Source organism: Dendropsophus ebraccatus, chromosome 9 (assembly GCF_027789765.1).
Source record: "Dendropsophus ebraccatus isolate aDenEbr1 chromosome 9, aDenEbr1.pat, whole genome shotgun sequence".
Lineage (NCBI taxonomy): Eukaryota > Metazoa > Chordata > Amphibia > Anura > Hylidae > Dendropsophus > Dendropsophus ebraccatus.
The window spans coordinates 32,684,305-32,972,662 of record NC_091462.1 but is presented as its reverse complement, the minus strand read 5'-3'; the positions used below and the strand labels follow the sequence as shown (position 1 = coordinate 32,972,662).

General features: G+C 42.8%; 3 protein-coding genes across 7 annotated transcripts in view; 1 reads left to right on the top strand and 2 right to left on the bottom strand.

Moving 5' to 3' along the window:
* DCAF17 (DDB1 and CUL4 associated factor 17) overlaps window positions 1-8,244 on the bottom strand; it is a 24,274-nt gene extending 16,030 nt beyond the window's left edge. Inside the window, exons 1-7 of one of the 3 annotated variants that reach the window (XM_069982900.1) lie at window positions 8,145-8,244; window positions 5,850-6,095; window positions 4,485-4,588; window positions 4,125-4,215; window positions 3,203-3,339; window positions 1,581-1,656; window positions 67-144 (exon numbers count right to left, since the gene is read on the bottom strand). In XM_069982900.1, the coding sequence (XP_069839001.1) occupies window positions 67-144; window positions 1,581-1,656; window positions 3,203-3,339; window positions 4,125-4,215; window positions 4,485-4,588; window positions 5,850-6,008 (645 nt within the window). In that variant the 5' untranslated portion in view covers window positions 6,009-6,095; window positions 8,145-8,244. Of the gene's footprint in view, window positions 1-66; window positions 145-1,580; window positions 1,657-3,202; window positions 3,340-4,124; window positions 4,216-4,469; window positions 4,589-5,849; window positions 6,096-8,018 lie in introns of those variants that run through there. The other 2 variants (XM_069982899.1, XM_069982901.1) reach the window with 2 other exon arrangements.
* Window positions 8,245-67,285: 59,041 nt separating this feature from the next.
* On the top strand, window positions 67,286-266,140 carry TLK1 (tousled like kinase 1). Of its 3 annotated transcripts, XM_069982895.1 has the most exons (23): window positions 67,288-67,671; window positions 74,481-74,562; window positions 101,722-101,784; window positions 211,849-211,967; window positions 224,064-224,135; window positions 224,917-224,992; window positions 230,703-230,749; window positions 230,858-230,953; window positions 232,245-232,334; window positions 235,797-235,889; window positions 240,262-240,372; window positions 242,314-242,450; window positions 243,263-243,451; window positions 252,452-252,518; window positions 254,858-254,955; window positions 255,507-255,588; window positions 256,840-256,931; window positions 257,011-257,100; window positions 258,638-258,807; window positions 261,772-261,907; window positions 262,882-262,993; window positions 263,083-263,190; window positions 264,218-266,140. In XM_069982895.1, the coding sequence occupies exons 3-23, from the start codon at window positions 101,739-101,741 to the stop codon at window positions 264,392-264,394; spliced, it is 2,208 nt and encodes a 735-aa protein (XP_069838996.1). In that variant the 5' UTR covers window positions 67,288-67,671; window positions 74,481-74,562; window positions 101,722-101,738; the 3' UTR covers window positions 264,395-266,140. The 3 variants fall into 3 exon arrangements, with proteins under 3 accessions (XP_069838998.1, XP_069838996.1, XP_069838997.1); XM_069982897.1 differs by lacking the exon at window positions 235,797-235,889 and having other exon boundaries at window positions 67,286-67,671; XM_069982896.1 differs by lacking the exons at window positions 67,288-67,671; window positions 74,481-74,562; window positions 101,722-101,784 and adding an exon at window positions 210,000-210,154.
* An 18,561-nt stretch (window positions 266,141-284,701) lies between these two features.
* GORASP2 (golgi reassembly stacking protein 2) overlaps window positions 284,702-288,358 on the bottom strand; it is a 17,126-nt gene continuing 13,469 nt past the window's right edge. Inside the window, exons 8-10 of the mRNA XM_069982894.1 lie at window positions 287,780-287,863; window positions 286,133-286,243; window positions 284,702-285,248 (exon numbers count right to left, since the gene is read on the bottom strand). Of these exons, the coding sequence (XP_069838995.1) occupies window positions 284,977-285,248; window positions 286,133-286,243; window positions 287,780-287,863 (467 nt within the window). The 3' untranslated portion in view covers window positions 284,702-284,976. The remainder of the gene's footprint in view (window positions 285,249-286,132; window positions 286,244-287,779; window positions 287,864-288,358) is intronic.

The window sequence follows — 288,358 nt, the reverse complement described above, 5'->3', positions numbered from 1 at the left end:
ACAATAGCGCAGCCAACAGCTTTTCTATGGAGGTGGTAAAATATTGTATTATTGTAGTATACTTACTCGTTTATCGATTTCCAAAACACCAACTAATGAGAGTGGGAACACGTTGAATACGGCAAAGTAAAAGATCACATTTGGCTAAAATAAAAATAAATAAATGAATTTTAAGTGAACATGGAAAATAATATGTACAACTTCTATGCAGACCTCAAGTGGTCTCAAACTGTGGAGTGTGATTGTGCAGTCACATCTGTCCCCTCCTTATTACTACTGTACATTTATTAGATCAGTGTGGAGTAGCAGATAGGGTCCTTACAGTAAACTATTACATGGGGCGATTATTAGCCAAACAGGCCTATATTGTAATAGAGCCTGCCCTGGGAGTTTAGCACCCGAATACCCACCAATCAAAGCCTCTAGTAAGTCTCTGACATGAGAAGCTTGTCAAAAGGACATTTACCCTTTAAAGCAGCGCTTTTCAAACTTTTTCTACTGGAGCCTCAGCCAAAGTAATGCCTGGGCCTCACCAGACGGACCAATGGGAAGCCTGGGCCTCACCAGACGGACCAATGGGAAGCCTGGGCCTCACCAGACGGACCAATGGGAAGCCTGGGCCTCACCAGACGGACCAATGGGAAGCCTGGGCCTCACCAGACGGACCAATGGGAAGCCTGGGCCTCACCAGACGGACCAATGGGAAGCCTGGGCCTCACCAGACGGACCAATGGGAAGCCTGGGCCTCACCAGACGGACCAATGGGAAGCCTGGGCCTCACCAGACGGACCAATGGGAAGCCTCTGGGCCTCACCAGTGGTGGAAGTCCATGTAAAAACTAGCTTTCATCTGTCTCCTAAAGTCTATATACCAATAATGCAAGTACAAAATAAGTTAAAGGGAACCTGTCACCCTGGGCAGCCCTCTTGAACGCACCCCACCCCTGGACAGGGCCCATCCATATGGAGATCTGGGTGTCGGCTCATCTGTGTGCTAAATATGCAAATAGGCAGAGATGAGTCCGATGGCCACTGCCCCACTGTTTTTCTATGGCCATCAGACTCATCCCAGCTCATTTGTATATTGAGTAAACAGATCTCCGCAGTGGGATCGGGATTGAGTATATATGTGGAGCTCTGTCCACCAATTTAATATTCTATGTGACCCTAGCAAGAGAAAAGGGGAGACCAAAGCGGTGGTGTCCTTGGAGTGACAAGGGGCACGGGGAGGGGGAACACACCCAGTGAACGATGCCATTACGTTATGTCGCATAGTTAATCATTTTAATGACAGTAACATTTTAATACATCTGTGTCTTTGTGCCTGGAATATAGGGGGAGATTTATCAAACATGGTGTAAAGTGAACCTGGCTCAGTTGCCCCTAGCAACCAGATTCCACCTTTCATTCCTCACAGACTCTTTGGAAAATGAAAGGTGAAATCTGATTGGTTGCTAGGGGCAACTGAGCCAGGTTCACTTTACACCATGTTGGATAAATGGTGATAGTGCTCACTCTGGGGCATCCATGCAATATAATGTTATTACCAATCCTGCCCAGGTGTCCGTGAATGTCACATACCTGATTTTCAGAAATGCAGTTCTTCTGGACAGACTTGATCACCAAGGTCTGTTGGGGAAGACTCCATGATATATACCTGGTAAAAAAAAAATAATAATAAGAGGACATTTTAAGAATTTCCTAAAGCCATCTTCACACAACAGGAAAATGTATCCGGATAAATTTCCTGACCCATAGGGATCTTTTAAGCATGGACACCCTTCAGGATTTTTCCTAAAGGATGTCCCTTATGAAAGATATGTCAGGAATTGATAGTACCTGTCCAATTTACATCCGGAATTCCCTCACGGATGCAACAATATATATTTTTTTCCTGATAAGAATATCCTCAAGGCATTTCTGATGGTAAAAAAGTAAAAACTGACAGGGACGTGTGAATGGGGCCTTAATCCCTCTTCAGGAAAATCTATCTGAATTTCTTATTAGGAAATCTGAACAGATTTCCTGACCTATAGGATTGTATTAAAGCGACTCTGTACCCACAATCTGACCCCCCCCCCCAAACCGCTTGTACTGTCAGATAGCTGCTTTTAATCCAAGATCTATCCTGCGGTCCATTTGGCAGGTGATACAGTTATTGTCCTAAAAAAAAACAAAAAAACTTTTAAACTTACAGCCCTGTGCCCTACGGGCATGGCTTAAAATATCTGTGCCCTTACTTAGCACCACCCTTCCATTCCTCCTTCCCACCCTCTTCATCATTAGAAATGCCACTGGAACATTTTCTCCATGCTGAACATTTGCACAGGTGTCTTAACGATCCAGCCCATGTGCTGTGCTTACACAGCTGACGAATAGTAGGCAATCTGCCTGGAGCATTCCTAATGATGAGGAGGGACAGAGAGGTTGTGCCAGCCTAATGCACAGACACTCTAGGCCACTCCCGTAGGGCACAGGGCTGCCAGTTTAAAAGTTGTTTTTTAAGGACAATAACTGCATCACCTGCCAAACGGACCCCAGGGCAGATCTTGGAGTAAAAGCAGATATCTGAAGGTACAAGCGGTTTGGGGGGGTTAGATTGTGGGTACAGAGTCGCTTTAAGCACAGACACCTTTCAAGATTTTTTTCTGGAATTCCATTACAGATGGCACCATAGAAGTCTATCGGAGGGCCCAGATTTCTAAACGCTTTCCTGACATGCATTCAGAATTCTGGATGCGACAATACACAATGCTAAAAATACTGTTTTTTCTGTTCAGAAAATCCTGAAGACATTACTGATGGGTTCCTGAACGTAAATTTTGATTAAAGTCAGGGAAACTTGATGGCTTCCTGGAGCCAGTGGCGTAGCTACCATAGAGGCAGGACAGGCAGCTGCTATGGGGCCCATGAATCCTAGCTACGCCCCTGCCTAGAACCTCATGATTAGGATTTCCTGACTGTAAAAACTTACATAAAAGTGTGAAAAAGGGCCTTTAGAGTTATAATACAACTTTATTCATGTAAATTAGGTCACTGAGTAATTTTTGCCATAAAAAATTCCACAAAGCCAAACAAAACACCACACCAGAAGTGTGAATAAAGTCATAAGCCACTTTCAGATGAGACATGTCGAATCTCAAAAAACGGATGTTGTGTTTTGCTTTTTTCTTTATTACATTGGGGAAATCTTGCTCAGTTACCTGAATTTTCTATATGACCCAAGGTAGACTTTCTGTATCGTTTCCCCAGTATCAGCTGCAATACGAAGTAACCAGTTGTGGCAGGTTATAGCAATGAGTGAGGAGGTATAATCTGAAGCCTGAGGAAGAGGTTCTCCCTAAAGAGTCCAATAAAAAAAGTTATAAATACAGAATAGCATGCACAAACAGACAGACTTAAAGAGGTATACTCAGAGTGGACACTTATGGCAAAACCACAGGATATAAGTGTCCCCTAGATGCAGGCAGGTCCCCCCTATCTCCAAAGCAAGGGCTCTCGAGCCCTTGATCTGTCAAATCCAGCAGTTACACAAACAGCACAGCTCGCAGGGGTACACTGTTTGCACCACTCCCATTAAAGTCAACGTGCAGACTTGTTGTAATCTGCAGTGTTCGCAAACAGGCCGAAAGGGACAGGGAGCCCTTGATCTGAAGATCTGGTGCCAGAGATTTGTAATTTTTTTCTATAAACAAATCTCTAGTCTTCCAGTACTTTTCAACTACTGTATGTCCTGCAGGAAATAGTGTATTCTTTCCAGTCTGAAGAGCAGGAGAGGTTTTCTATGGGGATTTACTACTGCTCTGGACAGTTCCTGTCTTGGAAAAAGGTGGCAGCAGAGAGCACTGTGTCAGACTGGAAAGATTACACCACTTCCTGCAGGACATACAGCAGCTGATAAATATTGGAAGACTGGATTCTTTTTTTAAATAGAAGTAAACTACAAATCTCTGGCACTTTCTCTCACCAGTTGATTTGAAAGAAAAACATTTTTTAATGAATGACCCCTTTAATGGAGATTAGTTCCTGCAGGAGACAGTCACAGGACTGCTTCATAAAGAGGGAATATTAACACTGGGGTCACTTATTTGTAAGGAGGAGCTCCAAATCATTAAGAAAACTTACCAGGGGACATTCACAGAGCATTGCATCTTCAATCTTCTCAGACTTTATACATCTTGGCATTTCATACAGCTGTTGTGGTTTACTTACAATACTGTGATGGAAACATAAAAAGAGTCAATGAATGTATATTGTTATCGTTTCACCAATCTGCAGATTTTAGGTTCTGTTCTTGAACAGATACTAGGGAAACCTGACCAACCCCATCCATGCTGGTGTTCACTGGCGTTTGTGTATTTTTCATGTTAATAAATACAATACTGCTGACAATGCTATTCTAGCCATAAAAATAGCTGAAACAGACCCAAGTGTGAACAGTGCCCAAGATGTATCCAAATACATACTTACAATTACATTCATTACCTGCTGTAACAACAGCCAAAGTTAGCAAAATAAATTCTTCCGTTTACATAGTTGATTGACGCCCTTGAATGTTTGATCCAGACTTTCTTAAATTTGGTATTTTTCTGAAAGAGGAGAATTTACATAGTTACATTACATAGTTACTATTTAAATTTAATTTTACTTACTTTTTTATTTTTAATCGGCAATATCACCTGACAGCACAGACATTCATATATCCATGCTGTCAGTTTCTGATCACACAGCATCGCATAGCTACAGTTACTACTGCATCAAGACTTCACTTCCTGGACAACAGGGTCATGTCACTTCCTGGACAACAGGGTCATGTCACTTCCTGGACAACAGGGTCATGTCACTTCCTGGACAACAGGGTCATGTCACTTCCTGGACAACAGGGTCATGTCACTTCCTGGACAACAGGGTCATGTCACTTCCTGGACAACAGGGTCATGTCACTTCCTGGACAACAGGGTCATGTCAGGACCCGACTCCCAGAGCTGTGCGGGCTGTGGCTGCTGGAGAGGATGATGGCAGGGGGATGCTCAGTGTCCCTCCAGTGCCCTGTGTCCCTCAGTGTCCCTCTGCCATCATCCTCTCCAGTAGCCATAGCCCGCACAGCTCTGGGAGTCGGGTCGTGACATGACCATTTTTTTCCAGGAAGTGACATCACCATGTTATCCAGGAAGTGAAGCCTTGATGCAGTAGTAAGTGCAGGGGAAAAAAGCACTTCATCAGCATTTCCCACAAAAAGTGTATATTGGGGATTTGTATAACTTTTGGGGGCAATACAATACTTTAATAAAAATTTTTTCGCAGGACTTCTCATTTATAAACAGAGTAGGCAGAGAGTTTTTTAAGTGTCCAGTTGCAGTTCTGATTATTGGGCAGGGTATGGACTCTAGGAGATCAGCGGTTGCTTACAGAACGTCATTGGGCCGTGTAATAGAGCCCTTAGAACATATGCCAAGCCAAACTATCTCTCCAAAAAAAATTCCCATCTGCAGACAGCTGTTTTGGGGTTGTTGTCCCTCTTCAGGGCAGAACATGGTGTTTGACGGGGTTGTGAGAGGTCTATTGACATGGGTCCAAGGGATACTAACTCTCATTTAGGAGTGTCTGTCATAAAGACATGTGGAGACTTACAGGCCATTGCTGCTCCACTCCATATAAAAACCAACACAGACAAGAAGTTGTCCAGTTGCTCTTAACAACTGCTGTTTTTTCCCACTATTTGTGTTCACACTTCTTCTATACTATAATTGTCAGTAGAGGTCAGGACATCAGCATAACTGGTGTAATATACAATATATGTAACAGTAATCCAGCATAGACAGACACCATAATTTCCAGCAGTCATATTACCTGGCATAGGATTTTCCTTAAAATATCCATGTTAATCCTGTGATTATTGTAGGAAGGTTTTGGTAAGGATCCTAGGCACCTTCTGCTGGCCAGGATACAGACATTTTGTATAGTCTCTGCCCTAGAATATGATGCTCTGTACATTCTTTGTGGTGCCATACTGGGGTCTCACCTCCCGTCAGTGCTCAGAGAATGTAACGCAACTCCATAATGGTCTTTTCTCACAATGTGAAGGGTTTAGGAGGCCTGTAAAAGCAAATGCAAGGGTATTAAAGGGGTACTCCGGTGGATTTTTTTAAAAAAATCAGTTGGTGTCAGAAAGTTATATTGATTTGTAAAAATGTTAAAATCTCAAACCTTCCTGTGTTTATCATCTGCTGTATGGCCTGCAGGAAGTGGTGGATTCTTTCCAGTCTGATATGGCACTCTTTGCTGCCACCACTATCAGGAACTGTTCGAAGCAGTAGAGGTTCTCTATAAGGATTTGCTATTGCTTTGGACAGAGGGGGCAGCAGATAGCACTGTGTCACACTGGAAATAATACACCACTCCCTGCAGGGTATACATCAGCTGATAAGTACTGGAAGACTTAAAGGAGAAGTCCGGTAAAAAATTTTTATGAAAGTATTGTATTCCCCCCCCAAAAGTTATACAAATCACCAATATACACTTATTACGGGAAATGCTTATAAAGTGCTTTTTTCCCTGCACTTACTACAGCATCAAGGCTTCACTTCCTGGATAACATGGTGATGTCACGACCCGACTCCCAGAGCTGTGCAGGCTGTGGCTGCTGGAGAGGATGATGGCAGGGGATGCTCAGTGTCCCCCCAGTGCCCTGTGTCCCTCTGCCATCATCCTCTCCAGCAGCCACAGCCCGCACAGCTCTGGGAGTCGGGTAGTGACATCACCATTTTATCCAGGAAGTGACATCACCAGGTTATCCAGGAAGTGAAGCCTTGATGCAGTAGTAAGTGCAGGGAAAAAAGAACTTCATAAGCATTTCCTGTAATAAGTGTATATTGATAATTTGTATAACTTTTGGGGGGCAATACAATTCTTTAATAAAAATATTCGCCGGTAAGATTTTTAAATAGAAGTCACTTAAAAATCTGTGTAACTTTCTGATACCAGTTCTGAAAACATTTATTTTTCTGGAGTATCCCTTTAACACAATGAAAGGGATATTCCAGAATATATACAAATTATAAAATGCACCATTTATCCAAAAGATAACGGGGTTAAGGTCGGACCTTTGAAGACCCTAAAAATGGAGACCCAACTCACTCTGTTAAATGGGGAACTTAGTCAGCACCCACTTCATGCATTATCTACATTCCCGCCCCACAGCTGTTGCTAAACTGCAATTTCCATCATGCCTGGACAGCTAAAGCTTTGACTGTGGCCGGCCAGGCATGAGGGTTGGCAGTTTGACACCCCCGATATATGAGAACACTGGAGACACCCAAGTGCTGGATGACCACCTTGCTGAACTGTGTTCATACAACTCTCCACAACTGTACACAGTGCATTGTGCAAGAAAAAAAAAAGAGCAAATCTACACCGAATTATATGGATTTTGGTGTAGATGTTTGGTGATTTTAATCTACACCGAATTATATGGATTTTGGTGCAGATGTTTGGTGATTTTAGAAGTTTTATTTTACAATTTGCTCAAAATTAAAGAAAACAAATGCAGTGCCATGCTGTTAGCCAACTGGTGGCAATACTACAACTCCCAGCATGCCCTGCCCATGCAGGGAAACCACAGGTTGGATATATGACATATTTTCTGTATACAACACATAGAACACTTATAGCTGCACAGTATGGACCTTATAGCTGCACAGTATGGACCTTATAGCTGCACAGTATGGACCTTATAGCTGCACAGTATGGACCTTATAGCTGCACAGTATGGACCTTATAGCTGCACAGTATGGACCTCTGGGGTCACCAGACTACAAGCCCTGCACAATATATGACAACTTACTAGGTGTATGTTCACATGCATAAGGTTTTCCTGCAACTGAACATTTCTATTTATCTTCTTAGAGAAGCAACATTGCAGACATGTGTTCACCATGTGTACTGCCTATATACCTGTACAAGTTATCACATATTGCTAAAAAAAAACTAAATAAAAAGATGAAATTTAGAGCAACTTACTGATGGTTTCCCCTGCTAGTAGACTATAAAGATTTACATATAGAGGCATGCAGAATAATGAGCGCAGTGACAATCACACAGTCTCCATAGAGCCGGAGGTCAGCAGCAGCATCACCCTCTCCTTACCATCGCTCACACATTTGAATAGTTGTGGCAAAGCACTGAGATCCCAGCGACAGGCTGCACTTCCTGGTTCAGCGCTGGTGGCTGATGGGACTTGTAGTCTCTTCCTGCTGTGTCGGCCGTTAAGGGAGGGAAGTAAAAGACTACGCTGTCCAGCATGCACTGCGGTACGTCGGCTGTGTGGGGAGGTATAAGAGCTGCACCGTTCCGTTCTGTATTAGAAGCTGACAGGTTTAGGTGGCAGTCGATGGCTGCTCGTATGGATTTACTTCTATAGGATAGTAATGTATTTTGTGGGGATATCTAATAAACCTGGTAGCCTGCACTTACATACACACGTAGTTATAAATAAGAATCCTTGGGTGGCTTCTGAACTGTTGTAAAACTACAACTCCCAGCATACCCTGACAGCCAAAAGCTGCCAGGGCATGCTGGGAGTTGTAGTTTTGCAGCAGGAGGCAAGCCACAGGGTGGGAAATACTGCTATAGATGTTCAGCTGAGCTGTAGGGGTGTGCCTGACAACAAGCAGGTTGACTGTTTCCCATAGCAACCTACAATATGTTTGTGAATCTCTATTCTAATACATGCATTCCACCATATATTTTTTTTAATTTGTCCCCCAGCAGCAGGTTGATGCATACCTACTAATGATGATCAGTGTCCCACGGCACAGCTTTATTCTGGTCCTGCGGGGCCGTTTAATCCCGCGGACGTCCATGTGACCACTGTCCCAAAGCAAAGGAGGGCAGAAGTCAGGGTCCCCAATGCATCTCTATGACAGCACCCTGGAGACAGAAGAGGAGTCAGAAGAGATGTGAGGTCACCGCACATGGGATATAAACCGCGCCGCAGGAAACCGATCATTATTGGTAAGTATATGCATCAGCCTACTGCCGGGGGACAAAAAAAAAAAAAAAGGGCCAGTCCCCAATGCTTCAGGCCGGGCCGCTACCCAGGAATAGACTGGCGCAGTGGGCAGGAACCAGGCGGCGGTTAAAAAAAAACCTGCGGTATTGTCATTCCCGCACCGGCGACAGTCTGTTCATGTAAAAAAAACACAAAGCGATGTACACTTAGGCTGTGTTCACACTACATTTTTGCAATCCATTTTTTTTCATCCGTTTTTGCAAAAACAGAAAAACATGCACTTGTGCGCATCCGTTTCGATCCCTTTTTCCATTGATTTCCTTTATAAAGAAAAGGATCAAAACGGATCCCAGTTTTTTTTAACATACACAAAAACATAGTCAACTTCATTTTTGTCTGTTTAAAAAAACTAATTCGGTTTGATCCTTTTTTTTTTATATATAATTGAAATCAATGGAAAAACGGATGCACACAAACGCATACGTTTTTCCATCCGTTTTTAGCAAAAACGGATGAAGAAAAGTGGTTTGCCAAAACGTAGTGTGAACCCAGCCTTACATCAGAGCTCTGTTACATGGCTTTGTTGCAGTTGCAGATTCTGTTCAGATCGGGGCAAAAAATTTGCAGAATGGACACAGACTATTTCCAAAAGTCAGATCCTACAAAATAAATGAAATTTGGGTGGAGCTCATATGTAAGAGTGAACTTAGCCTAAATTTGCGTATACACGGGGTTTGTTTTTTTGTACTTTTTTTTTTATAATGGAAGTCAATGGAAAAAAATGATCCAAATGGATGCACACAATTGCATCTGTTTTTGCATCTGTTTTTCCCATAAAATGAATATGTTACAAGAACTGCAAAAACACAGTGTGATCCTACAGCCTAAATGTTGGTGTTGTCTGAATAAAGGGATGTGAAGGACTCCTGGTATCTATATCTGATTACTACTTGCGACCTTGAATGGGGTGTGGTACATGGCGGTTACCTACCCCCAAGTGGAATAAGTGTCATGGTTTTTATTCATACTATTTACCATTACTGATTGCATGGCCCTTGAGCGCTGGTTCCTTTTTTGTTTTCATTTTTTATGTATTTTACCACCGGCAACATCTGTTCCTGGGTCAATTTAGCGCTCTCCTGATGAATATATCGCTTTGGGGATGATGACCTGCTATATATTGGCTTTTGTTTACGTGGCTTGTGGTGGTGTGGGTGACCCCTTGTCATCCACCATCACCGGGTGAGTTACATCCTATACACTGCATCTTGAATGAGCGCTACTCCATACCTTTCATACTACTGGTATGACAGCATCATGTGATAAATCACCAACTCCGGAGCAAAATTAACGGACCTAAAGGATGCAAAATAAAGACATAACACAATATAATAAGGTATCAAATAGTCAGAATTTTACTTACAATCACATGACACTGCGAATATCTTACCCTCAACTTGTGAAGAGTCACGCTTTAGAACTTAGGAGAGGCAAAACCCCATGTGGAGGAAACCTCAAGGGAGTCATGGTTGGTGAATTTCCCATGCCTTGGGCTTAGAGAGTAATGCCATAATGTAGCTTAACATAGTTTAAGAATTTGTATATTTTACCTAACTATGGGTATACTAGAGCAGATATGGAAGAGATCTTAGTGCCATATCTGTGTCCTTCCTCATTACTAATTGTGCAACAACTAGGTGTAAACATTTTCTCTGTTTCTGTTATTTAAAGCATAACTGTCATTTCAGGGCCATTTTTCTGAAAATATTAAATATCAACAGTACAAGCGATTTTAAGAAACTCTGTAATAGGTTTTATGTACTAAAAGAGTTTCCTTCTGTAGTGAAAAAGCAATCTCCCAGCCTCCCCCTCACATCAAATGAAGCAGGATTTCTCTGTCCATTATGTGGCTATGGAGAGGGGAGGGGCTGTTAGGAGTGACTGAGCACGGAGCAGTTCTGCACAGCACAACACCCTGCAATCTTCTCTCAGTAAGTTCATAGATAAGCACTGACCTTTCTGACACCTAAATTTAGCGTTTTAGGTGCCCAGAGAGTCTACAAACAGCTGACCTTCATGTGACCTCTTCCTGCTCCCTCATCTCCCTCAGCCCCTCCCCCCTTCATAGGCTTACAATGGAGAGAGCAGAACCCGTCTTCACTGGCTTCTCTGTAATGAAGACGTGTTTGCCTGATAATGCACAGATAAGAAGTCAGGGGGGGAGGCTGGGAGATTGCTTCTTGAGTACAGAAGGAGGCTTTTTTGGCTGATGAAACCTATTACAGAGTTTCTTAAAATCGCTTATACTACTGATTTCTGCAATAAAAAAACATGACAGTTACACTTTAAGCAAGTGACTCAAACATGATGGAAAGAAAGCCTGAACTACAGCAAACTACCCATCAGGCTGGTTTCAAAAGTGCATATTACAGACATACAGACCAAGGGTTACTGCCCTTACTAGCATAGATAGAACGCATAGATTCTCGTGATTCTGGGAGTTTAGCACTGTAAACTATCGGTTGAGCCTAGACACTCAAGAATGCACTTGTAATATGCCAGCATGAAATTAACATGGAAAGAGTTAAAGGGGACCTGTCACCAAGACAATGCTATTCAATCTATTGCCATCATGTTATAGAGCAGATGGATATATATATCTTTATGGAAAAAGACTCAGTATAACTTGTAATTTGTTGATTGAAATCCTTGCTCATTCTTTGTTAAGGAGTCCAGTGGGCGGGGTCACTCAATGGACTGGATTCTTTAGCATGAACATATCAGAGATTTCAATCCCAAAATTACAAGTTATATATAATCTTTTCCCATTAAGATATATATATATACAGTGAGTCCAAGAAGTATTTGATCCCTTGCTGATTTTCTTTGTTTGCCCACTAATAAAGACACTATCCTTCAGCACTTTTAATGGTAGATGTATTCTAACATGGAGAGACAGAATATCAAGAAAAAAATCCAGAATATAATTTTAAAGAATATATTTTAATTAATTTGTATTTCAATTAGGAAAATAAGTATTTGATCCCTCTTGCCAAACACACTCAATACTTAGTGGAAAAGCCTTTGTTTGCAAGCACAGCGGTGAGATGTTTGTTGTAGTTAACCACAAGTTTAGCACACACACCAGGGGGAATTTTGGCCCACTGTTCTTTGCAGATTCTCTCTATATCATGAAGGTTGGTGGGCTGTCGCTTGGCAACTCTGACCTTCAGCTCCCTCCATAGATTTTCGATCGGATTGAGGTCTGGCGACTGGCTGGGCCACTCCATGACCTTAATGTGATTTTTCTTGAGCCAATCCTTTGTTGCCTATGCTGTATGTTTAGGGTCGTTATCATGTTGGAAGACCCAACCACGGCCCATTTTCAGAGCCCTGGCAGAGGGGAGGAGGTTGTCCCTCAGGATTGTGCGGTGCATGGCTCCATCCATCTTCCCAGTGATGCGGTGAAGTAGCCCTGTACCCTTGGCAGAGAAACACCCCCAAAACATTATGCTTCCACCTCCATGCTTGACGGTGGGCACAGTGTTCTTGGGGTCATAGGCAGCATTTTTCTTCCTCCACACATGGCTGGTGGAGTTGAGGCCAAAAAGTTCAATTTTGGTCTCATCTGACCACAAAACCTTCTCCCAATAACTTGGTTCATCTTTCAAATGATGATTGGCATACTTGAGGCGCGCCTCCACATGTGCTCTCTTCAGCATGGGTACCTTTCGGGCACTGCAGGATGTGAATCCATTGTTGCGCAAAGTGTTGCCAATTGTTTCCTTGCAAACTGTGGTCCCAGCTGCCTTCAGGTCATTTGCTAACTCCTGCCGAGTGGTTGCAGGACGATTTCTGACTGTTCTCAGCATCATTGCCACCCCACGAGGCGAAATCTTCTTTGGAGCACCTGGCCGAGGTCTGTTGATTGTCATGTTATACTCTTTAAACTTTCTGATAATTGCACCAATAGTTGTTACTTTTACATCCAACACCTTACTAATCTTTTTGTAGCCCATTCCAGCTTTGTGAAGGTCAACAATTCTGACTCTGAGGTCCTGTGACAGCTCTTTGGTTTTACCCATGTTGGAGACTTGAAATCTGTGTGATCTGTCTGATTCTGTGGACAGTTGTTTTTCACACAAGTGATTAGTGAGAACAGTTGGCTTCAGGTCAGGTAACAAGTTGATTGGGAGTGTCTAACTGGTCTGTAAAAGCCAGAACTGCTAATGAATACTAAGGGATCAAATACTTATTTCACTCCATGAAATACAAATCAATTAATATATATTCCTTAGATTTATTTTCTGGATTTTCTTTTTAATATTCTGTCTCTCCATGTAAGAATACATCTACCATTAAAAGTATAGAGTGATCATGTCTTTATTAGTGGGCAAACAAAGAAAATCAGCAAGGGATCAAATACTTCTTGGACTCACTGTATATATATATATATATATATATATATATATATATATATATATATCCACTCAGCTCCTCCTGCTCTATAACATGATGCTGATAGCTTAAGTAGAATTTTCATGGTGATGGGCTCCTTTTAATTGTCAATATGTTAAAGGGCAATTTTTTTTTCTTTTAAATCAGAAAATGCCAGAGATTTGTAATTTACTTCTATTTAAAAATCTCAAGTCTTCCTGAACTTATCAGCTGCTGTATGCCCTACATATATATCTATATATCTCTATTAGGGATGGTCCGAACCTGGTTCGGGTCGGGTTCGTACGAACCCGAACCCTCGGAAATTATTCCCGCTGTCTGCCCTCTCCGTGGAAGGACCGCCCGGAAAACTGGGATACAGCCATAACCATAGGCTGTATCCCAGTTTTCCAGGCGGTCCTCCCGCTGTATCCACCCGCTGCACGGAGCAGATTCGGACCATCCCTAATCTATATCTATGACATACAGCAGCTGATAAGTACTGGAAGACTTGAGATTTTTTAATAGAAGTAAATTACAAATCTGGCACTTTCTGACACCAGTTGAATTAAAAGAATTTTTATTTTATTTTTTTTGCTGGAGTCACCCTTCAATTATGAATTAAGATGACAATTTATTAGTCATCCACACAGTATATGTGCTGTTGACTTTACTGCATACTCCACACAACTACAAAGAACTTTGTGTCCCCATGTGCCAGTGTCGTTAATATAATATATTTGCCTATGTACTTCTATGGGAAAACATAGAGCACTTTTATTGCCAATAGAAACTGCTGTGCACTAGTAATATGGGAGGGAGAGCGGGAAGCCATAGGGAATTAGCGTGGAGCGCTGAGCTAGCAGTGACTAATGTCTACTTGGTCAAGATAAATAATGGTTAATACATTTCTACAGGAGACAAAGGATGCAAATGGAATCCAGAAGTAGCTGCTGCCCATTGTCTTGTCCACGTCTCTCAAGGACATTTCATGACTTATCTTTTACTTGAGGTACAGATTCATGACTGCTTTGTGTCTGCTGCAGATGCTGCTAAATAAAACCTGGGAGATGACTGAGTGAATATATTAACTGCACAAAATGTCATCTTTTTTTCCCAAAATCTAGGGGTTTAGGTTTAAATAGTGTATAACCCAGACAGCCTGCGCTTCCTGCACAATTTTATCACCATCACATAATATGTATATATGATATATATGTATACGCACATATTCTGCTGGAGTGGCATATTTGTGCCACAGGGCTGTCATATTTCAGACAACCGGGATGAAGGCAGCAGAGAAGGAGGCATCTCTCTGAAGAAATGGGTTGAATCTCAAATCTGGAACAGAGCCTGTTTCTTGGAGGGAAGAAGAAAGAGCTCTCACTCCACCTAGGTGTGACGCTATGGAGCATTATAAAGAGGTGAAAAAAGTTCTTTTAAAAGAGGTGTGAACCATAGCAATAAAACCACATGCCTAATATTATGTAAGTCCCCCTTGTGCTGCCAGTAGAACTCTGATCTAAGGAGGAATTCACTCAATAAGTGTATGTGCATACGTATAAATTTTATGGATTTTTTTAAGCAGATCTGTAATTGATAGGCGCAAATTAAATGTACCAAGGGCTGTCCACCCATCCCCCCTTCCCCCCGGGTGTGCAGACACACTGAAGCAGGACCCTATAGTTGATAGCCCCCTGTGTTGGTCCCCCTATAGTAGTTGGCCTTCTCTGTAGTCCCCCTTTAGTAGATGGCCACCTCCTGTGTAGTCCCACTTTGGTTTATGGCACCCTGTGTAGTCCCCCTTTAGTTCATGGTGCCCTGTGTAGTCCCCCTTTAGTAGATGGTCCTCTGTGTAGTCCCCCTTTAGTAGATGGCCACCTCCTGTGTAGTCCCACTTTGGTTTACGGCACCCTGTGTAGTCCCCCTTTGGTTCATGGCGCCCTGTGTAGTCCCTCTTTAGTAGATGGCCCTCTGTGTAGTCCCCCTTTAGTAGATGGCCACCTACTGTGAAGTCCCACTTTGGTACATGGCCCCCTGTGTATTCCTCTCTTTAGTGGCCCCCATGATGAATGAATGCATGAAAATATGGTAAATTTTACGTAATTGAAACATTGCTCTTTTTTCTTTATTTCAGTCTTTTTTTTGTACCCCACCTACTGAGTGGAATGGAACTTCTCAAATATTTTGCAAACTTTCTAAAGAAATAGCATTCAATAAATGTGCTATGAACACATTGCACTACAATGCTGGTTTCACACATGGCACTGCAAGGAGGGGATTCAAATAGGAACAAAAATATAAAGGGGTGATTTGTACTTCTCTTTTTTTTGTTGGATCCACTTCTGGTTCAAACGTTTCTAAAACACAGAAAGCCCCCTATAGGTTTTTATCCTATCAGTCCTGGAGGCCATACAGAAATAAAAAGAAACACCTAAAACCTAAACTGTTATGAGCTCAGTAATGGTGCTTTTACCTGGGTCAATTATTGGCCAGAAGCATCGCTTGAAACACTCCAGCAGCCATTAATCGTCCTGTATAAAAGTGACATGGATCAGCAGAAGACCGATTATTGGCTGATCGCATCTTTTTAGCCTGCTCAAAATTTTTTCTTTATCGGCTGCACATCTCCCCGTGGCTGGTAAGTATAGACTGCTGCTTATGATCTGGAAACTGACATATGTGTGCTACTAGTTTCCAGGGCTGCATGAGCGATACAAGGATTGTTCGTGCAGCCATCTGCTCGATTTTTCATGTGTAAATCCATAGAAAACGAGCTGCTGATGTCACTGATCGGCACTCGTTTGCGCCCCCCCATGGCCGAGAAATCTGTGGGTTTAAAAGGACTCCATGGCTCTGTTCATTTGGAGACCATTGCAGATTTAGTAAATTTTGAAGAGACAAAAAAATAGCATGAAATACAATAATCAAATCATTAGACAACATGGAAAAGGCAACCTGAAAGTGCTAGGACTTACCATATACACAAAAAATGAGGTTCTTAGAAAACAATTTGATCAACGTAGCAGTGAGTGTACCATCTCACCATGTTAAGGGGGCACGGTCCTACGCTACACTATGGCCTCTTTTTCTTGGACTAATACTAAACCTACAAAACTGGGCATGCAGGACCCAACTAATCTATTTAAAACACCCACTGGATATGGGTGGAGTGCAAACCCCCACCCACCCACACACACACATATAGCACAAAAAAAAAATGGCCAGGGTTCCAATACACACAATTGCACACTGCTGTGGCTAACATACAGACAAACAAAAAGATGCAACAGCAACCTGCAAGTGCTAGGACTTAGGGCCCTATTACACCAACAGATGACTGCCATATTTATCTGACAGATTTTCTCAGCCAAAGCCAGAAACAAACTTCAAACAGGGAACAGGTCATAAAGGAAAGAGTGAAGGCCCTATTCCACGGAACGATTATCGGCCGTATCAGGGAGCTATTGGCCGTTACGGCCGATAATCGTCCCGTGGAATAGAAGGCACCGATCAGCAACGAGTGGGAAACGAGGAGCAAACGCGCGAGCTCTCCTCACTGTCAGCCCGTGCAGATTTTGTTACATTTGATGAGAAAAAAATAGCACAAAATACAATAATCAAATCATCGGACAACATGGCTTCTGTTATAAGTCCACAAAAGTAGGAATATAGCCAGTGTAGTTGTCAAGATTAGAGATGAGGGAACCTGGAGCATGCTCGAGTCCATCCAAACCTGAACTTTCGGCATTTGATTAGCGGTGGCTGCTGAAGTTGGATAAAGCCCTAAGGCTATGCGGAAATCATGGATATAGTCATTGGCTGTATCCATGTTTTTCAGACAACCTTAGGGCTTTATCCAAGTTCAGCAGCCCCAGCTAATCAAATACCGAACGTTCGGGTTCAGATCGACTCGAACCCGAAATCGGTTCGCTCATCTCTAGTCAAGATGTAAATTAATTAATGGCGACATACAATGGACAACACCAGTAATAATTCTGAAATGGTAACATTTAAAACCTATGATATATTCGATTAATTTCAGATGTAAATCACTAAATGGTGAGAATTGGGCAGAGCGGATGGTTTGATATAAAGGACATCGGATGAACTTTTCATTGTGGGTGCGTCTTTTGTCCCATGTGCTAAGATCTGACATCTCACCAGTTGGCCATTTGGAGTTACACTGCTTTCTGTCACCTGTTGGCACCTGTTCAAGATACAAGTGTGTAACAACTGGCCAGGCTGACATGGCTGTCTATGGAGATGACAATCTGTGGTTGTTTTTATTTATTTATTTTTAGCCATTGTTTGTAAACAAATCTCTAAATATACAACAAACACGCGAACGGCACTTGTGTATGCCGAAATGGATTGCATCGTGACTTCATCAGGAGAAGCTCAGGTCACAGGCCAAGGCCTAGGGATGTGTGCTGTACAGCAATTTGCAACAACAGCCATGATTTATGCAAAACATACGCTGTATTTGAATGAATGATATCCCCAATAGTGGCCGCACAGACATGTCAGTTCACACAATGGGGAGTGTGGCTACGGCCACACGCTCTATTGTGTGCAGCGGTGAATTCACCAGAAATTCGGCCGGTACTGCAGGGATGATCTTCAGTAACAATGGCCTTTCTGTGACCCGCAGAACGGGTGTTATACACAGTGGGAACATGGCCTAATACTGCGTTCCATAGTGCACACACTATGTAGAATAAAGGCTGTAATTACGACCACCCAAATAATGAACATGCTCTTTTTTTACCACCTGCTTTTGCAAAAAAAAAAAAAAAGGTTGTCTTTTTCACTACGGCTCAGTTAACACTACGTTCTTGCAATGCGTTTTCTTCATCCGATTTTGCAAAAAACAGATGCACACCAATGCATCCATTTTTCCATTGACTTCCATTATTAAAAAAAAAAAAACCAGATCAAAACGCATCCTTTTATTTAACGTACACAAAAACGTAGCCGACCACATTTTTGTGTACGTTACAAAAACGTTTTTTGCAAAAACAAATGAAAACAATGGATTGCAAAAACTTAGTGTGAACCCAGCCTAATTCACGCATTGTTTTATTTTCACTCCAAAATTATGGACGTATCTGGCTTTTATTTTACTCTGTGTAAACATAGCCTTAAAGGCAAGTAGTAGCAGGCAGATGCTATAAAACACATCAGAAGTCGGTTACTTCTCTATTCAGGGAAGGTGGTAGCTACACGCGTAGTGCGATTATGCCCCAGTGCTAAGTTGTTTACAAGTTCTTTTATTCTGTTGGGACTATCACTTTAAGAAGACGTGAAATCCCCCTGCTGGTTGTTCGGTCCCCTGTGGTTTATGTTATGCCAGCAGACGCAGCCCTCAATGTCATTTGCAGTTATTATTATGTACCAAGGAGGATATCGTAACTCTCTCTTATCTTTCATGCTAATGCAATTTCACTAATGATTTACACTGAATGAAACAGACTGTGTAATCAGCCCTTCCATGCCTTCATTATGCATTAACCCGGTGTGCTTACCAATTCCTAGGCCTATATGCTCCTCAATATACATCTGTGATAGCATGCCAGGCTCCTTGCTTATGTCTAATAAGTAAATGATGAATATGTACTTTAGTTTTTAGCAGCTATTAAAGTTGCCTACCGGTGTAGATTACAACACAAATGAAAAAGTGCACTTTTGGAATTCATAGAAAGCTGCTTTTTAGCTTCTCAGCAGCCTAATGCAATTCTAAAATTATAGCCTTGGTAGATTATTTTACAGATATAATCCGCTTTGTGTATAATTTAGTTCTGGTGTATAAGGTGTATTCTGTGTAATGGGAAAATACCAATTTATATACGTTTTTGTAGGCTGTGTTTACTGGAAGTTACTATAGGTGTAGTTGAAATAGTATTTTAAAGGGGTACTCCTGCGATAATCTTTTTATTTCAAATCAGCTGGTTTCAGAAAGTTATATAGATTTTTAATTTACTCATATGTCAAGTCTTTCAGTACTTATCAGCTGCTGTATGTCCTGCAGGAAGAGGTGGGTTCTTTTCAGTCTGACACAGTGCTCTCTGCTGCCACCACTGTCCGGGAAAGGAACTGTCCAGAGCAGCAAAGGTTTTCTATGGGAATTTGCTACTGCTCTGGACAGTTCCTGTGTCGAACAGGGAAGTAAGCAGAGAGCGCTGTGTCCGATTGAAGAGAATATACCACTTCCTGCAGCACATACAGCAGCTGATAGGTATGGGAAGACTTGAGATTTTTAAATAGTAAAGTAAAGTAAATAGTAAAGTAAATTACAAATCTACAAAACTTTCTGAAACCAGTTGATTTGAAAGAAAAAGATTTTCACTGGACAACCCCTTTAAATTAATCAAGCTAGTCGGGTTCGGACTGTGATTGTGCCTTCCATGAAATGTATATATTGACAACCTGTCAAAATAGCATGCCAACATATACAGTGGTTTGCAATAAATTAGAATATCGACAAAAAATTTTTTTTTCAGTAATTCAATTTAAAAAGTGACCTCATATATTCTCTAGAGCCATTACATACAGAGTGAACTTTTTCAAGCATTTATTTTTGTTAATGTTAATGATAATAAAGTTAATGATTATGGATTACAGCCAAGAAAAAACCCAAAAGTCAGTATTTCTGAAAATTAGAATATTATATAAAACCAACTAAAAAAAATGTTTTTAACACAGAAATGTCGAGCAAATGAAAAGTCTGTACAGTAAATGCCCTCAATACTTGGTCGGGGCACCTTTTGCATGAATGACAGCATCAATGCGGCAATGTGGCATGGAGGCGATCAGCTGATGGCACTGCAGAGGTGTTATTGAAGCCCAGGTTGCTTTGATAGCGGCCTTTAGCTCGTCTGCATTGTTGGGTCTGGTGTCTTTCATCTTCCTCTTGACAATATCCCATAAATTCTCTATGGGGTTGAGGTCTGGCGAGTTTGCTGGCCAATCAAGCCCAGTGATGCTGAGGTTAGTAAACCAGGTATTGTTACTTTTGGCGGTGTGGACAGGTGCCAAATCCTGCTGGAAGATGAAAATTCCATCTCCAAAAATCTTTTCAGCACAAGGAAGCATGAAGTGCTCTAAAATTTCCTGGTAGACGGCAGTGTTGACTTTGGTATTGATGAAACACCGTGAACCTACACCAGCAGATGACATGGCTCCCCAAACCATCACTGATTGTGGAAACTTCACACTAGACCTCAAGCCGCTTGGATTGTGCTTCTCCACTCTTCCTCCAGACTCTGGGACCTTGATTTCCAAATGAAATGCAAAATTTACTTTCATTTGAAATCAGCACCTTGGACCACTGACCAACAGTCCAGTTCTTCTTTGCCTTGGCCCAGATAAGACACTTCTGGCATTGTTTCTTGGTCAGGAGTGACACATGGAATACAACACTTGTAGCCCATGTCCTGCAGAAGTCTGGATGTGGTGGCTTTTGAAGCACTTACTCCAGCAGCAGTCCACTGTTTGTGAATCTCTCCCTAATTTTTGAATGGCATTTTCAGTACAATCCTGTTAAGACTGCGGTTCTCCCGGTTGCTTGTGCACCTTTTTCTACCACACGTTTTCCTTCTACTCAACTTTCCATTAATATGCTTTGATACAGCACTCTGAGAACAGCCAGCTTCTTTAGCAATGAACTTTTGTGGCTTACCCTCCTTGGAGTGTGTGAATGACTGCCTTCTGGAAATCTGTCAAGTCACACTTAGGAAGCCACTGCCGGTGTTTTGGGTTCATTATTCTAATTTGATGAAATACTGACTTTTGGGTTTTTCTTGGCTGTAATCCATAGTCATTAACTTTAACGGAAATAAACGCTTGAAAAAGTTCACTCTGTATGTAATAAATCTATAGAATTTATGAGGTCACTTTTTAAATTGAATTACTAAAAAAAAAAAACTTTTTGTTGATATTCTAATTTATTGCAAACCACTGTATGTACAGGGACAGGGCCCATTCACTTCACTGGTCTGAAGCTAGTAACTATGTTTAGGTAATTTCCTACACGTATACTTGTATTGGATGAAAATAAAGCACACCTCCTTTATATGTGCGTTAAATTACCAGGACATAGAGGCAGATTTATTAAACTGGTGTAAAGTAGAACTGGCTCAGTTGCCCCTAGCAACCAATCAGATTCTCCTTTCTTTCCTTACGGTTACAAACACACTTGGCGGGTCTGCAGCGAGTCTCCATGCTGGTTCACCAATTGTCTCTCCTTAGATCACTTTTGGTAGATACTAACCACTGCATATTGGGAACACACCATGAGCCTTGCTGTTTTGGAGAAGCTCTGACCCAGTCAACTCTAGTCAAAGTCACATAGATTCATACACTTGCCCGATTTCCCTCTTCCATTATATCAACCACAAGAACTGACTGTTCATTAATCATTATCGTTAAAGGGGAACTAGCAGCAGGTGAGATAAATCTAACCTGCTGATATGTCCCTATTGCACAGGAGACACAGAGGAGGAAGGTACTATATGTGTCTTACCTTCCTCCTCGGCTAGGAGCACGGCCCATCCCCATAGGGCAGATCCATCCCAGCCAGCCGACCCCTTTGTAATGATAATGGGGCAGGCAGTGCTCCTAGCGCTCTCACCGGACTATGGAGCACACGACTAGCTGCACTGAGGAAGTTAAGGGTACTATTATACAGGCCACTACAGCCCGATCATTTTAGTAAACGAGCGCCAATCTGCTAGATCAGTGCTCATTTACTGGACCTATAAGATGGCCTTATAATTGGGCAGTTAGGGCTGCATGGACATCATTAGTGATGTCCATGCAGCCTTTGCCCAAACACCTAACACCTTACCTCTCCCCGCTCCCCATCTTCTCTCGTGTGCTCCACAGTGTATGATCGGCCTGTCAGCTGACAGGCCGCTCAGCCAATCACTGGCTGGGAACACTGTGGTATGTGATTGACTGAGCGGGAGAGAAGACCGGGAGCGGGGAGAGGTAAGGTGTAAGGTGTTTGGGCAATTGTTGGCGCCTGACGTTTAAGGTTTAAACATAAAATAACAATCAGACGATGATCGTAGTCATCGGCTGATCAATGTCTCTATCACGCAGCCTGATTCGGCCAATTCGCTCTGTATAATAGGGCCCTTAGAGACATACCTTCCTCCTCAGTGTCTCCTGTACAGTAGGGAGTTATCAGCAGGTTAGATTGGTCTAACCTGCTTATAGTACCCCTTTTATACATTATACATGTTATGCACTTGTCAGTGGTTAAAATGTAATGGCTGAGGCTGGGTTCACACTGCGTTTTTGCAATCCGTTTTTTTTTTATTCGTTTTTTGCAAAAAACAGATGAAAAAAAACGGATGGATTTGTGTGCATCCATTTTGATCCGTTTTTTTTTTTTACAATGGAAGTCAATGGAAAAACGGATCAAAACGGATGCACACAAATGCATCCGTTTTTTTTTCATCCGTTTCTTGCAAAAAACGGATGAAAAAAAAAACGGATTGCAAAAACGCAGTGTGAACCCAGCCTGATCGGTATATATACAAACACGAGGGAGGGTCTAAAATTTATTTAAATATGATGTCATTTTTTGATGATACAATCCCTCGAAGTTCACTTTAAGTTACACATTCATTATATATGGTAGTAATTTCCATATATTAAATATAAATATTCTCCACTACCTAAGGTTGTGTTAACAGAGTATATTGTTCACCACTTCTTCTCTTTTAAGAGAAGAGCAGATCATCTAAGCAATACTAATGGACACCGTTTCCTATTTTCTAAGTCAGTCCACTGGGATGATCAATTCCCACCAATCCCACCAGGCATGCTGAAGACCCAGGCAGAGAACAGAACTGGTTTTACTTGACTTCTTCACTTACAAAGCAAGTAAGTGACTATACGCGTTATGGGAATGACTACAATTCTATGCAAGTCAAGCAGAGCCAGGACTCCCGAGAATACAATATGTATAATTTATATGGGTGTGCGCTGAAAGGGCAGTTCATGACATACGGATTCTGTTTCTGGTGTTCTGTGGATCCCCGTCTTGCACTAACCTCGCCGTCATTTTGTATATTGTACTAAATGGTTACATTGTTCCTTTATATGTTCTTGTTACCTAACCATGAAGTATTTTGTAATGTGAACATCCAACTGACAGCTATATTTCCTTGGCCAAACGTTCATGTTTTCTGAATGGAGAGAGGAGGGGTAAGAATCTGCCAGCCTTCTCAAAATGACGAGATCAAAATGATTAAGGAAATTTAAAATGCCTGATCCTTCTTTCCTCCACAATTATCTATTGGGTTAAAGGGGTTATCCAGTGCTCCAAAACCATGGCCACTTTCTTTCAGAGAGAACACGACTCTTGTCTCCAGTTCAGGTGCGGTTTGCCATTAAGCACCAGTCACTTCAATGGAACTGAGCAGAAAAACCCCTCCCAAGCTGGAGACAAGAGTGGGGCTGTCTCTGGAAGGAAGTGGCCTTTTTTTTGCAGTGCTGGATAACCCCTTTAAGTCTAGAGGCCCCAAAGGGAAGTTAGTTTGCCAATCCAGTCAAAATCTCCTTTTTTCTCCAATGTGTATAGGGGAGATCTTAAAGGGGTATTCTAGGGAAAATTAACTCTTCCCTTATCCACAGGATAGGGGAAAAGTAGGAAAAGTATGGAGGTACGAAAAGAGCCGGGTACATCGCTCTTCCAGCGTACTCTGCTCTTTTGGACATTCCATAGGAATGAATAGAGCCACGGGTCGCAGTTGACCCTGGACTAAAACAGAGATCGCCGGGGGGTTCAGGGGTCGGACCCCCGCAAACAGATGGATTCTGTTGATGCAATAAACACAAGGGGGCCTGAATGTCTTTCTTGAAAAATATATTATAAGTTACGGGTAGTTAATTTCTGGAGATAGGATGTTGATCCAGGGATTAAAGGGATTGTCCAGCTTACCTCTCTGTGCTCTCCTGGTGTCCCCCGCTGACTTCAGCTCTTCCACTTCCAAGATGAACCTGTTTTAGGAGTGACCGCCTGCTCCGCCAATCACTGACCTAGATGGGACAGCACTGCAGCCTGTGATTGGCTGAACAGGCTATCACTCTGGAGATGAGGTCATCTCGGAAGTGGAGGTGCTGCAGTCAGAGGGGGACATAGGCGACACTGCAGGAGGACAACGGGGAGCACAGAGAGGTAAGCATAACATGTATATTGTTTTCTACATAACAGCAGCAAGATGTTAAAAGTTGTGTAACACCTAACAACCCCTTTAATTCTGATTAGAAAGACATTTTTCCCTAGTATTGGGCATTTGCCACTGGCCTCATATGAGTTTTTGCCTTCTTCATCAACACAGTAGGGTTATAGGTAGAGATGAGCAAACCTCGAGCATGCTCGAGTCCATCCGAACACGAACGTTCGGCATTTGATTAGCGGGGGCTGCTGAAGTTGGATAAAGCCCTAAGGTTGTCTAGAAAACACGGATACAGCCAATGACTATATCCATGATTTCCACATAGCCTTAGGGCTTTATCCAACTTCAGCAGTCACTGCTAATCAAATGCCGAACGATCAGGTTCGGATGGACTCGAATATGGTTGAGGATCGCTCATCTCTAGTTATAGGTAGAACTTGACGGACTCTTGAATTTTTTCAGCCCTTTGAGGCTGTGTTCCATCATGTTTTTCTGAGTGCTTTTTGCAGAAAAGGCATTCTCTTACCTTTCAAACATGAAGTCAGCTGATCGCTGGGAGCCTGGCTTTTCTCATACACAGCGATCAGCTGTTATCACAGGGGGAAGCCATGTCTAGGCATATATTTCCCCTGCAATGTAACTGCCTCTGATAGAAGTGTGAACAGAGCCTTATTTAACAATAAGTATAAAATGAAGGGTTTAAAGCCCAAGGCTGTTGAAATATGCCTGGATGAAGAATCCATTGGAGTCTCTGCTCTACCATTGTCCCTTAGACCTCGAGGTCCAGTTTATATCAGTTTCAAGAATAGACTGACATCAAAGGAGAAGTCCCATGAAAAATAAAAAAGAAGAAAGGCAGGGGGTGCAGTAACATAATAAACAAACTATACTTACCTATCCTCGTGCCCCATAGTGCCGCTTATGGGTCCAGCAGACAGCCACTGGCCTCCTGCAGCTATACCACCTGCAACGTAACATGCCTGGGTGAGTGACTGCCCGCTCAGTCAATTAATGACTTTGACAGGACATCGCTGCTCATCCGGGCCGTGACGTTGCAGCTGGAAGAAATGGGTATATGACGTACTCAGATTGCAGCTGAAAAGAAGAGCCAGTGACTGTCAGGAGGACCCGGGAATGGTGCTATGGAGGCACAGGAATGGGTAAGTATACTTTGTTTATTAGGCTCCTGCACCCCCCTCCCTGCCATGATTTTTTAAATTTTCATTGGACTTTCCACTTAAAGATTTATCAATAGTTCCTATTGCTACATCTACAGGATAGTGGTAGTGAGCATGGTTGCCTCCTAGAAAGTTACGTTTCTTTGCTCTTTGTCTTAGGCTTTAATAACGCATCTGTAGTGCTCTGTAATTTACGGACCACTGTATTAAAGATAGTGTTCTATGTCACAATGACAGGCACACTGGGGGAGATTTATCAAACATGGTGTAAAGTGAAACTGGCTCAGTTGCCCCTAGCAACCAATCAGATTCCACCATTCATTCCTCACAGACTCTTTGGAAAATGAAAGGTGGAATCTGATTGGTTGCCGGTGGCAACTGAGCCAGTTTCACTTTACACCATGTTTGACAAATCTTCCCCACTGTCCCTTTTTTTTCTTGTATTGGTCCTATGTTTTATCTGCAGTTGTGGACAGAACTATGGACTTGTGAATGAGGCTTTAGGGTAGCTTCAGGATTTTAGGCAGCAAATTTGCAGCGAAATCTGCTGCGAATCCTTTGTCATTCATTTTGAATAAGAAGACATACTGTAAGTCCCAACCTTATTAACCCCTGCCGCCAAGATGATACATTACCTGCTCCACGATCTGGCCACATCTGAGGCTCCGCGCAGCCAATCAGTGACTGCGGAGGGGCCGTGCACTAATTGGCTGCGCAGGACCTCCGGGAGCCACAGATGTGGCTGGATCATGGAGCAGATAATGTATCATCCCGGCAGTAGGGGGTTAATGGGGCCGGGACTTAAATACTCGCAGCAGGATGACAATCCCGCTGGGAGTATGTCTTCTCATTCAAAATGAATGACAAGGGATCCGCAGCGGATTTCGCTGCGAATTCGCAGCGTAAAATTCACTGTGGATCCTTTACGTGTGAAGTTACCCTTAAAGCGATACTGTATTCACCAACCCACCCCCCAAACCACTGGTACTGTCCATTTGATGACAGTAAGTCCTTCCCAGATCTGTCTTTTGAAATGTGCCTGGTGCGTTTGTTAGGGTAAAAAATAATTTTTTAATCTGCTCTTTTAGTCAATGAGGCATGGCCTATAGCTTCTGTGCCCTAGGCCACGTCATTGACTCGGCTGCTGCAAATTAAAATATATTTTTTTACCCTAACCAAGGCACTGGGCACATTTTAAAAGACAGATCTGGGAAGGACTTACTGTCATCAAACAAGGGGTTGGTGGGGTTGTTGGTGGTGCGGGTTTGGTGGATACAGTACCGCTTTAATGATCTATGCAAATCATGTGCTTCATGTCCAACAAATCATGTGCTTAATGAATAGGCACTTCATTAAAGTGTCACTGTCATTGCAAAAAACCTTTGACATGTCAAAAGTTTTGATCGGTCCAGGTCAAAGTGTTGAGACCCATACCGATCGGTAGAACAAGGAGGGAGAACACATGCTGCAGCGCGTCCACCCCCTGCTCTGAGTTAGAAAAAAGAGTCTGACTTATAATGAAATCCTGTGAGGCCCTACTCTTTTTTAAATGCAGAATGGGGAGAGGACGCTACACAGCTCAGACCGGGACCGATAAAAACTTTTGACATGTCAAAAGTTTTTTGTAACGACAGTGACACTTTAAATTTTACACAATAAACAAACAAAGAAGTTTATAAAGGACCTTTACGATGGTCAAAATATACATAATTATGTGGATATAGTAGGTTAAAGACACCTGACCTTTGGCCTCTTAGGTCTCTTACTTTTCTTCAAAATAGACATTTTGCCTTAGGCTGGGTTCACACTACATTTCTATCATATGTTTTTGAAAAAAAACAAATGAAAAAATGGATGGAAAAACAGATGCATTTGTGTGCATCCATTTTGATCCGTTTTTCCATTGACTTCCATCATTAAAAAAAAGGATACTTTTTTTTTTTTTTAACAGGCACAAAAACTTAGCTGACCTTAGTTTTGTGTACGTTAAAAAAAAAACGGATGCGTTTTGATCCGTTTTTTTTTTTATAATGGAAGTAAATAGAAAAATAGATCAAAACGGATGCACACAAATGCATCTAGCAAAAAAATGGTGCAGCTAATTTAAATAGATGGCTATACTTTATCATTATAGCACTTATTATAGGCCTTCACAAAACAAACCCTGTCATTGCTTGGGATTGGACCGAAAAGGGTCATGGAGGGGGAGCTCTTCTGTTTAACCACCTAGATGCCACAGTTTCTACTTATCTGGCATCTAGGGGGTTATATGGCCAGGAGTAGAGTCATCTCTAATCCCATTTTCTGCCAGCGGGTGTTCGGTCAATGTCCCTAAATATCCCTAAAAATGTCCCTAAAAAGATAGATGAAGCAAGAGTAATATTGAGAATGAGAATGTGTTGTGTCGGTATAAGTGTAATGCACTATGATATTGTTCTGCGCCCCTGTTGGAATATGGTGAATATCTTAATGCACCAGGAATCAAGGTAACGTTGGTTATATCTATATACAGGGTATTCTTTATTTATGAAAAACTTCCAACAAAAAACAATTGAAATGAAAAAGAGAGAATTTATGATTTTTGTGTCCACGGTTATCATTCACAATGAACAGTCTGACCCAGGTTGGTTGATTTATGCTGCAGATTTTATTCTGTATACATTTATTAATATTGAATTATTCTAGTATAATTGAATACGGCATAAAATCTGCACCACATACGCTATGTGTGAACATGCCTTTAATATAGCAATGATAACAGAGCGTTTCATTGGATAGGTGAATCTATTGCCACCTGACACATCCTTGCAATTTTTTGTGTTGCTTTTTATTTTTTTGTAATGCTTAAAAATCCTTTAACTAAAAAAAAATATAATGTAACGCTACTAATACTATCCATATCACAAAAAAACAAAGTTAGTGTTGCAGGTTTCTCTTTAAATTTTTCTTTCCTTTGTGGAATGTAAAACCCAGAAGCATAGAACAAGAGAGTGTTGATATGTATAATGTAGCCCATCTTATGTCACCCACAGACTGAGATTTTCAAGGAAATCAGACAGTGGATTAAGCATTCCCTGGCTGCCTGTTCACAAACATAGAGCTCCCTACGGCTGTCACCTCCCAACGGATCTGCAGAAAAAATGCTTTGTATCCTCTGGCATCAGAGAAGGTATGTTGGAATATATTTCTATAGATTCCTGTGGTATTATTAAACTGAAGTCTCCCGTGAATATCACAGGAAATTACTCAGCAAAAGAAGCTGAAGAAAAAAAAAATGATTTCATTTCTCTTAAATTCAAAGAAAAAATTTTTTTTAATGTTTTTTTTTTTCTCTTATATTTCAAATTTAAAAAAATTTTGGCGCAAGTAGCCCGATTCTAGAAATCGGTATTTTTAGAATTCTGTCTTTTTCTGTGTCTTTAATGGTCGTATGCATTGTAGATAGTCAGCTGTAACATTATATTCGCCTGCTTCGCACAGGATCCCAGCTTGTCCCTGATTTCACCGCATCACAATGTAAACTCATGAATATGTATGACCATACCCAGAATCCTTTGCACACTTTTTTTCATTCTGCACAATGCTATTACTTTGTTGAAAATATTGTTCTGCCCTCGTCTTTTTTTTTTCCCTCCCTACTCTTCTTGGTATTATTTGCTATGGTACCAAGAACTGAATGGTTTTCGCGTGCGGGGAGGGTAGTTCATTTTTTTAAGTAACCTTTTAAAATACTAAATGGTATAGTTAATAATCTAGTTGATATAATGTCTTTATTTGTAAAAATTTACATAGACGTAATTACTATTTTTCCACTCCCACTAAAAAAATAAAAAGGTTTACAGCTAGTTATAAGTCAGTCTTGCATACAAGATGCCGATGGTAATGGAGGTTGCTACGCTCTAGAAGTAAAAGAGTTAAAGGTGGAGCGCTGCTAAAACTCATCTTGCAGGGTCTGCACTGAGCATCTTCTGTAACCTTGCAAAATGCATTGTTCCTTCCTGCAGACTTGCCTTTAACCCTTTTAGGGCATTTTATACAAGAAAGACGCTTGGTGGAACAGTATAGTACCATTTACCACTTCCTGTTAGAAACGTCAATTTATTATTATTTATTTAATTGCTACCATAGCTTGTGAGATTATACTTATCACTGGATGTAGTTTCATGAGATGAAAAAAAAAATGCAAATCTTTTTTTTTTTTTTTTTTTACTTGAACCAGCTGGGTGCATGATCTCAACAATGAGCACCAAATCCAAAAATCAATGCAACAATTGACTGGCTGTACTATGCAAATTAGAAGCATTGTCAGCATGTTTCATTAGCAAGATTGATTGGATCATTTGTGCTATAATATATATATATATATATATATATATATATATATATATATATATATATGGACATGCATACAAGTTACAAAATTTCCTTTACTAATTCTGCAAAAACAGCCCCCACACAATCAATGCTTAAAATTGTTGACTTGCGGTGCAGATTTCAAGTCTGCTGCATGTCAATTTTGGTCTCAAATTACTGCGGATGTTACTGAGGCTGTCGCATTGTAATCGTGCTATGTCACAGTCACAATGCAACACCATTCACTAACATTAGGTATGACGCTTGGTTAGTCATAGCAGGATGCACCACCTCCTTGACACTTGAGCTCTGAGCATGACATAAAGCTGACAGATTTTCTTTAGGCCATGTTCACATACGGCAAAACAGTGGCCGTTGCTTGACACAGTCGTGTCAAACAACGGCCGCTGTCTGTGATGTTTGGCCGGGTGTGCCCGCATTCCAATTAGCCATAGACCAAAATGTAAAGTACGACCACAAGCTGTACTTTACATTGTGTGCACAGTCTATTTTGTGAATAGCAGCCACACAAAATAGACATGTCAGTTCTTTTGTGCGGCCGCATAGAACAACGGCCGTAGTGTATACACTACATCTTATTTAAAGCCACACTATCAATAAACAGCGGCTGTTGTTGCAATCTGCAACAATGGCTGTTGTTTATTGTAAATATATGTAGTGTAAACGTGGCCATAAAGCGTACCTGTTGCAAAAAAATGCAGTTTTGCAATATACTCTCTTTATTTTTTTGTTTTCTATGTTTAAATCAATGTAATACAATACAGTGATCCCTCAACTTGCAATGGCCTCAAGATACAGTATTTTCAACATACAATGTTCTTAAAGAGAATGTATTGCAAAACTGCTTGCGATCACAACCCTTGTTGATTTCTTAAATTTAAAAAAAAAAAAATACGACTCTTTTAGTCCAGTAAGTTGCCAAGTGAAGCCTTCATGGGTTAGTTTTTTCACTTTCTAAATTTTCCATAGTGTAGTTTTTAGCCTCGTATACATATTGTAGGCCATCTCGGCAGTGGACAGGGGTCAGCAGGGCTGGTCTGATGCACTGCTTCTTCTGACACCTTTTTCACCAACTTGTGCTTCATTACTTCTTTTGTCAGATAAGACCAGATGGACCAGCTATTACACCCCATGCCCAATAACAAGGTGGACACCTATTAGAGATGAGCGAACCTTGAGCATGCTCGAGTCCATCCGAACCCGAACTTTCGGCATTTGATTAGCGGTGGCTGCTGAAGTTGGATAAAGCCCTAAGGCTATGTGGTAAACATGGATATAGTCATTGGCTGCATCCATGTTTTCCAGACAACCTTAGAGCTTTATCCAAGTTCAGCAGCCCCCACTAATCAAATGCCCATCGTTCAGGTTCGGATGGACTCGAGCATGCTGGAGGTTCGCTCATCTCTAACACCCAAACCCTCTCATTGCTTTACCAATTTTCCTACCTTGGACACTTTTCTGGGAATTACCCACAAGACCTATCATCCTGGAGATGGGGGCCCGATATTAACTGTAAACGAGCGCCGATCTGCTAGATCAGCGCTCGTTTACTGGGCCTATTACACAGCCTGATAATCGTTTAACAAGGGTTGCATGGACATTGTTACTGATGCCCATGCAGCCCTTGCTAAACTGACATACATTATCTATCCATGGTCCCATGGTCCTCTTGTGGTCCGCTTCTCCCCGGGTTCCGCGCGCTGCAGCTTCAGAGCGTCCTGTGTTAACTGAAAGGGCTGCTCAGCCGATCACTGGCCGCGGCAGTCCCGACCTGTGATTGGCTGAGCGGCCTGTCAGCTAAGACAGGCCGCTCTAAAGCTGTAGCGCGCGGGACCCGGGGAGAAGCGGACCACAAGAGGAGCCCGGGACCATGGATAGGTAATGTATGTCAGTTTAGCAAGGGCTGCATGGGCATCAGTAACAATGTCCATGCAACCCTTGTTAAACGATTATCAGGCTGTGTAATAGGCCCAGTAAATGAGCGCTGATCTAGCAGATCGGCGCTCGTTTACAGTTAATATCGGGCCCCCATATTTTTCTAATCGTCAGCCGCCGGCCGCACACCACTATTACACGTAGCGATGCGCGGTCGGTGGCCGACAATTGTAGGTCCAAAACTATATCAACGATCAGCCAATGACAACGATCGTTCTGTGTAATAGTACCTTAATATTAATTATTCAACTAAGATAGGATAGCCTATGTCCTTGGGACTTGCTGTAAAACATATTTCTAAATGCTGTTAAAAACAATTCAGGCAAGATGGCTGCCCCAGGGCTGTATTTACCCCTAGGCACTCGTGGTCCGGTGCCTAGTGCAGCACCTTGCAGGGGGCAGCACCAGGGAGCAGGGGGAAGGAAACAATTTTTTTTTGTTTTTATTTTCTTCGTTTCCCATCTCCTGTTCTAACTTGCCAGTAAATCTAGTGTCTTTTCGAGGGGGGGAAGGTATGGTGGTATTGGTCAGGTCTGGTATGGCGATGTTATCCAGTCACAGTATGGTGGTATTGGTCAGGTCTGGTGTGGCGGTGTTATCCAGTCACAGTATGGTGGTATTGGTCAGGTCTGGTGTGGCAGTGTTATCCAGTCACAGTATGGTGGTATTGGTCAGGTCTGGTGTGGCGGTGTTATCCAGTCACAGTATGGCAGTATAGGTCAGGTCTGGTATGACAGTGTTATCCAGTCACAGTATATGGCAGTATTGGTCAGGTCTGGTGTGGCAGTGTTATCCAGTCACAGTATGGCGGTATTGGTCAGGTCTGGTGTGGCGGTGTTATCCAGTCACAGTATGGCGGTATTGGTCAGGTCTGGTGTGGCGGTGTTATCCAGTCACAGTATCACTTCCCCAGTAGTCATTTGTTACCAGGATTATTGGTCATACGCTTATGGGTTACCCCATGAGGGTCCAGTTTCGGCTGCATGTGGTGACGTACAGTAAATAAGGGAACACAGCCTAAGACTGATCAGATATCAATATGATGTTCAGAAACTAGAAAGTCCTGATGCAAATTGGTGAGTGAAAATGGGGCGTCTGCAGGTTTAGTGCCTAGGGCAGCAGCAGCTGGTAATACAGTCCTGGACTGCCCCCCACATTAATTTACTAAAATCAGAAAATAGAAATTAGAACATGGCTTTAGTTGAACATGGTTTTACTATCTGCCTCTAATGAGAAAAAAAATGTAGGTGATACATTCCATTTAACAAAAAAGTCAGTCTTTTCTATCATATCTATTTGAATCCCTAATAGTAGGCCTATTTGTGGCCATGGTTAGGCAGGATTACACAACTGAATTTAAAATTTATTCTTAGTCATCATTCTGTTATGTCTGGGCTCTCATAAATCTATAGAAAGAACACTTGAGATAGTTGATACTTTCGGAAGATACTTGTCCCTAAAAATAAACTGGGGAGTGTGTGTGTGTGTGTGGGGGGGGTGGGGGGGGGTGGAATCAGCATATAAGCCACTAGATAAGAGGAAAAAACTTGTGTTATAGAAACTTCACTTAGGGAAACAAAAATGTTTTACAATCAACTGGTGGCAGAAAGTTATATAGATTTGTAAACGACTTCTATTAAGTATTCCAGTACTTATCAGCTGCTGTATGTCCTGCAGGAAGTGGTGTATTCTTTCCAGTCTGACACAGTGCTCTCTGCTGCCACCTCTGTCCACAGCAGCAGCACATCCCCATAGAAAACCTATCCTCTCCAGTTCCTGTCACAGACATAGGAGGCAGCAGAGAGTACCTGTCAGACTGGAAAGAAAACACCACTTCCTGCAGAGCATACAACAGCTGATAAGTACTGGAAGACATAAAATGTTGAAATATAAGTAATTTTCAACTTTCTGAAACCAGTTAATTAAAAGAGTGGAGTAACATTTAGCAAAAGGTGCATGCCTCTTACATTTACATACATTTCTTGCATAATAAACTATTTTCCATGACTATTGTATCTGTTGTAGGACTACAACCTCCACCATGTGTATGCTAGGAGTTGTAGTCCTGAAATACATATACAATATATATGGTACGTGACATGTAATTCTTGATCACAGGGTTGAAACCACTGTAAAATTTCCTATCCAGCATTAATGACATTAGAAACTTGTCCATAGTCCTGGAAAGACTTGGGCCCAACCCTCCTGTTGGTGGTGTGTTAGTGGTTGTAAGTTTCCCTTAGCAGTATATAGAGTCGTGATATGAAGTACTTACTAGCTGAGAGGTGACGTAGCTTCTCCCCTCTCCATATTACAGATACAGTCCTAATTCCTTTATATACTGTATATGGGATTTGATCCATGAACCGCTATGCCACCGACAAGGTAGTTATCCACCACCGGTCTCCTCCATATCATGCTGCCCTTATTGCTGCTGCTTCCACACGGCTCTGATGTTAGTTTTGCCTTCTTTGTAGGTGGGAAAAATTGCAAAATCGGCAGTGTATCAAATCCTTAGATAATTCGCCCAAAGGAACGATTAATGATTTTGAAGTAACGATGTGTATTTTATAACGATCAGCGTTTAGACGGAACGATATATCGTTTGAAAAATCGTTATTACGATCGTTTTCAGATCGCTTAAGCCTATCTCACACATAGGGTGAATCGGTGAAAGACTGCTTACACAAAGCGATCTGCGAATTTTCAGCAACCTTCTCGACCTTCTGCGAATTTCTCGCTCATCGCTTGATCCTTCGCTGTGTTTACACGAGCCAATTATTGCTCAAATTTTAACAAATATTGAACAAATTTGAAAATTTGAACAATAATCGTTCTGTGTAAACGCACAATTATTCTATATATCATATATCTATTATCTATCTATCTATCTATCTATTATCTATCTATCTATCTATCTATCTATTATCTATCTATCTATCTATCTATCTATCTATCTATCTATCTCCTATCTATCTATCTATCTATCTCCTATCTATTATCTATCTATCTATCTATATATCTATTGCTGCGTTTACACAGACAGATTTATCTGACAGATTTTTTAAACCAAAGCTAGAAATGGATTAGAAAAAAGGAGAAATCTCAGTGTTTCCTTTATGACCTGTTCTTTGTTCATAGTCTGTTCCTGGTTTTGGCTTCAAAAATCTGTCAGATAAATCTGTCTGTGTAAACGCACAATATTTCCTATCTATTATCAATCAATCAATCAATCAATCAATCATCTATCTATTTTCTATCTATCTATGGGTCTATTTACACAGAAAGATTATCTGACAGATTATCTGCCAAAGGTTTGAAGCCAAAGCCTGGAAAGGATTTGAAAAGAGGAGAAATCTCCGGCTTTCCTTTATGACCTGATCTCTCTTTATAGTCTGTTTCTGGCTTTGGCTTCAAATCTTTGGCAGATAATTTGTCAGATAATCTTTCTGTGTAAACGGACCCTAACTCCTATCTATCTATCTATCTATCTATCTATCTATCTATCTATCTATCATCTATCTATCTATCTATCTATCTATCTATCTATCTATCATCTATCTATCTATCTATCTATCTATCTATCTATCTATCTATCTATCATCTATCTATCTATCTATCTATCTATCTATCTATCTATCATCTATCTATCTCCTATATATCTATCTATCTATCTATCTATCTATCTATCTAGAAATCAAAAATATTCCACGGCACTAGAGATGAGGGAGGGTGCCTGCTCTTCACCGCCCGATTCACGGCGGACCAATATAAAATCCAAAAATATAGCGGCACAACCAATAGTGAATGAAGTGAGGTTTATTTGCTCATAAAAGGTACAGCAACGTTTCAGTCCATACTATATGGACCTTTCTCAAGCCATTCTCAAACCTCACTTCATTCACTATTGGTTGTGCCGCTATATTTTTGGATTTTATCTATCTATCTATCTATCTATCATCTATCTATCTATCTATCTGTCTCCTATCTATCTATCTATCTATCTATCTCCTATCTATCTATCTATCTATCTATCTATCTATCTATCTATCTATCTCCTATCTATCTCCTATCTATCTATCATCTATCTATCTATCTATCTATCTATCTATCTATCTATCTATCTCCTATCTATCTATCTATCTCCTATCTATCTATCTTCTATCTATCTATCTATCTATCTATCTATCTATCTATCTATCTACCAGCTATAAAGACCACTGGGCTTTACTGCACAACGTATCCCTGCAGTATTACTAATATACAGCCATATAATTTACTGAAAAATAAGTCTGGTGTTTGCAGTCCCCATCATTGGTAATTGATATGTGAAGGACTGTAATAATAATCCAACACCTTGAAGAAGTTGATTAACTTATTATTTCCTAATACACATCTTGCCTGACTTTCATTGCTGTAATAACCCGGTCTTCAACATCGCCCCACGTAATAAATGACTGTGTTGATTTCAATTTCATAACAGACAGATGAACTGTGGCAATGATATAGGGATTGCTCAGAAGAGTGCCATGGAAACAGGTCTGACTAACACACTTGGCCTATATTTTAGACATAAAAATACATAATAATGCACTTTTAGACTTACTGCGGATCTTATGGTAAGAAGAGTCAGTACAAAAATATCTCTATTTTTTCCGCTTTGGCAGAGATCATATATAATGGGTTTTGTCGGCAGGTGTTTAGGTGTCGTTCTTCTTTTAATAAATATTGCAGCATGACATCTATTAAATACATTAATCCCTTCCCCCAATGATCCCTATTTATAGGTAATGCTATCATCATGTAAATAACCTCTGCCTTACTTTCTGAGCAGAAAATTTTTTGTAAAAACTCTAGAGGCTGGGTTCACACTATGTGTTTGCAATCCTTTTTTTTTTTCATCCACTTTTGCAAAGAAAATTTTAAAAAAAATGGAAAAACGGATGTATTTGTGTGCATCCGTTTTGATCCGTTTTTCTATTGACTTTGATTATAAAAAAAATAAAAAAACAGATCAAAACACATCTTTTTTTTTTTTTTTACATACACAAAAACGTAACTGACCTTTTTTTGTGTACGGATGTGTTTTGATCCTTTTTTTTAATTATTGAAGTCAATGGAAAAACGGATCAAAACGTATGCACACAAATGCATCTGTTTTTCCATCCGTTTTTTTGCAAACTGTAAAACCTGCCTGAGGCGGGGTTCACACTACGAAAAAAAATGCCGTATTTCATAACAACGGGCGTATTTGTGCAAACAACGGCCGTTATCTTGTAAATAACGGCTGATGGTTTGCGCAAATACGGCCGTTGTTATGAAATACGGCCGTGTTTTTTTACGTAGTGTGAACATAGCCATATAATGAAAACAATTTAAGGCTATGTTCACATTACGTAAAAGTACGGCCGTTGTTGCCATCAGCAACAACGGCCGTACTATGTACGCGTGGAGTAGCCTCATGTTCTTCTATGGGATCCCGGCCGGAGCGTATACATATAGTATACACTCTGGCCGGGATCCCTCGCGGCACCGCAAAGAACTGACATGCCAGTTTTCTGCGGCCACAATTCAGTGAATTGTGGCGGTAGGAAACCCTGCCAGTTCACACAATGAAGTGAGCGCCTCCGGCCTCTTGCTTCATTGTGTGCTATGGGGAGTTCTGATGCGGGCGCGCAGGGATGCACCCGCATCAGAACCCTGCGGCCGGAATGATCATCGAGTCATGGAACAGACGGTCTGTTCCGGTGTGTGAACATAGCCTATATCTTTTATATATTATTTGTTATATTATTTGTGTCTACATTGCGCACCCATTTATTTGGAAAAAAAAATTTTTACATCTTATTTTTCATAGGGAAGAAATAATCATTGCATCTTAAACACCTATCTCACACCATATGTCTCAGATTATGCAAATTTCACGCATTTCGAGAAATTGCCATCTGAATCTACACGCAAAACTGTATGCAAAACAATACATGCATATTCAGAATACAGAATATTTAACGATATATATCAGAATTTTGATCACAGGCGTATACAACATGCTGTGAATAATCCTACATTTCTACCTACCAACTAACTAACCCAGAACACAGTTCAGGCAGTCAATCTAGTATGTATGGTTTTTGGGTTGTTTCACAAAGACGACCCCTGTCCACATACCCTTATTATGGCATGTGAATGTCATAAAGGGGAAACATGCCTATGTTTGTGTGCAGGGAGAGTCCACACACAGGTACTTCCTCCCTTACTTCTCTAGCCAATCACATCCCCGTCGCTATGCCATAACATAATACAGGCTGGTATTGTGCTTGGCTGATGATTTACACAGTACAGCATTAGATAGAAAGGAGGGTAGTAAATCTGCGGCACTAAATATTAATTCGCCACCCAGTACAGTCGCTAAAATGCACAGAGAGTCTTTTCTTTATTCCTTTGTGCGGCTCGGACCCCCAGGTTAGCCCATAGGACACTGATTTTGAGGAGAAAGGGCGGAGGCTTTAATCTCCCTGACTTACGCTCTTATCACACTGCGTCTGTACTAAGCAAATGGTGCAACCTGGTTTTCAAATATCCAGACACTACACCTCCATGGGTGGATATGGAACGTACACTATTGGCATCCCCATATGAAATCTGTTTATGGAAACCAGATCTCATGCCCTCTTCTCTTCTCCACACCCTGATTAAAACAACCCCGTCCCTACAGAGCCCTTCACCTCACATGCCCTTGGCTATGATCCCAGCAAATCTAAAACATAAATGTATCCCACCTCCTTCCCTGTGGCATCAGCTTGAATCCTATAATGTCTCTGATATGGCGGACCTTGCCCATTCAGACCCCAACTTACTACTACCTACAATGGCCAGAGACCAGTCACGGAGTAGTTGGGCACCAGCTGACCTACTGAACTTATGGAACAGATTTAGGACACTGTTTTTGCCTGTGCGAACACCCAATTGGTTGGACAAGTTGATTTCTACGACCCACTTGCCCCCTAAACTACTTTCCTCTATATATTCGGAACTAGTTTTGGGGTCGCCCTCACACAAACCAGCCCTCTTACTCGCATGGGAAAAACAGTTGGATGTAGTTTTTACGCCACATGACCTCTATCCGTGCACGCCACTCACGTGGTTTCTCCTGCTGTTAAGACACAAGAAAGCTCTTTTAAACTCTATTCCAGGTGGTATCGCACACCAGCGTTCTTGCATAGAGCTGGTCTGTCCTCCTCTGACCTTTGCTGGAGGTGTCTCACGGACAATTATACATATCTGCATATCTGGTGGCAATTAGGGATAAGCGAACTGGCCGAAGTTCGGGTTTGTATAAACCTAAACTCTCGGCTTCTGATTTCCGTTGTCTGCCCGCTCCGTGGAGAGGGTGGATACAGCCTGAGGACCGCCTAGAAAACTGGGATACAGCCTATGGCTATGGCTGTATCCCAGTTTTCCAGGCGTTCCTCCCGCTGGATCCGTCCGCTGCACGGAGCAGGCAGACAGCGGTAATCATTGCGGAGAGTTCGGGTTCGTACAAACCCCGTCCGAACCAGGTTCAGACCATCTCTACTCCCAAAACCTCTCCTGCATGATGATTGGCTGAGAAAATGCCGCCAGACATGCAGGAAGAGAAAGATGCCATTATCTCGAGTATCGCGAGATGCTCATGCGAGTAACGAACATTATCGAGTACCGTAATACTCAAATGAGTACCAAGCTCGGACGAGCATGCTCGCTCATCACTAGTGGATAGAAATGAAAGGGGAGAAAGCCTTGAATGTTATTTGAGGAACAATATGGATAACCTGGAACAGGTAGACAGGCTCACATGCACATAACTCAGGCTCTTTCGCTCTCTTGTGCAAATAGCATATACTAATCTCTTCCTCGGCTTCCTATACTTTGTCCTGCTCTCTCTGTTACTAGAGACAGATTTCCCCAGAGGACAGGCAGTGGACATAAGATTGCAAAGAAGTGAGACACCTAGTGGTCTATATATCAAAGCTGTTTTTCTGACATGGCCAGAGGTGGCAGCAGAGAGCACTGTTTCAAACTGGAAAGAATACACCACTTCCTGCAGGACATAAGGCAGCGGATAAGTATTGGAAAACTCGATATTTTTAAATAGAAGTAAATTACAAATCTATATAACTTTCTGAAACCAGTCGATTTGAAAGACTAACCCCTTTAACAAATATTTTAGGAATCTCACATTACGTTTTGTGTTTTATGTTAAATTTTTTCAAAAAAGGACATATATAAAGAGTTTTTTTTGTCTGCATTTTACTGGCTTCTGTTTCATTGAGTTTTTGTTGTACATTATAGCTAAGTAGTCTGCTGTATTGTGTTCAGCAAAGAGGGTATATGTTACATTGTGTTTACTTTGTAGTGTAAGTCAATTAGAATGTTTAGGGTGCGTTCACACTTACAGGATCTGCTGCAGATCTGCAGCAGATTTGATGGTGCAGATTTGAATCTGCAGCAGATTTGATGGTGCAGATTTGAATCTGCAGCAGATCCGCAGCAGATTTGATGGCCCACACTTATGCTACACTTACACGGAGCGATAATTCGCCCAATTGATTGTTTAACGATTTTGAAGCAACGATTTGGTTTTTAATAACGATCAGCATTTAGACGAATAAATCATTTGAAAATTTGTTTGAAAATTCGTAAGAAAAATCGTCATTGCGATCGTTAATAAGATCGCTTAAGCCCATCTTTAGCATAGGGTGAATCGATGAAAGACTGTTTACACAAAGCGATCTGCGAATTTTCAGCGAACGACAATTTAAGAACATGTTGAAAGATCAAAATGAACGATTTCTCGCTCGTCGTTTTATCGTTTGCTGTGTTTACACAAGCCGATTATCGCTCAAATGCGTTCGTTTATGCAAAAATTCAAACGATAATCGTCCCGTGTAAACGCAGCATTACTTTGCAACTTCAAATCTGCGCCATCAAATTTACTGCAGATCTGCTGCAGATCCTGTACGTGTAAACACACCCTTAATGAACAGAATGTTTTTTTGGCATTATTAAGAGAATAAAACCATGTATGTTAAATATAAACACAAAGGGCCACATGTATCATCCGGCGAACGGATGATTTTCGGCGGAAAGTGCCGATTTGCTTATTATTTTATACGCAAATCGGCACTTTCCGCCGAGTACGCCAGGGGGGCGGAAAGGGGGCGTGTAGTGGGCGGAACGGAGGGCGCGGACTCAGAGTCCGCACGATTTACCATCCGTTCCGCCCAAATATACGCCGAAAACCTACTCCAGTCCTCAGCTGGCGTAGGTTTTCGGCAGTGCGCACCGGCGCGCACGGGATTTATGTAGAGGCAGTCCGCCTCTACATAAATCTCCGTTGCGCCGGAGCTGCGGGGGCATTTTTAAGTCCGGCGTAAAAAACGCCGGACTTAATAAATGCCCCCCAAAATGTAGTGTGAACCCTGTCTTAGGGAAAAAAAAAACAAAAAAAACCCATGTTTGACATCTCTACTGGTGGCGCAATATGCAGAATGTCAAATAATCGAGTGGCTGATAATTATTTCATGTATCTGGTCAACGTTAGGTTATGTTAACACACACTCATGTGAAAACAGCTGAAAAATCGATTTTTTAAGTATAAGACTGGAGACTTCCATAAAGTACAGGAGGGCCTCACATACTGCAGCTCCTTACAAGGAGCCATAATACAGTCATGTGTCTGACACCTTAAGTCAACATTGAGGCACATTCTCTCAATAGAGCCAGTGCTATATTTATACAAGATTACCGATAGCGTTCCTCCATGAATATATTTCAGCTGGAAATTTGTTTTACACTCAGATGATAAAGTCAGATAATTCATGAAAGAAATGAAACAGTAATATTCACAAATGTGGGGGAAAAAATGACTGAGATCACATAAGCTCAACTGGCAATAATTGTGGATTTGTTACTGTGAGCCAAAACAAACCCCCCTCTATGTTTAAATCAAAGTTATACATATGGCCACTAGGTGTCACCCTTCCTGTCAAACTACAGTCCATTTTCCTGTGCAGATATTTGTCATTTTATCTGTTAAAAAAAAAAAAAGAGACAAAACACAGGAAGTCCCAGTCCTTTGTGTGCTCACAGATACGGCTTGGTATTGATTGACAGCCGTTCCTGAGAGTGTGTACAGAGTGGGACGAGTCTTCACTGCATGTATACAGCTTCTGTGTGTCCACATTCAGTAGCAGAGAATCCTGGGTGTACTCGCATTGTATGGTCAGCTCTCCTATCACATGGCACCAAAACCTCTGTACCACACAGTGACATTATACTGACTGAATTGCTGCATAACAAATAGCATCGTCTCCTGGTAAGCTGCATAGCTGATAACAGGTGATAAGCAGGTGTCTTTCCTTGTGTGAGCGTGCAAAGTACTGGGACTTTCTGTGTTTAGTCTGGGGTTTTTTTTAAGAGAGAAAAGACCAGATATCGGCAGAGAGGGAGCATGAACTGCAGTTTGGTCATATGTATAACATTGATTTAAACTAGGGATGGTCCAAACCGAGTTCGGTTCGGGTTCGTACGAACCCGAACTCTCGGTAATGATTCCCGCTGTCTGCCCGCTCCGTGCAGCGGGCGGACCGCCTGGAAAACTGGGATACAGCCATAGCCATAGGCTGTATCCCAGTTTTCCAGGCGGTCCTCCCGCTGTATCCGCCCGCTCCACGGAGCGGGCAGACAGTGGTAATCTGATGCCGAGCGTTCGGGTTCATACCTCGGAGGGTTCGGACCATCCCTAATTTAAACATAGAAAAAAAAATGAGTGAGTATATTGCAAAACTGCATGCAGTTGCAACTTTTGTTGATTTTTTTTAAAGACTTTATTTAGCATTTGCAATTTTCCAAGACATAACATGACTTCTCACGTGAGTATTAATACTGCACAACAAAAAAAGTAGCACAATATGAAATAGCCCACCATCTGGTGGATCAGGGGGTGAGGCTTAGAAGTGCAGCCTCAGCAACGTCCATCAATAACATTGTCATATAGGATCCGGGCATGCGAGATAAGTCCTATTGTAATCACTAACACACACATCCCCATACACACACACTTTCATACAAGCACCCCAACCCCCCTTCCCACACACCTGGAACTAATAAGAAAACCTAATCAGTGGTGACATCTAGCATAAGCCAGTGTATCCAAGTTTTCTTGAATTTTTGCGTATATTTACAATTCTCATAAAGAATTTGGTATAGAGGGACATACTTATTGACCAACTGAATCCATCTATTCAAGGCGGTTTCTAGCGCAGAATAGAAGAAATCTATCTAAGATTGGCACCAACCCCTGTTGATTTCTTTAAAAAAAAAAAAAAAATTCTCATGAATGAATCACCTAGATTTTTTTTTATTCAGAATTAGAAAAAGCACAGCTACTTTCTTGCAAAAATAGCACCCAGGTTCCCAGGTTGTGGTGATATTACAACTCCATTCACTTCAATGGAACTGAGCTGCCAAGTTTTTCTAAGCCTGGATAACCCCTTTAATGATCACTTATACTGTAAAATGTTCTGATTGTTCATTTTCTTATTTTATTCATTTTTTTGTATTTTTAGTACATTATTGATACTGAAACATGTCTTTTTTAATTGTGTTTTAATTTCATTTTCTGTATATTATTATGGGGGCAAACATCTTGCCTTAGTTGTCTTTAACAGCATCGAGATATACTTTACATCAAGCCCCATGGAAACAATAGCCAGGCCCAGACCCTATTCACAAGAACAGGAAAGTGTTTTGGGCATGCCCTGTGACATATGCAGAGGATATTTTTTAGGGAGTAGAAGGTCGAGTTGTGAGCTTCCGTTTTATGAATGCTGTATTATCTTTATACCAGTGTAAAGTTTTCCTTGATTAGTCTGTAATATTTTAGGATTATATAAATATATGTTTAACATAAACAATTAATCTGAACAATAGGCATTTTCAGTATATAGATATATGCTTTACAGCAAATCCCATGGGCATAACAAAACATAAGAATTGAAATAACTCAATCCACCGTTATGGTAGAGTTTTCTAGGTGTGCTCTGTGACCTGTGCAGAGGGCACTGTACCAGAGAGGAGCCTGACCATCACTTATTGGGAGTGGCCTGATCCCATCATTTATATACTGATGTCACCTTTCATTGTAATCCTATCTGTAATGAAAAGGGGGACACTGCTGAAAGGTTTTCTCTAACATGTGACCAGTCATACGGTTGTACTTTAGTATCTAGTTTATGGCTGCACCACTAGAACTAGTTTTCTACATTGGTAAAATCCTAGGGTTGTGGTCTACGTAGTGGCTATAATGTGTCTGTATTACAGCCGTGTCAGACCGATCTGTCAGGGATTTCTAGTTACAGAAATTTCCGCCTTCCTCCAAAGGGCACCCACTCATGACATCTGCTATTTACTTTAACATGGCAGAAGCTGATACTGGGTTGGAATGGACCATAGAAAATATCCAAGTTTAGACTGAATGGAATAAATGAGTGTGCAGGATTGTGGATCTGTATTATGTATACACATATATTCTACCAATCTGCCATTTATACATAATATGTGAATACCGTCTAACTAACTGATACACTTCTATGGGGGAGATTTATTAAACATGGTGTAAAGTGAAACTGCCTCAGTTGTCCCTAGCAACCAATCAGATTCCATCTTTCATTTTCCAAAGAGTCTATGAGGAATGAAAGGTGGAATCTGATTGGTTGCTAGGGGCAACTGAGCCAGTTTCACTTTACACCATGTTTGACAAATCTCCCCCTATATGTTTCTGGGACATTTAATCTAGGTTCACTTTCTTATGCTGCGTTTACACGTAACGATTACCGTGCGAATTTGCGCAATAACGATCGAATTCGAACGATAATCGTACGTGTAAACACAGCGAACGATCAAACGACGAGCGACAAATCGTTTTGATCATTTTGAATCATTTTGATCTGTGAACATGTTCTCAAATCGTCGTTGATCGTTCGCAAAAAATTCGCAGATCGTTCCGTGTGAACAGTCGTTCGCCGATCTGACCAATGTGTGAGATAAGCTTAAGCGATCGCAAAACGAATTTTCTGTACGATATATCGTACCGTCTAAACGCTGATCGTTATGAAAAAAAATCGTTACTCCGACATCGTTAATCGTACGATCGGGCCAATTATCGTTTTGTGTAAACATAGCATTACTTGATTCTATTCATTTCCTAGTTTTGTTAATGATTTCTGCAATGCAAATCCCAGTCTGTACTTGTTTGTGAGCATATCCTGTCATTTATGAGCAAAGGGAATGAAGTCTAGGCTGCTATAGGTTGGACTAGCTACTAGGGCGTCTTCCAGTGGGGCCAAGATCAGCCCCTTTAAAGGACTCTAAAGTCTAAGGTCATATTCACACAACGTATGTGTTGTATAAATCACGGCCGTTGTTGCAATTTGCAACAACGGCCGTAATTTATACAACACATATGTTGTATGTGAATGAATGGAATCCTGGCCGGAGCGTATACACATATAAAAAGTTTTGATTGGTTGGGGTCTCGCTGTTGAGACCCCCATCGATCAGGAGAACAAAAGGAAATTTTGACTCTTTTACATCAGTCAAGCCCTGTCCTAACCTATAGAGAGGGGAGGGGGGAAGAGGGAGATTAGTCGCCGGCAGAGAGCAGAGAACAAAGGATTACACCTGGGAGCTGTGTGAAAACCGTTATTCAGAGGTCAGAGAGGTCAGTGCTGACTTCAGAGGAGATAGCCTGGTGATGTAGCTGTAAATTAACTCTTTGTTGTCCTGTTTCGGTGCCTCATCTCCCTCGACCCCTCCCCTCTCCACAGAAAACCATGAAGGGGGGAGAGCTTCAAACTGCTTTCTCATGATAAAAAAGCATTTTTCGGCTAATAAACCCAATTACAAAGTTTCTTAAAATCGCCTGTACTATTGATTTCTGCATAAAAAATTTAACCGACAGTGACACTTTAACTGGAATACTTCTTTAAAGCCAATCATATGCTACTAGAATCCACTTTATCGAGTTTATTCACAAATTACTAAGTACATCTTATATCGTGGTAAATACTTGAAATCAAAGTATTTTAGGAGTGATACCTTTATTGGCCAACAAAAAATTGTTAGAGCTGTGAGCTTTCAGGATTCACAAGATCACTTCTATAATACTTTCTAAAAATACTTTGATTTCAAGTATTTACCACGATATGGATTTTTCTGGCTAACACGGTACCATACTATACATTTTTTTTTATAAGTACATCTTATTAATGTTATGTCCAGTTAGTGCAACAATAACATTTATAATGTAGGTAAAAGAGGATGTCCGCATGTTATTTATTAAGGGAGGGATATCCTTAGAATTATATTCTCTGATGGGCTGAAAGGGCCTCTTACACAGGCCGGTAGGGGCACAATAACTCTATGTTCTCTATGATCGGCACTCATTTAATGACCCTTTATAAGGCTTAAAGGGAACCTGTTATCTAGACAATGCTATGTAATCTATTGTTATCTATTCTATTTATGTGATAAGGAGTCCAGTGGGCGGTGTCACTCAATGGGCTGGACTCTTTTGCATGGAAACATCAGAGATTTCAATCAATAAATTGCAAGTTATACAGAATCTTTTCCCATAATAATATATATCCATCTGCTCAGCTCCTTCTGACCTATAACATGATGCTGATAGCTTAAGCAGCAGTTTCAAGGTGACAGGTTCCCTTTAACCAATCTATGACTACGCCATACAAATGAACATTGGATTGTTCAGCGGTGACCCCTTGAAACTAATGAATAATTTTTTTTGGAATAAGAAAGAATATGAATGGAACATACTGTATGTTGGAAGCGATCTCAAAGGTAAAAATATATGGTGAAAAGTAGATTAGAATTCCTGCCTATTTATTTGCCTAATAAGTACATGTTAGTTAAAAGGGGTTACCCAGAATTAGAGAAATAGCGCCACTCTTGTTTTCAGTTGGTGTGATGTACTGCAGTTCAGTTTCACTTAAGTGAATGGAGCCTATCTGTAATATCGCACACAACCTGCGGACAGGGCTGGCGCTATTTTTTTAAATAAATCTATGTTTTTCTCATACTTGACAATCCCTTTAGAAAAATTAAGTGAATACATCCTTTTCCAAGCAATTCACATTAGTTAACACAGTCTTTATATATGTCGGGAATAACAATGCACATGATAATTAAAAATTCACATGCACGTATTGTTCCACACACAGGCTGAATAATAAAGGAGCGCATGTGAATAGCAGGAAGGAACAATATTCTTTTATCTCTCATTGATGCACACTAGAAACTTGATCCTGTCATATAGAGACATAGGTGGGGTAAACTGATATGTTCATGGTGGCATCAGCTTTACATCATCTCAAGGAACAGTCATCCACAGCAAGACACATTGGAAAGATATCATTAATGAATGCCAATGCTAGGGAGAAGTGGAGCAGTTACCCATACCGGCCACTAGAGGCAATCTTATTAGTATCTGCAATTCCTCCACTATGATAAATCTCTGCACACATACAGGTTAAAGAAAAAAAAAGTTCAAATCTTTGTGTGCTTATATTATAAGATTGTTCATACTGAATACAGTGAACGGAAAGTGATAAAAATATTTCTCATTTATTTGAAACAATCATTTTTAAGAAGACAAGTTAAAAGCAGCAGAGATGACAGCGTAATCACACAGAGACGGGCAGGTCGTGCCTCCAATTGTTGGTGTCACTACTAATAGATTCATAATGCTATTTGACAAGGTTAATCCCAGCTGAATGTGGCATTTAACCCACTGCCACTTGTTCCAAGATGCTACACAACCCTCTGTAAATCGGAGATTAGGAAATGCAGAAAATGATAGCACGCCGAAGGGCCCGCTCTCCTCTAATTATCAGATGTTCCTTATTGTTTGTACGATTGCACATTGTTAATGGATGAATCTGAAATGAGGCAAAGTAGTTTTTCAATTTACATTTATTTACCAGATAGGTTATTCAGTAATATAGTTATGATAATAACATAAATGAAAAAATAAAATTAAAGTAGCTGATAGAGATAAGTAAATCTCCCAAGATTTGTTTGGCATCAGATCTAACATATCTCACTGTCGGATTTGTTTCGGATTTGGATCCTGATGATTGCCGTGTTTGTACCATATAAAGTGTGTACAGGAGCAGGGTCTTCTATCAAAGGCAGGAGTCCTGCTCCTGCACTGAACACTGAGTAAATAGGTCGGGTGCCGAGTGAATGTAGTTAGGTAAGCTGTGATGCATACTGTAAAGTCAAGAACAGCAGAGGTGCAGCAACCGGCACTACAACCCTCACTCTAGTAAAGCCTGAATGAGGGTACTCTTTAAAAAGTCTATACAGTGGTGCTGGCAGATACACTTTCACGAGATGTAAACAAGGGCACTCACCGATTCCTTAGGACCCCCTGGGTCTGAAGAAGCGCACATATCCGAAACAGCTGCTAACCTTGTCCGTGTTTTAGCGTCCTCTCCTGCTCGGCAGACATGATGGACATATTTTTGTCCGATGCTAATAAAACGCTGGTCTTAAGGAATCCATGAGTGCCCTTGTTTGCTTCTTGTGAAAGTGTATACAGCATTGTCACTTACCGCCAAGCCGCTCTGTGTACTAGAATAGGAACAAAATAATCTAGATCTAACAATCCTAATTATTTTTGGGGCCAAATATACTCATTCATTTCAGATTTCAGATTTTAAAAATGCAATCCTTTACGAGAACCTGCCATGCCACTAAACTGCCAGCAAGTCTTTTTATAGTTGATGTATAGTGTCTCAAAGCTGCCTATATTCATTCAGTCTGTTCCCGTATTCTTATGTTAAAGGGGAAGTCTGGCAAAATGTTTTATTAAAGTATTGTATTGCCCTCCAAAAGTTATACAAATTACCAATGTACACTTATCATGGGAAATACACATAACGTGCTTATTTCCCTGCACTTTTTACTGTATCAAGGCTTTACTTCCTGGATAAAATGGTGATGTCACGACCCGACCCACAGAGCTATGCGGGCTGTGGCTGCTGGAGAGGATGATGGCAGGGGGACACTGAGGGACACAGGGCACTGGAGGGACACTGAGCATCCCCCTGCCATCATCCTCTCCAGCAGCCACAGCCTGCACAGCTCTGTGAGTCGGTGACATCACCATTTTATCCAGGAAGTGACATCACCATGTTATCCAGGAAGTGAAGCCTTGATGCTGTAGTAAGTGCAGGGAAAAAGGCACTTTATGTGCATTTCCCGGAATAAGTGTATATTGATAATTTGTATAACTTTTTTTTGGGGGGGGGGCAATACAATACTTTACTCAAAATTTAATTGACATTTACTTGACTGGAAATTAATTTAGGATTCATCTCTGGCAACTTAGGGAGCATGCACATTGTGCTGATGAAGCCGAGTACAGGTAACCATACTTTATTGTACATGAGTAGTAAGTAAGGTGCAATGTGCTCAGGTCTATCAGCAATGTGGATGTGCCTGAAGTCATTGAAGACACTCTGGTGAATACAGATAAGCCTATGGCTGTATCCATGTTTTCCCGGACTCCCTAGGCCTGCTCCAACTTCTTCAGCCACCGGTATTCAAATGCCAAACAATTGGATTTGAGTATGCTCAAGTTGCGCTCTGCTCTATGAGTAAAGTAATGTTAAGAAAAGTAACAATGTGGCAATGGGTGGAATCAGTTAGGCAGCTTTAAAACACTAAATTCCAATTGCAAACGTAACAAGAAGTCACCCAATGCAGTCACCCAGAGAAACAACCCCTGACTAGAGATGAGCAGTTCTGGAATACACTTGGGTTTGTCCAAGCCCAAATTCTTGGCATTTGATTACCGGTGGTTAAGAAGTTGGATGTAGCATTAGAAAGTTACATTAGAAAACATGGATACAGCTTATGGCTATGTTCACACTACGTATGAGACCGGCCGTTCTGTGACCCGGCTGGGTCACGAAACAGCTGGTCTCTGAAAAGATCATCCAGGCCTTAGGGGACAGTCATACATTCCATGATTATGGTCCATGTGTGGAAGATTTGCCACGGACATCTTCCGTAGGGAGCTCCCAGCATCATAATGATAAATGCTGCCAGGAGCTCTGAAACAGGTTAACTCTTTATGCTACTGTAGTGACACAGTGTATCACTGGCAATCAAAGGCCAAGAGTTTGGGTTTTGATGAACCCTAATGTATCGGAAGTTCGCTTATCTCTACCCCTGACCACTTGTTCTTCTTTAGTCCTGAAGAATAGGGCTTATCCACGTGCAAATTTACTGGACCCCAAAGTGAAAAACTATGGCAGAGATACAAAAGTCTTGAATTCCAAATCCATGATGGAATAATGCAATGTGTGAAAATATCTAAAATGGGTTTCTCTGGAGCACGTCTCTGTGTGGTAATGGTGGCCATGGGGGGCATGTCATCTTGATGGCCTTAGCCGCCAGCGTCTGTGTTATACAGCTGCTGTGCCATCCTGGATTTGTACTGTATATGCTCTCTCAACAGAGGTTGTTCCCGATGAGTTATTCATGCTGGGGAGAATGGCTAGGGGCTATTCTGTAGTTTTTAGCTGGGTGAGTACACTGCACATCCCTGTTCACAGCAGCTTCCTATGGGTAATGTAGTCACCGCACATAGAGAGTACGTTGGGTATTCCTTTGTAGCAGGCACAGCAAGCGCATGGACTGTAGAGAGGCAAGTAACAACATGTATAATTGTTTACAAGTACAAATAGATACTAAAGTCTGATAGCTGGTTCTATAAAGATGAAAATGCTTTGTAAAACTTTTTATAGGCATCACTTCTCTAAGTCCCTATACACACCTCGTTTTTAATGCAAGTCCAATGGTATTGGCACCAGCATAAAGGTATACTGACATATTCAGCAGCAAACTCACAGCCCATTGAGTTTAACAGAGCCTGAAATGGCCTTAATGACAGAGACAAATTTTATGAATATGACCTGTGTCACTTTAGTCATTAATAACTTCAGCATGCTTTTACCTATCCGGCTGATTCTGAGATTGTTTTCTCGTGACATATTGTACTTTACATTTCTGGTAAATTGGAGTCGATATTTATAACGAATCTTTATGAAAAACCCCAAATAACGTGAGAAATTGTGAAAAAATGCATTTTTCCAACTTTGAAACTTTTTTGCTTATACAGAAAGTGGTTATACCACATAAATTATATATTAAATAGCATTAGCAACATGTCTACTTTATGTTGGCGGCATTTATTAAACGATCTTTCATTTTTTTTTAGACAATAGAAAGCTTAAAACATAAGCAGCAAATTTCCAAATTTCCAGTAAAATTTCAAAATCAGATATTTTTAGGGACTTGCTCAGGTTGAGGCTATGTTCACACTACGTATATTTGAGGCTGTATAGCAACCAAAACCAGGAGTGGATTGAAAACACAGAAAGGATCTGTTCACATAATGTTGAAATTGAGTGGATGGCCGCCATTTAATGGCAAATATTTGCTGTTATTTTAAAACAACGGCTGTTATATTGAAATAATGGCCGTTATTTACCGTTATATGGCGGCCATCCACTCAACTTCAACATTGTGTGGACTGATCCTTTCTGGGTTTTCAATCCACTCCTGGTTTTGGTTGCTATGAGGACCACAATACTGACTGAAATATACGTAGTGTGAACCCAGCCCCCAAGTGTATTTGAGGGGCCTGTATGTTAGAAAGCCCCACAAAGCACCCCATTTCAGAAACTGTACCCCCCAAACTCTGCAAAAGCACATCCAGAAAGTGTTTTAACCCTTTAGGGGAGTCATAGAAATAAAAGCTAAGTGTGTAAGAAATTTGAAAATTTTAATTTTCTGTGCTTAGATTTTATTGTAATCCAATATTTTTCATATTTATAAACTTATTACTAGAGAAATTCACCCCAATATTGATTGCCCCGTTTCTGCAGTTTATAGAAATACCCCATATGTGGCCCTAATGCATTGTTTCACAGAACCACAAGCCTCAGGTACAAAGGAGCGCCTAGTGCATTTCAATGGCTCCGTTATATTTGGTCATTTCTGACTGTACCACTTCAGGTTGGCAGAGGCTCTGGGGTGCCAAAACCTAAAAAACACCCCTAAAGGGACACCATTTAGAAAACTAGACCCCTCAAGGAATGTAACAAGGGGGGCAGTGAGCATCTGGACCCCACAGGTGCTTCACAGATTTTCAGAACAATGTGGCGTGAAAAAAGAAAAATGTATTTTTTACACTATAACGTTGTTCTAGCCTTCAATTTTTCATTTTCACAATGGGATAAAAGGAAAAAAAAAACACAAAGCGTGTAGCGCAGTTTCTCCCGAGTACAGAAATACCCCACATGTGGACATAAAGTGCCAAGCGGGCGCAGCACGAGCGTCCAAAGGGAAGGAGCGCCAATTGGCTTTTGGAAGCTGGATTTTACTGGAATGGATTTCAAGGGTCATGTTGCATTTACAGAGCCCTCGTGCTGCCAAAACACTGGAAACCCCCCACAAGTGACCCCATTCTGGAAACTACACCCCTCAAGGAATCTAACAAGGGGTGCAGTGAGCATATGGACCCCACTGGTGACGGGCACAAATGTGGAACAATGTGACGTGAAAGGGAAAATTTTCATTTTTTCACTTTCACGGCACATATGTGGCCGTCATCAAGGGTTCCATATCCTCACTGCACCCCTTGTTAGATTCCTTGAGGGGTGTAGTTTCCAGAATGGGGTCACTTGTGGGGGGTTTCCAGTGTTTTGGCAGCACGAGGGCTCTGTAAATGCGACATGGCGTTCATCATCCATTCTGGCCACATCCAGCCTCCAAAATCCAAATGGCGCTCCTTCCCTTTGGAGGCTTGCTCTGCGCCCACATGGCGCTTTATGTCCACATGTGGGGTATTTACGGACTTGGGGGGAAATTGCTCTACACATTTTGTATGTTTTTTTCTCATTTAACCTCTTGTGAAAATGAGAAATTTAAGGCTAAACCAACATTATAGTGTAAAAAATGTAATATTTCATTTTCACGCCATATTGTTCCACATTTGTGCCCATCACCAGTGGGATCCATATGCTCACTACACCCCTTGTTACATTCCTTGAGGGGTGTAGTTTCCATAATGGGGTCACTTGTGGGGGGGGGGGTTCAACTGTCTTGGCAACACAGGGGCCTTTTAAATGCAACATGGCCCCTCGAAATCCATTCCAGCCAAATCCAGCCTCCAAAAACCAAATGGCGCTCCTTCCCTTTGGAGGCTTACCCTGCACCCGCATGGCGCTTTATGTCCACATGTGGGGTATTTCCATACTCAGGGGAAATTGCTCTACACATTTAGTGTTTTTTTTAATCTTTTAACCCCTTGTGAAAATGAAAAAATCAAGACAAGATCAATGATTTAGTGTAAAAATTAAACATTTTTTACACTAAATGTTGGTCTAGCCTTGATTTTTTCCTTTTCCACAAGGGGTTAAACAAGAAAGTGAACACAAAACGTGTAGGGTAATTTCCCCTGAGTACGAAAATACCCCACATGTGGATATAATGTGCCATATGGGCACAGGGCAAGCCACCAAAGGAACAGAGCGCCATTTAGAGGCTGGAATGGAGGATGGAGACCATGTCGCAATTAAAAAGCTCCTGTGCTGCCAGGGCAGTAGAAACCCCCCACAAGTGACCCCATTCTGGAAACTACACTGCATAAGGAATCTAACAAGGGGTGCAGTGAGCATATGGACCCCACTGGTGACGGGCACATATGTGGAACATGTGCCGTGAAAATAAAAAATACAATATTTTCATTTTCACGGCCCAAATGTGGCCGTCACCAGGGGGCCATATCCCCGCTGCCCCCCTTGTTAGATTCCTTATCGGGTGTAGTTTCCAGAATGGGGTCACTTGTGGGGGGTTTCTACTGTCCTGGCAGCCCAGAGGCTTTGTAATTGCATCATGGCATCCTCTAATGGGAATGGCGGCCATATCTATTTAGCTGGGGAAAAGGGACAATTCTAATTTATTTGGGGGTTTTAGGCCAATTATTAGTTTATAAGGTTGAAAATGACAGGTGTCCATCAAATTCAACCTGTGTTGATCCAGAGGAAGGCAAAAAACCCTCGCGAGGCAGACGACAGTAGCTTTATCACAGGGGAAAAATTCCTTCCTGACTCCATAATGGCGATCAGAATAATCCCTGGATCAACGTGACCCCTGAAATAGGAATAAGGGACAGAATTTAGAATATGTAGAACTCCAATGACGTGTGGTACGCCTTGAAGCGATCCAGTATGCAGAGGCCGGGGTGATCAGGACAGGTGTCACACTGGAAAATGGTGTCCTTCCTGATCCCCCTGTTACGCCACACTCTGCACTTCTTCTGGGGTCTCCTGTTTTCCAGTGTGGGGGACGTCACCTGGAAAATGTTTCCCTGGTGCGATACGGGGTCCTTCATATCCAGAAGCGCTGGGTCCGCTCCATGGCTGCTAAATATTAGGGCTCTGTTACTGCTTCTGATATTTTCGGATCGTGCCGCAAGCTACAGTAGCTCAGGCAGCGAGGGACCGGAAGAGGGGGTGCTGGTATAAAAGTTATCCCCGTACAGGTGGTAACCTTTATCCAGCGGTGGGAAGATCAGTTCCTGAATTATCTCCCCACTAACTCCTAGGATGGGGGGGGCATCTGAGGGCTGGATTCGGGTGTCCCTTCCTTCATACACTGTAATGGTACCTGCACACTGCGGAATGGCAAAGGATAACCCTTTGTGCATTCCGCAGCTGGCACCCACCGGCGGACTGATGCGGACGCGCGTCTCCGTCCGTGTCATAGACTTCATTCTATGCACGGGCGGATTCTGCCCTCTGTCCAAAGAATGAACGTGTTCATTCTTTGGACGGACAACGGAATCCGCCCGTGCATAGGATGGAGTCTATGACACGGGTGGAGACTCGCGCCCACATCAGTCCGCCAGCGGGTGCCAGCTGCGGATTGCACAAAGGGTTATCCTTCGCCATTCCGCAGTGTGCACGTACCCTAAGGCTGGGTTCACACACAGTATATTTCAGGCAGTATTTGGTCCTCATATCAGGTCCTCATAGCAACCAAAAACAGGAGTGGATTGAAAGCACAGAAAGGATCTGTTCACACAATGTTGTAATTGAGTGGATGGCCGTCATACAATGGCAAATATTTGCTGTTATCTTACAACAACGGCTGCTGTATTGAAATAATGGCAGTTATTTACCATTATATGGCGGCCATCCACTCAATTTCACCATTGTGTGCACAGAGCCTTTCTGTGTTTTCAATCCACTTCTGTTTTTGGTTGCTATGAGGACCTGATATGAGGACCAAATACTGCCTGAAATATACTGTGTGTGAACCCAGCCTTAATCTGTAAGTGTACCCTGAGGTACTCTCACAGAGTTTGGAGAATTTCACGCCATACCGTCATCTCTTATTGGGACGGTACTGGCGGAAAAGACGTGTCTGGGGGGCAGCATACACTACGCTACCCCCAGACACATCACTGGATGATGAGGATGAATGGAGGAAAGAAGGATCCCCCCATTCATCCTCACTGGCTGTTTCAGTGTCGGAGGCAATAATAACGTATGCGTCCGACACCGAAAACACCCTGGGGGCCATCTTTATACGGGGACTAGTATATGGGGTATGTAAATGTGTAGTGGTGTAGTGTAAAACTTTATTCCATGTAATGTGGTGTAGTGTAGTGTTTTTTTTACGTGTTTTTTTGACAGTAAGAAAAAATATCTCTACGCCAAGAAAGGAGCTGCTGATAAATGCCGCACTTATGTGCGGCACTTATCAGCAGCCAGTGGCGATAGGATATAGGGGGGAAAAACGCCCCTACGCCAAAAAGGAGGAGTTGCTGATCAGCGGAGCACTCATGTGCGATGCTGATCAGCACTCAGCTGCGTTAGGGCACAAAAAAGGAAAAAAAATTGGAGAAAAAAAAAATAAATATATTTTTAACCCAAAGCAACTGATCAGTGAATGATATTCACTGATCAGCCGCTAGGGGGCAGTAGAGCGACGCTGCTGGAGATTGCCGAGGCCTGCCGAACCCGAGGACCCGAGCGATTACGAAGATTTCCGACGCTGGACGACCGAACCCGGAAGTGACCCGAAGAAGACGCGAGGACGGCGTGGACCGCAGATCTTCGCTCCGGACGCCCAGATCAGGTGAGTATGGTACACCTGCACCACATACACCTGTTCTGCACCCCTCAGCTACCTAGCTGAGGGGTGCAGAACCCGACAAAACAGTTTTTTTACAGTTTGATCGCCATGATGGGCCGGCCGGTACTGGCCGGCCTATCACGGCGATCGTGGGGGTGGCATCGGCGCCATCTTTACACAGTACACTAATGGCGATTGGTGCTATCTCGGACAGCACCAATCGCCATTGCTTTCTGGGTCACCAGGTCACCGATGACCCGGAAAGCTGTTTTCAGCTGCTATATGCTGATCTGTATTGATCCGCATATAGCAGCGATCGTCGGCACGGGAGGGGTTAATCACCCCCCGTGCCGACGAGCAGAGATGGCCTGCTATACATTATAGCAGGCCATCTTCCCCGAACGCTGTGTGTGAACACACAACGATCGGGGAAACATCGGGCGTAAGTATACGCCCGTTTGCGTTAAAGCCCACCCTGCGGGGGCCTATACTTACGCCCGATGTCGTTAAGGGGTTAATGGGCTAAACACAGTCACTAGTGATAAGCAAACTTGTTGAACACTTGGCATTTGACTCCAGGTGGCTGGAGAAGGTGGATACAACTCTAGGACTGCCAGAAAAACATAAATAAAGCATTTTTTGGGGCCTTCAACCAACTTCTTCAGCCACCAGGATTCAAATGCCGATTGTTCAGGCTCAGCCGAACTCGAATGTTTGGCAAGTTCACTAATCACTAATAGTCACTATGGTCAGTTCAATGAAGAACATAGGTACTACTAAATCAAATGTAGTAGTTTACATAAACCAAGGTGACAGCAGTTCCTTTTTTTGTACTTTTTTGGACAAAGCACCCTTCATTTTTCAATGAAATATATTGCAGAACCATAGAAAATTATTTGGCTGGAAGAAAACAATAACAAATAGGCACTGTCACCACAAGAAACTTTTGATATCAGAGATATATAAAAAGTTTTTATTGGTTGGGGTCTGAGTGTTCCGACCGCAACTGATCAAACCGTTCAGAGTATTCTCTCTGTTTCACATGATTGAGACGGCCGCATAATGTAACTGTATGGGGCTGCTAGCTAGCACAGACACAGAGAAGGGAGAGATGTCCATGACACCACAAGTCTCTCACTGCTTGGTCGCGGTCTGGCCACTCTGACATGTCAAAAGGTTTTCTTTTTTTATGGTGACCTGTACGCATTTTAAGCTCTGCTTTCCCAGGAGGTACAAAAAATATAAGATCACTGCTTAGATACACTGATGTCCACCAGGCCTGCACAGATATCTTATATCCAGATCTGTACATTACTTTAGGTTCTTGGGTAGTTATTGGCTATTCAGGTGATAAGAGGTGAGAGGTCCATGATGAGGATCTCAGCCATGTACAGGCAGATGTTCTGCAACAGAACAAAGACCAACGCGTCAGACTCGACACCCCAGGTTTGCACACTTTAGGTCCCCTTCCATAAACCTGGTCATAAAAGTTGGACGTGAAACTTAAAAAAAAAACTTTTGTCCATAAAAGGAATCCTGGATACTTCAAAAACGATTTTGTGGGCTTTATTTGAGGAAGTTTTGGTGCGGCCAAGGCAGAGACATATTTCTTTCTTCTTTTGCCTTACGAGTACAATAACAGTGATAACCAATTTATATAGTTTTTGCTTTGTTTTGATACTTTCACCTTGATACTTTCACTACTTTTTTCTTTTTTAGAAATTCTTTAAACACTTTAAAAATTAGAAACAAAGACATAGGAGTACAACTAATATCTAAAGTACAGTCTTAACATAACAAGTGGCAAATCTTCCATATAAACATAAATGCATAGAGGAAGGGTCTCCCCATCGACCTCCTCTGTACCTCCTCCCAGAGGGATGGGCAGAACCAGAAAATGTGCCGAAAGGTTCCCTCTGAGGCACTGAATCACCAACAGGTAGGGTCAGCTTTTGGCCACAGCGCGACAGAATCTTATATGCAGCTTCTTGAAAGAGCTTACTGAGCCTTTGTGGGCCAGAATGTCTGCTGTGCTGGAGTCGGGGTCAACTGGCGGTCTTCCTCCCATTTAAGCAGAAAGTAGGGAGTTCTTGGTCATGTGGAGACATCAACTCTTCATACTTTATATCAGAGACAGCGATATATCAGAGATCGGGATACAGCCATAGGCCATGTTTTCCAGGCAGTCCTCAGGCTGCACTCACCTTCTCCAGGGAGCGGAATGCACATGCTGATCTTTGGGTTCATGCAAACCCAAAATTTCGGCAAGTTCGCTCATCTTTAGTTGTGTTTATTTCACATTATGTGCCTCTTAGGCAAGGATACATCTGCAAAATATGAAAACTGTCTGCCAAAATCAAGGCAACCATCCTGCGCCCAGCAAGTTCCAAGCACAAGAATTGGTCGTCAGATACAAGCTTGTGAGCTTGCTGGGCATCGGACAGTTCAATAGCACTGATCTTTGCAGAACAGGAAGGACACGAACTCTGGATGTACACTTTAACCCCTTCCTGCATGAGTTGAGTGGGAAAATATGGAGTTGGCAGAGCCTGCTCATATACAGCAAGTGCCAGCTCCTATCTGCTGCCAATACCTGCCATTAATGACCGGCATCAGACATCCATGACGTTTCATCACAGAATCTATATTGTAATATATTGCATTGCTGCTGGTTCAGCGGGTCTAATTGCCATTTGGTGCTATTGCGGCGTGCCGATCAGTTGTCAAAGGTCATCTCTGTTTTGTGCAGTCTGAGAAAGGGGCGATGGAGTAGTGGATACCCCACTGGCCATGCTACATTTTTAGACAGTGGAAAAATGTGTCTAAATCGCACAAGAAACAGGGTACACTAAGGAAGGTATGTATCAGCGCAGTTTTTTTTCCTGCTAGCGCACCTTTCGCATGCTGTTCAAAAGACTCTGGTCCATGCCCAAAAATTGTAAAATTATCAATAGGAGCACGGGAATTGATCAATGTTTGTGCTTTGTTTGGCTAAAAAGAAAAAGGGCTTACAAACTACACGTGGTTCTGACTGGAGTAGTGGAGCGCAATAGTTTTTGAGCAAAATAAAAAAATGCACATGACCCCTCCTTTTCACCCGGCATGGAACATCCAGTGTTCCGCACTTGGTCCCGTGCAGGTAATTTCCGTGCAGCCTTCTTCCTTTCAGGCTCGAATTGGCTGTCTTTGTCTTCGCTTAATGACCTTACGGACCCTTCACCTTTGGGATTCTGGCGGGCATTACAGCTACACCACTTCCTTCATTCCCTCCCCAACCCCTCCTGCTTCGCACGGTCACCTACCCAGTTTGAATCACTCTGTATGAGCTCCGGCCCTCTCCGCCACACTCTCTCCCTTCTATATGCCATGTTGGGTTCGCCTCCGGAACAGCCCCCGCCACCCTTTCTGAACGCTTGGGAAGAGGATCTCAACATTACATTTTCTGCAGGGCAGGTGGAACGTGTCTTCACGTGTACACACTCGGCTTCCATTGCCTCTCGTCTCCAGGAGGCCGGATACAAACTACTCTCTCGTTGGTATCGAGTGCCTACCCGACTCCATCAGATTTTTCCGGAGATCTCACCGCTTTGCTGGAGGAACTGCGGTAGGGAGGGGTCCCTTCTCCACACCTTTTGGAGCTGCCCTAAGCTGGTCCCTTTTTGGAGGGAAGTATGGCGCATTTCCTCTACTTTCACTGACCATCAGCTTCCTTTCTCCCCATCACTCTTCCTCCTGCACCTGTCGGAGATCCCTCTGAAGTCCTACCGCCGCTCTGTACTCCGTCACCTGGTCAACGCCGCCCGTGCCTGTATCCCTGTGCTGTGGCTTCAACCCGATCCCCCGAGTATTTTCATGTGGCTCCGTAAAGTGGAAGATATCAAGCGCATGGAGGACCTCACTGCGCAACTGCATGACAGCAACTCTCATTTTTTCCGGACGTGGTTTCACTCGGAGCAATGTACCGAATTCCGGTCCCTCCTGACTCAGTGAGGAATAGTCCCCTCCACTCCCCATCTTCCCCTCACTTCCCTCCTGTAGCTTCTCGCTTTCCTTTTCTTTGTTCTTTCCTCCCCCCTTTTTCTCTCTGGCTGTTGTTTGAGTGTTAGCTCACTCCCTAGTTGGTTTGCCTACCCACCCACCGGGAGCTGCGGATTGCCTTGGCATTTGTTACAGTTTTTATTTCTGACTTCTGTTGTACAATATGTCTATGTAATAAGGATATGTTTATATGTCAGTGCACTTTGTGAGTGCGGCACGTTGCTGCATGTTTTGTTATATAAATTAAAAAAAAGAATAAAATTGAGAATTTAAAAAAAAAAAAAAAAAAAATTGCACATGATAAATCTGGCTACAAAAGTGGCTAATATAAACCAGACCCCCACCGAGCACAAAATCTGAAAATTGGCGTAGTCTCAAAATTTGCTCCAAAAATGTTGTGCGCAAAAAGACACCAAAATAATGGCCCAAGTTGTGTTTTGTTTTTTTTAGTACAAATTACACCATAATTGTAACACATTTGCAATAGTAATGCTGGGTTTACACGGAACGATTATCGTTTGAATTTTCGCTATAACGATCAGGCAATGAGCAAAAAATCGTTCATTTTGATCTTTCAACATGTTCTCAAATCGTCGTCCAACGTTCGCTAAATATTCGCAAATCGCTTTGTGTAGTCTTTCAAAGATTCACCCTATGTGAAAGATGGGCTTAAACGATCTTAAAAACTATCGCAATAATGATTTTTCTTACGAATCTTCTAACGATTTTTCTCCATCTAAATGCTGATAGTTATAAAAATAAAATCGTTGCTTCAAAATCGTTAATCAATTGATTGGGCGAATTATCGTTCCGTGTAAACCCAGCATAAATCTACCTCATTGAACACATATTACATTATTGAAAAGGTAGTAGGTACTTGGAACAAACTTCCAGCAGATGTGGTAGGTAAATCTACAGGAAGGCTACAGTCACATGTTCACTAATTTTTCAGGACAGTATTTGATCGCAATCCGCAAAACATTGTCCATAATGCATCTGTTATCCGTATTTTTTTCGGAGCAGAAAAAAAGGGGAAGGTGACAGTTAAGTGGGAATGGTTCTAAATGATTACTCATCTGTATTGTTTACGGATTTGTGGACTTTACAGATTTTTGTTCCTTAAAAATGATGGAACCGCAAAAATTATGGACACTCCCATTCACTTTTTTAAGAGAATCTGTGACGCAATTACGGCCCATACTAGGATTTGTTAGTAATTTTTGCAGATTACAGATTTGTAAAACCAGGGACAGTGTGAACAGCCCAAGTGAAATCAACAGGCCCTAAATCTGTCGGTAATTGGCGATCCACAATTATGGATAAACATACGGAATATAAACCTGCCTGGGATAAACGTATATCTATCCTAAGATAATAAGAAAGGAAATAATATAAGGACAAACCAGGACCAGGTGGTCTTTTTCTGCCAACAATCTTCTATGTTTCTATTGTTATATGTCTCATAGGTGAAGTAAAAAATCTGGATGAACATCCTCTAACCGTAGCAACGCCAGAATTTCTGTTGTATGACAAAGCTTGCTGCTGCTAGAACAGACATTTCTACTTTTCCATAAAATCGGACGGTAAAAATAATGCATCAAAAGCCTCGCAACAAAACCAGCTACAGAATACTCCAGTGGATTATGGGTTAACAATTCATGAGTCTGACATGCAGCCCAAAAAAAAAAAAAAAAGACATTTAAGACCGTAAGTAAATCTCGAGCAATGGCTGCTGCCTGTCATCGCAACTTCTTTCCTGTAGCAAAAGGGGAAAACACAAAAAAAAGCAAAAAAAAAAGATTAAACTCATAGATCAAATTGCAATAAGACTCAAGTATTGAGCTGTTTATTGTTTATAGGCAGGAAATGTATTTCTGTGCGATGGTGAATCTGCTTCATTCTGTCGGTGAATCTCCAGGTGAAATGTTTACAAGGGAGGGGAATGAATCATATGGAGGACATTTGGGTTAAGCTCTGGGGCGCTGTATTCCTGCGAAATGAGGCACATGTTGCTAACACTGCTCAGCATAAAGCAGATCTGACCAGACCCTCGATGATATTTCTCTATTATTTATTGATATTTATGTAGCTCCAGTTCTATCACCGGTAACGCCGCCGAGTGAGGAAGCAGTGGCAATAAAAAGGTTATCTTGTAGCTATAAAAAGACAGGGAAACGCTGAAGAGCTCGGCCATGTTAGGAAAGAGGAAGATCCAAAAAGATTCAAAATCTCGGCACAAATCTCCACCTGGCTTTGTGATTCCGGGAGAATTTTTTTGGGCAGAAAACAAGTGTTAATGATTGTAGCGTTATTACAGTGAGGATCTCGGGGAAGGCTCGAAGAGGCCGTGAATGATGGTTCTTAGCCAGGGGAATTGTATCTCCGGAGATATTCGAGACAAGGGTTACGTCAACACCTGTTTAGTGTAACAGAAATACACTTTCTTTTCCTTCTGCAAATAGAAAGCGCCTTGTCTAATGTGAGAAGTAAAACAGATGCTGAATTAGTCCCAGGACAGCAGTGTCTGTACATGAGGAATTACACTGTGGAGGATGGACTTTTGTCTTGAGCGCCAATTGTGACCCTTGGATTTTTTTTGGTCATCTTTTTTTCTGTTCTTGTACACAATAACCCGTAGCACTGGAACATCTGTCATTGTGTTTCTTTTTATGCCGACAGGCCACATTCATATTTTCTAGACATTTTAAGACTTAAAAGGAACCAATCAACCTGTACCAGCCGCGGCTGCAGCAGCTTTATACAGGAGAAAAAGAAGTTTTATTCCCCGGGCATGTGGCAGGGAGAGGCGGGCAGGTAGTCATTTGGGCGGCTCCCCGCCCGTGTGGAGTAACCGCTCTCTGCCTGTCAGCGCGGTCAAAGCAGATGATTGACAGGCAGAGGGGCCAGTAACGGGCTTCTCTGCCTGTCAATCATCTGCTTCGATGAGCTTGAAACGAGTCGCCATCAGTTGTCTAGTGTTCTTTATGCTGCTGTGATGTTAAAAATAAAATTATTTAAAGTGACACTGTCACCCCCTTTGTGCATTCTGACATCTCTACACAGGTGTAAAGGGTAAATTTTGCGTTTTTCATACCTTATTTCATATCATACGTCATGGTGCTTGTTCAAGTAAAAAGTGTCCTTTTATCAACTGCAGATTGTATTAAGTGGGCGTGGCCTCGCCACTAGCGCCACTTAGCCCCGCCCCCTTGACGCCCATTGGTTGGCCGACATAAAGGGGGGGTCTAGACCTTTCAGCCAGCCTGTTCTAATGGCCGGCGAGGGGGCGGAACCAACTGTGGCATTGTGGGAGGGGCTAAGTGGCGCTTATGCCGTGAGGCCCCGCCCACTTAACACAATCTGCAGTTGATAAAAGGACACTTTTTACTTGAACAAGCACCATGAGGTATGATATAAAATAAGGTATAAAAAAACGCTAAATTTACCCTTTACACCTGTGTAGAGATGTCAGAATGCAAAAAGGGGGGGTGACAGTGTTACTTTAAAGCAAATGTACAAAAAAAACTTTGCCCAGGTCGTTTTCGGACATCAGCTTATGGGATCATAATAATCCCATAAGCTGATGTCCCTATGTCTGCCCCCTCCCCTCTCTCCCCTGCCGCTGTCACAATCTTGTGACAGTGGCAGGGAAGAGAGGGGGCAGAGCGCACGACCGCAAGCCCAGCCTCCCTCCCCCCGCGGGCCTCCGTAGCCAGGAAACCGGAAGCCTGAGGCTTACGGTTTCCATGGCTATCATTGGGATCACTTCGCAGAGCCCCTATGGACACCAGACAGAGAAATCTCCCTCTGTAGAGGAAGAATTCTCTGTTTGGAGCGCCAATAGATGCTGCGGTCGTGCTGACCGCAGTATCTATAGGGTTAACTCTCAGCACTGATAGACGGGACTCGCAGCAGATGACACAGGCGCAGCTTCTGCACCACTGTTATCCTCAATCATAAATTAACATTGCTGCAGCGACATTAATTTACACTGCAGCGGCAGGAAGAGGTTAAGGTTACAAACCCACTTGCCGGATCTGCAGCGAGTCTCCTTGCTGCGTTTTTGCAGCGAGACTCGCTGCAGATCCTGGCCCTATACTTTCAATAGCAGAGAAACTCGCAGCAGGGATGTACATCCCTGCTGCGATTTTGTCTGCAGCCCGCCCCATTAACCCGCCGGACATTATACATTACCGGGTCCCCGTTCCTGCTTGCTTCGGGGCTCCCGGTGTCTTCACGGCCCGCCCGGCCAATCAGTGCGCTGCGGCGGGGCAGCGCACTGATTGGCCGGGCGGAACGTGTCGGGAGCCGCCGAAGCAAGCAGGAGCGGGGACCTGGTAATGTATATCCTGCCCGCCCGCCTGCAGCCCCGATCGCCCTGCAGCCCCCGGCCGCACGATCGCCTGCAGCCCCCCAGCCGCACGATTGCCCGCAGCTCCGAAGCACCCGGCCGCATGATCGCCCGCAGCCCCCGGCTGCACGATCGCCCGCTGGGGGCGATCGTGCGGCCGGGGGCGATCGTGAGGTCGGGGGCTGCAGGGCTGGGGGCGATGGTGCGGCTGGGGGCTGCGGGCGATGGTGCGGTCGGGGGCTGCGGGCGATCGTGCGGCCGGGGGAGATATACATTACCTGATCCCGGCTCCTGCTTGCTTCAGCGGCTCCCGGCACGTTCCGCCCGGCCAATCAGTGCGCTGCCCCGCCGCCGCGCACTGATTGGCCGGGCGGGCCGTCAAGACCCCGGGAGCCCCGAAGCAAGCAGGAACGGGGACCCGGTAATGTATAATGTCCGGCGGCCGGGGGGTTAATGGGGCGGGCTACAGACAAATTCGCAGCAGGGATGTACATCCCTGCTGCGAGTTTCTCTGGTATTGAAAGTATAGGGCCAGGATCTGCAGCGAGTCTCGCTGCAAAAACGCAGCAAGGAGACTCGCTGCAGATCCGGCAAGTGGGTTTGTAACCTAAAGAAGTCTGGGGTCTGACATTCTTTTCAAAAGAGACAGGGAGGAGGTGGCTGGGTGGTGCGACCAGGGTCCTTGCTCAGACGAGAAAGTAGCCGGTGGACAGTGGACCCCTGCGCTAAAATCGGGGAGGTAGGTACATGTTAATATGTTCAGCCACCTCCTCCCCAGCTTTTTTGAAAAAAAAATGTCCGAACTTCTCCTTTGAAAAGCCATGATTGCGCTATTGATCCAGCCTAGTGAAGGATCAGCACTAGTGTTGAGTGGAGAGGTCGTACTGTTTAGGTTCAAAAACATTCTGCTGAATTCATGTTTTCTAGGTCTCCCTAAGGTGGCATCCAGCTTCTGCAGCTGCTGGGATTCAAAGCCAGAGCATTTGGGATAAGACAAAGTAGTCAAACCCGAACCGTTCAGCATTCCCTACCTGTGTGCACCCTTTAAAGGGGTTATCCAGCGCTACAAAAACATGGCCACTTTTTCCCCTACTGTTGTCTCCAGTTTGGGTGGGGTTTTGAAACTCAGTTCCATTGAAGTAAATGGAACTTAATTGCAAACTGCACCTGAACTGGAGACAACAGTAGGGGGAAAAGTGGCCATGTTTTTGTAGCGCTGGATAACCCCTTAAGGACCCATGATGTACAGCAGTGGGTCTAGCAGCGCTATGAAGTGAGCTCAGGAGCTGAGCTCACTTCGTAACACGTAGGGACCGGCTGCTATCAGCAGCCAGGTCCTCACTGTCAATGACGGGCCACCACGATTGCGGCATTTAATAGACAGTGACAGCAGTCAGTTCATTGATTCTAATGGAGCAGCATCACAGAGGGGCGGTGGTTTTTTCCCCCTGGGGGCTGGCTTCAACCCCGGTCTGTGTCCCATGCGGTTCAAAAAAGGACTACGGCACCGGCTTCCCCGTGCCGGTGCCGTTCTATTAATATGCTACACTTAAAGGGAATGTACCTGATGGTACATTCGCTTTAAGGTCATTTTGGCGTCTCTCCTTTAAGGGGTTAAAGTTATCCTTTCAGTCTATGTGCTATTGCATAGAATTGAGGAAAACCAGCGTCAGACTATGAGGTGGGTGAGGCCCCTGGGACATACATTAATGCTGGGTTTACATGTAGCCCGATCGTACGATGAACGATTTCGAAGTAACAATTTTTTTTTATAACGATCAGCGTTTAGATGGAATGATATATCGTATGAAAAAATCGTTTTGCGATCGCTTAAGCCTATCTTGCACATAAGTTAAATCGGTGAATGACTGTTTACACAGAACGATCTGCGAATTTTTTGCGAACGACCAACTACGATTTGAGAACATGTTCAAAGATAAAAATCAACGATTTCTCGCTCGTCGCTTGATCGTTTGCTGCGTTTACACGTGCGATTATTGTTCGAATCGTTATCATGCAAATTCGCACGATAATCGTTCAGTGTAAACGCAGCATAAGTGTCCTTACAACGGAGACAGAAAAGGCAGCAAGAGTGAAGCGCACGTTCACCCGTTTCTCCTCACTCAGTCCAACAATCGGCAGGGGTTAAAACACCCAGATCCTGACCAATCAAAACTTTTTTACCGTGACAAGGAAAACTAAAAATAATTGTAAAATTTGATCTGAAAAATATTATTCTATTAATCTTCATCAAAACTTTCTAAAAGAAAAACTCTTTGTTCTCCATAGCAACTCATGGAAGCTGAGCTCTGATTGGTTGCTATAGAAAGTTTTGATACATTGTGCTGTTATTATATGCAAAGGTAATCCAGGGAACAAGGGGTGCAGTTGTCCATGGCAACCACTGACAGGCGCGCTGGCCTCTGGTTGCTAGGGACACTTTGTCGCTAGTTTGGTGAGTGTACGGGCTGAGTGTGTGACACGGCCGCCGCTGGGGGCGAGCACTGCAGACACCTGTACAGACGCCTGTGAGGATCAGAGCAATCACTGCAGCCAGTGCGCCGCTCTCTTCCTGCCGTCAGACACAAGGTCACATGACCGGGGAGTCAGGTCCTCCCAGAGCACAGCGCAGGAGAAGAGCGGGGGAGCCGGGAATAGCTTCCAAATGTCCGGGAGTGAGCGGGACCGGAGCCGCGCCTGAGCCTCCCCGAGCCCGCCGCCATCTCCACACCCCCCGCTGGACAGGAGAGCGGCCGCCTTCCCGTCAGGTGTCGCGACACGGTTCACGACGCGGCGACCGGAGCAGCGTGCAGGTCATCCAGTGACTAGTCGGAGGGGCGGGGCCAGCGGGCGCACACGGGAGGACGGCGCTGTACATGTGAGTAGCGGGGCGGCAGCGGGAGGAGGAGGAGGCGGGCAGCAGCTGACAGCTCGGCAACTTCACCGGCATCACCGAGACTGTCACCCGCCGGGGACACCGGGGAAACTTTTGTTGTTTTTTTTTTCTTTAAATAACGTTTAAAGGGATTCTCCAGTTCCTGTGTAACTAGTGTAAAGTGTGTTTAGTGACATCCACCCATCCTTACTGATCTCCGGGGGTCTCATCATCCATCCTTACTGATCTCCGGGGGTCTCACCATCCATCCTTACTGATCTCCGGGGGTCTCATCATCCTGACTGATCTCCGGGGGTCTCATCATCCTGACTGATCACTGGGGGTCTCACCATCCATCCTGACTGATCACCGGGGGTCTCACCATCCTGACTGATCACTGGGGGTCTCACCATCCTGACTGATCACTGGGGGTCTCACCATCCTGACTGATCACTGGGGGTCTCACCACCCATCCTTACTGACCTCCGGGGGTCTCATCATCCTGACTGATCACCGGGGTCTCATCATCCTGACTGATCACTGGGGGTCTCACCATCCATCCTGACTGATCACTGGGGGTCTCATCATCCTGACTGATCACCGGGGGTCTCACCATCCATCCTTACTGATCACTGGGGGTCTCATCATCCTGACTGATCTCCGGGGGTCTCATCATCCTGACTGATCACTGGGGGTCTCATCATCCTGACTGATCACCGGGGGTCTCATCATCCATCCTTACTGATCTCTGGGGGTCTCACCATCCTGACTGATCTCTGGGGGTCTCAACATCCATCCTTACTGATCACTGGGGGTCTCGCCATCCTGACTGATCTCTGGGGGTCTCACCTCCCATCCTGACTGATCTCCGGGGGTCTCACCATCCATCCTGACTGATCACTGAGGGTCTCACCATCCATCCTTACTGATCTCTGGGGGTCTCACCATCCATCCTGACTGATCACCGGGGGTCTCATCATCCTGACTGATCACTGGGTGTCTCATCATCCATCCTTACTGATCTCTGGGGGTCTCACCATCCATCCTGACTGATCACCAGGGGTCTCATCATCTATCCTTACTGATCACTGGGGGTCTCACCATCCTGACTGATCACTGGGGGTCTCACCATCCATCCTTACTGATCACTGGGGGTCTCGCCATCCTGACTGATCTGTGGGGGTCTCACCATCCATCCTTACTGATCACTGGGGGTCTCACCATCCATCCTGACTGATCACTGAGGGTCTCACCATCCATCCTTACTGATCTCTGGGGGTCTCACCATCCTGACTGATCTCTGGGGGTCTCACCATCCATCCTTACTGATCTCTGGGGGTCTCATCATCCATCCTTACTGATCTCTGGGGGTCTCACCATCCTGACTGATCTCTGGGGGTCTCACCATCCTGACTGATCTCTGGGGGTCTCACCATCCATCCTGACTGATCTCTGGGGGTCTTACCATCCTTCCTTACTGATCACTGGGGGTCTCACCATCCATCCTTACTGATCTCTGGGGTCTCACCATCCATCCTTACTGATCACTGGGGTCTCATCATCTATCCTTACTGATCACTGGGGGTCTCACCATCCTGACTGATTACTGGGTGTCTCATCATCCATCCTTACTGATCTCTGGGGGTCTCACCTTCCTGACTGATCTCTGGGGGTCTCACTATCCATCCTGACTGATCTCTGGGGGTCTCACCATCCATCCTGACTGATCTCTGGGGGTCTCACCATCCATCCTGACTGATCTCTGGGGGTCTCACCATCCATCCTGACTGATCTCTGGGGGTCTCACCATCCTGACTGATCTTTGGGGGTCTCAACATCCATCCTGACTGATCTCTGGGGGTCTCATCTTCCATCCTGACTGATCTCTGGGGGTCTCACCATCCATCCTGACTGATCTCTGGGGGTCTCACCATCCATCCTTACTGATCACTGGGGGTTTCAGTGTGGTTTTTGCCTCTGTCATTAGGGGTTGTTAAAAAAATTTTAATATATGGTTGAGGATGTGTTAAAAAAAAAAAAAAAAAAGTGATACTCGCCTACCCTGATCCTTCACAGCTCCTGTTTAGGCTTTTCATTGATTGGCTGAATGGGCAGTTCCTGTTGTGATCACTGGTCTCATGTACCAGGAAGTGGTGGTGCTTAGCCATCATGAATTATATATTGTATATATGAATACAGTATGAATATAGTATGAATTATTCATTTTTTGATTTTTTTTTTAAAGTGTCACTGCCTTTACAAAAAACCTGCTAGAACTTGCAGATAAAGGACCATGCTGTTGTGCAGTCCTCTCCCCGATCTATCAGTGATAAAAGGCCCCATAGACTTTCATTATAAGGTTATCTTTTTACACAGAGCTGGGAGAGGACTAGGCTGAGCGCAGACGTCTGGCTCATTCTCACAATCTGTCAGAACCCTCAGACCCAGACACATCTCTGACAGTTCAAATTTTTTTTGTAACACAGTTACACAATTAATGCCATAATTGGACAAATTTTAAATTCCTGCAAAAAAAAAAATTAAATGAACATGAAAATTTGTGACAGACATCTTACAGAAGCAGCTTTGGTTACATTGTGGCTCCACTGACCAGTTATGCATACCTTACACAGTATAACAACATTAGATGCCGTGGGGCCTCATGTGGTCACATTCCCCATATGCTCATATACTATATAACAGAGCTGTGGTAGGGCTATGGTTAACGTTTGTCCACACTACGGAATTCTCGCAGATAATTTTTTGCAGATAAAGGAGGTGTCCCACAATTTAGAATTTTGTCCCATCATCAGGATAAGATATAAGTGATTGAGGTGGGGGGGAAATCTTGGTGTCACGAAGAAAACTAGGTCTATACTGATGTATTCTGTTAAATGAAACATAGGGCTGTGGTGTCGGTAAGCCGCAACTCCGACTCCTGAATATTATCAGGTCCGACTCCGACCCCTGCTCCTTCATAAATGGCCGGTCAGATACCAGGGGAGTCATTAATCACACTGACTCAGCAGCTTCTCCCTAATGTCCTACATGATCCTGGGGCGACTTCTGAGGGAATAAGGAAAGATATAAAGCAGCTTCTCCTGTGTGTGCAGTGGATGCAGCCAGTCTCCATGTCCTGAACTACTCACAACTAGACTAGATGGAGCAGGTGGTCTTTTCCTGCTGACAGTCTTCTATGTTTCTAACTAAATATTCACCATACACACAGAAATACTGCTAACAATGCCAGATACCTGTAATATAAATGTCAGCCATAGTGATATAGAAAAGTCACACATAGTGATTTAGAGGGGTCACTGTGAGTGTGGGGGCACGCCATAGCGCACACTCACATACATACACACACACACACACAGCCTGCAGCCATAGCACACACACACAGCTGCAGCCATAGAACACTGAAAAAAAACACCACATTGAGGACAGAGGTTACTGCTACACTACTTATGTCTTCTCCATATTACACAGGATATCTTCATATTACACTGCTGCTCATATACAGTCATCCAGCATCCAGGACGAGAACAGCACAGATCTCCCCCCACACAATGGACTCTTCCAGCTCAGAAACAAACTGCCAAATAGTGACTGACAACTTTTCCTTGACCCCCTTATCTAATAGGGCCAGTGTCCTATTACTGATATATTCCCCGACCACCCTTATCTAATAGGGCCAGTGCTTTATTACTGATATATTCCCCGACCACCCTTATCTAATAGGGCCAGTGCTTTATTACTGATATATTCCCCGACCACCCTTATCTAATAGGGCCAGTGCTTTATTACTGATATATTCCCCGACCACCCTTATCTAATAGGGCCAGTGCTTTATTAGAATGTTGCTCATAAAAATATTGATGAGCAAAACTTATAAAAAATCATTTAAAAACTCAATTCTAAATTGTTCTAAGATTTTTTTTAAAGCTGGAGTCGGTACATTTTTTCCGACTCCGACTCCAGCCAAAACTAGTTCCGACTCCAAGACTCCGACTCCACAGCCTTGATGAAACATATTCCAAATTTACAATCATTTCTTAAAACGTATGATTTAAAAGTTACACTAAACACAACATTTTGTCCTCCTCTAGGCCATGTTCAGATATGGCAAAACAGCAGCTGTTCTGTGACACGGCTGTGTCACACACCAGCCGCTGTCTGAGATGCTTAACCCGGGCACATTCAGGTGTGCCTGCACTGCAATCACCCATGGGAGACAATGTAAAGTATGGCCGGGAGCCAAACTTTACATTGTCTGCACAGTCTATTTTATGTGTCCACTGTTCAGTGATTAGCGGCATTACAAAATAGACAAGTGAGTTTTCTGTGTGGAATCCTGGCCAGAGTGTATACAGTGCGTATACTATGCGGCCGGGATTCCGTAGGGGTAAATGCGATCGGCTGCTGTGATAACACAACAGCCGTTGTTTCAAACTTGCAACAACGGCCGTTGTTTAATAAAAAAAAACATAACGTGAACCTGGCCTTAGGCTGTTTTTTTGCCATCCATGTTTTTAATTTGTTTTATGCAAAAAAATTATAAAAAATAGATGCGTTTGTATACATCTGTTTTGAATCCTATTTTCATTGACTTCTATTATTAAAAAAAAAAAAAAAGGGTTGATCACATTTTTGTGTACGCTAAAAAAAGGGTGCATTTTGAGCCGCTTTTTTGTAAGGGAAGTTAATGGAAAAACGATTCAAAACAGATGCATACAAAAGCAGCCATTTTTTCATATGTTTTTTATTAGTTTTTTTGCATATAATGGATGGAACAAAAAAAAAAAAAAAAACGAACCGCAAGAATGCAGTTTGAACCCAGCCTTACCTTCTTTGCTTCATGACACCACCCCTTTAAGTTCCCTGCTGGAATGGAGTGTCCGTCACCCATGTCCATTAATTGTCTATGGGAGCAACTGGACATAGCAGAGTACAGCGCTCGGCCATCTTTGGCAGCTCTCATAGAGAATAAATAGAGTGGGGGTGTACATGCGTGCCTGCTGCACTGTTCCGATGAGAGACTTGGGTCCTCCTTTTTGAGGTTGCAGAGGGGTCCCAGCATACACAATGATACACTTATCCCCTATCCTGAGGATAAGGGTCCTATTAGACGGAGCGATTTTTAATGACTAACGATAAACGATTGCAAACAGGATTGTTTATCGTTAACTTAAAAATCGATCACCATATTACACAGAACGATGGTCGTTAGTTACGATCGTTATTGCGATCGTTACTATGATCGTTGATTCCTTCTGATCCCAGCAAAACAATGGACAATGTGCAATTACACTGAACGATTAGTGAAAAAATGCGGAACTTGAACGAACGTGGAATTACAGCGAATGATTAACGATTATTTTAGGTTCAGATCTAAATCAACGTTCAACGACATACAAACTATTTTTCAATCGTTGCCTCCAATTACACAGAACAATTATCGTTTAAATTCGAACAATATTAACGATTTTTCGCACGATAATCGTCCCGTGTAATAGGGCACTAAGGGAAAACTTCTTCGAGTGGTAACCCCTTTAAAGGGAAACTGTCAGCTCTGTAGGTTAACAGTTAACAGAGGTGGTACTGAGCTGTAGCATCATGTCCTTTTCCCTTCTTTCACTAATTGATATATAGGGCTATATGAGGATGAGTCCTGTATGTCTGTTATACTGGACAATGATGGGAGGGAGTAGGCATGTTGCTGCGTCTTAGCCCCCCGTCTCTAACTGTTTACCTACAGAGCTGACAGTTTCCCTCAAAGGCAGACGTGTCCTGTTGATGTCATTATACACTATGCACAGGACACTGTAGCCAGTCATTGGTGTCAGCAGTCATGTGCAGTAGTGTCCTTCTGGCCCCTGTCAGCTGCTACGCATTGGTACACTTTACCGCTTCTTTTATTGTATAGAATAACACAGTAAGTAATGCTGTTCTATACAGAGGTGTCCTGTAAAAAAAAAAAAAAAAAAAAAAAAAAAGGTCATGCAACATTTTTTAACATGAGTAATTATGGTTGAGCTTTCCACCAGTGATACATGTTGTGTGAACAGGGCCTAATTGTGTTATGTTGTTACTGTAGAATCTGGTGATGTAACCACATTAAGCACAGGCACCATTGTGTCATGCTGTCACATACTGTAACTGAAGGATCTCAGATTTTTGCACGGCCGCAGGTCTGCACGAAGATTATCCCCTTGACATCGGTGAGGCTAGTCCTTAATTTTTTCATTTTCCGTTCTAAAGCTTGTGAACACTGACGCTGAAACTCTATTAAAGGAGAAGTCTGTCAATTTACAAAATCCAGCAGCCGGCAGGGGGGAATTTTTATTACAAGTACGAACCTCTTCCCGTGCCTGCAGTGAGCGGTGGGATCGGCCTCGGGACCACTGCCAGTCTACCGGTGCTCTAACGCTGACATGGCATGACTTGGCTGATGGACTGGCCGCTCAGCCAGTCAGTGACTGGGGTGGGACGCTGTTCCAGTCACTTATTGGTTGAGTAGCCAATCCATCAGCTGGGACAAGCCCTTTCCCCCAAGTCACGATGTCATCACAACGTGGCCGGTCCCGCTGCTCACCATGGGCACGGGGACAGGTAAGTTCGTATTTGTTATCAAATTCCTTTTGCATTGTAGGTGGGCTGCTATGTGATGCGGTAATTCGTGTGAGTGTAACCTGTTCAAGGCATCCATTGTGAGCCATTGTAAGATGTTATAATAACAGTCTACCAAAAGAGTAAAACACATTTAGTTGAAATAACTATATTAGAAACATTTTCCTTTTTTTCCCCCCCAGTCTCGGGTTCCCGTCGTGACATGGCAGTATTACCGTGAGTCACATTAAACCTTGTGCTCGTGGATTTTCAGTGGATGAATAGGTATGTACAGGTCATGTATCCATACAGTTGTTTTGTTTACAGCTCCTGTGCAGTTGTAAGATAGAAAAAACTATCCCACACTCTTTACTGATTCGGCTCAATGTACTGTACTTGTCATTGCAACAAATTTATGGCATGTCAAGTTTGTATTGGCGGGGATCTGGGTTCTGAGAAATGAGGGGGGAAGAAGCACTCAGCTGCACACATGGCCTTCAACCCTTCTCTATGCACTCTGGAAAGTCAAAGGTAGCAGTATACGGATTTAGGCTATGTTCACGTTACGTTTGAGACCGGCCGTTCCGATGTTCTGATGTCCGTGTGCGCCCGCTTCAGAACTCCCCACTGCACACTATGGAGCGAGCAGCCGGAGTCGCTCACTTCATAGTGTGAACTGACATGGTTTTCTGCGGCCGCTATTCAATGAATAGCGGCCGCAGAAAACTGACATGTCAGTTGTTTGCGGCGCCGCTAGGGATCCCGGCCGGAGCGTATACTATGTATATACGCTCCGGCTGGGATCCCATAGACGGCAAGGTAACGTATATTTTCGCAATAATCACGACCGTTGTACAATGGCTGTGGTTTTACTAAAATATATGCTGTGTGAACATAGGCTTACACTGCAAGTCTATGACCCTTTAGTAAGTCTGTATACTGCTTGCTTTAGCTTCCAAAAATGCACAGAGGAAATGGAGGGGCACGGCACATGCAGCCGGACTATTCTGTTAGTTCATTTTAGTGTTTGATATATACATTCATTGCATTTGTTAAGAAATTCTCTCTACATATTTGCCGAATGTATCAACATTACCTGTCCGCGCACTCCCGGTGTCGTCCTAGCTTCTTTCTGCTCATCGTAGCCGGCGCTGACACATCTAAAGCACTCTCTGCAGTAACAAGTCGCTCAGCCAATCACTGGCCGCGGCACTGTCTTGTCTTGGCCAGTGATTAGCTGTCACCTCAAAGGCGGCTTTAGACATACCAGCAGCGGTTGCGGTGAGACGCAGTGGGACACAGACAGGTAAGTATAACTTTATTATTTTACACTTCTAAAGCCCTTGCTGCATGATCATCGAGGCGTGTAATAGGCTTTGTAAGCGATCCCCGATCTAGCAGATCAGCACTTGCTTACATTAAATGTCTGGCCGCCTAATACAGCCCTTAATCCTAATCATTTTGCATGTAGGAAATCTTTTTGGCCTGTACAGAGGGCATTCACCCTGCATGCCACGTAACCTGAACCTTACACAATAATTATATTTTAGTTTCCGTTCACAGCAGCTTCATGGCTTCTGTTCAGAACAGAGTCAGATCTACTTCTAATGGATCCCAACAAGTCCTGATGAATGCCATTGATTTATAGCGTTGTCTGTTCGGTATCTTTGATGCTTATGTGAAAATAACAGGCGCTTCACTTGCTTGTACTTTAGTCAGTTTGTCATTGCTACGATAGAAATAATCTCTACAGGCCCTGACAACCTTGTAATGGGCTTGTGCTTACATGCAGAAGCCAACCTGGAAAGGTAGATCTTCAGTTAGAAATTAGAGAGCAATAATCTGACCCGATAATGGTCAAGCATTGTATCTCTCTATCAACCTGTCATTCTCCAGTTTTTGCAAAACTCTTATGGCCCTATTACACAGGACAATTATCGTGTGAAAAATCGCTATACCCTTCGAATATAAACGATAATCATTCTGTGTAATTGCAGGCAACGATTGAAAAATTGTCTCGTTTAGATCGCTTATCGTTAGTCGTTAAAAAATGCTCCGTGTAATAGGACCCTAATTCCCAGAATGCTCTGGTGGCCGCAGGTAGTTTTACTACAGCTGGAAAGCCAAAGGTTGGGGAGCAATGTTGTGTAGTTAGGTCATAAGCCTTGCAAAAGGGCAAAAACTGGCATAATCATCCATTGGTTACTTGTGTAACAAGCAGATAGATAATAAACATACAGCCGCACATTCTCTTGTTTGTGTCTTCTATCTAACAAGGTAATTGACTTATTGCTTTGATTAATTTCCTGCAGGTTTGGAGCTGTAAATGACTTTCCTGGCCATTACGTAGGGTCCCTCGCCAGCCACTAATGAAATGTGCAAGCTGCTGTCTATACACCGCACATAATGGCTGAAAGTTATTAAAACTAATGCAAATATAAGAGCTGTAATGAGCCTAGCAACCATTCTGCTTCTAGTTATCAGGTGTCTTATGCAGGTTAGACAATGCAGACAAGCTAGTGCATGTCTGATGATTAATTTCTTTTTCTTCTTGTTCTCCAGTATCAGATATGGATGGTCTGTCCTCAGGATGTGTCATCAATAACCGATTGGCGGGCTGCTGATGCCTGGGGCCCCCGCGTATCATTTTTGAGGAAACATTGCAGATATAGACAATGTGCATCGCTTGGAGGACTTGGCTCTGTATACTATGTTGTAATAGTGCTGGGTTACTGCAGCTCTAACACTGGATCACCACTACACAGTGTACAAAGCGGAGACTTCCGGCTGATGTATATTGTGTATATCTGGGAATGCCTCAAACTGATTGGCTGGGGGATAGACCATCAATATGTGATTGAGAACCCCTTTGGTTGGAGTGGCACTAGGGTGCACCATAACAATGACTTACAGTGTTTACTAGTACTGTATTATGAAGTGTATAACCTAAAACAGTGGTTGTATTTGTATCCATTAAGCAAGCTATATACGCCACTGTTTAGAGTGAATATACACAATTTTAAGGCATTGTGCTGTGATGTACTTTTATAATATGAAACTATCTTTCTCAATAAATAAAATTAGTATTCTCCAGCTCTGATCCCCCTGTTTTCACAGTCCCTGCTTCTTACCACTTTATGGTCTCCGTTTCCACACAAACAAGTGGCTGCTCCACTAATGTATTGCTGAGGTGGGTCACTGCTGTGGTCATCAATGGACTGAGTAGCAAGTTTGTGTCGAAATGAAGACCAGGAAGCAGGGATTGGGTGTTGTTGGAACGACAGTGCAAGGTGAGTACAACTCATTGCCGGACAACTGCTTCAACATCATGTCATTTTCTTCTATGACGCTTAAATTATCGGAGAACAGTTCTCTAAAACATACCCTTATATTTCCCACATACACGTATGGGGGAATTTAGCAATGCTTTTACCAGAAAACTAATTTAAAAAAAGCTGCACATTTTCGTGCAATGTTCTCAAAACAGGGAAGGTCCCAAATCTTCTGTTGATTATCTGATTGAAGAGAGCTTGTGCAAGCACTGCAGTCTTTCTTTTCGCTTTCTTCCAGACACTGCGCTTTACATTGAGTAGCGCTTATATTTGGTATTGCAGTTACTGTTAAAGTGAATTGGACAAGCTATAATACCAGATACACATGCTACTTGACTATGGAGATGTGTCTGGCATAAAGCTACATCAACACTGTGGTCTGTTCAAGTCAGACACTCACCAATCAGATTTTAATGGGATAAACCATCACAAAAAAAATAAAAATTCCTGGCGCACCCCTTTAAGAAGTTGCTTATGTCCTCATATTTCATTTAAAGATTACAGCCAAGCGTTTAGAAAATGTAAAGAGAACATCGGAAACACTAGAAAGCATCTTTGATATGAGTGTAATACCAGCTGGGTAATACATGGTTAATTACACAAGATTAATTTTCTTCTCTTCCCACAAATGTAAGAATTATGGGATTATGGATTTTCAGACTTCTGGGCATGGCCTACTACATATTCACTTGTAAAGCTGTGATTTCAGGTTTGCTAAAAATACTTGTAGAGCAGGAAGCTGCCCTCCCTAATCTTGTCACAAAACATTCCCATACTTTTATGAGGCTTCATTTTGAAAAACAAAAAGGGTGCGTCCTGCCGCCGATCTGCAACGCTGCAAACAACATACATGGCCGGAGAACACAAATCTCCCTGCGCGGGGCATGTCTGGGGAATAACGTTCACATATACCAGGTTTTGTTTGATCGTCTTGTGGTTTGGCCTCTGCAGTGATTTACTGCACACAGCGGGTCCATAGACTGTACATGATGGATGGACATATGTAAACAATCACACCCTGTTGCTACATATGACACATTTCCACTCATTTCAGGATTCGGCCAACTGAGTGCCGGTTGTTATAGTTATAAAGCATCCTTATAACCATAGTGATCTCATAGGTTTTTGTTATGTTCAATTACCTATTTCTTGGAGGGGCACTCCAGCGATTTTTATTTATTTGTTAAATTTCATTAGGTACATCGCTTTTTTTTTCTTCATAAGCCAAACATGGATCCTGGTGGCGCTATCCTTTTTGTGCACTGCCGCCCAGTTCTGCGCTCAGCGCCGTTCCTTTGCTGTGCATTGGTTTGGAGAACTGGGGGCAGACCTGCCGTCCACCTGTGTGACGATATCCCCTCCACTCTGTGACGTGGCTCCTGTAGGATCAATGGAGCCGCGTCACAGAGAGGAGGAAATATTGTCACACAGGGTGCGGCAGGCCTGTTCTCCGAGGCGGGCCAGTGCACGGCAGAAGAACGGTGCAGAGCACAGGAACTGAGCGCTGTTCCAAAAAAGGACAGCACCATTGGAATCCCGCAATGAGGCCGATCAGCTTATGTACAAAAACATAAATAAAGCAATGTACCTGATGGTACATTCGCTTCAGTGCATGCCTTATGTATGCTGTCCACTTTTATTTTAATTTTACGGCTCCAGCTACCCGTTTAGTCCCCCATTGTGCTGCTCATGCTTCTGCATTTCACTCTGCATTTTTCTATCAGTTAGTTTACCCATCCGTAGCAGTGCACAGCTGCTGGCCAATCAACATTCATCTTCACTGGGCCAACTGACATCACTTCCTGCATTTGGTCTTTTTTTTTTTGCTGTTACTAAAGACCAAATGGCCTTAGTGATTGAGCCTTGATTGCAATTTTCCAGTAAGTGAGACACCTAGTGGCCGAATGTATAGCATTGTGTTTCATATAGAAAACAAGCAAAAATAACTGAAGTAAATTGCAGAGATGTAGTATATCACCTCCCCTGCTGATTTAACATTATTTCTTGGTAACAACGATTCCCATTAAAAGGCCATGTCCAGTTTTAGATAACACTTTACAGTATCTATCTAGGCTGAATCTATATAAAATGTTGAGTAACTTTGTACACACACTGTATTATTTCTGATCGACGCCTCATGCAAACATGAGTGTGCATAAAAAATAGCAGCAGTCTCTATCAGATGTCATACAGTGCGTTCCCATAGAAGTCCTGCACTTAGCGTGTCTATATACAGCAGCCTCCACATTATACTCTTTCTCTTTATGCGTCATATTGCTGGTGGAAATTTACGTAGCTGTGTACCTGAGGCCTTCAGTTTTATATTCTAGTCGAGGGCTGTATTCATGGTCATGTAGGGTGTCTCAAGGCCGACTATATAAGAGCACATTTCTATAAGAGACAAAGCTTATTTCACAGAAGTTGGAATATTCATTAATACATATGAGTTCAATAATTGTTAGAGCTGCAGGATACTCCGTGTTCTGCCATGGATATTTTATGGGGTTTGCAGTGTATTTTATCTGCTGTAATCCAAACGTTGAAGTCCGAAGAAGAATTTGAATGTAAACCATACAGTGGATTTTAGGCCATCTGCACAGTGGAAACATTGACCATACCAGCACTGCACTAACTTTTCCATATCGCAGCCACCAGCAAAACATAATTTCCATCCTGATGTGATTTTTTTTTCCCTGCAATGGTTTTTGCATATAGGTATGAAAAGTCATCGGCAGGATACACAGGGATAAAACAGATACTGTAGCTACAGAGAATTGCCACTGCTTATCATAGCATGGCTATAGATTTAGAACATGCAGATACAAAACAACATGAAAAGGAGCATAGATAGAAGAATCACATGGACACTGGTCCAGCTCCTGGCAGCTGGTTCAGGGATAATATAGTATTGAATGATACCCTTTTAGATTCATTGTTACATAGACTGCCAGAGCAAAAGCTACTCCTAAAGGAGAGGTCTGGCAAAATGTTTTATTAAAGTGTTGTATTGCCCCCCAAAAGTTATACAAATCACCAATATACACTTATTAGGGGAAATGCACTTAACCCCTAGACGACCCTGGACGTAGGGTTAAGTCATGGAAGTCTGTCCCCAGACGACCCATGACGTAACCTTACGTCCTGGGTGTTTTTCCCGCTATGAAGCGCGCTCCATAGCAGCCGAGACCTCACCGAGACCTCACCGGTAATGACACGCTGCAGCGATTGCGCTGCCGCGTGTCATTAACCCCTTAAACGCTGCGATCGCGGCGCGACCGCGGTGTTTAAGTGTAAGTGACGGGGAGTCCCCTGTCACTTACCGATCGGGACCCCCGCAGTGTGACTGCGGGGGTCCCGATCGTTGAAACGGACTGCCGGAGGTCTCTTACCTGCCTCCGTGCGGTCCGATCGGCGATCTGCTACACTGAGCCTGCTCAATGAGCAGATCGCCGATAACACTGATCAATGCTATGCCTATGGCATAGCATTCATCAGTGTAGAAATCAAAGTAATGTATGTAAAAGTCCCCCAAAGGGACTTCAAAAGTGTAAAAAAAAAAAGTTCAAAACACTATTACACTACCCCAAAACCCCTCCCCCAATAAAAGTCTAAATCACCCCCCTTTCCCATTATATAAATAAAACATATAAAAATGAATAAATAGATAAACATATAATATACCGTAGCGTGCGTAATTGTCCGATCTATCAAAATATAACAAGCGTCATTGCGAACGGCGTACACGAAAAGAGGGGAAAAAGTGCGCAGATTAGCGATTTTATGTTACATTATATATTAAAAAAAATCAATAAAAAGTGATCAAAACGTCCGATCTTCACAAATATGGTATTAATAAAAACTAGAGATCATGGCGGAAAAAATGACACCCCATACAGCCCCGTAGGTGAAAAAATAAAACCGTTATAAGCGTCACAATAGGCCCATTTTATTAATATTTAATTGCCAAAAAAAAGGATTTCATAAAAAAATACATATATAACATTAGAGAATCTGTGTAACCTGCATATGGTTGTGTTCGGACTGACCTATAGAATAATAGTGTCATGTCGCTGTTACCATATAGTGCATTACGTAGACACAGGAACCCCCCAAACGTTACCATATTGCTTTCTTTCTTACGATTTCACCTATTTATATCTTCATAAATAATATATTTGGGGTTCCATTATACATGTTATGGTAAAATGAAAGACGCCATTACAAAGTACAACTATTCCTGTAACAAACAAGCACTTACATGGCTTGTAGATAGAAAACTGAGAGTGCTAGAGCTCTTAGAAGGGGAGGAGGGAAAAACGAAAGCACTAAGATCAAAATTTGCGCGGTCCACTGGGTCATTTTGGGCCTGGTCCTCAAAGGGTTAAAGTGCTTTTTTCCCTGCACTTACTACTGCATGAAGGCTTCACTTCCTGGATAAAATGATGATGTCACGACCCGACTCCCAGAGCTGTGCGGGCTGTGGCTGCTGGAGAGGATGATGGCAGAGGGATGCTCAGTGTCCCTCCAGTGCCCTATGTCCCTCAGTGTCCCCCTGCTATCATCCTCTCCAGCAGCCACAGCCCGCACAGCTCTGGGAGTTGTCGTGGGTCATAAAGGAAATATATACCTTCCTCCTAAGTGTCCCCTATAGCGCCGGGGATGCTGAGGAGGAAGGTATGTGTCTTACCTTCCTCCTCAGCATAGTTTCTGCACTATTAATCGGGGTAAACTCCGTTCCAGACCACCTTTAGGAGCACTGCCATGTCATCCGGCCCACCCCTTATAATGATAATCAATGGAGGGGGCAGGCTAGATGACGTGGCAGTGCTCCTATCAGTGCTCTGGAGCTAAATTTACCCCAACTAACAGCATGGGACGGGCGCAGAGGAAGAAGGTAAGACACATACCTGCCTCCTTAGCCCCTTATAGTGCCGGGGGCACTATCAGCAGGTTAGACTCGCCACACCTGCTTATAGTTTCCCTTTTAGGCCCTATTTCTCAAAATGATTATCAGCCTTAATTGGCCGATTTCTTGTGTTCAGGCCGTTTCATGTAGTAGGACATGTTATAAGGCCACAATCAGCCGACATGCACGATGTTGGCTGATCATGATCTTTCAAAATATTGAAAGATTAGGATTTGTGGATGGACGTTCTTGTGTAATAGGAGCGGCAGTACGCTTCTGACTTATGTGGGGAGCCTTAGATTGTTCGGGCAGCCTTTCCCACTGCTCCCTGCAGACCCTCTTGCTCACTGTCTGTGTGTACAATAGCACAGGCAGCAAGCAGGGAAAGAGGGGGACGTGAGCGCTAAGCTGACAGGTCAGCACCCTTTTCCCCCCTTATTATCCTGCTGTGTAATATGGCCTGTAGCTTTCAGGCTGTGTCTCCATATTAAGTTTTGTTGAGCTTCTTTGCTTACATAAATTCTATGTAAGCCTCCCATGGACTGTCATTATGACAGGGAGGCTCCGCCGCAGAATTCCGCCACTTTTACTCTGTGTGCACGTAGCCTTACTAATTATGCAGGATCTGCAATCTTGTCTAAACTGTCTGGGCTTTGTCATGTGATCACCAGTAATTACCAGGCATCATCAGGTTGTTTATGAAAAACATCTGAGATGAAGCCTGGCAATGCTGACCACATGGCAAAGCCCACAGAGTCATATCAGGCTCTAATAATGCAAACAAAGAAACAAACACAACTAAACTGCAAATGTGTGAAAAAAGTCTCAGAGAGCAGAGCAGCCGCCTCTATGACTTCCATATATTGTAATAGAGCACATAGAAGGGTTTATGTGCAGAAATGGATTATATCCATAGTTATAAATTCACACATCTTTTCCACAGCCCTTTTTTCATGTTTTATTAGGTTTTTATTAAGTAAAATAATAAACATTTCTACAATCTTGGTATACCAAAACAATGATTTGTGTAAGCAATACAGTAACCAGCTAAGTACAGATCCACAGAAACAACTTGTGTCATGCAGTAGTAGATGTGAGTGGGCTGGAAATACATCACACACAATGAGTAAATGTTAATGGGGGCAGGCTTTATAACTGGTTATCAAGGATAAGGCTTGTAAGCAAATGATAAAAGAATTGATGAGAAGGACTGGAATTGTCCTGAAAGAAAACAGTCCATGCGTTCCAAACCTGAAGGGTTATCCAAGGAAATGAAGGCTAGGGCCGCAGACCAGTTGAATGGATAATTGGGGATCTGTGGTAGCTAAAAATTAGCATATCTCGAGCATGCTTCAGTTTGTCCGAACCCGGAACCCTTGCTATTTGATTACCAGTGGCTGAAGAAGTTAGTTGCAGCCCTAAGGCTGCCTGGAAAATGTGAATACAGCCATAGTTGTTTTCCAGAATTCCCTAGGGCTGCATCCAGCTTCTTCAGCCACCGGTAATTAAATTCAGAGACATCCATGTTTGGATGGATTTAAGCATACTCCTGTTGCGCTCATCGCTACAAGTAACAAGTCATATAAGCATATCTTTTCCCTAGACTTTATGATGAATTTTCATAATTTTGTGTTTTTAGTTATGCAGCATTTATTTTTATAGACAATATGCATACAGAGTTGTATATAAAATAAAAAACTTATGACCCCATGATGGCAATCAAAATGGTCAGTTCTCCTGGTTTGTGCTATAGAGGCTACACACAGTGTTTTAATCTTATTTTTGAGCCATTGAAAATCCCTAAAATTTATATTTTACAGCTCATCAAAGGACCAAAACCGTCAATTTAAAAAAAAATTGTGAGTTCCATTGAATTTAATAGAAAAATGTCTGGTAATTCCTAGTCAGTAAAATATTATAGCTGCACGTGCAGAGTCCTTTTCGGCATTTAATTCGATTTAGTGTATGTTTTTCTTGGCCTGTTTTTTTTTTTTGTCCCAAAAATGGCTGGTTTGCAAACTGCTTATAGCATCTGCCGTAGCAAATTAAAAAAATCTGATGAATATTGTGAAATTGTTGTTGCTTAAAATACAGAAAAACAAGATGAATAGGTAAAGCCCATACAATCAATTTAGGCAAAATTTACAAAAAAATGTACACCCTTCTCTGCAAAGTAGCAGGTTAGTGAAAAAAAAATGTTTTCTTCTCCTCCTCCTTAAGACTACCATTAAATCCCTCAAGGTATCGTCTTCAGTATATAATAACTTCAGTATCGTCACTTACTTTATGAAGCCTCTGTTACTAGGCAGCAACCATAATATATGCAGACACTACTTGACAAACAAAGAGCATAGGAAGATAAAAGTATGAAGGACTCACCTTTCACATACATATATATATATATATATATATATATATATATATATATATAAATATATATATAGTACTAGCATCAGGGTGATCTACGTTTACAAAGCTGGTACATGGAAAAAACTGCTTTAATCTCTAAAGTTCTCTGTACAGACTTGAACAAAACACATCAGTAAGACTCATAACACCAACAATAGGGGACGGAACATAAAAAAAACTCAAGTTTTGTTCTACTATATGAAGGAAGACAATAAGGGTTTGTTCTTTGATGCCACACACCCAATTGTCTAATAGTTATAATAACCTCTTAGCATAAATCTTGTAGATCTTCTTTCTAAGGATATAATATAAGGGATATAAAAGTCTAGGGTGTATGTTAGTCATAGATCCACGTCACTTACATAATAATTATGTCTAGGATCCATTGTATCCCGTGTTACCTCCTTTACATGAATGACATATACTGTATACAGTAGTTGTTAAACTACAGATAAGTGTTTGTGAGTGGGCGCAACCTAATTGGCGGAAGCCTTTAATCTTATATGTTGCTTTCTATATTCTGCATACTAAAGGGCTAGAAATGAACGAAATTCAACAATTTAGTTTCGTGACAAGTTATGTTTTAACTCACACTAGAGGTTGTCTCAACAGTAATTCCCTTCCATCAGTTTTAAAAATCCTTGCCTTTGCCTTTTATTGGGATTTTCTTCATGGCCATTCCTATCATTTATCTATTTAAAAAAAATCCACAGTCTCAGAAGAATTCCTAGTCTGAAAATTCTGGTCTGTAAGGGTATATTCACACGAACGGTCTTGCAGCGAGATTCTCGCTGCGAGTCCGGCAGGTCCTGGCAGTTCCCACAAACTATATACTCGCTGCAGTCTGAATGACTGCAGCGAGTATGTAATTCTGCCGCCCTTAACCCCTTCTGCTCCCGGCCGGCTCCCCCGCTGTAAGCATACATTACCTGTCCTCGCTGCACGGGTCCCCCGTCCTGCTCTCCCGTCCGACCAATCAGTGGCTGCGGCTGGGCAACACACTGATTGGCCAGGCGGAAGAGCAGGACGCCGGACCCGTGCAGCGAGGAGAGGTAATGTATGCTTACAGCGGGGGAGCCGGTCGGGAGCAGAAGGGGTTAAGGGCGGCAGAATTACATACTCGCTGCGGTCGTTCAGACCGCAGCGAGTATATAGTTTTTGGGAACTGCCAGGACCTGCCGGACTCGCTGCGAGACTGTTCGTGTGAATATACCCTAAAAGATGAGCGAACCCTGTGCTTGCTCGGGTTCGTTTGAACCAGAACGCTTGGCATTTGATTACTGGTGGCTAAAGAAGTTGGATGTAATCATCCGGAGTCCTGGAAAACATGAATACAGCCATAGGCCTTGTTTTCCAGGCAGCTTTAAAGTGTACCTGTTGTTATAAATTTCTAAATCTAAATCAACAGTAGATGTGAAATAAAGCAAGTTTGCTATATATATTCATTATTTTTTTTTGTATCATGCTGTAAAACAAAGCTGTACTTACCAGAAATCCAGGTCCAGTCTCCTAAAGGCAGATTGTCTGACTTGTGCTGGTTGAAAAAAACAGACTAAACACAGGAATTCCGGCCATTGCAGAGAGTCACGGCTCAACGTGTCCATCAGTAACATGACTGCCTTCTCTCTGTGAGCGCTCAGGTGACCTCGGAAACACTGGACTTCCTGTTTTCTGACTCTTTGAGAAAAAAGATTTTGAAAGTTATAATGACAGTGACACTTTAAGGTTACAAACCCACTTGCCGGATCTGCAGCGAGTCTCCTTGCTGCGTTTTTGCAGCGAGACTCGCTGCAGATCCCGGCCCTATACTTTCAATAGCAGAGAAACTCGCAGCAGGGATGTACATCCCTGCTGCGATTTTGTCTGCAGCCCGCCCCATTAACCCCCCGGCCGCCGGACATTATACATTACCCGGTCCCCGTTCCTGCTTGCTTCGGGGCTCCCGGTGTCTTCACGGCTCGCCCAGGCAATCAGTGCGCTGCGGCGGGGCAGCGCACTGATTGGCCGGGCGGAACGTGCCGGGAGCCGCTGAAGCAAGCAGGAGCCGGGATCAGGTAATGTATATCGCCCCCAGCCCCGGCCGCACGATCGCCCCCAGCCCCGCAGCCCCCGACCGCACCATCGCCCGCAGCCCCCGGCCGCACCATCGCCCCCAGCCCTGCAGCCCCCGACCTCACGATCGCCCCCAGCATCTGGGGGCTGCGGGCGATCATGCGGCCGGGGGCTGCGGAGCTGCGGGCGATCGTGCGACCGGGGGCTGGGGGGCTGCAGGCGATCGTGCGGCCGGGGGCTGGGGGCGATCGTGCGGCCGGGGGCTGCAGGGGGGCGGGCAGGGTTACCAGGTCCCCGCTCCTGCTTGCTTCGGCGGCTCCCGGCATGTTCCGCCCGGCCAATCAGTGCGCTGCCCCGCCGCAGCGCACTGATTGGCCGGGCCGTGAAGACACTGGGAGCCCCGAAGCAAGCAGGAACGGGGACCCGGTAATGTATAATGTCCGGCGGCCGGGGGGTTAATGGGGCGGGCTGCAGACAAAATCGCAGCAGGGATGTACATCCCTGCTGCGAGTTTCTCTGCTATTGAAAGTATAGGGCTGGGATCTGCAGCGAGTCTCGCTGCAAAAACGCAGCAAGGAGACTCGCTGCAGATCCGGCAAGTGGGTTTGTAACCTAAGGCTATGTTCAAACATTGTACGAGACCGGCCGGTCTCTGAAAAGATCATCCCGGCCGGTACTGCAGTACCGGCTGCATGATCTTTGTAGCCTTATCAGAATTCTCCACTGCACGCTATGGAGCGAGCTGCCGGATCCGCTCATTTCACTGTGAGCACTGACACAGTTTTCTACGGCGCCACGAGAGATCTTGGCCGGAGTGTATACCATGTGTACACGCTCCGTCCGGGATTCCATAGAAGAGTAGGCAACTTATCTTTTCATAAAAAGTACGGTCATTGTTGCCGATTGCAACAACGGCCGTACTTTTACGAAAAGATACGGGATGAACCTAATCGTGCTTGAGGTTTGCCCATCTCTACCTCTAAGCAGAGGTTGAGCATGTGCGCTACTGCACCATTCAAAATTTGACTGTGAAAGATAGAATACAGCTCCCATAGAGTCCCATAGAGTTTGAATGGTGTGACACTGTGACAACGCACATGCTCAAAAACAGATGAAACAAACATTCAGAAACAGCAGAATATGTGATATTATAAGTTACTGTACAGTAATGGAGAGGATGGGAAACACAAAGGCTGACAGACTGCAGGGAGCATGAAGGAATGAGCAGGACAGATGTGGGCACATACATGCAGCACTCTCTGTCCAGGTAGAGAGGGGTTATAGCTATGGAGAGATTACCTCCACAGTCCTGTCCCCTGATGCAAGCCCCAGCCTGAAGTGGATCTGCTATGATTTGGAAGGTGAGGGAGACTTCCTGGGTGAGTACAGTGCAGATCATACCCCTCCCCCCTATGCAGATCATACCCCTCCCCCACTCACCCTCCCACCCGGTACAGGGAGCTCTTAAACCAAAGCAATGCTCTTAAACCAAGTCACAATTTTGATAAACTGTGAGCTCTTAAACTAAAACACTCTTAATCCAAGTTACTCTTATACCAAGATACCACTGTACTTCCAAGAGGAATAACAGAGGCACAGCCCAATGCAGAGTTGAAAGCATTGCAATATAATTAGTATTTTCTGAAATACTTGAAAGCTGCTATATGATGAGCCCCTATAAATGGAGCCAGCCATGATTATTGTTCTGTAGGAATGTATGAGAGTCACTTGGTATGTGTGTAAGCAAGTGAACAATCCCCCTACCTTCCTGCAGCTATAGAATCGCCTTTAACTACTTTGCGTTATAATTTTCACGGTCCTTTAATCTTTCTTCTGTTTTGTGGCGGTAGTAAGGAAGGAGTCCAACGGAATAAGTACAGTATTTTTATGAGCAAATGGTAAAGTTAAATTGAAGGGTTTTCTTCTTGCGATTCGTGCAACTATTTTTTTATCAGCATCATAAATCACATGTTCTATTGCAAACTGATCCTTTGGGAACAACTACAGAATTCACTATAGTGTACCTGGCTCTATTATGGACAATTTCCTTAACGGTATGCAGTTTATCATGTGATTAAATAGAGATGTTCATATAGGGTTGAATCGTTGATGTTAAAGGCAGTTTTACCCACAATTAACTTTAGCATATTATCATGGGTGTCTGACTGCAGAACTCATCACCTGTCATGAGAATATCAAAAGGATTTTAAAAATGTATACATAGCAGGCTATAGTTTTTAGGGTTTTAAAAGAATGGTGTCCAGGCTTAGGCTATGTTCACACACTGTATAAACAACATCCAGCATGATCCCTAATTCTAAGTAGCGTTAAACAACAGCTGTTGTTTGTACACAGTGCAAACATAGCCTAAAGATGCCTTCCCACGAAATCTGATGCTATACTGGGTATTGACATGGATTCTTCATTATGCTGAGAGAATGTAAAGCCCCTTCCTACTTAAAGGACAAGTGCCATAAAAAACTTTTTCCCAGTAATTGAAGCACATTACAAAGTTATATAACTCTGTAATATGCTTCAATCACCTATCTGCCTCCCTTCCCTGTCTTTTCCCCCCTCCACCCCCCACCAGGAAGTGTCCTAACTCACACAGACCTAATGACTGCCGTCACCGTCACCAGGCAGCTCCTTCTTGTGAGGATGAGTCATCAGCAGGAGGGCTGCTCTAGGTCCTGTTACACCAGCCCCCCCTCCCCAGTCCAAGTGATGACTTGCAGTTGTTCAGCCAATGGGAGCTGAGCAAGCTGAGTCACCTGACAAGGCAGGGGAGGGGGGGAGGCTAGTGTAACAGGAAAAGGAACTGAGAGAAGAGCTTGGTGACGGTGACGACAGTAATAAGGTCTGTGTGAGTTTCTTACACTTCCTGGTGGGGGGTGGAGGGGGGAAAAGACAGGGAAGGGAGGTAGATAGGTGATTGAAGCATATTACAGAGTTATATAACTTTGTAATGTGCTTCAATTACTGGGAAAAAGTTTTTCATGGCACTTGTCCTTTAACCCACCGCTGCCGGGCTTAAAAGTTACCTGGCCGCGCTCCCACTTGCTTCTCAGGATCTCGGCTCTCTGAGGCCACCACTCAGCCGATCAGTGCGCTGCCCTGCCGCAGTCACTGATTAGCTGAGCGGGATGTTAGGGAGCCAGGAGACTGAGAAGCAAGTGGGAGCGCGGCCAGGTAGCGTATAAGCCCGGCAGCGGTGGGTTAAGTGGGTGCTCCCCGGATGCTGTGCTGTGCTCCTCGGATGCCCTCCGGTTCTATTTCTGGTCCCCGCTTAGTGGCAGCCCACTCAGCCAATCATTGTGCTGTCCTGCCGCAGCCAGTAATTGGCTGGACGGCCGTTATTGAGCGGGGACCAGGAACAGCGCCGGAGGACATCAGGGGAGCACAGACAGGTAAAAATGGCTACTTTATTGTTTTTTAAATAGAGTGTTATGGGCTTTAATGGTAATCGGTAATGCAGTGAATTTCACTGTGAAAACCACTGCAATATGGTACATGTAAAGGTAACCTTAAGTTGAAAGAGAACCTACCATGACAGGTGGGAATTATACACTTTTTGAATTTAGATAGATAGGCTGTTTTTTTTTTTTTTTAGAGAAGGGGGGGGGGGAATATTGGAGCAAAGGCAGAATGGGTATGTTCACATGCTGCAGATCATTACAAGAAAATATACCAAAACAAATCAAAATATATAAAGTCACTTACAGAACAGCTGCAGAAAATCCACAGGGGATCTATCGCATGTGAGCATACCCTTCTGTGGCATGTGAATGTATCCTTAAAGTTTAACTGTCATTTACATTTTTTACTACAAGCAATTTTAACCCCTCCCTCCCGGGCTGATTTTCGTTTTTTCCTCCTTGTGTTTAAAAGGCCATAGCTGTTACATTTTTTCACCTACAGACCCACATGAGCCCTTATTTTTTGTGCCACTACTTCTACATTGCAATGACAGGCTAAATTTTGCATAAAATATGCTGCGAAACCAGAAAAAAATTATATGTGCAGAGAAATTGAAAATAATGGCACTGATCAAACTTTTATTAGGGGAGGGAATCCCCCCACTAGACACCAGGGAGAGGGGCGATCAGAGGCATTTAAATGCTGCTGTCATGTTTGACAGCTGCATTTAACTGTCCTAATTAGCAGGTGTGGCGATCAGTCGCACCAGCTATTAGCTGCGGTCCCTGGCTGCAGACAGCAGCTGGGATCACAGCGGTTCAGAGCGGGGTTGCAAGCAACTCTTCTCTGAATCTCCTCATCCGCAGCAGAATGTGCCGATACGTCCTGTGGCGGGAAGGGGCTAAGTAACTGTATTAGGTTTTATTAGGTAAAAAAAACCTCCTCCTGTACTCAAAAAGTTACCCCCCTTACTTCTTATCTGTGCATTATCAGGCAAAGTCTATTAAAATTTATGGAAGGGTCGAGGTGAATGAGTAGCAGTGAGAGCAGAAAAGCAGCCCTGCCGTTTGGAGACTGTGTTGGCACATAATGCTGGATTTATTGGTCAGAAAGGTCAGTGCTTATCTGGGAGCTTGATGAGAGAAGATTGCTGGATGTAGTGTTTTGCGGGGATGCCTTTTCTCCTCTCCATGCTTCCTCATTCCCCTTGGCCCCTCCTCCTCAGCCCTTATGGACACAGAAATCCTGCTTCTTCTGAAGTGAGGGGGGAGGCTGCAAAACAACTTTTTGAGTACAGAAGGAAACTCTTTTGCTTAATAAAAACTGTCACAGAGTTTCTTAAAATCGCTTGTACTATTGATATTTATTGATTTCTGAAAAATAACATTGAAATGACAGTCATGCTTTAAAGTTTTTTATGATCTATAATGTTGGTAGCTGTGACTGGAAATAGAAGATCTTCTTTAAAAGGGTATTCCCACCTGGACAAGTCATAACCTATCCACTTAATTCTTAGCATAGGGCAATAACTACGAGATAGTGGGGGTCCGACTCTTGGGGGTGCAACTTTCAGTTCTCTTCGGTGGTCACTTAGAGGTTGGTCACACTTTTTAGGGGATTATGGAGCCCGCCCGCCTAGAAATTGCCAGGGGCTCCAGTGGTTGGACCCCCTGCTGCTTTATTTATATCCTTTCCTGTGGATAGAGCATAACTTGTCCAGGAGGGAATACCTCTTTAAGCCATCCATACACCATTTATATGCTGACAATCTAATATCGGTCAGGATGGCGAGCTTAATTTTCCCATTTTTAATTTTATTCTAACCTCCTACATAGACGTGCATGTTAACATGGAAATTGTCCATCTTAAAGGGAACCAATCACCCAGAAAATCAATGTAAAGACAAGGATATGTGCTGATAGATCACCCAGCACACTTCCCAAATATGCCCCTGTAACCTCTGTGCCCCCCTCAATTAGACAGTAATCTTACTTTGTTCAGGTCACGCGCTGTATGTAAATTTTTGCTAAGTAGTCCTGGTGGGCGTATGTAGTCCTGGTGGGCGTATGTAGTCACGGTCCGGGGGCGTATCTAGTCACGGTCCGGGGGCGTATGTAGTCACGGTCTGGGGCTGTAATCACGCCCAGAGGGGCGTGATTCGGAGGCTTGCGGTCCAGTGACGTCATCCGGCGGCTTGCGTTCCGCGTCGCGGCCGCGCCGACGTGTTCGGGAACCCGCGCATGCGCAGTACGTCAGTGTCGTCTCCCGCCGTACTGCGCATGCGCGGGTTCCCGAACACGTCGGCGCGGCCGCGACGCGGAACGCAAGCCGCCGGATGACGTCACTGGACCGCAAGCCTCCGAATCACGCCCCTCTGGGCGTGATTACAGCCCCAGACCGTGACTACATACGCCCCCGGACCGTGACTAGATACGCCCCCGGACCGTGACTACATACGCCCACCGGGACTACATACGCCCACCAGGACTACTTAGCAAAAATTTACATACAGCGCGTGACCTGAACAAAGTAAGATTACTGTCTAATTGAGGGGGGCACAGAGGTTACAGGGGCATATTTGGGAAGTGTGCTGGGTGATCTATCAGCACATATCCTTGTCTTTACATTGATTTTCTGGGTGATTGGTTCCCTTTAATATTCAGCTGGAAGATCTTTTAATACGACAATCATAGAATATCTGTGGCCATCTTTAATAAAAACGAAAGATCCACAATGTTCTCATGAGTTATAATTGTTGCTTATTTCTGCATAATAAGTATCCTCATTGTCTGATTACAATGGCCAACAATTCAATTAGCTAAATTGTTGTTGTGCACTTAACAAAAGAGGCTTTCGCTGTGCACACAGTATCTTGCATAACCGAGCCAATGTAAAGGAATTTGGGGATATTGCCAGAAACCTCTTCCTTGTTAGACCCTGTTTCCATAGGCAGCTTCCAGAGTGTCATCCTGTGTATAGTATGTTACAGTAAGGCTAGGTTCACACATGGTATTTTTAACCAAAACCAGGAATGGGTCAAAAATACACTCCTGGTTTTAACTCAAATTTAGTACATGTGTTGGGAGACATCAGGTCACACAGCGTTGGTAGATTTCATCCTTGGCATAACAATTTTGAACTTATATTTTTACATTGTAAGGCTGGGTTCACACTATGTATATTTGAGGCTGTATTTGGTCCTCATGTCAGGTCCTCATAGCAACCAAAACCAGGAGTGGATTGAAAACACAGAAAGGCTCTGTCCACACAATGTTGAAATTGAGTGGATGGCCGCCATATAACGGTAAATAACTTCCATTATTTCAATACAACAGCCGTTGTTTTAAAATAACAGCACATATTTGCCATTAAATGACGGCCATCCACTCAATTACAACATTGTGTGAACAGAGCCTTTCTGTGTATTCAATCCACTCCTTGTTTTGGTTGCTATACAGCCTCAGATATACAGCCTCAAATATACGTAGTGTGAACATAGCCTTAAAAACTGCTTGAGAATCCCATGTGTTAATATTTTTAGGGCTCCACCACGACAGTTTTCACAAGGAAAATAACAGCTGAATGAGTTCCTTACAAAGAGTATGCACACCATTACAACAAAGAGCAAGTGCGAACTTGTAATTTTGCTTTATTTCATTTCTGTTTATAACTTAGTTTTTATGTCAGATCTTGAATGGGTTGTCTGGTACATTTTCCAGCACCCTATTAGAGCCTATACATAGAATCGGGTCCCTTAATTGAGGTGTCTACCTCTTAGCCATAGCAAAGATTTCAGACAGTGAGCATCTTCTGGCCTCAGAGAGCTAGGATGTCACTAAAAATCCATTGATTTCAATAGGAACTGTGTAGTGGTGTGTTTACACAGAGAGATTTATCTGAGAAATTTTTGAAGCCAAAGCCAGGAATTGATTTGAAAGGAGGAAAAAATCTCGGTCTTTCCTTAATGTCCTGTTTTCTGCTTATAGTCTGTTTCTGGCTTTGGCCTCAAAAATCTGTCAGATAAATCTCTCTGTGTAAGTGCACCATAAGGCTAAGTTCACATAACGTAAGTTCCGCAGGAATCACGACCGTTGTTACAATGGCCGTGATTCCCACGGAACTTATGTAGTGCTGCCTTCTGAGGGAATCCCGTCCGGAGTGTATACACATAGAATACGTTCCGGACAGAATCCCTAGTGGCGCCGTAGAAAACTGACATTTCAGTTTTCTGCGGCCGCTATTCATTTAATAGAGGCCACAGAAAACCCTGTTGGTGTACACATTGTGTGCAGTGGAAAGTTCTGATACGGCCTGGATAAAATGGTGATGTCACAACCCGACTCCCAGAGCTGTGCGGGCTGTGGCTGCTGGAGAGGATGATGGCAGGGGGATGCTCAGTGTCCTCCAGTGCCCTGTGTCCCTCAGTGTCCCCCTGCCATCAACCTCTCCAGCAGCCACAGCCTGCACAGCTCTAGGAGTCGGGTCGTGACATCACCATGTTATCCAGGAAGTGACATCACCAGGTTATCCAGGAAGTGACATCACCATGTTATCCAGGAAGTAAAGCCTTGATGCATCATTTCCCATAATAAGTGTATATTGGGGATTTGTATAACTTTTGGGGGGCAATGCAATACTTTAATAAAACATTTTCGCCGAACTTCTCCTTTAATGCATAATAACATGTAACTCTCCTTTAATCTGTTGCTGTTTATTGATAGGCCATCCTTAAAATTCTCACACAAGTATAATCATTATTACATTTTGTGCCTTTTATATAAGTGTTAATTATTATATCTCCGATAAAGGATAGTAGATTTTTATGTATTCGGCCTTCAGAGCCTGGAACACAAGTGTTGTCACTGTGACAGAAAAGAAGTCATTCTATTTAAAAGAAAACAGATCCATTTAAAAATAGCGTAATGAGCAATAAACACCATGCTGGGATAGTGGTGGGGGGGATGTGTGAATATTTCTTTCTTATGCTGTGTTAAGCCACCGTACCTCAATTCCACTGCAGGATCTTCTAAAGGATTGCATAACTCTTCGCTTAGTCAGTGTCATTTTATTTTTAACAAGTTTTACATTGTAGGTATAGTGAAGGTTTATACCTGGTCCCTGGTATTTTTAGACTGTTGTCGTAATGGAAGAGAGACTTTTGTCATCACAATTTGTACACGATAAGAAGAAAAAGAGTAATGTTTTGTAGGCTTTTGTTTACACTTCCATTAAAGGGGTATTCCACTCTGGTCTCCAAATCATTCTATACATGTCATTACCTTTTCCCCAGTCTCCTTCCCCCAGTTCTGAGCTGCTGCTTTCTGCTGAAGACACAGAAAACTGTGCGTAAGCTGTTCTCCCCTTCTCTCCTCCCTTCCGAGATGGCTCATGTAAACAATGTCCCTGGCTGGCTGTCTCTACACTTTGTAATGCGGGAGAGTTAATCTACAGTCGGGTTACTTGTTACCTTACTGTAATTAACCCTCACAACCTCACAGAGTGCAGAAACAGCCGGCCAGGGACACTGTTTTAGGGCCCTATTCCACGGGACGATTATCATTTGCATAATCGCTAACGATAAACGATCCAAACGACCGCTGTTTGACAAGGACTTTTAAGGCAGCGTGGGTGTCGCTCCTGAAGGCGATTATGAAGTGACATCATTGTCGATCATCTGGATATTAAATTTGAAAACACCTTTGAGTAATAGTGGATTTTTTTCTAACAACATTATACACTCACTGTCCACTTTATTAGGTACACCTGTCCAACTGCACGTTACCACTTAATTTCTAATCAGCCAATCACATGGCAGCAACTCAGTGCATTTAGGCATGTAGACATGGTAAAGACAATCTCCTGCAGTTCAAACCGAGCATCAGTATGGGGAAGAAAGGTGATTTGAGTGCCTTTGAACGTGGCATGGTTGTTGGTGCCAGAAGGGCTGGTCTGAGTATTTCAGAAACTGCTGATCTACTGGGATTTTCACGCACAACCATCTCTGGGGTTTACAGAGAATGGTCCGAAAAAGAAAAAACATCCAGTGAGCAGCAGTTCTGTGGGCGGAAATGCCTTGTTGATGCCAATGGTCAGAGGAGAATGGGCAGACTGGTTCGAGCTGATAGAAAGGCAACAGTGATTTAAATAGCCAACCGTTACAACCAAGGTAGGCAGAAGAGCATCTCTGAACGCACAGTACGTCGAACTTTGAGGCAGATGGGCTACAGCAGCAGAAGACCACACCGGGTGCCACTCCTTTCAGCTAAGAACAGGAAACTGAGGCTACAATTTGCACAAGCTCATCGAAATTGGACAGTAGAAGATTGGAAAAACGTTGCCTGGTCTGATGAGTCTCGATTTCTGCTGCGACATTCGGATGGTAGGGTCAGAATTTGGCGTCAACAACATGAAAGCATGGATCCATCCTGCCTTGTATCAACGGTTCAGGCTGGTGGTGGTGGTGTCATGGTGTGGGGAATATTTTCTTGGCACTCTTTGGGCCCCTTGGTACCAATTGAGCATGGTTGCAACGCCACAGCCTACCTGAGTATTGTTGCTGACCATGTCCATCCCTTTATGACCACAATGTACCCAACATCTGATGGCTAATTTCAGCAGGATAATGCGCCATGTCATAAAGCTAGAATCATCTCAGACTGGTTTCTTGAACATGACAATGAGTTCACTGTACTCAAATGGCCTCCACAGTCACCAGATCTCAATCCAATAGAGCATCTTTGGGATGTGGTGGAACGGGAGATTCGCATCATGGATGTGCAGCCGACAAATCTGCAGCAACTGTGTCATGCCATCATGTCAATATGGACCAAAATCTCTGAGGAATGCTTCCAGCACCTTGTTGTATCTATGCCACCAAGAATTGAGGCAGTTCTGAAGGCAAAAGGGGGTCCAACCCGTTACTAGCATGGTGTACCTAATAAAGTGGCCGGTGAGTGTATATCAACCTGCTTTGCAGTTTGATGCTTTTTCTTTTCATTATGGAAGGTAGCACCAAGAGACAGTGTTTATCTTCAGACAATACGTAAGATTAGGTGGAACAATGAGAAGGGACAGGCGTGGGATTCATAGCTTGTGATTAATGTTTTGTGTTATTGTCATTACAGACCTTCACTATAGTCGCCTTTATGTCGTCTACCAAAGGCAAACAGTAGGGTGTGAGCTATGTTTAAACTTTTAGCATTGTCATAGTCACCTCCAGCGTGGTCTTTAGACGGCTAGATGCAGACCTGACCTGTGTTAGATGAGTCACTATTTAATCACAGGGTTTTGTCATTAGATGGTTCCTACTTGTCACATTAACTGTTTCTCTTCTGGAAGGCTGTTTTTTAGTTGTTTTTTTTTCTGCCACAGATAAATCATCAACAGAAGCTCTGATACAGGTACATGTATAAGTACGTACGGATTTATATAATTCATCTCTGCGTTAGTGAAGTTTTTGAATGTTTTTGACAGGCAAGTCTCTATTAAATGCTGCAATAGTCACAGATGGTGAATTGAAAGTCACAACATTATTATATGTTAATTCAGGCCGTTCCTATCTAGTAGAATTAGCCAAATGCACAGGTCACGACCACCTTTACCTTTGGAGGGCAGAAGATGGTCTTTTAAAACAGTAATAGTTTCACCTGCTCTTATTAAAGTAAAAGGGCAAAGGGAGTGGAGCTGTTGTGCTACCCAACCAGTTTGGCTTTTGGCCACGTTCAGGAATGGAGCCAAGAAGGCCTTTGGTTTTCACCTTTTATCCCACTCTAGCATTTGGATGCTCGATATAGCGGCTAGAGGTTACTAGTTTGAGTATTACTGGTGGGAATAGCAGCTGGCCCAGCAGACCAGAAGACACTGGTACGAGTCACCTAAAAGTCAGGCAAGATAGGTCACCATCTAGACAAGAGGCATGGGCAGGTAACAAGGTAGTATAGTCTGATACAGGCTGGAGGCACAGGACCAAAAATCGGGGTCGGTTAATAGTGAATGGAGTAGTGCTGAGCACACACGGCCGTGGCTCTCTTGCAGTGGAAGACTGGTGGCCCTGTTCTTGAAATAGTTCGGTGTCCCGTGGCACTCTAGCTGTTGCAAAACTACAATTCTCATCATACTTGGTCATAGAAAGCCATATCTTTGGTTGTCTGGGCATGATGAAAATTGTAGTTTTGCAACAGCTGGAGTACCACGGTTCACTATCACTGGCATAGGGAAAAAGTTTAAATAGTTGGAAAGCCCTTTTAAATAGGGATGAGCGAACCGTCGGACTTTTGGTCCGACGGCATCTTCGCACAATTACTATGCCTGCGATCCCGGGTGTATCTTGAATTTCCTGGAAGATCCCAGCCGCAGATTCCCGGGAGCGCAACTATCCACCCGGGATCGCAGGCATCGCACTGGAGTGAGCGGCTTTCGGATAGAAAGTCAGAAAGTTCCGCTCATCTTTACTTTTAACCCCATAAGGAAATAAATGTTAATGCATTCCATAGACCAAGGACCCATGGCAAACATTTATGCACATACTTTATGTGATCACTGCATCTTTACTGGCCCCTTAGCCCTTATTCCCACGCTCCATGCACAGTGTGTATATTCGGATGGTGTGCAACGGAACGGGCTATGGGAACTCCCGACATCATGTATTATTTGATGCTGGGGGCTCTTCGCGGTACTGTACTGAGCCGAATAAGGCCTTAGCGGGATAATGACAACCACTATGATTGGCTGATCAGTTTTCACCAGCCAATTGCAGCATTGTAGGCGGAATCTATGTCAGGTATATTATTTAGTTTTTCAATGCCTATTGTTCCTGAAGTAAATTTTTCACATTATTTTCAAGTTTTTATTTTTCATAAAAATACGCTATAAGTATTGACTCAAATTTACCAGGAATTTTTAGTACAATATGTCATGAGAAAACATTCTCCGAATCACTAGTATAGGTAAAAGCATCCCCACATTTTTAGTGCATAAAATGACACGTGATATTCATAATATTTGGCTCTTTACTTAAAGGGGTGATTTGACAGAAAAATGTTTTCGCTAGAGTACCCCTTTAAGGGCGATTTAGGCTGTGTCCTTTGGTTCACCATCACTAGGATAGGGGATAAGTTCTAATAGTTGAAAAGCACCTTTAAGCCTGTAAGCTCTTATGGACAAGGACATGAAAAGTAATGACAATAATCCTGAGATAGATATATATATATATCTATTTCCTTTATATATTAATATAGGGTTTTAAGAATCTAAAAGTGACTAAATCATCTTTGCTTAGTGTCTGAGTTGTTACTTGGGGGTCATATAAATATTTGATAATATAAAATGTAAAAAAATATATATTAAAAACACACGAAGTCAGGCCCTACATTGTACATGGGGTGTTGCTACCTTTGCTGTTTTTTTTTACTTATTTATTTATAACCTTCATTGGGAAGGCAGAGATGGGAATGCATTATATGTGTGGATGCCAGGAGCCCGGTTGCCCTTGTCTCTTTGCTCTCTAACACCGGCTGGTGCTGTGCCAGCTGAGGGTTTGGGCGTCACCTGTGAGTTATCCTGCAGCGAAGAAAGCAATTGTATTACTGGTATGCATTGTGTTTCTATGGTAACCTACCTTTTTTAACATCATCCTTGACATTGTTGTAATAATATTTCTATAACTTGCGTGATGCCATTATGGTCACATTGTTCTAGCGCTGGATACGAATACCTACTCAAGATAAGCTTTTAACTGGGTTTTTACATTGACTTGCGTTATTCTATTTCCTTCAGAAACATGTTATTGTCTAACAATGTTATATCAAGGCCGTCTGTGCAAAATGATTTATGAGGAGCATTAACTACAAGGGAAACCTCTCCAAAAGACTACCCCTTTAGGAAGACCATTGTCTTATCCAGGCCAAATTGCCATTGACAGGTTGTCAGTTACCATCTTTGAGAAGACCACCTTCCTAGAAGACCACTTCTCAGTTATCTTAACCCCTTCACGTCCTCAATACGTTCCTACTGCCAATCCTCTATTCCTAACTTAGTGTCCCAGGATCTGAGCATAATGACAGGCAGCCGAGATCACTGCATTTAAGGAAGTCAGTGACAGGGAAACTACTTGTCACTGACTAATTGGGACCCCCACGGCGTTCACTTACCTCAATCCTGTTGGATCAGCAATCTTCATATTGAGTCTGCCCTCAGGCCGTTCCCTGATAATAGTGGTCAATGGTATGCAATGGAATAGTGTATACAGTCTCAGGGGGCTTATAAAATGTAAAAATAAATAAATAAAAGTTTTTAAAATCGTGGCAAAACCTCTCCCCCAATAAAAGTTTAAGTTACCTTCCTGCATGCAACTTCTCTAGCCATCAGTAATCACATTGAGAGCGTTCAGGTTGTGACGAACTCAAGATTCACCCATCTCTAATTATTTGTCCTGATCACTATGAACTTCATCAGTGAAGCTGCTTAATTGATCTGTCTCCAGCCCTTATGTATTCTGTCCTGAACGATCTACGAAGCTAAATTTTTAATACATACATACTTTGCGTTTTTCATAAATCAACGTAGAACATTGTTCAGCAAAGGAGAGGAAGGATGGAGACTGAGCCATCAGGTTGCTTCTTTGATGGATCTCACTGTGCTAAGGATAAAGCAGCCTGTACTTTATGTGAATAAATGCAAGTTGCAGAGAATAAACTTAAATGGCCACTTTCATTTCAAAAATGTTTTGACTTGTCCTAGAAACATACCATATATTGTGGGTCCAACAGCAATAGTCAATGAAGTGTTAGAAGAGTGTTCTCAAAAGTAGAGGTGGGACGCTCACCAGAGGATCTCTAATCTCAATAGGAGACCACACATCAAAATTTATGAAGTAATCCGACAGCATCCAATAGTATCAATTCCGTGAGATTTATTCAAGCAACATACACCATGGCAACATTTCGACCCGGTAGGTCTTCATCAAGCCTGCTGGGCTGCAACGTTTCCACTGTGTTTGTTGCTTGAATAAAACCCACAGAATTGATACTACTTGATGCAGTCGGATTACTTTACACTGTATATGTCCTAGAAACATGTCAGAAGTTTTAACTGGCTGAATGTTCACCAATCTTTCGATTCACTTCCCGGCCCTCTGCCTTTCCACCTCGCAGCAGGAGACAGTCTCCATTGTAAATCTATAGAGCCCGTCTAATGCACTGAGCTGGGGAATGAAGAGAATGTAGAATGTCATAATATATGTGCAATATTTTTTCTTAGGTAAGAATATTAAACCTACAATCTATCTTCTATTTAAACATATAAAATTAACACTAAGTCACTCTCTTTCAGCAAAAGGCGAATTTTCAATGTCCTACACTTCTGTTGAGAACACTGACTATATACTGCATTGGGGTGAGTACCTGCTCTATATAAATTGCCTTTAGAATGTATGCAAATGACAGTCATTTTTCTCTCTATATACAATCCAATAATGGACATTCACATAAGTAAATATATAGGTCTGGTCAAAGGTAAAAAAAACAGCGTTACCAGATTACCCAATAGTAATACAAGGGCATCTGTCTGAACACTTTTTGCAGAGTAAAGTGCTATAGGTTGTGTATCGTACATATGTCCGACTTTCTTCTGTCTTACAAAGCAGGTTATGAATGTATTCTCTATGGTCGACTGGTGACAATTTGCTTATAATTGTTCTCCCCTCCTTAAAATGAGTTTTAAATGTAATCATGTAGAAAAGTATATGTATTGAGAATGGGCTTTGTCGTGCACACACTGGTTTATTGTAAAGCAACTTTCCATCTATGCGCACAAATAAATTGTTCTCGACAAGAACACTGAAATTAAAGTCTGAGCAGAAAACATGTTATTGACTGACTTTGTTTCTTCTCTGTCAAAACTCTTTATCAGTTTGATCTGTAAGGAAAGTTTGACGCTTCACCATTGTAAGTGAAAACATACAGATGCCTTCAACTGAGAAACAGAGCTACAGATCTATATGCCAACTATATCAAGTCTCATTAACCAAAAGGAAACCAGGACAAGAAATCTGTTTTTTTGTCCCTTTTTCAAAACAGTTGTGTGAAGAATTATTTTGTAAGCATACTTGGGTTGGGAAAATGATAGGGGCTATGCAGACAGCAAAGATCCTACCTCTTCTGCTCTCCGGTGCTCCTTCTGACGGTCTCTGGTGGTAACTTCTGAGACAAGAGGAGGGTGGGAGCATGTTGTGGGCAATGATCAATGGTTTCCCAATGTTACGATTGTTGTGGGACATTGTGCAGCTATTGGACAATGCATGCGGACATGGTTTTGCCTGTATTCAATGCCTGTAACATTTTCTTGCCCTGATCTTGTCTCGAATGGTATCACCAGAGATGCATAAAGAGAGAAAGTGGAGCGACCAAGAGCATAAGATGTAGGACCTTTTCTTCTTTGCTTACTCAACTTTTTCTGGCAGCTCCATAGGAATGAAATAGAGCTATGAGTCACATGCCGTACCCTTGTCTGTATTCATAACAAAAAAGCCAGGAGCCCGATAGAGAGATTGACCGGGGGTATGGAGGTCAGACACCCTTCAATCTCTTACTTGTTCCCTATCTTTTGGATAATGGACAAGTTAATTTTGCCTGGACAACCTCGTTAAATTAAATAAAAGAACATGGAATAAACAGGAACCAGCACTCGGATGGGAATAGGAATCTATTGCCTTCCAGCTGTTACAAATTGCAATTCCCATCATGCTTGGACACTAAAAGCCAAAAATTTGGCTGTCTGGGTATATTGGGAATTATAGATTTTTAACAGATTGAAGGATCCCCTTCCCTGTTTTAAAGTGACTCTGTACCCACAATCTGACCCCACCAAACCACTTGAACCTTCAGATAGCTGCTTTTAATCCAAGATCTGTCCTGCAGTCCGTTCGGCAGGTGATGCAGTTATTGTCCTAAAAAATACTTTTAAACTTGAAGCCCCGTGCCAAACGGTAGTATCTGTGCCCTAACTTTGCACAACCTCTTTGTCCCTCCTCCCCACCCTCTTCATCATTAGGAATGCTCCAGGCAAATTGTCTCCTATTCCCCACCTGTGTCAGCCCGGCACATGGGCTGGATCGTTAAGGCACCTGTGCAAGGTTCAGACAGGAGAAAATGTTTCAGTGGCATTACTAATGATGAAGAGGGTGGGGAGGAGGGACGGAGGGGTGGTGCAAAGTTAGGGTTCAGATACTCCCGTTTGGCACGGGCTATAAGTTTAAAAGTATATTTTTAGGACAATAACTGAATCACCTGCCGAACGGACCTCAGGACAGATCTTGGATTAAAAGCAGCTATCCGAAGGTACAAGTGGTTTTGGGGGGTCAGATTGTGGGTACAGAGTCACTTTAAAGCCTTCAGAGTAATTAAATGGAACTCCACCTGAACATCCAGACCTCAGCATTCAAGATATCACATCCAATAGTTTGGAATCAGGTTAAGACTCAGGTTAAGAAATGCCCGAACGATCGGCATTTGATTAGTGGCGGCAGCTGAACTTGGATAAAGCTCTGAGGTTGTCTGGAAAACATGGATACAGCCAATGACTATATCCATGTTTTCCACATAGCCTTAGGGCTTTATCCAACTTCAGCAGCCCCCGCTAATCAAATGCCGAAAGTTCGGGTTCGGATGGACTCGAGCATGCTGGAGGTTCGCTCATCTCTAGCCAGGAGCTCCGAAACTGTCTACATCTTTGAGCTACTGTATTGACACACAGTCAGTAGTGCAAAGATTTAAACAGTTTCAGAGCTCCCAGCATCATTATGAATGATGATGCTGGGACATCTGTCCCCTTCGCACATTGTCCATGCATGGACCTTAATTATGGAATATAAAAATTGCCCTTTGTATGTTACACCAGAAAGCACCGAGCAGCGGGGAATGGCACAATTAGAAATGTCATGTTAGTACATTTCTAAAAACAAAATATATACCTCAACCAAACACCATTGTATGAAGTACAAATCTCTGAAGAACCCCTTTAATTCCAGTAGACTTTAATGACAAGAGCTTTTTACTTCGACCCCTCTTGTATGCAGCCACTGCCCCCCCCCCCCCCCCCCCCTCAATAGATTAGCAAACTAGGGTCAGGGGAATTGTCTTATGATAGGGGTGGGATCTTCCTCTTTCAGAAAATTCCTTAGAATCATATTCAAGATGAAAAGCTGCTGTAGATAAATGGAACTTGCTTTTCTTACTCTGTTGACTTCCTTCTTCAGTCTGAAACTGTGTCCCCAAGAGGCTACTAATTGTAAGGGCTTCTCTCTTTCTGTCATGCCCCGATCTGGTCAGGCAGTGAGCTTAGATACACATTGTCTGCAGAGGTTTGATCTCTTCATCTTAGGAGGACGCGGCTTATGGGAACCGACACTCTAGTATATTGAGCATTAAGCCCATATGTCTTTTATTACACTCTACATTTTTTTTATTTGTTTCAGCTGAGAATTTCTTTGCTATAATTTACAATGAAATTATACTTGCTGTTGAAATTTACAAGACAGCAGGGAAAAAAAATGCTTATTTAAAGGAAATGAAAAGTTAGAAAACCCATATAGATTACATAAGGGGCATCATTTGGGGGTAATACTACTAATATCCAAATGACCTCCTTTAAAGTTCTGAGCAAATCTCAGAATAATAAAACAAACTGTACTCCCTTTGCAGAGTCCAGCATTAGTCCCTGCTCCTTTTCGCTTTCTCTATTGGCGTGTTCTTTTTGCTCTACTGATAACGTTTTAAACCTTAGACTGGATTCACACTGCGTTTTAGCAGTCTGTTTAATGTATCTGTTTATGCAATTGTGTGAATCCATTTGGATCTGTTAAACGGACTGCAAATACACAGTGTGAACCCAGCCTTAGTGATTCTGTTTGAAAAACAATCAGCACAACCCTTAGGGTTCTATTACACAGGCTGATGGGGGCCCAAACAATACTGCAAACGAGCGCCATTCTGCTAGATTGGCACTCGTTTATTGGGCCTGTTACACGCCGGATAATCGTTTAGTAAGGGCTGGACGGACATTGTTACCAATGTCCTTGCAGCCCATGCTTAAACACTATACATTACCTATTCACGCTCCAGGGCTCCTCCGGTGGTCTGCTTCTTGAATACGTAATGTCTACTATTCAGCCACCGGCCGCGCATTGCTATTACATATCGGCAAACAATGATTGTAGGTTTTGGCCTAAATCAACGATCAGCCGATCATTGTTTCATCGGCTGATCATAGTCTCTAATACACTGAGCGACAATCGGCCTAATTGGGCCAATTATCACTCTGTGTAATAGGGCCCTAAGACTATATCATAGGTAACGTAAGCAGAGGCACTGGGGTGGACTGGAGCTGCAGCTGTGGGTTTGCCAGTTTTAAACTCCTAATATACTCCAATTTATTTGAATCGGCGTATTATAGTAGTATAAGAATATTATAAAGTTGTTTATCTGTACGGTTTTTTTTTATATGGCTTCAAGTTTTTCAAGTTTTATAAGACCTCTTGCCATTTGTAAGATAGCAGCAGTAGGCTGTGTTGATCGTACAGCATGGTTTCCCTAAATGAGTAATGGATCTTCCCGTTTGGTTTTGTTGGCCTTAATAAATGAAGCTCTGCGGAAACAGACCATGAATGTAACTTTAGATTCCTGAAATAGATCGCCTTATGACCCTTTACAAGTATCTGACAACACATAGCATCATGTGTCTGCTCTCCGTATAACAACATTCCTTAAGACATCTGGTTTGCTGCTGAGAGGACAAGACAGGTGCTAAGAACGATTAAGAAAATAGTTACAAACTAAGTGGTTAAAACCATAGATTAGCTAAACCATCAATATAGTAAGTGCGTGTCTCAGTGTAAGGCTTAGTTCACACAGCAGAATTTCATGCCAAAATATTTGTGAAATCCATGGCAAAACTGCGTCTCTTTGTTATCACTGGAATATGTGCCGTGGTCATATAGGGGGGATAAGTCCACAGTCGTAAAGGAAGAAAAGTACAGTACAGTGGTGCCTTGGATTACAAGCATAATTACGAGCAGTGTACTGAAACAGCCGAGTGGCTGTTTCAGTACACTAGCGTGAACTTTTTCAAGGCTGCGTTCACACTACGTATATTTCAGTCAGTATATTTCAGTCAGTATAGCAACCAAAACCAGGAGTGGACTAAAAACTCTGAAAGAATCTGTTCACACAATGTTGAAATTAAGTGGATGGCCGTCATATAATGGTAAATAACTGCCATTATTTCAATATAACAGCCGTTGTTCTAAAATAACAGCAAATATTTGCCATTAAATGGCGGCCATCCACTCAATTACAACATTATGTGAACAGATCCTTTCTGTGTTTTTAATCCACTCCTGGTTTTGGTTGCAATACTGACTGAAATATACTGACTGAAATATACATATACTGACTGAAATATACGTAGTGTGAACATAGCCTAAGGGTATATTCACATGGGCGGGCTCGCAGCGAGATTCTCGCTGCGAGCCCGGCAGGTCCTGTCAGTTCCCATAAACTACATATTTGCTGTGGTCTAAACGACCGCAGCGAGTATGTAATTATACCGCCCTTAACCCCTTCTGTCCCCGCCGGCTCCCCCGCTGTAAGCAGCATACATTACCTGTCCTCGCTGCACGGGTCCGGCGTCCTGCTCTCCCGTCCGGCCAATTAGTGTGTTGCCCAGCCGCAGCCACTGATTGGCCGGGCGGGAGAGCAGGACGCCGGACCCGTGCAGCAAGGACAGGTAATGTATGCTGCTTACTGCGGGGGAGCCGGCGGGAGTAGAAGGGGTTAAGCGCGGTATAATTACATACTCGCTGCGGTCGTTTAGACCGCAGCAAGTATGTAGTTTATGGGAACTGACAGGACCTGCCGGGCTCGCAGCGAGAATCTCGCTGCGAGCCCGCCCGTGTGAATATACCTTTAAACTGTGTAGGAGCTCCTGACATCATAATTATTCATGATGCTCGGAGCTCCCAGGTCCAGTCTGCAGAACAACGTCTGTGCATGGACAAATTTCTATGGACATGTAAGTGAGACTTTAGGGCCCTATTCCACCGGACGATTATCGTTTGCATAATCGTTAACGATTAACGATTTCAAACGACCACTATTGCGAAAGACCTGAAAGCGTTCACTTATTTCCATGGAACGATAATTGTTAATTATGATCGTAATTGCAATCGTTTTTCTTTGCTATTTATTCGCTATTGCGTTCGTATCTATTGCGAACGACTGAACGATGTCTTATTCAATGCGAACGATTTGCGAACGTTTTGCAAACGAGCAACGATAAAAATAGTTCCAGGTCTTATAAAGCGATCAACGATTTCTCGTTCGGTCGTTAATCGTTAACTGCATTTCAACCGAACGATTATTGTTTAGATTCGAACGATTTAACGATAATCTGAACGATAACTGTCCGGTGGAATAGGGCCCTTACTTATTTCCAGATAAATAAATAAATACATACATTTTTGTTTTCAAAGTGCTATAACTTTTTTCTTTTCTGTTGACAAAGCTGTGTGAATGCTTGTTTTTCCGGGACATTGTCATTTTTGTTGGTATTTCAATAATTTTTATTATATTTTTTTTAGAAGTATTTGGGAAAAAAACCTACAATGCCACAATTGTTTTTGTGCATTGCTTTTTATTGCATGGTCCATGTGATATAAGTAATATGTTAGTGTTATTCTGTGGGTCAGTACAATTGTGAAGATACCACATCAATTCTTCTTTACCGGAATGGTGGAAAATTACTAATGAGCAAAATAATTATCAATATGACCGACCCCAGTCCTTCGTCCTCCGGCTTGCCGCTTTGAAGCAATTCTCTGCCTTTAATTGGGCAGCAGACTTCACACCAAATAGCTTGTTGCAGTCAATCTCTGTGAGTGGCAGACCGGGGGACGCAGGACTAAGGTCTGTCACATCGAGGATTGTTTCTCTCATTAGTTATGTTATACCTTTCTGCTAATAAATGGAAGCTGAAGAATATTATTACATTTGTGCCTTAGGTGATTTCCTGTTTGGGATTTAAGTGACCTGACGTTTGTGATTGTTTTATAAAGGAGGCTTCTTATATCCTTAGTGGAAGTGATAGTCGCTATTAGGGGAATTGAAAAAAAAAGCACGTTCCAAGACCCATAACTTTTTATTTTCTATTTTTTTTAAGACTTTTATACATTTTTATAAATTTGGGGGGGGGGCATTATTTTTGCATTTTTTTCCAAGCCGTGTATGATATGATTTATTTTATCCTTTTTTTTGGTATAAAATGTTTTGGTAGGAGACTTTTTTAAATTTAGCGTTATTAAATTTAATTATCTTTTTTCTCTTTAAAATTCCCATTAAGGTACTAGAACTTGTGTTCTTTTGGGCCCCTTACATAACAATTTGGAATATGCTAAATGTTAGACTTGAAAAGTTGTGGTTTTGAGGTAATAAACACCCAAGTTTGTCTAAATTATTTTGGAGTGCTGCAAACGTGTATTATATTTATATAAAATATTTTTTTTTAAACTATTTGCACTTTTCTCTGAGTAGCCATAGGGGCGTGAACATTATTACAGATAGTGGAGTGAATGCTATGCCCTGAGCCTCATAATTGCCTCATTGCATCATCCTCTAACTTACACCCAGAGCCTAGCATTTACACCCCTCGTTTAACTAATGGGTACCCATCATTCCGAGAAACTTCTGACATGTATCATTTGGGGTCTGGTTGCTGTAGTTATAATAAAGAGGCAGCAGCACACGGCCGCCTTAAGCGCTGCTTGGAAAACATGAATACATAGGCCATAGGCTGTAGGCATGTTTCCTAAGACTTCCTAGGGCTGCATCCAACTTCAGTCACCGGTATTCAAATGCAGAGCGTTCTGGTTCGGACAAACTGGAACTTTCTCAAGGTTTGCTCACCTCTAATCCCTATGGAGAGGTAAGTTATGCAGAGATAGTCAACTAAATAGCAAAATTAATAGTAATACAAAATAAAAAAACAGTGATGAAATCGGAACACCCAAAGCTCTGAAATGTTGCAAGAGATAGAAACCATTGCTTTTGAGGTGTCGGACAGAGGTGGATCGCTGTGGTCTAGAGGTCGTGAGGCTATGTCATCAATGTGTAATCATTGTGGAAACAACCTCTGGGACCATTTATTATGAGAACGAAGAGGCCCCTTCACAGTTTTACTAGACACAGTGCTGGTCTTGTCTGTATGCCATCTGAGCTGTATTAGCAGACTTCCCTCCGCTGGATCACTGACAATCACATATTGATGGCTATATGACTTCAATGTTTGGCAGAACAGAACCCCTTTAAATGAGGAGGAATCCAAGATTACTAGAATGACAAGAATTTCAGTTTTCAGTGTACAAAATGTGGTTCTATATATGTAATAAGACCATCATTATGCTGATTGGCTAAAGAAAAAAGTTTTACTTTTTTTTTCTTTTTTAATCTAATGCCCCCCCCCCCCTTCCCATATTCTTGGAGTCCTATGTTTATTCTGGTTTGCCTGTGGCTATATTAGGAATGCGGTTATTTCATCTGACATTATTGTATGGAATGGCATTATATATTTTTTTTTTCTATGAATGTTATAGCAGTTTATTGGTGATTAGTTGTTTATAGTTTTCCTTCCTTTTGGTTCTCAAGGAAAACAGGAATAATTTGGTAAGTTATGGTCCCTCAAGTTACAATATTAATTGGTTCCAGGGTGACCATTGTATGTTGAGAACAAAACTCTATGGGACACTGGTAATTGGTTCAGAAAGAGATACTGGAAGCTGTACATTACTTTCTATGTGGAGGACCGGAGTGTTTTCAGGGTGCGGTACAGATCACACAGGGTCTTAGAGAAATAAAATGAAGTCGTCCGCACCTGGTGCCCAAAGAAGCAGCTCATCCTGGCGCAGGTAAAGAGCAGTACAGGACTTCACAATTGGGCCCCAGAGGGATTGGTGCATTATGGTACCCCACAAAGCAAGATATCAGTAAGACACATAATGCATTGCTCAGAGGAACGTTAGCAGTGAGGCTCTCACATATTACCTCTGCACACTTTCCGGCTACACCCTCACCAATGACCGACTGCCACATCGCATGATCCTTTATGGAATAGCCTCTCTCATATTTCCCTGGCACAGTTGATGAATAATGCTAAACCACCAACGCCCCAACTCTTACAAAACCTTCTACCCTCTCACACCATACATTTTTTTCACTACCTAGCTGTCCAAAAACCTGTGAAACTTTCCTAAAAACACATACAGGGTGGAGAGAACCTCATGATAAATGAGGTGCGGGAGGAGGCCACGACTCCTCCCTGCTTTATCACCCCCCCCAAGCTCCCTCAGCCCGCCCATCGAGCGAGTCGGGTGTATGGGATGCGTGTCTAGGGAGAAGGGGCGAATCTGCACCTCCTCCCTGGCGTACGCCTCGGGTGTACCTTTCATAGATGTCCCCCTATGTACCTACAGTGATGACATGCATTAAATAGAAAACTGGACCCATCTACATATAGATACAATGCGCCACACCCTGTTCACATAAATGGGAGTATTTTGCATTCATGATCTGTGACCTGTGCACAGGTCATTCCACAGTGAGGGGAGGCTGGGGTGTGAATTTTAGCTATTGTGTTATCTATATAATGCTGCCACCTTTCACTATTCTCCTGCCTGTGATGATAAGGAACAGGAAGTCTCAGCTTAGTTCTAAGTTTAATGGTAAGAATGAAAACTGCAATATATCAGGATTGTTTTAAAATCTAGATAGTAAAATGGCCTAGAGTGTCAGTGCCCTAGCGTTGCACTGCCTCTCCGTCCCTCTTCCCCATTAGGAACACCCCAGGATTTCTCCCAACCATCACTTGTCTGGACACTACCACATATGCCTTAACGATCCAGCACATGTGCAGTGTTAAGACAAGTGATGACTAAGAGAAATCCTGCCTGGGGTGTTCCTAATGATGAGGGGGGACAGAGGGGCGGTGCAAGATACTATACTCGGGCACAGATACTATAGACCTCGCCAAATTGACACAGGGCTGCAAGTTAAAAAGTTGTTTTTTAGGACAATAACTGCATCACCCTCTGAATGGACCCCAGGAAAGAACTTAAAAGCAGCTATCCAACGGTACAAGTGGTTTGGGGGGGGGGGGGGGGGGGGGGGCAGATTGTGGGCACAGAGTCGCTTTAATTAAAAGATCATTTCAGAATGACACATTCCCTTCTAGTAAAGGAGTACAGTCATTATTAACCAACATCATTTCACAACATCACAGCTACTCTGTTTCCAGGGGTCTAGCAGGCCTGTGAGGGAAGGACCACCGAATAGTTAAGAGGTGATTTAACATCTCTGCCCAGGCTTTCCTCACACTGAACTGTAGCCATTATTTTGTCTAAGCAATTTTTACACTACACTTTACAACAGAGGCTTAGTATTCCTATTACTTACAGGAAACACCTGGCTCGTATATTACTGCAACTATTTATACCTTAAAAGGTTGAGAATCAAATGTGCAACATTGCTATTAAAAGCTGTCACATTTCATTGAAGCGTTTCATTGAAAATGATCTATCTATCTATCTATCTATCTATATATCATCTATCTATCTATCTATCTATCTATCTCCTATCTATTTATCTATCTATCTATCTCCTATCTATCTATCTATCTATCTTTCTATCTCCTATCTATCTATCTTTCTATCTATCTATCTATCTATCTATCTATCTATTTATCTATCTCCTATCTATCTATCTATCTATCTATCTCCTATCTATCTATCTATCTATCTATCTATCTATCTATCTCCGATCTATCTATCTATCTATCTATCTATCTATCTATCTCCGATCTATCTATCTATCTATCTATCTATCTATCTATCTATCTCCTATCTATCTATCTATCTATCTATCTATCTCCTATCTATCTATCTATCTATCTATCTATCTATCTATCTCCTATCTATCTATCTATCTATCTATCTATCTATCTATCTATCTATCTATCTCCTATCTATCTATCTATCTCCTATCTATCTATCTATCTATCTATCTATCTATCTATCTATCTCCGATCTATCTATCTATCTATCTATCTATCTATCTCATATCTATCTATCTATCTATCTATCTATCTATCTATCTATCTATCTGTCTATCAACTGTATCTCCTATTATCTATCTATCTATCTATCTCCTATCTATCTATCTATCTATCTATCTATCTATCTATCTATCTATCTATCTCCTATTATTTATCTATCTATCTCTTATCTATCTATCTATCTATCTATTTCCTATCTATCTATCTATCTATCTATCTATCTATCTATCTATCTCCTATCTATCTATCTATCTATCTATCTATCTATCTCCTATCTATCTATCTATCTATCTATCTATCTATCTATCTATCTATCTATCTTCTATTATCTATCTATCTATCTATCTATCTGTCTGTCTGTCTGTCTATCTATCTATCTATCTATCTATCTATCTATCTATCTATCTCACATGTATCTATCTATCTATCTATCTATCTCACATGTATCTATCTAGCATGAAGATTTTGTAAGTGAGCTGGAATCATTTTCTGTTAACCACAATCTTCTCCAGTAAGCAGACTATCTCCTGCCCAAACAATGCACAGAATACAGGATCCATGTCATGCTGTGCAAAGTCCATCCTGCTATCCTGCAAAGTCTATAGCTATGTTAGGGTAGGCAAACACTACGGAATCCAGACAGAAAACCCATCGCGGATTCCGCAGCTCACACCCGCTGGCAGACTTCCCCGCTCCAGTGCTGGTGGCCCAGGTCTCCGCTTAAACCGGGAAGCCGCCAGGTACCCGGCCACCAGTGCTGAAGCGGGGGATGGAAGAGCACGTTAATTCTTTTATCCTCCCCTTGCCATCACTTACTTAAAAAAAATGGGTCTTGCTGGACTTCTAATGTGATGTGTTACAGAAATAACTGGCAATTGCTGACATTAAGTTATGTGTTTATTTTATGTACAGTATATACACTGGGTGTTCAGTAGATGACAGAGCTGGATTTTCCTTTTACCAATCACTATTCCTAGGTCCTAACTGGGGCTTCCGATATTTCGTTGCCCCCAAGATTTATATCAAGCCAAAGTAGCTGCAAATAATCCATATAAAGCACATACCTATACTGGAAGGTAACAAGGCTGAGCTTGGCCGGACTCTAGCTAGCTTTCCTTGATCTCGCCTTAGATCTTTCCCTTACCTCTCCTCTACCACAAGACACCACTTAAGCCTCAATGTCCCTGCAGATATTCCTGTGGAATCCCTGGAATCACTTTCCCTAGCAGAAACAACAAGCTGACACTAGGACCTGGAAAAAATCAAGGAAGTGCAAAATCTAAATCATGAGCACTGAACAAACAAAAAAAATAGCAGCAACTTCAAAATACAAACACAAGGAAAACCAAAAACTGACTGGAATAACTTTGACAAGACTAGACTAGAACGTAGCAGAAGGACCAGGAAACGCAAAGTGCACAGAACTTTTAAAGGGGCTATCCAGCATTAGGAAAAAAATTTTATGTAATGCTGCCCTATAGGAAAACATAAATATGATTACCTCTCCGTGCTCCCCCGGTGTCCTGATGCAATGTTTCCGAGTCCCCTACTGACTGCAGCCACTGCCACTTCCAAGACAAACTCGTCTTAGGAGTGAAAGCCCGCTCAGCCAATCACTGCCTGAGACTGCCCAGTGCCGTGGCCAGTGATTGGCTGAGTGGGCTGTCTCTCCTGGGATGAGTTTGTCTTGGAAGTGGAGGCGACCGCAGTCAACGGGGGACACTGGAGACGTTGCGTCAGGACACCTGGGGGAACATATGATGTGTATAATGTTTCCAACAGGGCAGCATTATATAAAAAAATTTCCAAACCCTGGATAGTTCCTTTAGGGTGATGGTGCGTTTACACGTAACGATTATTGTGCGAATTTGCGCGATAACGAGCAAATTCGAACGATAATCTTACGTGTAAACGCAGCGAACGATCAAACGACGAGCGAGAAATCGTTCATTTTGTTCTTTGATCATGTTATCAAATCGTTGTTGATCGTTCACAAAAAATTTGCAGATCGTTCTGTGTGAACAGTCGTTTGCCGATTTAACCAATGTGTGAGATAGGCTTAAGCGATCGCAAAACGAATTTTCCGTACGATATATCGTACCGTCTAAACGCTGATCGTTATGGAAAAAAAAACGTTACTCCGACATCGTTAATCGTACGATCGGGCCAATTATCGTTTTGTGTAAACGCAGCATAAGGCTAAGCAATAAAGAAATCCTCTGTAAGCTATCCAGGGATGGCAGATTAGCTGATCCAGAGAAATGGATCAGCTGTGTGAAAGCTTCAGCTACTGCCCCAAACAGCTTAATAGGAGAATATAGAATAGCAGGAAGATTCTTGCTATTTGTTACAGTCCAAAGTGGGACTTAACCCCTTCCTTATATGAGATATTTGGCAAAATTGTCACTCTCTATATTCATAGCCATAGCCCTTACATTTTTTCATATAATGAGCCATATAAGGGCTTACATACTTTTTTTACCAACTAAAAAACTTGTTAACAGGTATATATACTAATGCCAGACGCACACACCCTAAGGTCAATTTAATAAGAAACAAGTTAAAGGGGTACTCCAGCCTTTTAAATTTTTTTATATATTGCTCCATATATATAAGAAGTAATAGAGAACCTATCCATACGTCATACCCCGGGTCCTCTTTTGGTGTCAATAAGGTCCCCAGCAATCCTATCTTGCTTTCACTCTTTATTATTTTCTGTATAGATGCAGCAATATCTTGTAAATGGCCAGAGTACTCCTTAAGGCTATGTTCACACTACGTAAAACTACGGCCGTAGTTCTCGCCGCAGAACTACGGCCGTAGTTTTGCGAGGTGGAACATAACCTTACTTTCAATGGGATCCTGGCCGGAGCGTACACACATCGTATTCGCTCCGGCCTGGATCTATGCGGCGCCGCAAATAACTGACAGGTCAGTTTTCTGCGGCCGGAATTCATTGAAAGACCTGTCAGTACACACAGTGAAGCGAGCGGCGGCCGAAAGATCATCTGGCCGGTACTTAAGTAGCGGCCGGTCTCATACGTAGTGTGAACATAGCCTTAATCGGTATATTTAGGAATGTGGTAGGAATTGGAAAATTACATGGCAAGAACATACCGGCTTCATGCAGGTGTTGTCAAATATGAACCCCAAACCACAGTGCTGCAAGATGACGGTGCTAACTGATACATTTCGGGTGCCTTTACACGTACCGGACGAGTTTGCAGCAAAATCCACCGCGAATCCATTTAGTGTGAAGTTCAATGGGCGCCTCGGCTGAGTGTGAGGCTCCCGGGCAGGGTTACATACTCTCAGCGGAATGAAAATTCCGCTGCGGGTATGTAACCCCATTGAACTTCACACTACATGGATTCGCAGCGGATTTCAGTGCAAATTCACAGCGTGAATTCCGCTGTGAATCGGTACGTGTGAAGGCACCCTTAACAACAATATATTATATTACGCATTTAGCTATAATCAGTTTCCACGCCTTTAAAGTGTCCCAATCGTTTGCAAATAGTTTTGACATGTCACAAAAATATATCAAAAGTTTTGATCAGGGATTTAAAAGAATTTGGGTCCCATTATACAGATGCATTGCCGGGACAGGCCTTTCTTGGCCAACTACAAGTTGTAGCGTCTACATTGGGCTATTTTCATGCTGAGAGTTTAGAATATTCTTATTTTAATTTGTGTGAAGATTCACCAGGCTCAGGAGGCTGTTGCTGATAGGATGGAAGGGGCTTTGATACTATGAGATCTCTAAAAATGGGAACAGGCGTCGAGTATGGGAATACCAGAGAAGTATAACATGCTGATTATGGCTTACTATTTATAGAGCCGGTTATTTAGACGATACTTGGGGCTTCAATTTTATCACCATTGTGTGCATAATGATTCACTGCTTTATTTAAAAAAAAAAAAAAAAAAAAAAAAAAACATGATTGGTTGAAAAAGTTTTTTTCCCCATTTTTTTTACTATCAATGCAGAATGTACCACTTTTTTTTTTTTTTTTTTTTTTTTTTTTTTTAATCATTCCATTGTCAAAGCTTTATGAGGCCTTGTTTTGTATGATAGTCTTCCACAACTTTATTGCCTGGCAGTGTAAAATGAACTAACAAGCTCTTATGCCATGCCAGACCGGTGGCCTTTGTCAGGTACCTGGTTGCCGCTGGATCCTATCAGCAACCCACAATTACCCTATTTCCTCAAAAATAAAACAGTGTGTTATATCAATTTTTGGTCCCAAAGATGCGCTTTGTTTTATTTTTAGGGGATATCTTATTTTTGCATGAAAAATTCACAAAATAAAAGAACAAAAAAAGTAACATTTATTATATACTGTACAGTATGTCATCATAAACCAGCATAACCAGACATAACCCTGGTGGCGGGGTTCTTACATTTGGGGAATGCCTTATTTTCAGGGGATGCCTTATTTTAAGCTATCCTGCAAAACCTCCACCTGCCTTATTTTCGGAGGATGTCTTATCTCAAACAGGGTATGATTGGCTGACCGAAAGAGCACCTTTTCTCTGTCAAACGTCTTAGCTGCTCCACCAGGGGAGTCAAACATGCTTCAGTTGCCCTCATCTCTAATTAATACGTTTGCAGACACCCCCAAAGTTGTTTCCTTTTCCCCTTGGTTTTAAAGCGACTCTGTACCCACAATCTGTCCCCCCCAAACCACTTGTACCTTCGGATAGCTGCTTTTAATCCAAGATCTGTCCAGGGGTCCGTTCAGCAGGGGATGCAGTTATTGTCCTAAAAACAACTTTTAATCCGGCAGCAATGTGTCTAACGGCCGGGGCTTACATTTGTATATGCATTAGGCTAGCACAACCTCTCTGTCCTTTCTCTCCATCCTCCTCATCATTAGGAATGCTCCAGGAACATTTACTGCTGTTTGAGCTTTGCACGGGTGTATTAACGCTCCAGCCCATGTTCATTATACACACAGGTGGGGAATAGGAAGCAATCTGCCTGGAGCATTCCTAATGATGAGGAGGGTGGGGAGGAAGGATGGAGAGGTGGTGCCAGCCTAATGCATATTCAAATGTAAGCCCCGGCAGTTAGACACAGCGCTGCCGGATTAAAAGTTGTTTTTTAGCACAATAACTGCATCCCCTGCTGAACGGACCCCTGGACAGATCTTGGATTAAAAGCAGCTATCCGAAGGTACAAGTGGTTTGGGGGGTCAGATTGTGGTTACAGAGTCGCTTTAATGAAGCAGCAGTAGGACATGTGTGCTACTGCTCAATTCCACCCTATGTGGTATGTCTCTAATATCAGACTTCTGGGCTTTGCTATTTTCGTCCAACCTGTAGAGTTGACTGGGGCACATGTGGGATTGCCCCTCCATTAAACCAGGGCACCACCAGGGGACAGTTTGCAATCATTGTGGTCTCACACATGGTCTCAGTAATGAAACAAACCTTAAGATTTCCTGTGGACATGTTTTTTTTAATCAATTCTACTTGAGATAGGGGACGAGCCTTCCATCTTTTCTTATTAACAACCGCAGGATTAAAGTAGAGTCAGCCGAGCACTCAGGCCCTGATTTACTACGATTCGCTGTTTGGTTTTCACGAATCCTACACCTCAGGGTTTTAGTTTCCCTAACCGACAGATTCATTAATGTGTCCTGTTGCCCGTAGGTTTTTCACATGACAAAGCTAAAACCCAACCTTCCCGCCACACTAGAAATGGCAGATTTTTTAGAATGGAAAACCCTGCCAAAAATGATGGTTTGTTTATTGAATTTGAAGGTTATGGTGTATTTTAAAAAGACACACCCACTTTAGGGTGCGTTCACACGTATATTTACACGTTCATCTGCAGCAGGTTTTAGGGCGCAGATTTGAAGTTGCATATTGAAAGCCTTTAAAGATTAAAGAAACGACAGGGAAAACTAGTAAAAGCCATCCATTTGATTACTGAAACACATTAATAAATCAGTCCCTTGGTTTGTTGAGTGACTAAGTGACCAAAGACCCCAGAATGGTTCACAATTGTTGGAACCTTCCTGTTCAGAGTTGCAAAATAAATAACAGCTCTGGAACTGCTGATCTAGCTAGTGAAATACTGGATTTACTAAGCAGGGCAATATTTACATTTAAAAAAAAATGTTTTGGGGTGTACAGTTTATTAAAAGGGTTCCTTAGCGTTAGATCATAGAAATTTGGAGCCAGTCTTGTCTAATAGCCTGCCTTGATTTGTCAGCACTTTGCTGGCTATATAATTATAGGCTTCCTCGATTGCTGTCTGCATCCAAGGATCTTAGCCACTAAGAGATTTTTGATATTTATATCAAGCAGAGAACTTTTAAGGGCTCTGAGGCCCCATCATTGTGTATTTTCGGTGTGTCCCGTGTCAGTAGAGATATCTATTTTTATTGGGTTTTAAATCTAGTCAGTTTACATGTATAACCTAATGTCTGGGTCAGCGCTATTCATATCATTCTCCTGCACATCTGCTTTGTTGCAATGTGATCCTGCTCTCTTTATACAGTTACCAGGACGTGTTTTACCAAGACAGGTGCGGCTCCTAGTGGCCGCCTATTTTGTATTGGTTCCAAACTTTTGTATACACTTTTTTTTTGGGGGGGGGGGGGGGGGGGGGGGGGGAGAGAGTAACATAATCACATGCCAATCCATTGCTTACTATGTGCAAGTTGCAGTGAAGTCCTGGATGTAGCCGTGGCAGTGTCACACCCTCTAAATCTATGTGTGTGATGCAACATTTGCCAAGGGACTGCTGCTACATACAGTTACTTTAATATCTCTATGTGCTATTGTTACAGTCAGTGACACCAGCAAAACCATTGCCTTTGTTGCTTAAGTCTTTGGATTTAGAGACCAAATAAAAAGCCTGTTTTTAAAGCTATTAAATACATATACTACAGACATTACTATATCCATGTTTTTCAAATAGCCTTAGGGCTTTATCCAACTTCAGAAGCCACCATCTCGAGAATGCTCGATATTCGCTCATCTCTAGTTGCAATAAAGATTTCAGGGCATATATTACCTTCTAAGACCAATGTAGTACATAGTGAACCACTATTGTTTAATGCTATTTACATATAATAAGTCTTTAAAAGTGATGTGTACTGTTATTTATTTTAACTCTTATTTAACGTTTTGTGAATACACATACAAGCATCATCGGTGGCCGCAGAATAGAGGAGAAATAAAAACACTGAAACATAGTAACAGAATACAAAGTAACACACAAGTCCTTGCGAGGCCGCACTTCAAGAGAAGTCCCAAATCATTGTGACACAGGCCGCTCATGAGATCCTATAACTTGTAGCAAGAGGCAATTAATAATTGCGAACCCTCCCCATGGCCTGCCGCATAGCCTCCCTCCCATCATAGCTGAAAACCCTGAACACGGAAAGACCAAACACACACAAGACAAGACAGGAAACACTAGGGCAACAACAAGAAAAGACGAACAGTACAAAAGAAATAGCTTCATTGACCAGAAGGAAAACTTGGCTTACCGCTCTCCGCATGTTGCATTGGAAGTACCTAAGCAAGAAGAGATAGAAAATCTGCCGAACTTTCAAAAAGGATCCAAGGGGTCCATACTTTTGAGACCCTCTCTGCACAGTCCTACACCTCGGCTTCTAATTCCTCAGCTCCCTGAATGACCTGTAGCTATTTATGCCCCACAGAGATCGAGGGCACCGCTGTCGTCTTCCAGTGATGGGGGATTATGGTTCCAGCTGCAGCGAGCATGTGTCTCAACATGCCCTTCTTTTGGGTTGCCAGAGTGCCGGGTAGCAAGGAAAGTATGACAATCCGAGGATATGGGTAATCGTTTTGCCTGCATATTTCTCATAAATGGTGAAAATCCTTTCCCAAAAACTGGTGTACTGTTATTTATAAATGTTCTGTAATGCATCCAGACTAAACACTAAGCAATCAAAATATCCTATTATGTGTATGCAGCTTTTGGGCAGATCTACGTGTCTCCTTGGTGACAGACTACCATCATACTCTGTGTAGTCTGATGCTGCAGTTCGACACTATATAAAAAATCATGGATATTTGGATTGCCTTTGGGTTGCCTGTATGTAAATTAGAATTTAAGTAGAGGCATGCAGTGGGGATTTCCTCATCTCAAAACATATATTGAAACAAAAGCCAACACCAGTGCTGAGTATACCCCAACAAAAAACATCAATGTCTCAATAAGTTGTCATGTGGCCTTGAGCATTAATTACAGCTTGATAGTGACGTCCCATGCTGTTTTCAAGTTGACCCAAGAATGTCTACTGAGGTATAGTATCCCGCTCTTCTTGAAGGGCGGTCCTCTGGTCATTAAGGTTTTGGGTACAGTCTACACTGAACAGTCTCTACACGGTGACTCAGGTGATCCTATAGGTTTTTCAAGTCTGGAGAAAGTGCAGGCCACTCCATGTGTGGTCACCAGTGTCCAGCAGCCATTCCCTAATGATGCATCCTCAATAATCTGGAGCATTGTTGTCCATGAAGATGAGTTGAGGCCAGTGTTGTTCAGGCACAGACACAATGACTGGATTACTGATGTTATTCAAGCAGTATGGGCTTCTCAATGTACCATTCACAAAGTGTAGGGCACTTCTGTATTGACTAGACACACCTGCCCACTCTCTAACAACACTACAACTAGAGGCAACACTGGCTGAAGCATAACGCTCTTCTTCAATGCTGGACAGTGGACCTCAGTGCTGTTTACTGACGAAAGTTGATTCCCGATGATCAGAAATGATGGCTGCAAACAATGTTGGAGAAGTCAAGGAGAGCGCTATGAATAAGGCACTGTTTCCCTTAGTGTTACAGTGTGGGCTGGTATATTTAGTGGTGGTGGTGTTACAGGGTGGGCAGGTGTGCTTAGTAGTGGTGGTGTTACAGTTTGAGCAGGTATGTTTAGTAGTAGTGGTTGTGTTACAGGGTGGGCAGGTATGTTTAGTGGTGGTGGTGTTACAGTCTGTGGTAGGTGTACTTGTGGTGGTATTACAGTGTGGGCTGGTGTGTCTAGTGTTGGTGGTGTTACAGTTTAGGCAGGTGTGTTAAGTAGTAGTGGTGGTGGTGTTACAGGGTGGGCAGGTATGTTTAGTGGTGGTGGTGTTACAGGGTGGGCAGGTATGTTTAGTCAACACAAAATCGTAATTAATGCTCCAGGACTCATGACAAGTTACTAAGTCATTGACATTCTTGGTTGGGGGTATACCTAGCACTGGTGTTGGCTTTTGTTTTAATAAATAGTTTGAGGTGAGGAAATCACCATTGTATGCCTCTACTTAAATGCTCTACTCTCATGACATATTATCACTGTAGCAAGAACTTTTTTTTTAATGGTTTTCCATAAATTTCACCTGCAAACCAAATATGTCTAACTTTTTGTGAGTTGTGTTATTTACGTAGCGTGACTTCTACAAGTTGCAAAAGGTGCGGGTATCCTATAAAACTTGAGCTGTTTCTAGTGTTGCTGAGCAGCAGTAAAATATATTGTTGTTAAAAGTTCAACTTTTATGTATACAAATTATGTTCCATGTTTATAGTGGAATTGTAACACGTGAAGGCTTGTTCTCTGGCTTCTTACTTCTGTTCTTTATTGCTAGTGAACATGCAAAGGAAATTGCTTTAATTTCGTAAAAAGGCTTTCCCCGGAGAATATAATTTTTTATTTTCCTAATACGTTGCTTTAATAAATCTATATTTCATTAAAATCAATATGTAGTTTTTTTCCCCCTTCACATTCCATTGACTGGCAGCAGTAAGGGGTGACTTTGCTGCTACCAACATTTGTGGCTGTTTAAGCCCTGCAGTTCCCAATCCCCTCCTCTCATCAGCGCTTTACAGAGCTAATGTTGAGGTTGAAGGTTTAGGGTACGTTCACACTTACCGGATCCGCAGCAGATTCCATTTAAATAACTGAACACAGCATCAAATCTGCTGCGGATCTGCTGCAGATCCTGTAGGTGTGAACGCACCCTAAATCAGCTAATCTATATGTGTAATAGGGCCTTTAAGGGGTTATCCAGTGCTACAAAAACCCTGATTGGCTGAGCAAGCTGGAAGCCTTGTGATGTGCTCCAGCCATGTGATGCACACCAGCCAATGAAAAGGCTGCCAGTGCGCATGTGCACCAGCAGCCTTTACTCTCCCATTCACTGCTCCGCAACCTGGAAGTGAGGGAGATCTGAGGACGGCGGAAGTATGCTGTGTGTCTGTTTTGTTTTTTTTTGGTCCGCCGGAGTATTCCTTTAAGCTCCTTTCCCTTCAATGGAACTGAGTTACAAAACCTGCACCAAAACTGGCAAACTGGAGACAAGAGTGGTGCTGTCTCTGGAAGAAAGTGGCCATGTTTTTGTAGGGCTGGATAACCCCTTTAAAGCGACTCTGTACCCACAATCTGCCCTCCCCAAACCACTTGTACCTTTGGATAGCTGCTTTTAATCCAAGTTCTGTCCTGGGGTCCGTTTGGCAGTAGGTGCAGTATTATGTCTTAAAAAACAACTTTTAAACTTGCAGCCTTGTGCCAAATTTATGTGGCCTATAATGTTTGTGCATTAGGCTTGCAACACCCCTCCGTCTCTCCTCCCCACCTTCTTCATCATTAGGAATGCTCCAGGCTGGTTTTCTACTATTCATCACCTGTGTAAACACTCCACATGAGTTGGATCGTTAAGGCACCTGTGCAGTGTTTAGACAAGTGAGGAATAAAAGAAGTTCTGCCAGGGGCATTCCTAATGATGAAGAGGGCGGGGAGGAGGGATGGAGAGGCGGTGCAAGGTTAGGGCACAGAAAATCTAGGCCACAACAATTTGACACAGGGCTGCAAGTTTAAAAGTTGTTTTTTAGGACAATAACTGCATCACCTGCCAAACGAACCCCAGGACTGAACTTAGATTAAAAGCAGCTATCTGAAGGTACAAGTGGTTTGGGGGGGTCAGATTGTGGGTACAGAGTCGCTTTAAGCCTCTCTAGTACTGGATCCAATATACATAGAAAATATACTGCCACTTTGCATGACTCCTGATATTGGCTTCAAAACATTGACACAAGATACTGATCAAATCTTCACGGTGTGAATAAGGCCTTAGCTTCTGGAGCAGGTGTAGGTGAGCATTTATGGCGTCCTACCTTGCTGCCGTATTCTGTAATGTGTAATATAATGATCTCTTTTGTGCCAGGACTCTACAGGCAGCAAATGACATCTCACATTTTCTCTTTTCTTTTTTTTTTTTTTACTGTTCCGCTCAGAGCTCAGCCGATATGTTAAATCGCCATAAAGGAGACCTGGAACCTCATTAAGAATTGATTGCAAACTAGTCATCAAAACTTCCTTCTCAGATGACTTGGGAAGACCTTTTATGTGAATGTTATTTCTTCTGCCTCTATTATCTATATCTCCAGCAGGTCTTTGAAGTAGGAAATAGTTTCTTGCCTGTTCTGAGCATTGCCTTTGTGTAGCTTAAAGTGCAGAAAGGAGAGCAGTGCCATTAGAAACGCATTCTGATATACCAAGGTAAATCACACAGTACAGGATGCTTGTTAAAATGGGGAATTTCCAGGAGAAAAAAGGCATATAATGACAAGAAAGGAAGGAAGGTAGGTAACAAAAGGGAGCTTATTGCCTCCAAAAAATTAACCCTTAGTAATATCCACCTTAATTGTAAAAAAACATCAGGAAATAGACATTCTTGCATAGGGAATATGCATATGCAATGAACATATGATGGCAGCCTTCTAGGTGTATTTGTTATAGATATTGGTAGAGGGCTGCCTACTATAGTTCCTCTATTTCCATCGTTGGATCATGCTACACTTTTTACTTTCCTCCTCTTCCTCCTCTCTGCCAGTCAGGCCATGTTCAGACTGCGTATGAGACCGGCTGTTCCGTGACCTTGCCGGGTCACGGAACGGCCGGTCTAAGAAAAGATCATCCCGGCTGGCACTTCAGTACCGGCCCGCAGAGTTCTGATGCGGGCACATCCTTGCGCGCCTGTATCATAACTCCCCACAGCACACTATGGATCGTATTCAATGAATAGCGGCCGCAGAAAACTGACATGTCAGCTGTTCGCGGCGCAGCTATGGATCCTGGCCGGAGCATATACCACGTGTATACGCTTCGGCCGGGATCCGATTGACGGCAGGGTAATGTATATTTTCGTAATAATCACGGCCGTTTTTGCACTGTGCTTTATTATTATTTACCCTCTGCTATCACTGTAAGTTTAAGGAGTATACTAGACTAGAGACAAAAAAACTCAAGTCATTGAGGATTTTTACTTTCTACTACATACTTTTAACTAGTGTCAAAGTTTGCATGCTATAATACCCCTTTAGGGACTACTTTATATAGTGCTGACTTGAAAAATACGTTTTTATTTTCAAGATAAGTTTTCACCAGTGGGGGTCTGTGTGTTCAGCCCCCCACTGATGATTAGATACAGCTGGCAGTGTGCTTGTCTTTGTGCTTTGCTGAGATCTCTGTATTGCCTATGGAGATGGTCTCCATAGCCTCATTCACACATCAGTACCTTTGTAAACTGCAGAATCTGCAGAATCTGTTTGCGCTATACAAATAAATGTTATTATTGTCTGCAAATATGGACAAAATACGGACCCATTCATTCCCATGGGCGCTTACACACGTGAGTAATTTTACGAATCCGCGTTGATATTTGTGGCCAGAATTGCCTATAGTGAATGAAGGGGTCAGTGCAACCCGTGCAGATGGGACAGGAACACCCATACCACAACTGATCAAGGGACTATCCACACAACATGTTTTATGGGCGAACGACTTACTACACGAACAGATAAGGGAACAATCAGCGAATTTTAGATCAGATAAAATCAGATAATTTTTCAACATGTTGACAGACAAAAATGAACAATTTTTCAATTGTCGTGTGATCATTGGGTGTTATTACAAATAATTGCTCATTTTTTAAACAAGAATCGCTCTGTGTAATTGGACATTTAGACATGTTAAAAATTTTTTAAAGTGACAGTATCCATTTAGAATTCTCATGCATTCTCATCTGGAATTTGCCTGCCCCATTGTCCATATTTTTTAAACTCTTTAGACATACCAGCTTTTTGTACATGTAACGTGTCAATAAACATATGAATCCCACACCAAAAGCTAAGTGATTGTAGGAGTTGACTTAACCCTGACCTAGTTCAGTAGTATGCGTGCCTTTTGTGCTCCTCACCATATCTCAGCTAACAATTTATGTAAATAATCCAGAAAATCCTCCGCCACTTCAGAGCGAGGAAGCTGTAATAGTGGGGAAGGGTTTATGTGAGTTGCTGCTGCTGAATATATTTTGACGTGATGACAAATGTTAGAAACTGTACAGAAGGTGTTACAAAGCTGCTTCCTTTCTTTCTTGGGAGTTGTGAGTATGTTGTTTACATTGCCGTGTGGGCTGTCTTGCTATTTTGGCTGGCACTTTTGCCCTCATTGAGTATGTGCATAGTAATTTCTGTTCCCAAAGCGTTTGCAACAGTGAAAAAGAAATGCATTCTTTTTATGGATAGCAAATAAAGAATATGCATACCATTATAATATTTATTAACATATATCTCCAGACTTCAAGGGGGCATGTCAGAGATGTGGGTGGTAAATGGAGCTCCCAGCATCTTCTGTGGCTAAAATATTTCACATGGATTTGGCGGGGAGTACATGGTAAAATGACAATCCACATCCCATACATGTGAATAGGATCTTGGCAAACCTACATACATGCAAAGCTTTGGCTGTCTAGGCATGATGGGAATTGTACTTTTGCAACAGCTGGAGGGCCCAAGGTTCCTCATGCTTGTCTTAGATGATAGCCAGCCACAGTTGTTCATATTATATCAAGCTACAGAACCTCTTAAAGGGGTTGTCCAGCGAAAATCTTTTTCTTTCAAATCAACTTATATCAGAAAGTTATATAGATTTGTAATTTACTTCTATTAAAAAATCGCAAGTCTTCCCATACTTATTAGCTGCTGTATGCCATGCAGGAAGTGGTGTTTTATTTTCAGTCTGACTCGGTGCTCTCTGCTGACATCTCTGGCTGAGACAAGAACTTTGTCTCGTTTTTTTATGAATCCCCATAGAAAACCTGTACTGTTCTGGACAGGTTCTGTCTCGGCCAGAGGTGTCAGCAGAGAGCACTGTGTCAAACTGAAAATAAAACAACACTTCCCGCATGACATACAGCAGCTAATAAGTATGGGAAGGCTCGTGATTTTTTAATAGAAGTAAATTACAAATCTATATACCGTAACTTTCTCATACCAGTTGATTTGAAAGATAAAGATTTTTGCTGAACAACCCATTTAACAGCTCTAGTCCCATTAACCCTTTTTATAGTCATAAGGAGCCCCTATATTTGGGCCAACTACAGTCTCCCATACTATAGCCAGCTGCATCCCTTCATAGTAGATCCAGCCGGAGTCCTCCAAATCATTGCCAATCACAGTCCCTGATATTAGAGCCTACCATAGTCGCCTATATCATAGCCAGCCGGGTATGAGTTTGCCTGAACCTCAGTGTATGGCACTACGGGGGCATTGACATGTCCGCAAAAAACTGATTGTGCACGGACATTAATCTGCAGCCCGGACCTCAGGCCTCTCAGCGTCATGATTTTTTATATTGCTGAGATTCCTGAAACTGTTTAAAAGTTCATGCTACTGTATCAGTATTAGGCTATGTTCACACAACGCTGATGCTGATTAGCAACAACAACCATGATAAATTTAAAGCTTATGTGTACTGCAGGCTGAGGGAATCCCAGCCTGAGTGTATACACATAGTATACACACTCTCCGGGATCCCAAGGGGCTGCACAGAAAACTGAATTGTTAGTTTTGGGTGGCCGCTATTCATTGAATACCGGCTGCACAAGCTTGACGAGTTACACAATGGAGTGTGTGGCTCTGGCCACATGCTCCATTGTCAGCTGTGGTGAATTGGGATGCGCGTGCACACTGATGCGCCCTCATCCCAATTCAGCACAAAGGAAGATCACTGCGGTGTTTTACCCCGTGTGAACATAGCCAAGGCTATGTTCACACAACATAAGAGCCCGGCTGTTCCGTGACCCGTCCGGGTCACGTGACGGCCAGTGTCTGAAGAGATCATCCCGGCCGGTACTGCAGTACTGGCCGGATGATCTTTAGCGCCGCAGAGCTCTGATGTGGGCGCATCCGTGCGCCCCGCATCAGAACTCCCCACAGCACACAATGGAGCGTGCAGCCAGAGCCGCTCGCTTCAGTGTGCACTGACAGGGTTTTTTGCGGCCGCTATTCAATGAATCACGTAACAACGGCCATGATTCTCACGGAACTTACGTTGTGTGAACATAGCCTAATGCAGCCTAGTGCAAAAAATATTTTATATATATATATATATATATATATATATATATATATATATGTATATAAATTATTATTAGATTTATGTGTAGGAATACTCCTTTAAATGTTCCTTTAAAACCTGGAGAGCCATGTAAGCTTCAGCATGCTCCACTGTGTTCTTGTCATGGCATGAATTCAGCCGAGCTCATATAATGGCCTTAATATAATTCTGTGTTGCTGATGAATATTATATAAAGCAATAAGAAGCATGGCACAAACAATGGCACATTAGCATTCATGATTCCGGTTAAGTGAGGATTTCTGTCACAAGTATTAATCGATTCTTCATCTTGTTATTCCTGTCCGTATTCACAACTGTTGTAAATGAATGAATGAATGAAGTATAAATGATATAATTCATTGCGTCAGTGCAAAGGATTGCATTTCCAGTTTACATGTTTGTTGTGCCTCTTGCCGCTCATTTTAACAACAAATCAGAAATGTTCCTAAGATTTCAGACGTTCGGATCCAATTATTTTGGTACAATGCATGCAAACTGTGTTCCAGTGTTTCACTATGCATATATTTAAAGCTGGCCTTGTGTGTAAAAATATTAATTAAAGGAGAAGTCCGGACTAAAAAGATGTGACAGGTGGTAGGGGCAGGGGAGAACACATCAATCAAGCACTGCTTACCTCTCTCCATGCCTGTGATGCACCATCTGATCGGCCCCCAGACCCCCTCCAAAAGGCATTTTCCCCCAAGTTGGGACATCATCAAAACTCAGGGGTAAAATGGCGACTTAACTGATGGACAGGTGACTTAGCCAATTAGTAACTGGAGCAGTGTCTCACCCCAGTCACTGACTGGCTGAGCGTCCAGTCCATCAGCCAGGTTGTGACGTTGGCTCCGGTGGAGATTCTGTATCCCGTAGGGGGTTCCGGAGGGGCGATCCGGCGCTAAAGAGGTACAGGGAGAAGTGCATTAGTACCGTTTGTTATTTTCCCCCCTAAGGCCGGACTTCTCCTTTAAAGGGGTTTTAGAAAACTTGGTCTAAACTGATGCATTGTTTCAATTTTAACTAATTTTCAAGTGTATAGGTATCTCTGAAAATGCCCTGTATGAGAGATATAAACTTTGTAATCCCCCATGTTTTGATAACCTGATGCCCTTGGTTACGGCCCACTAAAATGGGCCAGACATGCTCAATTGCAATCCCCTGCAAGTACTGGAAGTTGGCCTCAACTGCATTAGCCACTGTTGGTGATGGGCAGGTATGTCTAGTCAATTAATAATGAAGTTTTTGAAGTAGTATGGGCATTGCACCCCAAGGCCTGACCATGGAAACCCAAACAGACCGTGTAATAGATCTCTGTGATGCTATTAGTTCATGAGATCATACCAGCGGTCAGGCCAGGACTTGTGTTGTTTATACTGATGAAAAAAATTCATCCATATTAATGCTTGAGTAATAGCGGCCTTTGGCGATTAAAGTCAATGTCTGATCAGCTGGTTTTTCGAGTGCTGCATTTACTCTACATACAAACATGTATTACTCTCAGAGCACAAAGTATTTCCTTCAGGGTACAAACCCACACACCGTATACGCAGCAAATACGCAACAAATACGCAGCAAATACGCAGCAGTTTGATGGTGAAGATTTAATGCTGAGTTCAGTTATTTAGATCTAATCTGCTGCGTTTTTGTTGCGTATTTGTTGCGTTTTTGCTGCGTATTCGCTGCGTATCGCAACAGTAAATACGCTGTGTATACGGTGTGTGGGTTTATACCCTCAGGGTGCGTTCACACGTACAGGATCCGCAGCAGATCTGCAGCAGATTTAATGGTGCAGATTTGCTGCTGTGTTCAGTTATTTTGATGAAATCTGCTGCGGATCCACAGCAGAAATCTGCTGCGGATCCGGTACGTGTGAGGGCCCTGCTCGCATGCATGAGCTTACAGACTTTTAATCTACATTTATCCATCCTCGTGTCTCTGTTGCACTACTCCTGGGTTTCGTTCATTGCCGCCGGCTGTCATCTTCAGCTTGAACAATGTACGTCACGCTTTCACCTACAATGTTTTGGCCCAGCCAAGCACTTGCTTGCTTGGTGTTCCGCCCCAGTGACTGATTGGCTGAGCGGGGAATTACTCAGCCGGGCATGTGATGTTGCAGCAAAAAGATCTACAGGTCACCGGCGGCTGTGAACGGGACCCAGGAGTGGCGCTATGGGGCACAAGGATAGGTAAGTTTATATTATTTATTATTTTCTCACACCTCACTGCCTGTCTGCATTTTTTCACTTTCATGGGACTTCACCTTTAATGCTTCCCTCAGAAACAACTTTTGCACAATATTTTTGGGGGGCTGAAAAACACCAAGCAGTCTGCAGTTTTTCCTGCTTTTTTGTGTTTTTCTGGTGTTTTTTCATTTTTAGTGTAAATTACTATTGGCGTTTTAATCTTTGGTCTGAAATAACAGCCTTTATTTGTCATTTAATGGCGGTCATCCACTAAATTTCAACAGTGTGTGAACGTAGCCATTCTGTGTTTTCAATCACTCCTGGTTTTGGTTCCAAAATACTGACCAAAATACTGTGTGTGAACATAGTCTAAAGGAGGTATTAAAGAATTACAAAAAAAAATACTACTTTCTTTTAAAGACAGCGCCACCCTTGTCCATTTACTTTAATGGATCTAAAATGCAAAACCCCACACCCAGGTCTGGACAACACCTTACATTTTCATATCTATTTACTGTTGGAGAAGGGGATAGACATCTTGGAACCCATGTATAGCAAGTGCAACGTAGAGAAATAACACACATTTTATTGGCTGTATGTTGTTTACAGATATATTGGTCATGCAAGTAGGCAAATTTGGCACATGTGCTATACATGTGTCACTTAAGCCAAAAATCAATCACTGCCATTCAGCTATAAGGAACAGAGCATTGGAGTAAGAGCAGCAGTAATAATAAACATCTCAGTCAGTATCATGGGCTTGTTAGAACATTTCATTCACAGGTACCTGCCTGGGCAGGTGGTATACTTATGTGGTGCATTGTAGATGAAGTGTTGCATCTTACTATGCCAGTGTGCAACATTCAGCTCTGTTCAGTGCGAGGCTGAAGGGTTTCTCCTGAATTTTAAAGGGATAGTGCGGCGCTAAGAAATTATTCACAAAATAACACACATTACAAAGTTATACAACTTTGTAATGTATGTTATGTATGTGAGTGACCCCCTTCCCCGTGTTCCCCGACCCCCGCCCGTGTACCCGGAAGTGTAGTGCAGTATACATACCTGATTCGTGTCGACCCCTGTCCGCATTTCTTCTGACAGTGATGTAATGTTCGGGAGGCCAGCTGACCCGCTCCTGCCGTCCCTCATGCCAGCCCCCCTCTGCCGCATCATAACTTTGCTCAGCCGCGATTGTCTGAGCATAATTGTGCTCAGCCAATCGCGGCTGAACAGCTGATGACGTGTGCCGCGTCTTCAGCTGCTCAGCCGCGATTGTCTGAGCATAACTGTGCTCAGCCAATCGCGGCTGAACACAGTTATGACGCGGCAGAGGGGGGCTGGCATGAGGGACGGCAGGAGCGGGTCGGCCGGCCTCCCGAAGATTACATCACTGTTAGAAGAAATGCGGACGGGGGTTGACACGAATCAGGTATGTATACTGCACTACACTTCCGGGTACACGGGCGGGGGTCGGGGAACACGGGGAAGGGGGCCATTCACATACATAACATACATTACAAAGTTAATACAACAATAATTCCAATTCACAGGGAAATACTAAATCAATCGCATGTGCAAAACAATATACCCTGCAATCAATCAATACCAATGTGACAAGGAAAACTCAAAAAACTACCAAAATATACCACAAACACTGATTGAGCACAACTTCCTTAATGCAAAAAAATTCTTTATTAATAAAAATAAAATGAAGATGTCAGAACATAAAAAATGAGGGAAAAGGTGATGACAGTACAACAAACCAGGGGAAACAAAATATGAATGAAAAAGACTATAAGTGAAGAAATATTACAAATACAAAGGGCACAGGTTCAATCAATAGTACAACTAACATGATCCCAATAAATCTCGAAATCCATAAGTGCATCAGTGCATGTGAGGCTAACCGCCTAAACACAATTGGGACCTGTAAACGTTACACTCATATGATTGCCACTAGCCCAAAGAAACATACAGATAGTAGTCAAGTCTTACCCATATTGCTGTTTCCCTGGCACACCCCGACGCGCGTTTCGCAGATGACCACTTTATCATGCCCCTTGATAAAGTGGTCATCTGCGAAACGCGCGTCGGGGTGTGCCAGGGACACAGCAATATGGGTAAGACTTGACTACTATCTGTATGTTTCTTTGGGCTAGTGGCAATCATATGAGTGTAACGTTTACAGGTCCCAATTGTGTTTAGGCGGTTAGCCTCACATGCACTGATGCACTTATGGATTTCGAGATTTATTGGGATCATGTTAGTTGTACTATTGATTGAACCTGTGCCCTTTGTATTTGTAATATTTCTTCACTCATAGTCTTTTTCATTCATATTTTGTTTCCCCTGGTTTGTTGTACTGTCATCACCTTTTCCCTCATTTTTTATGTTCTGACATCTTCATTTTATTTTTATTAATAAAGAATTTTTTTGCATTAAGGAAGTTGTGCTCAATCAGTGTTTGTGGTATATTTTACATTACAAAGTTGTATAACTTCGTAATGTGTGTTATTTTGTGAATAATTTCTTAGCGCTGCACTACCCCTTTAAAGTGACTGTACCACCAGGCCCAGGCAGAAGCACTGGAGGCAGGCCGACCCACCCTTAGTGGGAAGAAACCCCAGCCCCTCCATGACGTGACTCCATTAGAATCAATGGAACCCTATCATAGAGGGGCTAGGGTTTTTTCCCACTAAGGATGGGTAGGCCTGCCTCCAGTGCTTCTGCCTGGGCCTGGTGGTACAGTCACTTCAAGGCTAGATTCACACGTAACGGATCCACAGCAGATTTCACGCTGCAAGTTTGCAGCAAAATGCGTTGCGAGTATGTAAACGCTGGCCCCCTTAACCCACGGCGGTCCAGTGTAAATTACTGGTCCGTGCTCCGGCCTACTCCTGTGGCTCCTGGCATCCTGCCATCCTGCTCAACCAATCGTTGCCCTGTCCCGCTACATCCACTGATTGGCTGAGTGGGACGCCAGGATGTCGGGAGCCACAGGAAAAGGCCGGAGCGCGGACCAGGTAATGTATACACTGGGCTGCAGCTGGTTAAGGGGGCCGGCGTTTACATACTCGCAGCGGAATAAAAGAGAGCTCAGCGGCGCAGACGTGAACTGGCAAGTCGACGTGTGCGTGGAAGAAGGCGACGCTAGGGTGGAGCAGAAGGCTGGACACTGGTAAATATACAGCAGAAATAGGTAGGAAGAAGTAGTGGTGAGGCGTGCCGAAGTACGGCACAAAGCCAAGCCACTACTCCTCTTTGACACTTGGCTCGCGGGTGTGGGACAAGAATGTAGCAAATCTACCAAACAGATCTCTTCAAGAAAGGGATCATACACAAAAGAACACGTGCACCTCGGTTCTGTTCCAGGTGCTGACAGATTCCCTTTAAAGGGTCCATTGTCATTTGGCAGCTCACAAAGTGTATCCCTATTAGCAGCCCTGTTGATTACCTGCCAATTACCCGCAACGAGCGTTCCAAGAAACACTAATTTAGACGAAAATCAGCCGTGTATAAGTTTGTTTATTGGCCCCACATATCGTGTGCAAACAGGGAATGTGTGGCCAATAGCATTGTTTTAAAATGGACTCACGAATGCTACAGGGATTGTTCGTGCGACCCGGCTGTTTGATTAGTTTTGCCATGTAATGGCTCTGCGAACGAGTGCAGATTGTTGGCAGCCACAGGTGGCCAAAGATCACGTCATCTTAAAGAACCCTTAGTCACATGTGACAACTCGTGGCTGACCAGCCATTGCAAAACAACAATTCCCATCGTGCATGGACAGCCAAAGCTGGAGACATGATGGAAATTGTAATTTTTGCAACAGCTGGAGTGTTGCAAATTTGACACCCCTGCAGTAAGTGTTTATTTTCCCTGTAGCACCACCACAGGCAATAGTAGGCATTACACCATGCTTCATCAAATCAATGGGATTTATGTTTTAATGTAGTAAAGGACAGGTCCTCATAGAAGCTCTTTATCAGTGCTCTCCATTCTCCTAAAGAGGTAAGGACTCCTTCTATTAATTCAGAATACCCAAATAGGATGTATAACATTAGCTTTTCTAAACTGGACAACCCCTTTAAATATAAGAAATGAGACTTTACACTGGCTACCCATAGAGTCTGTTGGTAATAAAAATTCACTTTAAGATGTATTTTTTCTTGTACTCTGGATGGATTTTTTTCTTTCCGGTTATTATGTTGCCTTTTGTTGTAGGTGAGCTCCACCTTTTCTCTTCTTGTATAGATTCTGTGTCATTTTTCCGTCAGTGTTACTATGGTAATGCCACACTTTAGGGACTTCTCAGGCTGTTTATGTATGTAGGTGATTTGTACATCATTACTCTTTTTTTTCTTTTCCTTTTTTGTTTCTTGTCTGCGATTATTAACAGTTAAACCTGCAAGATGTCAGTACAATAGATTGTCTATTTGCTGCTCAGGGTGACTTGTAGCTGATCACTGCACAGTCACTGGAAAGCTGCCATTGATGCCTGCTCACAGCTGAATGGAGAAGGCTTGTAGGGAATAGAACATGTTATGTTTCAGCTGGTTACTCCAGTAATGAAGTGGCTAGGCATTTAGCATCCCGTAAGCCGGCTCCCTGGGACATTCTACTTGTGTAGTTCGGGACGCCTGAGACATGATTGATTTTCCATTTCTGTTCCTGGAGTATAGCGAGGAAGCATGTGACTGGAAGCAGAGATGTCAGATTACGTCAGATTACGTAAATCAGATGACGTTGGCAGTAAATAAAGAAAGCCGTGATTATGGAAGCTGTGCTGCAGCGTGGGGGATACTCAGTGTGATACATCAGTATGTGCACAGCACAAAAAAAAAGAAGGAAATAGGGAGTTATACAAATGGTGAAAAGAATGAGCGAATTTGCAGTAAGACTATATTCACACACTCTGCGGCCTGCACTACGGATGTGTGTCTGTAGTGCCCTGTGCTTCATGGAGCACTACATTGACACATCATTACCCTAGAAATCCAGGCCGCAAAATGCAAAATTTTTCATCTCTAGTCACATATGTTTCCATATTCCATTGCGACCAGTCTGGCGCACCTTTTACTAGGATTCTGTGTTTTTCTAGGCCTCTTCCTTAAAGGGGTTATCCAGCGCAAAAAAAAAACATGGCCACTTTTCACCCTCTCTTGTCTCCAGTTCAGGTGTTGTTTGCAATTAAGCTCCATTTACTTCAATGGAACTGAGTTTGAAACCCCACCCAATCTGGAGACAAGAGAGTGGAAAAAGTGGCCATGTTTTTGTAGCGATTGATAACCCCTTTAATATGTGTGAGTTATGCTGGGTTTACACGGAATGATTATCGTGCGAATTTGCACGATAACGATCGAATTCGAACGATAATTGTACGTGTAAACGCAGCGAACGATCGAACGACGAGCGAGAAATCGTTCATTTTGTTCTTTTAACTTGTTCTTAAATCGTCGTTCGCAAAAAAATTCGCCGATCGTTCCGTGTAAACAGTCGTTCACTGATTTTACCTATGTGCGAGATAGGCTTAAGCAATCGCAAAACGATCGGAAAACGAATTTTCTGTACGATATATCGTTCCATCTAAAAGCTGATCGTTATAAAAGAAAAATTGTTACTTAGAAATCGTTAATCGTACGATTGGGCGAATTATCGCTCCGTGTAATCCCAGCATTAGGGTCCATTTACACAGAAAGATTATCTGGCCAAAGCCAGGAATGGATTTGAAAAGAAGAGAAATCTCAGGCTTTCCTTTACAATCTGATGTGTGTTTAAAGTCTGTTTCTGGCTTTGGCTTCAAATCCTTGGCAGATAATCTGTCAGATAATCTTTCTGTGTAAATGGACCCTGACTCAATGTTATCATTCTCCTTGTTATAGACATTTGTTCCTGTACAGTCTGCATTATCTGGTCAGGCATTGTAAGGACACACCATTTTGCCTAAAGGAATGGTAAAGCAAAAGTGGAGCAGCACAAGGTTTTAAGGAAAGAAATTCTGGAAAGATTACTTAAAGGGGCACTTTTGGTATTATTTCAAATCAACTGGTGTCAGAAAGTTATATACTGTAGATGTGTAATATACTTATTTTTGAAAATTTCAAGTCTTTTAGTACTTTTTAGCTGCTGTATGTCCTGCAGGAAGTGGTGTATTCTTTACAGTCTGACACGGTGCTCTCTGCTGCCACCTCTGTCCATGTCAGGAACTGGTCAAAGCAGCAGCAAATCCCCATAAAAACTCTCCTGCTTTCGACAGTTCCTGTCTCAGACAGAGGTGTCAGCAGAGAGCACTGTGTCAGACTGGAAAGAATACACTACTTCCTGCAGGACATACATCAGCTGATAAGTACTGGAATGCTTAAAGTGTCACTGTCGTTATAACTTTAAAATCTAATTGAAAGCAGATTTTCTTATTGTAAAAAACAGACAAAATTCCCAGCCAGTACAGAGAGTCACGGCTCAATGTGTCCATCAGTCACATGACTGCCTTCTCTGTGAGCGCTCAGATGGCCTGGGATACACAGGACTTCCTGTTTTCTGACTGCTTCCTGTTTTTTTAAGAAAAAAAGAGTCAGAAAACAGAAAGTGATGTGTTCTCTTTATGATAATTAAAAAAATAAAAAAAAATAATTAATGTAAATTGCAAACTTGCTTTATATCACATCTACTGTTGATTTAGATATTGAAAGTTATAATGACCGTGATACTTTAAGATGTTTAAATAGAAGTAAATTACAAGTAATTTAAATAGAAGTAAATTACTCCAGTTGATTTAATTATTGAGAATATACATCCCTACCACCATCTTTATCACAGGTGACCAGTTACAGCTCAAAACCCACACACAATTTACAACCACTTTTAGATACTGTTTTTGACTGCACGTAGAACTATGCCAGTGTGCGTTGTATAGATAGTGGGTCTCATTTACTCACAATGCATTAATTTGAAGCTGTTATGCTGTCGTTCGTGTCTGGGTTTTTGTTTTTTTGCATCAAATTTATTAAGCCGCGCCCCCTATGTAAATCTGAAAGGTTTTTTACAGGTCAAAACTTAAAGTGACACTGTCCCCCCATTTTGCATTCTGACTTCTCTACACAGGTGTAAAGGGTAATTTTAGCAGTTTTCATACCTTATTTTGTATCATACGTCACGGTGCTTGTTCCAGTAAAAGTGATCTTTTTTCATCTGCAGACTGTGCTACCTGGGCGGGACTTCATGGTCGAAGCGCCACAGCAGGCCCCGCCCCAGTGATGTCATCAGCACATAGGCCTGAGTTGAAGCCCCGCCCAGGTAGCACAATCCACAGATGATAAAAGATGAATTTTTACTGGAACAAGCACCAAGATGTATGATATAAAATGATGTATGAAAACTGCTAAATTTACCCTTTATACCTGTGTAGAGAAGTCAGAATGCAAAAAGGGGGTGACAGTGTCACTTTAAACCCGACCATCCCACCACACTAAAAGTGTCTGTTTTTTTTTTTTTATAGAGTAAACAATTATTCACAGAATAACACACATTACAAAGTTATACAACTTTGTAATGTATGTTATGTCTGTGAATGGCCCCCTTCCCCGTGTCCCCCCCCCCCCCCCACCCGTGTACCCGGAAGTGTGGTGCGCTATACATACCTGTCACGTGCTGACTCGTCTCCGATCTTCAGTCAGCGATGTCATCTTGGGCTGAATCCCTCCGAGCGTCCTGAGTGCCGGCCGCCCTCTGCTGCGTCATCGGTTGCTCAGCCGCGATTGGCTGAGCATAACTGTGCTCAGCCAATCGCGGCTGAGCAGCCAATGATGCGGCCCCGTTATCAGCTGCTCAGCCGCGATTGGCTGAGCCAAACTGTGCTCAGCCAATCGCAGCTGAGCATCTGATGACGCTGAAGAGGGCGGCCGGCACTCAGGACGCTCGGCGGAATTCGGCCGGGCCGTCCTAAGACGACATCGCAGACTGAAGATCGGAGACGAGTCGGCACATGACAGGTATGTATAGCGCACCACACTTCCGGGTACACGGGTGGGGGTGGTGGGAAACGGGGAAGGGGGCCATTCACAGACATAACATACATTACAAAGTTGTATAACTTTGTAATGTGTGTTATTCTGTGAATAGTTTACCGCCGCACTACCCCTTTAATAAATCTTTTGGTTGTAGCTATTCCAATGCGGCAGCAGCGAGCGGGTGAGTGCGGGAGGAGCTGCGGGGGGTGGGGGTGGGGTCGGGGAAGGATAACTGCCTGGTGATCGCTAGATCGTCCGTGCAGCCCAAAGGGGATATTGCCAGTCTGCTGCCGCCGCTCCTATTCCTCAGAGCGTCGGCAGCAGATCTCTGCTATCCTGTTGGTTTGTTTTTCTACATGTTTGAAAAACAAACGACGGAACGATCAGCCAACATGAACGATGTCAGCTGATCGTTGCCTTCGATTCCACGGGACGATTATCGGCCGATAATCGTTCCGTGGAATAGGGGCTTTAGTAAATCAGTCCGTTAATGTCAGATATAATGTTTAAATGTTATCAGCAAATTTGTAATTACTTATCTTTACAATGTGTTTATCACCCTGCTTTTTGAGTTAGAGGTTTTTCATGAAAAATTATTTTCCACTGTATAGTTTAAAGAGTCACTGTCGTATTTTTTTTTTTTGCAGAAATCAATAGTCCAGGCGATTTTAAGAAACTTTGTAATTGGGTTTATTAGCCAAATCTGCCATTATCTGCATGTAAAAAGCCTTTTCCCAGGTCCCCCCCTCCTTCCTCTTTTTCATCCACTCTGAAAAATCTGAAAATTGTGACTTGTTGCAGGAGACGTACCCTGTCTGCTCTAGGGAGAGGGGAGGGGGGAGGAGGAAGGAGGGAGTTAGCCGGCAGCAGAAAGCAGATAACAGAGGATTACAGGCATGGAGCTGGGTGACAGCTGTAATCTGAGCTCAGACAGGTCACTGGTGATGGTCAGTAGAGATATCCCGTGAGGGATTTGTAGATTAACTCTTTGTTGTCCTGTTTTGGTCTTTTCTTTAGCTCTCTCCATAGGAGAACAATGAAGACAGGGGGGAGAGCTTCAAACTGCTTTTTCATGATAAAAATGCATTTTTCGGATAATAAACCCAATTACAAAGTTTCTTAAAATCGCCTGGACTATTGATTTCTGCAAAAAAAAATTTCACGACAGTGACACTTTAAATTTTAAAGGGTCCATTAACAATTGGCAGATGACAAAGTGACCCCCTATTAGCAAGCCTGTGTATTAATTATTAATAGTTGATCGGCAGGGTGGTGACGGTCCACACCTCCACCGATCAGCTGTTCAGTCCTCGCAGTACTGGGAGAAAGGGATCGGAAGCAGTTGGCTCTCTACTAGTATAGTGGTGGCTCTGGGTCACTGCTGACTTCTGTAGAAGCAAAAGGCTTTACTAACCTTGCGCCACCGCTGGAGTCAGCTGCTTCCAGCCATGTTCTCAGCATAGTGTAGGAGCTGAACAGCTCATCAGCGAGGGTGGGGGGTGTCGGTGGTTAGCTTGTCAATAGTTATTTTTGAAAAAAACCTCTTTATAATTTTGCTGCCGACCATTACTCCAAGTACTCACAAAAGAAAAAGGCTTGGGGATCTCCGCCTTCAGGACCTCTTCCATGGGCCAATTATTGGATGTTAGAGATGAGCGCAAATGCAGCATGCTCAGGTCTGATCATTCAGCATTTTATTACTGATGGCTAAAGAAGTTGGATGCAACCCTAGGGATTCTGGGAAAACATGGATACAACCACAGGTTGTATCCATGTTTTCCTGGACTTCCTAAGGCTGCATCCAACATCTTCAGCCACTGGTAATCAAATGCTGAACGATCAGACCTGAGCATGCTGGATTTGTGCTCATTTATATTATGTTACTAGAAACGCTCATTCCTAATAATCAGACCATGTAAAAGAGCCAGTGATTAGCCAATTAATGGACACTTTTTTTTTTTAAATCAGCTAGTTACACAGGGCAAAGATAATTTTATTGGCTGTGCAAGATCTAAACAGGTGTTGTGTATCTGACAGTGATGCATTTAATGGGCCCTACAAACCTTGTAAAGGCTCCGCAAACGAAAGGCGATCAGCAAGATCAGTTCTGCCAAGATTATAAAAGTACTGTACATGCAACCTCTTTCTTGTAGAACTAGTATCTCATTCTCTAATGGGAGCACAGAGTCCATTTACTATAGTGGGGGGGTCCTATAATGTTTTTTGCCTGCATTGTGGCCTATCGACCCTGAAGGTCCCAGCTACATGATCCCATATCAGAGATGGTGTTATAGACATTATAGGCAAAATTTACAGAATTCACAGCTCTGAGTGAACAAACTGAGTATGTGAGCCCCTAAAGAATTTAATTCCTTCTCTCCCATGACAACTAGGGAAGGTTTGCGTGTCTCTTTCTGGATAAATATAACAAAAGTTATATAAGAGGAAATGCCGGCTTTGAAGGGTTCAGTTATAATGAATCAGGTGACCAAGAAGTCTGATAGAAGGGAAAATGTATTATTCTCAATATATCATTAGTCACTATATCTTCCTATTGAGACTTTGAGAAAGTTGTTTAGTGTAACCGCTCACCATCATCTGTAGGGCTGCTTCACCTATAAGGAGATTTATTTTATTATTGTGCAGAACAGATAAGAAAAAAGTATAACAATATGTTTTCAGATAGGCCTTATGGTATCAGTTTGCTTCCCATGCTTAATAGGGAGAGACTCTCCTCTAGACACAATAGAACTTCCTTACCAGGCGTATTCCCCCAGCTGGGAAAATGCTGTATCAGTCCTATACCCTCATGAGTTAAATGGAGTAGTCATTCAATAAAAAAAAAAAATCAAAAGCTGCAAATTAATAGATCAACACCTTTCTGGTGCTGAAAACCACATTCACCTCATAATATTATGCGTATTATGCACTTGTATATATCAGTAATGTCAGGGTCACCCAGCCACATAATAGCTCCTCTTCAAACTGCTGGAGTCTGTAGTCACCTGCTCTTTTAAAGGGAATGTTTCATGTATAGAAATTTAGTCTAATGTATTATTAGCTGTCTAAAATCTAACCATGTAGAAGAAAGTAAATGGCTTTATTTTCCTTAAAAAAAAAATTTACGTCTAAAAATGTATTTGGGTGGGGCCATTTTGTAAGCCTACACTTCTTTCAGATACTGAGCTACAGATAAATTAAAAAAACCTGAACAATGTATTATTTTCTGATGATGCGTTGCCTTTCAAGGAGAAGTCCGGCCATTTTTAAAACCTGGAGGGGGGAATTCGATCAGGAGTACAAACTTACCTCTTCCCATTCCCGCGGTGCGCGGCGGGAATGGCCTCAGGACTGCAGCTTGGCCTCGGAATCTCCGGGGCTGACACGTCTCGATCCGGCTGATGGACTGGCTTAGCTGGTCAGTGACTAGGGTGGAACGCCATTGCAGTCACTGGCTAAGCAGCAAGTCCATCAGACGGGACAGACATCACAACGCGGGAAAATGCCTCCCGGCGGGGGTCCCGGAGCCCATCCTGCCACTCACCACGGGCACGGGGAGAGGTAAGTTCGTACTCCTGGTCAAATTCCCCTCCTTTTAAACTCTAAATCCTCTTTCTATATGAGGTTTATCATGCAATGAAAAAACTGTCCCCTCACTTTTTAATGTATAGGACTACACTTTTGTATCTATAAAAAGTGTAGTGTTTTGGTATGAGATTTTCTTAGCTAAAAATGGAACATATTTTAGCAGGAAAGTGCTGTATTGTCAGAGTCTGGCCGTACACCCACCAAACTCAATTAAAGGGGTTTTCCATCTGTTGCCAGGGAAGCTGCGGATAGATGAATGTTGTATTACACCGAACCCACTCACATGAATGGGTGTAATACATGGTTGTGCTGCAGAGCAGGAGCTGCTCTTTCTGTCAGATTTATGTTCTGGCTAACAGATGTATAAAATAGTAAGTGTCCCATTTGGTCATTGATAGGGTCTTAGGAAAGGTCAGCTGCTTATTAAAGGAACTGTTAGGAAGAAAGCGCCATTGATGCCCAGCAATGATTCGCTGCCATGAAGCTTCATGTTTAGCTAGATACAATTTGAGAAAGCTCCATAGCGGACCAAAAGGTTCTGTAAATGACTAGCTATGTCAGTGCTTACACACGTATACAACTAGGATAAAATACATATGATGTGTATGATAACGTTATGCACATCAGGGACAGTTATGAAAGCTGCGCTCCTGGCGTATGCAATGGCAAAGATTCGCCCTTTCTCCCAGGCATACATCGGCCGTATCCCCTGCTTTTCCGATGGGGAGGAGGCGTGGCCTCCTCCTGCACCAGATTTACCATGATTCATGCTTTCAGCCATAAATCATGGCAGAAATACAGGTGAGGCTGTATTCACTAAAAGGTGTGCGCTTATTTAAAGCCAATTTATCATTGGCTCTATTAAAAAACGTAATCAATACAACCGGAGCTGGAACCGACATGCTGATTCAAATTATGCCTTTCATTTATAATATGCGGCCCGGGTCAAGAGCAATCTGTAATATTCAAATGAGCTTTTCTGGTGCATTTGAGACTGGCCCTGTGCCGCCTTCTGAAAGAAGTCTGTCCTCAGCCTGGATTTGCAGCCACAGTGATTTATACACCGCCCTGACAACAGAGATCATAAGGCTGTGTGAGATGAACTTCATTCAGGATTAGCCAAAAAACAGGTTTAAAATCTACAAAAGCTATGAGCTGGTGTAGATTTTATTAGTCTGTTGTGCAGCAGCTTCCAGTATGCTGGATGTATGAAGAGGCGTGCACAAATTCGTCCAAATTTTTAATTAGATGTTCTTAAAAAAATTGGGCATTAATGTGCCCTGAAATGTCTTCTTTTTGTGTTATAAATAGTAAGAATCTACTTACTGCTAACATTACGTCACCTATTCGTCTGTGTCATATCCTGTTCCAGAGTAATGGTTTAGGCAATCTTAAATTCTGACGGAACACCCATTGGGGATTCCGTAGCTCGCACCCGCATGCAGACTAAGGCGGCCGCACGCATCTCCGCTACTGCCATAGACTCCATTCTATGGTTTGCCAGATTCTACCGTCCACCCGAAGAATGAACCTGCTCATTCTTCGGGCGGACGACGGAGTCTGGCAAACCATAGAATGGAGTCTATGGGAGCAGTAGAGATCCACGAACGAGTGTGAGCTGCAAAATCCGCAACAGGTATTCCGTCAAGATTCCGTAATGTGCACATACCCTTAGTTCTTATATTTCTCAAGCTCTCTGTTCTTGTCATTGATCCTAGTTTCTTGGCGATTTCTAGATTCCTGTTGATGTCATCTTGATATTTGCATTTGTAAGTTGCTGAAACGTGTTTGTTATTTTTGCAGGCTTAGTGTTGTATGGTGTTAGTTTAGAGTTTAGGGAAAGATCTAGGGAAAGCTTAGGGAGACTTATAACTAGTTTGTGTATTTGCTTTACTTTTGTCCTCTCCTGTATCATTCCTGGCTGCTGTCATTCTCATTTATTTACATCATCATTTTATCCATCTTCTCCAGTTCTTATAAAATGACAAGTTGTTACAGTAGACCATTAAGTTACAATATTAATTGGTGCCAGGGTGAATATTTTATGTTTAAAATATTACGTCTTGAAACCAAAACTCTACTGGAATCTAGTAATTGGTTCTGAATCCCCCAAAATATCACCCCAAAATGAGAAAAAATTAAAGGGGTTATCCAGTGCTATAAAAACATAGCCACTTTCCCCCTCTCTTGTCTCCAGATTGGGTGGGGTTTCAAACTCAGTTCCATTGAAGTAAATAGAGCTTAATTGCAAACCACATCTGAACTGGAGACAAGAGAGGGGAAAAAGTGGCCATGTTTTTGTAGCGCTGGATAACCCCTTTAAGATTTAAAGAAAAATAAGTAGAAAACTAATATGAGTAAAGCAAATCTTTACATACAACAGTCAGAAAGAGCAACTGGAAACTGTAAATTACTTTGAATGTAGAGGAGCCTTTTTAGGGTATTGTACAGGTCACACAGGGTCCCAGAAAAATAATCTGCTCTCACCTGGCACCCAAAGGAGCAGTACTGTACTGTAGGGCCATGCTACTAGACAGCCTATCAGTGTACTTCAGTAATACTTGGGTTACTCTTTAATGGTCGATCATATAGTTATTTACATGGACTGTCTGTAGCATTGTATGTTGAGTCTGGTCTCAAGTTATGATGGTCCAGAAAGAACCATTGTATGTTGAAAATATTGTAAATTGAGGCCATTGTAAGTTCAGGGACCACAGTATATGATTCTTCTCATCGTTATTTGTTGAAACTGCTGGCCTCTCATTCTCCTCTCAAGTCCTGGGGGTAGGTGGGAGCCACAGTTAGGACCCTTGAAAGAGAGTGGGGCAATTCTGTCTAGTGAACAGCCAGCATTGTACCATTATGATAGACTGAACAATGAAGTGCTGCACTATGTGTATTCCCATAGGGGATGAAGTTGGCTGGGAGTTGTAGTTAGTGTTGGACTTGGGGTATTTGGGGCCAACCAGAGGAAATGATCCTGTGGGCCCACCAATGAAGAACCAGTGAGAAACAATGTGTCAATCAGGTCAATTCTCCGGTCCGACACTGGCTGCACAAATACCGCACTAGTTTGTACCACTTTATATACTGCTGGATCTGTATTACATTTTTTTCAGTGGTCACATGGTCAGCTGCTACTTTGTTCTAGTGATCAGTAGGAATGCCGCCTCCCCCATCCCGGAATTTAGCCATTAATGTCTTTACTAAGAGATAAAAACCTGAGAAAAAAATTGTGTTTTTGATATCAAAGTCCAGACCTGATGTAATGTTTGTTCTGATCAACCTGTTTCATAGGAAATATGAAACAAAAGAGGCTTTATACTCTGTTAGGGCCATGTTCAAAAACTTTTGTTAGGTCTGGACAGAAGCGCAAGCGAAAGGGGTTTGTCAAATGTTAGAAAAAAGGATTTTTCTCTTTTTTTTTTTTTTCCAGAATCAGAGCCATGTCTGTAATGTCTTTAGGACTAAACTGCACAACCAGGTACGGTACGGCCCATGGACAGACGTGGCACTGTGTCTAAAAGTAAAGTAACCCTTTTTTCTGACCCCAGCTAACCCCTATGATTGTGGCTGTAGAACTGGAGATCATGCAGATGATCAAACATAGTAGCCAGCAGTCATAACAATATTCTGTCCAATAGTGGAGATAATCTGTTCTAAAGGATAGAAATTTGACCCGTTGTTTGGAAAGTTTATTGGACCTGCTAAAAAAAAGTTTTATGTTACTTATCGTATTTACTGCATACAACAATATCGTTCCTACTTATTATAAGACATATATTAAACCTTAAGATTATTAACAAATCTTTCCTAATGTTTATGTATGCAGATTATATATATTATTATATGAAGTACCCGATGTTAGAAGCATCTTATTGAATCCAAATGTTTTTGATCACATTTATATTTTTTGTTTCTTATGTACCTTCTATATGGCTTATAGTACTGTACAGAGAATGTCACCAATTACAATAGTCCCTGTCCTCATTGGGGATTCGGTCTAATTTCCTAATTTTATATATAAAAAAAATTCTGTAGAGAGGTTGCCTAACTATTAAGTATGTCCTAATTCCAGCCCTGTCCTTGCATGGTCCCAATACCTTCACATCTATGTTAATTCCAACATTGGCAGAGAGTCCCCTCTCCCTCCGTGTTAGTGACATATATGAATAGGGATGGCTGTGTGGCTTAATTCATTAAATGGGTAGTTCAGCAACAAAGTTTTTCTTTTAAATCAACCGGTGCCAGAAAGTTCCATAGATTTGTAATTTTCTTCTTTTAAAAAATCTCAAGTCTTCCAGTACTTATCAGCTGCTGGATATCCTGCCTGAAGTGGAGTATTCATTCCAGTCTGGAGAGCAGGAGAGGTTTTCTATGGGGATTTGCTACTGCTCTGGACAGTTCCTTTCACAAACAGCGGTGGCAGGAGAGAGCGCTGTGTCAGAGTGGAAAGAATACACCACTTCCTACAGGACATACAGCGGCTGATAAGTACTGGGAGAATTCGAATCCCACAGAAATGACAGCTCCTAGACGCTGGTGAAGATGGCAGAGGCACACTGACACGGTAGCCTAGAACAAGAGGCTTTGCCCAGTCAGTGCGTCACTAAGGGTTGCTGCAGTGCATGTGCACTCTCTAGTCTCTACTACGACTGAATACATGAAAACCAGCCAGGGGTCGTAAATACAGCCGGGGGAGGAGAGAAGCACAGGAGAGGCAGTGCAAGCTTAGGGAACAAACGCTTTAAGCCACACCTCATTGACACTGCTTGTGGAGAATAAGGTTGCGTTCACACGTACATGATCTGCAGCAGATTTTATGGCGCAGATTTGAAGTAGCAGATTCAAAGCAAATCTACAGCTTCAAATCGGCGCTATCAAATCTGCTGCAGATCCTGTACGTGTGAACGCTCCCTAAAAGATCATTTTTACAAAAACCATAGCACCGGGCACTTTTTGGAACACATGACCCACTCGGATTTCTGATCACCAAATAAACTATACAGATTTGCTTGATAACCTCAGAAAAGCCCTTTAAGGAGGACATGTTAGTTTTCCTGGCATATCTTTTTTGTGGAAAGTTGTCCTCCAGTCAAATAACAATAAAAGAACTACATTTATTGGGTATCTGGGTTATCTGTATAAATTGCTACTAAAGGGGTACTCCAAATAAAATTATTTGTATGTAATTCTGCACAGGCTGGAATGAAAAGAAGGAAAACCTACAAGCCGTTCTGATAGTTCCAGAGTAGTTGATGCTTGGAACAAACTTCCAGCAGATGTGGTTGCTAAATCTACAGTAAAGCTTTGGCATGATGGTAACTGTAGTTTTGCAACATCTGGTGGGGGAGGCACAGTTTGACACCTATGTTCTGAAAGATGTGAAGAATTCACACTGCATTTTTACAGTCCAAAAAACATATCAGTTTAATGGAAAAAATGGATGCAAAAAGCGGATGCATTTGTGAGCATCTGTTCTTCCATTTACTTCCGGATCCGTTTTTTTTTTTTAGCGTACTCAAAAACGTGGTTGACCATGTTTTTTTTAATGTGTACATAAAAAGTAACCATTTAAAAAATTATCTTAAATGTAAAAAATGATGTTAAATGGACAGCAAAAATGCAGTGTGAACCCAGCTTTAAAGGGGTTATCCAGCAAAAAGCTTTTTCTCTTAAATCCACTGGTTTCACAAAGTTATATAAATTTGTAATTTACTTCTATTTACTTCTATCTCAAGTCTTCCCATACTTATCAGGTGCTGTATGTCCTGCAGGAAGTGGTGCTCTCTGCTGACCTCTCCGTCCGAAACAGGGACTGTCCAGAGCAAGAGAGGTTTTCTATGAAGATTTGCTACTGCTCTGGACAGATATGTCAGCAGAGAGCACTGCGTCAGACCACTTCCTGCATGACATACAGCAGCTGATAAGTACTATAAATAGAAGTAAATTACAAATCTATATAACCTTCTGAAACCAGTTGATTTGTAAGAATGGATAACCCCTTTAACTAGATTTAGTAAATTAATGGGGAATATAGGTAGACATGCCAGGTGAACTCACACAGACTTGGGCAGAATATACTCGTTGTATGTCAGTGTTGCCCTTGGTTGAATTCCAAGCCTGGGCCTCAGTGCTGGAGAATAACAATAGTATTTACTGTCCTTTAGAAAAGAGGAATGCTTGAAAAGACATTGTAAAACGGCAATTAGCCCAGTTGTACCAGTATATATTCATATGGATATGTACTGTATATGAATCCTATTCATGAGCACGGCTGAATCATTGATACAATCCGACCTATAACGTTTAGAGTTAAGTACTTGATTACAAGGACATTCTTTCCCTAACAAGGTATTATCCGGAGTTATAAACAGTGGGCATTCTTAGGATTCCATGCAATTATTATCTTCAATATTGCTGCATTGCAGATCTTTCATCAGCCTGGAATTTGTGTCCGCGGTGTGAAGGCTTCTGTGTTATAGTTTAAAGCATTCCTGGATATACTGGGAGGAAGTAGTAAACTCCTGTTATATTTCTTCAGACGTTCAGCTGATGTGTAAAATCGGCTGAAGGGAAAGTGTTACCTTTTGTGAACCTTCTCTTGTATATTCGGGAGTTGCATCGGTTTCTTACAGTACTCCTATTGCCTGTGGGTATGTCAGCTTATATGTTTCTGTGTGTGTGTATATATATATATATATATATATACACATATATATATATATATATATATATATATATATATATATATATATATTTATTTTCCATTTGACATACAGCCGTCGATCCACCGTCCGAAATCCTGGGTCCTAGCCAGTTAAGTACGTGTCCTCCAGCATAGTTGTGCATATTTTTTTCCTTTGGATCTGGGGATGGTGGAATACAGAGATGATCAATTAAACAGTGACTGAATGTACGGCTTACCATACATAAAAACAGCTTTGCAGCATCATAACTTCATACGCAGGTGCTTGTGCAAGGAGTACAAACATAAAGACGACATTGGCATATAATCACCATATCCTTAGTAGTCCTTATGATTCCAAGATCCATATTCAAAATTTAATCCAAAAGTCTATGATACGCAATGTTTTATGAACAGAGACACTGTGCAGGTAGGAAACATCAAATCACATGTGCAGAACTAGACTAATGTTTACTAGAGATAAGCAAACTCTTGAGTATGTTCGGGTTCACCTGAACCCGAACTCTCAGTATTTGTTTACTGGTCGTTGAAGAAGTTGGATGCAGCCCTAGGGAGTCCCTAAAAACATTTCAGACTGACTTAGGGCTGTTTCCTACTTAATCAAATGCAGAGAGTTCGGGTTACGACGAACCCAAACATAGTTGAAGTTTGCTCATCTTTTTATTTTTATTTTAATGTTTTAAATTTATATGCATTTTCAGTCATTTTTTATTGCTATTCTCAAATTAGCTTGTTTTTAAAAAATATGATCGGCATCTAGGCCTCATTCACACATCCATTGATTTTTACTTAAATTTTATTTTACCGATTAGAGTTAGATTCTAAAAGTTGTTATTTTATTCTAATCTATTTCTATTTTCTGTAAAAAAAATGTTTTCACTTTTTGTATATTGTAACGGGGCTGGGCTGTTCTTAACAGCATTTAGTGACATGCTTTACAGCAAGCCTCATGGACATAGATGAAAATAGACAGAGTGTGTCCCTTTGATATGAATGTGAAACATTACTGAGCCCTTTGACAGAGCTGCTATTGTCTCTACTATCTATTGTTGTCACGTGTCCTTGTAATGTGGAACAGATGACTTAACAGCAGCCTCCTATTACCACAGACACAACATGAAGTTTTAGCCCCAGTGGTGAGAATGAAAACTGCAAGATTTTAGAAATATTTTATAATATAGATAGAAAAATGGAAAATTAAAGTCACCAAAATTGCTTTAAAAATATGTTAAACATATGCAGCGTTTACACGGTACAATTATTGTGCGAATTTGCACGATAACGATCGAATTCGATTGATAATCGTACGTGTAAACGCAGCGAACGATCAAACGACGAGCGAGAAATCGTTCATTTTGATCTTTCAACAAGTTCTCAAATCGTCGTTGATCGTTCACAAAAAATTTGCAGATCATTCCGTGTGAACAGTCGTTTGCCGATTTAACCAATGTGTAAGATAGGCTTTAAGCGATCGCAAAACAATCGCAAAACGAATTTCCGTACGATATATCGTACCGTCTAAACGCTGATCGTTATGGAAAAAAATCAAAAACGTTACTCTGACATCGTTAATTGTACGATTGGACAAGTTATCGTTCCGTGTAAACGTAGCAATAGAAACATTATTTAAACAATAAGTCATTTTTTGATTACACAATCCCGTTAAGGACCGTGATTTTAGTCTGCTATGTCTGTGATCCTTGCAAAACAACTCATGATTGCATTCGTTTTTACATCCGTATCCGTTTTTTTTTCCACTGATGTGCATCACGTTACCCTATGTGTTCTAGGTGATTACAGACAATTTCACAGGATGTGCGAACAAGACCTTAAAGGGGTATTCCCCACAAAATTATTTTTGCATTAATACGTTGCCTACCCATAGCTTTCCATCTTTATGTTATCAATTTATTATAAATTCTGCACAGTTTTGCTGTTATCTAGGTACATTCACCCCCACCAAACGCATTAAGTCATCAAATCCCAGTCCAACCCATCACCACTCCCTGCTCCTGGCCCCCATCCTTTATGTCGGCATCCTATGTCCTCCGTCTCTTCAATGGGCCGGGTTAGGCTTCTAACCCAGCCAAACTGAAGTGAAGGAGGACAATGGCTGCTGTTAGAGAGTGAGACAGTAATCAGTGCAGCTTACCGGAGGCACCGAACACCCCCCCGGGCTCATTTCGTTATGGGAGGCGGGCCAGCCGGGTGCTCTTGTCAGTGCTTGGTGCCCCATCCCCAGTGCTCTAAACCACTGCATTAGCATAGGGATCTAACTACTAACTGCAGGGGAACTGCGTTTTCTTGCCTTTTTAGTAGTTCTAACATAGCCTAGAAATATGTTTTAGACCCTAGTCTTACTATAAAATGATCTCCTCACCAACTAGGTGCATACCAGAGGGAATTGCATTGTGTAAAAATCTGTGGTAGCCTTTTTATCCAGTGTGACAGTCACCATATAAGAGTCCCAGACCATCAGTCTTCCTCCTCCATATTTGACAGTTGTCACATACTGAGGAACCATCCACTCACCTACTCGATGACGTCCACAACCGAGGGTGATGTCACATTTTGATTTATCAGTCCTTTGACCTTCCTCCACTCTTCAGTAGTCCCTTGGAGGTACAACTTTCCTAAGCAAGTTTTTTTATTCTGCAGTCTTGCCAGTGGCTTTCTTACCGATGCTTGACCTGTCAAACCTACAAATAGAAGTCTTCTCTTCACATTCGAAATGGAAGCGTAAATTTTTTATTTTTTTTTGCTGGATTAAGCAGTGCTTGAAGATTTTGAGCTGTGAGGTACCAATCACACGAACTGTTGTCTCTTTTCATCCGATTTGTAGGGACCTTTGGTCTGCCTCACCTCTTCCTGTCAGAGTTTTTCCAAGTACTTTTTGATGGTATAGAAAACTGCACTGACTGCCTCCTTGGCTCTCCTAGCAATTTCTCTCTTAGACAGATCTACACTTCTAATGGTTATAAATATCTTTCTGTCTTCTTTTGTTATTTTTTCTTTTCATTATCGTATCAATATGCTTTGTAGAGGTAAGCGAACTTACAGTAAGTTCGGGTTCGCAAACTCCCAAACGCTTGGTGGCTGCAGGTGAACCCAGCCCCGGAACTTTTCCGTGCAGTCCTCTAGCTGAATCCACCATCTTCAGCCACCAAGAGTCAAATGCTGAGTGTTCTGGCGTTTGCGAACCCGAACTTACTGTAAGTTTCCTCGTCTCTATTGCTCTGTCCTATAGAGTAACTTTTGAAATCCTTTAGCTTTAGAGGGTGGTGAAATCTAATCTGTTCCAATACTGGTTATATAAAATCAGAGGATTTGAAAGTCATCTCTAAAAGTTGAGAGACACCTGTAGAAATTGCAGGGAAGCTAATCTGAATGTCTTCTATGAAAAAAAGCCCTTTGGTCAAAATCGAAAATTCAGGTTTCAAATTGTAAAAAGTGTTGGTGGGATTTTCAGAAAGTATCATATGTAAAATGTTTTTTTTTTCTATAATTGTTTTTTTTTTTATATGTATAAGTGTGCAAAATGTCCAGAGAGCAAAAGGGTTAAGCTGTAAGTTTCCTCTAATATTTAAGCAGAAGGTCAGGCCCTTGTTTAAGAAAATGAGCCATCGCTATTATGGTAAAGAAAGGGAAGTGTTCAGGTTCATCTTTTGATTTTGTATAATGGCATTCTTGAAGAGGAAGGAAGCTGATGAATCGGGACCAGACTGCAAGCCAGCAGATTGCAAAGATATTCATAACGGCAAAAATTAAAGAAAAAACGGTGACTGCACTTGTGAAGCATTGTTTACCCTAAACATGTAATGATACCCATTGCTATGTTTATGAAGGCATGTTTTTCGGGCTGTGGTTAAATGGGGAAAAAAGAAATATTGTCCTTTTTTACAAAATATTGATGGGTAGGAATCAGTCATGATAGTTTCCCCTAGTACAAACCTAGTACCAGTTCTTTCTTTTAAAGCATTAATGTCATTTGCTGTAACTTTAGACGTCCTCAGACCTATCAAAAGTTACTGATCACATTGGGTCTCACTCTTGGGACCTGGTGTAATTCCAACATACTGCCAGGAGAGTGTGCGCCAGGATCCTTAACTTAAAGGGAACCTGGATACTTACCCTTTCCGACGAGGCCCCGGGATGAAGATATCAGCACCCGAAGCCGTGTGCGCACACCGCTGAGGTGAGTCCAATGCCCATAGAGAATGACGGCTCCATTCATTCTCTATGGGCGTCGGACTCATCTCAGTGGCGTGCGTGCACGGCTTTGGGCACTGATATCTTCATCCCGGGACTGGCTACTGGAACCGGACGCGTTTGAAAGGGCAAGTATCTGGGGGGCTGCACCGGGGTCGGACGGGCTCTGTGCCCGCTTCCTCTGTGAAAGGTTCCCTTTAATCAGTTGTCAATCTAGTGCAAATGTTCGCTTTATTAAAGTCTATGAAGACATGTCAAAATGACAGTAACACTTAAACATGAATGATTGTGTTGTTTGGATCAGGAAAAACTTTCCTTAAAAAAACAAAACAAAAATTAGCAAAAAGCTTTGATGATCTCACAGGATGGGGCCCAAATCCATTCTTGCCATAATACACTCTTGTACATGTGCAACCTATTTCTATTATGTAATACAAGACTTGTATTGGTGAGTCTAACAGACCCAGTATTGCACAATAAGATTAATTTACCTTAATTAGAGCCCTCTTCAGACTATATACTGTGTTGAAGCCATTGACTGCCTGGTCTGCAATTATGTGTACTATGACCCTCCAGTTATTAGGAGTTATAAATGGTAGTATAACTTTTATGTACTGTTAAGGTCAACAAGTTCATCTTTCTCTTCTCTAAACATTGTTCTTTTTTTGTGATTCTTTTCTATTTAGTTGTCAGGAAAGAAGTTAATCTTTTAAAGGGACATGGAGAAGAAAAAACATTTTTATTTTATCAGTACTGTGAATTTTAAATTAAAATTTCAAATGAATTTGACTTTTTTAACAGTCTTCACAAAGGTTTCAGATTCCTGAATACTAGAGAGGTTATTATCAAGGGAACTATTGGAAAGTGGAGCATATGATTTACAAAGATACAACTCTATTGTTCCTTTATAAGGTTAGAGAAACATGGTGTACAGAGGCAGGGGCAGTGTAAGTTGGAATAAGAAAGAACAGTTATAGAAATGACTACACGGTGTCAGGAAAAAAAAAAACTACGAGTAAATTGACATAGAGGGGATGGGCAAAACAACTAGACACCCCTATTTTTTTTTACATAGTTATAACTATTTATGGCACACCTGCCATAACTGGTAACACCTTCTATTGTTGTTCCATCACTGTTGATAAACTGCAGTTTGATTGAGTGCTTTTCTGTTCCTTGTGTCAAGCTTTGACTGTCGACCACAGCTAGTTCTGTCCGCATATGTTTTGGATACTGAGATGTGACCTGGACAAACTCGTCAACTCAGCCAAGTCCCTCAACTCAACAAGTCCCTTCCAGGTATATACCGTACCAACAATCATTCCCATTTGGATCTTTGTTAGATCTGACATTTCATTCCCCCAAGACAAACAAATAGATTTTAGGATTTAAAGTGTCACTGTCGTGTACAATTTTTTTTTGCAGAAATCAATAGTACAAGCGATTTTAAGAAACTTTGTAATTGGGTTTATTAGCCGAAAAATGCATTTTTATCATGAAAAAGCAGTTTGAAGCTCTCCCCCCTGTCTTCATTGTTGTCTATGGAGAGGGAAGGGGTGAAGGGAGATGAGGCAACAAAACAGGACAACAAAGAGTTAATTTACAGCTACATCACCAGGCTCTCTCCTCTAATGTCAGCACTGACCTCTGACCTTTGTTCTCTGCTGAAGACTTATCTCCTTCCTTCCTCCTCCCCCCTCCCCTCTTCATAGAACAGACAGAGCCTGACTGATGTAAAAGAGTCAAGATTTCCTGATAATGAGCAGTGGATGAGAAGGGTGGGGGAGGGGGCCTGGGGAAAGTCTTTTTGAATGCAGATAATGGCATATTTCACCTGGACTATTGATTTCTGCAAAAAAAATTAAACAACAGTGACACTTTAAGTTTATCAACAGGGATATAAGATAAGTGATTGTGAGGACGGTGTGGCAGGAAGAGTTTACATTGACTATGGAAAAAGAGGGGTATTCTACTTATTTTGTTCAACCCCTTTAGCTGTTACTAAAACATTGTATTTTAAGAAGTATTTTTAGGATGTATGTTTTTCTTCTATTTGAGTTCTGTATAGTGGTAAAAATTCTTCACGGGAAAACAAGTGTACAGTGGACTTTGAGCTCTGCAGTATGTGTACTATGTGCTATGTTGTGGAAAAGCTGCAGAGTTCACCACTTCATCCACGCCATATTCTTCATGTAAAACAGGCAGATCATTACCACATATTTGCGATGCCATTGCCCACAGAAAAAAAAAATGACTCACCTCTTTTGTCTAATTCTCATATACGTATCTACATATTTGCAATTATTTTATGTCTTAATAATTTTTTTTAACTCTTCAGGAGCAGGACAGTTTTGTCTCTTGGGTGGCCCAACATATTTGGATTTTTCCTCTGCTAATTTTAGAACATTGTATTTTTTTTTCCTTTAAAGGGAACCCGTCACTTTAAAAAAGCTGCCTAAGCTATCGGCATCATGTTATAGAGCAGGAGGAGCTGAGCAGATTGATATGTACATTTATAGGAATAGATTCAGTATATCTTGTAATTTATGGATTGAAATCTCTGATGTTTCCATGCTAAAGTGTCCAGTCCATTGAATGACTCCTTAAGGGTCAATTTACACAGAAAGATTATCTGACAGATTATCTGCCAAAAATTTGAAGCCAAAGCCAGGAATGGATTTGAAAAGAGGAAAAATCTCAGGCTTTCTTTTATGATCTGATCTCTGTTTATAGTCTGTTCCTGGCTTTGGCTTTAAATCTTTGGCAGATAATCTGTCAGATAATCTTTCTGTGTAAATGGGCCCTTACACAGAAAGATTAGTGATTTCAATCAGCAGGTTACAAGTTATATTGAATCTTTTCCCACCAACATATATATCAATCTGCTCAGCTCTTCCTGCTATATAACATGATGGTAATAGATTAGATAGCATTGTCTTGGTGACAGGTTCCCTTTAAAACGTTTTACTTTTAAGTAATTTTGGCCTTATTGTTGTACAGGGCATTCAGTAACTTTTACAGTCACCATTTATGTTAGTGATTCATTTTTTTTTATTTCAGTTTTGTCAATCAAAAACAAAATGCCACCTTTCCACCTTTTTTTCTTGTTTTTTTTCTATGTTGTCAATTACCAACTTAAAAAAAGTATATATTTACTGTACATTTTGAAACAGTTAATGAGAAAGAAAATATGTGCCAATTTTGTTGGTGTACAAGTTTTTTAAATTTTAATTGTAATAAAATCAATAATTTATTTTTATTCACATTTTTTTCAAATTTTTTTTTCCAAACTTTTTTTTAAACTCCCATTTCATTAAAAGCAAGAATTTTTATATTATATCTAGAGATGAGCGAACCGGGATCGGGTTCAAGTCGATCCGAACCCGAGCGTTCGGTATTTGATTAGCGGTGGCTGCTGAAGTTGGATAAAGCTCTAAGGTTGTCTAGAAAACATGGATACAGCCAATGACTATATCCTTGTTTTCCACATAGCCTTAGGGCTTTATCCAACTTCAGCAGCCACCGCTAATCAAATGCAGAAAGTTCAGGTTCGGATGGACTCGAGCATGCTCCAGGTTCGCTCATCTCTAATTATATCATTTTATACACTTTTTTTGTTTTGCATACACAATGCATTGTTGTGCTACATGGTGTTCCAGAGGCATATTGGGATGTGGTCTTGCCACACTCAACTAACTATGCAGAGTCTTTTCTAAGAGCAGCAAGCAATAGTTCAGTGACATAGAACTTCTGAGACTTTCAGAGTATTCCTATGAGATGCAGCTTCACATTACTCTATCTTGACACGTGTAGGTGATAGGTTTCTTTGCTTCAGCTCATACATGAAGGAGGCAAAAAGAAAACATTATAAAGCTGCTTGTCATAGAAATATACTGGAGAATTTGCACACAACACACAGAGGAGCTATATAACAGCAGCTAATCATTGTAAGAACCCAGGTCTCCTGAACCTGGCATACATTGTAACTTCAGCAACACTCTATGCAAGTCATACAGTGAAGACTGATGTCCTGACTACATATAAAAGCAAGATCTAGAGGAGTGGTCAGCTGCCAAAGATTTCACAGTGTATAGAAACAATGGAACTGGGGCAACGTAAATGACAGTATTGCTGATGAGTTATCATTCCTTAAACAGAAAATGATCAGAGTGCTATTTTAACATTTCATTTTTATACAATGTATTGGTCTACTTATATATGGTAATAAATTGTGGCTGTGCGGTTGTGGTGGAATGCAGCTGTGCTTACATTGGCACCGTGCCCATGTGATCACTGGATGTAATAGCACATCAGCCAGCCTCAGCTACTTGTTATTTTTAGCCAAGCACAGGGGTGGATACCAAGGGGAGTGAAGTCCTTCATTTACACTACTCTATCTTTTTAGCCATCAAAACTAGAGACCGCTGCATTATGATAAAAATACCACTGGCCCCAAAATTGCCAAAGAGCTTGTCTTTTTCTATTCACCTCATAGATGTTCAATACTGCAGCAGCTACTCCATTAAAATTTCCCTGGCCGTGAAGTCGTAATCTTTACTTAAGTGACTGGTAGTCACATGAGCAGTGATCATATGACCTATTTTGTGGATCGGTCGTAAATGTTCTTAATTGGACCTGCCTTTAAGTAAGTGATCCACCTTTACTATACACACTCACAGAAGCAGCAACAGCATGGAGAACATTTTAGAGCAGATCTGAGCAGCCCATGTTGTGAATTTAGCACTAGGGTGAGAATTAGTAATTACCGAATATTCCTGCAATGTCTTTGTCTGGATTTGTCTCCAGCTAATTCTACCTAATTTCCCCCTTTTACTTGCCATAGACTTGTATGGGCAGCATGTAACTTGATCCCTCAGTGAGATGCTTGCCTCCCAGAACAGATTTTTAAATTTTGTTCCATATTATATGATGAGTAGAAAAAGGATCCTGATTAGAAGAGAGAGAAGCTTTTTTTCTCTGATCAGATACATTACAACGTTTCTTATATTTAGTTATTTTATTGATCCATGCAAACAGTGACAATTTAAAGGGGTAGTGTAAACAAAATAAAAAAAAAGGTGGGTGGTGAAAACATAGTTAACAAGTTATAATTACACATGTTGGTCCCATCTTGAACTGTTGTCCCCGATCCCCCGCTGAGCCAATCAGTAACTGAGGCAGGACACCACTGCAGCCACTTATTGGTAGAATGGACAGTTTCTGCCTGGGGGGATCAGACCAAGTAAGTATAACATGTTTATGATGTTTTCACCACCCCCACATACTTTTATTTTTTTATTTTGCCCAGACTACTCCTCCTTTACAGGGGAACGCTGGTGAAAATGTTTTCTTTCAAATCAACTGGTGTCTGAAAGTATATAAATTTCTAATTTACAAATCTTTAAAAATCTCAAGTCTTCCAGTTCTTATCAGCTGCTGTGTGTCCTGCAGGGGGTGGTGTATTCTTTTCAGTCTGGCACAGTGGCCTCTGCTGCCACCTCTGTCCGTGACAGGAACTGTCCAGAGCAGTAGAAAATCCCCATAGAAAACCTTGTCCGCTCTGGACAGTTCCTTTCACAGACAGAGGTGGCAACAGAAAAGTTTTTATAACAATCGGATAATAAGTTGTAGCCACTAACAAATCTGTAATTTATGTCATGAAGACAATGTAAGTGGGGGATGCAGGATGATAAGTGCTAAAGGTCCATGTGAGATAGTAAAGTTTTAGGCGGTGTTCACACTACGTATAAGTACGGCCGTTGTTGCTATCGGCAACAATGGCTGTACTTTTCACGTTGTGGAACACTGCCTCTGCTTCTATGGGATCATGGCCGGAGCGTATACACATCATATACGCTCCGGCCGGGATCCCGTGCTGCGCTGCAAATAACTGACATGTCAGTTTTCTGCTTCTGCAATTCAATGAATTGCGGCCGTAGGAAACCCTGTTAGTTCACACAATGAAGCAACTGCAGTGTTCAAGACACATGAAAGCAACTGCAGTGTTCAAGCTTATCGAAATTATTAAAGGAAAATCTGTTCATGTCTTTACAATTAGGTTAAAAAAATAGGAGAACCCTATTTAGCCGCAACAACAAAAAGTAAAAAAAAAAAGTCCCATCACTGCCCGAGAAACAAAAAAAAGTCCCATCACTGTCCGAGAAACAAAAGAAAGTCCAAAAAAAAAGTCCCATTGGTTGTCCCATCACTGCACAGTTCTGTAGAAAAATGTTGGCGACTTGACTCATTGGGTATCTTGGTGTCCAAGACCGTGCACCCCAGTGCTGATGTTTGGTCCTTTAATTATGGGCAAGGGCAGTGCATGTCTGTTACTGCCCATTGGGTCAACATTCCCCCAGAAGACCACCAGAAAGTTAGCCCATTCTTGCCACTGTCACTTCCCCGGTGCTTTAGGGGGCCAGTTCTGCAAAAGTTCTGCCTCTACCAGCTTGCAACCATCCATAGCTTTGACTGCAGTCCAACCTGTCCCGGTGTCTTACCAACGATGTCAGGCGCGGCACTCTCAGGCTGTCCTCCATTTTGTGAGCCTGGGTGAATGAAGCCACAGTGGGCAGGAGCTCCTCCGGACCATCAGGTAGGAGATATATGAATGGCTGGGCCAAGGTCAACTAACGGTGGGAAGTGTTGTAGCCGACAAAGGGAGGAACCTTTTCTCTGCAGTGCAGCAGGGAGGGCTGCGTCATACACCTTGTATGGCACATGTGATAAACCTCATAGTGCACAGGTTTCTTCGAACATGTCGTGCCAATTGTTGATCCCTTTTGAGGACGCGACTCTGCGAGCAGGCATCAACGACATCATCCCACTCGTCAGTGTTTTTAACCTCTTAAGGACGCATGACGTACCGGTACGTCATGCGCCCGTAAGAGGTGTCCAGAGCGGGGCCGCGCGGCGACCCCGCTCTGAACCGCCGCGGCCCTAGGTGCCGCTTGTAGCCCGGGACCGCGGGTATTAGCGGGCACGGTCCGATCGCCTTGCCCGCTAATATAGTAATCAGATGCAGCTGTCAAACATGACAGCTGCATCCGATTACCGGATGCCGCACTTTCCTGGTGTCTAGTGGGGAAGATCGCTCCTCCGGGACGTTGTCCCGGAGGAGCGATCTCTGTTACTGCCGATCTCTGTTACTGCCGCTGCAAGCAGCCGAAAGCAAACGAGTGCCGATCTCATTGATCTTTGCTGTATAACTATACAGCAAAGATCTCAATGAGAGATCAAAGTGTATATACTAGAAGTCCCCCAGGGGGGCTTCTAGTATATGTGTAAAAAAAAAAAAAAAAAAAAGTATTAGTAAAAAAGCCCCCTCCCCTAATAAAAGTCTGAATCACCCCCCTTTTCCCAGGTTTTAAATAAAAGTAAATAAATAAATAAACATGTTTTCTATCGCCACATGCGTAATCGCCTGAACTATTAACTAATCACATTACTGATCTCGCACGGTAAACGGCGTCAGCGCAAAAAAAAATCCCAAAGTGCAAAATTGCGCATTTTTGGTCGCATCAAATCCAGAAAAAAATTTATAAAAAGTGATCAAAAAGTCGTATATGCGCAATCAAGGTACCGATAGAAAGTAAACATCATGGCGCAAAAAATGACACCTGACCCAGCCCCATAGATTAAAGGATAAAAGCGTTATAAGCCTGGGAATAGAGCGATTTTAAGGAACGTACAATACAAGTTATACATGTTATATATTGTTTTAATCGTAACGACTTGAGGAACATGCATAACAAGTCAGTTTTACTCCAGGGTGAATGGCGTAAAAACACATTCCCCCCAAATAAAAGAAATGCGTTTTTTTTTTTTTCAATTTCACCACACTTTGAATTTTTTTCTGGTTTCGCAGTGTACTTTATGCAAAAATTCAGCCTGTCATTGCAAAGTACAATTAGTGACGCAAAAAATAAGGGCTCATGTGGGTTTCTAGGTGGAAAAATGCAACTGCTATGGCCTTTTATGCACAAGGAGGAAAAAACGAAAATGCAAAAATCGAAATTGGCTCTGTCCTTAAGGGGTTAACATACTTAAAGCGTAACTGTCATGTTTTTTTTTATTGCAGAAATCAGTAGTATAAGCGATTTTAAGAAACTCTGTAATAGGTTTCATCAGCCAAAAAAGCCTCCTTCTGTACTCAAGAAGCAATCTCCCAGCCTCCCCCCCTGACTTCTTATCTGTGCATTATCAGGCGCAAAAACAAAAATTGGCTCTGTCCTTAAAGGGTTAAAAGTGCGGTGAACAACATCATCAGCGAGGAATCCCAGGCCACCACTCCAAGGCTGAACATCAACCTCCATTAATAGTCTGTTCGCAATCATACTGGCCTGGGTGCAATCAGTTACTGCCTCCTCCTCCTCAAATAGTCTGTTCCCAATCATACTGGCCTGGGTGCAATCAGTTACTGCCTCCTCCTCCTCAAATAGTCTGTTCCCAATCATACTGGCCTGGGTGCAATCAGGTACTGCCTCCTCCTCCTCAAATAGTCTGTTCCCAATCATACTGGCCTGGGTGCAATCGAGTGGTGCCGCCTCCTCCTTCCCCTCCTCCACACTGGGTCCAATACAGTACTATTACTGCTGCTGGTTCCACTGCCAAATGTCTGTTTTCCACCCTACTGGGTCCAAGGAACTTTGTGTCCTATGTCCCGTGTAATCACCTACACCTTGGCTAATTTGTTTTCACTATTTTTCCACTTTTTTAATTGTAATACCAAATGCAACTAAACGAAACTATACCCTATCAGACTCCCACTATTGTAGCTGCAATTATTCAGCCGTTATTGCAAGGTACGTTTTAGGTTCTGTTCGTACGAATCCGAACTTCACGAAAGTTCGCCGGATCGAACTGAACCGAACTTTTCAAAAGTTTGCTCATCCCTAATTGTTACCATCTGCAATGCTAAGTATATAACTGCACGCTATGGGAGCCTTTAGGAAGTAAATAAATACACATAAAATAGGGAATCACTTAATCATCTTAGGACTTATGTGAATAGAAGCCTTCTTGGTTTTTGGTAGGAAAGGCAGTACCTAAAAGGATAATTACATGTAGTGAAGATCAGGGCATCCCGAATAGATGGGTAATAAATAATCTATAAACTGCAATAAAACCATAGTGAGATGAAACAACATTTGTACTTCTGACCTACTGATAAAGGTCAAATACTTTTCTTTGTAAATCGGATAACCAGGTAGCCTAGTGGTGGGGTGAACAGGAACAAATCCCAATCAGTAATATAAAAGTCTGCTGTAAATGCCTCCTCAATAGCAATACACTATGCTCAAGCTAGGAGTTCAGGCGCAGTGACCTGTATTGTCATGAGCTCCTTTATAGGCGGCCATCTTATAAATCCTGTACATTTTGAGCTTGGACCCCCATGGACCTGAGTATCCTGCACATCGCACAAATTATTGATCAGATTAAGACCAAAGAAATTTCCCCTAACTTTTTGACTAGTATCAATTTTTGCAGTGCAACATGGTCAGTGCCAGTAAGGAATATTATTGTTATGAAGGGTGTGCTTTGTCTGCAAGTAGATGGTATGTGTGAAGGTTACATCCACATAAATGCTAGGACCTATTTTTATGGCCAAGCATTGCCCAGAAATGTAAACTACTTCTGCCAGCTTGTTGTCTTCCCTTGTGTATCCTGGTGCCATCTTTTCTGCTGGTTGACAACACGCATGTATGTGGCTGTCCACAAAAAAAAATTCCAGTATACTTAAATGAACCGTGGCATACCCAGGGCACTGTGGAAACTCTTCTTGCCCTTCTTGGACACTTATAGCACTATGGCGGCTCATCAGTTGTCCCTCTCGAGCAGTCATGGCACTGTGGCAGCTCAACAGTTGCCCTTCTGGGTCAGTCATGGAACTGTGGCAGCTTACCAGTTATCCTTCTGTGGCATCCGTGGCACTGTAGCTGCTAATTGGCTGTTCTGAGGCACCTCTGGCACTGTAGTGGCTGGACAGTTGTTCTTCTGGGGCTCCCGTGGCACTGTGATTGCTCACTCATTGTTCTTCCGGAGCACCTATGGCACTGTGATGGCTCATCAGTTGTTCTTCTTTGGTGCCCATTGCACTGAGGGTGCATACTGGTTGATCTTCTGGGGCACTCATGGCACTTTAGCGGCTCACACCCTTACACTTGCACATTTTTGCTGCTTTCAACCCATTAACCTAAAGACCTGACTGTCCACTGCCCACACCTATACATCCCACCTGTATATATCCCACCCTTTACCACTCGTATATATACCACCCTATCCCACCCATATATATAAACCACCCTATCCCACCCATATATATAAACCACCCTATCCCACCCATATATATAAACCACCCTTTCCCACCCTATCCCACCCGTATATATTCCACCCTTTCCCACCCATGTATACCCCACCCGTATACACTACCGTTCAAAAGTTTGGGGTCACCCAAACAATTTTGTGTTTTCCATGAAAAGTCACACTTCTTCACCACCATACGTTGTGAAATGAGTAGAAAATAGAGTCAAGACATTGACAAGGTTAGAAATAATGATTTGTATTTGAAATAACATTGTTCTTACATCACACTTTGCTTTCGTCAAAGAATCCACCTTTTGCAGCAATTCCAGCATTGCACACCTTTGGCATTCTAGCTATTAATCTGTTGAGGTAAGCTGGAGAAATTGCACCCCACGCTTCTAGAAGCAGCTCCCACAAGTTGGATTGGTTGGATGGGCACTTCTGGCGTACCATACGGTCAAGCTGCTCCCACAACAGCTCAATGGGGTTCAGATCTGGTGACTGCGCTGGCCACTCCATTACCGATAAAATACCAGCTGCTGCTTCTGCTGTAAATAGTTCTTGCACAATTTGGAGGTGTGTTTAGGGTCATTGTCCTGTTGTAGGATGAAATTGGCTCCAATCAAGCGCTGTCCACTGGGTATGGCATGGCGGTGCAAAATTGAGTGATAGCCTTCCTTATTCAGAATCCCTTTTACCCTGTACAAATCTCCCACCTTACCAGCACCAAAGCAACCCCAGACCATCACATTACCTCCACCATGCTTAACAGATGGCGTCAGGCATTCTTCCAGCATCTTTTCATTTGTTCTGCGTCTCACAAACATTCTTCTTTGTGATCCAAACACCTCAAACTTGGATTCATCCGTCCACAACACTTTTTTCCAGTCTTCTTCTGTCCAATGCCTGTGTTCTTTTGCCCATCTTAATCTTTTTCTTTTATTGGCCAGTCCCAGATATGGCTTTTTCTTTGCCACTCTGCCCTGAAGCCCCAAATCCCGCAGCTGCCTCTTCACTGTAGATGATGACACTGGTGTTTTGCAGGTACTTTTTAATGAAGATGCCAGTTGGGAACCTGTGAGGCGTCTGTTTCTCAAACTAGAGACTCTAATGTGCTTATCTTCTTGCTTAGTTGTGCAACATGGCCTCCCACTTCTTTTTCTACTCTGGTTAGAGCCTGTTTGTGCTGTCCTCTGAAGGGAGTAGTACACACCGTTGTAGGAAATCTTCAACTTCTTAGCAATTTCTCGCATGGAATAGCCTTCATTTCTAAGAACAAGAATAGACTGTCAAGTTTCCTCTTTTTCTGGCCATTTTGAGCGTTTAATTGACCCCACAAATGTGATGCTCCAGAAACACAATCTGCTGAAAGGAAGGTCAGTTTTGTAGCTTCTGTAACGAGCTAGACTGTTTTCAGATGTGTGAACATGATTGCACAAGGGTTTTCTAATCATCAATTAGCCTTCTGAGCCAATGAGCAAACACATTGTACCATTAGAACACTGGAGTGATAGTTGCTGGAAATGGGCCTCTGTACATCTATGTAGATATTGCACCAAAAACCAGACATTTGCAGCTAGAATAGTCATTTACCACATTAGCAATGTATAGAGTGTATTTCTTTAAAGTTAGGACTAGTTTAAAGTTATCTTCATTGAAAAGTACAGTGCTTTTCCTTCAAAAAAAGGACATTTCAATGCGACCCCAAACTTTTGAACGGTAGTGTATATCCCACCCATATATATCCCACCCGTATATAACCCACCCATATATACCCCACCCGTATATACCTCACCCGTATATAACCTACCCGTATATAACCTACCCGTATATACCCCACCTGTATATACCCCACCAGTATATAACCCACCCGTAAATAACCCATCCGTATATAATCCACCCGTATATACCCCACCTGTATATACCCCACCCATATACACCCCACCCGTATATACCCTACTCGTATATAATCCGCCCATATATACCCAACACATATATATCCCATCCTTTCCCACCCATATACTGTATATCCCATCCTTTACCACCTACATACTGTATATCCCATCCTTTCCCACCCATACATATCCCACCGTTTTGACAGGCACCTTATCACAGGATATGCTGTGGTATTCTTATTCCCAGCTTTATGGCTGTGTACATGTTGGCTGTTTACTAATCTTAAGAAGAAAGTTTTGAATCTTCATGAGATTTTCTAATCTTCTGCTCATATAAAAGATCTATCTAAAAATGTTAGCAGGTCTGTGTACAGATAGTAGCTTATTGTGTCTCCATTCCCAAAATGCAGTGATTTGCCTGTGTGCAGTCTGTGAGATGGCTGGTGAAGGCAGATGTCAAGTTCTCAGTGTGTTATTAAGGAACAGAACAGCCATCTTGTGAACGTCCTGTATCTTACAGATCCTTCACCGGAGCGTTTCATTGTCTGCCTCTATTAGCTTCCATATGTAAATATGAACATTACATTGTACGCTGAGAGGTGAACGACCGCTGGGAATACCTCAGCTGCCACGTGAATAAAATATTGGTTTTGTTTGGGAAACTAGTAGAAATGCAACCGGTTAACCCCTTAAGTGAGAGACATTCTGCGCTATTACTTCATTAAATCTTTCTGGGGGAAAGGCGGCAATTCCGCCATGGCAAATAGCAGATGTATAGACAATAGAGGTAGGTAAAGGGAGTGAATTAATGTGGCAAAAGAATTAAGCCCAACTCTACCGGAAATTTACACGTGTTCCTCCTGACCTTAAATTATATACCTAATGGTCCATTTACACGGAACGATTATCGTTTGAATTTTCGCGGTAACGATCGCATTGGAGCAATAATCGTCTCATGTAAACACAGCGAATGTTCAAGCAATGACCGATAAATCGTGATCTTTCAGCATGTTCTCAAATCATCGTTGGTCGTTCACTGAAAATTCGCTGGCCGCTTCGTCTAAACGGTCTTTCGCCGATTTACCCTATTTGTGAGATGGGCTTAAGCGATCTTAAAACGATCGTAATAACTACTTATATCGATATATCGTTTAGTCTAAACGCTGATAGTTCTAAAAAATACACGGTTACTTTGAAATACTTAATCGTTCGATTGGGCAAATTATCCCTCCGTGTAAACGCACCATTAGCTGCAAATTCTCAATTCATGTCAGTGTGGAGGTCTTGGAACGCTATACGCCACAAAGAGGATCAGTCTGGCGACCAGTGTCTATGCCAGCCTTTCTGTGACAACCCACTTGCTTTCATTTAGTCAGGTGTACTTTTAATATGATTTCCTGCCCCTTCATATATATTGTTTTCTATAGGCCCAAAGCTTTGTGATGTCAGTCACTCACTCTCTGCCACCGCAACAAACCTGGCTAGTACCCAATACACCTACCCACTCTATTTTTCTAGAAAGAACTCTCATTCTTATTGACGATGGATTGGGTGGAGGTATCTCTGCAAAATACGAATGTTAAGTCATATATTTTTTTTTCACCTGTGGACCCCTGTCATCAGACTACTTTCCCCTTAAAGAGGATGTACCATCAAACCTCTAGTACTGCAATATACATACCAATCTGTTGGCGCTGACATATACACTCACCGGCCACTTTATTAGGTACACCATGCTAGTAACGGGTTGGACCCCCTTTTGCCTTCACAACTGCCTCAATTCTTGGTGGCATAGATACAACAAGGTGTTGGAAGCATTCCTCAGAGATTTTGGTCCATATTGACATGATGGCATCACACAGTTGCCGCACATCCATGATGCGAATCTCCTGTTCCACCACATCCCAAAGATGCTCTATTGGATTGAGATCTGGTGACTGTGGAGGCCATTTGAGTCCAGTGAACTCATTGTCATGTTCAAGAAACCAGTCTGAGATGATTCTAGCTTTATGACATGGCGCATTATCCTGCTGAAAGTAGCCATCAGATGTTGGGTACATTGTGGTCATAAAGGGATGGAAATGGTCAGCAACAATACTCAGGTAGGCTGTGGCGTTGCAACGATGCTCAATTGGTACCAAGGGGCCCAAAGAGTGCCAAGAAAATATTCCCCACACCATGACACCACCACCACCAGCCTGAACCGTTGATACAAGGCAGGATGGATCCATGCTTTCATGTTGTTGACGCCAAATTCTGACCCTGCCATCCGAATGTCCCAGCAGAAATCGAGACTCATCAGACCAGGCAACGTTTTTCCAATCTTCTACTGTCCAATTTCGATGAGCTTGTGCAAATTGTAGCCTCAGTTTCCTGTTCTTAGCTGAAAGGAGTGGCACCCCGTGTGGTCTTCTGCTGCTGTAGCCCATCTGCCTCAAAGTTCGAGGTACTGTGCGTTCAGAGATGCTCTTCTGCCTACCTTGGTTGTAACGGTTGGCTATTTAAATCAGTGTTGCCTTTCTATCAGCTCGAACCAGTCTGCCCATTCTCCTCTGACCTCTGGCATCAACAAGGCATTTCCGCCCACAGAACTGCCGCTCACTGGATGTTTTTTCTTTTTCGGACCATTCTCTGTAAACCCTAGAGATGGTTGTGCGTGAAAATCCCAGTAGATCAGCAGTTTCTGAAATACTCAGACCAGCCCTTCTGGCACCAACAACCATGCCACGTTTAAAGGCACTCAAATCACCTTTCTTCCCCATACTGATGCTCGGTTTGAACTGCAGGAGATTGTCTTGACCATGTCTACATGCCTAAATGCACTGAGTTGCCGCCATGTGATTGGCTGATTAAAAATTAAGTGGTAACGTGCAGTTGGACAGGTGTACCTAATAAAGTGGCCGGTGAGTGTAGATTATGTTCATGTGGAGCATTTTTCTTTTTCCTGCCCGGTCGATGTTAATTTGCCCGCCGAACGAATATGCAAATGAAATGGGGTGAAGCACAGGAGGCTGGGCCTGGAGCGTGCTATTCCTCTTCACCTCCTCCCCCGGCCGTGACGCGCGACTCGCTGACTCTCCACGCCTCAGTACCACCTCTTATGTTAATACGGCAGGTCCTACAGTATGCTGCACAGCCTCGCCTCCTGTTTACGTCCTGGCCGCCCAGACATCACGCTGGGAAGTAGAACCTGCCGTATTAACATAAGAGGCGGTACTGAGGAGTGGATGATGGGAGTCAGCGGTGCGCGTCACGGGCGGGGGGATGAGGTGAAGAGGAATAGCACGCTCCAGGCCCGCCTCCTGTGCTTCATCCGGCTCATTTGCATATTCGTTCGGGGGGGAATTTAACAGTGTCCAGGCAGGAAAAAGAAAAATGCTCCACATGAGCATAATCTACATGTCAGCGCCAACAGATTGGTATGTATATTGCAGTATTAGAGGTTTGATGGTACATCCTCTTTAAGGATCGAATTAGAAGTTGTTTCAACTCGATCACATGATATTTAAAACAGAATCTCATAGGGAAAGACCCTTTAACCTAAAATCCCTTACGGCTCAATGTGCTTACCCCCTTTATCCATACAAACTCTCTTTAGGATCTGTACGTCTCTCCCCCACCCCCACCCCCCTTTCTCTTCCCTATGCAAGTTTCTACTTGTAATTCATAAAAGAAGATTTATTCATGTATTGTTGTTTTGGAAAGGCCTCCTTTTCTTCTTCTTTCCATACTCCGAAGCTCCTAAGTTTACCACCTAGAGACTACATATTGGATTTCTTCATCACAGTACATGCACAAGTCTGCTATTTACTATAGTTATCTACCAAGTTTGCAATATCATGAACTTATGGCCTACTTTCTAGAACTCTTTCATTGTCTCCAGTGCCCCTCCCCCCTCCATGTTATATTATTATCACTGTAATTTATAACATTTAATAAAAACAAGTTTGAAAAAAAGAAAAACACACCTGGAAAAATTACAAAAAAAACCTCTCATATACTTTAACATACTGTTTTGTTAAAAAATACACATACTCTGCAAGTTTTTTTTCTCCAATTTAAAAAAAAAAAAAAAAACAAGAACAAAAAATGTAAAAAGCAAGTAAACAATAGCAGAAAATGTACACAATGTAAAATCACAGTACATAGAGGAAAGAGAACTGCAATTATTGTGAAGCTTAGGAACAGCCTTCGCCCGGGCTCCCATGCATCTGACGGCTGGCAGCACACACATCATTTATACTGTGGCTTGTATTGGCTTAATGAAGTGCTGCCTCCAGGGACATCCATGTTATAAACAATGAGAGGGCACTTGAGGGAAAGAGGTACTGCAGCTACCACGTAATGTGTTGACATTTTTAACTCATGTCATCACGTCTAAGCTTTTAATTAATCTTTATGGAGCTGCTCAAGTTTCCTGTGCTTTTCGGAAGACACAGGCCTTGAAAATAAGGTATCAGTATGCACACACAACAAGGCAAGTATGACTCTGAATACTGATACTAATAGTATGATTGTGAATACAGAGACATTATGCAGTAGTAAACAAAGCAGAATCATTTCTAGGCAGAATAATCATTATGTAATGTTTTAGCATACATCTGTGCATGCTACTGACGGGTTATACATAAATATAGGCTATTTTCATTCTTAAAGGGGTTATCTCAACATTAAAATTATCACCTACTTATAGGATAGGTGATTACTAGTTAATCGGTAGGGATCCAACCACTGATCACCAAAATAGAGGCTCTAGTGAATGGGAGCAGTAGTGTGCATGCTCGGCTCCTCCTCCATTACTCCGCTCCAAGCACGGTATATGTCTCTGTTTGAAAATCCCACAGGTAGTAAATAGAATGATGGCCAAGCATGTGCATAGCCACCACCATTCACTCAAGGAACTTCCATTTTGGTGTTTATGGGGCCCCAACAGTAGGACCCTCACCCATTGCCTAGTGATCACATATTCTGTGGATAGCTGATAATTTTTAATCTCGATAGAAGCATGATATAGTAATTAGTGAGATAAGTTATAATGTTTCACTGTAGTTATTCAAAGTTAAAGCCTGTGTTATATTCCAGAGCTGCATTCACAATTCTGTTAAAAAGGATCTAAGCATCTTAGCGTCTAGTTTACATATGTGCGTACATCCGTCGGCATTTCCCTCTGGCGCAGTAGAGAAGCACTGAAGGGAAACGCATCTCTGAACTGATCCGATTGTTTTTAATGGGACAGTTCGGATGATCCTATGATTCCTTCTACAGCTGATGCCGCCGGACTGCTGGACAGACTGCACATCAGAACGCTACATGCAGCGCTCTGACGTACGGCCAGCTCAGCTAACCGGCACCGCATCCACTAAAAGTGAATGGAGCGCCGGAGCCATGCCGTGCGCAGACCCATGCATTATGCATCCTCCTTAGAGATATCCCTGTCCCTGCCCCCCCCCCCCCCCATTAACCCTTGTGACCCTGGCCCTTCCGTATAGTGGCCCTCTGCAGGAGCAGCAGCCCCCCAGCTACTCTATATTAGGGTTGCACGATGCACCGAAATATCGATACTACTATTGATATTCCGGGGCAAAAAACGATTCCGTACCAGGATTTCCTGGTATCGATACTTTATGTTAATTTGCATAATAGCACAGTATAACATAAAGTATAAAGCAGAGAACACAGCCAGCGGCTATCTGAACGCTGGCTGTGTTCTCTGTGTGCCGCCCCCTGCTCCCACCTGTCATGTCTTCGGTCCCGCGCAGCTTCTGCCCCTGGTGGCGCCAAATTCAAATTGCCGGCACACAGCGCTGGCTTGTGCCGGCTATGTAACTGTATACATGCCACTGTCACAACTGACAGCGGCATTCTCCCATCCTGAGCGCACTGTATATGCAGCAGGGGTCGGCTACTATGTGTAACAGACCCCGGCTGCTAATGACTGCATGTAACCCTTTCAATGCCGCGATGTAATGTGATCGCGGCATTGAAATGGATGATTGACAGGTGGCTGTGAAGTGTCCGATCAGCACCCCCGCAATGTGAGTGCGGGGGCTGATGGGTCACCTCACAGCCCGAGGTCCACACTCACCTTCCCGGTGTCTCTGCTGATAGCAGAGCACTGATACTGATCTATGCAATGCTACAGCAATAATATATAACATTGCATAGCTCAGGTCATCCAAAGGGCAGAGCAGGGTCAGCGGCAGGAGAGAGAGAGCAGAACGATCCGGGTGAGGAGGACGGAGGGGGAGGCCGGAGGAGACGCGGCCATCTGGCAGCACAGGACTGTGAGGAGGAGCGGCAGGCCGGCCGTCAGGAGACTCCCGGGGTAGACATCATTGCGGGTGAGGAGGGGGTCGGTCGTGCTCTGACTGGGAAGCGGGGGGGCCTGTAACCTGATTACCCTGCCGCACAAATAAACAAGTGTGTGTTGCATGACTACAATCCCCATTATCCCCTTAAAGCTGAAGTGTATTACATTACTATAATCCCCCTGATGTCTGGTGTGTCTTACATGACTACAATCCCCATCATCCTCTGATAGCTAAAGTGTGTGTGTGTTACATTACTACAACCCCCACCATCCCCCAGATAGCTGAAGTGTTACATGACTACAGCCCATATCATCCCATCCCCCTAATAGATGGTGTGTTATATGACTACAACCCCCATTGTCCCCAGATAGTTGGAGTGTTAATGTCCTTACTATAAAATTATCACTTTCCTGATCACAAACGGTAAACAGTGCAAACGCAAAAAAACACCAAGTTCAGTAGCACATAAAAACATTGTACTAAATAAAACTACAGATCATGGCACAAAAAAAGACTCCTCACACCACAGCCAGACAGGTAACAGTGGAGTGAGAATAGGGCAATTTTTAAAGCACATTTACTTTAAATAATGGAAACTTTTTTAAAGTAATAAAATTAAAGGAATGTGAATTGGTTCGTTACGGACCTGATGGGGGGGCATTTCTAATTTTCAATATAATTTATTCAGTATCGAATTGGTATCGAGCATTGAAAAAAAAAAGTTGGTATTGGTATCGAACTCAAAATTCTGGTATCGTGACATCACTACTCTATATATGTGCAGCCCCCTTTATAACAGGGGTAGGGAACCTTGCCTCTCCAGCTGTTGCAAAACTACAACTCCCATCATGGCTGGGATATCCAGGCATGATGGGAGTTGTAGTTTTGCAATATCTGCAGTGCCAAGGTTCCCTACCCCTTTTATAGCAGAAGTCCCCATGTATTGCTGCCTAGAGTAGAGGGCTGTTGTGTTCTGCTGCCCCCTAAATAGATGATCCCCTCTAATGCTGCTGCCCCCTATATCGATGCCCCTTATATGTTGTATAGGGAAAAAAAACTCATGGCAACTAATTAAATAAACTTATGGCAACTGATATTACTGATGGAAACTGAAGGTTTTTACTTAAAAAAAGGATTGAAAACCTGATGACAACTGATGCCTTTTTAGCATCAGTTCTGACATCAGTTGTAGGCAGGTTCCTACAAAAAAAACTAAAACGGATGCAACTAATATATGTAAACTAGGCCTTACTGGGTTATATTTGCCAACGATTAAAGGAGTTCTCCAGTATTAACAAAATTGCCTACAGATAGGGACAGGATATGATTTAAAAGAAGAAGAAAAAGTAAAAAAAAAAAATCAATCACCCCTCCTATTCATGTGTTCCCCACAAGAGGTGCTTCATTGACAAAACATACATTGTGCACATGACATTGCACCACTTGGCCTCTGTGGTCCCTCAGGGTCAGAGATTGGCTGCATTACAGCACATGACAGTACTTCCAGCTTTACATCTTATCACCGCTGTGAATTTAAGGGGGAGTTTTTTGTTTTTTTTTTCAATTTTTTTTTGCCAAGAAATGCCAAGAAACCCATTTAAAGGGATAGTTCACAAAAAATCTTTCAAATCAACTGGTGCCAGAAAATGCCAGAGATTTGTAATTTACTTCTATTAAAAAATCTCAAGTCTTCCACTACTTTCAGCTCATGTATGTCCTGCAGGACATGTCGTTTCCTGGAGGGTAGGATAAGTTTGCTATGGGGATTTGCTGCTGCTCTGGACAGTTCCTGTCACTGACAGAGGTGGCAGCAGAGAGCATTGTGTCAGAATGGAAAGAATACACCACTTCCTGCAGGACATACAGCAGCTGATAAATACTGGAAGACTGGAGATTTTGTAATAGAAGTAAATTACAAATCCCTGGCACTTTCTGGCACCATTTATTTTTTTGGGGGGGGGGGGGGACTACAGAATTTTCCGGTGTATAAGACGACTGGGCGTATAAGACGACCGCCTACTTTTCCAGTTATATTATACAGTTTGGGATATACTCACTGTATAAGACCACTCCTCTTCCAATGCACACCAAATAAAAATTAATAAAAAACATCAGACAGCAGCGAGATCTGAGAGGCAGAGAAGGAGGTACAGTAATACCGGTAGCATACAAGGGCGGCCAGATGGGTGAAAGAGATGAAATCTTTTTTCCATACCCCGGATGCCTGCAGCTTGCTCTGCCCTTCATACAGTCGCCACATATGGCGGGGATGCGGCTGTCTTTAAGCTCCCCCCACCGTATGCAGTGACTGCAGATTCTCCAGTCCGGTTCCAAAGTTTTTCAGCACCCGACCTATAAGACGACACTCGGCATATAAAACGATCCCTGACTTTTGACATGATTTGACATGATGCATGTGTGTGCGTGATCCATTTTTCCTCTGGATTTTATTATAAAAAAATGGATCAAAACGAATGTTTTTTTTTAACGTACACAAAAACGTAGTCAACCTCATTTTTGTGTCTGTAAAAAAACGGATCCGTTTCGATGGAATAGAAATGGAATTCATTGGAAAAACGGATCAGAATGAATACACACACATGCGTCCGTTCTTTCCAAAAATGGATGAAAAAAACAGACTGCAAAAACCCAGCCTAAGTTTCTTTCTTTCATCCTCTGTGCAGTTTCCTGGAAATTAACAGTTGTGTCACCCCCACCAATGAATATTGGGGCAGTTCTCTGCACGGCTCTCCTAATAGTGGTTAGGAAGAGAGGAACAGAGTAGGGGATCAGGGACTGCAGGTTTAGATAGAAAATGTTGATGGCAGCAGAAGGGGGCGAGTTTTTGTACATAAACTATCAATTTAAAAAAAAATAAAGATGTATTGAAAAGTAATATAACTTTATTAAACTTCTAATAAAGAAAGGAAGGAGCTTGGCCTATTTCTTTGTGGAGCATTTATTTATTTTGAGAATGTTGTAAATTTTACATTCTTGTTTTAGTATGATTCGGGGTTGTTTCGAGGGTCTAGCATAGACCATATTGTAAAGATTTTATTTTATTTTTTCAATTCAATTAAAAAGGTCAGAAAATCAATGTTTACATTGAACTGATTACCTTCAGCTTTGCTTACACTTTGCTAAGTTTAAGCTTGTTGCTGATTTATGAGCTGTAGACTTGCCCGCTGTTTAGCAGAAGTGATCCAGCTTGTTTGCATGTCACATTTATTGGTGCTTGGCCCTAAGCTCGGTTTGATAAATAACAATTCTTTAGTCTCCATTTCAGATTGAATTCTCTGGGTTGACGCATCTCATTACTTTTAGAGGCCATGTATTGTTCCATGTACTGCGGGGAAAAAAATTGATGATGCAGTCGAAATAGCCCCATCACACAAACATTGCATGTCTGCATTTGGTGTATTAATTCCTTTTTTATATAAAAATAATCAAAACGCTTTCATGACCGGAAAACTTTTTTTTCTTTCTTGCAGAACCAATTGTGCTTTGTTATGACACTATTCGTTTAACCATTAACATATGACAAAAATAATAATAATAATAATAATATATATATTAATAAATATGCATAAAATCACTCTAGTCTGACCCCTATAACATTTTATTTTTCCTTCATTGAAGTTGTGTAAAGGCTCACTTTTAGTTTTTATTGGTACCATTTTAGGACTTATTGATCACTTTTTTTATACATTTTTTGATTTTACATTATTACATATGATGTAAGCAAAGATCAGCAGTTTTGCATTTGGGATTTTATTTTTCCGCCATACCAAATATGTTTTTATTTTTATTTTTTAATTGGCAAAAGGGGAGATGTTACAACTTTTCTTTGAAGGGGTATTTTCTTTAAACTTATTAAAACTTTTATTTAGTTTTGTTTGTACTTCTTAAAGTGTCACTGTCTTTATAACTTTCAAAACCTAAAAGAACAGTAGATGTGCTATAAAGCAAGTTTGCAATTTACATTCTTTTTTTATTTACTTTTTTTTTTAGTTATTATGGAAAACACGGCACTTCCTGTGTTCTGACTTATATTTTTCTAAGAGTCTAAACACAGGAAGTACCGTGTTTCCCAGGTCATCTGAGCACTCACAGAGAAGGCAGTCATTTGATTGGACGCATTGAGCGTGACGTGCCAGGCCTGCTTAGCTAGTCAGCAACCATACCCGACCTGCCTTGGTCACTTACTGTCTGGCGCGTTGTGTTCCAGGTTCCTACTTAGACCCAGAAGCGTTTGGGACCAGGGAACTGGAGCTGCAGGATATCGGCAACAGGGCTGGAGCGGGGGAAGTGAGAGCATGTTACTACTTTCATCCTCCCAAGCTTTCCGCCAATAATTACCCAAGATAAGAGTTCTCCTTTAAAGACATGGCAGAGAAAGTGAACTGCTAAATGACTGCTAGCAGAGATCTTGAAACCCATGAAGAATTTTTACTGGTGGCATATTGAATAGTAACATTTCATTCTACAAAGAGTAACCTATTTGTAAAATATTTTTTAAAATAGAAATATCCCTTTGATTGATTGATACTACAATAAACAATAGAGAAAGATGTGATTTTTTTGTTCTGCCAAACCTTTTTGGCCTCAAGCTAAAGACTTGACTAATTTTAGACAAGGATTGCCAGGGACATGTTGTCTGTCAACTCAATTGTAAAGATCATAGTGTATCCCTAGTAACCAGTCTGTCATTGGTGACTCGGGTCATATTAAAGGGACTGTATCAGCTACATTACATTTTTTTGTAACTACATAAAAAACAGATACAGATTACCAGATAATGGAAGAGGCCATATCGACTTCAACAGCATTCAGTAATATGCTTTACAGCAGCTACGTGAACCTTTAGGCCTGAGATTGATTTATGTTGAAGAATATTGTGGTCATGTTCTGTGACCTGGTCAGAGGTCAGTGTGCTGGGCGGCCGAGGAGGTTAAACTGACTATTACCATTTTCATTTCTGAATGGTGAATCCTACATTATCTACATTAATGTGTCTACTTTCATTGTAATCCTGTCTGTGTTTATAAGAAGACTGCAGAAAAGTGATCTCTATAGGAAGTGCCCGTGAAGCCTCATTTAAGAGTCTCGAAACACCTTTTTTTGCTAGGGGGCAATGCATCTAGGATTTCGCTGCATTGAGCGCTTAAACTAGCAGGTGTTATCTTTGGCTAGTCTCCCTGAGATCAGTGATCTGTTTTTCTATAGGAAGTGTCAGACTATTATTAGGTTTAGTGGCCACAGTGAAAGATAAAAGATTGTTTAGATAATGAAATTGAGAACTAACAAAAATCGACAAAATTACAAGAATATGTTTAGTATAATAACTTAAAGTGTCCAAGCCATTTAAAAAACAAAAAAACTTGTGACATGTTGCAGAGGTGAGTGCTCAGACCCTGACCAATTTCTAGAAATGACTGGAGGAAGGGTACAACCGAGTGCTTCTCACTGGGCACCTGGCAACACTGGGGTATGTTTGGGTGTGTGAGGAAACTGGAGTACTCAGAGGAAACCTGCACAAACACAGACAGAACATACAAACTCTTTGCAGATGTTCCCCTTAGTGGGATTTGAACCCAGAAGCCTAGTGCTACAAAGCTACTTTAACCACTAAGCCACCTTGCTTCCCTGTCAATGACTGACATCAGCGTGATCACAGATGTCTTTTATTAGTTAATCAAATGCTGAGAAGATTAGCAATCATAGCATTAACCCCTTGCCGCAATATGACGTTCCGGGAACGTCATGGAATGCAGGTAGTTCCCACAAAATGACATTCTCGGAACGTCATTCTATCCCTGCCTCCCCCCGTTGTCCCTAACAGCGATCGGACAGCGGGAAGAGGCTGTGTCACACAGCCTCCTCCCGCTGCCTCTGCCTGGAGGGGAGCCACACTCCCCCCAGGCAGTTAACCCCATAGACGCTGCGATCGGGGCGACCGCCGTGTCTATGGAGCAGCCGGAGGGAGATCCGCTCCCTCTGACCCCCTCCCCCCTTCATCCCCGCCCTCCCCCCAGAGCCTCGCGAGTGTTCGTGTGGCTCCGGGAGGGTTACCATAACAACCCAGATGCTGCTTCCCGCGTCTGGGCTGCTATGGATGACAGTGATCAGGCCCCTGCACAGGGACCTGATGAAATGAATGAGCTGTCAGCTTCTGACCGCTTATTCATTCTCTATAATGCATTACTGCACAGATCATGTGCTGTAATGTATTATAGAGGCACCTGTAAAGTGAAAGTGAAACACAAACACATACATACATACACAAATATATAAATACACAAATAAATAAATACATAAATTAAATAAATAAATAAAATAAATAAATATAAATAAATACACCTTCCCCATCCCCCTTTTTTAAATGATCCCCTATAAATGAGATACATATATTTGGTATTGCCGCATCCGTAATGACCCCATCTATTAACCCGTTACATTAATTACCCCGCCTGATTAACGCCGCAAAAAAAATTCATAAAAAACTAAACTAAATTAAATTTTTTTGTTAATCCCACCCCCTAAAAAATATAGATAAAAGCTATCAAAATGTCACATGTACCCAAAAGGTGTACCACTAAAAACGTCAGCTTATGCCGCAAATAAAAAGTCCTCACATAACTCCATTGCCGAAAAAATTAAAATATTGCTGCCCTTACAATATGCAAGACACAAACAGTTTTTATAGGATAAATGTCATAAAATATAACAAAAGCTATAAAAAATGGATATCGCTGTAATCGTACCAACCTGACGAATAATGATAACATGTGATATGTGACGTATAGTAAACTGCGTACAAAAAAATGGTGAAAAACTGCTGCTAAATTGTGTTTTTCATTCATACAACCTCATAAAAAAATTTATAAAAAATTATTAGGGTGTCCCATGTCCCCCAGAATGGTACCGATGGAAATGTCAACTTGTCTTACACAAATATTTTGGCACCACAAGGCCTCTGTGATATGGTGTAATGGCTAAAAAAAACCTGAACTAAAAAAACCCCCAAAATTTCCCAGGTCTCTGTCATGTCTGCGGCCTGTGGTTGAGTCAGGTGACGCACTGCGGCCACATATGGGGGATTTCTTGAAACACTGAAATAAGGGGAATAAGTAGTGAGTGGTATTTCTCAGTTAGTATTTGCTGTGTTAGAGGAAAAAATTAATTAAAATAGAATATCTGCCCCAAAAATGAACATTTTAAATTTCCCCTCCAACTTGCTTAAATTTCAGCGAAACACCTAAAGGGTTAATAAGCTTATGAAATGTTACTTTGAATACTTTGAGGGGTGCAGTTTTTACAGTGAAGGGACTTATGGGGGTAACTAACATACAGGACCCACAAATCCACTTCAGAACTGAACTGAGCTGAAATTTTCATGAAAATTTGAAAAATTGTTGCAAAATTTCGAAGCCCTCTAACATCCTAACTATCTTTCTTAGGAAAAGAGAGTTTTAAATATAAAGAAATGTTAATTTTTCAAATTTTTGTTGTGATTTTTACAAAAAACTACTGAGTGCATCAACCAAAGTATACCACAAACATAAAGAGGAATATGTCACGAAAAAACAATCTCAGAATAACCGCGATAGTTAAAAGCACCGCAGAGTTATAACTACATAAAGAGACACAGGTAAGATTTAAAAAATAGGCACCAGGCATTAGGACCAAAACAGGCTGAAGAGGCAAGGGGTTAAAGAGGATAACTGATAGGAATTGTGCCTGTCAGCTGTCTGATCAGCACACCTTAAAGCACTGGCGGAACTACCGCCGTAGCAGCCGTAGCGGCTGCTACGGGGCCCCGCCGCATCAGGGGCCCGTGACGCGGGCCCCTGGAGCATACATATCCTGCAGCACCCGGCGGCTGAGCATGCCTCCCGGGTGCTGTAGCCGGGGGCCGGTCCCGTGCTCCTCCCGACCCGGAGACTCTTTTCCCCAACCATAGGGAAAAGGAGTCACTGGGCCAGGAGGAGCACGGGACCGGTCCACAGCGCTCCTGTCACCCCCTGTCTGATGCGCGGCTGCCGTCTGATGCCGCGTCCTAGCCCCGACAGCGCGCGTATCATAGAGTTCTGTGTGGGCTTGTGCTGCGGTTCGACTTCCGGCACAGAGACGTGTGCCGGAAGTCGCGGCCACAAGCCCACACAGAACTCTATGATACACGCGCTGCCGGGGCTAGGACGCGGCATCAGACGACAGCCGCGCATCAGACGGGGTGACAGGAAAAAGGCTCGACGGGGGAGCGTGTTGTTAGGTGAGTTTTTTTCTTTTTTTTTAAACTTGCTTTCCTCGGAAGGGGGCATCTATAAGGAAGGGGGGGAGAGAAGGGGGCATATATAAGGAAGGGGAGGGAGGAGAGAAGGGGGCATCTATAAGGAAGGGGGGGGAAGAGGAGGGGGCATCTATAAGGAAGGGGGGGGAAGAGGAGGGGGCATCTATAAGGAAGGGGGGGGGAGAGAAGGGGGCATCTATAAGGAAGGGGGGAGAGAAGGGGGCATCTATAAGGAAGGGGGCATCTATAAGGAAGGGGGGGAGAAGAGGAGGGGGCATCTATAAGGAAGGGGGGAGAAGGGAAGGGGGCATCTATAAGGAAGGGGGCATCTATAAGGAAGGGGGGGAGAAGAGGAGGGGGCATCTATAAGGAAGGGGGGGGAGAGAAGGGGGCATCTATAAGGAAGGGGGGGAGAGAAGGGGGCATCTATAAGGAAGGGGGCATCTATAAGGAAGGGGGGGAGAAGAGGAGGGGGCATCTATAAAGAAGGGGGCATCTATAAGGAAGGGGGGGGGAGAGAAGGGGGCATCTATAAGGAAGGGGGGGAGAGAAGGGGGCATCTATAAGGAAGGGGGCATCTATAAGGAAGGTGGGAGAAGAGGAGGGGGCATCTATAAAGAAGGGGGGGGAGAGAAGGGGGCATCTATAAGGAAGGGGGGGAGAAGAGAAGGGGGCATCTATAAGGAAGGGGGGGGAAGAGGAGGGGTCATCTATAAGGAAGGGGGGGGGAGAGAAGGGGGCATCTATATGGAAGGGGGGGAAGAGAAGGGGGCATCTATAAGGAAGGGGGGAGAAGAGAAGGGGGCATCTATAAGGAAACGGGGGGAGAGAAGGGGGCATCTATAAGGAAGGGGGCATCTATAAGGAAGGGGGGAAGAGAAGGGGGCATCTATAAGGAAGGGGGGGAGAAGAGAAGGGGGCATCTATAAGGAATGGGGGGAGAAGAGAAGGGGGCGTCTATAAGGAAGGGGGGGAGGGGGACATCTATAAGGAAGGGGGGAGAGGGGGGCATCTATAAGGGAGGGGGGAGAGGGGGACCGTCTATAAGGAAGGGGGGGGAGGGGGACATCTATAAGGGGGGGGAGAGAGGGCCATCTATAAGGGGGGGACACCATAGGGGGAGAGCAGGCCATCTATAAGGGGAGAACATAGGGGGAGAGGGGGACAACATAGGGGGATATAAACGTACAACATTGGGGGAGAGGGGAACATCTATAAGGGGACAATAAAGGGGGAAAGGGGGCCATCTATAAGGGGACAATATAGGGGAAGAGGGGGCCATCTATAGGGGGGGCAACATAGGGGACCATCTATAAGGGGACAACATGGGGGGCATCTATAAGGGGGACAGCGGGGGGGGCAACATAAGGAAGCTATCTATAAGGAGGGGCGACAGAGAGGAGGGCCATATACTAAAATGGGATCACATAGAGTCAGCCTGCCCACTAAATGTGGGTGTAAAGGGGCCAATACAGATGTGCAGTTGGTAGAGATGGTGATGGTGAGTGTGGAGCCTAATATGTCTGTCTGGCAGATTCTGTGGATTCGTGGCCCGGAAAGGTTCTCATAACGGCCCAGGACAGATGGAAAAGAAAATGAAAAGGGAAGAACTCCGATCAGAGAAGACGTCTCCTGTAAGTCACCTGATGTAACTGCACTGTAATTTTTATGGTGTACAGAACCTGTGTAGAGCTGAGTGTGTTGATGGCATAGTGGTCGGTCAGAGGAGGGGGGCCCCAATCAAAAGCTTGCTATGGGGCCCAGCCATTTCTAGTTACGCCCCTGCCTTAAAGGTAGCTTCACACCTACTGAATCCGCAGCGGATTTCATGCTGTGAGTTTGCAGTGTAAGTTACCCTCAATGTGATTGCAGGGTGTTGATCAGTTCCTATGGCAGCTGGAGGTCTGCTTAATGCTTGTGTGCTGGCCATGGGGTGGCCAGCACCGGCCCTAACATCTGAACGCTGATCTGATCATCAGTGTGGAACAAAAATGTAAATTGACTGTGTCCTTAAGAGATAAGAAGGGGAGGTTTTTTAAAATATAGAATAACATGTCTATAGCGTTTTTACTGTTTTTTATTATCATGTGTGCCAATGATGTGTATAAGGCCATGTTCACACGGCGTAAGACACCGGCCGTTCTATGACCTTCCGTGTCACAGAATGGCCGGTGTCAGTAAAGATCTTTATTTCTGTTGAATTGGGATGTGGGCGCATCCACGTGTGCCTGCATCCCAATTCACCATCAAATACAATGGAGAGTGCGGCCGGAGCTGACATGTCTGTGCCGCCGCTATTCAATGTATATACACTCCAGCCGGAATTCCCTCTTACGACAGCACAATGTAAGTTTAGTATTAATCATGGCCGTGATTAATACTAAAATTATGTTGTGTGAACATAGCCTAACATGCTATGTATCTGTTCACTTGTGCTGTTAGAGAGGTAATTTCTTGTACATAGAGAGAGAGAGAGAAATAGACTAACGCTTGGTAATCTCAAAGTACTAATAGATGATAAATACATGTGACAGGAGACCTGTTATCATTGTGGCTTTCATCCGGTTACTATTGGGTTATAACCTGGTAAACCCTCATGTAATCCGGGCCTCACTAATATCATACAGCAAATACAATGACATCATGTCCGAGGATCTGCCCGCAAGCCTTAGAAACCAGAATGAAAACACCCATTGTTTACATTGCTGGCTGCATTCTGAGGACTGGAAAATGATCCATGCTAGGGAAAAAAAAGGTTTATTTTACAAAGATAATAATATTTTACTACACAGCTATAAATAATAGGAAAGAGAAAATACAATGGATTGTTATTTGAGTCATTTCTATACAAAATTCATAGATTCATAGCTCATATAAACTGATCGATATATCAAATGGTTATTAATCTCAAAAACATGTTTGGACTAGAATATATATGAAATCTCTATATACTGTACTACACTGCTGAGAAAAATGCCGAAATTTCACATGGAATCTCGGTGAATGACTGATTTAAGATAAAAATCTACTAACTTTCTTATGGCACTCACACTACAGATCATCCATAAGGCCGCAGCTCCTTGTAGCCATTTTGCAACCTATGTGACACGTACATAGTAATGTATACAGAACAGTTCCAGTTGGCCATAATCCAGTTTAAAGAACACATCACACTAGGCTGTGTCTTGTTTTATAACGTTATCGGGGAGATTGGGCTTGGCTGATATAAGACAAGGACTTTCTTGTCTCAGACACCGGGAGACGACATGTAAACACCATTTACAGTAAAGCTCCATGGAAATTACTTTAGTGTTCGGTGCCAACAATTTACAGATGGAATTGCTAAAGAAAATTGTACGTGCAGCTAAGTCACCAATTGTATGGAAACCTTATGTGGTACTAGAAGAAAGGGATTCGTAATATATGAAGAATATGGAGGTTTAGGCTGTCCAAGGCTTTGTAGGTGTCGGAGGACCACACTTAGAGCCGTTCTAGGAAGGAGTTACACAATGGATACTAATGGATTCCTGTTATCAAGACTGACAGCAGTTCCCTACTATAGTCCTTTTGCATAAATCAACTCTGAGTTGTGTCAATTTGTGCAATTCTCTTGAAATGCAGCAAAAAGACGTGTGAATTTAGCTGAGCTACAAGGACTCTGTGTGCTAACCACGGCTTTGTACATTAGAAATATTCCAGGAGTGTATACTTTAATAATATGACATTGGGAAAATAGAGATTAATGCAAGATCCGATATGAAATAGGAGGCAAATGGAGATACATAGAGGTCTATGGGTGTCCTGTTAGGCCGTGTTTACATCACATTATGGGTGCAAGTCCGGACCTGATCCAGGTTGACTGATGCAAGAATGTACCTATATATTGTTGGGATGACCTGAACTAGTCAGAAATTGCCAGGGCTGTTATACAACCACGTTCATTTAAGAAGAAGTCCAGAGAAAATGTTTATTAAAGTATTCTATTGTCCCCCAAAAGTTATACAAATCCCCAATATACACTTATTACGGGAAATGCTTATAAAGTGCTTTTTTCCCTGCACTTACTACTGCATCAAGGCTTCACTTCCTGGATAACATGGTGATGTCACTTCCTGGATAAAATGGTGATGTCACTTCCTGGATAACATGGTGATGTCACTGACTCCCAGAGCTGTGCAGGCTGTGGCTGCTGGAGAGGATGATGGCAGAGGGATGCTCAGTGTCCCTCCAGTGCCCTGTGTCCCTCAGTGTCCCCCTGCCATCATCCTCTCCAGCAGCCACAGCCCGCACAGCTCTGGGAGTCGTGACATCACCATGGTATCCAGGAAGTGAAGCCTTGATGCAGTAGTAAGTGCAGGGAAAAAAGCACTTTCTGAGCATTTCCTGTAATAATTGTGTATATTGGTGATTTGTATAACTTTTGGGGGGCAATACAGTACTTTAATAAAAATTTTCGCCGGACTTATCCTTTAACCCAAAACCAATTTTCCATGGTGGTAACAAAACTGCATTTACTCATTCCCAACGCAGTTTTACGGAACTGTTGTTCTATCAAGGTATTCGGTAATCGTTCATCTTAGTGGAAATGATGTGAGAGAGAGAAATGATGTGGCTGTAATCTGAATCTTGAAATGTGGCTATATTACTTCCGGCTGTAACACAAGTACGTTTTAGGGTCTGTTTTTGACTAGGGTAAGAATAAAGGATCTGCCTTTCCTAGAAACATCTTCACTCTTGGATTGTGTCTGAGATTGTAGATTATTCTGTGTCAAGTGAAAAGGGCTGAACTACAATACCAGACACAATCCATGTACAAGAATGGGGATTTTTCTGGAAATAAAAGGTATACCCAGTTTTCCAGAGATTCCCTTTAACTCTGATCTAATCATGGCCTTAAAGGGGTACTCTGGGCTGGGGTTATTTCTAGGGTATGGGCAGCTCAGCTATTCAGAGGTCGTAGCGGAGTGCCGCCTCGGCTGCTGAATGGCTGAGCTGCCTTGAGATGTCACGTCTCAAGCCGCAGCTCAGACCAGGAAGCGGAAGCCGGACGGGGGAAGGGGGCGGCGCTATCCAGGACCAGGCGCTGGAACCGGGGAGGTAAGTGACCGGCGGCCTTTATATCCACCCCTTCCCCGGCCATACAATAAAAATAACCCCAGCCCAGAGTACCCCTTTAATGGAAAACTAACAGCAGGTTAGAAGACTGTAACCTGCTGTAATGTTCTTGTAGGGTCGGGGATGCTGAGAATGATTTTGTTAAATGTTGTTTAATTATTATGTAAATTAGGTAATGTGGTGCACTGGGGGCAGGACTATTGTCCTCTCATATAGAGATTGTGCTTTGCAGTAACATCACCGAGGGCGCCAGATGACTGTCACTGGGGATGGCCGGGCAGATTGTTGCACTGAGGACAGTAGACCCACCCCCAGTGCACTAAACAGCCTAATTTAAATATAATTTAAATAGAAGATTTAACAAAAATGTTGCTGACAATGAAGATAAGAAAATCACACTCTGTGCCCTGTGCGTCATGGAAACTTCTAGAATCTTCTAACCTGCTGTTAGTTTCTTTTGATTTGGCAATCGCAGCAAGATATGCTGCAGGCTTTTTTCAGTGTATCCTGCCGTGGTCGCCGAATGATAGGTACTCTTTAAAGTATCTATAAGATTTGATTCACACCAGTGTAATACAAATGCATTTTTGCCTCCGTATTATGTTCGCACATCCCAGCTTGACCATGGACCCGATTGCCCAAACTGACAGCCATCCGTTCAGGCCATTGGACCCATGGTCGGGCCCGGATTTGCAAAAAAATTTGTGTGTGGCCAGCAATTGTTTTGTTAAAATGGGTCATTTCTGATGAATGATTCCCTTTATTATATCTCAATCTTCTCTGATTTTCACTCAGGCACAGAATGAAATGTATTTATTCCATTTCTTCTGTGTCGTATTTTTAGATGTTAGTGTTTTTGTGTTAGGTTTTGGCATTAGATGTATTTTACTGTTGTAGTTAACTGGGTTGTTATCGAAAAAAAATAGAATTTGCACATTTTATTTGTCTTGTCAGCGTCCGCAAATTAATTAAAACATTAAAAGTGACACTCGAGAAAGCAAGAAAACCCACAACAGTCCCAGATTTGTTTGGTTTGCTGTGGCATTTATTGATGGTTTCATCTCATTGGTGCCCTTCACGATGTCAGTGCTGCAACCTATCTGCTCATATGTATTTATGGATAGACCTAGAAGTGCATTTTGATTATCGCATAACTTGTTTACAGATTAGTTGCCATCTGTTAAGATCCGATGCTCCACACAGGAATTAGAACATGTTTTGTTCGGCTTTGACTGCAGTCCAACTTTTTGGATAGTACAAAGTTTAAGTGATGCATGCATGTAATTTCAGGAAAGATTCATTTGCATTTCGTCTGTGCCCAAATTATATTTTGCTATCTGCACCCAATAAATATCAGACACTTGTCACGGTGGTTATAGATATGATAAAAGAAGCTGTTTTGTAGATGTCCTTTGCCATGTTTTGTGCATGGTCAATTTTGTGTTTTGTTTTTAGTTCAGATCGTCACCTCTGGCGCTTCTTGCAAAACCTTGTCTGACAAGATTGTAGCCTAAATCTGGCATTTTTTAATGGTGTAAAAAAAAAAAAAATTAGTGGCCTCAGGGTCAGAGTATGCAACCAGGGGACTGTCTATGGTTTTTATGTTACCCTTATACTCACATGAGTTTTTCCCAGTCAGTGGCATAGAAAGCAAATGTGGAGCACATACCAAAATTGGGAAGGGATGCGTGAACCCCGAGCACACTCGGGTTTGTCTGAACGCAAACTCTGAGCATTTGATTAGCGATGGCTGCAGAAGTTGGATGTCACCCTAGGAAGTCCTGGAAAACATGGATACAGCCTATGGTTATATCTATGTTTTCCAGGCAGCCTTAGGGCTGCATCCAACTTCTTCAGTCACCGGTAATGAAATGCTTAGAGTTTGCTTTGAGACAAACCTGAGTGTGCTCGATGTTCTCTCATCTTTAGTCCTACCGTGATCACAACCACCAATAGCAGTAGGTGTAGGGTCTGTCTTATCAGAGTTTTAGAGGAGGGGTACACAGATGCACAATAAATGTCCACTGAAAAGTACTGTATGCTATTGATGCAGTCTTTGGAGCTGTTCACTTCACACTAGGGTGGTATTACAGGTTGGTTCGTATATATACCCTCGTAGACTTTTTGCGGATGTCCGGCCATGTCTTTCTTTCTAAATTTATGTTAAGTAGACTTTTTTGGTAATGATGTACAGTAATCAAGATTACAATGAGTTTTCTGGGGAAAAATACGTTTTTTGTATGCCTCCCTGTGTACCAAAAGCAAAAAATTCGGCATGCTTGACAAAGACCCAATGGGCTGAAACGTTGTTGTATCGACCTCGGTGATGGAATAAACTTTGACATCATAGAAATGACTGGATGCTATTGCAGTTCCTTTCCACATTGTCTCTGTGACATGGCAAAAGTTTAATAAAATGTCAATGTCACTTTGGGTTTATGCAAACTTGGTGGAGCTCAGTGGTCCCCGGGTTTTAGCATTACTTAGGTTTTCCCCAATGACATCTTCTGACGTGTCTCATTGACATGGTGAACCTTCACATGTCACAGTTCATGCTCCTTGCATAAATACAGTATAAAATGCAGGTAAGGCGATCCATATTGTGTGAAGTCTACGTATCAGTCCTCAAGTGTGAATACACACACACAGCTCACAAGGGAAGGCTCCCCTGTGCTCAGTTTGTAAATGGGAATGTCTGTAGCTGTATATCATAATCTGTGAAACTCCCAGCAGTACAGCGCCATGAGATATGTCTGCTTCTTCATAAAGAAATAATAATTTCTGCCTAGATGGGACTATACACTGGTGTATTCTGCATTTCCCAAGAACAGTCTCTAATATTCAACTACATAAGAAATCATCTAGTTACTTCAGCTTAAAGGGGTTGTCCGGCGATAAAAAATTATTCACAGAATAACACACATTACAAAGTTATACAACTTTGTAATGTATGTTATGTCTGTGAATGGCCCCCTTCCCCGTGTCCCACCACCCCCACCCGTGTACCCGGAAGTGTGGTGCGCTATACATTACCTGTCACGTGCCGACCACGGTCTCCGATCCTCAGCAGTGACGTCTTCTTCGGGAGGCCAGCGGATCTTCCCGAGTGCCGGCCGCCCTCTGCAGCGTCATCCGAAGCTCAGCCGCGATTGGCTGAGCATAACTGTGCTCAGCCAATCGCGGCTGAGCAGCTGATGACGTGGCCGCGTCATCAGCCGCTCAGCCGCGATTGGCTGAGCACAGTTATGCTCAGCCAATCGCGGCTGAGCTTCGGATGACGCTGCAGAGGGCGGCCGGCACTCGGGAAGATCCGCCGAACTCACGAAGAAGACGTCACTGCTGAGGATCGGAGACCGTGGACGACACGACATGCGGTGAGTATAATGCACCACACTTCCGGGTCTAGCGTGGGTGGGGGGAAACACGGGGAAGGGGGCCATTCACAGACATAACATACATTACAAAGTTGTATAACTTTGTAATGTGTGTTATTCTGTGAATAATTTTTTATCGCCGGACAACCCCTTTAAAGAAGGTCAACCAAGGAAGTCAGCATAAATGTCTCAGTGTGGACAAGGGTGCAAGATGTTTTTTTTTTACCAGGCACTTCTATGGTAAAACCAGACCTGACTACCGGCTCCTGCAGTACAACCCTAGGGATTACACAATTGGGAATCCCAATATAGCCCAATATCTGGAAAGTCACTTTAGTCGACTCACACATATTTTAAAACACTTTTTCACTGGTGTAATGTATAACTGAGCACTAATTTTTGTACATAGTAAAATTAATAAAAGTTAAGTTTTAAAACCCCCAAGGTTAATATAGGCATCTGGAGCTTGTCTCCACTTTCCTCTGTATCAATTGTGCCTCTTGGACAGGGTAGGGATCTCTCCCTAGTCTAATATACGCTATTTGTAGCAGATATGCATATTGTACTGTTGCCCTGTTCACTTGAATAAGGCAATGCTGCAGTACCTTACACTGCCATTACAGATGGTATAGCTAATTAAAGACTACAGCACTTAAAGGGGCAATCCAGGGGAAAAAAAAAAACAGAATCCTTTCAAATCAACTGGTGCCAGAAAGTGCCAAAGATATGAAATTAATTTCAATAAAAAAAAAAATCTCAAGTCCAGTACTTAGTGGTGTATTCTTTCCAGTCTGGAGACTGCTCTCGACAGTTCCTGTCAGGGACATAGGTGCCAGCAGAGAGCACTGTGTCAGACATCAACATAAACATCAGTTGATTTGGAAGAAATAATTTTTGCTGGAGTACCCCTTTAAACATGCTTAGGCCATTGATCTTGGCTCCCAGCAGACCAGTTGTTTGAAGTCACCCCTTCCCCATTGTTGTTCTCCAAGCCTAGCACCATACTCATTGAGCAGGGTGAAGCTGTAGTAACGTGTAATGCCAGACTACTACTATGCTTCTCTGAAAATAAGACCTAGCTTTTTTTGTTCACAATTTTTGGAGTAGGCTTGAAAAGCCCAGCTCCAAAAATAAGCTCTAGTTAAAGTCAGCTGACCAGATCCCTGACACTGGGTGGCTGACTATCAGCCAATCAGTGCCAGACTTGTTATACTCCGCCCTACCTGCTCAGTTGTATACTGGAATACTGTGTGTCTCCATAAATAAGATCTACCCCAAAAATAAGCCCAGAACCCTTTTTTTTTCAGAGAAAAAATAAATATGATTATTTTATATATATAATTATTTAAAAAAATTTCCAACTATAGTTCATGTGTATAAAGAATTTCTAATTGTACTGAAGTTCTAACATATCAGAGATATAGCAGAAAGTTTCAGTTCTTGGATTTGAGGTTGTTAGACTTCCACCATTTCCTAGATTGAAGCTGCTAAACCCTGTTGGCTTTTCCTGGTTTTAGTTGGGTTTAGTTTATTATGCAAGTATATGTAAAGCTGGGAGTAGCTGGCGAGAGCAGCTTTAACAGGTTTGTTCCAGAAAACTTTTGATGTATCTCTGATATATTGCAGAATCTTTATGTATTACAAGTACACGGATTACTAAGAGTAAAATCCGACATGAAAAATCCCAGTAGTTATACAGTAAAACAGGTGCTCTGTGTATTTACCCCTAATTCCATGCGGTAGATCTAAATGGTAATTAATAAACCCCTTTGATATATAACAGGGCCTATTAGGGTTCCATTGATGTTTTTGGCAGCCAAAATAGTGCTGCACATTGTGATCAGAAGTGATTGAGCCGCCATGATTGACTCTTGAACACATTGGGTTGAATACCTGAACAGAGCCATATCTACAGCACAAAACCTATAAAAGTAATTCAGTTTTATATACTTTACCTATGTATGACGTCTCTCATTGTGAGATCTCATTCACTTACCACAATGGTGTTGTAAAGTAATAACTAAACAAAGAACAAAGGTAGACGTGCCATGGTTCTCATCGTAAGAGGGAGAAAAGTTCTATAACATTTTCCTAAAAGTAAAAAAGAAAGTTAAAACCACCCTGTTTAAAAAAAAAAAAAAGACATTTTAATTTTCAGAATTTGACATGCATTAAAGTCGGGCTACTTTGTTCATTGTTAAAAGAAACTCTGAGATGAAGGCATCTATTTAAAAACTCCACATGTAAGTCTTCTATCCACATGAAAGTCTTAAAACTGAATTGTAATTTGGCTTAAGCAATTTCAGCAGCCATTCCGAAAGGCAGTAGTAATGTTCATTATAGACAGGAGCAAAGCTAACTTCTTACAAGTTCTTACTGTTCTTCTGCTCTAAAGATTTGCTGGGATTTAGTGGTACCTGCAGTTTTTTTTTTTTTAAGAAATGAAGAATGACAAAGATAAGTCGTAGACATGACAATACAATTCCTATCTATCAAGGCCATAGTTAGGTTATGTTCCCACAACGGTTTTTCTTGTCCGTTTATAATTTTTAAAATGACATCCATCATTTTGAGTCCATAATGACATCTGTTATTTTGAGGATTGGCCATCTGTCAGTGCAATAACGGCTGCTGGTACATTATTCTAGTTTGGGTGAAAAGTCCATTGAATTTAAAAGGGTTATCCAGCGCTACAAAAACATGGTCCCTTTTGCCCCACTCTTGTCTCTATTTCAGGCATGGTTTGCAATTAAAGAGGACCTGTCACCCCCCGTGCCGGGGTGACAGGCTCCCGACCCCCTGTTAGATCCCCCTATACTCACGTGATCCCGCCGGATCCTGCTTCCTGAGCCGGTCGGGTCACGGAGATATCAGCGCCCGAAGCCCGGCGCGCGCGCTGAGAGATGAGTCCGATGCCCATAGAGAATGACGGAGCATCGGACTCCCCATTCATTCTCTATGGGCATCTGACTCTGCTGTCAGTGCGCGCCGGGCTTCGGGCGCTGATATCTCCGTGACCCGACCGGCTCAGGAAGCGGGACCCGGCGGGATCACGTGAGTATAGGGGGATCTAACAGGGGGTCGGGAGCCTGTCACCCCGGCACGGGGGGGGGGGGGTGACAGGTGTCCTTTAAGCTTCATTTACTTTAATGGAACTGAGTTTCAAACCCCACCCAATCTGGAGACGAGTGATGCAAAATTGGCTATGTTTTTGTAGCGCTGGATAACCCCTTTAATAGTAAAAACAGAGAAAGGATGGTGAAAAAAAGAAAAACAGTGTGTGAACAACAACAAAAAGTCAGCTGTTTGCAAAAAGACGTCCAAAAATATTTGACATGATCATTATTTTTCTGTGTGCGCAGATAACGTCTGTTATTTTATACACTGTGTGCATTGGACGTCCGTCATTCTATTGTCTTCAATGCATTGAATTGCAGTCAGTTAAATCGGGGCAATAACGGGCGTCTTTTTACATAGAAAAAGCAGACGCCTTTTCTCTTTTTTTCACGTTGTGTAAACATAGCCTTAGAATGTTTCTGGTCTTAATGCAGAATCTGTAACCGGGCCCCCAACTATTTTGTGTTGTTAGTAGTACTAGCGTTAAAGGACTTTTTTGGTTAAAATAATCTATCAGTATAGTATATCATGTCTTTTTTATCTGTAAGGAATTAAGGTGGTCATATGCATCAGATTAAAGTTGACGAAAACAGATGACTTCAGCCCAGATGATCATTCGTTGAGTGAAATTTAAAAAAGAACAGTAGTTTTAGCTATGTGCTAGGTGATGACAGATGCTGGCCGTGTTTGAAAGCTAAATGAAGATCTTATGTTCTAGAAAGATCTCTTTCTTTCGTGTGTGAACGATCTTTCAGAAAACAATAGCCAATATTTACTAAAACTAACTTAAAAGGTGGCCAAACAGGCATAGGTTAAGGTGTCTGGTGTGTGTTCGTCTTGTCCTTGACTGGTTTGTGTGGTCGATTTTGGGTTTTTACAAAGAAACGACTGTTGGGCTGTAAGTTAAAAATCTGAGTTTGGAGACCCTTGGTTGGATCTTGATTAGGATGGCCTTGCTATGTTTTACTGTTATTTTGATCATATTCTCCTATACTGTTTATGATGGTTGATGAGAATCGTCTACCGTACATGTATTTGCTCATGCTGGCCTACGTTTGGCCTTGAGTTCAGCCCATGTTAGGCATATTTTTGTATGTTCTTATTTTGAAAAACTTATAAAAACCTTCTGAAAACCAAAAGGTGGCCAACACCTTCAATAATCTTTCGGCCTCCTATCTGGCCCTCTTGCTGTCCATACACATCCATCCTGTGTTCTCTGTTGTGAGGGGAGGGTTAAGCCGCAGCTGTAGAGCTCTGGCTTTGGCTAACAGATGTAGACTGAGTTAACATAATCACAATGATGTGTTTAACAACATGTTTTACCTGAGTCAGGGATTATGCTAACGATGACTACCTCTCTAAGGGCCCTATTCCACAGTAACGATAATCGGCCGGATCAGCCCCATTTGGCCCGATTCGGCCGACTATCGTTCGGTGAAATAGAGAGAACGATCAGCCGATAATCGTGTCATCGGCTGATCGTTCATTTAGGGCCAGACCTAAAATCATCGTTCCCCCACCGCGCATCGCTACGATTGAATAGCGGTGCGCGGCGGGCGACCAACGATTTCAGAAGCAGCAGCAGCATACATTACCTGTCAGGTCTTCTTCTCCGCGCTGTCTTCCTCCCCGGGTCCCGCATGCTCTATCTTCCGAATGGCCAGTCAGCTGACGAAGCGCTCAGCCAATCACAGGCCGGGAACGCCGCGGCCTGTGATTGGCTGAGTCTGGCCTGTCAGCTGACCGGCCATTCGGAAGATAGAGCGCGCGGGACCCGGGGATGAAGACAGCGCAGAGAAGAAGCCTGACAAGTAATGTATGATGCTGCAAGGGCTGAAAGCACATCGGTAACGATGTCCCTGCAGCCCTCGCTCAACGATCATCGGGCCGTGGAATAGGCCAGTAAACGAGCGGCGATCTAGCAGATCGCCGCTCTTTTACATCGTTGATCGGGCCCTTCTCGGCCCGTGGAATAGGACCCTAATGCTGGGTTTACACGGAACGATTATGGTGCGAATTTGCACAATAACGATCGAATTCGAACGATAATCGTACGTGTAAACGCAGCGAACGATCGAACGACGAGCGAGAAATTGTTCATTTTGATCTTTTAACAGGTTCTTAAATCATCGTTCGTCGTTCGCAAAAAATTCGCCGATTGTTCCGTGTAAACAGTCGTTCACTGATTTTTCCTATGTGCGAGATAGGCTTAAGCGATCGGAAATCGATCGGAAAACGAATTTTCTGTATGATATATCGTTCCATTTAAACGCTGATCGTTATAAAAGAAAAATCGTTACTTAGAAATCGTCAATCGTACGATTGGGCGAATTATCGCTCCGTGTAAACCCAGTATAAGGCTCCATTTACACAGAAAGATTATCTGCCAAAGATTTGAAGCCAAAGCCAGGAATGGATTTGAAAACAGGGGACTTTGCTTTATGACTTGTTTATGACTCTGTTTATAGTCTGTTCCTGGCTTTGGCTTCAAATCTTTGGCAGATAATCTGTCAGATAATCTTTCTGTGTAAATGGACCCTATCTCTCCCAGAACAAAGGAGTCAGGTGGGGATTTTCCATCACACCCGACCCCTATCTTTACTGACATCATCTGTCGGTGGTCGATCAGGAGATCCCCATACACCCTATACAAACGGCGATACCCATATAAAATGTTTGGGGACCTTTAGAATGTGCAAACTTAGATGGACAGGGTTCAAATGCACCAGAGTAATCACTGTTAACCAGGCTGATTGCCATTTTTTTTCTGGGCTTTTTGTAGTTTTGTGCTTCTTGACGTTTTTTCAGCCCAAAGATAGACCAAGCAAAATTTGTCTGAAGGAAGCCAAAAAGTGGTAATAAGGCTGGTTTCACACAGCGGTAATTGGCTCAGTATTTTGCATCAGTATTTGAAAGAAACAGTTTAGCATTTTTTTTTGTGGCATTATAGGCTCAGTTGTGTTTGTATTCATAATCTTCCCAACAATCATGTTCAAAAATGCTTGGAAAATAAAAATGACACAAACTGCTATTAATAATGCATGTTCAAAGCCAAAAAACATTCTCAAAGTGCTGTCAATTTAAAAAAAAAATTTTCATGCTTAAAGTGAATGTACCATTAGCTTTTTTTACCTTAATCGATCAGCGCCAGTGTGAAGATGCCGGTGGCGTGGTCCTTTTTTAAAATTGCCTCCCGGTTTCCACGCTCTGCATCGGTCTTTTCCCGAGCACCGGCCCACCCTGGAGCACTTGGGACAGGCCCGTCGGCCCACATTTTGATTAAACCCCCTCCCTATTAGAATCAATGGAGCTGTGTCACAGAGGGGAGGGGATATCTCCACAGTGGGTGGCGGCAGGCCTGCCCCCAAGTGCTCCAGGCGTGGGAATCGGAAGGCAGGATGAAAATAAGACCACACCACCGGCATCTCTGCACTTGCGCCGATTGATTATGGTAAAAAAAAGCACAGTGATGTACACGATAATACATTCCATTTAAGAATGGTACAAAAATCCTGATTAGACACCAGGTTATGCCACAAGAGGATGAAAAAGTGCTTACTACATAACCTTCCATAGAGGCCACTTTTGTGTAGTTTACTTTTTGTTGAAAGTAGGGATGGTCCGAACCGAGTTCGGATCGGGTTCGTACGAACCCGAACCCTCGGTAATGATTCCCGCTGTCTGCCCGCTCCGTGCAGCGGGCGGATCCAGCGGGAAGACCGCCTGGAAAAATGGGATACAGCCTATGGCTATGGCTGTATCCCATTTTTCTAGGCGGTCTCCCGCTGGATCCGCCCGCTGCACGGAGCGGGCAGACAGCGGGAATACGATGCCGAGCGTTCGGGTTCATCCAAACCCGAACCTCGGCAGGTTCGGACCATCCCTAGTTGAAAGGTACTTGGCTGCTACACATGCTTTTATGGCACAAAGACAGTTCGAGAAATCACATGACTGGATGGAGAGAATAAGGATGGTTGTTTTGATGAATTGCCCACCATCTAGAGTCTACATCCTAGGCTGTTAGGAGTTATTGGGAGCGGAGGTTACATGAGGGCATGCACACACAGTGAACGTGCTCTGAATGGTCCGGACAGACCACCAGTTGAGTGTATCATGTATCTGTCGACAAGCACAAGCAGTATGCCATTGAAACATATTACACTGTTCTGTGTTTGCCTGGACAATTTCACTTTGCAGAAGGAAATTTGGTATCATGGTGTGTTGTATGTCCTGCCATTGACAACCAGCCACCATTGCCTATGCTTGCAGTGGTAAATCAGAAACCTGGGCTGCTATGGACTGGAATTGTTTTTAGTGGCAAATCCAGGTCGGGTTTGAGTATGGAGGACTTGTGGTGAGCACACTGCTCCAACCACTGGTGTGATGATCTGGCGAGCCATCCAGTACAACAGTCGGTCACCCCTATTAGTGATATGAGGGACACTAACAGATTTATGATATGTGTAGGGCATCCTGCAGCCAAGCAAAATTTCTCCATTCTAGATAACCAGGCCATGAGGTCTAATGCACTTCACAGCAGATAACAATGACGGCAGCAAATCACTCAATCACAAGTCTAGAAATTAGGAAAAAATTATAAATTAGCAAAATGACTGACAGCTTAATGATAGAGCCGATACAGTTTGTAAAATGACAAATAAGATAAAATGGAATAAACAGCTTGATGTTAGTTGAGAGAGTCATTTACTGATGGAAGAAGCATTACGTCACGGACTGATGAACGTCTGATTACGGCTAAAATCGTCCTTTTTGTACCGAAGGTAGAAAATATATGTATGGATTTAGACTTTAACTTGCAGAAAGTAACAGCTGCTTTACTATCTAAACATAATTGTGCCCATGGCAGCCTTCACTTTTTTTGTTCTGTTCCGAAAAATTGCTTAAAATGGCTTAATACTTATCCTGTAAAAATTGTCAAAATAAACTAAAACACTTAGGTACCAAAATAGTTAATAAATGGCATGTGGGCAGTGCGCACAATTAGCTCCAGTGGGATTTTACTTTTGCACTTTTTATTGCTAAATATATTTTAGATTTTATAGGATTTATTGATTAATGTTAATTTAGGTCTCTTGGTCAATCTGCATCATAGACAAGGATTAACAGTTCTATCTTTAGCTCCTCCTGCACCTATAATATTATAATAGTGTGTGTGTGTGTGTGTGTGTGTGTGTGTGTGAGGGGGGGGGGGTTGTTGTATGTACAACAAGACTATACTGCCACCAACACTGCAGCCACCGCTATGGTCATCCATCCTTTCAATTGAGCATTGTCTGAACTTACAGTAAATTTTGCTGCACCCAAACCTTAGGCTGGCCTTTTTGGTCAAAAATGCTGCAGCCAGATGTTAGCTGAGCGTCAGTGGAGAAAGATTAAATGCAATACCCACATGACATTACAGCGTTTTGTTTTTTTTTAAGGGCAACTTAGCGGTTTTTAAGTGCGTTTGTAGTTTTTAAGAATTGTGGCAGGGCCTCTGTTCTGCATTTATTCACAAAAATTACTGGTGTTTTTATCCCCATAGACTTTTATAGAAAAAAAAAAAATCCTGCTATATGCATAGTGATCAGAGATGAGCGAACCTGGAGCATGCTCGAGTCGATCCGAACTTTCGGCATTTGATTAGCGGTGGCTGCTGAACTTGGATAAAGCCCTAAGGCTATGGGGAAATCATGGATATAGTCATTGGCTGTATCCATGTTTTCCAGACAGCCTTAGAGCTTTATCCAAGTTCAGCAGCCACCGCTAATCAAATACCGAACGTTCGGGTTCGGATCGGCTCGAACCCCAACCCGGTTCGCTCATCTCTAATATTGATGGGTTTTTTCCTGGTGTTTTCCCCCTCAATTCTTTTACAGAAATCCTGTAATCACATAATAAAAAAAAAAAAAAAAAAAATTAAATTACTTGTTTTGAAAAATATGCAGGGGATAAAAGTGGGATAAAAACGTCCATAGTCATCGCCAGAGTTCTGTTCCTTTGGGACAGCCCGGTCCAGACCCGAATCCCCTAATGCTTAATCACTCCTCTTCCCCCCCCGTTTTTGTATGTGTACCTAAACCCCCCTGGACCACGATGGTAGGTTATCTACTCTACTCTCCTAATTCCTTCCTTTACCTAATTCCTTCCTTTTCCTATCTCTTCTTCTCTATTGTTATTACTTAATTATACAGCAAGAAAACAATTCTGTTGATTGGAAAGCAGAATCCAGTTTTTTTTTCCTGGATAGGCTTTTCCCCCTTTTGTTTAGGATGCTATATTTATGGCTATAGCAGTATCCCAGTTTTCCAGGCGGTCCTCCGGCTGTATCCCCCCTATTCACGGAGGCTGCAGACAGCGCGAATCAGACGCAGAGAGTTCAGGTTTATACAAACCCGAACCTCGGCAGGTTCGCTCATCTCTAGTTGTAACCCCTTGGGGTCAGCAAAACTTGCTCCAAATGCCTCAATTCTCTGATTGTGATCCCCCTTTTCTATACATAGTTCTTTATGTACTCAGCCCCAGAACCTGTGATCCCCTTTTCTTGCTATTGTTTTGAATGATTTGTGCTGTTTTCTTATATATTCTTTACTTCTTTTTGAAATTGATAAGAAAAGATTTGAATATTGAAAAAAAAAAATGTCTATAGTAAGGAGAACCACCAAGAAGCAGAAAAAACTACTGGCACCTGCCGTCAGTGCACCGAACGGGCCTAATTGAGGATGGAAAAATCGGTGCCTATGGCGGGAACTGGGTTTGGCACAGGGCACTGAGGATAAAATTACATTTTTTATCTTCATGGTGCCATTTTTGGGATATTAGCCGTTTATTTAATATGCTAGTGAGGTGTTTTGGTGCACTGGGGGCAGAGCTACCGCCTCAGCCGGCCCACATCCTTATAATGAATATTGGGGTGGTGCTATGCTAATATTAGGAGGGGCAGGCAGGCCAGATCGGTGCAACGAGGGTGGTAGTCCAGCCCCCGGTGCACTAAAGCACATCATTAGCATATAAAATAAACTGCTGATATCCTGAAAACTGTAAAGGTAAGAAACTTACCTCCTTCTTCAGCGCCCAGTGCTCTATAGAGACATATCGGCAGGTTAGATGCTTTCCTTTAAAAGTGCAACATGTCAGATTTTTTTCTTAAAAAAATACAGTTTTAGGCTATGTTCACACTGCGTACGAATCCGTACGCAGGTCTTACACTGCCGTACATGTGCGGCTGAAACTACGGGCGTGCGAAAAATCGACATGTGACCGGATGCTTACGCACCGCGAACATACGCCCGCAGTACAGTTATGGTTCCCTAGCTTGTTTCGAAGCGATCTGAGGCAGGTCATTTACTTGGAAATCTTCGCCCAGCCCCGTAAACCACACAGAACCTTTTGGATCGAAAAATCAAGTTCAATTTGGCGGAAATAAGTACTACGTACGGGACCGCATGGAAATCCACGGCCGTGAGTTTCAACATTTCTGTCCTCAAACAATGGTCTTGTTCATTTTTCACAGCGCCGTATACGATCCGGCCGTAAGCTCATACGTAGTGTGCATTGTGCGGGCGTATATCGTATACTTTCAAGCGAACGCATCAACCTTAAAACTACGTGCGTATATTCGCGGTTCGCACTACGGACGGATTCATACGCAGTGTGAACATAGCCTTAGGCTGCGTTCACACTACGTATATTTCAGTCAGTATTGCAACCAAAACCAGGAGTGGATTAAAAACACAGAAAGGCTCTGTTCACACAATGGTGAAATTGAGTGGATGGCCGCCATATACCAGTAAATAACGGCCATTATTTCAATATAACAGCCGTTCTAAAATAACAGCAAATATTTGCCATTACATGGCGGCCATCCACTCAATTTCAACATTGTGTGAACAGATCCTTTCTGTGTTTTTAATCCACTCCTGGTTTTGGTTGCAATACTGACTGAAATATACTGACTGAAATATACGTAGTGTGAACGCAGCCTAATTGTAGATTTTCTCCATTATAGAAATTTTGCTGCAAAATTAGCAGGTGCAGATACAAGTTTACAATAAAACAGAGGTTGGTGGGGCGAGTGTTGCCATGGGAGCACCAGGGGATTATTGAGTACACAGATTTTTTTTTGGGTGATCAGGTGCTGGAATCCACAGGGAAATCCCATGCAAAACCTTTACAGTTTGGTGAAGATTTACTGTTGTGGATTTCCCTGTGGATTTGCAGTGTAAATTTTCTGCATGAAATAATTTACACACGTATTTCCTCTACGGATATGTTCACATGTGTACTTTTCCCAAAGGGAAAAATAAGGTCTAGAGTAGACACCGCAGCTATTTTGTGGTATGCCTTGGATTTTCATAGCAAATTTTCACACTTTGGACCGCATTTTCCTTAATTCCATTTCAGTTGGAATATTCAGCGTCATGCATTTTGCAATGTACTTAATGAGTTATATGTCACTCATTCGAGCACTTAAAATACTTAAAATATGCGCTAAAAAAAATATGCACAACAATTTGCAGTGGTACCTCGGTTCTCGAACTTAATTGGTTCAGAAAGGCAGTTTAAGAATCGAGCAGTATTTTCCCATAGGAAATAATGTAAATGTGTTTAATTGGTTCCAGCACCCACCAATAATTACCTACAGTACCCATATATTACATTGAAAAGTGCCAAGTATGATCTCTGCAGTACATTATAGAACAGCAATATACTGTACAGTACATCATATACAAGAAACATTCAACAAAACCAGCAATTATAGTACAGTAGTCACTAACTCCTCACTCATCTTTTACTGTATACTGATGGGAGATGGTGGTGCACTGACTGTACTACTACTGTACTGTATATGCACTCCAGCAGTCTTATACAGTACAGGATGGGAGATGGTGGTGCACTGACTGTACTACTACTGTACTGTATATGCACTCCAGCAGTCTTATACAGTACAGGATGGGAGATGGTGGTGCACTGACTGTACTACTACTGTACTGTATATGCACTCCAGCCGTCTTATGCAGTACAGGATGGGAGATGGTGGTGCACTGACTGTACTACTACTGTACTGTATATGCACTCCAGCAGTCTTATACAGTACAGGATGGGAGATGGTGGTGCACTGACTGTACTACTACTGTACTGCATATGCACTCCAGCAGTCTTATACAGTACAGGATGGGAGATGGTGGTGCACTGACTGTACTACTACTACTACTACTGTACTGTATATGCACTCCAGCAGTCTTATGCAGTACAGGATGGGAGATGGTGGTGCACTGACTGTACTACTACTGTACTGTATATGCACTCCAGCAGTCTTATATAGTACAGGATGGGAGATGGTGGTGCACTGACTGTACTACTACTGTTCTGTATATGCACTCCAGCCGTCTTATACAGTGCAGGATGGGAGATGGTGGTGCACTGCCTGTACTACTACTGTACTGTATATGCACTCCAGCAGTCTTATACAGTACAGGATGGGAGATGGTGGTGCACTGACTGTACTACTACTGCACTGTATATGCACTCCAGCAGTCTTATACAGTACTGTACTGTATGTGAAGCCTCACCAGCGCTAAACTCACCAGGTACAACCCACCATCCTCGCTCGCAAAAACGTTCAGTTATCAAGTACTTCAAGACTGAGTGCCCGAAAAGTGTTTGAGAACCGAGCAGTTTGAGAACCGAGGTACCACTGTATATTATATTCTTATTGAGATCTATGGGAATGCATTAAGCACATTTTTTGGCATTTGCCGTATTAAACAGGCCGAGTATGTACCAAAACAGGCAGATATCGCTTACATTTGTAGGGCAGCTGATCGAGTTGTTCTGAACCATCGGCCTCACATCACCATGTTCCTTTTTTTTCCCCCAGGATTGTATATTATGTCCGCAATTTTCAGTCTGCGATCTTCAAGAATACATCCATTATGTGTCCATATTTTTGCAGATCTGTAAAAGTGGAAATTGGTAAAAAAAAAAAAAAGGGGAATGGTCAAAATTATGTTACTAGCTAAAAATACGGGTCTGTATTTTCTGGACATTACGGATGTTTACTCTGTAATGTCAGCAAATCACGGACGATCCCATGGATTTTTATTGGTGTCACGGTCAAATAAAAATTTTGACGTGTAGATAGGGCTATAATTGGGATACACACTTATGGACCAAAAATACGGATGTGTGAATGGTGCCTAAAGCAGGGGTCGGCACAAACGATCTAGCGATTGCTTGTAGTGGCCTGGACGCACAATTTCTGAGCAGTGTAATAGGTTTAGTGAACAAGTGCCAATCAATAAGACTGGTGCAAGTTTAGAAGCTGGTCGGGCCGTGTAATGTGGCCATAATAAGTGCCAAAATACATGCTAAAAAACTCAGTAGGAACATAACCATAGTGTAACCAAGTTAGGCTGCATTCACACATCCCATGTACTGCAGAACACGGATCGTGTGAATGCAGCCTCAGTGTTATGCTGCGTTTACACAGACAGATTTATCTGACAGATTTTTTAAGCCAAAACCAGGAACAGACTATAAACAGAGAACAGGCCATAAAGGAAAGATTGAGATTTTTCCTCTTTTCAAATCCATTCCTGGCTTTGGCTTCCAAAACTGGTCAGATAAATCTGCCTGTGTAAACGCACCATAAGCTCTAAACCCATTGGGGTAGATTTGATGGTTTGGATTTTTTAGGTGCCCAGACACACACTTTTTGTCTGACGTTTTTCAAACCCATTTTTTGACTTTGTGTGAATGATGTTTTTCGTAGTTGAGGCGTTTTTGTGTGCTGAACGTTTTTCTTCTGCATCACATGTCCTAGCTGCTGGACCACAAAAGGTGACAAAAAAACCCAGAAAAAAATAAACACCAGCAGCCAGATGTTAGCTGGAAGTCAATAATAATAATAATAAGAATTATAATAATTTCTATTTATATAGCGCCAACAGATTCCGCAGCACTTTACAATTCTGGGGGTACATACATAGACAAAAAAATAGACATTACAGAGATCTACATATAATTATCCATACATGAGGAGTGAGGTCCCTGCTCGCATGCATGAGCTTACACACTATCAGGAGGGGGTGCGAGACAGAATGGCAGGGGGGCAAAGTGCTTCATTGTTCTTATGGTCCGGCCATCATTATAAATAAGGCAGTGCAGGTAAGGGTGGATGAACCTTGCCAACCTCACCAGCCAATGCCTGCATGCACAGGTCTAAGTGCTTAAATGCTTGGTGTGTGTGTGTGTGTGTGTGTCTGTGGTGGAGGTGTCTGTGTGTGTGTGTGTGGGGGGGGTATTAATGGACGTTTACGATCTGCCTAAAGGCCCTATTACACGAAGCAATTATTGGCCGTATTTGGCCATTTAACCACCATTACGGCCAATAATCACTTTGTGTAATGCTGCGTTTACATGTAACGATTATCGTGCGAATTTGCGCGATGACGATCGAATTCGAATGGTAATCGAACGTGTAAACGCAGCAAACGATGAAAGAGACATCGTTCATTTTGAACTTACAACATGTTCTCAAATTGTCGTTCGCAAAAAATTCGCAGATCGTTCCGTGTAAACAGTCGTTCGCCGATTTAACCAATGTGTGAGATAGGCTTAAGCGATCGCAAAACAAATTTTCCGTACGATATAATGTACCGTCTAAACGCTGATCGTTATGAAAAAAAAAATTGTTACTCCGACATCGTTAATCGTACGATCGGGCCAATTATCGTTTCGTGTAAACGCAGCATAACAGTGATCAGTAGTCTTGCATTATGTTGGCCGATCGCTGCCTTTCAACATGTTTAAACTCAAATGCTCGGGGGGCGTGGTTTGCCGCTGAGCAGCACGGACGCGTCTCTGCTGAGCTCCTGCACAGCCAGCGACTAACTCGCATTTCTACCACTTTATTATCATTTATTTTTTTCCTGCGGGCCACTGATACTTCAGCCGACACCCCAAGATGCGGATGACATCCAGGAAAGCTTCAACGGCAGCGCGGAGAAAGACTCAGTCTGCTCTCCCCGCGGCCCGGCCGAAACAAGATGGCGCCGGTCTGCTTCCTGACTATCGGCTGGACGGGACTCACTCAGGTGCTGCGGCGGCGTGGCAGGCCACTCCGGCACCAAAATCAATAGCGCATCCTCAGGAGAGCTCTGCCTGCGGGCAGACCCCACTGAAAACCCAAAAGGATAAGAAGAACCGGAGGGGTGAGTGCATGGTGGCAAACTCCCGACAGCTGCGATCGTCGGCTACAGAGATGCAACAAAACCGTTCTTCTTCATCTCTCTGCACTCTCCCCCCGGATTTGTCTCTCTCATCTCCGGCTGTTCCTAACTGCGACCGCCCGTCTTCGCCTTTTTATCTCCCTGAACTGTTTGCTGAAGGGACTAGCATAGACTCTGATTCTGAATCTGCTCCTCCTATGGCTGATACCCCTAGTGCATTGAAGGGTATTTCTAGCTCTTCTTATGTGCCACCTGATACAAGATTCTCCCCAACACATATGCCTGATCCGTTGGATGAGATGTTCCGCACAGATTCCTCTTTCAACCTATCCTCTATCGGGAAGCTGTTATTGGCTTTGAGGGACTCCATTCAAGCTGACTTAAACAGATCTCTGGCTGTCATTGAAGGATCGGTGCTTGCATTAACAAATAGAGTACAATGCCTTGAAGACACAATGGGCACTCTCATTAATGAACACAATAAACTGCTGAACTCACACCCCCATTTGGAAAAGGAGATGTTCCAACTCAAAAATTATGTAGCAGCAATTGATGACCGGACCAGAGACCATAACATTAAGGTGCGTGGCATACCCGAAACGATCCAACCAGCAGAATTACCTAATTTTATCCAAGGATTTATTAAAGATATGATACCATCTGCACAACGTAATGATCTTGCCATCGACTGGGCACGGAGACTACCTCGTCCTGCCCAATTACCCTTGGATACCCCAAGGGATACATTGATTAGGATCCGCCACCTTCATATTAAAAGCCATTTTCTCATGGCGACTCGACAACGTAAACCGCCATCTTCTGCTTATGCTAACATTTCTGTGTTTCAAGACCTTACAGCAGCAACTTTGCAGGCTCGAAAATTGTTCGCTCCGATCACCTCTATATTGAGGAACAGAGGAATCCGATATCGATGGGGGAAACCAGCCAGCCTCCTTGTCTTTCACGGCCCACAACCCTCACTGTTACCCATGGTAGACGCTGGACTCGCATTTCTACAAAAATGGAACTTGGACTTCTCCCCAAAGGCTGACATGGACACCACCACTCCACCCACGACTGGGAATACCTCTCATTAATACCTTCATGTGGTAAACGTTGTTTTTAATAAGTCTGTGCAGGACTTTCTCTCCTCTCGGTGGACCTTGAATTTTTTCTTTTATACCTGCATACTGTTTCTTCCTCAGCTTGAACCGGACTCAATACCCCCAATGTTGGTTTGAAGTTCTGTGATGGTTACTGTATAGTACCATCCGAGCATTGTAAATGTACCCCTACTAACATGGTTTATACACGTCATAGGCTCTCTAGTGGTTTACACTTTCACTTTCTACACCCGCCTTACCTCTCCGCCATAACATATATAGTGTTTGACGTAGCTACCTATATAGAGCCACTTGCCTTTATGTGATGTTTGTCTTAGTATACAACGTCTTGTGTTTGTTTGTCTGTTTTATGTTTTATGTTGCTGGTCTCTTGATGTTTAACTTTATGTTCAAGACGCTGATCGCATGATATCAGATGTCTTAGTGCTACTTACCTTGCAGCTATGACTGGCTCATGTATAGCCGACTTCTCCTACTTATCTGACTAATACTACATCACTATACCTCAAACACACCTGCCATACACCTAGTCAACCAGCTACTTATTTTCATTGTTAAATCGTACCTTTATTCTATTAGTGGTTACTATGCTTTTCCTACTGCGAATTGTTATAACTTTCTCTGTGTTTTTAACCAGTTTACTGTGTGTGAAAAATATTGAAAACTGTACTAATAAAAAACTATTGAAACATTAAACTGAAATGCTTAGTACAGCAACAATCTGCTGTTGCCTCCACAATATGAGCAGCGGCAGAGGATCGCTGCTATCTCCTATGAGCTCCCTGGACAATCTAAAGGGTGCGCTGTTGGCGCATGTAAAAGCACTGGCAGCAAGCAGGAAACGAAGAGCAAGCGAGTGCTGACCCGACAGGTTGGCGCTCATTTGCTTCCAGAGATTGCCCTGTATAATAGGGGCTTTACACACTGGGGAGATTTATCAAACATGGTGTAAAGTGAAACTGGCTCAGTTGCCCCTAGCAAGCCATGCACCACATTGCCATTTTTTCCTTTTGGTGTTAAAAACTCTAGACAAAAAGTGTGAACATATCCTTAGGCCACTTTTCCCACAGCAGTATTTTGCCCCAGCCTTTGTAAGCCAAAACATTGGTTTATAGTGCTTCTCTATATAGGTTCTACTGGTTTTAGGCTACAAATGGTGATGCCAAATACTGCCATGCAAGTTTTATTGGCACAGGATCTGGATAACAGTCCTCTCTGCTATTTACATGCAGAGGTATTTTTCACATAGTTTTTTGATGTAAGCGGGACACCGTTCATGGTAGACGTCTTCTAACTGGAAAAGTGAAATTCCAGAGCGGGGTTTTCCCTGTATTCACACTAGGATGAAAGGTTAATCAGATGTAGGAAAAAGTCTTGCAATAGACAATAAGAGTCCTTGTTACACGGGACTGTTCACACCCTGCAGATTGACTGCATGAATCTCAGCGACCGTTCCTATCGTCTGAATCCATCTTGCCGACATGCAGAGACGTGAATGGGTCGGATTCTTCAGTCGCAGGCGTTTCTGCAGTGTGTAAACATGGCCCTGGTTGTTTTTGTCTGTCCTGCCTGTCGTAAAGCAAGCAAACAGCCCCCTATCATGTTGCATCACCGCTTCATAGCCATTTGCAGATAGATGTGATGTAATGCTTTAACTATGTCAACATGCAATTTTTATTTTTTTATTTTACAACATTGCATCACCATCCAGAGCTTAGGGTTTTACATAATGCTCATGCTCTAAATTCTTGTATCAATGTTATGTAAAAAAAAAAAAAAAAAAAGATACTTTGAGCCTTGGAGTGCAGTACGGCTGGTGTTATCCTGATCAGATCATGAAGGTAATTCCACCCAAAACTGGTTCTACTGTCCAGAGACGGCAGCTCTGCAGACCTTGTGTCAAGGATAGGGCACGTGTACATAAAGTTGTTTGCATGCAGTCCTCATCCATGGATGATGTGTATGTTAACTGATAATATGATCATGTGATCAAAGATAAAATGACTGCGTCAACAATTGGTTCACACATAATGTTTCAGCAGTATATTTAGCCAAAATCAGGAGTGGGTTGAAAATTCAGAAAACATTTTTTTTCCCTCTGTGTCGCTTTCACTCCTGGTTTTGGTTGACCAAAGTACTACATGGGAACCTTAAAGGAGAAGTCTCGCCAAATGCAAAAAAGTCAGGAAGTCAGGGGGGCTGACAGCCGCCAGTGTCCTGCAGCTCATCCAGCTGCAATGCCACATATCCGGCGACTGATTGCCCCATCAACCAATCAGTGACTGGCTGAGCGGGCAGTCACTCAGCCGGACCGAGATATTGCAAGCAGGAAGAGCTGGGTACGTGATGTAGCTGTTTTCCAGCTGAAAATGACATCTGGCGGCAGTCAGCAAGACTCGAGAGTGCTGCAACAGAGGCACGGGGATGGGTGAATTTACTTTTTTTTATTATTATTTTCTACTATGGTCATTCGTAAAAGACCCAGCAAAAATCTATAAAATATTCAGTTTGTCAATATGTGTTTACACATTTATTTTCATGTGCTAGTCTTATGTAAAAGCTAGTCCCTGACGGCATCAGCGGAACGTAAAATGTAGATGAAACCCCACTATACTCGCCTCCTCTGGTGCCTCTCATACCAATGGTTCCGTGCCCCCTGCCAGTTTCTATGTAGAGTTATCATGTGACCACTGTCGTGATCATGTGACAAGGCATTATTACTGGTGTGTGGGTGTACACAGCCTGGCGGTGGAGTACAGAAGCATCGCCATGGGAGCACTAGTCGGGGCATATGCATAGTGTTTGTCCGTTTTTTTAACAGAGGTTATCCCAAGATTACACATTATCACCAAACCACCAGAAATTGGGGGTCCAGCCATTAAGAATTGGGTCTCCAAAAAATTCTGTCTAAAAAGAGTGGCAGTCCAGTGTGTGCTCTAGCACTCCTTTCAAAGTTGGAGGAACTTCTGAATAAAGTGGAGCGCTGTACTAGGCTATAATCAGATAATCCATAGAGTTTGGAGCAGCAATACACATATGTGACCGCCGTTCATTGTAAAAGAAAACTCAGCGGGTTCGTACATACATTTCTCCTGATTTGGACCTGTAGCGGCAGAGTTGCTTGGTCTTCTTCTTTCTTTCCGTGGTGCTATTTTTGAGTATTTTGATCCGAAGCCAATATGTAAATTAGTCTCTCTAGTGCACTGGGGACATTCCATGGCCCCTCAGTGCACTGTCCCACTCGCTGTCCGGCTCGCTTGAGGCCTCCTACTTAGACTCTCCTTACCCAGCATCTCCTTGCTTACAGGCCCGTGCATACTGGGCAAAAGAGGCAGAAATTCCAAGCGGAGTCTGTGCGGTGGATTCCGCTTGAAATTCTGTCTGTCCTATTGCTTTAATGGGATTTCTTGCGCACCTTCTCTGCTTAAATACTGAACATGTTCCAGAACTTCAAGTAGAAGCTGCCTGGTGGAATCTGCTTAATACTTCATCACCTCTTTTACTTAGAGTACAAGCTTTTTTGAGTGGTGTATCCACTAGCAACACCCCTGGTGAGACACCACACTGGTATAGTCTGTTTTAGCAATAGCACTGCATTGATCAGTATAAGTATAAATATATTTTAAAAGTCCCATTACAAAAAAATCAAAAATGTATTGAACATGTCCAGGAAATGTCCAAACTATTAGGCCAGTAAAATAAAAGCTAAATACTACTGTACTTTGAAAGGAAAAGAAAACAATGTGTGAACGGATGAAGTAATAATGTGCACCATTGAAGTCCATGGGAAATTGGATGGCAGGGTACACACAGTATAGAATAACGGCTACTGTGCATTTGTAACAAACAACAGTTTTTTCATCTGTTAACGCATAATATAATTTATTTTTTACATTATATGCTGAAATGAATTGCGCCAAAAAAAAAAAAAAAAAAAAACAATGGTAAAAACGTATGCTGCAGTATGCCACGGGCAGAATCCATTTTCCATTTACTTTTATCAAAAAAAAAAAAGGAGCAATGGAAACTGATCTCGTTTTTGACGTACACATCCTAAGATCGGTAACCCACACCTTTTTCTATCCATAGAAGCTTAGGTTAAGTTCACACTGTGTTTGTTTTGTGGTTGACCCAAGTTTTTCTGTATGTTAAAGTGACTGTACCACCAGGCCCAGGCTGAAGCCATGCACGAATTTGCACGATAACGATCGAATTTGAACGATAATCGTACGTGTAAACGCAGCGAACGATCAAACGACGAGCGAGAAATCGTTCATTTTGATCTTTTAACATGTTCTCAAATTATCGTTGGTTGTTCGCAAAAAAATCGCAGATCGTTCCGAGTAAATATTCTTAACGATTTCACCTATGAGTGAGATAGGCTTAAGGATCGCATAACGATTTTTCCGTACGATATATCGTTCCGTCTAAACGCTGATCGATATAAAAAAAAAAATCGTTAATTCAAAATCGTTAATCGTGCGTTTGGGCGAATTATCGCTCCGTGTAAAAGTACCATTAGTGGGAAGAAACTCCAGCCCCTCCATGACGTAACTCCCTTAGAATCAATAGAACCCTGTCATAACGGGGCTAGGGTTTCCTCCCACTAAGGGTGGGTCGGCCCACCTCCAGTGCTTCAGCCTGGGCCTGGTGGTACAGTCACTTTAAAATTAAACGTAAATCGTGAAATGACCAGAAAAATGTAGTGTGAACTAAAGATGGAAAAATAAAAGGTTATGGATGATTATCCTCTTTCGCACATCCGCTTATTTCTGAATGAGGTGATTCCTGTGGGCGCTTATGTTACGGATCCATATTCGGGCCGCTATCTGCACCTCAGGAAAACGGGCAAGCCATAGTGCAGTCCATAGTTAGGGCACACGCAGCTGCTCCCATAGCAATCAATGGGGATCCGAGAACCACGGACGTCTTCATCCCTATTCGTCTGCAAAGTGCGGATAGGTCTCTTACCAACCTGGTTTAAGCTAATTTTGTGGAGCCGCAGAATACGGACAAATTGCGGAATGAGTGACGTTTATTTTCGGAACCTGGGTGAAAAAATTGAGAAACTTTGAGTGTTAAACGTTCTGCAAAAAAATGGTGTGTGAATGGGGTCTTTTATGGGAAAGAAAACGATGGGGGAAAAAAAAAAGAAAAAACATAATTGGTGAGGTTGGGAAGGGGTTAAAGTGCTAGCCGACGTTCATCCTTATGTGTCTGGCTGATAAAGTAGTGCCTCAGCCTATATGGATGTACACGTCAGTGATGTACACCGCACGTTGTCCTCTCAGTTCCTCTCCGCATTCTTATACACGGCCAAATACGGTAAAGGGGAAAAAAAAAACCACAACAACAAAACCCCGATGATTGACGCGGCGCGTGCACGCCCTTCACTCACTTGTGGCCGCGGGCACGCGCACGCCTCACAGGAGAAGATACCAACAGTGATGGAGAGAGTGTGAGAGAGAGAGAGAGAGAGAGAGAGGGGGGCGGCGCATGCGCGGGGGAATTCTCGCGTCACCAGGAATTGGTGGCGACGCGAGACTTTTCCCGACGCATGCGCGGTGCCGTATGGTGAGTGTGTGTGCCCCCCCCCCTCCTTCACCACCATCCCAAAAAGGTGCCGGTACTCAGTGCCCGTTGAGTACCGGCAGAGAATAAGCGCCGTGTGTATGTAGTCTTGGGCGCCCCTATGCTCTTGTGGCTGGCAAGCAGCGATCTGAACGGTGGGTGATGTGATCTCCTGTGGAAGTGACTAGGAAGGGAAGTCTGAAGTTTTGCATTTGACACTTTTTGCAAGATGGAAATGCTTGGTGCAGTGTATTCCGTGCTGTACATATGAGAGGCCTGAGGCTGGGGCCCAGCAGCCATGGCTCAGCCTCAGCTCCTGTGGATGGGCAGATCCTTCACATTGGCTGTGACCTGCACCCACAGCAGCAGTGTAGGCCATGCTTAAAGGGCAAGTAGTCAGTGACCACAGGATTGCCTTCTGCATGCAGCAGCTCCAGCACTGGTCATCCTGCCCGGGCATCCTGGGCATGACAGCAGCCGGCCCGATGGCCTCCCCGAGCCCGAGCTGCTGGACCGCTCCGATGCAAAGGATGCAATGGCTTCCGGGGACAGGATCGCAGCAACCATCTGTATAAAAATACCATTTATTTCAGTCGTCGTATAGAAAATCATAATTCTTGAAATGTTTTTATTCTTTTTAATGCATGCAACTTTTTTAAGATAATTTTGGGGCTTGTGATGATTATTTGTCGTGTTTCGGGTTTGACGTCAATTATTGGAATTATTACATTTACTAATAGAGGCCTGGACTGTTAGTGTTATGATGCTTGTACTATGTGCGAATGCAGCGAGCCCCCAACTTGCGGCGTCCAGATGTTGCAGAACTTCAACACAAATGCCGAAACGTTGTCAGCGCACGCTGGGAGTTGTAGTTCTGCAACCGCCAGTTGGCGAGTGCTCTGGTCATCTTTCAGCGATGAAGACGTTATGGGAGTTGTAGTGTTGCAGCTTGGGGGATACTGGCCTAGTCTTTGCTTTTGGGGGGACGCTGTCCTTTCTTTTTTTTTTTTAACTTTTATATTCTTCGGTGATCAGGGCATCATGGGAGTTTTGTAACCTCTGGAGAGGGATGCGGATTGGAAACACTTCACTTTTACAGGATCTGACGATAAAGGCATAATGGGATTTGTAGTTCTTCAACCACTTTAGCGGCAGTGTAATCTAATTCTTGCTTTATTTTTACAGCAGTCAAAGAATAATAGGAGTTGTAGTTCCACAACCGCTACAGAGCTACAGGTTGGATACAGGCCCTAATCTTTATTTTTGTAGAGAACCCTGTCCTAATCCTGACCCTCAGCTCTGCTGGGAGTTGTAGTTTTGCAACAGAGACACAGGTTGTGGTCCTTTACTTCAGAGAGCTTTGGCAATGAAGGCATTGTGGGATTTGTAGTTCTGCCACAACTTCAGATCTGTAGGATCGAGAGCACTCTCTACTTTAATAGGGAACACTGTCCTAATCTTTACTTTTACAGCTGTCCGTAGTCAAGACATGATGGGAGTTGTATTTCTGCAACCACGTCCACACGATGGGGCATACAGTCCCACTTTTTAACTTTTTTTTTGCATAACTTTATCTTGCTCTTTACCTGGGCAGCCGTCGACACTAAAGGAATGCTGGGAATTGTAATTTTGGGCGGCCACAGGTTGGAGAACTCTGGCCTAATCTTTACTTTTACAGGATACGTTTATATATTGTGTTAAGAGTTTCCATTTATTTATTTACTATTTATTAGGAAAAATTGTGACCCTCGTTCTGGGTCATCACCTCTTGTGTATTACCGAACATTCCGCTTTGTGGATATTGCTCTTTATTTGAACACTATTGTAACCTGTGTTTCTTGTATCCTAGGTGTCATGGATGAACTCCACAGCTTGGACCCAAGGCGGCAGGAATTGCTGGAGGCCAGATTTACTGGAGGTGTCAGCGGCAGCACTGGAAGCACCGGGAGTTGTAGTGTAGGGGCAAAAGTAAGTGACGTAAAGTACCATACTAGGGATGTGATATCGGTCACAGACTTTGTTCCAGCTGGCGACATTTTATTGCAAATTGCCGAGTTTTTCAGTTTTTTTCATCTGCACAATTTCTGGATGTTAATCACATAAAGGCTATGTTCCTACGTTGTAAAAACAACGGCTGCTCCGCCATAAATGTCCATTGTTTAATGCTCTTTACGGACAGAAATTCTCATTAAACAACAACCATTCACGGCAGAACCGCCGTCGTTTGTACAGCGTGGGAACATAGCAGCAACATCGGCCTCATGGCACACCATTGCTACATGTGAATTAGCCTTAGTGTTTTATAAAAAAAAAAAAAAAAAAAAAAAAAAAGTGATAAGGTTCCACCAATCAGGAGACAGAGCAGGTGCAGTATAACTTATAATGGATGAGTGGCCGGAGAATGCCGCAAGCCAGGGAGTGAAATGTACTACCCTGTGTGTCTTTCAGGTCATTCTTCTGGTTTGTTGAGGGGTCTCAGTAGAGACTCCGATTAATCAGACTTTTGATGTGTCAAATTTTTTTATTTAATAACCGTGCCCATTGAAAGGGCTTGTCTGGCCAGGAATGTTTTTGTCTTTTTAGTGCATGGCCTGTTCTGCAGCAAGCATAACAAAATGTTATACTCACCTGGCCTGCTCCCCTGCCACTGCCAGTTCCTGAGCATCTTTTTTACTGCTGCTTCTTGTGATATACCATGCAGACAGAATTACCCACTCAGCACCTGATCTCTCTACTGTCTACATAGCATGTCAGTGACAGTAGTGAAGAAGAGGACCTGCGGTAGAGGAGCAGGCCAGGTAAATATAAAATTTTATTATGTTACCTGTAGACCAGGCCACCTATTTAAAAAAATGTTCCTGGCCATCAAACACCTTTTAAGAAGGTTATAGGAAATTTTATAGTTTTTGCTAATGTTACCATTAGAATTGCAACATTTGTATTAGCCAGAAGACCTACATGCTGTAGGAAATGTAGTACTCTCTCTTCCCCTTGGTACCTGTGGTATTTTTGTTTGCCCCTGAATGGCCTGCAGACTTCCTGTACCTATAGGTCTGTATTGTGAGTACAGATAAGGTGAAGCTTTATGCAGCTCCGAAGGTTGTGATGGCTCCCACAGCGGGAGAGCAGGGAGTGGCTCAGGTAGTGACATCAGGGAATTGCTATATGTTTAACAATTAAATGTATTTATAAATGTAGCTACGAAGATGAAGCTTTTCCTTAACTCTCTCTGCTCCCATTTACATCCATTTCATTTATCCTGAAATGAACCCACTGACTTGGTTTAGGGGATTTTGCATGTATTCTCCAAAGGAGAAGGTCCGGCCATTGGATCAGTATTTAAGGAAATTCCTCGTCGCACAACAGTTGAAGCGTATTTCCACCTTTAAAAAAACAAACACTTTTTTCCATATATATATATATATATATATATATATATTTTTTTTAATAAACCCTATTAACCCTATAACATCTATTTCAACAAGCCAGGGGATGTTCATGTTTGTACCAGGCATTGTTTAGTTTCCGGGAGTGATGTGACTTAAATTGGTGGAGGTGCCAGCGATCAAACCCTCACCAACTAGTTATTCCTTATGCTATAGACTTCCTATTTGTAGTACGCAAAGGTAGCTTTGTTCACCATTTTGGGTGTGTACAGCTGGTCTTTGGTGTATTGCTAAACATCATCAGAAAACGTATAGGTGGTTATCCGAGGTGATAAAAATGTTTATATTAGGTTGTGGGTGGTTTAAAAATGAAAAATCTTGCAGCTTTTGTTCCCTCTTTATAAGCCCTTCTTCTTGCTTCTGAGATGAGCCACCTCAGCAGGAACTGCCTGCTCAGCCAATCACAGCGGTGTCCCAGGGGGACAGGGAAGAGGAGTACCGTATTCATTATTATTTATTTTTGTTATTGTTATTCTTCTGTCCCCAGACAAGTCCTTTAAATTTAACAATACAAATTTTATTTCCAATTGTTGACTTCAAACACTTATTTCAGCTCACGGTAGATTGCTTCATGGGCAAATCTGCTGTGGTCCATCAATCTCTGAGACGCATCTGTTTGTATCAGAGTTTAGGTAACTGTAGGTGCATATTCACATTGAAGTCTGATAACCTGGTGGTTAAACCCGTCGGGGCCCAGTCTGGAACATGTTGGACCACATAGTAAGTTAAAGTGTTACTGTTGTTTGAAAAGGCATTTGACATGTCAAAAATTTTAATCGGTTGTAGTCTGGGTGTTTTGCCCTCTATAGATCACTAGAATCAATAGGAAGAAGTGCTTAGCCATATGCTTCTCTCCCCATCTTGTTTGGTCTCTATAGTAAGTCTGTGGAGCTATGGTCTCCTGTTGTGAGACAAGCACATAGCTGGGTGCTTCTCCGGAGCATTCGATGGGGGCCTAAGCACCTAGACCCCCGACCAATCCAATTTTTCGAATGACAACTACACTTTAAATTTCCTTGTAACTGGGTTATGGAGTAGTTACTCCTGTAATCTCCGATCGTGGTGACACTATCGTGTGAGGTTATAAATTCCAGGCATATCACAGTAAACATGTTTGTCAGCCGGCTTGTGAATGGTGTAGCCTTCTGCTTCATAGCATTTGCTGCGCTTTATCCCCATACATTGTATACATCTACTAGTACAATATGAAGAATCCTTGGCTCATATGTAATTATTTACCAAATAGTCTCACCATGTCTTCTTGGCACTTGGGTAGAACACATGATTATACATTAAGTATTCTTCAAAGTTCTTAGCTATCGTTGCATTTAGCGCTCGGTATATCATCACCTACGGTGGATTTAGAATAAAAGATTTTGGATTTGCACTGAAAATATCCTCAGTGGATAACGGTAGTAGGCAAGTGGAGGAGATTTTAAAGGGAACCTGTTATCACTTTCATGCTGCCTGAACCACGATTCATCAGGGTGACAGCGTCTTCCCACCCCATCAGCCATGATTGATGGATCTCGCTCTTTGTACTGACAGACTCATGGACAAAACCTCATCCACTTGTCCTGCCTTATGAATTGTTTCATATTTACATTTTTAATATTAAATATTGGTCAAGGTCTTGTTGTGAATTTTCCCCAATGTATTCAGAAGAAAAATCTACAATATAAAAAAAAAAAAAAATGGCTGTGGAGATTTTACAAGCAACAAATCCGACCTGTATGACTTTACCCTTAAAGGGAATGGCCACCATTAAACACCTTTTTTTTAATGTACTGGTTGGTTTCGTAATCTCCCCGAGTTCGGCCTGTTTTGAGTGACATGGCTGTTGTATTCACTTTGTCATCATGGTATTGTGTCAGCGGTAATAGTTTCTTTTCTCTTTTAATATACCCGTATGATTTTTAGTTTTTCTGTAAGGCAATTCCTGACCATACCGTAGGTCTGATGCCCTGAAGTCATACTTCATGATGGGACTTGCATTTGGAATGTGGCGTCAAAAATACACATGTGATACGCTTAATAGGCTATCCACTGGAAAGGTTATGAGCAGTCGATCGGTGGGTTGCTGACATCCTGCACCCCCATTGAGCAGCTTTTCCACACTTGCACTATACTGAGTGGAGCTGACTCCGTATTTATTGCAGTGGCCAACATTTCTTTAAAACATTACAGTTATGTTCAGTTACTTACGACATGACAACAGACACGTCAAAAGTTCTCACTCCTGACTAGTGGTAAGTGGCGTTGAAACCTGGTGGCTGGAGAAGTTGGATGCCGCCCTAGGCAGTCAAACTTCTCCAGTCGTCACCGGGCGTCAATAGCCAAGCACTAGGGTTTGGAGAACATTGTCGAATCCGAACAGTTTGGCAACTCTGCCTAAAGCCCCTATTACACAGGGCGACTGAGAGGAGCGAACGAGCGCTAAGGACGCTTGTTTGCTCCTCTTTCCCGCTCGCTGCCGGCGCTATTACACGCATCACAGCAGATCCTAAAAGTGAGACACTGCAATCACTAATTCTTGATGTATCTGATGATAAAAGTGACTAATTTACTTGCGCGTAATGCAAAACTTAAAGAAATAAATAAAAATAAAATGTGTATTTGTGTTGCCATGTTTTAGACTTTTTATTTTTTTATTTTTATGTCCATAGAGCTGTAACTATTTTTTTTTTATAGTTTGCGAGTTTTATGGATGCAGCGATACCAATTTTTTATAAATGTTTTTTTATATATAATTTTGTTGTGGAATTTCTTAATATATGTATTTAGCAGATCTAAGGATCCCCAGGTACTAAGACAACCCATCTGAACCCCACAATCACCCCAGTTAAATGACAGAAAGAGCCCCCTTCCTCTGGAAACCATATACACAGTCTTCTAATCGGATAAATGCTCAGGATCAGAGAGTCCTCCAACCCTTGACACTTATAACAGGGTCCCAGCTGTCATCCAACAGCTGCCCACCTGCTAAACCTGGCACGGGACACCTGTGCAGGACCTATCAGCACCATAAAAAAAGGCATCTTCAGTTGACTAGAGCTCCTTACTGACCATTGTAAAAAGGCATTTTGAGGTCACCAAGGGGTTAATGTATATTTATAGGCATTGAGATTTGTTTTTGAGCCTAAAAAGATAGGTTTAAAGCAGTGGCAACTAACTTGTAGTTTTGCAGCAGCTGGAGAGCTACAATTCCCATCATGCCTGGGCAACCCAAACTTTGGCTGTTTAAGCATGATGGGAATTGTAGTTTTGCAGCAGCTGGAGGGCTTCAGATTTCACGTATCCATATTTACTGCATCTTCATGCACAAGCCTTATTAATTAGAATAGGGCTCTTGCACAGAACATGTGGGGTGTCGGATGTTTCTACGACCACCCGATCCTCTGGCACGAGCTGCATTTCTTATGGTCCCTTTACACGGAGCAATTATCGCTCAAATTTTCGCTGTGACGATCGCATTTGAGCAATAATCGCTTGTGTAAACACAGCATCGGATCAAGCGACGAGCAATAAATCATTCATCGTGATCTTTCAATATGTTCTAAAATCGTCGTTGGTTGTTCACAGAAAATTAGCAGATCGCTTTGTCTAAACAGTGTTTCACAGATTCACCCTATGTGTGAGATGGGCTTAAAGGGGTTATCCAGCGCTACAAAAACATGGCCACTTTCCCCCTACTGTTGTCTCCAGTTTGGGTGGGGTTTTGAAACTCAGTTCCTTTGAAGTAAATGGAGCTTAATTGCAAACCGCACCTGAACTGGAGACAGCAGTAGGGGGAAAAGTGGCCATGTTTTTGTTGCGCTGGATAACGCCTTTAAGCGATCTTAAAACAATCGTAATGAATTTTTCATACGCTTTATTGTTCCGTCTAAACGCTGATTGTGATAAAAAAACACATTGTTACTTCGAAATTGTTGTTCGTTCGATTGTGCAAATTATCACGTCTCCGGTTTCCCACACTGAGCAATCCCACCGACACTTCTGAGATGGACTTGTCTCTGCAATGACAGCCTGCTCAGCCAATGACTGACTGAAACAGGACAACGCCGCCGCCAGTGATTGGCTGAGCGGGCCTTCAGTGCTGAGACAAGTCCATCTGAAAAGTTGCATCTGGGCCGTCTAGCAGGGGACCTGGAAATGCTACCGGAGCACGCTGGAGTGTGGTGAGGCAAGAATGACATGTCTATTATTTTTCTTTTAAGTGCAGCAATATATATATGAAAAATTAAAGGGGTGGAGTACCCCTTTACGGCCAGCACCAAACTTTATAACGACAACAAATGATCTGCTCCCCCTCCTTACCCATAGCCTGCTGGCAGCGAATGTGTCTGGGGTGAGCAATGTGTCTAGAAGGTATGAAAACCTTCTAGAAGTGTCATTATTTCCAGGTTTCCCAGCATTCTTTGCAGGATAGTATTTCAGGATTGACCGGTCCACACTGTTGCCACTGTGTCTCTAGACTGGGAAGAGGCCCCAATTGATTTACATTCTTAGTTAAGGATGTGCCAAGCCAGTAGCACCAAACAAGGAGAGCGACTTTCCAAAGACGCCTCTTAATCACTCAGCAGACTATAAAGGCCGGTTACTAAAACAGCTGCTAACAGTGCGGAGAGTGCAAACCCTCTATTCACTGCTAGATAGTCACATCTAAGCCGTGCCAATAGAGGTGATGGTCACATCCAGGCCCTGTGCACAAAAGTAGATACCAATGGTAGGCGAGGTCTCTAGGAGCACATTGCTCATCTTTTTCTGTCACCCCCTTAGACTTTGGATAGAGTCGTTGCTGGACTGCACCTCCAACAGTCTTTACTATGGGGAGTGATGAGAAGGAATCAGGGAACGAAGAACACCCATTTTAATAATAAAGGGGACCCTTAGCTTTTATATTATATATAGTATCTCTTCTGTAGATAAGTGATAGATAACATTAGTAGGAAAACCCTTTTAGGAGAGGTGACCATTCTAGTTGCCCTAGGTGTATAGAGATTGAGTAGTCACCCTGTCTAACCTGTTGCTAGGCATCTTGAGGTTACTTGACTGCTGCCTAGGAAACTTGCATTAATCATACATGAGGTCAGTGATTTCTGACCTTTGTCCCTTCCTGATCAACCACCTACCACAAACCTCATCACTACTGGAAGGGCGTGGACACATACAGTGTATTGGCTGCAGATTTTCTGCATCAAATTTCCGTGCAAAATATCTTGAGCAATGAAGTGAAGGAAATTCTAAAAATCTCCGCCAAATACTGCCATAAAAAGTTTTTAGCAGTGTATAATATAATATAATTTAGTGCAAAATTTTCTAAATAAATACTGCAGATTTTGCACTGCAGAACGGCAGTAGCATGCCTGCCACCTGTCCTTACCCACAATTAACATGCGGCAGACCTGTTGTATAAATTTCTTTGACTGAAAATCAATTCTGTTGATTGGAATGGGATTACTTAGATAGAGAGTCCATGGATTTCTGCAAGCCATAGGAAAGTCGTGGACATATTTGGAATGTTTGTGCCATGTGTGATTATTAGGGATGAGCGAACCTGGAGCATGGAGTCCATCCGAACCCGAACGTTCGGCATTTGATTAGCAGTGGCTGCTGAAGTTGGATAAAGCCCTAAGGCTATGTGGAAATCATGGATATAGTCATTGGCTGTATCCATGTTTTCCAGACAACCTTAGAGCTTTATCCAAGTTCAGCAGCCCCAGCTAATCAAATACCGAACCTTCGGGTTCGGATCGACTCGATCCCAAACCCGGTTCGCTCATCTCTAGTGATTATACCTTATGGGGGCATTCACGTCAGACAAGTCCAGAAAATTACCCGCATACCTGCACATAAAATCTGCACCAAATTGTCCAGATCTGCAGCCAAATCCGCTCCTGTACATTTTCTATATACTTGTTACCGTAACCAGAGACATGCGCTGTAGAAAGCGTTTCATAATAACCTTCAATCGATGTCTCCAGTTTTTGCTGGTTTCCATTCCAATAAGGTAAAATATTTCTTCCTACAATTCTTTTTGTTTTTGTTTCCTCCTTTTTTTAAAACCATTAACCGCGTGGACTTTGCCCCATATGTGTGTTTACTCTTGTAAAGTAACTGGAGTTTCTTACCGGCCCTTTGACACTATTGTCATATTTTGATAAATGACGGTATTTTGTAACCCAGAAAAGTTGGAATTTGGTGAATGTTCTCGGCAGAGCTGCCAGCCGTCTGTAGGTTAGATGTTACCAGAGGGGTTTAGTATGTTCTGCATGGATAATCTGCAGCATATACAGTAGCTGCACAGTGGATTTAATTTTAAAAAAATTGCATCCAGAAAAATAAAAAATCTTTGCAAAATGCATGTGTCCGCCTGTGCAGGATTTCAGCATGAGCTGGCTGTCAGTCAATTTGGAGGAGATGGCGGCAGGTGGAGACACAAGAGGGGCCAGAAAATGTGTGCGGCAAATGTATGTATTGTTTGTCTTACAGGCAAGTTTCATTTTACATTTAGTGCAAATGTTCACAAGCATATGGACACAGAGCTCCCATTGAAATTAGTGAGATCATTTCTAAGTGGATTTTATCTTGGCGTGGTAACCAGGTCAGAATCTGAAATCTACCTTAAAATACTGAGTCAGCAGAAGGCCTTAGGGTATGTTCACACTGAGTAAAAGCTGCGGAATCCCGCCTGCCGCGGTGTTTGTATGGGAAGGTTTGCAAGCCGCCGCTCTCCGCGCAAAGAATTGACATGTTAATTCTTTGAGCGGAGTGAGACGATAGCAGAAACGCGTGAGCTCTCCCATAGGGACACTGAGGCAGGCGGAATTCCACTGCTTTTACTCGGTGTGAACATACCCTGAAGAAGGCCTAAGAGCCCTATTACATGGAACGATATCCGATCGATTATTGTTCCATGTAATAAACACGCAATCATTGGCTGATCGTTGATATAGGTTTGGATCTATAATTGTCGGGCACCGACCGTGCATCGCTACGTGTAATAGCAATGCGCGGCTGACGATTTGCAAAGTGCATACATTACCTATCCATAATCCAGGGCTCCTCCTGTGCTCTGCTTCTCCCCAAGTCCCACACGCTGCAGCTTTATAGCAGCCTGTCTGAGCTGACAGACCGCTCAGCCAATCACTGACCGGGACCGCCGTGGCCAGTGATTGGCTGAGCGGCCTGTCAGCTCAGACAGGCCGCTCTAAAGCTGCAGCGCACTGGACCCGGGGTGAAGCTGAGCACAGTGGGAGCCCTGGACCATAGATAGGTAATGTATGCAGTTTAAGCAAGGGCTGCAAGGACATCGGTAACATGTCCCTGCAGCCCTTGGTAAATGATTATTGGGCCGTGTAATAGGCACAGTAAACGAGCTCCGATCTAGCAGATTGGCCCTCGTTTATAGTTATTATCGGGCCCCCATCGGCCCGTGTAATACCACCCTAAGGGTATGTTCACAATTGCGGATTTGCTGCCAATGTGTTGCAGATTTTTTTTCAAAGGGGCCAGACAGCTTCCATGACTGATGGACAGTTAAGTTACCTCTCATGTAAAGCCCCCGATATTAATTCCCCCCCCCCCCCATTTATTTTTTTTCCAGCTGACACATTCTGTGGGAAACAGAATTACGTATGTCTAGTAAAAGGAAAAAAAAGATAATAAAGTGTTTCTTTTTTGTTTATGCATAATTTTTTTTTTTACACAACTGTGCAAGAGGAATGTGTCCACTCGCTGGGGTATTGGAGGCAGGTCGTACAGTTGTGTTCTTCAGTTCATGTGTAATAAATGAGAATATAAAAGAAGGCGCCAACTGGTCATCTCCATTTCTCCGTCCTCGCGAGTTACAGCGTCATCTCCTGATGCTTTGTTACACGTCCATGGTAATATATATCATGTGGCAGAGAGAGTCACAAGTGCTTCTCTCCAGTTTGATACTCTGCGCACAAGTTTCTTGAATAGCTTCAGGTCACGACTCCTTTTAACCCCTTCCTGCCTCTCATTAATCCGTCAATGCCCTGTGATTAATTTGGGACACAGTCGACGCATCGTGCATTGAGAGTAAAGGCATGTAAAACCACAAGATGGCCGAAGTGGAACAATCTGTCGTCTCACTAGCAACCAATGCTGCTGGAAGACACGGCGCTTCCTTCTCTGTGAGTCGTAAACAGTGGATGTTGCCAGGTTTTAGGTGTCAGTAAAGGTTTCATGTTGTAATGAACACAGAACAGAAGCGATTGTTGAGTGCTGATTCCTAGGAGTGCGGCCTGGAAGAAGAGCAGATTAGCAGTCTGGGAGTATTTGTGGTTTCCTCGTGAAATGGCAAACTACTCTAGTTCTTAAAGGGGAATGACTTTATTATGCTTAGCCATCATGTTTTTTTTTTTTAACATTATCTCTTTTTGCTGTACCTGGATAAAGTGCTTTTCCTAAAAAGGGTCCACAGTGATGAATTATTCATAAAGTGTCTTACTACTTTGATCTCTGGTTGTAATCTATAGGGAAACTCAGCAACAGGTCTCCCCATTTCCCAGCAGTGCCTCCCCAGGTAATATGAATAAATATTACAGCGTCCAATAAAATAACTAGCTTGGCTGTGTAATACGAAGACATGCCGCTCCTCCAGATTGACAGACTCTCTCTATATATTCTGGCTAAAGGCCGATTATCAGCAATAAGCGTGGCTGATAAATGGGCCATGTAAAGGTGTCAGCAATCGGCCGGGGAATGGGAAAACGGCTGATTTTTTAAGAAGCCCTTAGGGTCCTTTTACATTGCCTGATATGGGGTCGTGCAAGGACACAAGCTCGTGTGCAATGCCTTTAGAAGGCACAATTTATTATGTGGCCGGGCCACACTAACGATTGCTGTATTGTTTGTGCGGCCATTTAAATGTGTCGCTTTCGACAGCCCATATCCTGCTTACACAGTGAGTTGTGCAGCTGATAGCAATAGATTTTACCGCCTGCACAAAAGATGCGGTCAGCCAATGAGCAGACCGGGTCTTTAGCTGATATATTTGAATGTGTAGAGATTTTTACACAGGCCGGTTATTGGCAGAAGGAGTGCTGCTGTGTAATAGGAAATCTTTGTTTACCATCCTGAGATGTGTGGCCAATAGCAGTGAATTTAAATGACCGCACAAAGGATACAATGTTTGTGCGGCCTGAACATTCGAATTAGTTGTGCCATGTAAATGGGTTTGTCCGACAACTTTTGATATTTTGCTGTTATGTATATTAAAAAAATCTAATAAAATAAATAAGAGCCTATGCTCATCTCTCCGCATTCCTGTGGTGTCACCAGTGTCTCACTGACTGAGATGGGACAGCACCACGGCCTTGTTAATCTGTCCCCATGATTCGCCATAACCAGACTGGATAACCTCTTTAAAGCGGTTTTAAAGCTGTAGGGGAAAATAAAATGAAACATTTTGAAGGGGTCCATTAAAGAGGTTGTCCAGCGAAAATCTTTTTTTTTCTTTCAAATCAACTGGTTTCAAAAAGTTTTATAGATTTGTAATTTAATTCTATTTAAAAATCTCAAGTTTTCACATACTCAGCAGCTGTTGTATGTCCTGCGGGAAATTGTGTTTCCTTTCCAGTCTGGCACAGTGCTCTCTGCTGCCACCTCTGTCCCAGACAGGAACTGTCCAGAGCAGGAGAGGTTTTCTATGTGAATTTTCTGCTGCTCTGGACAGTTCCTGACATGGACAGAGGTGGCAGCAGAGAGCACTGTGTCAGACTGGAAAGATAACCCATGGTGTCTGTGTCCCCAATAAAGACTACGAGAAAATGATTTTACGGTGAGTAAAAAATCCCCTTTTCCTGCAGGACATACAGTAGCTGATAAGTATGGGAAGACTTGAGATTTAAAAAAAAAAAGTAAATTACAAATCTATATGTGCATCCTGCTGCGAGTTTGTCTGCCCATAGAGTTTACTGGGCAGGGATCCGCAACGGATCCGGTACATGTGAACGTAACCTTAAAGGGGAGGTCTAGCGAAAATTTTTATTAAATTATTGTATTGCCCCCCAAAAGTTATACAAATCTCCACTATACACTTATTACGGGAAATGCTTATAAAGTGCTTTTTTTCCTGCACTTACTACTGCATCAAGGCTTCACTTCCTTGATAAAATGGTGATGTCACTTCCTGGATAACATAGTGATGACACGACCCGACTCCCAGAGCTGTGCGGGCTGTGGCTGCTGGAGAGGATGATGGCAGGGGGACACTGAGGGACACAGGGCACTGGAGGGACACTGAGCATCCCTCTGCCATCAAGTGCAGGGAAAAAAGCACTTTATAAGCATTTCCCATAATAAGTGTATATTGGTGATTTGTATAACTTTTAGGGGGGGCAATACAATACTTTAATAAAAAAAAAATTCATCAGACTTTAAAGGGTGCTGTCTATGCCAGGTATCCACAGGTGAAATCCTGGCATGCAGGAAGCTATGAGAAGCAGAGGGAAGAAAAAAAAAATATTTATATATTATTTTATAAGAGTTCTGCTTCTTTTGTACATGATGTGACACTGTCTTCTTTTTTTAGAATGATGTGTACCTTGCTCACGTTGTTTATTCTGTCCTACCTGTGTATGCTCAACAGGCCTCAACAAACAATGAGAGCTCCAACCACAGCTTCGGGAGCCTGGGTTCTTTAAGCGACAAAGAGTCAGAGGTATGTTTACAGTGTGCGGGGGATACTGTGTTCCCTGATGTGTGTGTATGTATAATACTTAGCATTTGTTCATCTTCCTATTCCTGGAATGAGAAGAATGTTAGTAAGTGCTCACAACACAATCTTGTCATTTCTAATTTTTATTCCGAGTATTTATAGATTCTAATCACATTTCAGCGCAGTCTGTGATGGCTGCCATTCATGCATCAGATTACAGGAGGAGGGGGCGTATTAAAGAGCCAGGACTTTCTAATCATAGGAAACCTATTTAAGAAGACACATGCCATTCATTATTGTGCACGTCGATGTGTTCATAGTATGTAAGGGTGGAGAAAAAAACTTGATCAGAACAAACCAGGGGTTCTATAGTCTATAGACTGAAAAGAAGGTGATGATACATATCTGTAATTGTGAATATGTATTATTGGGTGCCGTACTATGGCTCTATATGGGTTTATATAGACCAGTACTTGTGTGTATGAGCCCCGGTACTGATGATGGTTATACTTATTATTCTCTAGAATGTATCTCCTATCAGGATATATAATAAATATATGATCTGTAGGGTCCTGGCAGTCAGACAATCAGCTATCCAATAATGGTTGTCCCCAAGTGCCCCATGTTAGGCCATATGGTGAGCACCAGTCGTGTCATTGGTTTATCTAAGGCGAGGGTTGTCACCATCTTTTTCTGCTTTAGAAATATCATCTAGCACATATTACGTTTTCAGTTTATTGAATTAATTGTGAAAGCTTCTTTCTTTTTCGATCATATGTTTCAGACTCCAGAGAAGAAACAACCAGACTCTTCAAGGGGGAGGAAGCGGAAAGCTGAGAATCAGAATGAATGCAGTCAAGGTAGTGTCAATATTGAATCTGGGTATTAACAGAGATTTCCTGATATCATACAGTGTATTCCATTATATGACACATCCTTATGTGGTGTGTTTGTTGTGAATCTTACCTTTTAAAGGGGTATTCCTATCTCCTCATTGTATAGCTAGTTATACTTGTAGGTTTTGCCAGGTTAAACATTTTTGTAAACACAATCATTTAGCAGACATGCCTCCCTCTCCTGATATGTTGCTCCTTTCCTCCCATTCTTGACAGCAGTGCTAAGACAGATGTATACTGTGTAAAGATATAATGTAGATATATAGAGATATAGGGGGACAACATGCGTCCCTGGCATATGCCACAAAAAGGGGAGAAGGTTCGCTCCCTTTTCTTGGCAGCCGTATCCTCTGCTTGCCTGTGGGGGGTAGTGCATGTGACTGGGAGAGCGGGACTGAGACGTCACATCCCATGTCCCCACTCAGACCTAGAAGCAACCGGGACTAGAGCTGGCGGATACCGGCACCAGTGCTGGAGCGGGAGAGGTAAAAGCGTGTTACTACCTTCCTCCTCCTCAGCACTCTGCCAAAAATCACCCCAGCCCAGAGTTCTCCTTTAAGACTGGCTATATACACCAGCTAAACCACTGCTTTTAGAGAACAGTGGGTTGGTGGCCTGCTGTATACAGTAAATAAAAAAAAAAAAAGTGTACCAGCTTTTGGCTAATGACAAAAGAAAGTTTTTTGTTTTCTTTTAGCATATTTCTGGTCTATGGTTCCATATGTATATGTTAAGCAAATGCACTGTGAACTTTCCCAGTATATGTGCAAAACATACCCTGCAAATCCTGTGTTTCTCAATGCCATCAGGTACTCCATGCAGTTTTTTTTTTAACTTTCTAAGGCTGTGTTCATATCTTGCCTTTATGCACATAGGCAGCTTGCACAACATGGCTGCTAACATATAACACAGCATACTCTTGACAGGGCAATAGAGTACATTGGCTCCTTACAGACAGTGTATGTTATTTTTGCAAGACTTCAAAGGGTGGTCTGTTATCCTATTGAGTCCTGCAGAATTGACGCATACACTCAGAAAATGGAGTGAACATAGTCACTACCTGTGGAAAGTGATTTAAGAGATTGGCCATATTAACCCTTTGAGGACCAGGCCCAAAATGACCCAGTGGACCGCGCAAATTTTGATCTTAGTGTTTTCGTTTTCCCCTCCTCCCCTTCTAAGAGCTCTAGCACTCTCAGTTTTCTATCTACAAGCCATGTAAGTGCTTGTTTTTTACAGGAATAGTTGTACTTTGTAATGGCGTCATTCATTTTACCATAACATGTATGATGGAATCCCAAATATATTATTTATGAAGATATAAATAGGTGAAATCGTAAATAAGAATGCAATATGGTAACGTTTGGGGGGTTCCTGTGTCTACGTAATGCACTATATGGTAACAGCGACATGACACTATTATTCTATAGGTCAGTCCGAACACAACCATATGCAGGTTACACAGATTCTCTAATGTTATATATGTATTTTTTAATGAAATCCTTTTTTTTGGCAATTAAATATTAATAAAATGGGCCTATTGTGACGCTTATAAGGGTTTTATTTTTTCACCTACGGGGCTGTATGGGGCGTCATTTTTTCCGCCATGATCTCTAGTTTTTATTAATACCATATTTGTGAAGATCGGACGTTTTGATCACTTTTTATTGATTTTTTTAATATATAATGTAACATAAAATCAGTAATCTGCGCACTTTTTCCCCTCTTTTCGTGTACGCCGCTAACCGATCACAATGACGCTTGTTATATTTTAATAGATCGGACAATTACGCACGCTACGGTATATTATATGTTTATCTATTTATTTATTTTTATATGTTTTATTTATATAATGGGAAAGGGGGGTGATTTAGACTTTTATTGGGGGAGGGGCTTTGGGGTAGTGTAATAGTGATTTGAACTTTTTTTTTTTACACTTTTGAAGTCCCTTTGGGGGACTTCTACATTCACTACTTTGATTTTTACACTGATCATTGCTATGCCATAGGCATAGCATTGATCAGTGTTATCGGCGATCTGCTCATTGAGCCTGCCTGTGCAGGCTCAGTGTAGCAGATCGCCGATCGGACCGCACGGAGGCAGGTGAGAGACCTCCGGCAGTCCGTTTCAACGATCGGGATCCCCGCAGTCACACTGCGGGGGTCCCGATCGGTAAGTGACAGGGGACTCCCCCTGTCACTTACACTTAAACGCCGGGGTCGCGGCGTTTAAGGGGTTAATGACACGCGGCAACGCGATCGCTGCAGCGTGTCATTACCGGTGAGGTCCCGGCTGCTCACTGCAGCCGGCCCCCACCTGCTGTGAAGCGCGCTCCGCTCCGGAGCACGCTTCATAGCGGGAGAAACACCCAGGACGTAAGGTTACGTCATGGGTCGTCTGGGGACAGACTTCCATGACGTAACCCTACGTCCAGGGTCGTCTAAGGGTTAAGGGGAGTTTTTTTTTTTTACGTCTTTATGGAGAAATAGGAATCTGAAGGAATTTTAGATAGGGGGCTCACTAAAGTGATTCTCCAGGATAAAATGTGATGGGCAACGATAAAGATGTCTGCTTACAAGAAGGAAAGCCCCAACATGGATTTGAGGGAAGAGGAGATTGTTGCGAGGAGGAGAGGAGGACCTTAAAGAAAACGAATTTCTGACTCATCAGCTGCTGGGCAGAACATCGTGGAGGACCAAGAGAAGATAAAATAAGGAACAAAGCACTGAAGAGGCCAAGTACCATCTTGCCATTGACCGTCAATGATGAAGCTGTCCAGTATGAAGACAACTGAGATGTCTAGAGATTCGGAGGACAGCAGTGTTTTGCCAACCTGCTGTTGAAGCAGGGTCTCAACAAACCACCTTAGAGAGACTGACATTCCATCACATGTTCTGGCAGGGAAGTTTTTGAAAGGTTGTCCTGGCTGAGGAAGCTTCTTCCCATCATAAGTATGCTGTCAAGATCATCAGCAACGGAGCACCGAGTTCCACAGTTGGCATCTGGAAGCCCCTTCCTTGTCTATGTTGACTTCGCATTCCAGACCAAGATGCATGTACTACTTGAACTGGAATATGTGGGCTGTGGGGTCTTCTGTCAATTCCTACAGGAAGAGGGTCTGCTGAGCATCACCAGTGTAAGATTCTACGCAGAGGAGCACGTGTGCGGCATCCAGTTTCTCGATTCTAGAGGCGTCATCCACAGAGATCTAAAGCCTGAAAACATCGTGACGGATTTCAGTCTCGCCCTTAAGAACATGCTTGGAGACTGCACAGCCACCAGATATGATGGAACACTGCAGTATATGGCTCCTGAGATGCTGGATGGAGAGGCGTATGGCGTTTGAGTGGACTGGTATTCCCTTGGTGTCATCATAAATGAAATGGTTACCATCCAGTGCAACTATCATCCCATACTATTTTCTCCAACAACCTCTGCGATGAAGACATCCCACCAAGCGCTTAGGAGTCAGTGGTAACATCCAATTTCGTTACCTTTTCCAGGAAATGGAATGGATCTCCGTTAAAACCCTACAGATGTCCTCACCATGCATTTCTGCACCATTCACATCTTCTCACCATCCAGGACAATTGCATCTGAGCAGTATGGAGGAAGACAAGCCCCTGATCTGCTCCAAGCTATAATGCCAGGAACATGGATGGGATAGGGAGCGAGGAGGTTGGTGTTGCAGCTTGCTGCAGATCAGAAGCTTGAGAAAACCTCTATCGCACTTTGCACTATGTTACGGAAGCACAGACACAAATGAAAGGTTCCAGTTTTTTAAGCTGTCAAAAAACCTGCATGAGAGCGCATTGAAAATCTGCAATTCAGCTTGGCCTTATGATATACATTTTTCCATATATCCATCTTATAGACTGTCTCTCAAGTACATTCAGTTACTGCGCTGCAGATTTCACTAGGTGAGTAGGCTAGAAATAGGATGAAGATTGAGCTGGAGTGGTGTGGAGTCTGCTCATTGGTTGCTAGACAGGTCAGGTTCCCCCGTTGTCTCCCTGCGTTCTGTGATCACTCCAGCTGCTTGATGTAAGTGATTCCATTAATCACCATTATTCAATTACCTGATAATTTATGTAGAATGTCTCTTAACCAGAGGTAATCTCCTACATTATGTGTGGTTTATGCTATGCAGCTGAATCAAGGTGCCCACCTATGGAGAAGGTAATTCTCCGCCTCCAGAGGGGACATTAAATGCTTTTACTTCACGTTCAGATTGATACATTAATTTGACGAGTTAATGCGGAGATGAAGAATAGAATATAGGTTCTGAGCGTCTCTGGTTTGGACGCCATTTAACTGCATTAAAAATAGATGTGGATCCAATTTATTTTACAAACGCTCTTCAGGATCCGCGCTCATTATGTAATTCAGCCGCCGGCAGCACTTCTGCTCCTGTCTGATCACGGTGACACCATGTCGGTCATATTCTGTCTAATCATCCTCCAGCTGCCGGCAGCTTTGTCTCACATCCATTGACCAGTGCTGAGAATCTTTTCTATTAGAACTTAGCAGCAGGTCTTATACCCACGTGTACAGCAAGTGATGCAGGTATGGAAAGAAAGGCAGTATGTCATATCAGTATATAAAGGGTTTGCCTTACATTATTTGAAGTATTTCCCTATACTTGTTAGGGGCGCTAGTGGTTGGACTTCCCGTGATCTCTTATGGTGTGTTCACATGTACAGATTTTTGGTTGTAATTGGTGAAAACAAACCCAGGAATAAATCTGAAAGGAGAAGAAATCTCAGTCTTTCTTTAATGACCTGTTCTCTATTTAGAGTCTGTTTTTGGCTTTGGCTTCATGAATTACTTTGGAAAATCTGAATGTGTGAACACACCCTTAATTATGCCCTAACCTGTGGATAGGGCATAACTGGTCCAGATGGGAATACCCCTTTAAGACAACTGACAGGTGAAGTCAATACTAACATGAGCGTGAGAATGGAACTTTGCTCTGGCCAATGTTCTCCTGGTAAACCTTTGGTCCTGGCATTGATATGGTTGATGCTATAACAAGTACCACTTCGCTAAACATTGTACAGACTAATTACACCCTTTCAGTGTATCTATATTCCTGGATGGCAGTGACCTCTATCCGCAGGATAATTCTCCCTGGCCATACTGCGGACATGGCTCAGTGTAATCGAGCATCTGTGGGATTTTCTAGGGAAAAAAATTGGACCCACGGGGGCTGCTAGTCACATAAAGTGTATATCCAAAGTTTCACTTCTGCCCGTTCTGCATGGCATGAGAGACACTGTCTGGTGGCAAACGTAACCATATGACACCCAACGGGTTCCATGCTTGTATCATATTAACTTGACATGGGCTTGTTTCTGTCTCTGATATAATTCTTTACTTTTTTTTTTCTACTTAAAAAAAACAAAGTGTGTAGCAGGGTCATAGATGAAAATATTCAGTGTACCATATTAACTGGAAAGGTCAAGTACAGTAGTTACCAAGTATAATATTAAGTAACATTACTAAGTAGCCTTGTGCAGCCAAATAGCTGGTTGCAATGAAGGACAAAGAGACACTTCAATGTAACAAATGTAAAGAAAAGTCAAGGTGAAACGCCATTATTCAGAGAATAGTAAATGCTGCCTGTGACACACATTTTATTTATTGTTTTTATTTTTTGCTTTCTCTTCCATAGGAAAGAACAGCGGGAACCGAGGTCACAAGATTAGCGACTATTTTGATGTAAGACTTATTGGAATGTATTATGGAGTCCTCTGCTCCATATACATTACTTTCTGATTTGTCATTGTTAGTCGCCTATATCCCTGACGTTTTTTCTGTGTCTTTCAGTATCAAGCTGGGAATGGTTCCAGTCCTGTAAGAGGCCTACCTCCATCAATACGGTCTCCACAGAATTCCCATTCACATTCCACACCTTCATCCTCTGTGAGTCTGGGCACCATATGTAGTCATAGGGATTTGTGGGTGTGTGGGTGTTTTGTTTTTTTCAAAAAAAATTTCTGCATGGCTCCTAAGGTCAAACCTATGTCAGCGTGGCTTTCAATCACAGAGTGGCTTTCATTTTACCAGAGCAGCTTAGAAAATTAAACTGGGCTCTGATAGGTTGCTATGGGCAACCAGGCAGGGTTTAATAATTGAGGCCTACCTTAATGAGACACATGTATCCATTGCACTTATTAAAACTTTTAGAACAAGGATTTCAAACTCGCCTCCCTCCAGCTGCTGCAAAACTACAATTCCCATCATGCCTGGACAGCCAGAGCTAAAGCTTTGGCTGTTCAGGCATGATGGAAATTGTAGTTTTGCAGCAGCTGGAGGTAGACAGTTTTGACACCCCACTTCTAGAAGTTTTAATAAGACAGCACAATGGATACATGTGTCTCATTGAGGTAGGCCTCAATTATTAAAACCTGCCTGGTTGCCCATAGCAACCTATCAGAGCCCAGTTTAATTTCTAAGCTGCTCTGGTAAAATGAAAGCCACTCTGTGATTGGTCGCTAATGGCAACAGAGACTTTCTCTTTTACACTTGTTAATTTGCTCTATTGTTCACACGCAGCAGCATTGGAATTCGTTACTAAACTATGCTAGAGAGTCAGATATTTCCATTGGCGCCCTTAGGGCGTGTTCACACGAAGAGAGCCGTGGTGCAGTGCTGGACACAAAGAAGGTTTTCACCCAAGCTGCATTCAGCATGGCGAGATTTGTTTTCCTAAAGCTCCCATTGACTTCATTGGGAACTTTAGAGTAGACCTACACAGAAATAAGTGACGACATTTCTTATTATTTCACATGATTCACCATCTCCCATCAAAGTCAATGAGAGGCTTTGTTTGTTGGCCGCTTTGTTTCAGAAACTGCACCTCTCCTGACCTGAGGACAGGAATGATGCTGTTTTTGCAAGAAAGTTGAAAGTTGAAAGAAAGATTTTTTTTTTTTTTGTGATCTTATAAGCCCTTTAAGTGCATAATCACAAACAGCTAATTTCTTACAGAACTTTGGGTAACTGTCCAGTTCATCTGAATAGGGATGATAGTAACCCATGTGTAGATAAAATCCCATTCAGTTTCAAACCTTCTGCATAGGAGTGCAGCGACATAGTGGTGATACTGCATGAACTACTCCACCATTGCTTGTATGTGATCTGTACGATTATTTCCTTACACTGCTGCCAAATAAATCCTACACACGTTTACTTAACTTTCATTTTGTTGAAGGTTCGACAGAACAGTCCTTCACCTACTGCATTAGCGTTTGGGGACCATCTTATGACACCTACAAAGCAGTTATCTTACAAACTAATTCAAGTGAGTATTCTTTTTCAGTTTAAATATGTTCTTTGTTATTTATTACATTGTAACAGTATAACCTCTTTATGGCATTTACGCCAGATGTGCACGGTGGGGGTATAGCATAGACCCTGGAGTTGAAGCTGACCATGTGCAGAAGGTGCCGGCTTTGTTCTTGCCGTTTTTTTTCCAATACGTTATCATGGCACACTGAATATTGGATACAACCTGTCATTTAAAAATAAATCAGACCTCCACTGATCACTTTTATATGAGCTAGGTCAATGCAAAAATTAAAGTTACATCTTAAAATTAAAGGGGCGGCTGCTGACATACTCATAGCAGGATGTGCATCCCGCTTCAAGTTTGTCTGCCCATAAGTGTATCTCGCTGCGGATCCATTAGTTTTTCTTTTTTTTTTTTTTAAGCCGAAACTCGATAAAACTGAGGAATGTACCTGTCACTTGCAAAGTCGAAAAAAAACACACAACCTTTTGACCTTTATATGTTTTATTGGTCAGGGTCTGAGTGTTCAGACCTCCACTGATCACTAGAACCAGCGGCAAGGAGCAAATGGCGTAAGTGCTTATCTCCCCGCCTCACTTAAAGTGATGGGCCCATAGACTTATGGCTAGACTTATCTGCTAGATCAGCGCTCGCTTACTGAGCCTGTTACACAGCTTGTGCAACGAGGGCTGTATATCTATTGCTAGTGATGGAGAGGTATGTATACACTTTTTTTTTTTTTTAAACACAGTCATCAGTCGTCTGCCATGCATCGACCAATAACTTTTAGTCAGGTCCAAAAGACACGATCAGCCGATGATTGTTGTCTTTATTACGCAGAGCTATAATCTGCCAAATCGGCCTGATTCAGCAGATTATTACTCCGTGTAATAGGGCCCTTAGGGCCCTATTCCACGGGATGATTATTGTTCTCATAATCGTTAACGATAAATGATCCAAACGACCGCTATTGCGAAAAACCTGAAAGACCTGAGAGCGCGCGGGACCCAGGGAGGAAGACAGAGCGGAGGAGAAGACCTGACAGGTAATGTATGCTGAAAGGGCTGCAAGTCCATTGGTAACCATGTCCTTGCAGCCCTCGCTCAACGATCATCGGGCCGTGGAATAGGTCCAGTAAACGAGCAGCGATCTAGCAGATTGGCGCCCGTTTACATTGTTGATTGGGCCCACCTCGGCCCGTGGAATAGGGCCCTAAGGACACTATTACGCCAAAAGATGTCTGACAGATTATCTGACAGATTTTTTTTCAGCCAAAGCCAGGAATGGACTATAAACAGAGAAGATATCGTAAAGATAAGGACCCTATTACACGGGACGATTATCGTGCGAAAAATCATTAAATCGTTCGAACTTAAACGATAGTCGTTCTGTGTAATTTCAGGCAACGATCGAAAAATCGTTAATATGTTGATCGTTGATTTAGATCTGAACCTAAAATTTATCGTTAATCGTTCGCTGTAATTCCACGTTCGTTTGCTCAAGTTTCGCGTTTTTTCACTAATCGTCTGCACATTGTTCATTGTTTTTCTGGAATCAGAAGGAATAAACGATTGTAGTAACGATTGCAATAATGATCATAGTAACGATCGTATTGTTCTTTGTAATATGGTGAACGATTTCAGGTTAACAATAAAAAATCTTGTTTGCGATCGTTTATCGTTAGTCGTTAATTGTTAAAAATCGCTCAGTGTAATAGGACCCTAAGACTGAGATTTCTCCTCTTTTCAAATCCATTCCTGGCTTTGGCTGAAAAAAATCGATCCGATAATCTGTCAGACATCTTTTGGTGTAATACGGCCCTAAGGGTCCATTTACACAAAGATTATCTGACAGATTATATGCCAAAGATTTGAAGCCAAAGCCAGAAACAGACTATAAACAGAGATCAGGTCATAAGGGAAAGCCTGAGATTTCTCCTCTTTTCAAATCCATTCCTGACTAAGGGCCCTATTCCACCGGATGATTATCGTTAGCATAATCGTTAACGATTAACGATCTCAAACGACCGCTATTGCGAAAGACCTGAAAACGTTCACTCATTTCCATGGAACGATAATTGTTACTTATGATCGTAATTGCGATCGTTTCTTCTTCCGTATTTATTCGCTATTGCGTTCGTATCTATTGCGAACGACCGAACGATGTCTTATTCAATGTGAACGATTTGCGAACGTTTTGCGAACGAGCAACGATAAAAATAGGTCCAGGTCTTATAAAGCGATCAACGATTTCTCGTTCGGTCGTTAATCGTTACTGCATTTCAACCGAACGATTATCGTTTAGATTCGAACGATTTAACGATAATCTGAACGATAATCGTCCGGTGGAATAGGGCCCTTTGGCTTTAAATCTTTGGCAGAAAATCTGTCAGATAATCTTTCTGTGTAAATGGACCCTAATGGCCCTATTCCACGGAACGATTATCGTTCATAAACTCGCTCAAACAACCGCTCGTTAACGATAATCGTTCCGTTGAATTGATGAAAACGATCGACTCGAGCAAAATGGTCGTTGAATCATTCTCAAAAGGTTTTCAACATGTTGAAAAAAAATCGTTTGTCTTCCAACGATAATTCGCTAATCGTTTTGTTGAATTAGAAATCGTTAAATCGTTCGTAAAATGTGTCTAAAAAGTAGGTCTAAAAATCCTGGCGAACGTTTTAACGATCATGTAACGACCGCAAAATAATCGTTATCGTTCACATTACCACTAGATTGAATGTGTAATCGTTCGCAAAAAGCGCAAGAAGCCAAGTTTTTTAAAGGGAAAGCGCCCATTTAACACTAATTTATGTCCTTTCAATTTAAAAAAAAATATATATAGTTTCTGAATTCCTGAACATGTGAACACACCCCTTTAGTTTAGCTGTATGGATTAATCAACCTCCTTTTAGTGTCATCAATAATGTGTATACAAAAGAAATCACTGTAATACAGGAAGTCAGGCTGTACTTTGCCTAAGCAGTAGTGGTTGCTGGGTCAGTAATATGGCAGGTAATGTAAGTATTAGGCCAGGCATGTAGTATTTGGTTCTCATTTTGCTCGGTATTTTAGCCAACTATAATAGAAAGATTTGCACTTTTTTCTCTGTTTTATATCCACTTTCGTTTTGGCCAAAACTACTGATCATGTACTACATGTAAGCGTAAGATAATTATTGTTACACATAATAAAACTCATAGACTATTTTTCATATGAATAGATACAGGGTAAATTTTTCATTTAGACACTCTGGTGACCAGTAGACGGATCGGGTAAACCCGGTGCTGTTTTTATCCATTCATTCCCTGTCCTAGGGTATGACACATGCTTCATGTTTAACCTGACGGGTTGCACTGTTGACTCATGTGCTAACTAATTGAATCTATATATACAGTATATGTGTGTGTGCCTATAGATACATAGACTGGCTATATATTAGTCTGAAGGTAACATTCTTTCTATGTCATGCAGACTGATCTCACGATGCTGAAGCTTGCTGCCCTAGAAAGTAATAAAAACCAGGATCTGGAAAAAAAAGAAGGCAGAATAGATGATTTGCTCAGGGTGAGTAATGAACATTCTGAAAGAATTAAAATTACTCTATGGAGACAGCGCTACAAATGTATGTGGACATGTCGGATGACTTGTACATTTGTGTAATTGAGTTCTATTAACAGCGTACAACCTTCTGTTGCCAATGCAACAGCCACTAACCCCTTATATGTCAATGTAACATTAACATTGATTGCATGTCCTAATGGTATGTAGTAACGCCTGTGATGACCGTTCTCTTAAAGTGACTTATCACATGACAAGCAAGTGACTACTGTTCACTCACATGACTAATGGTAGTGAGTATAGATTTATATGAGCACAGATGATGCTTGAGCCTTTCTTAATGAGAAGTTATTATCCCTAATAATGTGTATTAAGGACATCTGGTGTAGCTTCCATATGAGGAAGATAAAACCAGATATATGTGCTAATATACACATACACACCTTGTACCCAGATAAGATAGAAAAAAGTCTTGATTCAGCTATTATGGATAATCCTTCAATTGCTAAGCTCTCTGAAGAGTACTGGGCATGCCTGGGGCTTATCCTGGATTAAAGAGAACCTGTCACATTGAAAATGCTGTTTAATTTGTAGGCCTCATGTTATAGAGCAGGGTGAGCTGCGCAGATTAAATATGTGTTTGTGGGAAAGATTCCAGGATAACTTGTCACATCATCTAAATATCTGCTCATTCTGGGCTAAGAAGTCATGTGGGCAATTCCTATATCATACACTTATACACAGATGGCTGTCAGTCACTGTGTAGGACCGCCCACATGACTATTTATTTAAGAATGAGCAGAGATTCATATGAATAAATGATAGGTTCTCCTGAAACTTTTCCTGCAAATAGAATTGTATTTTTAATATGACAGGTTCCCTTTAAAAAAGGGGTTATTAAAGGAGAAGTCTGGCGAAAATTTTTTATTAAAGTATTGTACTGACCCCCAAAAGTTATACAAATCACCAAAATACACTTATTACGGGAAATGCTTATAAAGTGTTTTTTTTCCTGCACTTACCACTGCATCAAGACTTCACTTCCTGGAAAAAATGGTGATGTCACGACCAGACTCCCAGATCTGTGCGGGCTGTGGCTGCTGGAGAGGATGATGGCAGGGGGACACTGAGGGACACAGGGCATTGGAGGGACACTGAGCATCCCCCTGCCATCATCCTCTCCAGCAGCCACAGCCCGCACAGCTCTGGGAGTTGGGTCGTGACATCACCATGTTATCCAGGAAGTGACATCACTATATTATCCAGGCAGTGAAGCCTTGATGCAGTACTAAGTGCAGGGGAAAAAAAGCACTTTATAAGCATTTCTAATAAGTGTATGTTGGTGATTTGTATAATTTTGGGGGGCAGTACAATATTTTAATAAAAATAATCGCCTGACTTCTCCTTTAAGGCTAAGAACTACATGGCTGCTCTTCAAGAAAACAGAACCACTTTTTTCCCCACTTTTGATGTGGCTTTGCAACTAAGTTTCATTGAAGTGAATGGAGCTTATGTGTGAGTTCAATAGATGCCAAAAATTGATGGATTATCAGCAGTAACACCTGGAAAGCAAAAAATTAAGTTGATATTAGTAAAGGGGTTATCCTTTCTGTCACAGTTGCTCTTGATTAAAGGGACACTCCACATAATTTTTTAAAAATTGTTCCCTGGGTACATCGTAAGTGGGGTACCCATTGTTTCAGTTCCATAGAAAAAAAATTTCTTACACTTCTCTGCCGCCACCATCATTTTTGTGTCTGCCCCTGCTGGTCTATACTTCCTTGGGTCTGTGTGACACAAGGACACTGGCTGAGAGAGAAGATCCTTGTGCGACACAGACAAAAAGTACATTGCAGCAGGGGCCGACAGAGATAACAGTGAAGAAGCCTGTGGGGTGTAATTTTTCTAGTTAACTGTGCCCTGAGCAAAAAAATCCCCGAAATACTACTTTTATACTGTGGCCCACATTTATCAGGACAAAAATGGTCTAATTTTCCCATAGCAACCATTGCTTTCATTTTACCAGAGAAATGTGATTGGTTGCTATGGGCAAATCTGATTCATAAATCTGGGCCTGTGTGTTCTTGGGAGCATTTTTCACCCGTGTCTTGTTACTGCTGGATTTAGATCTCCACATGATCCCTGTATTGTTTTACATCAGCTCCGAGTCCTTGTATTGTCCTTGACGGTTTCAGCCATGTTCTGATTCCTTCACATCGTGGAGCGCTGGATAGAATATTGCTTTTTGTAGCAGTCGGTGCAGCTAATCCCGGACTGCTATACATCTCATAGAATAGTTCTCCTATAAATAACCAGCCGGCCATCCTCTATAAATAACTATTGCAGAGATAAATAGGCGTAAATTGACAGTAGATGCTAACAGTTTAGATCCAGATTGTCTCAGGGAGGATTACTGGGTATTTGTGCTCCCGGCAGCACCAGATGAATTGTAATGGGCTCTGGGAGAGACAAAAGACCCTCATATACATGGAAAGTTCCTTCTACTAAATGGCTTCCGGCCTTGCTTCCAGTTTTTCTTTCTAGTCCTTTAAAGCAGTGTGAGGCCTTAACCTGTAGGAAATCTCAACACCAACCTACAATCAGCTATTGGCTTTCATTAGCTATGATGGTGATGTGAGCTTATTATAATGTATGCTATTGCTACAGTTCAGCCACCAGTATATAGAGTAACTCGCTGAAGGATGGTAACAACATTGGGCTGCGTTCACACTACGTATATTTCAGTCAGTATATGTATATTTCAGTCAGTATATTTCAGTCAGTATTGCAACCAAAACCAGGAGTGGATTAAAAACACAGAAAGGGTCTGTTCACACAATGTTGAAATTGAGTGGATGGCTGCCATATAATGGCAAATATTTGCTGTTATTTTAGAACAACGGCTGTTATATTGAAATAATGGCAGTTATTTACTGTTATATGGCGGCCATCCACTCAATTTCACCATTGTGTGAACAGATCCTTTCTGTGTTTTTAATCCACTCCTGGTTTTGGTTGCGATACTGACTGAAATATACGTAGTGTGAACGCAGCCTTAGATGGTAACAAATAAAATAAAATGCTATTGTTTGTGTCTAAGGCCATCTTTAGGACCATCTGTATGGCTAAGGGTCATATATACTGGAGACTGAACTGTAGCAATATCATACATATAGGCTGTGTAATAAAGACAACAATTAGCTGATCAAAGCGATTAGCAGCTGATTGTGTTGTTTACTCATGCTTAAAAAATATCCGCTGGGCGCACATCGCATTAAATTATAAAATTATATCATCCTAAAAATAATAAACTTCATACATACCTGTCCACACTGTCTGGTGTTCTTCTCACTTCTAACCACTCCCCGCAGCCACCGCTGGAACTTCTGAGCCGGCCTCTGAAGTGACAGGCCGCTTAGCCAAACACTGACTGAGATGGGACAGCTCTGTGGCCAGTCATTGGCTGAGAGACCTGTCACTGTAGAGACGAGAACGCTGGGGAGCGTGGACAGATATGTATAACACTTATAATTTTACACATAGGGCAAGGGCATCACAGACATCGATAAAAAAATAGACGCAGTAAGTGAGCGCCAATCTAGCAGATCGGCACTCGCTTACACTATGCATTGGGCTTTGCAATATGTCCTAAAGTTCAGGCTGCATCCACAAGATTCAGTTACCCTATCCACTGGGAGATGTCATAGAACATATCATTGATCATGTTACCCGTCAAACGCCAAGAGCGTGTCATCTTGGCCTCCTTTTTAGGTAGTTTATGTTGGGCTTTGCTTTATATGTCAAGGTCTGCCTGATTGACAGACAGAGAGGCCAGTAACGGACCTCTCTGCCATGGACAGGGAGCCGCCCAGATGACTACCTCCCCGTTTCTGCCTGACGCGCCCCCGGGTTATTAAACTGCTTTTTCACCGTGATAAAGCTGCTGCAGCCGCGGATAGTATGTCCTGCAAGCTGAAAAGTAGCTTTATCCAGCAATGCAGGGAACCATATCAGCAAAACTGGCTGATTGGTTCCCTTTAACCAAATCTGCTATTAAATGGCTTGGTCCAATGTGAAACATTCGGTGTCTGAGGAGTGCTCTGGTATCACAACACTAGTCACCGCCATGGCTGACTGTGACCAATAAATGCAACAGGATGGAATAGAGAAGCCGAAGGGAAGCCCTGTGGTGTGTATGGAGAATGCAGAGCCGGGAAACAGGGGTTAGTATAATGTAATGTAGTATGTATGTAATGTAGTTACACTTACTCAGTAGACGGAATAAAACTCAGTATCAGACTGATATAATGCGTTTAAATAGAAAAAATTAACCCGTTACCTTGTAGTATTTTTGTAATCTTTTCTTCTCCATTTTCAGACAAACTGTGATCTTCGACGGCAAATAGATGAACAGCAAAAAATTCTCGAAAAGTACAAAGAAAGGTTAAATAAATGTATTTCAATGAGCAAAAAACTTCTTATTGAAAAGGTGAGTTCTTATCCATACAAAAAGAGCTATGAGGCCGTATTCAGACAACTGTGATGCTGCTGCATTGTAACTTCCCTGTTATGGCCTCAAAACCTGGACTCTTCGATGTCTAAGTGAACCAGACTGAAACCCTATGGTAATCTCAGTTTGGTTCACTTGAACATTTACGGGGTCTACGCTGGAATATGGACACATGCAGAAGCATTACAGGTGTGTGATTGAGGTCTGAGAAACGTCTCCAGAAAAGCTGCCAGACAGGACTGCCATTGCCGAAATGAAGCAGACTTAAATATTCTGTATATGGGGGAGAAATACGCAGTGAGTTTACTGCAGACTCCACCTGTAACACATGGATTGTGATGTGGGGTCAGCACAGATTTGCAGACCTGGGATCACTACTTTACGCCTTACGTCTGTGATAACTACTATGCTTTTTTATTTCTGTATGGACATATTGCGGTCTCCTAGACTCGGCTGGGTTAGTAAACTCCATTTTATCTGCTGTATAACTACTGGTGGGCCTGATTTTTATAAACCATCCCCTCTAAATATAGGATAACTGTTATATAGCTATAGGGAATCTGTCAGCTCTATATCGTGCTGCAGACATGGCAGAGAGCGGACAGCCTTCCTTCCCTACATGACTGAAAAACAGGATTTGGCTTTTATTGCCTAGTGCATCACTCATCTGGGGCATGGAGGAGGCATGCATGCTGCAGCTCAGCACGGCCTCTACGACAAGCTTAGAAGTAAAGCATGGTTTTATAACTTTGAAAACAGCCATCAGCTAAGAGACAGAGACCGTTTGTTTTATCAGCATGCTAGAGAGCTGACAGATTCCCCCTGAGAAGGTATTTTATGATGCCTTTCTCTTCTGCCTAATGTGGCAATGGGCATGGAGACACACTGCTTCTCACTAAGCAGCAACCATCTGACACCAGACAGGTCTCACGCATGTGTGCTATGCTGATAAACAGGAATCATTCATGATTCTTTATATACAGTAGCCACAGCGGAACTTCTCCATATCTGCTGTCAGATTGGCTAAAAAAGAGAGATGCCATGTAACCACTTTAAAGGGGTACTCTGGCAAAAATATCTTTCTTTCAGATCTACTGGTTTCGGAAAGTTAGAGATTTATAATTTACTTCTGTTAAAAAATATTCATGAATTCATGTATTCTCTCCAGTCTGACACAGTGCTCTCTGCTGCCACCTGTTTCCGAGACAGGAACTGTTCCTGACATGGACAGAGGTGGCAGCACAGAGCACTGTGTCAGGCTATGTTCACACAACGTAAGTTCTGTATTAATCACGGCCGTTGTTGTACATTGGCAACAATGACCGTGATTCATACAGAACATTGTGCTGCAGGCTAAGGGAATCCCGGCCGGAGCGTATACACATGGTATACACTCCGGTCGGGATCTCTAGCGGCGCCGCAAAAAAATGACTTGTCAGTTTTCTGTGGCCGCTATTCACTGAATAGCAGCCGCAGAAAGCCTGTCAGTGCACACAATAGAGCGTGAGGCTCCGGCCGCACACTCCATTGTGTGCAGTGGCGGATTGGGATGCAGGCGCGCACGGATGCACCTGCATCCTTATTCATCAAGAGTGAAGATCATCCGGCCGTTACTGCAGTACCAGCCGGGATGATCTTCTCTGACACCAGCCGTTCTGTGACCTGGCTGGGTCACAGAAAGGTTGGTGTCTTACAAAGTGGCAGTATGCCCTTATACTGGAAAGAATACACCACTTCCTGCAGGATATGCATCAGCCAAGTATGGGAATACTGGAGATTTTTAAATAGAAGTAAATCTATATAAGGGGAGTACCCCTTTAATTTCCCATCCCTTATTTGATGATGTGTCCCTCCATTCTGTGCACATAGTTGTAACTGAATACCAGAGTAAGTATTATGTGTCTTGTTTTTTAAATCCAGAGCACTCAGGAGAAGCTTGCGAGCAGAGAGAAGAGCATGCAGGACAGATTGCGGCTGGGACACTTCACCACCGTCCGGCACGGGGCCTCCTTTACTGAACAATGGACAGATGGATTTGCTTTTCAAAACCTTGTCAAGTTAGTGTATTGTTATGGAATTTCTAGAATTATCACTCGCGAGCCAGATGATGTCATTATGTTTTACTGGCAGGAAAGATCCGCCAAGGAAAGTTCTATCTGAGGCTTTTCGCAAAGAAATATTCAACGTGGCATATTAAATTAGTTTCAGGAAAGCCTCTAGGATATTCATGTTAAAGTCATCATCGGTTACCAGCTTAGCACTCGTCAGAATCGGTCCAAAATGCAGCTTGACAGTCTGTCCTCCTAGTATCCACATATCTGCATCTGGTTCCTTGTTTTATTTGTCTACTGTAAACCTAAAAGAGGGATATGTAACATATTCGAGCTTCGTTATAAGGTGGTCCTTTTACACTACTTTTCAAGGGTGTCCCCCCTCTTAAATGTTCTTTACAGAGTACAAGAGGCACAAAGAAAACTTTTTGCAAACTTTTTTGATAACTCTGATCCCCAACCTTTGGCTCTCAAGCTGTTACAAAACAACAACTCCTGGTCTTTGCCTGTCAGGCATGCTGGTAATTGTGGTTTTGCAACAGCTTGGGGGTCACAGGTCTAAGGCTTCATGCTTGTGACTGAAGTACAGTACTATCCTGCACTGTGTATAGATTTGAAGATGGCTCTACTGACCCCATATGGGCTATTATGCATGATTCCATATGGTGTTAAGTAGAGGTGCAGAGTTAGTCATGTATGGGTACAATACAGTTGAAAAGGTAGCTGTTAGTTTGTAGATTTCGTGGTATAATATAGTTGACTCTTTTGATATGCGTCTATCTATGTTTATATGTCCGTTTCTATGGCCGTTTTTACAGACAACAGGAATGGGTAAATCAGCAGAGGGAAGATATTGAACGACAGAGGAAGCAGCTGGCCAAAAGAAAACCGCCATCTGCAAATAGTGCCCAGACCCCATCCTCCAATTCTGAACCAAAGCAGAGGAAAAACAAAGCCGTCAATGGGGCAGAAAATGACCCCTTTGTGAAACCTAGTTTACCCCAATTGTAAGTTTTTGTCTCTTGTGTGTTTAGTCAATAGAAGGAACAGTAAAGCTAAGTTGTTTTTTTTTTTGGGGGGGAGGAGTATATTTCGAAGTTTGTCTGAATATGAATATAAAAATAACTTAAGGGTAGCTTCACACGGGCGGGCTCGCAGTGAGATTCTCGCTGCGAGCCCGGCAGGTCCTGTCAGTTCCCATAAACTACATACTTGCTGCGGACCGCAGCGAGTATGTAATTGTACCGCGCTTAACCCCTTCTACTCCCGCCGGCTCCCCCGCTGTAAGCAGCATACATTACCTGTCCTTGCTGCTCGGGTCCGGCGTCCTGCTCTCCCGTCCGGCCAATTAGTGTGTTGCCCAGCCGCAGCCACTGATTGGCCGGGCGGGAGAGCAGGACGCCGGACCCGTGCAGCAAGGACAGGTAATGTATGCTGCTTACAGCGGGGGAGCCGGCGGGAGTAGAAGGGGTTAAGCGCGGTACAATTACATACTCGCTGCGGTCCGCAGCAAGTATGTAGTTTATGGAAACTGACAGGACCTGCCGGGCTCGCAGCGAGAATCTCGCTGCGAGCCCGCCCGTGTGAAGCTACCCTAACACTGTCGATACATTTTATTTATTCCATCCTATAATGTCGTGTACGAAAGCTGCAATCAGTATGGCCGCCGGTCATGATGCTTTCTTGTGTAATTAAAGCCATGCCAGTCGGTGATATCAAAAAGAGGGCAGCTATGGGACATTGTGTGCATATGGGCTTTATCATGCACATGATCTTCGCGACATGCACCGCCTCATTTGTATGGTTGGAGCCATGTATCTGCACCAATGATACGTTGCTTATCATACGTACAGCATATATCATCAGTCACAATAAACACAGAAGCACTAATATGATATATTGCTGTTAGTGACATATTTATAGAAGGTGAGTGAGTGCATATGTAAATGCTGATGATAATGGGTAACACGAAGGAGACCGCACTTCCAGAGTGAAGACACTTTTTTAATGACACAAGTGCAACGTTTCGGCTCAAAGTGTAGCCTTTCTCAGGCAGTGAGAAGCTACACAATGAGCCGAATTGTTGCACTGGTGTAAATAAAAGTGTCTTCACTCTGGATGTGCTGTCTCCTTCATGTTACTTGGAATTTCTTTCGGACCTGGGTCCGGTTTGGTGAGAAGAGCACCCACACTTGGTTGTCTTGTGCTGCTGAGACTTTTTGGATTTGCTTATGATCATACATACAATATGGCAGATAAAATGTTGCCTGATCATACTCTGGCTATTAGCATTTTACAGTTGATTTTTAACCCCTTCAAGACAGAGCCCTTTGATGCACAAATGTCCGGGCCAAATTAATGCAATGTTCCTCCTTACCTTCTAAGAGCCATAGCGCTTTTATGTTTCCACCTAAAGGTCTGGGTGTCATTTTCTGCGCCATGATCTCTAGTTTTTATTAATATATTGGAGTAACAGAAAAATTTCGATCACTTTTAATTTTCTGATATATAATTTATGAAAATCAGCAATCCTGATGTGTGTTTTTTTTGTTTTTTTTTTTTTCGTTTACCGTGCGGAAATAATAATGTTATATTCTAGTAGATTGGACAATTGTTTAATATTTTTATTTTTACAATGGGCAAGGGGGTATTTTAAACTTTCTCGTGCGTCTTATTGGGGGACACAGATACCATGGGTATAGGCTGCTGCCACTAGGAGGCGCTGACACTAAGAGAAACAAAGGAAGTGACTCCTCCTGAGCAGGATATACCCGCCCACAGGCACTGAGCTAAACCAGTTTAGCTTAGTGTCAGTAGGAGGCAGACACAGGTCTGGGTTCTCCAGACCAGTTTCTTCCTTTATGTTTAGTTAGTTAGATTTTCTTTTTCCTTCTAGGTCCTATGGATTCTTGGGCACGGTGGGTTATCTAAAACTCACCCTGATCCCCCCACTATGCGACCAGGGAACAGACCATAAATGTAAATGGGCTGTGACCCCTCGGTCGCCACCGGCCGGCAACGTGACACCAGGGCCCCAGATCAGTCTGACTATCTGGTCGCCTTTCTGCGGACTCTGTATCCGCACAGCCCCTTCCCGCCTGGCCCCCCAAAGCTTGGCGCGTTAAGGTGAGGCACCCACCGGCTGAAGACAGCAATGGTGAGTATGGGCTCCTACCTGGTGAGTATATTCCCCCTGCCCACCCTCCCAGGCCGCCATTTTATTCCCATCGGCAACTCTCCCTCTCCAGTCACTTGCAGCCCTCCCCAGGCAGATGCTCCTCTCCTGACATTTTCAGGGTCTCCCCTCAGTCAGTAGCAGCCCAGCCCCTCCACCATTTTATTTTTATTTGTGCCTCTCTGGGTGCCATGGGGCGCACTGTGAGGGATGTCCCTCCCCTGACTGGGTGCTGCGCAGGCCGCAGTTTCCCGCACTTTTCCTTTCATGTGGCTCTAGAGACCATACTAAAGGATGCTCCGCCCCTTTTTCCCTAAGCCCCGCCCCTTACCGGGTGCCGCGGCATCCTCCTCTATTGTGGCTCTCCAGAGTACACACTGGGCTGCCTCCGCCCCTCCCGGTTTGCCCCGCCCCCTTTCGGGCGTTGCACGGCCCACTTCATTCCTTTTTATTATGTTTGGCTCACTGGAGCCTGCGCTGGGGAGGCCCCGCCTCCTCCGGTAGGCCCCGCCTCTTCCGGGTGCCGCGCAAGCCGGAGAATTGCCGCCTTACAAGTTGTGGAGCCTGCACTGAAATGCTCCTCCCCCTCCCGGTAGGCCCCGCCCCCTTTCGGGAACCAGGCGGCCCGCAGCATCCCACCTTAGTCTTGTGGCTCTGGAGCCTTCACTGTAGGATGCCCCTCCCCCTCCCGGTAGGCCCCGCCCCTTTTCGGGTGCAGCGCGGACCGCGGCATCCCCCCTTATGGCTCTCTCTGGAGCCTGCACTGAGGGATGCTGCTTCCCCCCTCCCCCTGCCACATGTGTGTATGTGTGTGGTCTCCTGATGGAGCTACCACACACACTGCTCTCTATTCCAGCAGCCTGGGACACAATGCATCTCTCCTGCCACCTACTGGTGGAAGTGATAATTACACCATTACATATAGGAAAATGGCTTGCATCAGGTTTTATTATGTCCTAGGTTCCTTGCACTGTTCCAGAAACTTAGGCAGCAGATCCAGCATTTTTGGTGCTGGTTGACCCCTCTGTGTCAGATTTTATATATATACAATTACATTAATACATATATACAACCACATGCACATAGACACATTCCCCATCAGATAGTGTTTCTGTGCCCTCAGAGAGATCCTTCTGCTACATGGTGTCACAAGTAGGACGGAAACAGACACATTACCCGCTATCAGGCGGCGTATCTGTGCTCTGAGCAGAACCCTCTGCTACATGGTGTCACAAGTAGGACGGAAACAGACACATTACCCGCTATCAGGTGGCGTATCTGTGCTCTGAGCAGAACCCTCTGCTACATGGTGTCACGCAGGAAACAGAACCAGACACATTACCCGCTATCAGGTGGCGTATCTGTGCTCTGAGCAGAACCTTCTGCTACATGGTGTCACGCAGGAAACAGAACCAGACACATTACCCGCTATCAGGTGGCGTATCTGTGCTCTGAGCAGAACCCTCTACTACATGGTGTCACAAGTAGGATGGAAACAGACACATTACCCGCTATCAGGCGGCGTATCTGTGCTCTGAGCAGAACCCTCTGCTATGTGGTGTCTCGGTAAGTACATGGAACCAGACACGTTGCCTGTTTTCCAGGCAGTGTAATTGTGCTCTGAGCAGAACCCTCTACTACATGGTGTCACAAGCAGGACACAAAACCAGACACATTACCGTTCCTAGGGGGACTACTGTGTTCTCGGGGCAGAATCCTTTGCTAATTGGTGTCGCAAACAGGACATGGAACCAGACACATTACTATGCGGTGTTCCTGTGCTCTCACTACAGAACCCTCTGCTACGTGGTTTGTCATGCAGGTTATGGGACCAGACACATCACCCATTGTCAGTCGTTGTTCCTGTGTTACTCAGAGCTTCCCCCTCTGCTACAGGATATCATAGGTACAACACATATCCGGTCATTCACATCACCCATTAGCGGGCGGTGATTCAGACCTGCCTCTCATCTTCATGAAATAGATTCCTTTACTGCATGATGTCACATACATAGAACCGGACACGCTACCCCCTCCCAGATGGTGGTACAAGGTTATTCAGAGCTTTGCCCTCTGCTGCATGATATGGATACAACTACCTGTAGTTCAGTGTGCACAGATTGGGGTGTTCTGTTATATGATATAACACCTTCTTCAGGTCCACTCACTATACTGGTGATGCTGGGCTTTTCTCGTGTCCAGTTCACATTTACGTTGGGACACAGCCCTGATCTCTTCCCTGCTCCCAGAGATCACACTGTAGACCTATATTACATGTCTAGCTTACATGTCTGACCAGGTACATTACCTGCTTCCAATCCAGGTATTTGTATCTCTTGAATGCTGGTCCTCTGTTACTTACTGCTTGCAGCTAGTCTGCTCGTGTTACCCTGTATATGACCTTTTTCCTCCTCGCAGGACTTCCATGATCTGTGCCTGTCACTTCAGGGGATCATCATACGGTAACTTGTTACTACACCATCTTGTCTTCTATATGTTTTCCTTGACAAGTCTCATTACCTGCTCTCAGGCAGCGTAACCTTGGTGTCTTCCTGTTGGGCTGTATCCTTTCTAAAGCCCTAGCATTCTGCTACATGTCCCACTACAGGTGGCCGGCAGCATACAGTTCCGGTCACTATTTCTCCTGGTACTGTCAGGGTGGTTCTTCTGTCCTTCATCTGGGCATAACGGCCACGTACTTGCATTTGTCTCGCTGGCTGTTCCCCAGTGGTATGGCTTGTATTGCTTAGACCGCCCCTTCTGCTATACTGCAGATGGTCCTCAGCATCGTTTGGTCTTAGTTTCTCATGGTGCTCTACTTCCGGTAGCTGGCTTTGGTCAGCACCAGCCACTTTGCCTCTTCTCATTGATCTGTGTATGGTGAGGCCTCTCGGTTCCTCAGGTAAAACAGTAAAGGGTTTCCTCTACCCCTGGTGTAGGTAGGACATCAACTGCCTACATGACCATCACAGTACTACTGTAGGACTTCTCCTTCTGCATCTGCCTATGGCCAACATAGCAAGTATTTAGTCTTCTCTCTCTTAGGCAGCTGCAGTCTCACAGGGTGAACATTCCTGTTTACGGCCTGTACTGTTTCTCTAATGCCCTCAGCACAGGTGTATGGTCTCTTCGTGGTCTAGCTCCTCCAGGTGTCCTTGTTTGGCCATATGGACTATGGGGCATTGTTCTCATTTCGGTGTTTCGCAGTTCTCCCACATACACCATTACTCCTTCTCTCTGGAGTAATGCACTGTTGTTCAAGACCCCCCTATCCCAGGGTTGGTTTTTTACCACTCAGCAAGGAAATCTTCAAACAGCCCTTTCCTCCTCCACAGAGTTGGAATATTTAGTATAATAAGTATCCTCCAGATACTTTTTCTGAGGACTGTTATCCGATATAGCTTCTTCCAACAGGTGGGTGTGGGTTTCCCGCCCTCACTGGCCTCTATGAGCACTCCTGCTGGCCTTCCTTGTCCTTGGTCTTCTTGTTGACCTGCCATGCTCTCCAGTCGGGGCTCACGGTCCCCCTCTCTTATCTTGTCTCCCATGTGGAGTCCTCGAGAACTTAATCCCTTAAAGGTCTCCTTGCAAACAGGGGTGTTCAGGGCCCATGTCTGGCCCTACCCAAGGCTCTATCGTCTCCACACTCATCACATTCTGGCCAGGCTTACATCTATTCGGCAAGTTGCCAATTCTCTATCATCTTGTCTCATTCACTGTTAACGCCCCCTTGTTTCTCTGTGGCTCTGCCCACCAGAATGCATCTGGCTCTCGCCTTCCCATTGCCTGAGGCTCCGGTTGAGCTGGTTGATCCTTTGATCTCTTCCATGTGGCCATTAGTCTCCACACAATGTTTTTTCTTTCTGTTCTGCTCTTACCAAGCAACGTCTCTGCTCACATTTTGAGGCGTTGATTTCTAGATCTAGTCTACATATGGGCCCTAGTCTATCTATTAACTGCGGTGCCCATTGCCATGTGACAACTCCCGTGCCCATCAGCCTTACCTTGACCTCCCTCTACAGTTTTCTTCTGGGACTCCAGGCTCTCGGGCTCCTCTAGTCTCCTGGGAGCAGAGTGTTTTAGATGATCGACCTCCTTTCTAAGGCTTTAACAGCCCATGGAGATGATTTTTCCCAGCTTACCGGCTTTCCTCTGCTCCTCTTTTCTGTCGGGCACTGCAGGGTACCAGGTACTACTGTACTCCTTCCAGGTCAACTTACACAGGATTCTGATCGCGGTTTTCCCTTCTCCTGTTCCTTCCTTTCCCTGGACTGCATTACGCTTGGAAAGCTTTATTCTTCATATTACCATCTATGTGTTTCTCAGATGGGGTTACTCATGTCATAGGCCATGGCTTCTCCTAGATTGCCATACTTCTCTTGTGCTCGATCTTTGTCTTCTCAGTGAAGACTGTTCTCCTAGGCCTATGGAGCTTCCAGCCTGGCCATTCTTCCCTGCTCCATAGTCAGGGACGCAGCTTCTCCTGCATCTCATGTGGCACCTTCTATGAGAGACGCTCAGTCCTCTCTCCTTTATTTGACGCCTTAGGCCTCTATGCGCCATAAAACACTTTCCAGTCTCTCCCGTCATGGTTGTATTTGCCTTTTTTTTGTGTTCTACCTCTGGGTAAGTCCCTGCCGCCTGTGGTCGCCTACTTGGCTGGGCGTCTCCTTTTTTTCTGCACATCTAGCCTACTAGTTCTGTTCGACTCAATGTTACGTCATGTCGCTGGCTTACAGGAAGGCCACAACCCACTCTGTCTGCAGTGCAGCACATTGCTCCAGGGACTAGACCCTCTTTCCTTTGCGGCGGATCCGTAGGGGTTTTTTTAGACTGCATTCAGCATCATCCCTTGCTCTCTTCCTAGTTGATAGTTGTGTTGGTGCTATTCAGTTCCTCGTCACTGAACGCTCTTGTCTAGCGGTTATCTTTCCCACCCCATGGACTGCTTTTGGACGTCCCATGGTATCTGTGTCCCCCAATAAGACGCAACGAGAAAGGAGGATTTTTTACTCACCGTAAAATCTCTTTCTCGTAGTCTTCATTGGGGGACACAGCACCCACCCATTTTGTTTTGGGTTTTTTCCTCGGTATGGTAGTTTTCTCCGTTTTGGTGTTATTCCTACTTTACCTGTTCTTGACTTCTCCTACTGCTCTTGTACAAACTGGTTTAGCTCAGTGCCTGTGGGCGGGTATATCCTGCTCAGGAGGAGTCACTTCCTTTGTTTCTCTTAGTGTCAGCGCCTCCTAGTGGCAGCAGCCTATACCCATGGTATCTGTGTCCCCCAATGAAGACTACGAGAAAGAGATTTTACGGTGAGTAAAAAATCCTCCTTTTATTGGGAGGGGGGTTTATAAGGGTTTTTTAATACTTTTAAAAACGTTTTTTTATTACAATTTTTTTTTTTTTTTTTTTACACTTGTTAGCACTGTAAAGTATGCAATCAATAGATTGCATGTACTGATCTATGCTATGCCATTACATAGATCGCAGATAACACTGATCTATGCTTAGAGCCTGCCTGAGAGCAGACTCTCTCCATAGATCGCCAAACCTACAGGACGGAGTTAAGTGACTTCGGCACAAGCGATCGGGACCGACATCAGAAGCTGATGTCACTGATGTGTGTGGGACTGCTCTCACTGCAGCGATCCCGCACACATCAGTAAGCTCCTGAAGTCAGGAACGTGTATATACATTCATACTGCACGTGTATGTGCAGTAGGAACGTATATTTACAGATTACTCACGGGAATGGGTTAAAGGTTGACATCTACCACTTGCAGGTGCTGGTGGAGCTACATTTCCTTCTGTTCCCCGTCTTAGTTTTCAGTAGCTTCTTTCAATTTTCCTTCAGCTGGCAGAGGCGCTAGCTGAAGTGAGATCATTTTATTCCTTAGTAGGAGCAATGTGTGTGAAAATGCTCAAATGTCACGTATAAACTATCCCGGGAATGCTGAGATCTCCTGTGCCTTTACTATTGTAGACTACATTTACCCATGTGAGTGTGAAGGTGGAATGTATCCATAGGCCTTTATTGACCCATCACAGTGTGTGTGTATACATTGTATGCTTTAACTGTATGAAATAGAAATAATAGACATACTAAAAGTTTTGATCAGTCTCGGGTGTACAGGTCCCCACTGATCCTTAGATAGCAGCATAGAGGTGAAGAGAACTGCTCTATCTCCATCTCCCTGCTGGGAATAGGCTTCATTGGAAGTAAGTGGATGGGAAAGATGGGAGTAGCAGGGTGTAGAATTCAGCCACGTTCTCCTCCCAACATCACTTGTCAAAACTGATCAGATTTTTGACAGATCTCTGTGACATGTCAAAAGTTATTTTTTTAAAGTGACAGTGACTCTTTAATTTAGGAGCATGTAAGCAATGTAAACCATTGTCCATTAGCCATTGCAAAACAATGTAAATGCTCTCTCAAAGCGAATGTACCATCAGTACATTAGCTTTAAGATTTTCTCATGGATAGAACAGCGCCAGTGCCGTTGTGTTTTCTATTTTATTTTTTTTTTTATTTTAATCGCGCCCTTGTTCTTGTTTTCTCGGGGCTCTGAATGAAGCGCTGGAGGAAACCCCCGCCCCTCTCTGATGTGGCTCCATTGATTCTTGATTGATTGCTTCACTCCTGACCAGTACCCAAGAATAGGACGATGTTTTATGCGACAAGCGAGCCACAGTTAAAAAAAAAAAAAAAAGGACCGTGGCACCGTCTTCCCGGCGTCTGTGCCATTCTATCATCCACTGATGGTACATTTGTTTTAAATTTGATTAATATTAATACAGATATCTATCTTTTTCCCCTTTTAATTCCAGGTTAACTCCAGCAGAATATCACGAGCAGGAAGAGATCTTTAAGCTAAGACTCGGACATTTGAAGAAGGTATTGCATCGCTCTTTGTCATGGTTTTTGTTGCATAGTGTATTTTTCTTGCTCCTTCTAAATGTATCCCAGTGTGCCAGCCCATGCTCTACAATGAACATGGCTACATTTGCACAGTAAAGAAAATTCATAACTAGTATTCATGGCCGTGCCTCGGCAATCCTCCTCTGCAGCGCGCAGGAACAATGACTGCTGATTTCGCTTCCTGCTGCTGCCTCTGGAATATTGTCCTCTGTGTTCTCACATACATTTCAGTCAATGGGTGAATTGATTTGGGTACCTGAGGAAGCGGCTTCCTTGCAGACAGCAGTACAGCTTGTTAACTAATCGTCAAACGAAATAAATGTTACTTTCCTAGATGAGTTTGCTTTGTGGAGTTAAGGATTGCATGCCATTAGGGAAGTCCTGCCATGCACCATTGAGAGTGGGTAAAATGTTGAAGGAGAAGTCCAGGCACAGTTTTTTTTTTTGTTTTCCCTTTTTAGCAAGTGCTGGGGAGGGGGAGGATCAAAGAAATAACATGCTCTTACCTCCCCCGCTCCAGCACTGGTGGCCACGTACCGCCACTTCAGTTTCCGGGTTACCAGATGCTTCCTGGTCTGAGACGCCCCAGCCGCTGACTAGCTGAGAGGACCTCACAGGTAACAGCACGACATTTAGAGCATGTTATTTTTTATCCACCCCCTCTCCAGCACTTGTTTAAAAAAATTGCTTTGCCCAGACTTCTCCTTTAAATAGCCCAGCATGCCTTGCAATTAGAGAGCATTCATTCGGCCACCGAGCAGAAGAAGATGGGAGTTCCTTTTGTTTGGAGATAAATACACCATGTAACCTATACAGCCATGTAACATATGGCTCTGCACAGCCACATGCACAGACCGTGTATACAGAGAGAGGCCATACTGGTCTGGATCTACATAATGCCATAACCCAATTTCTCATGGATTCCATATATACCGTTTTAATAATGTTTTGCACTCGCCCAGGGATTTATTTACAAACCTGTCCATTGTGGAGTCATGTCAGGTCAAGGCACACTGACAGTGTACTCTCCCTTATACATAGTGTGTATAGTATGCTACCATGGTAATATATTGTGTATAAACGGTATATTCTATAGTCACTGTGTTGGGACATGGGATGGATAACTTTATGTCTGATAGATATTGTGTATGGCCATGTATGTGTATGGAGTCAATGTCACTTTACAAAACTTTTCATTTAACACAGACTTGTTAAAACATTTGATTGGTCAAGGTCTGGGTGTTCTGACTCCTGCCAGGTGTTAGATACAGCTAGGAGAGGCTGATTAAAACGTTTGACAGGTCTGTGTGACTTTTCAAAAATTTATTTTTAAAATGACAGTAATTCTTTAAAGTGACATTGTCAATCCCCCTTTTATTCATTATGACTTCTGTACACAGGTGTAAAGGGTAAATTTAGCAGTTTTCATACCTTATTTGATGTCATACGTCATGGTGCTTGTTCCAGTAAAAAGTGATCTTTTATCATCTGCAGATTGTGCTACCTAGGTGGGGTGCCACTTAGCCCCGCCCACATCACCACCATAGGACTGGCCTGTTGAGCGGGTGGGGCCTAGAAGGCAATAACGTCACATAGGGGCGGGGTCAACACTGCCATTGTGGGCAGGGCTAAGTGGCGCTTTGACGAGAAGCCCCGCCCAGGTAGCACAATCTGCAGATAATAAAAGATCACTTTTTACTGAAATAAGCACCATGACGTACGATATGAAATAGCGTATGAAAACTGCTAAATGTACCCTTAGCACCTGTGTAGAGAACTCATAATGCAATAAGGGGGTGACAGTGTCACTTTAAGAGAGTAGTACTTGCTGTTGGGGTAGCTTCACTTACACCGGATCCGCAGCAGATTTGATCTAAATAACTGAACACGGCATCAAATCTGCTGCGGATCCTGAACTTGTGAATGCACGCTTATAGTGCAATAAAAACGTACATTCATGGCCACCTCCCATGAGTGTAACCAGCATTCTGGCCCAGCCAGACACCATTCTCCACCCAATAGACATGCCACCTTTTAGACACTTGTGACATGTTCTATATAAATGATTTGTAAATCCCTTAAAGATACGCCAGAAAAACCTGTTTAGCAGAGGAATGTACATTGGATAGATGGGGCTCCCATATATATATATAATATGTGTGTGTATATATATATATATATATATAATATATAGTGGATCCTTTTATGATAGCCAGAAAGGTGTAGAAAAAAATTTTCCTTGATGAATTAAAAATATTGTTGGGCACATTGCAGGCGTATTTCTTAGTGTAACCTTGTAATTTGTCATTTTGCAGGAAGAGGCAGAAATCCAGGCAGAGCTGGAACGCTTGGAAAGGGTTCGAAATCTTCACATTCGAGAACTGAAAAGAATTAACAATGAAGATAATTCACAGTAAGCCTATGTAATATGTAACGCCTCCCAATCAATGAACATTTCCCGGGTGTGTTCAGACATTTGCAGAGCAGATTTCACGTTACAACTCCACAGAAAATTCCAGCACAATACATGTGGATGTCTCACTATTCAGTATTTATCACAGGGAACAAAGCTAATTTATTGTTCTGCCAAATCTCCCTCCTCCCTATATAGTCACTGATACTGCTGCAGAATTATATGCCTCAGATTTAGGCTATGTTCACACAATGTATTTTTTATGACAAGAATGGCCATTGATTGCAATAAAAACAATGTTCTTATCATAAAAAATGTGTTGCATTGAAGTCAATGCAAACAGCGTCCGCCCTTCACACAATGTATTGAGCAACGGCTGTTGTTTGCTATGGACATGGAAATAATGGACATGTCAATTATTTCTAGCCATTATGCATTGAAATCAATGCAATTTTCAGTGCAACAATGGCCGTTGTTTTTGAGTGCAAAACAACTGCTGTTGTTAGTACATTGTATAACATGCATTTTTTTAATTTTTATTTTATTTCCAGGTTTAAAGATCATCCCACGTTGAATGAGCGTTATTTATTACTTCATCTACTAGGACGAGGTGGTTTTAGTGAAGTATACAAGGTAACATTTATGTCCCTTTTAGGAGCAGATGGTGTATATTGCACACTTCAGTGGTTATAGTATTGGTTTTTAGCTATTTGTTTTTATGTTATTGGGAGCTTTTAACATTGGTATACATACTGGAATAGATGAATAATGGGCATGTTAAAGGATAGGAGAACAAAGCAAAGTTTACGGCCATGAGTGTAAAGTGCCAGGTAGTTGCCTGTAGCAGAGCCAGCCGTGATTGAAACTTATTCCTGGTGCCGTGGCTGCAGCACTAGTGAACTAACATTATAACATAATTAATAAATATATATATATATATTTATTAATTATGAGCACAGTGCACACACCTCATAGAGCGAGGCCACAGTGCACACTCTCTCTCTCTCGCTCTATATATATATATATATATATATATATATATATATATACACATACACACACACTCGTATGTATAGTCCTCCATGTACACGGCACGAGCACAGTGTACGTGGAGTAGACTGTCACAGACACACACAGCACACCTTAGAGCTGAGAATGGGGACTGTGTGGTGGCCTGGACAGTTGTCCCCAGGCAGACATCAGAATGTATGTGGCTAGGGCCAGAGCCTCCTCCAGACTCCCGGAAGCCAGACCGGCTTGCCCCCCTGTATGAAGGTAGGGGCCAGCGCTGGGGCCAGAGGCTGTGCCGCGGCAGCCTGGAGAGGGATTCCCCAGACTCCCGGGAGGCGGGCCAGTGTGTCCCCAGCCCCGTGTTTGAAGATTGCAGCGGGGGCCAGAGGCTGTGCAGCGGCGACCTGGAGTAATGTCCCCCAAGTTAGGCATGTTGGTGGCGGTGTCCCCCACAGTGTGAAACTTGAAGTTGGTGCCGACGGATGAATGGGCATGGCAGCAGCATGTCTCCTGAAGCACCTCCAGTCCAACACACCCGGAGAGGCGGAGCAACCTGCAGAACAGAGCAAGAATATTCTTTTTGAAAATCGAATTTGCGATTTAAAAATAAAATCAAAACTTGAGCTGCCCTCAGGGCGAATTAATCGAATTAATTCGATTAATCGCCCAGCCTTACTTCACACTAATTGAAAGAAAGAATAGCGCTACATACTGTACGGCACTACTTTTCCCGTTGTGAATGCCATCGAAAACCTCATAATGTTAACAGAGCCGTAGAGTTTTGTGACTGCAGCTAATTTATCTTTTATTTATTTCTTGCAATGACTTTGTGATTAGAGATGAAACTTTGTGGATTTTATGTGTTTATTTCAGGCTTTTGATCTTTATGAACAAAGATACGCTGCTGTGAAAATTCACCAACTCAACAAGAGCTGGAGAGACGAGAAGAAGGAAAATTACCACAAGTAAATACTTTTTGTGCCCTTTCATAATATAACCTGCCACTCATCTCCCCGGCCACGTTAACCCTCCTGTTTGTTTTAGGCATGCCTGCAGAGAGTATAGAATACACAAAGAACTTGATCACCCCCGAATAGTTAAACTTTATGATTACTTTTCCCTGGATACAGACACGTAAGTAAAATCACTTGTATTCTGTTATGCTGTTGCTATGCTAGTTATTACAGTTTTTATTTTATTCTTATTATATGGGTAAAGTTGTATACATACATGGTATATAATCTACATTACTTTTTTTTTTTTTTTTTTATGCTTAAAGAGACCCACCAGTGTAGAGTCACATTATTCTGGCTATAGCTGCTGTTTCCACTGCAGTCACTTGATTGCTTCAATAATTCACTGTAATAGTCCATGGTAACTAATTGAGAACTAAGAGTAGCCAGTGGTGTAATTAACTAATTGAGAACTAAGAGTAGCCAGTGGTGTAATAAACGGAGCCCTCTCCATCTGTTTAACATCTTAAATGCCATGGTAGCAATTGGCAGTGGCATCTGAAGGGTTAAATGGCCATGAATAATGGTCAGTCACAGTCACTGCAGCTCCGTTTCATTCAAGTGAATGGAGCTGAAATGTAATATTACTCCTAACCTAAGAACAGGGGTGGTGCTGTTTTTGCAAAAAAGTAGGTATGATTTTTTTCTAAGGATGGATAACCCTTTCAAATGGGGTATTCCTGTTCCAGTTTATTTTTATCCATAGGATAGGGGATAACAAGCTGATTGCTGGGGGTCCAACCTCCACGATCTGGAGAACAGGGACACAACAAAGCATTGTGCTCCATCCACCCTCTATGGGGCCGCTGAATGTTTCTGAGTTCAGTGCTTGTTAATCTTTGGCAGCCTCATCTTTGTCTTGGGGATCACTGGTTCCCTGTGGTTAGACTTCCAGCAGTCTGCTTGTTATCCTATAGAGGATGACGAGTTGAGATAGGAATGCCTCTGTAATCAACAGAATTTAAAAAAATATGATATAAAATGTTCTTCATGCCACCTGCCATACTATTGGAGACAAAAAGCGGCTAGACTAACCAACAATATTGCACACTCAGTAAGCAAAATATCAAAAAATAGTTTATTTATACCGACAAACAACAGCAAAATTATTAAAACCACTTAAAAAGGCCAAGATGTCAATACACAAGTACCCATACAATATTAGGGCAACAAGTAGTGTGCCAGACGAGGGACAACCCTCACAATAAATGTCCTGCCAATGATACACTAAATGTAGAAAAAAGTAAAGCAACAAGAGGAGAAAAACATCAAAATATATATAGCACGTGTTCAAAGAAGTAATATGTATATCAAATAATAGCCTAAATCAATATATAGAAAACAATGATCACAATAGCAGGACCTCCACTGGCACACCGCACCTATACCCCACGCGTTCCGTTATGCCCCCATAACTTCATCAGGAGTTAGAGGTGTATGGAGTGCAAGAGGTGTATGGAGTGAGAGCGCAGCTGATGTTATACTGCAATGATGTTATGCCTGGTATTTAATCTCCACTATGGCATGGTATCTATAGTTCAGGTATCTAAAACATCAGTAGAAATCGTGTTTTTCCGAACAGTATTTTCATATGTATAGAACTTTGTGTTCCTGCTCCGTTCTTTGTTTCTTAACCTGGTCTGTTTTCTTATTTTTAGGTTTTGTACAGTTCTAGAATACTGTGAAGGCAATGACCTCGACTTCTATCTAAAACAGCACAAGTTGATGTCTGAAAAAGAAGCCAGGTCCATTGTAATGCAAATAGTCAATGCACTACGTTATCTCAATGAGATTAAACCTCCCATCATCCATTATGATCTCAAGCCAGGTAGGTTTGAAGTTGTACTGGGAAGGGCTTGTGCTTGTTTTTTTTTTTTTTTTCGGGAGGGGGGAGGGGGGAGGGGGGGATTTTGTTTTAAAGGGTATATTACCGTCCTGAAAACCAGACAAAATGCTGTCTATCAGATGGTTTCCACTAAGCCTGTAAAGCAAAGGGGAAAAAAAGATGATTATTATTTTTTGTTTAAAAAAAACAAACACACCCCTTGTGGACCATTTTATTTTAAAATCCACTAGTCAGGATTGGCTCTCGGGGGGGTTAAAGAGGTATTCCAGCCATGACTCTTAGAATGCCAGGTGGAGGGGGGCTCCCGCATTCTGCTTTCCGGTCTCTGGTGCACATCCACTTCCTGGCCTCTGAGGGGATTAGAAACATGACGTGTCTGAGACCAGGAAGTGGTATGCGGGCAGCAGCACGAGGGTCTTTTATAATGGAGATGCAAAAGAAGAGCCCGTGGAGCCTTGTTTAAAGGGGTATTCCAGGATATTTTGACATTTACTCTACAGATTAGTCCTGTAATATAATTAATTTGTCTCATTAGTTTCTATTACGAATTTTGTCTCTTTCTCGCAATTTTTACATGTCACGTGGTCCTGTGACGTCACCGAACCGGAAGAGTACTGACTTGCCGACTCAGCCGGCCTCTAGTTAGATATCCACTTAGCAGGCTTCAGAGCCTTACAAACGGCCCTCCCTGAGCACGGGACGTCACATGACGCCCTGTTCCAGAGCTGGCCTGTCAGTGTAATCACCTCAATCCTCCCGGCCCCCCTCCCTGTGTAATGATTGTGCCCCCCCTCTCTCTGTAAATCATTGCGGCCCCCCTCCCTGTGTAATGATTGCGCCCCCCTCTCTGTAATGATTGCGGACCCCTCCCGGCCGCGTCCCCCGACCCTGTGTAAACATTACGATATACAGATCACTCACCCCCTGGTTTAAGCCTGTTGCATCGCTGGACCTGATTTCGGCGCCTTTTTCAAGCAGCTATCCTCAGCTGACAGGCGCTCTGTGTGAGGCAGGAGAGATTCCTTTCCTGCTTCGTACAGAGCGCCTATAGATCGCCCGATACAACTCAGCTGACAGGCGCTCTGTACGAAGCAGGAAAGGAATCTCTCCTGCCTCACACAGAGCGCCTGTCAGCTGAGGATAGCTGCTTGAAAAAGGCGCCGAAATCGGGTCCAGCGATGCAACAGGCTTACACCAGGGGGTGAGTGATCTGTATATCGTAATGTTTACACAGGGATGGGGGACGCGGCCGGGAGGGGTCCACAATCATTACAGAGAGGGGGGGGGGGGCGCAATCATTACACAGGGAGGGGGGACGCGGCCGGGGGGTCCGCAATGATTTACAGAGAGGGGGGGGGGGGCCGGGACGATTGAGGTGATTACACTAACAGGCCAGCTCTGGAACCGTGCTCAGGGAGGGCCGTTTGTAAGGCTCTGAAGCCTGCTAAGTGAATATCTAACTAGAGGCCGGCTGAGTCGGCAAGTCAGTACTCTTCCGGTTCGGTGATGTCACAGGACCACGTGACTCATGTAAAAATTGCGAGAAAGAGACAAAATTCGTAATAGAAACTAATGAGACAAATTAATTTTATTACAAGACTAATCTGTAGAGTAAATGTCAAAATATCCTGCAATACCCCTTTAAGAGTCTCAAAACACAGGACTAGCCAGATATCTCTCTGGGAAGGACCCAGCCAAGGGGTGGCTCCTGTAAGGAAACCACCAAAACCACCATATTAAGTGGCCCTATAAGTCAATGTAATGACAAGGGAAAAACCAAGGCCAGGTTTCATCCACATACAGCTGTTTCGAGGTATTGCCCCTCATCAGTGTGGAGCAGGATTTTCGCTAGGTGGCAGCAATGCCTAGTAGAGCCATAAGAGAAACAGATAACTGATCTCAGGTAGACCAGCCAAAGATAACACTGCCAGCTGCCGGTTAAAGCGCTCAATGCCGTGAAATCCTAGGTGCATTGCCCCTATAATGGAGGTCAGTGGAAAAAACGATCCAACTAGATGGCACACAATTGCATCTGTTTTCGTATCCGTTTTGCCATAAAACGCATTTGTTAAATGGACTGCAAAAGTGCAATGTGAACTTGTAGCAAAATAATCTTTATTATCCATCATTAAAAAAAAAAGACTTAAAACAGAGAGTGGATATCCTTGGGAGACAGTATGATATTACATAAGTCATATCACCCCTGGACAAAGGGGACAAAACGCCATCTGGGTGCAGGTGTCCTAGACAGCTTACAGACTGATATTTTACTGGTCACTATGCGGTTTAGCTCAGGGGTGAAAAGGGTTTGATCCGCTTGTTCCTTAAAGTAGTGTATTTGCACTGGCACTTCATACCCTTTCCTAGTCCTGGACTGCTTTTATTCATGAATTGTGTAATATCGCATTCTCTCCAGGATTCTCACCCTATGTATTTAGTGTGTGATTCTTTTTTTTATTTTATTTATTTTTTTATGATGGACAATAAAGATCCTTTTGCTACAATACTCAATTTTGTGTATTTGGTTGTTAATATTGTTAATAATGTAGTTAATATTGAGGTAGCGTTACAGCTCCTAACAACCAGTAATAGACTCTCCATATTGGGGCACCCGTGATTAATTGTGGCTGTTGTATATATTCTACAACTTTACTTTTTAGTTAAATCATTTACCTTTAGATTAGATGCAAAGAACTCCATAAAATAGCTTTAGGTATTGTTGGTTTACATACCCCCTTCTGAGCGGACAATGTCACAAATAAGAGGTTTATATACATTGGAGAAACATTACAATCCAAAGTATTTATTATATATATCTCCAATTATTATTTATTTATTTTTTTAAATCATGACAGTGGACTTAAATCTGCTATGTATGGGGTTATCCTGACATGAGCTGCTGTGGTTAAACAGTGGAAACATCTTCATGTGAGTTTATTCTTCCAGGAAATATCCTCCTAGTTGATGGTACAGCATGTGGAGAAATTAAAATCACAGACTTCGGCTTGTCCAAGATAATGGATGACGACAGCTATGGAGTGGATGGAATGGACCTAACATCACAAGGGGCTGGAACATACTGGTAAGTGAATAATTGATAGTATATAATTTGTTAGAAATATAACATGGGCCATTTTTATTGTTAAAAAAAAAAATACAGTGTTCCTGAGATTTGATCATTTGTCTGATCATTTTAAATAGTGTTTCCATGGTAACAGACTGCAAAAGTGTAGTCAGTATTAGTTATAATGTGAAAAATTGAGAATATATAATCTGTTGCTACGGGGAAAGAGGTTCTAGTTGTTGGGATTCCAGCCTAATCAAACAGTATGAGAGTATGTTCACACGTACGTTACATGCTGTGGATTTTATCATTGACTTTGCAGCAGAAATTCCTCAGAATATAAAGTTCATGTGAACATAACCTTTTAGTAAGACAGTGTTATGGACAAAAAAAAAATGAGGGCTGCAGTTTAAAGTTCAGGGCACTGGTTCAAAGGGAAACTCCGGTAAAAAATAAAATCCAGGGCCAGGGTGGTGGTGATAACATAGTCATACTTGCCCATCCTCGTGTCTCTGCAACACAACATCACAGCTCATCGACCCATCGTCACCATGCAGCTCAGAGATGCCCACCCAGCCACTCTGTAACTAAGCGGCACACCTGTGCAGTCACTGACTGGCTGAGACAGTAATTCCTGCCTGGCCGTGATGACACATGAAGGCAGGAGAAATGGGACCGGAGGTTGGGATCAAGTTGGTGATGCTGCACTGTGGATAGTAGCTGGATCAGACTGCATAAGATTTATTTGTAGTCTTTTACAGAGACACACGGGTCTACGTAATAACTGTATAAAGAAAACTTTATAAATCAGTTTGCTGTATTTTTTTTTTTATTATTGTAAGTGTTTTAGTTTTTCAGTTGATTTTGTAAAGTCCATTGCAACCAATAGAGCGACCATCACGTGTGAAAATATAAAACCCTAGAATACTACACTTTACATTATAGTGATATATATATTAATGCCCTGTATATCTTTTCTTGTACCCCTGCAGGTATTTACCACCTGAGTGTTTTGTGGTGGGCAAAGAACCACCAAAGATTTCCAATAAAGTAGATGTATGGTCAGTTGGAGTCATCTTTTTCCAGTGTCTTTATGGAAGGAAGGTAAGAAGTGTTCACTCCACATTATTCTCCTCATTTATCACCAGTTCTCTCCACTGTAAGTGTTTTATAATAATCCATTCTCCATTCAGCCCTTTGGACATAACCAATCCCAGCAAGACATTTTACAAGAAAATACCATATTAAAAGCTACGGACGTTCAGTTTCCTGTGAAGCCTGTTGTAAGCAATGAAGCCAAGGTAGGATATATTCAGCTTTATAATAGTATGTGTGAGGTCCATCCTGCGTAAACGCATGCAAGACTGGACACTGGAAACACTGGACATGTGAATAAGGCCTTAGTATATAGTATAATGTTGGGGAGGGCATCGGATCTCTCTGAACCAAGCTGCTGTTAGGGTACATTAGCATTTTTATTCTCTACCATTACACTGCACCGATTGAAATAAATGGCTCTTCACTGAACACCAGCAGCCTGCTTGGGTAGAAAATAGCAAGTATCTTCCTACTGCAAATTTCTGGCAATGCCTGCAGATATTTCTGTGGATTCTCGCTACTAGATTAAAAGTTAATCTCTGACGTTGGAAAAGAAAAAAAAAAAAAAAAAAAAACTTTTGGCATGTCCTAGAGACGTGTCCAAGACTTTGATCGGCCTTGGTGCAGTGTTCAGAGCTGGGAGAAGCCTTCAGCTAAGGCTAGGTTCACACTGCGTTTTCAGCATCCGTTTAACGGATACGTTTTTTTTAACGTCCAGAAAAATAGGGTCAGCAACGTTTTTTGGTCCGTTTTGGTCCGCCAAAAAAAACGGATCCGTGTTTTTTTATAATGGAAGTCAATGGAAAAACGGATGCACACAAATGAATCTGTTTTTTGCAATCCGTTTTTCATGCGTTTTTTTGCAAAAAACGGATGCTAAAAACGCAGTGTGAACCTAGCCTAAGCCTCACTCCCCAGTTTGATGCCTTGTCAGTCTCATTCCAGGAGGCTGTCTCTATATAGATTTACAATGGAGCTCATTGCCTACAGTGATCTGCAGAGTAAAGCACTTAGCCGAGCGCTTCTCCCAGTTCTATCCTAACCTGAACACCCATACATTCAAAACTTTTGATAACTCCACTTCCTGGCTACCGTATTCATACCATGTGATAACTGACCCTATTGTGCATCTATAGATTGTATGCCACATGATAAATCCTGATAAAAGAAATTGTCTTCTTGCCTCCACTGCTGTGTTTAAATCATTGACATTGGCGTATTATCTTCCAGGCGTTTATAAGACGGTGTTTAGCTTACCGCAAAGAGGACCGGTTTGATGTCCACCAGCTGGCCAGTGACCCGTACCTTCTCCCTCACATGAGAAGATCCAACTCTTCAGGAAACCTGCACATGTCTGGCCTAGTGGCCTCCCCCACCACGCCTACGTCAAGCATCATTTCATACTGATCTCCCGTCTAGGCCGGCATGATTATGTGTTCACTAGCTTTCAGGTGCAGATTTTAGTTAAAAAATGAATAAAGATTTGAGTAGTTTTTTTTTTTTTTCCTTTCTCTTTTTGCCCTCCTTCAACCAAGGATGTGTTTGAAGACGTTTGTGTGTATCGGGGGGATCGATCTCCTTAGTGTTATTTGTATGGCGAGCGAAGATGACTGTGAATATATTCTCCTTGACTGTAATATTTTACATTGGCCTCAATGTGCTGTTAAGCCATTTTCAAGCTACAGAGAATGACCTGGGCTGCGCTCTGGTAACCCCACGGGCCAAGCTGGCAGATATGAGCGTGCCCGTGAAGCTGGGTTCATTCTCATGGAAGAGAAAAAGGTTGTGCTTTTTATTTTAATTCCCCCCCCCCCCCCCCCCTCCATTAGAGGGGACTGTAAATATTCTTTGTAATACTAAAACACAATTGGTTGATACTGGAGAGTTTTAGCTGGAAGGGCATTTTTCATTCTTTACAACAGAAAATCCACAATCCGATAGACGACCACGAAGGGATCACGCACTGCCCGGAGTCTCCGACACCTGTATATTGAAACCAAAGCTAAAAGAGAGAGTGGGGTAGTCACAATTTGTGTGTATTATACGTTTTTTTTTTCCTTCCTGTTCACATTTTTCTGGATAAAGTTTTGAGTTGCACTTATACGTTCTGGGGTTGACTTTTTCTTTTTCATCATTCCACCTTCTTTTTTTTCTCTTCTCTTTCTCTTCCTTTTTTTTTTTTTTTTCTTTTTGGGCCATTATGTATATATACCACACGCCGTAGGTACCAAATGCTCTCAAAACTTTACATGAAATTTTCTATGCAGGACAATGAGAAATTCCCTTCTATTGCTGATGTATATTGTTGTACAGATGTCATTTTCATTTATTCATGTACTTTCAGCAGCTTTTCCCTTCCCCCCTTTCCCCCCCTTACTTGTACAAATGTTTAAAACTATTGCTTTTTCTATTGATTTTTTTTTTCTTTTTTTTTTTAAGTTTTAATTTTATGTCTCCTGAATGGCGCTTTTCATTTGCTGCTAAATAACTTCTCATTTTTGCAAGACCATAAGAAATGGCTTCTGTGAAAAAGGGGCTAATGGGAAACCGCTCACGAACCCGGACAGTCCATTAACAAGCATGTGTATCACATCTGTAAGACATATACAGTACTGTAAGCCTGTTTACGCTTTTCTTAACCGTGGCATGTTGACGACTTATTGAGGAGGGACTCTGGCCGCTTTACTTCTCGGAGCGTTCCTCCACTCAGGAGGGCGAGGGTGTAAAATACATTAACACAGAACGACTTCTCTTGGCTTATCCGGTGTTAGAACACAACAGACTTTTTTTTTCTGTTTTCCTAATGACGTAGTATTCTAGAAACTTACTTTCTAGGCTGCTGTCTTTCTCTACTGCACAACTGTTAGAAGACCTCCCCCTTCATGGCAGCGCAAGTCAACAGTCTCTGCCAGACGAAAGGGCGGAGTCCTCGGTCACATCCATGTGTACTTTAGTTCATGTTACAGAAAAGGAGGCGTTATTAACAGATTACCATTTAATATTGTACAGTTAACTGTGGCTCTCGTTTGAAATGTTGCAAGCAATTTCATTTTTCATTGTACATAAATCTACATTAACTGTCTCTTTAAGATGCTGCTGAAATTGTAGAGAATGTAGCCAAAATAGTAATAAATAATGAAAGTTGAAATTTCAGATTTGTGTTCTGTGGTTCATTCCGGAGAAGTTTGGGGCAAAAAAATTGCACATAGGAATCTACACTGATCAACCATTGTCAGCGTTTTCTCCTGGGGGAACTACTAAGTTAAGAATTCCTTTGTTTATATAGTGCCTACATATTTGGCAGCATTGTACTGAGGTTATCATCTCTTAAAGGGGTAAGCCTCTCCGCTTAAATCATCTGCCCACCTGGAGACTAACGATTAGTTTCATCCTTCCCCCAGTTCCAAGTCTGCTGGTTTGTGCTGAAGACACAGAAACATGCTCATGTAAACAGTGTCCCTGGCCGGCTGTCTCTGTAATGCCGGGAGGGTAAATCTGAGGTCAAGTTGCTGGTGCCCTTACTGTGATTATCCCCTCTAGAGCATTACAGAGTGCAGAGACAGACAGGTATTTTACCGGAGCTGAATACCCCTCTAAATAGGTCCCTGTCCCCAAACTAAATTACAGATTCACCTATCAATATGTATTCGAAAGGAGACCAACGAAAACATGGGGAGAACATATAAACTCCTTGCAGATGGTGTCTTTGGTTGGATTTATGTGGAAGACTTTAAGGAGTTTTCTCATTTTGACAAGTTATGCAGCATTCACAGCATAGGGCATAACTAAAATATTGCAGGGGGTTCAACCACTGGGGTCCCTAGCAATCTCCTGTGGCTCCATAGAGAATGAATAGAGTGGAAAAGCACATGTGTGACCCACCACTCCATCATTTTGGGGTTCCTGTTTATAAGATGGTGGTTGTACCTCCTACAATCTCTTGGTTATGCCACATCCCTTCCCATGTATTCTTGCCAAGAAAGGATAAACTGTAAAAATTGGTTGATCCTCCAGGCATTAAAGGGGCTGAGGCACTTGCATGAGTTCTGCAGCCTCTTCATATTGTTACCATTACAATTGCCTTACTTTTAGTAACAGTGGTGCAAAAAACTGCAGTGTTTCCCCATTCATTTGAAACAATTTTGCTGTTTTTGCACGGCCAATACTATATATACAGCAATTGCAAGGACAAGTGCAGGTAATTCAAGAGGCTTCAATGCTCACACATTCGCTGCAGCCCCTTCAATCAGCTGTTTAACTGGGGCGAAAGGCAAACACCCTCCATTCATTCCATGTTAAAGGGGTTATCCAGCGCTACAAAAACATGGCCACTTTTCCCCCTACTCTTGTCTCCAGTTCAGGTGCGGTTTGCAATTAAGCTCCATTTACTTCAATGGAACTGAGTTTCAAAACCCCACCCAATCTGGAGACAACAGTAGGAGGAAAGTGGCTATGTTTCTGTAGCGCTGGATAACCCCTTTAATGGTTTATCCCAAGTACAGGCCATCTAGATTTACAGGCATCCTAAACTCGGGCAGTGAGCCCACATCACAGGCCTCTCTCCCAACCATCACCTTGCTCTGTACTGACAAGGGGCAAGAACCCCAAAACATCAGAGATGTGTGACCACGATGGCTGTATAAGGAGTCAAACATTAAATTACATCAGGGATGGGGAACCCTTGGCCCTCCAGCTGTTGCAAAACAACAATTCCCATGGGAATTGTAGTTTTGCAATAGCTAGAGGGCCGAAGGTTTCTCATCCCTGACTTACAGTGAAGTTACCTTTTATGTATGGCACTAGACCATTTGTTTTCTTCAGGAGGAGACCTACTTTGCATATTTCTTCCCTGAAAGTCTTAAACCAGTTTGGCCGGCTACATAAGGGGAGACAAATTACCCCCCCCCCCCCCCCACACCACCACCACCAGGCCCAATCTCAGACAGAGAACAGGAGAAAATAAAGGTAAAGTGGGCTTCACTGAAATGCTTAATCTAATAAATGCTTCAGAAACGACTGGAAGATGACTCTGACATCAGTGACAAGGCTGTATATTAGCTGTAATAGGGGCCCTATAGTACATGCACATGCCTCCCATTTCATACAGAGGTTTTCTCTGTTAAATTCATACATTAAATTGTGAAATTAGATTTTGTACATAAAAAAAACATTGCCTACCTTCTGCAACCTATAGAGCCTTGACAAATGATGTTCCAAATGATGTTCCAACACCTCAAGTAGGTTGGTAATGAATATTAGCCCCATAGACTGTAGATTCTCAATAGATCCTGTCAGTCATGCCTCATGAATTTGTTTTTGAAGGGTGTTTAGGTAGTTTTGGCCTGGTATAATATGGATTTCTTTAACTGATTTTGTATCAATATAATTGAGCTGTATTTTACTATATAACCACTAGATGGCACAATTGTAACTGCTTATACCAGTCAGCTATTTTTGATTATTTGACAGTAATATAGGAAATGGTGGATTATACCTGTGCTCTGTAATGGCTCGTGTGCATAACCGCATGATGTAGAGATCTGTGGTAGGCTGCCATAGGCACATGTAGCCTCACAGTCCTCGTTTTTCTTTAATAATATGGTATACTTTGACATTATTTTAAGTCACCCTGAAGTAAATAGGATCATTGCAGTAAGTGTCTATGTAGCCCTCCATAGAAGAAGTGGTGAGTGTGCGGCTGACTGTTGTAGCAGGCGCCCTTCTTTGTGTGACTGACCGACCACTCCAGGAGCAGATTTGATACTGATCTTTAATGTTTGGTCCACACTTACTTTGCTTTTTTGAGGTGCTGTCACTTTTACTCAATTCACGGCTTATCCTTCAAGGAACACTCTGGTCCTTACCTATATCCCCCCCCCCCCCCCCCTCACATCAGTGCGGGGAAGGTAGGTGGCCACCCCGCTCCTATACGTCTTCCAGCCTCACTGTTCTGCCAGTTGAGAGAACCTTTTCTGCCCTGTCATCATGCCATTGGGGTTTAAAGTCATATAATGCAGATTCTGCTATATAGAGCACTTCTGTGTGTATATACCCATAGATGTATATAAGCTACGTGTCCCTATTTAATGCACTCAGTATATAAACTATTAGATGCATATGTATATAGTCATATTACATATACAAGTATACAAAGTCCATATGGTGGCCATATAGACATATGATATATCTAAAGAGGTATTTCTGGCCCTGTGACACCCTTGCTTGCCCATAACACATATATTACAAAGTTATATCACTATGTTATATATTTGAATTACCTTATCTGAATGGGGCAGGTTGCTTTCAGGGACACGCGCCAAAGAATTAGAGTGTTTGGGACGGTGTTCCCAGCCGTGTGATTGACTGTGGCTGTGAGGGTCAGCCCCAATACTTTAATTAAGATACGCGAGTTCCCTCTGGTACCCCCCAATCCCACATTAGAACCATCCCTGGCCGTGATGTCACATCAAGATAGTCATGGCTCGCCTCCGGACAAGCTGTCTCAAGCCCCTGCGTATCCCTTTAAACCTAGTGATCTCTGACATGCTAGATAGTATGTAATATGAGCTATCCCAATGGCCCCCAAGATATATATCTATTGGATTAAAGGGAACCTAGCTCCAGGTGTGCAGGATGGTACCTTAAGGTGACCCTGATACTAGTGCGGTAAATATCATTTAAATCGCCCCTATGGTTCCCTTATCCTGTTACAACCATCAGCCCTAGGGGGTCCAGCACTAAAGGCCCTTTTACACGAAATGATTATCATCCGATATTGGCTATTACGGCCGATAATCGCCTTAAGTAATAGAAGACAATGATCAGCTGACATGAATGTATCAGCAATGTATCCAGATCATCCCCATACACTGACCCATTTAGTGGTAGGCATCAATGGTACACAGGCTCTGCACACCATGTAAGTGATTACAGTGCAGCTACTAATGACTCACAGGCGTCTTCTCTAATCGCAGTCGCTCACTTTTTGCTTTCTTCTCCATCTTGCTCAGCCATCATGAAGACTTTTCACGGATACTCGTCTCCACAGAATCTGCCAGACAAACATTTTTGGGTTCTTGCTCATACAGTACAGACATCCTCTGTGCCCTCATATAGTAATAATGCCTCTTGCTGTGCCCCTTTATAGTAATAATGCCCATGTGTTGTGCCCCCATAGAGTAATAATGCCCCTGTGAATTGCCCCAATAGTAATAATGCCTCCTGCTGTGCCCCTATATAGTAATAATGTTCCCTGTGCTGTGTCCCCATAGTAATAATGCCCCTGTACAGTGTCCCCATATTAGTAATGTCTCCTGTACTGTGTCCCCATTGCTGTGCCTCTATAGTAATAATGTGCCTTTGCATTGCCCCATTATACTCACCTAATCCAGGCATGGGTCTTCCTATCTTCTGGCTGTCTTGTCAGACAACAAGAGGGATCCTCCAGCAGGTGCGATGACGTCATATTACTGCGCCTGCTGGAGAGATCAGTCCTGGCCCAGAGACACTGCTGAGTGAGGTGGGGGTCCTTCATGGGGCTTGGGAAAACCTGGATTTGTAATCTGGCAAACTGGCTGCCTTGATTGCCAATCTGTTGGGTGGAGGGATGTGTGGTGTGTGATGGGTGTGGTGTGTGATGGGTGGGGGGCTGCTGTGTGTGTCCTGGGCTGGCCAGTTACCTGCTCTGCTGCTTGTGAACAATCATCACGGAAGGTAGGAAGGAATGTTGAGGACTTTGCCAGAGCAGGTGAGTGTGGTTTGAGCAGGGCAGTCAGGCTGAGGGGAGCACTGAAGGAGAGGACAGCGGTCTGTCAGGCTGCCCCCCCCCCCCCCCCCCAAAAAAAAAAAGTGTTGGTCCTGTCAGTGTACACTGTGCTGTGCCGCTGTCTCTGCCTGCCCTACCTCTTGTTGCAGCCACACATTAGAGCTGGCTATGACTGAGCCTTCTCCTCTTCCTCTGACCTCTACTGTGGGTGCAGAGCAGGCTCCCCCCCTTGGCATCACCACAGGGAAGCTCTGCATGAGGTGGCATCCAGGGTCCCCCTGGCACCACTACAGATGAGCCCTGCATGATGTGTAATCTGGGGTCCCCCTGGCACCACTACAGATGAGCCCTGCATGATGTGTAATCTGGGGTCCCCCTGGCACCACTACAGATGAGCCCTGCATGATGTGTAATCTGGGGTCACCCTGGCACCACTACAGATAAGCCCTGCATGATGTGTAATCTGGGGTCACCCTGGCACCACTACAGATAAGCCCTGCATGATGTGTAATCTGGGGTCACCCTGGCACCACTACAGATAAGCCCTGCATGATGTGTAATCTGGGGTCACCCTGGCACCACCCCCACCACATCACCTCAGGGAAGCATCTGGGGTCCCCCTGGCTGTGTGACGGTTGTGGGTAAAGCTGGACCTTGCAGACGCAGGTAGTAAGGATGGGGATGATGATAAGGAGGTTGCAAATTGTGCGCTTTGCAGCATAAGGGGTCTGTGGAATGATTTTCTTCTGAAGCACCTGAAGTATAATTTTATTCAGGGGTCTGGGGTATAAATTTATTTAGGGGGTCTACATTTTCTACTTTTTCAGGGGACTGGATATGATTTTATATAGGTGTTTGGGATCTGAATTTATGCAGTATGAATTTATTTAGGGGCGTGCAATATTATTTTTTCTGGAGCCTGGAGTATAATTTTATTCAGGGGGTCTGGGGTCTGAACATATTAAAGGGTCTGCAATATAAGTGTATTTTAGGGGTCTGTGCTATGAATTTATTAGAGGTCTGAATTTCTTCTCTGTCTATAGAGGCCGGTGATGACTGCAGAAGTGAGAGACCAAAGATCTTTCAGCAGCCACTTCTGCAGTCAGGAGAAGTCACCTTGGTGGTCGGGGCTAAATGGTGAAGAAAAGAGAAAGTGAACGAGTCAGATGAGAGAAGATGCCCCCTGTAGTGTCTGGATTTTAGAGGGGCTGCCGCATCTTCTGATCTGTCTGGTACAGTAAATAACTGTATTAACCATGAGTTCACAGTTAAAAAAATCTGGAAACATAAGAATAAGGCCCGGCCTGCAAGGATATTTTTTTGTCACAAGATCAGTAGCTATTCTGTTTCAATGTCTTTTTATTAAGTTTTTTCCATTATATTTTTACACAAACAAAGTAAAACAAACAAAATACCATCTTATTTGGTTAGTCTGTAACATCTTGTACAGTAACACATATGAAAGAATACAGTATTATCAAGTCATAATAACTCTTTAAAGCATTCTGGTGACTGTCAAATAAGGAGTATATTGACTTATGGTGTTTATAAATTCACTAGTAGGTTACTATCTGACAGTAGATGGTCAATTTAACAACTAACAAACAAATAGTAATAATAACAACAACAACAACAACCACATCCAACAGGTGAATACATACTTAAAGGTTTTCCTGTTTTAAAGGTTAGATTTCAAATAACGGTGGTGATAAGTTGTTAGTGATTTTGGGCCTGTAATTTAGTTCCAAGGTGCCCAATTCGTATAAAATTTATTTAGATTATTGTTCCCTATCGCAATTATTTCTTCAAAATTATAACTCTGTTGAATTAGATTAGTCACTTCTTCCCTGGATGGAATGATCGTCTGTTTCCAATATCTGGTGAGTATCATTTTTGCGATTACTAATATTTTACTGACTATAAATCTATGCTTACTAGGTAATTTGTCAATTCCTATCAGTAACATTGTCAAATATGCATTGAGATCTATTGGAGTTTGGGTTATTTTTGCTAGTAAATTAGAAATCATGTTCCAATATTCATAAATTTTTGGGCATTCCCATAGGATATGTGATAGATTTCCTGTATATCCACATCCTCTCCAGCATTGTTCTGGGCATGAGGGAAAAATATGATGGAGTCTATGTGGAGTATAGTACCATTGAAGCCATGTTTTGGTAATGGCTTCAATGTGGTTGACATTGGAAAGCGAGGCATGAGAGTATTTTAGCGCCAATTTCCATTCTATATTGGAGAAAGAGGTTCCCAATTCTTCTTCCCATTTCTTATACGGGCCACATTTTTGGAAAATTAAGTATTCATCTAGTATATCATATACTGCTTTAAGTCCTTTTACCTTTGATATTAAGTAAGCCAATAGTTGTGAGCAACATTCTGATGGAATTGGTCTATGGGAATGCACAAATTGTTTCATTCTAAGGTGTGTAAACACCTCTCTAGGAGGTAGTCTTTATTTAGATACCAGTATAGGGAATTCTATGATATTAACCCCATCTATGATTTGGGACATAGTAGTAATACCTTTTTTAATCCAACTTGAAATATCTATGTCAGAAATACAGTTTGATATCAGTTGTATTGGGGTATATTTCAAATATATATTGGACATGTTTTTGCTAGATTTTTGTGCTTGATCCCAACAATACAAGCTTGTCCTCGAAAGAGGCGATATGTTATTAGGAATTTGTATATTCCAAAACTTGTAAAATAGCATAGTATACATATCTTGATTTTTCATATAGTATCTTTCAATGTCGACCCAGGGTAATATTTCGGATGACTTCCAGTATCTTAGTTGTGACACTAGTGTCGCTATATAATATCTCCGTGCGTCGGATAATCCTATACCACCCGCCAATTTATGTTTAGTTAGTAGTGAATAAGCTATTCTGGGGGGTTTGTTCTGCCATATACACTCACCGGCCACTTTATTAGGTACACCATGCTAGTAACGGGTTGGACCCCCTTTTGCCTTCAGAACTGCCTCAATTCTTCGTGGCATAGATACAACAAGGTGCTGGAAGCATTCCTCAGAGATTTTGGTCCATATTGACATGATGGCATCACACAGTTGCCGCAGATTTGTCGGCTGCACATCCATGATGCGAATCTCCCGTTCCACCACATCCCAAAGATGCTCTATTGGATTGAGATCTGGTGACTATGGAGGCCATTTGAGTACAGTGAACTCATTGTCATGTTCAAGAAACCAGTCTGAGATGATTCTAGCTTTATGACATGGCGCATTATCCTGCTGAAAGTAGCCATCAGATGTTGGGTACATTGTGGTCATAAAGGGATGGACATGGTCAGCAACAATACTCAGGTAGGCTGTGGCGTTGCAACGATGCTCAATTGGTGCCAAGGGGCCCAAAGAGTGCCAAGAAAATATTCCCCACACCATGACACCACCACCACCAGCCTGAACCGTTGATACAAGGCAGGATGGATCCATGCTTTGTTGACGCCAAATTCTGACCCTACCATCCGAATGTCGCAGCAGAAATCGAGACTCATCAGACCAGGCAACGTTTTTTCAATCTTCTACTGTCCAATTTCGATGAGCTTGTGCAAATTGTAGCCTCAGTTTCCTGTTCTTAGCTGAAAGGAGTGGCACACGGTGTGGTCTTCTGCTGCTGTAGCCCATCTGCCTCAAAGTTCGATGTACTGTGCGTTCAGAGATGCTCTTCTGCCTACCTTGGTTGTAACGGTTGGCTATTTGAGTCACTGTTGCCTTTTTTATCAGCTCGAACCAGTATGCCCATTCTCCTCTGACCTCTGGCATCAACAAGGCATTTCCGCCCACAGAACTGCCGCTCACTGGATGTTTTTTCTTTTTTGGACCATTCTCTGTAAACCCTAGAGATGGTTGTGCGTGAAAATCCCAGTAGATCAGCAGTTTCTGAAATACTCAGACCAGCCCTTCTGGCACCAATAACCATGCCACGTTCAAAGGCACTCAAATCACCTTTCTTCCCCATACTGATGCTCGGTTTGAACTGCAGGAGATTGTCTTGACCATGTCTACATGCCTAAATGCACTGAGTTGCTGCCATGTGATTGGCTGATTAGAAATTAAGTGGTAACGTGCAGTTGGACAGGTGTACCTAATAAAGTGGCCGGTGAGTGTATATCTAGAGAGTAGAGCTCTAATTTTAGAGAAAAAGGACAGGAGAACTCTTATAGGTAGGTTGCGATATAAATATAACAGTTTTGGTAATAACATCATTTTATAGGACGCTAATCTTCCTAGCCAGGAAGATTCTATTTTTTCAAATCGTACTAGATCTTCATGGAACGTTTTCAAGAATGGGACATAGTTGGCCTTGTATAGCGTTTTCATAGAATTTGTAATATTTATACCTAGATATTTGATACTAGATTCTTGCCAATCAAACCTATATCTAGCTTTAAGGTAATTTAAGGAGTCTGGAGATAAATTCAGCGGTAGAGCTTGGGATTTTGTTTTATTCAAACTATAGTAGGAGATGGAACCAAAGAGGGATAAAAGGTTCATGGTATGTTCTAGAGATATTTCAGGGTCCGACAGTGATAGTATGATGTCATCTGCATAAAGTGCTATGGTATGTTGTCTATCTCCAATGGAAATGCCTTTTTCTTGTTTGGGTGGGATCTGATTGATTGAGCCAGTGGTTCCATGCATAAAATAAAAATTAAAGGTGATAATGGGCAACCCTGTCTAGTACCGTTATTTATCGTAAAGCTGTCTCACAGGGTGCCGTTTATGAATATCTGGGCTGACGGAGCAGAATAGAGGGCTTGGATTGCTGATAGGATCATACCGTTGAATCCCATTGTGCTCAGAGCCGAGAAGGCGTGCGACCAATTTATGCGGTTGAACGCCTTCTCGGCGTCCAAGGCCAAAAGCACCGCTTGGGAGTTATTTTTTTCTATATGGTGTATGATATTTAAAACTCTACGGGTATTATCGGAGGTTTGTCTGCCCTTCACAAAGCCTGTTTGGTCATTTTTCACCAGAGATGGTAGAATATCTGCCAATCTAAGGGCTAAGAGAGAGGGGAGATTTACTGAGTTCAAAAAGAGCTGAATATCATTTTGTGAGGGTTGTTTGATCATAGTATCAGAATGTAAATTGTATAAAGTTTTATAAAATTCTCTGAATCATTCGCTACGTCTCTAGGGGCCGTGATTTTGCCTGTCTTATTTTTGTTCCATAAAAAGGGGATTTTTGTCTTATAATGTTGTTGTTTAAGTCTATGGGCAAGTAATTTTCCTATTTTATTATGATCAGTAGCTATTCTGTATAGCCCAGGCATAAAGAGCATATGGGTGTTATGACTGATCCTCTGGATGTTACTGTGACTGATCCTCTTGGTGTTACTATGACGGATCCTCCGGTTGTCACTATGACTGATCCTCTCTGTGATACTATAGCTGATCCTCTGGATGTTGCTATTACTGATCCTCTAGTCTGTAGGATGTATCCCTCAGTAGCGGATTATAATAGGTCCGTTTCTGATGGCAGCCTGGGGCCCTGATCTCCTGGGGGGCCCATGGTCAACCAAAAAGACTTCTACTTTCAGTAGTGTATTATCTCCAGGCTACAGTTCTGCCATGATTTGCATAACAATTGCTGCTTTTTACCGCAATTTTGCACAAATCAGGGCAAAACTGCAGCCAGGAGACAATGCAGTAACATTAGTAAAGGACCTTATCATGTGACAATGATGTCACCACAGGTCCTTTACAGGCTGCATTATGGGGGAAAAAGACTAAAGGTAGTGCCACCATAGTTACAGTGGGTCGGGGGGCCCAAACTTGGTGAACAGCCTGGGGCCCATGGTAAAGTTAATCCATACCTGGTATCCCTGCACAGTTTGATGCTGCCAGTGAGAAATGGATAGTGTGTAGAGTCAAGGGGAATCATAAGTCAGTTTATTAATAGATTCCCAGGAGGAATAACAGGGGAACAGCACAATTCACAGCTCTAAGGAAGAATATCCCAGAGTTATCAATTGATTCACTTTGACATTTTCTGTACCTTACTAGGACTATTGCAAATACAAGCGCCAGTAGGGGTTCTTATATTTCTTTATGTCGGGGGGTCCTGGGTACCTGTGTATGTTTTTGTAGATTTTAACAGTTTTTTTTAATTATGTGTGTCCTTCACTTGTAGCCTTTTTGTACCAATAAAGACTTGTTATTTGCACTTTATGGACTAGTTAATATTTTCATGTCTTGTTTTGTCTTGGCTTTGGTATATTCATGTCATTAGGGTTAAGCACTTTATTTTGGTGGTGGTTTGTCTCCTATACTATTGTACTTATATACATATAGGGGAATGTACACACATAAGTACTCTATATAGCAGTATGTGCATTATATGGCTTTAACCCCTAATGGCATGATGACAGAGCCGAAGATGTTATCTGAACTGGCAGAACGGTGCCGCTGGAAGAAGTATGGGAGCGGGGTGGCCACCTTCCTTCCCCGCACTGATGTGGGGAGGTAATAATAGGTAAGGACCAGAGTGTTCCTTGAAGGATGGGCCGCTAGCCTGCTACTTAACGGCCAGTGCTGTGTGCTTGCCCCGAGGCTAAAATTTGCCAGCCAGCCCCTGCTGCAGTTGCTTGCACGACCAATACTAATGCAGCGATTGCAAGGATGAGTGCTCATAAATATTGAAGAGGTGGCAGTCGGGTGACTTCTTTATTGAGATTTGGCTGCCTTTTATGTTTAAAGGGAATGCATTGGTAGAAAATGACTTATTACTCCCTTCAGAGGACAGCACAAACAGGCTCTAACCAGAGAAAAAGAAGTGGGAGGCCGCGTTGCACAACTAAGCAAGAAGATAAGTACATTAGAGTCTCTAGTTTGAGAAACAGACGCCTCACAGGTCCCCAACTGGCATCTTCATTAAATAGTACCCGCAAAACACCAGTGTCACCATCTACAGTGAAGAGGCAGCTGCGGGATTTTGGCCTTCAGGGCAGTGTGGCAAAGAAAAAGCCATATCTGAGACTGGCCAATAAAAGAAAAAGATTAAGATGGGCAAAAGAACACAGAGATTGGACAGAGGAAGACTGGAGAAAAGTGTTGTGGACGGATGAATCCAAGTTTGAGGTGTTTGGATCACAAAGAAGAATGTTTGTGAGACGCAGAACAAATGAAAAGATGCTGGAAGAATGCCTGACGCCATCTGTTAAGCATGGTGGAGGTAATGTGATGGTCTGGGGTTGCTTTGGTGCTGGTAAGGTGGGAGATTTGTACAGGGTAAAAGGGATTCTGAATAAGGAAGGCTATCACTCCATTTTGCACCGCCATGCCATACCCAGTGGACAGCGCTTGATTGGAGCCAATTTCATCCTACAACAGGACAATGACCCTAAACACACCTCCAAATTGTGCAAGAACTATTTACAGCAGAAGCAGCAGCTGGTATTCTATCGGTAATGGAGTGGCCAGCGCAGTCACCAGATCTGAACCCCATTGAGCTGTTGTGGGAGCAGCTTGACCGTATGGTACGCCAGAAGTGCCCATCCAACCAATCCAACTTGTGGGAGCTGCTTCTAGAAGCGTAGGGGGCAATTTCTCCAGCTTACCTCAACAGATTAATAGCTAGAATGCCAAAGGTGTGCAATGCTGGAATTGCTGCAAAAGGAGGATTCTTTGACGAAAGCAAAGTGTGATGTAAAAACAATGTTATTTCAAATACAAATCATTATTTCTAACCTTGTCAATGTCTTGACTCTATTTTCTATTCATTTCACAACGTATGGTGGTGATATTGCTTCAGGAATTTGTTTTTGAAGGATATGGGCAGTTCTGACCTGATATAATATATAGTTCCCTAGCTGATTTTGTATCTATACAATCAAGCTGCATTTTGTTATATAACCACTAGATGGCACAATTGTAATTGCTTATACCAGTCAGCTAGTTTTGATATTTGACAGTAATATAGGAAATGGTGGATTATACCTGTGCTCTGTAATGGCTCGTGTACATAACCACATGATGTAGAGATCTATTATAAGCTGCTATAGGCACAAGCAGCCTCAGATGTCATCATTAATGTGGTACATTTTTCCATAATTTTGAGTCACCTTGAAATAATAAGGATCATTACAATAAGTGTATATTTAGCCCTCCGTATTGTTATCTTCTCTTAGGCAGTGTTTATTGCAGTACTGTGTCATTTCAGTGAAAAAGATGCTGTAGTACTGCAATAAAACTGCAAGATGTGTGAACACAGCCTTAATACTATGACCAGATTACAATGCAAATTAAATTGGACAGACGCTTGACTTGTTCTTCTGAAAGGAAGGGATCCCATTTCTGCCAGGTCACACACTATTACCACACATATTATTCTAAGCCGGCCTTGTAATTCTTAGGGAAATGTCAGATGGCAAATGTGAGTTGTAACATAAAAATTGCATTGAAAGGTTGGACATTGTGAGTGACCTTTCCACTGCCCGGGGGCCTGAAACACATTACACTTTACATGTAAAAGAAGTGAACGTGCGGCTGACTGTTGTAGCTGGGGCCCCCCCTCGGTGTGACTGACGGACCACTCCAGCAGATTTAATACTGATCTTTATTGTTCGGTCCGCACTTACTTTACCTTTTTGAGGCGCTATGACTTTTCACTCAATTCATGGGAAATCAAGTTGTTGACTTGGCATCCATTGACCTCAACTAAATGAGTCCTGTAGGGAGTATGATTCTTTCCAGCAGGATATCTTAAAGAACACAAAGAAACATCACGAGAACTGAACAGATGCCAGAACAAGGATTATAGTTACAATGCTGGAGCAACATGTCAACCTGCATCAAATGCTGCCACAGAATTACTGTGCTGGCTGCATCCCAAGGGGAGGGCGCACTGCTGTGACCATTGGATACATTTAAAGGGGTACTCTAGGGAAAAACAGGTGTTGGCAGAAAGGTATACAGATTTGCAGTTTAGTATTATTTCTTAAAGGTCTGTGTTCCTATAGAAAACCTCTACTGCTATGGACAGTTCTTGACAAAAAGGTGGCAGCAGAGAGCACTGTGTCTGACTGGAAAGAATACACCACTTCCTGCAGCACATACAGCAGCTGCTAAGTACTGGATTACTTATAAAGGGGTATTCCCCCCCAAAATAATTTTTGCATTAATACATTGCCCACCCATAGCTTTACATCTTTCCATTATAAAGTTATTATGGATTCCGCACAGTTTTGCTGCTGTCAAGATGCATTCACCCCCACTGTACGCATGGAATCATCAGCACAGCTCTCTGCTCCTGGCCTGCACCCTCGGAGTTGGGATCACGTGTTCTCCCTCTGTTCAATGGGCTGGGTTAGTGCTTCTAACCCAGTCCACTGAAGTGAAGGAGGACACTGAGACAGTGACAGCTGCTGCTGTTAACTGTCGCCCTCCGACAGCAACCCCCCCCCCCCATGTGCACCCCCTTGCCCCAGAGCTCACCCGCCCTGCACCCTTTATCCCCCATAGCTCACCCGGCGGCCGCTCCTGTGAGTTAAAATCAGACCCTGCCGGACCCCCGACCCTAATCCGAGCGTTTAGTATTAGGGTTAGGGTTGGGGGTCGGATTAGGGTTACTAAAATCATCCCCTTCCCACACAACAACCCTAACCCTCGGGGTTGGTGCTAATCAGGAGGGTTAGGGTTGGGGCTGTGGAGAGGGTTAGACATGAGAATCAGTGGGACGTAACCCTAATCCGACCCCCAACCCTAACCCTAATACTAAACGCTCAGATTAGGGTCGGGGGTCCGGCAGGGTCTGATTTTAACTGATAGGAAGCCCGGAGTGGAGCAGCCAATGAAATCCGGCCGGGGCGGGGCTTGCCTGGGAGCTGTGTACACGCACCCAGTGAGGTCCCTTTGCGGTATGGGATTTAGACACTACCCTTTATTCAGTAAAGGCCGCGGCCACCTTCCCCTGCGCCCCATCAATCCCCTTTCCCACTTGGAGCTCACCCCCCCTGCGTCAGTAGTGAGTGCAGCAACCCGTTGCAGAACTAGAGCTCCCAGCATGCTCAGCCTTCTCTCCGTGCATGCTGGGAGTTGTAGTTCTGCATGAGCCCCCCTCCCACACGGCCCCCCTCCACTGGTGGCCGCATCTCGCCCCCCCCCCCCCCCCCGCATCTCACCTGGTGCCCACCCAACTCATGGCTCACCTGCGGCCCCCCCCCCCCCCTTCACCCAGCACATTCACCTCACCGGTGGCCGCATCTCAACCTCCCCCTGCGCTCATCTCACTCGGCGGCTGCGGTTCGCACTAGCCCCTCTGTCACTCATTCAACTCTGCTATGCAACTCATTCAACTCAGCTATGCAACTCATTCAACTCAGCTATGCAACTCATTCAACTCTGCTATGCAACTCATTCAACTCTGCTATGCAACTCATTCAACTCTGCTATGCAACTCATTCAACTCTGCTATGCAACTCATTCAACTCTGCTATGCAACTCATTCAACGCTGCTGTGCAACTCATTCAACTCTGCTATGTCACTCACTCAACTCTGCTGTGCTACTCACTCAACTCTGCTATGTCACTCACTCAACTCTGCTATGCATAAGCATTGCATGATGGGCGATGTAGTTTTCTGGCCGGCGCCATGTTGGATATAGTTCAGCTTTTTTAAAAACTTGTAACTATGGAACGGAAGCAGCTAGAAAGACAGGAGACAGCTCAAAATATTCAGGGAGACTTGGCGAGTAGGACCAGCTAGGTTTGGGAGCGTTTTTTTTTGGCTCTTGGGGGGAATACCCCTTTAAGATTTTTAAGTAGAAGTAATTTACAAATCTGTCACTGTCGGACACCAGTTTATTTAAAAGAGGATTTTTTTTACTCACCATAAAATCCTTTTCTCGTAGTCTTCATTGGGGGACACAGACACCATGGGTTAAAGGCTGCTACCACTAGAAGGCGGACACTAAGAAAAAAAAATAAAACAGAAGTCTGCTCCTCCCAGCAGGCTATACCCGCCCACTGGCACCAAACGAATTCAGTTTGTGAAAAAGCAGTAGGAGAAACAGAAACAACAAATAAAACAGTCCAATATCAGAAAAATAACCTGAAACCACAGGTCCACCAGAACTGGAAAAGAAAGAAGGGGTGGGTGCGGTTTCCTCTAATGAAGACTACGAGAAAAGGATTTTACGGTGAGTAAAAAATCCCCTTTTCTCGTGCGTCTTATTGGAGGACACAGACACCATGGGACGTCCAAAAGCAGTCCCTTGGGTGGGAAAGAAACAGAGAGCAGAGGCTAGACTGAGGAAGCCACCGCTGCCTGCAAGACCTTGCGTCCCAGATCGGCTGACGCAAAGGTGTCCACATGATAAAACTGTGAAAACATATGGAGGGAAGTCCATGTAGCGGCCTTGCAAACCTGAAGAGGCGAATTGCCCAGGAGGCACCCACAGAACCAGTGGAATGGGCACGCAACCTAAAAGGAGGCACCTTGCCCTTACAGCGGTAGGCCTGCGAGATGGCGGAGTGCACCCAGCGAGCAAGCTGACTAGAGATGAGCAAACCTCAAGCACACTTGGGTTCATCTAAACCAGCTCAGCATTTGATTACTGGTGTGTGCAGATGTTGGATTAGAGGCTGTAGTTTGTAGGCTCCCTAGGGCTGCATCCAACTCCTTTAGCCACCGCCAGATTCAGACGAACCCAAACGTGCTTGAGGTTTGCTCATCTCTAGTCCTGACCCATTACGGACATATAAATGCAGCTATATTAAGTTATCTGAGGTAAACCTAAGGCTGTGTACACACACATAGGGGGAGATTTAGTAAACTGGTGTAAAGTAGAATTGGCTCAGTTGCCCCTAGCAACCAATCAGATTCCACCTTTCATTTTTCAAAGAATCTGTGAGAAATGAAAAGTGGAATCTGATTGGTTGCTAGGGGCAACTGGGTCATCTCTACTTTACACCAGTTTGATAAATCTTCCCCGTAGTATTTGGCCCCTTATTTCGGTGTTTTAGCCTGCTTCCAAAGGTGGAAATCAGACAAAGGTGGAAATCTTCCCATTACAGCTTGTTCCACACCTGGTTTGGGCTAAAAAAAAAAACCCCAAAAGACTGACCCAATACTACATACAATTCCAGCCTAAGGCATCGTCCACACAAAGCTGGGTCAGTTCAGTAGCATAGAGCTCTGGCCGTTCAGGATCTCACTGCATCATTATGAACTATGATATAGAGTCCTGTCACAGATAAGCGTTCAGTCTGTGATATACGTCCAGAACATGAGCCATAAATCACAGGCTGGACATGGATGTGTGGACAAGGACTAAAAGTGCCAGCTGCTGCTATATTCTAAAGAGCTGCAGCTAATACAGGTTCTGGTCCAAACCTGCCTTCCAGAAGCTATTCCTGCCCTTCAATGAAGAGGAACATTTCTAGAGATGAGTGAACCTGGAGCATGCTCGAGTCGATCCGAACCCGAACGTTCGGCATTTGATTAGCGGTGGCTGCTGAACTTGGATAAAGCTATGTTGAAATAATGGATATAGTCATTGGCTGTATCCATGTTTTCCAGACAACCTGAGGGTACAAACACACACACCGTATCCGCAGCAGATCTGATGCTGTGTTCAGTTATTTAAATCTAATCTGCTGCGTATCGCAGCAGTAAATACGCTGCGTATACGGTGTGTGTGTTTGTACCCTTAGAGCTTTATCCAAGTTCAGCAGCCCCAGCTAATCAAATACCGAACGTTCGGGTTCGGATCGACTCGAACCCGGTTCGCTAATCTCTAAAAATTACTAAATCCTTATGAATCCTAAGTGTGTAGCAGAAAGCTGAACCCTATTTAATCATGTTCAATATATCTTTAAAATATTCCTGTCATTTAAAGGAGTACGAAGGGGAATTTTTTTTCCAAATCAACTGGTGTCAGAAAGTTTCAGAAACTCGTAATTTACTTCTATTAAACCAGTACTTATCAACTGCTGTATGTTCTGCAGGAAGTGCTCTCTGCTGCCACCTCAGTCCATGTTAGGAACTGTCGAGCAGTAAGCAAATTCCCAAAGAAAACCTTTCCTGCTCTCCAGACTGGAAATAATCCACCACATACATGAGCTGATAAGTACTGGAAGATTTAAGATTTTTTGATAGTATTAAATTACAATTTTCTGGCACCTTCTGATACCAGTTGATTTGAAAGAAAAAAAAAATCCCCAGCGTACCCCCTTGACACAATCATTAAGATTGAGAGGAGCTGTGGCCTTCACTCTCTGCAATCTCTGTCCTGTGCACTAAATGGTCTCTGTATAAATATAATGGAGCCTGCCTTGAGCAAATGGTTGGAGATCATAGTGAGGCCCAAAGTTAGTTAACTTACGATTAACGATCTTAAACTACCCGAAATTGGCTGAGCGGCCCTAAGCCGTAGCGTCTCGGGCGGCGTCAGACACCAGGAAGAGGCCGGGAACCGGAGCGCCGTGATGCGGGACCTGCCGCTGGAAACGGGGAGGTAAGTGGACGTCTTTTATTTCAGCCACCTCCTCCCCGGTCCCCCCAAAAAGTGCCCGCAGGCTGGAGCACCCCTTTAATCACTTCTACTATCTTGTTCTAAGTGTCAGTGGGACTCCAACCAATCAAAGCCTATTACATCTCTGTGACATGTCAAAAGTTTTGTTAAATGACAGGGACGCTAACATATAAAAGAAAAAATTTTTGGGAAAAACAAAGTAACACAAATGATAATGTAAAATTCCAGTAATTTATTGCTGCATGTAAAACGTAAATCTTATATCCTTTCATTTAAAACAGTATCATTCTCTTCATACCCTTATTCCTGAATGCCATGTATAGAACGCTCTAGAATAAAGCATCTGTTCAATGGTACTGACCTAGCAGAATAGAGAAAGAGCAGGCGCACACCACAGAGGAGTGGATGAGACAGAGACCATACACATAGTAAGAGTGCACGTGCTGGAACTTTTTATTAAACACATTTCGGCTGGAAATTCTTTTCTGCTAAAATAATTTACATCCGTGTCAGAGTTTTGGCGTCTCCCCCCTCTCATAGTGTCTTCTTCATCTTTTATAGCTTTGTTTCTTCTTCTTCATAACTAGATTTCTCTGTATTTACAGATCTCCTACATAAGTACAAACTAGTATGAGAATAATGATTGTTTGCATTGGGGACACATTCTGTGGCTAAATAAATACAAGAAGCCGGTCGGATCCATGTTATGAGGATTCAGCCACCGCTGCTTCTGTGCTGCTGACTGTAACTTTCTCTCTGGCAGGAAGATCTGCGCTGCCCGTCTCCTCCGCCGTAGTTGTGCCATTTTCCACAGAGGAAACAGGGATCTGGTCCAGCAGTGATGGAATTGGGTCGCTTGCAATAGGTGCCAGAGGAAAAGGGGGGAACTGAGAAGGATTTACTGAAAGGGGAGGGAGTCCTGCCAGGTTCAGTGGTGGTAAAGGACCAAGAGGTGGCATAGGCGGCAAGCTTGACACTGCAATGAAGAAAGGTTTAATAGAAGAATTAGAGAAGCTGTATCCAAATATAAGTCACAATTACATCATCTAATTACATCATCTCATGTATTAAGATATTACTGGATGAATACAAAAAAAAACAAGCTTGATGACCTGAGACCCAGGTTACATGATGCCATTATTCTCTAACAAAATTTTACACTTATTAGATATGGTGGAAGATTTATCAAGACCAGCATATACATATACCAGTCTCAACCAAAGTCATGCTCCTCCACGCCAAATTTATCGAGAGCCACACGCAGCCTTAGAAATCTCCAGCAGCTCGTAGCTGACATAGATTACCACTGTAATTTAGGCCTAACCGCAGGGTGAGGGCATGCCCGCCTGACAGGTGCAGCATAGATTTGATAAATTCCCCCCCAATGTATTAAAGGAAAAGTTAGAGGATTTTAAAAATTGTCAGCCAGCAAGGGGGGGGGGGGTGGGGGGGGAGATAATAATCAACAGACTTCTTCCTTTAGGCTATGTTCACACGCTGTATAGACAATGGCCGTTCTGCATGAACAGCTGTTTAATGCTACCTATGACCGGATTTAATGATCATGGTGAATAGTTCCGGACAGAGGTAGCGTTAAACAACTTCCTTTCATGCAAACCGGCCGTTGTTTGTACATCGTGTGAACATAGCCTTAAGCTGTCCGTAGCCAAAAGCCACCAAGTTAAGCAGGGATAGCCAATTAGTTGAGACATCAAACCTTATTCAGACTGTTATATTACAGTCCATTGTGAATGCCATACAATATAACAGATATCTGATCATATTGGGCATAAAGCAGATGGATGAATGAAAACTGAAGTATTTTAAGTCTTAGTAACTGTATTCGAGGCTTAAACGTACCACCATGTGTCAAGTCTGGGAAGCCAGGTCTGGGAATTAGGTTGGGGGCAGGTATATTAAGATTGGGTAGATTCTGTAACGTGGGAAGTCCAGTGGATAGCGGCATGAGACCTAAATAAAGTAAGAACACGTCTATGGTTATGGTTCTGAAATGAAAATTATTCAACATACACAAATAAAAAGTACAGATTGATGAGAGGACACACCCAGAGTGCACAGCAGGATCAGAAACCACTATATTAAAGGAGAAGTCCAGCCAAAACTATTTTTTAATATGTTATTACTTACGGAAAGTTAGACAAATTTCTAATGTACATTAATTATGGGAAATGCACATATATGGCTATTTCCCTTAATTTAGTAGATGGAGACTTCAGTTTCTGTAAAAAGAGATGACGTCACGAACAGGGGGTGTAATTACAATTGATCGCCTGCAGGGGCGCACTATATATAGAAGTCAATGAGTACCATTGAAATTACAATGGATGTGTATGTACATGTAATACAGTATACAGTGTTTTTGATTGAATACATTTAAGGAATACTTTGGGGAGCAAGTGTCCTTGCTCCCCAAAGTATTCCATAAATGTAATCAATCAGTACATAACAGTAAGCACGCCACCGCACGGACTGGACTACGCTCAACTACTACTCTCATCAGAGAAAGTAGTAGCTGGGTTCTATCACCACTGCCGCTGGCGCAGATAGAGCCGCTCATCACTCTGCAGCTATCATCCCCCTCCGCTGCCCCCTTCTCCTCCGGCCAAACTTTACTCTATGTGATCGCTGAATCCCCGCCGGCGCCGCTCTCCGATCATACATGCCGGCTCCCGGTGCTTCCTGGTGTCCCCGGCCATCATGCGTGATCAGAGAGCGGCGCCGGCGGGGATTCAGCGATCGCATAGAGTAAAGTTTGGCGGAGAGGGGATCGGAGGGGGATGATAGCTGCAGAGTGATGAGCGGCTCCTCCTGCGGCCATCAGCGGCAGCGGCGATAGAACCCAGCTACTACTCTCTCTGATGAGAGTAGTAGTTGAGCGTAGTCCAGAGCAGCGGTTCGGCGGGCGTTCGGTGGCAGCGGCGGCGTGCTTACTGTTAAGTACTGATTGATTACATTTATGGAATACTTTGGGGAGCAAGGACACTTGCTCCCCAAAGTATTCCATAAATGTATTCAATCAAAAACACTGTATACTGTATTACATGTACATACACATCCATTGTAATTTCAATGGAGTGTCCAGCAGGGGCGCACTATATAAAGAATTCAATGGTACTCATTGACTTCTATATATAGTGCGCCCCTGCAGGCGATCCATTGTAATTACACCCCCAGTTCGTGACGTCATCTCTTTTTAGAGAATCTAAAGTCTCCCTGATCTACTCAATTAAGGGAAATAGCCATATATGTGCATTTCCCATAATTAATGTACATTAGAAATTTGTCTAACTTTCTGTAAGTAATAACATATTAAAAAATAGTTTTGGCCGGAGTTGTCCTTTAAAATCTGTTTTCTTCAGGAGTTAATGTGACTGCATCCAAGAAATGCTGCCATATAAAATAGGATGTCTTTACCAATTAGCCAAGTATGCGGCTTAAGGCCCTGTTCAGATCATGTCTTTGCTCCAGCTGTAAACTGGATTTTACCTGGTAGTGAAACAGCTGGATTAAGAGGAACAGAGGCGAGGGAATGGTTGATTTGTGGAGTTAGTACGGGTACTGTTGGTAAACCTGAAAAAGAGGGGGGGGGAAAAAAAAATCTTCTTAATCTTTTCCTTCTTGTAATAATAATTCATATACAGTAATCCCTCGGTTCCCGAACACCTTGGTTTTTGAACAATTCGGTATTCCAACAAAATTTCCCCCTGAAGTTTTGTTCGGTACTTGAACATCGCTCAGTGTCCAAACAAAATCAGGCAGGATAAATGTCAGCTTAACTATTGTTCAGCTGACAGTTAAAGGTTTGTGGGAACAGGAGCGGGGATTCCCATGATAATGATGGGAATCCCCGCTCTGTGTTCAGCACAACAGAGAGAGAAGTAGGAGCGGGCAGCTCTTCAAACTTGCCGCACTGCTCCTGCTTCTCTCAGCTGTGGGAAACACCTTGTAAAGAAGCAGGGATTCCCCTCATTATGATGCAACTCCCGCTTCTTTACAGGCCAGCCGCTCTGTCTCTCTCTCTGTAGTGGTGAACACAGGGCAGGGATTCGTCACAATGACCGGAAT

What these genes read in the sequence shown, in the direction of transcription:
- TLK1 (XM_069982895.1), top strand. Translation starts at nt 101,739, where the DNA reads ATGTCCTACACTTCTGTTGAGAACACTGACTATATACTGCATTGGG. An exon ending in TATCTTACAAACTAATTCAA is followed by an intron (nt 232,335 to 235,796) that starts GTGAGTATTCTT and finishes TATGTCATGCAG; the next exon opens with ACTGATCTCACGATGCTGAA. An exon ending in GAATAGATGATTTGCTCAGG is followed by an intron (nt 235,890 to 240,261) that starts GTGAGTAATGAA and finishes CTCCATTTTCAG; the next exon opens with ACAAACTGTGATCTTCGACG.